Here is a 231,394-nt window from a genome sequence, read left to right as displayed (position 1 = left end):
TACATCTGAGTTTACCATGTTGAAGATCATGCTATAAGGCTGGGATCCTAAACCCACTTACTCTTCCCTGCTGCTATTATTTTTATCAAATTGGTAGTTTGCATTGTTTGATTGACTACTTTAATCAAAGCTTTAAACACACACACACGAATAAAGCACATGCCCCCCCCCCAAGAATCATGGGATCTGTAGCTTAACTACAATTCCCAGCACCCTTAACAAAATTCAGTTTCTGAGATTCTTTGCAGAGGTGGAGAATGGGTTTTAAAGGCAGGGTTTGTACACAGCCTACAACTTCCACCAGTCGCAGGCAGCACAACTTTCGCTGCTTTTCAGATTAAAGGAAGCAACACACGCATGCCATATGTTCCAGCTCTCCCTATTTACCAGGGAGAGAGAGAGAGACTCTGTTTTCTGACTCAAGTCCCTAGTTGAACCTGCCTGTGCATTATCACTTGGGGACACTCAAACAGCGAAAATGGCCATTCTTCAAATCTCAGCCCCCTACTCAGATCCTGAGAGAGAGACAAAATGTGTCCTGAATTCCTACAGCCGATGTGTGCTATGTAAGGAAGGTTTTGGGCAGCATATGTCAGGACAGAGTCTCAAACAAAGGTGTGCTCCCCCAAACCCACATTCCCAGCATGTTTGCACTCCTGTTTCAGCAACATCTACACTGCCTTGGTCATGTCCACGGAATGGAAGAGGGCAGGATCCCCTAGGATGTGCTCTACAGGGAGCTGGTGTTGAGGTCCGCTAATCGGGCCCAAGCTGCCTTGGTCACTGAAAAGCCATTAAATGCCGGAGATTCCCATAATCTGATTATGGGGAGATTCCCATAATCATTTATTCAGCTGAGTAAAACAGAGTGGGCAAGCCACACTCACCAGTGTGATGGTTAAAGGGACACCTGACCATTATGTCCAGTCACAGACAACTCTGGGGTTGCGGCGCTCATCTCGCTCTATAGGCCGAGGGAGCCGCCGTTTGTCCGCAGACAGCTTCCAGGTCATGTGGCCAGCATGACTAAGCTGCTTCTGGCGAACCAGAGCAGTGCACAGAAACGCCATTTACCTTCCCACTGGAGCGGTACTTGCACTTTGACGTGCTTTCGAACTGCTAGGTTTGGCAGGAGCAGGGACCGAGCAACGGGAGCTCGCCCCGTCGCGGGGATTCGAACCGCCGACCTTCTGATTGGCAAGCCTAGGCTCTGTGGTTTACACCACAACGCTACCCTAAATAGCCTTTGTTCATACTTTTTATAGGCATCCCCCCCTCCCTTTCCCCCTTTCGAGGTTCCTTGTGCTGGTCGAAACAGGACACCCTGCCTGGAGACCTTGAAGGGGAGAGTTGCCTGGCAGAGGGAGGTTTTCCTGAAAATCGCCTAGCAACCTTATCTGGTCTTCACATATTTGCGGCTCACCCTCCTAAATTCTAAAGCAGGCAGTTTTTTACAGAAGCAAAATGGCATCAGTTAGGCGAACCAAAGAACAGGCCCCTGTGGTTTTTCCTGAGACCTTACACTGCCTTCAGGCACCAAGCCTGTTGGCAGACCAACTCTGCACTACAAAGATATCTGCAAACTTGAGGCTATCAACATCAAGCCTGTCACCTTACAGGCGACCGCAGGGCCTAGAGACAGACAGTCAGGTTGTGTGTGCATCTGGGAGAAGAGCAGAAATGTCATGGTGCGCCTAGAGCGACAAAACTGGATGCCTCCACCTGCTCCAGCTGCAACAAAACATGTCGGCCTCGGTCCTGTATACCTGAAGGAGCGTCTCCACCCCCATCATTCAGCCCGGACGCTGAGGTCCAGCTTCGAGGCCCTCCTGGCGGTTCCCTCATTGCGAGAAGTGAGGTTACAGGGAACCAGACAGAGAGCCTTCTCGGTGGTGGCACCCGCCCTGTGGAATGCCCTCCCTTCAGATGTCAAGGAAAGAAACAACTATTTTACTTTTAAAAGACAACTGAAGGCGGGAAGTTTTTAATGTTTGATGCTATACTGTTTTTAATATTTGGTTGGAAGCCACCCAGAGTGGCTGGGAAAACCCAGCCAGATGAGCGGGGTATAAATAATAATAATAATAATAATAATAATAATAATAATAATAATAATAAATTATTATTATTATTATTATTATTATTATTAATGTCTCTCTCATATTGGTCTCTACAGCCACAGCAGATGCTTTAACTCTCCAGTGATTTGACTTCATCCCCAAAAGTGCAGGTAAAAGTAAAGGTAAAGGACCCCTGGACAGTTAAGTCCAGTCAAAGGCGACTATGGAGTTGCAGCCGATTTTGGTTGGATGAGGCCCTCAGCTACTGAAGGTAATGGGGCCCTTTATATGTCCAGCTGTCCTTTGTCCACAACAAAAGGTCGCTGTTTTTTGTGTTGAATATATGCTATATGGTAATTTATGGACCTAATAGGTATTTAAAGCCATTTGACATAACAAAATATGTATTTTATCAAGTTTAGTTGTTGAACTGAGATACAATTAAGAAGTGTCCAGTTTTTTTTCCTTAATTTTTTTTTGGGGGGGGGGCCAAGAGAGTGGGGCCCTAAGTTATAGCTTGTTTAGCTTATACGTAAATCTGGCACAGGGTCCTCTCTTCTGCATTCCCACGTGTGGCGCTCATCTCGCTTTCAGGCTGAGGGAGTCAGCGTTTGTCCACAGACAGCTTTCCGGGTCATGTGGCCAACATGACTAAACTGCTTCTGGCACAACAAAGCACCGTGACGGAAAACAGAGCGCACGGAAACACCGTTTACCTTCCCACCGCAGTGGTACCTATTTATCTACTTTCAAACTGCTAGGTTGTCCAAAGCTGGGGCAGAGCACTGGGAGCTGGTGTGGGGATTCGAACTGCCGATCTTCTGATCAGCAAGCCCAAGAGGCTCAGTGGTTTGGATGCCAACCAACCACGTGTGTGTAAATAACTAGGGGTGTGCTGGGTTCAAATGATGAGGCGGACTGGGTCGATTCTTTGCCTTGTCTTATGATCCCATGCTTCTTTAGCTCAGGGGTGGGGAATCACACCCCTGGGATCTGAATGCGGCCCTTGAGGCCCCTGTTTTGTGGCCCTTGGGACTTTCCTTAGGCCACACCCAACTCCAAACACTACCTTCTTCCAAAGCTCTCCTCTGAACCCTCCTTGGGTGTTTTTGCCTAGCTGGAATGTGCCCTTGAACTGGGGCAATGCCTTTTCATTCTTGGATTGGGGGTCCTTCTCAGAAAGGCTCTCATCCCTTGATGCTCCTACTTTTGCTTCCGGCCCTGACTGCCACTTGCATGAGGCCTCCCATAATGCTTCCTGCAAAGGGATGCTGTCCTCTGGCTGCAAAAAAAACCCCTCCCCTGCCCCTGTGATGGGCATGCCGCCAAGGGAACATTGCGGAATGGCACCCAATGGATTGGCAAACCTTCAGACTTTGCGATAAGGCGTAATCTTATCAGGAAGCCCAGCATCAGGGACTTAGCTCCAGCTCAGGTGCCATCAGCCTTTGACCATCAAAGGTGGCAAAGGCATTAGGTGGCTAAACAGCACAGGAGTGTGTGAGCTGCGTGCTCCACCAAGCAGATAAGAGCTGCCCCATATCATGTCGTCCTGCCCTTTCAACAGCAAGGCTTTGCCATGAATGGGTGTGTGTGTGTGTGTGTGTGTGTGTGTGTGTGCAAGGCAGGGAGCAGAGGTGAAGCAGGAGGGTCCTGCCTCTTGCCCACCCACTCCTGCTGTTGCACTGCACCCTCAGGGCTCCCCCCCCCCCCGAAAAATAGGTTCCAGAACTCATCATGCAATTGTTACAGTAAGTCACCAGGCTGCTTTCACCACCCGCGGAGGAGCTAAAAACTACAGCAAGCTGTTGCCCCTGTTTCTGGTGCAGGTCAAATAAATAAATCTATTGATTATGACGATGATGATGATGACCACATAACAACGGTCTTGAAAGGCCTGCATTGGCTCCCAGTACGTTTCCGAGCACAATTCAAAGTGTTGGTGCTGACCTTTGAAGCCCTAAATGGCCTCGGTCCAGTATACCTGAAGGAGCGTCTCCATCGCTCTGCCCGGACACTGAGGTCCAGCGCCGAGGGCCTTCTGGCGGTTCCCCCGCTGCGAGAAGCCAAGTTACAGGGAACCAGGCAGAGGGCCTTCTCGCTAGCGGCACCCGCCCTGTGGAACGCCCTCCCACCAGATGTCAAAAAGAAAAATAACTACCAGACTTTTAGAGGACATCTGAAGGCAGCCCTGTTTAGGGAAGCTTTTATAAATTATTATAATAAATTATTAATTATTAAATATATTATTATTATTATTATTATTATTATTATTATTCCCCACCCATCTGGCTGGGTTTCCCAGCCACTCTGGGCGGTCCCCAACAGAATATTAAAACACGATAAAACATCAAACATTAAAAACTTCCCTAAGCACGGGGTGGCGCTGTGGTCTAAAGCACAGAGCCTAGGGCCTGCCGATCAGAAGGTCGGCGGTTCGAATCCCCACAACGGGGTGAGCTCCAGTTGCTCGGTTCCTGCTCCTGCCAACCTAGCAGTTTGAAAGCATGTCAAAGTGCAAGTAGATAAATAGGTACCGCTACAGCAGGAAGGTAAACGGCGTTTCCGTGCACTGTTCTGGTTTGCTGGAAGCGGCTTTGTCATGCTGGCCACATGACCTGGAAGCTGTACGCCGGCTCCCTTGGCCAATAACGTGAGATGAGCGCCGCAACCCCAGAGTCGTTGACGATTGGACCTAACGGTCAGGGGGTCCCTTTACCAGCATCCCTAAACATGTTGCCATTTCGTCCATCCATTAATGAAAGGAGGGGCATATATTTTCTTTCCAGTGGATCAATATCAGTTGTTTATATACCACTGTATTAGATAAGCATGTATAGAATTATAGTCTCTCTCTCTCTCTCTCTCTCTCTCTCTCTCTCTGTGTGTGTGTGTGTGTGTGTGTGTATTTATACACTTTTATTTATTTATTTTCATTTATTTTGTTTGAAATGTTTTCAATTTTTAAAAAATGTCAGCTTTTGCATCTGAATCTGCTACATTTTGCCCTGGTGAAGTGCTCATACCATATTTCCTCCAACACAAATTCCACTGGGCTCTGTGGGACTTGCTTCAGAGTAGGCATAATACGGAACCGGAGGGATGCCTCCCTTTAGGAGAGAATGAGAATCTTCGAGCTCCTCCACATGGCCCCATCCTTCCTCCCCGCCAGTCTGTTCAGGGAGTTGCTTGTGGCCCTAACAATCGTCTGCGGCATCTGCGAGGCTTCTATTTCCCCTTAATACAGAAGCAACAAGTACCAACAGGCCTTTTGTTTGTCAGTCCAACAGAAGAGCCTCTTGTATCCGCAGACGGCAGGGGGGGGGGTAAAAAAAGACTTGTGCAAGACGCGTCTCCCGGCAAACAGGGCTTTGTCCGGCTGAAACTCCATCTCTATCAAGGAACAGGAGGGGGAAAGTTCTGCAGTGCTGTGATGCGTGGCTGCAGGAGGATGTCTTCTGCCATGGGTGCAGGGTTGCCAACTTCTCAGCTGCCCCTTGCAGCTCTGCAGAATGCTGTGGCACGATTGCTGACAGGTGTGGGGCATTGTCTGCCTAGAACACCTGTGCTCAGTGACCTGCACTTTTTGCCGATTTGCTACCGTGCCACGTTCAAGGTGTTGCCACCAGTTTGATGCGGGTGGCGCTGTGGTCTAAACCACTGAGCCTCTTGGGCATGCCGATCAGACGGCCATCCAACCGAAGTCCCTACTTGCTTTCGAAATGCTAGGTTGGCAGGAGCTGGGACAGAGCAGCAGGAGCTCGCCCCGTTGTGCGGATTCGAACCACCAGCCTTCTGATCGGCAAGCCCAAGAGGTTCAGTGGTTTAGACCACAGCGCCACCCGCATCAAACTGGTGGTAACACCTTGAACGTGGCACAGTAACAAATCGGCAAAAAGTGCAGGTCACTGAGCACAGGTGTTCTAGGCAGACAATGCATAGGCAGTAATAATAATAATAATAATAATAATAATAATAATAATTTATTATTTATACCCCGCCCATCTGGCCAGGTTCCCCCGGCCACTCTGGGCGGCTTCCAACAAAACATTAAAATACAGAAATCAAACATTAAAAGCTTCCCTAAACAGGGCTGCCTTGAGATGCCGTCTAAAGGTCTGGTAATTGTTCTCTTTGACCTCTGGTGGGAGGGCATTCCACAGGGTGGGTGCCACTACTGAGAAGGCCCTCTGCCTGGTTCCCTGTAACTTGGCTTCTCGTAGCGAGAGAACCACCAGAAGACCCTCGGCACTGGACCTCAGTGCCCGGGCAGAACGGTGGGTGTGGAGACGCTCCTTCAGGAATACTGGACCGAGGCCATTTAGGTAGGCAAACTAAGGCCCGGGGGCCGGATCCAGCTCAATCACCTTCTAAATCTGGCACACGGATGGTCCGGGAATCAGCGTGTTTTTACATGAGCAGAATGTGTGCTTTTATTTGAAATGCATCTCTGGGTTATTTGTGGGGCATAGGAATTCATTCATCCCCCCCCCCCAATTTAGCCCGGTCCCCCACAAGGTCTGAGGGACAGTGAATCGGCCCCCTGCTGAAAAAGTTTGCTGACCCCTGGACTAGAGGCTCAGTGGTTTAGACCACGAGCTGGACTAGACAGGCCTCTGCCGGACTCTCTCTGAGCATTGGCTTGATGGCTCGGCTACCTTTCTTAAATCAAAGTTTCCTAATGCGCACAGGAACACTCGATCCACTCCATGGCATGGGCCTAATCCACTCCCACATTAATTGCTCCCTACGTACCACTCCTTTGATTCTGCGTCAGCAAAGACTTTGCTCTTTCCCTTTCCTTCGCTCGTTTGCGGAGATCCCTTTGCCGTGCAGTTTGCAGCCACGCGCCGCAATGAAGGTCGAATTTGCTCCCCGCTCCATCCCTTTAGAAAGGAGGCTCCAGACTGCTTCCGTCCTCCAGTGGGTCTTCAGTTTCCTGGGTCTAGGTAAAAAAAAAAAAAAAAACCCTACTAAATATTTGATTCAAGTAGGTAGCCATGCTGGTCTGCTGTAGTCGAAATAAATCAAAACAATTCCTTACAAAGATCGTTAAACACTCTGCATCCACAAAAAAGCTTAGATCTAAAGCTGCTACATTATAATTTTTAAATTCTTTTGGAAGGATTTTTTTAAAGGCTTTCTTAGATCATAAAACTTTTTTTGAAGACTTGATTCTTTTAAGGGAGTTTTTAGGTTTCTAAGAAGAGTCTTTTTAACTATCTTCTTAAAGAATTGTTTCAATTTATTTCGACTACTAAATCTACTCAGAAGTCAGCCCTACTTGAATTCAGCGGGTTTTGCCTCGGTGAGTGGGGTTAGGACTGCAGCCATAGCCGTTCTGCTTAACTAGCTCACAACAACAGGTGGGAACAGGGCAGCGATATTATTGGATAGAGTCCCATGAAGTCCTCTAAATGAGCTTCTCTTCACCCATAGGAGATGGAGAGGTTTGTATTCCTGACTCGGTGGCAACAGTTTGAATGGCAGCCTTTCTGTGCCGCCGTATGCAAACAGCAAGATCTGTAGGTTTCTTACTGGCAAAGAGAATTAGGGCACAGATTTGTATCACATTTATAGGTGCTAATCTGTATTTGCAGATGCCTCTGGAAGATCAAAGTGGTGCGTATCTGGGGTAGCACTATTCTTAAGGTATATTTGTTTATACCCCACCCGTGCTTTGCAGTGCACTAAGGCACCCTAAGCAAAGGTGGATTTCTTCTCTAGCTAGGGCAGCGATTTCCAAACTTCTCATGTCGGTGACATGCGTCATTTTGCGACACAGTAATAGCAAACCGGTGGTTAAACTTCTTCTTCTTTGGCGATCGCTCATAGTCAAGTAAGATTGTCTTCCATAAACACTGTTTTAACAGTGAGTCCGTAAGTGACTGTGGAGGCCAATTCTGGATCCACACGTCCTTCCACAGTGGGGACATTGTTTTCCGGGTGGGAGTTGATCACGGTAAGGGTTTGCCAAGCGTGCCTTCCTCTTATATGGTGTTTGCTGCTCTGAGCCCGGCTCTGGCTGGGGAGGGCAAGGTACAAATAAATTATTATTATTATTATTAGCACGTTTCTCCCTTTCGAGCGTCTTCAATGACACCTTTGGTAAAGGGTCTTCTCCAACTGGAGCGCTTGCAGGCCAGTGTTTCCCAGTTGTTGGTGTTTATGCTACATTTTTAAAGATTTGCCTCGAGAGAGTCTTTAAACCTCTTTTGTTGACCACCGGCATTACGCTTTCCATTTTTAAGTTGGGAATAGAGTACTTTCTTTGGAAGACGATCAGGCATCCGCACAACATGACCAGACCTCTATCCATCCCCTTGAGGATCATAGGGAACATTTGTATTACACACCAACACACTAATGTGTTGTGATGCACAATTTGGAAATCTCTGAACTAGGGGCCGCCACGCCTGCTTGTTAGGGGTTCCCAACCCCAGCTTCCCCATTGCCCTTCCCCACTGCTACCCCTTTGCCCAGTACAATTTTTTAATTAATTTTTTCAAACATTTTCACAAGGATCTTTGTATCATAACATTGTTTTATAAATGGGCTTCCCGTCCCTGCAGTGTTTTTACTCAAACCTTCCCCATAGAATCATAGAATCATGGAGTTGGAAGAGACCACAAGGGCCATCCAGTCCAACCCCCTGCCAATCAGGAAACACCATCAAAGCATTCCTGACCTCCAAAGAAGGAGACTCCACCACACTCCTTGGCAGCAGATTCCACTGTCGAACAGCTCTTACTGTCAGGAAGTTCTTCCTGATGTTTAGGTGGAATCTTCTTTCTTGTAGTTTGAATCCATTGCTCCGTGTCCGCTTCTCTGCAGCAGCAGAAAACAACCTTTCTCCCTCCTCTATATTCCCCACTGCATTATATGATATCTATTACAAAAAGGTTTCTCTATTACCATTATTCTATCGTTTTTCTTCCGCTGCTTTCATCTCGAATCCTGCCCGCGATTTCATTTGACTATAGTGGTCTGTTTGTTTTAATAGTTCGCGAAAGGTCTCCATCCTTCTAATTGAAAGTTCCTCATTTCGCTGTCAGCGTCACCATTTCTGCATAGTCCTATGCCTTCAAAAGCCACACTCCATCGCTTCTCGGCCTTTTGGCTAAGATCAAAAGCCACACTCCTCCTCCTTCGTTGCAACCTGCTCTTCTTTCCGTTTCCGTGCATATAATATTCTGGCTGCTGTTGTCACAGACAGAACCCTCTCTCCTTTACACCGCGCCCACCCGCTCGCTTATCCCACCACAGCTCACCCCGCCCCTTTTTGCTTCAGGCCCCTCCCACTACCACCCAGAGTCCCCACCGCTTTTAAAGGAAGGTGATGGCACTTCACACAGCGGTTTGCTAAACCTCCATGTTAAGGCCCTCCGCCCTCCCTTAAACTTTGCTGCAGGTGCATTAAACAGGTTTGCTAAACCACAGGATGCTAAATGAGATTAATACTGTAATAATAATATTTATTTATTTATTTATTTATACCCCACCCATCTGGCTGGGTTTTCTCAGCCACTCTGGGTGGCACCCAACATAATAATAATAATAATAATAATAATAATAATAATAATAATAATAAAGTGATAAAACATCAAACATTAAAAACTTCCCTAAACAGGGCTGCCTTCAGATGTCTTCTAAAAGTCAGATAGTTGTTTATTTCCTTGACTTCCCTAAACAGGGCTGCCTTCAGATATTTTCTAAATGTTATATAGTTACTCTTCTCCTTGACATCTGACGGGAGGGCGTTCCACTGGGAGGGCGCCACTACCGATAAGGCCCTCTGCCTGGTTCCCTGTAACCTCACTTCTTGCAGGGAGGGAACTGCCAGAAGGCCCTCGGAGCTGGACCTCAGTGTCAGGGCAGAATGATGGGAGTGGAGACGCTCCTTCAGGTATCCTGGGGCGAGGCCGTTTAGGACTTTAAAGATCAGCACCAACACAACACTTTGAATTGTGCTCGGAAACGTAGTGGGAGCCAATGTACCACTGTTATGTGATCTCGGCGGCCACTCCCAGTCACCAGTCTAGCTGCCACATTCTGGATTAATTGTAGTTTCCAGGTCACCAGAGCATGCACCACTCTGGAGAGACAGTCTGATGAACAACCTTCTCTGATGTTCTTCTCTACCGTGGCCTTGTGAGAGAGATGGAGGAGGAGATGATGGAGGAGGAGGAGAGGGCAAATAAGGGACTGGACCGGAAGTAGCAGACCGGAAGTAGCGCTGCCGCCATTTTGGAACTGGGCGGAGCATGCTCAGAAGCTACTTTTGATGCTGCTCTGCCCTGTTCCAAAATGGCCGCCGCACCAGAAGTCGCGCTGCAGCCATTTTGGAACTGGGCAAAGCAGCATCAAAAGTCACTTCTGAGCATGCTCCACCCAGTTCCAAAATGGCCGCCGTGCCAGAATAAACCGGGGGGAAACAAAAAAATCCGGTTTTTCAGCTGGGAACAGCCGGAAAAATGGGGGTTTCCCAGGGAATACGGGAGACTTGGCAGCTATGGTCCTAAGTGGCCAGTAGACCACTTTTTGACTGTGAGTTTAGACAGTTGGAAGTTAAGAATCTGATACCTCATCGTAGAGGAAGAGCGTTCATTCTGGTGCAACAGAGCAATGTTTCACGCTGGCCAATACTGAGTGGTGGGGAGAGGAGATGCTTGCAGTTTCCAAGGCGACAAGTTAGGGAGAGGAAAGTAGTGGCTTAGGAAGCTCGTAGGAGTACGGGGTGTTTTCCGGAGGAAACGGAATGAGGCAGCAGGGGAGAAAACAAACCGAACAATGGATGGAATCAGGTGGATCTAGCCCAGGATTGTGATCTGAAGCATGGGTGTGCTACCGTGTTTCTCCAAAAATAAGACACCGTCTTATATTATTTTTCCTCAAAAAACCACAAGGTGGCTTATTTTCAGGGGATGTCTTTTTATTATTATTATTAAGTATGGTACAGTTTAACCTACAGTTTAGCTTACAAGGTTAAACTGCCTATCATAGAATCATAGAATCATAGAATCATAGAATCGTAGAGTTGGAAGAGACCACAAGGGCCATCCAGTCCAACCCCCTGCCAAGCAGGAAACACCATCAAAGCATTCCTGACTGATGCCTGTCAAGCCTCTGCTTAAAGACCTCCAAAGAAGGAGACTCCACCACACTTCTTGGCAGCAAATTCCACTGTCGAACAGCTCTTACTGTCAGGAAGTTCTTCCTAATGTTTAGGTGGAATCTTCTTTCTTGAAGGGCTTACATGGCTTATTTTCGGGGTATGGCTTATTTTCGGGGTATGGCTTATTTTCGGGGTATGGCTTATTTTTGGAGAAACACGGTAGGAAGCCCGCGAACGGGTCTCAATGATGGCCTGTCCAGCCCTGGATGTCACCACTAGGCAACACATTTTTTGCCTGCGCGACCAGCTGGCCGTCGGGGCTTGCAAAGCCCATTCAGCCCAGCTGCGTCATTACCTGCCCCAAACAGCTTGGGATCAGGATGCTTAGAGATCATCTCCCCCCCCCCTTATATGCCCTTGCGATGAAAGTATCCCTCTCTATTACTAAAATGCGGCACAGGAATCCAGAGGTGAAGCCACCCACCCTCTTCTCCCACCGCCTCTGAATAAACCCCTTTATTCTTGTGGGTTTATAAGAAAAGAGACTCTCCTTCCAGCTCACGTGGCCTGGTATATATGTATATATATATAAAACAACTCTAGGCTGTTTGATAGAATAACCTCCTGCCACCAGTAAAGGGTCTGTCTTGGCTTGATTCCCCTTACTGCAAAAGTTTGCCCTTTCTTTCCACGCTGGCAACGTGTTGACACCCCAGGTTATCTTTCTAAGCCTCCTCAGTGTTTACTCTAAGACACAAACTTTCGCCTCTTTTCCTGAGGGAAGTTTTGTCCTCTAATGAGTTACCACTTCTGTGAGTCCTGATACCTTGCTGGAAAAAGAATGACGATACTTCTTCTTTCTTTTTTAAGCAATTTATTAGATTTTTCAAATAAACACATTAAACACATTAAACAAAACAAAACATTCCACAACAAACACCACATACACACATTTTCTCTTTTTAACATCTATTCATCTATCTCATATTCCCAATGATCTGCCGAGCTTTGACTTCCCTCCCTCCCCTCATCTGGTTTTCTTATCAACTCTTGTCTCGCAGTTCCTTTGCTCCTTCTACTTAACTTAAAGTCATTTCGTAGGACTTATTTCAGTCCTGCAAGTGTCTTTAAACGTCTACAGTTCCTCTCCATATAGTCCACGAATTTACTCCAGTCTTTTTGGAACTTTGACTCTCCCTGGTTTCGGATCCTGCTAGTCAGTCTTGCTAATTCCGCATAGTCCATCATTTTTGTCTGCCACTCTTCGATCGTCGGTAACTCCTGAGTTTTCCATTTTTGGGCTAACAAAGTCTTTGCCGTAGAATGACGGTACTTCTTGGCACAAAAGAGAAGAATTTTATTAACCTTAGAACCTAGCTGTTTCTTTAACGTTTCATGTGTTTATAAGCTACGTTTCGGTTGTAGATAGTCTCTGTCAAACATTTAACATCGAGCCTTCCTCAACCTCATCTAGATCCCCACTATCCTGGCCTCTCAACTTTCTTCTTCACACCTACCCATTCCCACTCCCTCTCCTCAACTGACAAAACTCGCTGCCCCCTCCTTTTAAACTGGGAACAGTCCCGCCCCCACCAGAATGTTCTGTCAGTCAGGCTGGAGGTGGATTAACTCTTTTCCAGCCAGGTAGGAATAAACATTTCAAAACCGTGTCAATCCGTTACAACCCTAACCAGGAGCTACACTCTGTAGGTGAGGTCCTCCTGCAGACACCTGCTTATCAGGAGGTCCGTTCCACACAATGTAGGAATCAGGCTTTTAGTGTGGTGGCCTACCCTTTGGAACTCCCCTCCCCTTGAATATTAGACAGGTGCCATGTAAGTAAAAGGTAAAGGACCCCTGGATGGTTTAAATCCAGTCAAAGGTGACTATGGGGTTGCGGCGCTCATTTCTCTTTCAGGCCAAGGGAGCCGGCGTTTGTCCACAGCCAGCTTTCCGGGTCATGTGGCCAGCAGGACTAAACTGCTTCTGGTGCAATGCAACACTGTGACAGAAACCAGAGTGCACAGAAATGCCGTTTACCTTCCCACCGGAGCGGTACCTATTTATCTACTTGCACTTTGATGTGCTTTCAAACTGCTAGGTTGGCAGGAGCTGGGACAGAGCAACGGGAGCTCACTCCGTCACGGGGATTCAAACCGCCGACCTTCCAATCGGCAAGCCCAAGAGGCTCAGTGGTTTAGACCCCAGTGCCACCCGCGCCCCTTAGGCACCATTTCTATCCATCCTAGCTCTCTCCTTCATGAATTTCACCTATCTGGACTGTGTCCTTGGAATTTGGAAATGTTTCTTGCTTGCCTGGATAGAGAGAGCGTTTGACAAATGTCTCAGCCAACTAGCCTATTCTACAAAAGTAAAATAATAATATAGTCGTACCTTGGAAGTCAAACGGAATCCATTCCAGAAGTCCATTCAACTTCTAAAACGTCCAAAAACCAAAGCGCAGCTTCCGATTGGCTGCAGGAAACTCCTGGAGCCAATCGGAAGCTGCAGAAGCCCCCTCAGACATTCGGCTTCCAAAAGAACATTCGGAAACTGGGACACTCACTTCCGGGTTTCCATCGTTTGGGAGCTGATTTGTTCAGGAGGTAAGGCATTTGAGATCCAAGGTAACAATAAAATTACATTTGAGGCTCCGCCCTCCAATGGCATATGGCCCTTGGGATGTCATTTGGAAAGGAATGTGGCCCTTCGGGAAATGTTCCCCAGCCCTGTGTTAAATGGAAGTGAGTGTGGCATGTGTTTGTGAACGTGGCCGCGTTTCCTTGGGACATCCTCTCTGCCTGTCTGCTTTGGGGGAATTGATCTGTTTGTCTGGACTCTGCAGCCGCTCTCTCTCTCTCTCTCCACGGCACGGCTGATGCCAGCCGTCCTGCCCGTTAGCAGATGGGCTCGGTGGCAGCCGCTCTCAGCCGTTGCTGTGGTTACATGAGGGAAGCGCAGGAGGCCTCGCTGTGCGAGGCAAGCACGGGGATGCCTCGTTGGCATGAAAACCCATGGCCGCTACCCTCAGCCTCTCCTGTGTGGTCCCTTTCGAAGGAGGACAGAGATTCCAAAACAGCATGTTCCTGAAAGGAATTTCCATTAGTGCAAATTGAAACAAAATGGGGAAAGGACGGCGGTGTGTGCCCCTTTTGTTGAAAGGACAAAGGAAGCATTTTTTTTTTATTCAGTTTCCAAACTGCCCTTCATCCAGGGAGCACAGGCTGGTTTACAATATGAAAACAGCAAAATATGCACCGTAATTACAAACAAAAACAATATCCCCCGCAATTTAGAAAGGCCACGGATTAATTTTTGTCGCCTTCGCACCCTGTTTCCCATAACGTTTTTGTTTCTCCCCTTCTGCTGCACCCTATTTTCTATCCAATCATAACCACAATATTATAATCTGATTGCTTCTGTTGCTCATACCGGTAAGCTCAAATCCTGCTTGCGAGGTCATCGCAGTATAGCAGGCTTCCTCAGACTCGGCCCCCCAGATGTTTTTGGCCTACAACTCTCATGATCCTTAGCTAGCAGGACCAGTGGTCCGAATAGATGGGAATTGTAGTCTCAATAATAATAATAATAATAATAATTTATTTACACCCCGCCCATCTGGCCGGCTTCCCCCAGCCACTCTGGGCGGCTTCCAACAAAACATTAAAATACAGAAATCAAACATTAAAAGCTCTCTAAACAGGGCTGCCTTGAGATGCCTTCTAAAGGTCTGGTAATTGTTGTTCTCTTTGACCTCTGGTTGGAGGGCATTCCACAGGGTGGGTGCCACTACCGAGAAGGCCCTCTGCCTGGTTCCCTGTAACTTGGCTTCTCGCAGCGAGGGAACCGCCAGAAGGCCCTCGGCGCTGGACCTCAGTGTCCGGGCAGAACGATGGGGGTGGAGACACTCCTTCAGGTATACAGGACCGAGGCTGTTTAGGGCTTTAAAGGTCAACACCAACACTTTGAATTGTGCTCGGAAACGTACTGGGAGCCAATGTAGGTCTTTCAGGACCGGTGTGATGTGGTCTCAAAACAGCTGGAGGGCTGAGTTTGAGGAAGCCTGCACTATAGTATTTCTTTAAGTAGTCTTAAAGGTGTTTTGTACTACAGTTCCCATCTGCCCCAGCTAGGGAGCTGTAGTACAAAACATGTACTGTGCCAGCTCGAGGAATCTGGAGCAGACCAAAGGTCCGAAGAGTGGAGAACAAAAACGGTAGAGTGGTTTCTTCTTCACTTGATGATCTGACCCAGCCGACAGCTCTCCTCGCGTACTTAGAGGGGGCTCTGCTCTCAAGATGTCTGGGAAACAGCAGGTCAAGTCAGGGCCGAGTTTTGCAAGCTGGGTGGCAAGGCTACTTCTTGCCCCGCGGAGGAAATCTCACCCCCAGTCTTGCCTAACAATTCTCGCCAGCATCAAAAGGGCTGGCAAGAATCAATGGATCCCGATTAATCATCAGTCAAGCCGGGCTGAGGGCAAGGACATGGTATCTCCTCCTGAGTTGTACTTTGGGCTCCAAACAATCATAAAGCGAGGCAGCTTACAGAATGCGGCATTTTGCAACAGACTAATCTTATAAATAAAGGGACCCAGGTGGCGCTGTGGGTTAAACCACTGAGCCTAGGGCTTGCTGATCAGAAGGTCAGCGGTTCGAATCCCTGTGACGGGGTGAGCTCCCGTTGCTTGGTCCCAGCTCCTGCCAACCTAGCAGTTCGAAAGCACGTCAAAATGCAAATAGATAAATAGGAACCGCTACAGCGGGAAGGTAAACGGCGTTTCCATGTGCTGCTCTGGTTTGCCAGAAGTGGCTTTGTCATGCTGGCCACATGACCTGGAAGGTGTACGCCGGCTCCCTCGGCCAATAATGCGAGATGAGCGCACAACCCCAGAGTCGGTCACGACTGGACCTAATGGTCAAGAGTCCCTGTAAACTTTAAAAATAAATTTTAAAAAATTAAAATTGTCCTGCAGCTGGTCAGCTCCTGTGTCATGAACACAACAGACAGCAAATCCATAGAATCGTAGAGTTGGAAGGGACCCCCGAGGGTCATCTAGTCCAACCCCCTGCAATGCAGAAATCTCAGCTAAAATTCAAAAGGCAATACTCACTCCAACATTAAGTGGGGATGGCTGAACCTTGTCAATGTCAGTCACCCATTTCTCCTGTCTTAAATTGAGCTTTCCACATTTATGCAGCAGTTTGTGATTTCATTCTTTAAAGAAAAAACTTCATGAAAATGTGCCTGCATTTTGGTGCATGTCTTTTGTATGCAGTTTTGCCTAATGCACACACTTTTGCAGGAGTTTCCCCTAATATATTGCAGGATCCGGGAGAGAGTAGACAGGAGGAACCAGAGTTGTATATCGTCATTTTTATGTTATGAGCCAGCCTGAGATTTAGGGGTATAGGGCAGTGTACAAATTTAACAATCATCTCCAACAGCAGAATCAGAAGATTTGAAAGGATGTACCCAGGTTTTGCAAGGACCCAGGTGGTGCTGTGGTTAAACCACTGAGCCTAGGGCTTGCTGATCAGAAGGTCGGCGGTTCGAATCCCTGTGACGGGGTGAGCTCCTGTTGCTTGGTCCCAGCTCCTGCCAACCTAGCAGTTCGAAAGCACGTCAAAGCGCAACTAGATAAATAGGAACCGCTACAGCGGGAAGGTAAACGGCGTTTCCGTGTGCTGCTCTGGTTCTTTGTCATGCTGCCCCCATGACCTGGAAGCCGTACGCCGGCTCCCTCGGCCAATAATGCGAGATGAGCGCGCAACCCCAGAGTCAGTCACGACTGGACCTAATGGTCAGGGGTCCCTTTACCTTTATCTTTACCCAGGTTTTGCAAGGTGGCAAATCTCCACCATGTTGCAGATGGTTTACAGGAGCTCAGACGACTTTATTGCTTGGCCAGTAGTCATCTGCATTTGCCAGCTGGGAAGGAAAACCAAACTTCCCTGTTCAAAGCTAGTTCCTTTGTTTGCAATGAGTTTCCCACTTTGGCACCCATGTTTTTGGTGTTGGTAGTGACATGTAAAGCCCTAAACGGCCTCGGCCCAGGATACCTGAAGGAGCATCTCCACTCCCATCGTTCTGCCCGGACTCTGAGGTCCAGCTCTGAGGGCCTTCTGGCAGTTCCCTCCCTGCAAGAAGCAAAGCTACAGGGAACCAGGCAGAGGGTCTTCTTGGTAGTGGCGCCTGCCCTGTGGAATGCCTTCCCATCAGATGTCAAAAAGAAAAATAACTACCAGACTTTTAGAGGACATCTGAAGGCAGCCCTGTTCGGGGAAGTTTTTAATTCTGTTTTTGATTGTGTTTTTAATTTTGTTGGGAGCTGCCCAGAGTGGCTGGGGAAACCCAGCTAGATGGGTGGAGTATAAATAAATATATTATTATTATTATTATTATTATTATTATTATTATTATTAGGATGTTTCGAAAATCCCTGCTGAATATCACTGCCCGTATCTTCCTGGGGTAAACACCCTCCTGCCTGGGCCCTGTTCTGAGGACACTGTTTCCTCCTCCTGACCAACATGCTTTCCTTTCGTAGCTCAATGTTGCATTGCTATCTTCGTCGGCCTCCTCTTCACCCGCTTCTGGCTGATCAGCACTCTGTACGCGGCCTGGTGGGCCTGCGATTGGGACACGCCAAGCAAAGGCGGGAGGAGAGTCCACTTCGTGCGCAACTGGGCAGCCTGGAGATACATGAAGGACTATTTCCCTGCCACGGTAAGTGTGGAAGGTTTAGCAGAGGATGTTTAAAATAACCTTTGTAAAGAAACCAGAAGCTTTCCGTTTGGGAATTATAGGGACAGAACTACCTAAATTGTATAGAACAGGGGTCGGCAACCTAAGGCCCATGGGGGTCGTTTAACCGGCCCCCAAACCACCCCCGAACCGAGCTGCCTGCTCAGCAAGTCATCGCGCGCTGCGCTAAATCGGCACAGTGCGGCGTGGGAACTTGCTTCCGCAGCGCCGAAAACCACATCTATGCAGATTCAGATGCTGGAAATTGTGGGCGCGCTCACTTACTCTCTCTCACACACACGATCTGGCCCACAGAGGGGTCTCCGCTGGAGTGAACCGGCCCAGGCGAGATAAACCTTGCCAACCCCTGGTACAGGAACTTATTCATGTATGCTACCACAGCAGCAAGAATGTTACTTGCCCCAAAATGGAAATAAGCAGAAGTCCCAGCAAAGGAAGAATGGATACAAAAACTTATGGAATATATGCAGAAATGGCGAAACTTACTGGAAAATTAAGAAATCAAGATAACAAACTTTTTACAAAAAAATGGAAATGGTTTATTGAATATTTACAGATAAATTGCAAACAGATAAAAAGATTGGCTGGATTATTGTAATAACCTGCTGTTTAAAGTAGATAAAACAAGTGAGCAAATTAAATGAATTTGAATATGCAGAAGATACACACACACACACATGTAAGGGACCCAGGTGGCGCTGTGGGTTAAACCACAGAGTCTGGGCTTGCTGATCAGAAGGTTGGCGGTTCGAATCCCCGCGACTGGGTGAGCTCCTGTTGCTCGGTCCCAGCTCCTGCCCACCTAGCAGTTCGAAAGCACATCAAAGTGCAAGTAGATAAATAGGGCGGGAAGGTAAACGGCGTTTCCGTGCGCTGCTCTGGTTCGCCAGAAGCAGCTTTGTCATGCTGGCCACATGACCTGGAAGCTGTCTGCGGACAAACGCTGGCTCCCTCGGCCTATAGAGCGAGATGAGAGCGCAACCCCAGAGTCGGACACGACTGGACCTGATGGTCAGGGGCCCCTTTACCTTTACCTTTATATATACACGTATATATATCTTTAAGGAGCCCCAGAAAGAGGGGGAAGGAAGTCAAGTTCTTGGAATGCTAAAATGATTGTAAAATTAAGGAAATGTATAAACCTGAAAAGTATAAATAAAAATTTAAAAAAACCCACAGAAATCTTTTTTTTAAGGAGATTTTGTGGAGGGGGAGAGCTCTTTGCCCCTATTCCCTCCCGACAACACTCAGTCCTTAGAAAAATAGCAGAGGTGAAGTGGTTCAATCTCTTTCCATACTTCCCCTACACACACACACACACACACACACACACACACACACACACACACACACGCCTATCCATTTTTAAGGAAATCATCCCTGAGTGGTCACTGGAAGGACAGATCGTGAAGCTGAGGCTCCAAAACTTTGGCCACCACATGAGAAGAGAAGACTCCCTGCAAAAGACCCTGATGTTGGGAAAGATTGAGGGCAGAAGGAGAAGGGGACGACAGAGGACGAGATGGCTGGACAGTGTTCTCGAAGCTACGAACATGAGTTTGACCAAACTGCGGGAGGCAGTGGAAGACAGGAGTGCCTGGTGTGCTCTGGTCCATGGGGTCATGAAGAGTCGGACACGACTAAACGACTAAACAACAACAAAATATATGAAAGTAACTGCACATTCAACGAAAAATGTATTTCATAGGATTGGAGGGGGCAAGGGTCATCTAGTCCAACCCCCTGCAATGCAGGAACATTTTCCCCAGCGTGGGGCTCGAACTCATGACCCTGAGATAAAGAATCTCACGCTCTACCAAGTGAGCTATTGCAACTGGTCTGGACCTAAGTGATTGTTGGAGAGGCTGCTATTCCCTAGTTGATCTTGGACTACAACTCTCATCATCCCTGACCATTGAGCATGCTGGCTGGGGGGGGGCAGAGGCTGGGATCCAGCATCTGGAAAAGTGACAGGTCCCCCCATTCCCCCCCTTAATATTGAGCCTGCATGAAACCTGGCATGTGACACTTGTCCAGCAGGTGGCACCTCACAACCAGTCTTGGCTCCAAGGACCGTCCATATCAGTCTGAAACACCAAAGACCTTTTCCCTGTAAAATGCTGGAAGAGGATGGAGAGCTGTTAATAAGGGAGCTTTGAGAAGGACCACAGCAGCAGGAAAGGATGAAAAGTGCTCTAGAGCAGTGGTTCCCAACAGGTGGTCCGCGGACCCCCAGGGGTCCGCGAGCTATGCCAGAGGGGTCCTCAAGATGCTATTAGAATAAAAAATATATTAAATATATTTCGTATGATAACAGATTTTTTGTTCGGGCCGCTTCCTGCATGAGCAGAGTCTAGCGCAAAACTAGAATTAGATAGAGGCAGTAGTTCTGCTGTATGCCATTAGGTGGCGCTTTACAAACACTACTGTTTTGCAAAGAGGCAGCGCACGCATTCTACTAACGCTCACCTCCCCAAGATGCTTTGCGCGCGTCGGCTTCATTTGTGCGCTACTGCGCAGGTACCCTGTCTTCTCCATTCCCCTCCCTCCTCCCTGGCGCGCGCTGCCTCTTTGCAAAACAGTAGTGTTTGTAAACAAAGCGTTGTTATTCGCGGAAGCTACAGTTCGCGTAGTTAAAAATAGACTGTTGGTTAAAAAGTGGTTCATCTCATTAAGAACTGAAAATTAAAACTAACTGTATACTGATGGAGTACTCTGTTGTAACTGTAAAAAACGTATAAATATAAAATATAAAAAGACTCTTAATTTGGCTCTCACTTTTTAATTTTAGGATTAGGAATTAATGGGGGTCCTTGTCACAATAGCGGCTCGATGAGGGGTCCTCGAGAAAATTTTGTTGGGAACCCCTGCTCTAGAGATTACTATTAAACTACACAATATTTGCCGGGGCCTGCAACTCGTGGGGAGTTAAAGACGGATGCAATATATAGTAGATTGGGAGATGGCTAGGAGCCATTGATATCTCTCTCCTTTATAAATGTATGTAATTCTCTTTTAAAGCCATCTAAGTTGGTACCAATCACTGCCTCCTGAGGCAGGGAGTTCCACAGTTTAACTCTGTGCTGCACGAAGATGGACTGTCTTTTATCTGCTCTGAATCTTCCAACATTCAGGGCGTCTCCCAGGCTATTATCTTTTGCATCCATCTTCTCGGGAAGTTGTTGATATGGAGCAAATCTTGTGTGGTTTCACATGAATCTCTATAGCACATTCAAGTTGATCGCAAACTCTTCTTGGTGAGGATGCTGAGGCCGAGAGTGGGTAAATTTGATTCCAAATCCATTTGAAGGGCCAACTATAAGGGGTGCTTGTGAATCTGGGAAATCAAACACAAAGCCTTGAGGGACTTTCCCAAATATTTTGAGGTACCCATCGCACCCTCTGGCTTAATCCATTGAATCGGGAGCCACGGGAACGGCAAAATCCCATGCTCCCCAACCGGGAACGGCACTCCTGAGCTTGCTCTGAAGCATCCTGAGGAAGAAGAAGAAGAAGAAGAAGAAGAAGAAGAAGAAGAAGAAGAAGAAGAAGAAGAAGAAGAAGAAGAAGAAGAGGAGGAGGAGGAAGAAGAAGAATCGTTTGGATTTGATATCCCGCTTTATCACTACCCGAAGGAGTCTCAAAGCGGCTCACAATCTCCTTTCCCTTCCTCCCCCACAACAAACACCCTGTGAGGTGAGTGGGGCTGAGAGACTTCAAAGAAGTGTGACTAGCCCAAGGTCACCCAGCAGCTGCATGTGGAGGAGCGGAGACACGAACCCGGTTCCCCAGATTACGAGTCTACCGCTCTTAACCACTACACCACACTGGAGTGGGAAGGTGGAACCCGCAGAGGTTGGCTATGGTCACCCCTATTCTTCCCTCTCGCCCTCCATGAGCTTCTTATTTTGGGCTGGTGGTTCCCAAGTGTAGGTGGGTTCCCACGAGGCAAGCCATAATAATAATAATAATAATAATAATAATAATAATAATAATAATAATAATAATAATTTATTATTTATACCCCGCCCATCTGGCTGGGTTTCCCCAGCCACTCTGGGCGGCTTCCAACAGAAAAATAAAATAAAATAATTGATTAAACATTAAAAGCCTCCCTAAACAGGGCTGCCTTCAGATGTCCTCTAAAAGTCTGGTAGTTATTTTTCTTTTTGACATCTGGTGGGAGGGCGTTCCACAGGGTGGGTGCCACTACCGAGAAGGCCCTCTACCTGGTTCCCTGTAACTTGGCTTCTCGCAGCGAGGGAACCGCCAGAAGGCCCTCGGCACTGGACCTCAGAGTCCGGGCAGAGCGATGGAGGTGGAGACGCTCCTACAGGTATACTGGATCGAGGCCGTTTAGGGCTTTAAAGGTGTTATGTACTGAGCTGAATCCTAGAACAATAGGATTCAGAATCAGCGGGAGCTACCCAATCCAACTCCAGGTGGAAGTGAATCCGCAACCTGATTGGCCTGCTGGAGCAGCCAATCAGGCGGCTGGCAGAAGTGAATCTGCTACCTGATTGGCCTGTAGGAGCAGCCAATCAGGCTGCAGGCAGAAGTCAATCCACAATATAATTGGCCCACAGGTGTAGCCCTGAAGTAGCCAATCACGCAAGGCCCATTGTGTAAATAATGTATATAAGCAGATGGTTTGGGGAAAAGAGCCATTCGTCTTCTCTTCTCCTCCTTGATGACTATGAGCTGAATAAAGAGCATGAAATTCACTCTTGACTCCGAGTATATTTCAAAAGGTCAGCACCAACACTTTGAATTGTGCTCGGAAACGTACTGGGAGCCAATGTAGATCTTTCAAGACTGGTGTTATGTGGTCTCGGCGGCCGCTCCCAGTCACCAATCTAGCTGCTGCATTCTGAATTAATTGTAGTTTCCGGGTCACCTTCAAAGATAGCCCCACATAGAGCGCATTGCAGTAGTCCAAGCGAGAGATAACTAGAGCATGCACCACTCTGGCGAGACAGTCCGTGGGCAGAGAGGGTCTCAGCCTGCATACCAGATGGAGCTGGTAGACAGCTGCCCTGGATACAGATTTAACCTGTGCCTCCATGGACAGCTGTGAGTCCAAAATGACTCCCAGGCTGCGCACCTGGTCCTTCAGGGGCACAGTTACCCCATTCAGGACCAGGGAGTCCTCCACACCTGCCCGCCTCCTGTCCCCCACAAACAGTACTTCTGTCTTGTCAGGATTCAACCTCAATCTGTTAGCCGCCATCCAACCGCCAACCGCCAGAACAGCAAGAACCTTTATTGAGCTACATAACTGGGATAGAGGGACAAAGCAACTGCTTATATACATTGCCGAAAGCCTGGGCCACTCCCACACCCAACGTGATTGGCTGTCTAAACTTCCAAGCTGCGAATCGTGACTCAGAGTTCAAGGGCCAATGGTAGAGGCCCAAATCCTGAAATGTCCTGTGATTGGACATCGTGTATCGAATCAGAACACAGGAGCTCAAGCTCAGGCAAACACAGACTCAGGCATAACACCAGTGGGACTCCGCTTCCTGCAGAAATACCCAGAGCTGTCATTGTCCCAGACCGGTCTTTCGGACATGCGGTTCTTCCATCAGTGCCAATCCAAAGTGTCTACCAATTCCAGAGGCGAAAGCTGGATTATCTTGCCACCCTCCCAGTGCGAAGCTGTGTGTCGAAGGTTTCTTACCTGAGGCTTAGTCACTCCCGAGAGATTAACCAGAGCCCTCTAATCTTCCCATAATATCTCTGTGGCACAAACGAGGGAGCGTGTCTGGGGATAAAGAGGTGAAGTGATGGGACGTGGGCACTCTGCCCACCCACCCTTTGCCAGCATTAATCCAGGAAGCGGCGCTCCAAGACCCAGGGGCAGAGAGGAAGAAGCACGTTGGGCATGTTTAGCTCGGAGAAGAAGGGACACAGCGGAGATTTGATATCTGAAGGGCTGTCTGTCACACAGAAGATGGAGCAAGCTGGTTTTCTGCGGCTCTGGAGGGAAGCAATGATGGACTGAGATACGACGACTATTTATAGCCAGAGAAAATAAGAAAATATTCCTTTATGCTACAGGGGCTCCGAGAACGCTAACTGCCAAAAACTGGGGGGAAAGAAACAATACCGTCAAAAGAGTGGCAAGATAAATTATTTGACTATGTTGAATTGGCTAGATTGACAGAAGCCATTAGGGGTCAGCCAGAACAAAAATTTCAAAAAAAAAAAAAAGGAATGGGGAAAATATAGAGAATGCCTTAAAAAGCAGCGCCCTGGAATTAATACTTGGACTTGTTTCGATTAACTTCTTCAAAATAAATTATGGTATAAAACTAAAAACAGAAAGAAAATGGGGTAATGCCCTGGTATGCCCCACGGAGGACCTTAAGGTCCACAAACAGCAATACTCTGGAGATCCCGAGCCATAAGGTGGCTAGATTGGCCTCTACTAGGGCCGGGGCCTTTTCAGTATTGGCCCCAACTTGGTGGGACGCTCTTTCACAGGAGACCAGGGCCCTGCGGGATTTGTCATCTTTCCGCAGGGCCTGCAAGACAGGGCCTGTTCCGCCTGGCCTTTAGGTTGGACTTAGTCTGACCCGTGTGTTTTCCTCCCTCATGGCTTGGATTTATGGACTACTTAAAATCAGGCTGCATTTTAAATTTTAATACTGTATTTTAATCTGTATTTTAATTAATTGCTTTTTATGTTTTATTGTAATTTTATTGATGTGAGCCGCCCAGAGCCCGGTTTTGACTGGGGAGGGTGGGGTATAAATAAAATATTATTATTATTATTATTATTATTATTATTATTATTATTATTATTAACTAAGAAGGAGAGAGTTTACCAAAGAAGAAAAGAGAACCATGTTGAGGATAAAAAAATTCCTTCAGTAGCACCTTAAAGACCAACTAAGTTTTTATTTTGGTATGAGCTTTTGTGTGCATGCACACTTCTTCAGATACACTGGAAACGGAAGTGTCAGACCCTTATATATATACAGAGAGTGGTGGGGGTTGGTGGGAATGGGTGATGGGGTGATGGGCTGATGGGAGTGGTAAACCTGTGGATGGCTGTTAACGGCTGCTGATGGCTGCAATTAGTCCTGGGGGGGAAAACAAGGGCTGAGGCGCTAAAGAAAGCTTGATCATGCATAATGAGATAAGAATCCGATGTCTTTGTTCATCCCAGGTGGCTCCATGGTTTTAAGCTTGGTAATGAGTTCTAATTCAGGAACTTCTCTTTCCAGTCTGTTCCTGAAATTTCTCTGTAATAAAACAGCTGCTTCCAACACGGCTACCTACCTGTAACATGTTGAGGATGAAGGAAATCAATTGGAAGAAAAAATGAATTGAATATATATATATATATATATATATATATATATATATATATATATATATATATGACTATTTGATCTGTGTAAGTTTCCATATGTTACTATGTTTTATTTGTATTTCTTTGTTTTTTCTTATGTTTAGTTTTATGAGTGTGTGTGTATTTGCTGTAAAATAAACTTAATAAAAAATTTACAAAAAAGAGATACAACAACTACAGTATTTGTGTATGCAACCACAGCAGTGCATATGCTGATGGGCCAGAGATGTAAAGAATATGAAGTCCCGACCAGAGACGAAGGGCTGATGAAGATGAGGGAATTACGCTGAAATGGTGAGAATGACCTGGAGAATCAGAAACCGGGAAGAGAAGAATTTTGAGAAGGAATGGGGGGAAATTATAATGTGTTTAAGAGAGGACACTGCAAACAACTAAAAACTTTGGCAGGATTCGAGTAACGCTACTTCACCTCCTGGCAACCAGCACCCCCTGGCCAGCTTCTGCAAGAAACAACCGCAGAAGCCTTTGGGAGGCAGAGACGAGAGAGGGCATCAGAGGAGAGAGGGAAGGAAGGAAAGAGGGACAGAGGCCAGAGTTGCTCGCGGCACCCCTGACTATCATCCAAGGCACCCCGGGGTGCCATGGCACACTGGCTCAAAACCACTGTCCTAAGGAAAAGTGGGACATTTTGGGATGGAGCAATGGATTCAAACTTCAAGAAGGAAGATTCCACCTAAACATTAGGAAGAACTTCCTGACAGTAAGAGCTGTTCGGCAGTGGAATTTGCTGCCAAGGAGTGTGGTGGAGTCTCCTTCTTTGGAGGTCTTTAAGCAGAGGCTTGACAGCCATCTGTCAGGAATGCTTTGGTGGTGTTTCCTGCTTGGCAGGGGGTTGGACTGGATGGCCCTTGTGGTCTCTTCCAACTCTATGATTCTATGGGATCAAATCAGAAACTGGAACGGCTTCTGTAAATCCAGGGCTGTCCCTGGAAAATAGAGACACTTGGAGGAACCTCAGCTCAAGAGAAACCTCTGGCATACAAACAAACTTGCTGTCCAATGATCGGGATCCTGCTGCCTTCTCACCTTCCCTACCCTGTTGCCTTAGTCAAACAACACACTCCGAAGAGCCATTAAACAAGATTACCTTGTATAACAACCTGGAGAGAGTTATGTAAGGCCTCCAGGCTCTTTTTAGGATGTGAAGGCTGGTACCATGGCAACCAGGAGTTGGGCGAGGGATGGGAGACCTCCTCTCTGGCAAAGGAGGGTAAACAGGGCCAGCTAATCATTAAAGAGAAACATCCACTGTTTAATCGTGGATGTGCTCAGGGGGTGATGCTTACTCCACAGTTGTTGCTTTTGTTGGGAATGCCTACTCCCCAGTAGATAAGAACATGAAGTTCCCTGTTGGATCAGGTTAATGGCCAGGTGCCTTTGGGAAGCCTGCAATCAGGATTCGAACACAGGAGCACTCTCCCCTCCTGTGGTTTCCACCAGCTGGTGTTCATTTTTAAAGAAACCATTTGTATTTGATTTTACCAATATCAATTTATAACCATCCAAATTCAGATTCTCCAGAAATCTCAAGACTTCCCCTCCCATCCCCTCCATGGGTCCTGTTGTCAACATTTACAGCTGCATATTATTCCATAATCTATATTTTGTATCTCTAGGGCTTGCTGATCAGAAGGTCGGCGGTTTGAATCCCTGCAACGGGGGGAGCTCCCATTGCTCGGTCCCAGCTCCTGCCCACCTAGCAGTTCAAAAGCAGTTCAAAAGCACCTTCCGGTGGGAAGGTAAACGCCGTTTCCGTGTGCTGCTCTGGTTCGCCAGAAGCAGCTTTGTCATGCTGGCCACATGACCCGGAAGCTGTCTGCAGACAAACGCCGGCTCCCTCGGCCTATAGAGCAAGATGAGCGCCGCAACCCCAGAGTCGGACACGACTGGACCTGATGGTCAGGGGCCCCTTTACCTTTATATCATCCATAGCATTTGTTACAAGTGTGATTAAAATCCTGCTAATGTTTTTATCTGTTTACAGTGGACTGGATGGCCCTTGTGGTCTCTTCCGACTCTATGATTCTATGGTCTCCTAAGTAAATTATATATTTTCCCATTCTTTTTTTAAAGTTTTTGTCCTCTTGGTTCCTGAGCTTTGCCATTTCGGTTTAGTCCATCAGCTTCGCTTGCCATTCCTCCCTGGTAGGGGCTCTTTCTTCTTTCCACCTCTGGACTAGTAGCATCTGTGCAGCTTTTTGTTGCATACATAAAAATTCTCTTCTTGTTCCTTTGGAATGTTGTTACCTGTAATTCCTAATAGAAAAGCTTCTGGTTTTTAAACAAACGTTATTTTAAATATTTTTTTCCATGTCATTATATATCATTTCCCAGAAAGCTTTTATTACCTTACATGACCACCACATGTGATGGCAGGTGCCTTCTTTTTTTCTTTACATTTCCAGCAGGTATTTAAACTTTTTCTATATATTTCTGCCCACCGACTAATGTTCAAAAGCATCGCTGCCTCCAACTTTAGAGGCAGAGCCGAGCCCTCACGGCTGGCAGCCATAAATAGCCCTCTCCTCCATGAGATGTCATCTTATGCCAAGACATAGCATAGCGAGGAAGCCTATTCAGCATAAGGGAAAATCCCTGTAAAAAAGGGATAACTTGGCAGCTATGTGCCAAGAGTATGTTGTAGTCAGGTCTTGGGAAGCAGGTCCAGTTGTGGACCAGATCCTCCCCTCTCTGCAAGCCATGTTTAAGAGGGGATTGGGGCCACCCAGTGCCGGATTTAGGTTTGATGAGGCCCTAAGCTACTGAAGGAAATGGGGCCCTTTATATGTCCAGCTATGTTAAAGCTATGGTTTTCCCAGTAGTGCTGTATGGAAGTGAGAGCTGGACCATAAAAAGGCTGATCGCCGTTTGAATTATGGTGCTGGAGGAGACTCTTGAGCAGGCACACTCCAGATGTTTTGGAGTACAATTCCCATCATCCCTGACCACTGGTCCTGTTAGCTAGGGATCATGGGAGTTGTAGGCCAAAACATCTGGAGGGCCGCAGTTTGGGGATGCCTGCTCTTGAGAGTCCCATGGACTGCAAGAAGATCAAACCTATCCATTCTGAAGGAAATCAGCCCTGAGTGCTCACTGGAAGGACAGATCCTGAAGCTGAGGCTCCAATACTTTGGCCACCTCATGAGAAGAGAAGACTCCCTGGAAAAGACCCTGATGGAAAGATGGAGGGCACAAGGAGAAGGGGACGACAGAGGACGAGATGGTTGGCCAGTGTTCTCGAAGCTACCAACATGAGTCTGACCAAACTGCGGGAGGCAGTGGAAGACAGGAGTGCCTGGCGTGGTCTGGTCCATGGGGTCACAAAGTGTCGGACATGACTAAACAACTAAACAAACAGCATATGTCCAGCTGTCCTTTGTCAACAACAAATTGTCACAGTGTTTTTTGTGTTGAATGTATGCTTTATGGCAGGGGTGGCCAACTCCCAAGAGACTGCAATCTACTCACAGAGTTAAAAACTGGCAGACAAAGTTGTTGAGCTTTTTTTTAGAAAGGAGGAAGGCCCATATTTTGGGGGGGGGGTTGAGCCACAGTTGTTCAGCTTCTTTGGGAGGAACCAGTGATCTACCAGTGATCTACTGCAGATGTCCAGTGATCTACCTGTGGATCACGATGCCTGCTTCATGGCAATTTATGGACCTAATAGGTATCTAAAGCCATTTGCCCTTGTTGCCATGCAGCCAGTCCATGCAAAATGTAGGCATCCTATATACTGTATAAGAATTTTTTTGTGTTGCCCCCCTTCCCTTGATGCCCTAAGCACTTGCTTATTTTGCTGAATGGTTAATTCAGCCCTAGTTCCACACAATATAGGAATCAGACCTTTAGTGTGATGGCTTCTACCCTTTGGAACTCCCCTCCCCATGAATATTAGGCAGGTGCTGTCTGTGTTGTCTTTTCGGCACCTGCTCAAGATCTTCCTCTTCTTAAATAGAGCTCTTTCCCCATCCGCCTCTGTACTGGGATTGTTCTTTTCAGATGATTTAGTTGTTGATTTTTTCCCCCTAGCCCTTTAGTCTAAGTGATGGATTCTCCTTCCTTGCAGGTTTCTGAACAGAGGTTGGATGCTCAGGGGTTCCTTAGCTGGGATTCCTGCATTGTGAGGGGGTTGGGCTAGATGACCCTTGGGGTACCCACCCAACTCAACAATTATACAATTCAGTTGGTGAAGGGAAGGCTGAGGTGGGGGGGGCAGAGTCCCATTTGCCCCACTGGACCAGACTCCACTGGAGATATTCGTGGAGAAGAAGGGAATCGAAGCATGAAACCAGATGTTCCAGCCTGGGGACATTGCAAAACCAGAGAACATTCTCTCCTTATCCTGCTCTCATGGAAATGACTCTGTAAGGAAAAGCAAACAGCCTTGGTGATGGGCTAGGCACGAAGGCTCACAGCCTGTGCTCTGTAAAAGTGTCATTAACCTGTAAAAGTCCCATTAATCAGGGAGATGGGAAAGGCGAGCCAGTCACCGGCCACTGTGATCTGAGAGCGCCTGATGTTGCTGCGGATAAATGAGCTCCGGGCAGAAGGAGATTCTTAGAAATAAGACAAGGGGAGGCTGTTAGGTTATCTATCTCAGCCACCCTCCCTGCCTTCCAAGGAAGAAGTGCCTTAAAGGGAAATTTCTTAATGGGAAAAAAGGAGAGTTTCTCCATCTAACCCTGCAATCTGCTCCTGGAGCTGGGCAGAATGTAAAACAGGACATGGTGGCATTTATTGATTTTAAAGTTCACTGATTCAACAACATTTATATACTGCTTGGTAGCCATAAAACCTCAGAGCGGTTTTGCAAAGCAAAACTTAGAAATTGTCAATAAAACACAGTTGAAAACATTGCAATTACAATAAACTAAAAACCAATTAGCAGCACATGCAACTGCTACATGTGTGGGCAGGCTTGCTTAAACCAGAATGTTTTTATCTGGCACCAGGAAGATTACACCTGCTTGATTTCAATAGGCAGGGAGTTCCAAAGTGTAGCAGCTGCAACGCTAAAAGATCGATTTCTTACAGTTGTGGAACTGTGGCACCTGTCGCAATGCCAGTTCTATAGATGGAGGAGGTTGAGCGAGCATAGATGGGGGAATGCGATCCCTGAGCAGATCTCCGGGTGGTTTGCAGCAGATCAGCAAGATTCTGATCCTGCTCTGAAACCCTGGAGAGCCATTGCCAATAAGGCTTGACTGAGCACAATAGATCCAATACTTTGACTGGATAAAAGGCTGTCTCGGTGCGAGATTTCTGGGGTTCCTGACGCTTGCCCAGAGTCCATGTTTTACTTTCAGGAATGAGGCACAAGGGAGACCGCAGTGTCTTTGTGATATATGGTTTTTTAAATTTTTTACAAAGCTTGTTTTTTGTTAAAATTTTATTCATTTTCAATAAGAATCTTCCAATTAGTGACAAATTAAATCAAACCAGTCCAAATTACATTAATAACAATACCACCAATTATATATTCCAATTACTGTATAAAGATCATAGAATCATAGAGTTGGAAGAGACCACAAGGGTCATCCAGTCCAACCCCCTGCCGAGCAGGAAACACCATCAAAGCATTCTTGACATATGCCTGTCAAGCCTCTGCTTAAAGACCTCCAAAGAAGGAGACTCCACCACACTCCTTGGCAGCAAATTCCATTGCCGAACAGCTCTTACAGTCAGGAAGTTCTTCCTAATGTTTAGGTGGAATCTTCTTTCTTGAAGTTTGAATCCATTGCTCCGTGTCCGCTTCTCTGGAGCAGCAGAAAACAACCTTTCTCCCTCCTTCATATGACATCCTTTCATATATTTGAACATGGCTATCATATCACCCCTTAACCTTCTCTTCTCCAGGCTAAACATACCCAGCTCCCTAAGCCGTTCCTCATAAGGCATCGTTTCCAGGCCTTTGACCATTTTGGTTGCCCTCTTCTGGACACGTTCCAGCTTGTCAGTTTTTGGGAGATTTTTGGGAGTATGTTCCAGATGTCTAGAGATAATCGTCCTCATTCATGTCTCTGCATTTTGGGCTGTTTTTCAAATTCAAAACTAATATTATCCATCCTTATTCTCAATCTGATCAATCGTCGTTTCTGTGGCTCACATCTTCTGTAGCAAAGTTTTATGAATGGCAAGTCAACAAATTCTCTCTGATGTCTACAGAGGTTATTTTAAGTATCCTTTTCATTTCTGGCTCACCATCTCAGGTAGCCAATGGTCCTCTTTCTCACCAGGAACAGGAAGTTTCCTTACAGCAAGTGGGCAACTCAGACCCACACACTATCTAAACATCAACCTTTTCTGCGGTTAGTGTGCTTCTGATTTTAATTCGGGGTGGAGAGGAGCTGTGTCCCCACGGTCAGAAAACAAGGAAACACCATTAAACAATCTCTGGGGTCAGCTCTCTGAATGGCGGTAGTGGCACAATGGGGCAGTGCATCTGACTATTAACCAGATGGCTGGCAGTTCGAGCCCACCCAAGGTTGGCTGTGGGCAGGAATCCTGCACTGCAGGGGGTTGGACTAGATGAACTTTGGGGTCCCTTCCAGCTCTACAGTTCTATGATTCTACGATTCTAGTGTAAAGGAAAAGGTAAAGGGACCCCTGACTGTTAGGTCCAGTCGTGGACAACTCTGGGGTTGCAGCGCTCATCTCGCTTTACTGGCCGAGGGAGCCGGCGTTTGTCCGTAGACAGCTTCCAGGTCATGTGGCCAGCATGACTAAGCCGCTTCTGACGAACCAGAGCAGTGCACAGAAAGGCCGTTTACCTTTCCGCCAGAGCGGTACCTATTTATCTACTTGCACTTTGATATGCTTCCGAACTGCTAGGTTGTCAGGAGCAGGGACCGAGCAATGAGAGCTTCGAACGGGGATTTGAACCACCGACCTTCTGATCGGCAAGCCCTAGGCTCTGTGGTTTAGACCACAGCGCCACCCGTGTCCAATTCTAGTGTACCAGGCAATAACTGTTGCTGAAGGGATAGGAGACCATTTCCAAGCCTTCAGGGTGCCTGGGGGGGGGGGAAATCAAGCTTGTGGTAGCACAATGACTGTGCAAATCGGTCCTCAGTTCTCTAGTGTTGCTTAGAAATGGTCTTGCTCTGCTTCTGCAGTCCATGTTTTGCTAGCCCCCAAATGTAAAACATGCAGGGGTGTATGGCATGCAAAATGAACCGCAGAAGGACAAGAAGGGAAGTCATTGATTTCAGGTTGTTTAAATGAATATTTTGAAATGTAGATTAGTAAATATATACAGTATATACATGTATGTATGTATGTATGTATGTATGTATGTATCACAGAGGGACCCAGGTGGCGCTGTGGGTTAAACCACAGAGTCTAGGGCTTGCTGATCAGAAGGTCGGCGGTTCGAATCCCTGCAACGGGGTGAGCTCCCGTTGCTCGGTCCCAGCTCCTACCCACCTAGCAGTTCGAAAGCACATCAAAGTGCAAGTAGATAAATAGGGACCGCTCCGGCGGGAAGGTAAACGGCGTTTCCCTGCGCTGCTCTGGTTCACCAGAAGCGCCTTAGTCATGCTGGCCACATGACCCGGAAGCTGTCTGCAGACAAACACCGGCTCCCTCGGCCTATAGAGCGAGATGAGCGCCGCAACCCCAGAGTCGGACACGACTGGACCTGATGGTCAGGGGCCCCTTTACCTTTACCTTATGTATTTATCACATGACACACCAAAAAGAATCCTAGGAATGGCAGAATTATAGCTCTGTGTGAGGGAAACTACAGTTCCCATGATGCGTCTGGGGAAGTAATGTGCTTTTACTGTGAAAAAAGCCAATGAACGGTCTTGCTCTGTTCTCTCATTCTCCCAATTCAAAGGGTGAATCCTGCAGGAGCTCTAAATGACTTTGGTCTTCTTACAGCTAGTGAAGACGGCGGAACTGGACCCTGCAAAGAACTACATCTTCGGCTTCCATCCCCACGGAGTCTTAGTGGCGGGGGCCTTCCTCAATTTCTGCACGGAGGCAACGGGCTTTTCCAAGATCTTCCCAGGACTCACCCCTCATCTGATGATGCTGAACCTGTGGTTCAGATTCCCTTTTTTCCGGGACTATCTGATGAGTGGAGGTAAAAAGAGCTGCAGGGCTCAGGGTGGTTCATAGAAGCCAGTATCTGCTGGTGCAATGAGAGAGAGAGAGAGAGAGAGAGAGAGAGAGAGAGAGAGAGAGAGAGAGAGAGAGAGAGAGAGAGAGAGAGTGAGTCTGTGGTTTTGTAAACTCCCTGCACCCAGTAAAATACAGATGCAGTAGAAGTGACCTTTCAGATGTCATTGGACTCCCATCCTCCCTAAGCTCCAACCAGCATGGCTGTTAGTCAGCGACAACAACAGCAGCAGCAGCAACAACAACAACAACAATTTATTATTTATACGGCTTCAAAACAAAACATTAAAATACAGAAATCCATCAAATATTAAAAGCCTCCTTAAACAGGGCTCCCTTAAGATGCCTTCTAAAGGTCTGGTAATTGTTGTTCTCTTTGACCTCTGGTGGGAGGGCGTTCCACAGAGTGGGTGCCACTACCGAGAAGGCCCTCTGCCTGGTTCCCTGTAACAACAACAAACAACAACAACAACAACTTATACCCCTCCCATCTGGCCAGGCTTCCCCAGCAACTCTGGGCGGCTCCCAACAAAATATTAAAAACACGGTAAAACGTCTAATATTAAAAACTTCCCTAAACAGGCCTGCCTTCAGATGTCTTCTAAACGTCAGATAGTTGTTTAATTCCTTGAAATCTGATGGGAGGGCGTTCCACAGGGTGGGTGCCACCACTGAGAAGGCCCTCTGCCTGGTTCGCTGTAACCTCACTTCTCGCAGTGAGGGAACCACCAGAAGGCCCTCAGAGCTGGACCTCAGTGTCCGGGCAGAACGATGGGGGTGGAGACGCTCTTCAGGTATACTGGGCTAAGGCCGTTTAGGGCTTTCAAGGTCAGCACCAACACTGAATTGTGCTCGGAAACCTTTTGGGAGCCAATGTAGGTCTTTCAGGACTGGTGTAATGTGGTCTCAGCGACCGCTCCCACTCACCAGTCTAGCTGCCGCATTCTGGATTAGTTGTTGTTTCCTGGTCACCTCCAAAGGTAGCCCCACGTAGGCGCATTGCAGTAGTCCAAACGATGATGAGAGCTGTTGTTCCCAGTATCTGAAGAGCCACAGGTGCTCTACCCCTGCATCCAGGAGGCTTTCCATTAGGTAACATGGGCGTAGGCAGGGGGGCAGGAGGGGGCAATTGCCCCCCCCTAGAAGCAAAAGGCTGAGGGGCGCAGCGTGGCAGCCCCAGGCTCCCGCTCCCAGCGCGAAGCTCCAGAGGGGCGCGGGGAGCGTAAGCTGAGGAGGCAACCAGAAGCTCGCGCTCCCCGAGCGCCTCTGGAGCTTCGCGCCAGGAGCGGGAGTCTGGGGCCGCCTCCTCGGAAGAGCTAGGAGGCGCAGGCCACGTAGCCCCGCCCACATTCCCACTCTGGCCCCTCCATTCCCGCCCCTTGCCCCCGCCCCTTGTCCCCCCTAATTTTGATCCTGGGTACGCCCCTGTTAGGTAAACTGAGGCACCACAAGGCCTTACACGTTTTGCACACAAAGAGTTTTGCAAAAAAGAGTGTCTTGGCATCCATCTGCCCTGAGAGTGGAGTGTGCCTCCAGGGGTGAAGTCAAACTCCTGGAGAATCACGGCACTTGCTTTGACCGCAGAGACCAGTAACTTGTAACTGCTGCCTCCTGATTTTTGCAACACTGAAATTACTCGGGGTGCAAGCCTGGGCACTGTGTCCGTAGGTCCTGGGGCTGCCCAGACGACAAGACCCCCTTCCCTTGGTCTCGCTGATGTGATCCAGAGGAAAGGCAAGCAATTCATTTGGCACCAGCTTGGCTGCAGGGGTTTGCCGGAAGAAGGCGAACAAGGCGCCACCCATCCATCTTATGGCCCCAACTCTGGGTTTACTCCTTAGCCTTGTCTTCTCCTGAAGATGTCCCCCAAGGGCATTTGCAAAATAGCAGGACTATTAATAACACTGCTGATGGTTTTCAGGGACCTTACTCTCATGTCTCCTGCATTTCATACCCAGGTTTAGTCCCATCTGACAAGGAAACGGCTGCCAACGTCCTACGGAGGTCAGGAGGAGGGAATGTCCTCGCCATCGCTGTGGGAGGAGCCCAAGAAGCTCTGGACGCCCGGCCAGGGGCTTTTACTCTCTTGTTGGCAAACCGGAAGGGGTTTGTTCGGCTAGCTATACAGCATGGGTGAGTCGTGGCCCGCTGTCGGGCGAAGGGCTGCGTTGTGCAAATCCCGTACAAAATATCGCCTCTGGTGGCACGGCTACCTGCTAATGCAGGAGCCAGTGATGTCCCCACTGGCGGAGGAACAAGGGTGCGGTGGGAGCATACCGCCCCCGGCGACACGATCCCGGTGGGGTGCCATCGCGGCAGCCTTCCCCCCGCGTGGCGTGCTGGGTGCTACACCCCGTAGGTGGCACGTCACGTCCCTGGGACGTGTGCCACACGCCTGCAGGCAGCTGCCATGCCTCCGGGACGCACACCATGTGCCTGCCTGCTCTCCGCCCACCCCACCCCACCCCGCCAGAGCTTGAAGCTCTGCCACTGGGTGCCCCCCAACTTGGATGGCTCTGAAAGAGGGCGAGAGAAATTCATGGAGGGGGAGAGGACTATTGATGGCTCCTAGCCACAATGCCTATGCTCTGCTTCCATAGTCGGAGGCAACCATGCTTCTCAGGGCCGGCTCTAGGTAGAGCCCCGGTGGCGCGGGGCTGGTAGGTGGGGCGCTGCGCGGCAAAGCCATGAGGAAGCCATGCTGCGAGGGCGGGGGCGCCAGAGCGATCTCCGCCCCTCAGCGCCAGGGCGCCCGACCTGCTCGAGACTGCCCTGATGCTTCTGAACACCAGTAGATCCTGATCTTATGTTCTGAAATAGTAAGTGCTCCTGCAACGTTATACAACTGGTGAGCCATCAGGTCAAGCACAGCCCACCAGGTATCCAGGAAAATCTCCTGCTTTTGCTTCCTGCCTCGGATTGCAAAAGTAGTGTTGACATCGGACAAGCCACCATCGAGCACAAGGGGTGGAGTCTCAGCGGCCCCCGGGCCTCACTTTTTTGGGCTCATGGGCCACATCAAATCCAGGATCCACACCTAGACTGTGGTCCAGGTCGGGGTGGGGCTCCTTACCCCTGGTGTAAACACTGGGTGTCCAACGGACATTATGACGATGACTCAACACCCTCTTTTCCATTCCTCTGCCCTCACCCCCAGCACCCCTCTTGTCCCCGTGTTTTCCTTCGGCGAGAACGAGCTGTTCGATCAAGTCGAAAATCCCAAGGGCGGCTGGCTGCGGTGGATTCAAGAGCACTTGCAAAAGATCATGGGGATCTCTCTCCCCCTCTTCCACGCCCGGGGGATCTTTCAGTACAGTTTTGGGCTCATTCCGTATCGGCGACCGATCCGCACTGTGGGTAAGTCTGGTTGGAAGAGTAGCTGAACTGCAGCCGGGAAGCCAAATCCTGTGCGAGGATGACTCTTTTCTTGAAATTAAAGCAATGTCCAAACGCTTCTTAAAATATCCCAAAAAGCTTTCGCTTGCAGAACATATAGCGAAAGAAGAACATAGGCAAAGTATTTACATTCACGTGGTTATTCAAGCATGGGCCTAGCTTTTCTTAGTTGAAGATTACGTAGGGTACCCATATTTCAAAAAGGGAAAATCTGGGCACAAAAACTGTTGAGCTTTTTTGGAGGAGGGAGGGGCAAGTTGATGAGCTTTTTTTGCAATTTTTCAAAAAAGAGGAAGAGGTTTTTTAACTGGGGGGGGGGGAGATTCCTAGCTGAAAAAAACAGATTTTTTTGTTTTTTCCCAGTTTATTCTGGTGCGGCGGCCATTTTGGAACTGGGCGGAGCATGCTCAGAAGCGACTTTTGATGCTGCTCCGCCCAGTTCCAAAATGGCGGCAGCGCTACTTCCAGCCTGCTATTTCCGGCCCGGTCCCTTATTTCTCTGACAGCAACTTGGCAGGTATGGAAACACGCAGCAATGCATTTAAGCATTCTCAATTTCTGTAAATTAAAACCCCTTAAGCAAAGTCTGCTCATGCCTAGAAAGCCTGGGTCTGAGCAGTTTTCCACTTCACTCACACTTTCTAGGTGTTTTCCCCATGCTCCTCTCCTTCCCCCGGGAAAACTCGCTCTTTAGTGCTACATTGGAGCAAATGTCAATCCGGAGAAAACCCCAATTGCCATTTGCTCCGATTGAGCGCTAAAAAGGGGTTTTCCCTGGGGGAGGGCCGCAGGACAACAGGAAGTGTGCGTAAGTCTTTACCCAAGTCATGTTTTTCAAAACAAACCGAAACGCTCATTCTTCAAAATCCGCACACCTCCAAATTTTCCAGTGCGGCTCTGCAGCCAAGTAATGTGTACAACAAATGCACACGCTAGCATAAAACATGAGAAGAAATGTAGATATTCAGGAAAATGGAGTATATAAAGGGATTGGCCTTTGCAAAAAAACATGTGCCTTGGGCAAAAGTGTGTACAGTACAGTATATTTGGAGTAATTTGCACCAAAATGCTGGATATTCATGAGGACATGAAATAAAAATAGCGGAATGTGCAAAACTTAAGATTGGAAAAATGAGAAACGAAAGCATTCAAAGCAATGGATTCAAAGCAATGGATTCAAACTACAAGAAAGAAGATTCCACCTAAACATTAGGAAGAACTTCCTGACAGTAAGAGCTGTTCGGCAGTGGAATTTGCTGCCAAGGAGTGTGGTGGAGTCTCCTTCTTTGGAGGTCTTTAAGCAGAGGCTTGACAGGCATATGTCAAGAATGCTTTGATGGTGTTTCCTGCTCGGCAGGGGGTTGGACTGGATGGCCCTTGTGGTCTCTTCCAACTCTACGATTCTATGATTCTATGATTCATTCACTAGCTTAAAGACCCCCTTCTCCAACAGTCGGGGATCCTACTTCTGCAACCAAGCACGAGGTCATTTATTACTAGTAATGATTTTCCTGCCTGATGCTGAACACCGAGAGAGCGTTTCTAGGAGTTGAATTCACTGTGGCACGCTTATTATCGTCGGAGGTGGCCACAATAACTTCAGCCGCTCCTTCTCGACAGGTTAATTCAAAAAGACAGTTTCCTACAGGTAAAGCTGCCCTCTCTGATGGGATTTGACAGGCAGCGGTCGCCCATAATTGTTTGATAGCTTGTTTGGATCCTCTCTGTGGTTAGACGGACTTTGGCCAACATCTGCAGCGGAGGAGACACTTAATGGGATGTTGGTCGGAAACCTCGTCAGCCCATTGTTGTCTGACAAACACAATTAGCACAGCCTTTCAGAGGGAAGGCAGGGAGCTCATCGCTGGATTCCTGGTCCTGCCGATTCCTGCCGCCAAGCCGCAAAACCCAGAATGGGTTGCAAGAGAGAGTTCAAAGGATTCGCTGCCGTAGCCGTTGCTGGTCAATAGGAAGCTTCCCCTACCTGGTGCCCCCTTGATGACATGGGGGGGGGGGGCAGAGCACTGCAAGCAAAAGGTCTCAGGGTCAATCCTTGGGATCTGCAGGCAGGGCTGGGAATGTTCCCTGCCCAAAACCCTGAGGAGCTGCTTTCAGTCAATGTAGACCAGTGTTGGCCAAACTTGGGTCTCCAGCTGTTTTGGGACTACAATTCCCATCATCCCTGACCACTGGTCTTGTTAGCTAGGGATGATGGGAGTTGTAGTCAAAAAAACAGCTGGATACCCAAGTTTGGCCAACACTGGTGTAGACAGGACCGAGCCAATGGTCTAATTCAGGCATAGGCAATCTTCGGCCCTCCAGATGTTTTGGCCTACAACTCCCATGATTCCTAGCTAACAGGACCAGTGGTCAGGGATGATGGGAATTGTAGTCCAAAACATCTGGAGGGCCGAAGGTTGCCTATGCCTGGTATAATTCAATATTAGGTCATTTTTGTATGATTCTTTGACTACAACTCCCATCTTCCCTCACTATTGGCCATGTTGGTTGGAGCTGATGGGAACTGGAGTTCAAAACATCTGCGGAAAGGAGTTCAGTATTAAACAACTAATCTATTTTCTTGATTAATAATAATAATGATATATTTTAGCTCGCCCATCTGATTGGGTTGCCCCAGCCATTCTGGGAAGCTTCCAACATACCGTTGTACCTTGGAAGTCAAACGTTCCCGGACGTTTTGGCTCCCGGACGTCGCAAACCCGGAAGTGAGTGTTCCGGTTTTCAAATGTTCTTTTGGAAGCCAAACGTCCGACCGGGCTTCCGTAGCTTCCGATTGGCTGCGGGAGCTTCCTGGGCCAATAACATCCGTGTAGCCGCGGTCGCAGACAAAATCTCCTTGGAATTTCGGCACCTAGAATTCCTAAAAGGAAGGCTTACAGGGAGAAAAGGGAGGACATCTTTGTGTACAGTGTGGCCACAGGTGCTGAAAACCACAGGATGGGAGACGGCTCTTGTGCCCTTCTTATGGGTTTCTTGTTAGGGCATCTGGCTGGCCACTGTGAGAACAAGCTGCTGGACCCGATCCACCACACCCTTCCTACCTTCTTACCTCCTTCTGTTATGTAATGTCTTAAGGTAAAGGTAAAGGGACCCTTGACCATTAGGTCCAGTCGTGACCGACTCTGGGGTTGCGCGCTCATCTCACATTATTGGCCGAGGGAGCCGACGTATAGCTTCCAGGTCATGTGACCAGCATGACAAAGCCGCTTCTGGCGAACCAGAGCAGCACACGGAAACGCTGTTTACCTTCCCGCTATAGCAGTTCCTATTTATCTACTTACATTTTGAGGTGCTTTCGAACTGCTAGGTTGGCAGGAGCTGGGACCGAGCAATGGGAGCTCACCCCGTCACAGGGATTCGAACCGCCGACCTTCTGATCAGCAAGCCCTAGGCTCAGTGGTTTAACCCACAGCGCCACCTGGGTCCCTTGTAATGTCTTAACCACTCTTTTTTAAAAAAAAAATCTTTCTTGCATTTTAAATTTTTTTACAAAAAAGTATAAATTAAACATTACATCCAAATATTAAAAAATAGAAAGAAGAAATACATAAAAGTAGAAATATAAAAAGAAAATAAAAAGAGAGAAGAAAAAACAAGAAAGGAAAAGAAAGAAAAATGATAAATAATAAAACACGAAAAATAATCACGTACACAAAATTGTTCATAGGATACAAACAGTACTTGGAATATTCTTAACGCCAGGTTCTACAAAAGAAATAGATTTGTAATCCTTCCTTCCTTCCTTCCTTCCTTCCTTCCTTCCTTCCTTCCTTCCTTCCTTTCCAGTTACTTTCTTTCTGATCCAGAAAAGTAGTTTGAATCCCTGTTATATTAGTTCAGTGTTTCTCAACCAGTATGCCTCCAGATGTTTTTGGACTACAACTCCCATCATTCCTGACCACTGGTCTTGCTAGCTAGGGATGATGGGAGTTGTAGTTCCAAAACATCTGGAGGCACACTGGTTGAGAAACACTGTATTAGTTGACTTGCATCTATCTCTTTGCAGCTTCAACACTTCTCTTAAGTGACAAATATTCTGCACTCATTTAATAATATCAGTTTTCCCCCATTATATCTGTGAAAGCACAACCAAGGATTATTTTTGGAACCATATGTTGTCAGGTACTTTTTAAAGCAATCCCATTCCTTTTTTACCTTATCGCCTGAGTTTTCTTAACCACTCTTTGCTGTCTTTCCCTCCCCACCCGCCTGCAGTTGGAAAACCCATCCGAGTTGAGAAATGCCCCAATCCCAGCCAAGACGACGTGGACAAGTTGCACGAGGTCTACATGGAGGAACTGTGCAAGCTCTTTGAAGAGCACAAGTTGAAGTACGGCGTCCCTGAGGACAAGCACCTTTCTTTCATTTGAAACAAGGAAGGCGTCCTTCCCATTCCCTTGCCCACATTTTAAAAAATAAATAGAAATAAAATATTTATGCTTTTCAGGTTTATACGTTTCATTAATTTTACAATCATTTTAATGTTTCAAAACTTGACTACCTTCCCCCTCTTTCTGCGATTCCTTAAATTTATTTTTTTATATCTTCTGCATATCCAAATTACGGTAACTGCATTTGCTCATTTATTTATCAACTTTAAATATATACAGTGGTACCTCGGTTTAAGAACAGTCCGGTTTAGGAACGATTTGGTTTGCAAACTCCGCAAACCTGGAAATAGTGTCTTGGTTTGAGAACTTTACCTTGGTCTAAGAACGGAATCTGAACGGTGGAAGGGCACCGGCGGCAGGAGACCTCATTAGGGAAAGCGCACCTCGGTTTAAGAACGGTTTCGGTTTAAGAACGGACTTCCGGAACGGATTAAGTTTGCAACTGTACTCTTATAAAACTGCAGGTTATTGCAGTAATCATGCCAAAGTTCTTATCTGTTTACAATTTATCAGTCAATATTCAACAAACCATTTCCATTCTTTTATAAGCCGCCCTTCCCATTGTGGGAATGTTCAGGGGGGCAGGAGAGGATATACTGTTTAATAAAATCCTTCCTAACTTGCGCTACCAAGTTCTATAACTTAGCAGAATTTTAACATTCCCCTTTAAACGCACAGCGGGTGGCTGGTTGCAAGTTTGTTTAAGCCTCTTAATATTAGGCTCCTGGTAAGTTTCCTTATATCCCTCTTAAAAGAGTAAGCACACGACAATCTTATTTAAAGTCTATAAAAGAGGTTTACTCACACATTCAGTTCACATGTGGATCCCTGAAGGCAGACTTAGTTACAGAAGTATAGACATGTGGAATCTATCCCATATGGAGATAGTCCCTTTGTCCTCTGTTGGCTGGAAGCCAACAGAGCATCTCTAGGTAAACAAAACTATCAATGACTTGGATGATGGGTTTGAGGGCATCCTGAGCAAGTTTGCAGATGACACCAAATTGGAAGGGGTGGCTAACACCCCAGAGGACAGGATCACACTTCAAAAAGACCTTAACAGATTAGACAACTGGGCCAAAGCAAACAAGATGAATTTTAGCAGGGAGAAATGTAAAGTACTAGACTTGGGCAAAATAAAATAAAATATGAAAGGCACAAATACAGGATGGGTGACACCTGGCTTGAGAGAAGTACATGTGAAAAAGATCTAGCAGTCTTGGTAGACCACAAACTTGACATGAGTCAACAGTCTGATGCAGCAGCTAAAAAAGCCAATGCAATTCTGGGCTGCATCAATAGGAGTATAGCATCTAGATCAAGGGAAGTAATAGTACCACTGTATTCCGCTCTGATCAGACCTCACCTGGAGTACTGTGTCCAGTTCTGGGCACCACAGGTCAAGAAGGATATTGACAAGCTGGAACGTGTCCAGAAGAGGGCAACCAAAATGGTCAAAGGCCTGGAAATGATGCCTTATGAGGAACGGCTTAGGGACCTCGGTATGTTTAGCCTGGAGAAGAGAAGGTTAAGGGGTGATATGATAGCCATGTTCAAATATATAAAAGGATGTCATATAGAGGAGGGAGAAAGGTTGTTTTCTGCTGCTCCAGAGAAGCGGACACGGAGCAATGGATTCAAACTACAAGAAAGAAGATTCCACCTAAACATTAGGAAGAACTTCCTGACAGTAAGAGCTGTTCGGCAGTGGAATTTGCTGCCAAGGAGTGTGGGGGAGTCTCCTTCTTTGGAAGTCTTTAAGCAGAGGCTTGACAGTCATATGTCAGGAATGCTTTGATGGTGTTTCCTGCTTGGCAGGGGGTTGGACTGGATGGCCCTTGTGGTCTCTTCCAACTCTATGATTCTATTATTCTATTCTATGTGTGTTTGCCTTCTACATTTATGAACATTTATTTTATATATCTAAGACCTTGGAATTCCTATAACAAAAACCATATATCCTAAAGATACCAGAGCCCCCATTGACCTTCATTCCAAGGAAATAAAACCCTGAGTAACTGCTGGAACACATGGCGTCTCTTGCTGCTTAGAGATTGCAGTGCACAAGACCGCATATATACCTGCAACTGAGGATTATACTTCGTGCATCTGCTTATTGCATAATAAAATATGTCTGTCTCCAAGGTGCTCTTGTTTTTTTTCTGAAAGTGGAGTTTCAAAGCAATATGTGGAGATTCAGACAATGCACCCAAGGGCTTACGAAGGACGAAAATTAAAATGAAATTCTGATCTGGATTTCCCTCTTATTTTATTTAGAAAATCCGTAAGCTGCTCGATCAAACAGTTCTCCAAAGAGGGTGCGAATAAAAACATAGAGAAAACCCAGCTAAAACAAACAAACCAATTAAAAACTAATATGCATAACATAGTCGTAATTAAGCTTTGCAAAACAAATGTAAGTAACTGAACCACGAGCCTGGACTCGAGAGAGCTACTGAAACAGGAAGGTTTTCAGCAGGGGTCTAAAGCGATCCAGTGATTGCCCTCGCCTAGGATCCACTTCCCAACAGAAGCAATTCCCCCTTTTCAGAATGGCAAAGAGGATCCATGGAATGTCACAAACACTTCGACACATTCCTTGAGTTGTCTTAGCCGTAATCCCGCCGAGCGCTCCATGGCAAGGCATTGCTCTTTGCCTGGCGGCTATTATTAGCTGTGTGTCTTGAGCCTGAAATTAAATAAGACTGGCAGGTGCTTAAAGAAAGCAAGAAGATTTTATTGTGGGAGTAGGGGGAGGAGGAAAAGGAAGAAATCCACTATCTTCCGGGCCTGGCTGCAGCGCTCTTGAGAACAACAGAAGGCAGTCCCTTTGCCGGTTTGAATGTTCTCTGGTTGTTGAGACTGTGTGGTACAAGTGCAGAAATTTGGCTCCTTCTGTACCAATCACTTAAATCTTTTGGCATTGGGTCCTTCGGCCAGGGGCGGCCCTGCTATTAGGTAGAATGAAGTAATGGCTTCAGATGGCAGATATGCAAGAACAGCACCCCCTGGCTGGTCTTCCTAACCCCCAGCCACCCTCCTATGGTGCCACATGGACTCTTCTGGGACCCCAAACTTGGCCTGCAGTCTCAGGTGTGGTGGAGGATGCCATCCCATCAGCGGCCCATAATGATGTCATATATTTAAGAAGAAGAACCTGTGTTTGTACAAGCACATGCTTTGTGGAATTATCTCGATGTATCAGGATGTTTTTTGCACCTGTTCTGAAGAGGTTGTGGTTAGTAAAGCTTTGAATCATCATGATGGGGTTGGACAATTTTTATTCCAAACTAGTTGACCCTCCCACGCGTTGCTGTGGGTTATCCCTGTGGCTGCCCCCACCCTTGGGCCCCTCCCCCAGTGAGCACTCAGGGCTGATTTCCTTCAGAATGGATAGGTTTGATCTTCTTGCAGTCCATGGGACTCTCAAGAGCAGGGGTCCCCAGATTTACCCGCCTTCGGGCCGGTGCCCGCCGTGCCGATCGCGCGGCGGGCCGGAGGGCGGGGGAGTGCGCGCGCAGTGGGCCGGAGGGTGGGGGAGTGCACACCCATTTACTGGCGCGGTGGCGCGCTTCCAGGCCAGAAAAATCGCCGAAAATTGTTTGTGCGCATGCGTATGGGCCTCCCCCGACCCGGAAGTGCACCGGAAATGACCTCTTCTGGGTCGGGAGAGGCCCATACGCATGCGCAGAAACGATTTCCGGCGATTTTTTTCAGATCTGGAAGTGCCCCGCCGCGCAGCGCGCTGCAAGAGCAGGCGGCGGGGGTCGTCGCGGGCCGGATTGGGAGTCCAATTGGGCCGCATCCGGCCCGGGGGCCGTAGTCTGGGGACCCCTGCTCAAGAGTCTCTCCTCCATTACCATAATTCAAAAGCATCAATTCTTCGGCGATCAGCCTTCTTTATGGTCCAACTCTGACTTCCATACATAACTTCTGGGAAAACCATAGCTTTAACTATACAGACCATTGATGGCAAGGTGATGTCTCTGCTTTTTAAGATGCCGTCTAGGTTTGTCATCATTTTTCTCCCAAGAAGCAGGCGTCTTTTAATTTCGTGACTGCTGTCACCATCTGCAGTGATCATGGAACCCAAGAAAGTAAAATCTCTCACTGCCTCCATTTCTTCCCCTTCTATTTGCCAGGAGGTGATGGGACCAGTGGCCATGATCTTGGTTTTTTTGATGTTGAGCTTCAGACCATATTTTGCGCTCTCCTCTTTCACCCTCATTAAAAGGTTCTTTAATTCCTCCTCGCTTTCTGCCATCAAGGTTGTGTCATCTGCATATCTGAGGTTGTTGATATTTCTTCCGGCAATCTTAATTCCGTCTTGGGATTCATCCAGCCCAGCCTTTCGCATGATGAATTCTGCATATAAGTTAAATAAGCAGGGAGACAATATACCGTACATACAGCCTTGTCGTACTCCTTTCCCAATTTTGAACCAATCAGTTGTTCCAGTTCTAACTGTAGCTTCTTGTCCCACATAGAGATTTCTCAGGAGACAGATGAGGTGATCAGGCACTCCCATTTCTCTAAGAACTTGCCATAGTTTGCTGTGGTCGACACAGTCAAATGCTTTTGCATAGTCAATGAAGCAGAAGTAGATGTTTTTCTGGAACTCTCTAGCTTTCTCCATAATCCAGCGCATGTTTGCAATTTGGTCTCTGGTTCCTCTGCGCTTTCAAAATCCAACTTGCACTTCTGGGAATTCTCTGTCCACATAGAATCATAGAGTTGGAAGAGACCACAAGGGCCATCCAGTCCAACCCCCAGCCAAGCAGGAAACACCATCAAAGCATTTCTGACAGATGACTGTCAAGCCTCTGCTTAAAGACCTCCAAAGAAGGAGATTGCTTAAGCCTGCCTTGTAGAATTCTAAGCATAACCTTGCTAGCGTGTGAAATGAGTGCAATTGTGCAGTAGCTGGAGCATTCTTTGGCACTGCCCTTCTTTGGGATTGGGATGTAGACTGATCTTCTCCCATCCTCTGGCCATTGCTGAGCAGGCGCGGTGCTAGGCTTTTTGCGCCCTAAGCAAAACACTTTCTGGCACCCCCCCGGGCGCATGTGTCATGACGCACGCACGCCCCAGCGCGCCTGCGGAGCTTTGCGTGGGGAGTGGGAGGCTGAGGCCGCCTCAACTGAACAGCTGAGAGGTGCAGCGAGGTGGCCCCAGGCTTACGCTCCCCCTGCGCGCCTCCGGAGCTTCGCGCCCGGAGCGCGAGCTTGGGGCCACCTCGCCGCGCCTCTCAGCTGTTCAGTTGAGGCGGCCCCAGGCTGCCGCTCCCTGCACGAAGCTCCGGAGGCGCGCGGGGATTGCTGGGAGCGTGAGTCTGGGGGCAGGGCTGCCTCCTCCCGCTCTCTGCTCCGCTGCAGCCTGCAAGACCCTGCTGATCATGCTGGCTGGCGGGCCCCGCTCGCCCTTCTGCCTCTGCCGCTTCTCTGCCGCTCCCCGCGCACCTCCGGAACTTCTCGCCGGCGGGCGGCAGTGGGTGGTGGGTGGCCTGGTCAGCGCCCCCTCCTAGTTCGCCTTAATGGAAGCGCCGGGGCTGCTGCTGAGTTTTCCAAACTTGCTGGCACCTTAACAGCACCACCAGCATTACGCTTTCCATTTTTAAGTTCAGAATAGAGCAGTTGCTTTGGAAGACGATCATCAGGCATCCGCACAACATGACCAGTCCAACAAAGTTGGTGTTGAAGAATCTTTGCTTCAACACTGGTGATCTTTGCTTCTTCCAGTACACTGGCATTAGTTCGCCTGTCTTCCCAAGTGATGTGCAATTTTTTTTCAGAGACACCGTATGCAATAACTCTGGGTACTGTAGCTCTGTGAGGGGAATAGTGAGAGAGGGGGAAGGAGGTCCTCCTAACAACATTCAACACCCTTTACAAGTTACACTTCCCACAATCCTTTGGGGGGAAGCCACGATGGTTGAAAGCGGCGTGAGGGTGCTTTATGTGTACGGCACAGAAAGAGCCTTAGCAAAAAGCTGCATTCTGTGCAGGGGCGTAGCGGGCCGCCGTGACACCCGGGGTGGCAAATTGCCATGCACCTGGGGGCACGCGGCGTCGCTACATAACGACGCATGCGTTGTTGCGTGGCAGGGTATCGCCACCCCCGCGCCTCCAAAGCCGCGCGCCTCCAGCTACAAACTCCAGGTAAAAAGCCCACTCAGCACAGCGGGTGTGTGTGTGTGTGTGCCGCTTGGCGCCCCACCCCGTGACTCCCAAGCCGAGCCTCCAGCCTCCCGGTAAAAAGTCCGCTCGGCACACTTTTTACCGGGAGGCTGGAGGCTCGGCTTGGGAGTCGCGGGGGTGGGGGCGCCAAGTGGCACCCCCTGCCAGAGTGGAACCCGGGGTGGACCGCCCCTATCTCCCCCCCCCATTGCGACGCCCCTGATTCTGTGTTCTTCTGGGCACTCCTCAACACTTTCTGCACTGGTTCAATTCATTTGACTCTGTTTGGGTTAGAGGAAGAAAACCCAGCTTTTTGCAGCTCTTGAGAAAATGTCTGAGGCTCCTTTGAAGGATTTCACACGGCCGCAGCTACAGAGAAAAGAACCTTCGAGCAAGAGGCTAGGCATGTCCAGGCGACATTCTTGAAACCCATATGGACACCCAGAATGTCCATTGAAGCAGTCTGAACATGACCAGGGGTGTCTAGCTGATGGCTGCACAGCGGCAGCTCTTGTTTCACAAGCAGCAGCTGTACAGGGCAGTGGTTATTTTAAAAACAGAGCATTAAATCTAGCATGGGGGGGGGGGAGAGAAACCTATTTATTTTTAGATAGCCCCTGAACATTCATTGCAGACCAGGGCTGTGCACCACAGGGCTGAGACATCTGTCGGAGCAGGGATGGGGAATCGGTGACCCCCTGCAGATGTTGCTGGATTTCCTTCACTCCCGGCCTGCAAGGGCTGATGGGAGTTGTAGTCCGGAAACAACGGGAGGGCCATAGGTTCTCCATTCTTGGGTTATAGGATTATTATTAAATATTATATTTTATAGATAGGTAGATGAGATCATAATATATTATCATTATATATTATACCCCACTTCTTCCCCTGACGGGACTCAAGGCAGCTTACCGGTAAAAACACGAACCATTAACGACATAGGGGGAGAAATCATTAAAAAACAATTAAACATTAGAATCATTGGATTCTGGAGTCGGAAGGGACCATCCCAGCAAGGTAGCCCAGAAGGGCATAATGTTAGGGCGCCAACAGGTGGGTGTGCTGAAGGCAGCTGCCGGATGCAGGTGGAGACTAGGTCCAACTGTTTGGAGCAAGAATCAGCCAAGGTCAGGTATCAGGACTGGGGTCAGGAGAAGCCGAAGTCAGGAGCAGACCGAGACAGGAACCAGCCAAAGTCAGGTACCCTGGAATGAGGAACAGGACGAGCAAGAACAACCACGCGCTTCAGCACAGCAGTTGCAAGTGCTGGCGAAGGGAGCAGCTGGCCTTCCTTAAGTAGCCGGCTCATCATCACGCCTTTTATGAGCTGCAGCTGCAATTGTTCCCTCCGTTTCTCAGCTCTACGCTTTACAGCTGAGAAGGGAGGAGGGGAGGGCCTGTTTCCGACTCGACTCCTTCATCCTCCAGTTCTGCTCTTCCATCTTCCCTATCTGATTCCTCCTCTTCTGAGGAGTGCCGCCACCAGTCTTCTCCAGGTATGAATTCCTCAATTTCCCCAGACTCTTCCGTGGTTGCCGCTTCGCCTAGGGGGGCTTGCCGCCACTCCTGCTTGTCTGGCGCAACCCTGACACATAATGGATGCTGGTACTGATGCAAAAACACAGGGCAGTCTCGAGCAGGTTGGCCGCCCTGGCGCTGAGGGGCGGAGATCGCTCTGACGCCCCCGCCCTCGCAGGGCACAGCATGGTTTCCGTGCGGCTTTGCCGCGCGGCGCCCTGCCCACCAGCCCGGCGCCCTGGCGCACCGCGCCACCGGGGGTCTACCTAGAGCCGGCCCTGCAACCACACGCTCCAGTACCTTGTCCCAAAATGGGATATTGGATTTGACATAAGCAGAGCTCTAGTGCAAGTGGAATATGCCAGGGGATGGGGTCTCTCTCTCTCTCTCTCTCTCTCTCTCTCTCTCTCTCTCTCTCTCTCTCTCTCTCTCTCTGTGTGTGCGTGTGTTTGTGGAGGGATGAGGGTGGTGCAAAGTTCTTCTCCCCCTTTCATACTACTAGAACTTGGGGAAATCCAATGAATCTAAGTCAGGCATCCCCAGACTTCGGCCCTCCAGATGTTTTGGACTACAATTCCCATCATCCCTAACCACTGGTCCTGTTAGCTAGGGATCATGGGAGTTGTAGGCGAAAACATCTGGAGGGCCGCAGTTTGGGGGTGCCTGATCTAAGTGCTGGAAGGTTCAGGACTGGAAAGTGCTTCTTTGCATAGAACTTCGCTAATCTATAGAAACTGATCCCACCAGAGGCAGCAATGGCCACCAATTTAGGTAGCTTTAAGAGAGGATTGGACAAATTCATGAAGGAGAAGGTTATCAATGACTACCGGCCATGATGGCAGGGTTCTCCCCCCACAATCAGAGGAGATGGATTATGCAGCAAAGGACACTTTTGGATGCTTTGTCTAGACTGAGAATTGACCACCTCCAAAGAATATACAGAGGTACCTCGGGTTACAGACGCTTCAGGTTACAGACGCTTCAGGTTACAGACTCCGCTAACCCAGAAATAGTACCTCAGGTTAAGAACTTTGCTTCAGGATGAGAACACAAATTGCGCGGCGGCCGCATGGCAGCAGCGGGAGGCCCCATTAGCTAAAGTGGTACCTCAGGTTAAGAACAGTTGCAGGCTAAGAACGGACCTCCAGAAAGCCACTTCCGCATCTCCACAGAGGTGGTGTTGTGGGCTTGCCCCGAGCGAACTCTCGCAATGGGGGCTGAGAGCAGCCCCCTCACGAGGAGGGAGTTCCCGCCTCCGTCAGACCCCGGCCGGCCAATAGGGTCGGCCGGGAGGCAGGGCTTAGCATCTTTTAAACCGGCTGGAGGCGGGAACTCAGCCTTTCCTGCCCCGGCTCCCAACCCGATCGGATCAGAATTTTCTTAACCCGAGGTACCACTGTAGTAAGTAGCCAAAGCCAATCTACACTATCTGAAGACAGGCGAACTAATGCCAGTGTAGTGGAAGAAGCAAAGATCACCAGTGTCAAAGCAATGATTCTTCAGCATCAACTTCGTTGGACTGGTCATGTTGTGTGGATGCCCGATGATCGCCTTCCAAAGCAACTACTCTACTCCAAACTTAAAAATGGAAAGTGTAATGCTAGTGGTCAACAAGAGAGGTTCAAAGACTCTCTCGAGGGAAATCTTTGAAAATGTAGTACCGGTATAAACACAGACAGCTGGGAAACACTGGCCTACGAGCGCTCCAATTGGAGAACAGCCTTTACCAAAGGTGTCATGGGCTTTGAAGACGCTCGAACTCAGGACGCAAGGGAGAAATGTGCTAAGAGGAAGGCACGGTTGGCAAACCCTCACCATGATCAGCTCCCGCCTGGAAACCTCTGTCCCCACTGTGGAAGGACGTGTGGATCCAGAATTGGCCTCCACAGTCACTTACGGACTCACTGTTAAGACTGTGTTCATGGAAGACAATCTTACTTGGCTACGAGGGATTGCCAAAGAAACTTATCTGTATCCAAAATCAGTAAATTGACTCTTATCAGCATCCAGGCTCGCCATGTTCTGCCCAACATTGGGGAGAGAGCACATCACGTTTGTAAAATCATGTGTACGATATGCACATGTCATAAGCAGATCAGGAGGAGGCCACAAGACCCAACAACGGCCACCTCCACTAGGTCTGGGGGGGGGCAGCTGCCATTGCGGGGAGGCCCAGAGAGGCCCGGCCCCTCAAGTATGGGCAGCTCAGCCCTGTCCCAACTTACTTACCATCCCATAGAATTGGCACCTATGTCAATATCTACTGTTCTGACTGCAAACAGCATGGATGCAATCCATTGCTGAATTATATCTCTTTGAAGAAGGCAACATTTGCTCGGGAGCGGAAGTGTTTTGGGGTTAATTAGACGGCATCAAAGCCTATTGAAGCACATCGTGTTTCTCTAGGGCAGGGGTGGCCAACTCCCAAGAGACTGTGATCTACTTACAGAGTTAAAAACTGGCAGTGATCTACCCCCTTTTTGGGGGGTTCAGGTCAAAGTTGTTGAGCTTTTTTAGGGCGGGGGAAAGCTCAGTTTTTTGGGGGGTGCAGGCAAAAAAATTGAGCTTTTTTTTAGGGGAGCCAAAGTTGTTGAGCTTCTTTGGGGGGAGCCAGTGATCTACCAGTGCTCTACCACAGACGTCCAGTGATCTACTGGTAGATCAGGATCTACCTGTTGGACATGCCTGCTCTAGGGTGTTGCCCAGTTCTTTTTTTCTAGGTGAAGGGGTGGCAATGCCAGGTGGGGTGTGTGTGTGAGAGAGGGGGGGCACAAAAAGACAAGAAGTCTTGAAAGGAAATAAACTGGTCTTGGAGCAATGGATTCAAACTACAAGAAAGAAGGTTCCACCTAAACATTAGAAGGAACTTCCTAACAGTAAGAGCTGTTCGGCAGTGGAATTTGCTACCAAGGAGTGTGGTGGAGTCTCCTTCTTTGGAGGTCTTTAAGCAGAGGCTTGACAGGCATATGTCAAGAATGCTTTGATGGTGTTTCCTGCTTGGCAGGGGGTTGGACTGGATGGCCCTTGTGGTCTCTTCCAACTCTACGATTCTATGATTCTATGATGGAAAGTATCCTCTTCTTTCCTACAAGGTTCACATGGGGGGGGAGGGGGCACTTTGCACACAGCCGGGGTTAAACTAGCATTAAACCACTGCCAGCCCATCAGAGCAATATGTTACAACTCTCAGTTTCAACACAGATGGCAGCAGAAAGTTTGCGTAAGAAGCTTCCATTCTCCCAAGAGATAAGCAGGGGCCAGATGGCAGACGGTGAGAGAAGTGTTATAGGGGGCAGCGGGTGACTGGCCATGTCTGCAAAGCAAGGACTGATGGCTTGCTCCCTCCATTTGATGATGATGATGATGATGGCAATGATACAGATAGATAAATAAATAAATTAATTACATGCCAGTTGCTCATTGCACAAAAGGTTTTCCAAGCAACTTACAAGACATTTAAAACGTAAGTAATTAAAAAGTTAGGGACCCAGGTGGCGCTGTGGGTTAAACCACAGAGCCTAGGGCTTGCTGATCAGAAGGTCAGCGGTTCGAATCCCTGTGACGGGGTGAGCTCCCGTTGCTCGGTCCCAGGTCCTGCCAACCTAGCAGTTCGAAAGCACGTTAAAATGCAAGTAGATAAATAGGAACCGCTATAGCGGGAAGGTAAATGGTGTTTCCGTGTGCTGCTCTGGTTCGCCAGAAGCGGCTTTGTCATGCTGGCCACATAACCTGGAAGCTGTACGCCGGCTCCCTCGGCCAATAATGCGAGATGAGCGCGCAACCCCAGAGTCGGTCACGACTGGACCTAATGGTCAGGGGTCCCTTTACCTTTACCTTTAATTAAAAAGTTACCTTGTAAAGTAAGCACGATTAAGCAGGAACACATTCATACAGAAACACATCCGGTTCATTAAAATATGCAAAGAAACATCCTCCTCACAATAGAGGGAAGAGATTTGTAGACCTGGAAGGGACATCGAAGGTCATTTGGTCCGAAGCCCTGCGGTACAGGAATCACGGCTAAAAAATCCTTGACTGATAGCCATCCCACATTTGTTTAAGCAAAGAGCTTTCCTCTGGCAAGCTTTCCTCATTTGGCCAAGATTTTCATATGTCAGTTCTGGGATGGATAGATGCTTTCTATTTCCTATCCTTTCCTCCCGTAGTCAAAGCAATTGAATGCTTTGTGAAAGTACTAGGGTATACTGAGGCACCCGTGTCATTACAGTGGAACCTCGGTTTATGAACACCTCGGTTTATGAATTTTAGGTTTAGGAACGCTGCGGACCCATCTGGAACGGATTAATTCATTTTCCATTACTTTCAATGGGAAAGTTCGCTTCAGTTTATGAACGCTTCAGTTTATGAACAGACTTCCGGAACCAATTACACCCATGCTTTGGCTTAAGTACGCTTCAGGTTGAGTACTCCGCGGACCCGTCTGGAATGGATTAATCCACTTTCCATTATTTTCAATGGGAAAGTTCGCTTCAGTTTATGAACGCTTCAGTTTAAGTACTCCGCGGACTGTCTGGAACGGATTAATCCACTTTCCATTACTTTCAATGGGAAAGTTCGTTTCAGTTTATGAACGCTTCAGTTTAAGTACTCCGCGGACTGTCTGGAACAGATTAATCCACTTTCCATTACTTTCAACGGGAAAGTTCGCTTCAGTTTATGAACGCTTCAGTTTATGAACAGACTTCCGGAACCAATTACACCCATGCTTTGGCTTAAGTACGCTTCAGGTTGAGTACTCCGCGGACCCGTCTGGAATGGATTAATCCACTTTCCATTATTTTCAATGGGAAAGTTCGCTTCAGTTTATGAACGCTTCAGTTTAAGTACTCCGCGGACTGTCTGGAACAGATTAATCCACTTTCCATTACTTTCAACGGGAAAGTTCGCTTCAGTTTATGAACGCTTCAGTTTATGAACAGACTTCCGGAACCAATTACACCCATGCTTTGGCTTAAGTACGCTTCAGGTTGAGTACTCCGCGGACCCGTCTGGAATGGATTAATCCACTTTCCATTATTTTCAATGGGAAAGTTCGCTTCAGTTTATGAACGCTTCAGTTTAAGTACTCCGCGGACTGTCTGGAACAGATTAATCCACTTTCCATTACTTTCAACGGGAAAGTTCGTTTCAGTTTATGAACGCTTCAGTTTAAGTACTCCGCGGACTGTCTGGAACAGATTAATCCACTTTCCATTACTTTCAACGGGAAAGTTCGCTTCAGTTTATGAACGCTTCAGTTTATGAACAGACTTCCGGAACCAATTACACCCATGCTTTGGCTTAAGTACGCTTCAGGTTGAGTACTCCGCGGACCGTCTGGAATGGATTAATCCACTTTCCATTATTTTCAATGGGAAAGTTCGCTTCAGTTTATGAACGCTTCAGTTTAAGTACTCCGCGGACTGTCTGGAACAGATTAATCCACTTTCCATTACTTTCAACGGGAAAGTTCGCTTCAGTTTATGAACGCTTCAGTTTATGAACAGACTTCCGGAACCAATTACACCCATGCTTTGGCTTAAGTACGCTTCAGGTTGAGTACTCCGCGGACCCGTCTGGAATGGATTAATCCACTTTCCATTATTTTCAATGGGAAAGTTCGCTTCAGTTTATGAACGCTTCAGTTTAAGTACTCCACGGACTGTCTGGAACAGATTAATCCACTTTCCATTACTTTCAACTGGAAAGTTCGCTTCAGTTTATGAACGCTTCAGTTTATGAACAGACTTCCGGAACCAATTACACCCATGCTTTGGGTTAAGTACGCTTCAGGTTGAGAACTCTGCGGACCCGTCTGGAATGGATTAATCCACTTTCCATTATTTTCAATGGGAAAGTTCGCTTCAGTTTATGAACGCTTCAGTTTAAGTACTCCGCGGACTGTCTGGAACAGATTAATCCACTTTCCATTACTTTCAACGGGAAAGTTCGCTTCAGTTTATGAACGCTTCAGTTTATGAACAGACTTCCGGAACCAATTACACCCATGCTTTGGGTTAAGTACGCTTCAGGTTGAGTACTCCGCGGACCCGTCTGGAATGGATTAATCCACTTTCCATTATTTTCAATGGGAAAGTTCGCTTCAGTTTATGAACGCTTCAGTTTAAGTACTCCGCGGACTGTCTGGAACAGATTAATCCACTTTCCATTACTTTCAACGGGAAAGTACGCTTCAGTTTAAGTACTCCGCGGACTGTCTGGAACAGATTAATCCACTTTCCATTACTTTCAACTGGAAAGTTCGCTTCAGTTTATGAACGCTTCAGTTTATGAACAGACTTCCGGAACCAATTACACCCATGCTTTGGCTTAAGTACGCTTCAGGTTGAGTACTCCGCGGACCCGTCTGGAATGGATTAATCCACTTTCCATTATTTTCAATGGGAAAGTTCGCTTCAGTTTATGAACGCTTCAGTTTAAGTACTCCGCGGACTGTCTGGAACAGATTAATCCACTTTCCATTACTTTCAACGGGAAAGTTCGCTTCAGTTTATGAACGCTTCAGTTTATGAACAGACTTCCGGAACCAATTACACCCATGCTTTGGCTTAAGTACGCTTCAGGTTGAGTACTCCGCGGACCCGTCTGGAATGGATTAATCCACTTTCCATTATTTTCAATGGGAAAGTTCGCTTCAGTTTATGAACGCTTCAGTTTAAGTACTCCGCGGACTGTCTGGAACAGATTAATCCACTTTCCATTACTTTCAATGGGAAAGTTCGCTTCAGTTTATGAACGCTTCAGTTTATGAACAGACTTCCGGGACCAATTGTGTTCATAAACCGAGGTACCACTGTAATAATAATAATAATAATCTGTATCTACTTGGAATGTAGGAAGGTAGCAGCCAGAGGATAAAATTTACTTACATAAATTTTAGCCAAAAAAAAAGGACCTCAGAGCAGCTTACAAATATCAGCATTAAGACAGCTCCTTGTCCTCGGGCTCCCCACCTACAAAGACACGGCACACGAGGAAAACAGGAATGGGAGGGCGGAGGAGAAAGCAAGTCCAAATCCTTACGGTTACATTTCTTAAAGTAATAGCGAAGTCAGTGGTTGGTTACGGTTTATTCTTGAAACTGCTGATGGATCTCTGAGCTGCGATGAAACAGCAAACGGACGCTGGTCTATGGAAATCCTTCAGGTGGAATTGCATTGCGCAGAATCGGACCGCTGATCAAGCTGGTTGTCTAGCTGTCGGCTTCAATTGATCACAGAGGCTCTTCGGGATATCAGGCAGGTGTCTAGACAGGGTGCAGGATCGTGTATATGTTTCAAAAGATCAAAGCAGTGTCTTGTGTTTGAAAAAGCTGGGTTATGACCCTTTGCCTAATACCCTTTTCCTGATTTGAATCCTCGGCCGCCAAAGTTGCTCTTTGCCCTATAGAGCAAAACAGGTAACAGGTAAAGTTTTGCTCTCATGCATGGCCTGGCTCTGGGCTAGGAATACAGAACGGTCTTCTCTGGAATGCTGCTGTTAGGCTTGTTTCTTCCATAGAGGGGAACGACTTGTTATCTTGCATATGATGATAAGGGAAGATTCAGAACAGGGAAAATTAAATAATTCTACCATGCAGCACATAGTTATACTATGGAACTCACTGCCACAGGAGGTGGTGAGGGCCACCAACTTGGATGACTTTAAAAGAGGATAGGACAAATTCACGGAGCTGTGGGCTATCAGTCTCTACTAGTCAGGGAAGCATAGGTGTATAGAGTTGGAAGGGACCCCAAGGGCCATCTAGGCCAACCCCCTGCAATGCAGGAATCTCAGCTAAAGCATCGATGACCATCAAAACTCAGCTTAAACACAAAAACTTATGGAATATGCAGAAATGGCGTATTCTTACTGGAAGAAGGAGCGTCTCCACCCCCATCGTTCAGCCCAGACACTGAGGTCCAACTCCGAGGGCCTTCTGGCGGTTCCCTTGTTGCAAGAAGCCAAGTTGCAGGGAACCAGGCAGAGGGCCTTCTCGGTGGTGGCACCCGCCCTGTGGAACGCCCTCCCATCAGATGTCAAAGAGAAAAACAGCTACCAGATTTTTAGAAGACATCTGAAGGCAGCCCTGTTTAGGGAGGCTTTTAATGTTTAATTGTTTTATTTCATTTTTCTGTTGTAAGCCGCCCAGAGTGGCTGGGGAAACCTAGCCAGATGGGCAGGGTATAAATAATAAATTATTATTTATATTATTATTATTATGGCCATCCAACCTCTGCTTAAAAACCTCCAAGGAAGGAGAGTCCACCACCTCTCGAGGGAGTCTGTTCCCCTGCCAAATGGCTCTTAATGCTCTGACTGTCAGAAGGTTCTTCCTGATGTTTCGTTAGAATCTCCTTTTTTGTAACTGGAAGCCATGGGTTCGAGTCCTACCCCCACCAGAGCAGGAGAAAACAAGTTTGTTCCCTCTTCCATGTGACAGCCCTTGAGATATTTGAAGATGGCTATCCTCTCGGTCTCCTCTTTTCCAGGCGAAAAACATGCTCTGCTCCTTCAACCGTTCCTCATAAGGCTTCTTGATCCTTGATCATCTTGGTTGCCCTCTTCTGCACACCTTCCAGGTACAGTATCTGGTTGGCCACTGTGAGAACAGCATGCGTGACTAGATGGGCCTTTGGCCTGATCCAGCAGGCTCTTCTGGGAGATGTCAAAGCCAAGCCTGGAGCTTGCACAAATCTTGCCCTTGGTTTATTTCTTAAGGGGGTTGCAAAGGAGGACCTTTGATTCCATTGACAAAGAGCACCTCTGGGGAGCAGCTGAAAATGTTCGTTGTGCTTTGCGACACAGAAGCATCTGCCTCCCTCCCCTGGCAACATTCCCCCCGCTTGCCTTTTTGGATAAAAATAGAAGCAGCAGCAGAACACGAGCTATTTCTACACCAGCATTTCAGTCAAAGTCTTGCAGCAAAAAAAGCTGCAAGAGACCAACTATTGACCCGGAAAGCCAGCGTGTTTAGACATGGTGGGTTTGTCTTGCCTCATACCAACCTGGCCCAAAACTTTGCACTTTGGCACCTCCTGTTTGTGAGCCAAACTACATGGTGTGCTCACTGCCTCCTTAGCAGGGGGACCAAGGTGGTTTCATTGCCACTGTGGAATCGGGATCAAGGAGGAAGGGGAACATGCAGCAGAACCCGGCTTTCCTCAACATAATTTGGATTACCTTGGAGAAGGATTTGCATTTTATTTTATTTTATACAAGTCTCATTCAGCCCGTTAAGAAAACGGGCGCTAGAGGTGCGACGGGGCCGCGGCCTTCCCTCCCTTTCTGTGCTCGGCCGCGGGGGGCGCCGGGAACGCAATTAAATAAAGCGCTCTCCCGTCGTGTCCCATGGCTGAGCGCAGAGAGGGAGGGAAGGCCGCGGCCCCGTCGCTCCTCCCACGGGCCAGGTAGGGTTGTCAGGAGGAGGAGGAGGCGGACCAAGATGCCGCCATCTTGGTCCGCTGCCGCAGGGGAACGGGAGGCAGAGGGTTGAGGGGGGGGGAGAGAGCGAGCGTGTGTGTACGTCCCGCCTCTTCGTCCAGTCCCTGTGTCCGTGGGACACATGCGCATTAGCGCGGACACAGGGACACAGGGACTGGACGCAGAGACACAGGGACTTTATTATATAGGATTCACAGCAGTGTGCAATAGGGGTGGGGGAAGTTTTTCGGCTTGAGGATTGCATTTCCCTGCATTTCCCTGCACAGAACCGTCTAGATGGGTGAGGTAAAGGGTGTGACTCTTAAGAGTTGTATAGCAGGCTGTGTTCTGGCCATGCAAAAAATCTTCCTCCATCGAGGCAAGCAAGAGGCAGCATCACAGTTCAAGGAGCTGGGGAGAGAGATGCGCCTTGGAGAAGGGGAATAGTTTAGAGGGGGATCTCTTTCCATTTTTAAGTTTGGAATAGAGTAGTTGCTTTGGAAAACGACAATCAGGCATCCACACAACATGACCAGTTCAACAAAGTTGATGTTGAAGAATCATTGCTTCACCACTGGTGATCTTTGCTTCTTCCACTACACTGAAATTAGTTCGCCTGTCTTCCCAAGGGATGTGTAAAAATTTTCAGAGACACCGTTGATGGAATCTTTCGAGGGAAAACCAGGGGGGGGGGATACCTTACAAACATACCACCCACTTCTAGAAGGCCACAGATAGTTAAACGCTATGGATGTTGGAATCATAGAATTGTAGAACTGGAAGGGACCCCAAGGGTCATCTAGTCCAACCCCTGCAATGCAGGAATCTCAGCTAAAGTTCACATGACCATTGCATCCAGCTTGGTGGCTGCACAAAGTTGCAGTTGCTTTTCGCGTTATCACCCACACCCTGAGGTCCCCACCATCCCCACAAAATGAATGGCGAGGGCCCTGCTTCTCTAGCAAGCCAGCTCTCTGTTTCCTCCCTCCATTTCCTACAAAATCATCGCACAGATGTTGGCTGGACAGGAGGAAAAAAGAGCATCAGGACCCTTTCTCCTCTCTGTCTCCATGGCAACAGGAAAGGCTTCACAGGGCCCGGCCTTCATTCCCATTTCCCAGTTCTGTCTCCTTCATCTTATCTGTGTCATATTATGTAACTGCTGGCGAGGATGAGGCGATTCAAAGTCTCAGCAAGGCTGTATAAGTTGTGCTATGTGAATTATGGGCTCCCGCCTCACTTTGTGACCACCGGCAATGGAAAGCAAGCCTTACATCAACCTTTTGGACTACAATTCCCATCAGCCTCAGCCAGCACCGCTAAATGTTGCTGGGTCTGATGGGAGTTGTAGTCCAAAACAGCTGGCGGTAGGGATGGGTAAGCCTGTCATTTTGGGTTTCTTTCTGTTTCTCGTTTTTCCAGACTTAAGTTCCACATCATGTTGCGATTGTTGTTGTTCAAAAGAGAATTCCTAAGGAAACACATCAGGACGTAAAGTGGAAAACACAACTTTCCTTGGAGGCTTTTAGGAAGAGGTTAGCTGGCCGTCTGTCATGGATGCTTTAGTTGAGATTCCTGCATTGCAGGGGGTTGGACTAGATGACCCCTGGGGTCACTTCCAACTCTACAGTTCTATGATTCAAATCTGCAGAACTATGTCAAATAATGGTTTATTTCATTTGCAAAGAACATGTGTGTGTAAGTAAGGCATTGGAAATAATCAATGAATTTGGGAAAGTATCAGGTTTCAAATTAAATAAAGAAAAAACAAAGCTATTAGTAAAAAAACATGCAAGAAAAAGAGCAAAATGAATTAGAAACAAAAATTGGGCTAAAAATTGTGAATAAAGCTAAATATTTAGGCATAAATATAACGGTGAAAAATATAAATCTATATAAAAACAACTATGAGAAAGTTTGGAATGAAATTAAAAAGGATTTACAAAAATGGGAGAAATTACAACTATCAATATTAGGGAGGGTATCAATAATCAAAATGAATATTCTGCCAAGGATGCTATACTTATTTCAAACAATCCCCATTATAATAAAGGATGAGTGTTTCGAGGTATGGTAAAAAGACATCACGAACTTTATATGGCAAGGAAAAAGACCATGGATCAAATATAAACTATTAACAGAAAGAAGGGATAGGGAAGGGTTTTTGTTACCAAATTTGAAATTATATTACGAGGCAGAATGTTTAATTTGGATAAAAGATTGGATTAAATTGGGCGATAATAGAATTTTAGATCTGGAAAGCTTCAACTGCGGTTTCGGCTGGCACGCGTACCTAAATTATGACAAAGAGAAAATAAATAAAGAGTTTTCAAATCACATATTGAGGGGAGCACTATATAAAGTATGGAGGAGATATAAGAGATTTGTGGAACCGCTGACTCCTTGGTGGATTTCACCAATCGAGGCACACGCCATTAAAAAATTAAATACTGAAAAGAATTGGCCTAGGTATAGAGATCTAATAAAAGAAGAACAAGGAAACTATAAGCTGAAGGAATATGAAGAATTAAAAAAGATGGGAATCAATAATTGGCAGTATATACAGTTAACCAGTGTTTTCCAAAAAGATAAAAAACTAGGATTTGCAAAAGAAAGTACTAAATTTGAAACAGAAGTCATCCAAAATAAAAAGAAAGTATTATCCAAAACATATAGCTTACTCTTAAATTGGGATCTTATGGAAGAGAGTACGAAAGAGGCAATGGTAAAATGGTCAAAAGATCTCGGCCACACAATCACTATCGAACAATGGGACAAATTGTGGGGACAAGACATTAAATTTACAGCTGCTAATAATCTAAAAGATTTTTTTTTTTGAAAATTTACTACAGATGGTACTTAACACCCATGAAATTAGCGAAGATTTATAAAATTAAATCCAATTTGTGTTGGAGATGTAGCAAAGAACCGGGAACTTTTTTACACATATGGTGGAAATGCAAGGAGATAGCAAACTTTTGGAATATTATACATGAAGAAATGAAAAAAATGATGAAAAGGTCAATACCAAAAAACCCAGAAATGTATTTATTAGGATTGTTAAATGAGGAAATTCCCAAAGAAAATTTAAAAGTATTCCTATATGCAAGTACAGCAGCAAGAATGCTAATAGCAGCAAATTGGAAATCTGTTAGAGTACCATCAGTGGAAGAATGGATTAATAAATTAAGCGAGTATCTTTTGATGGCAAGACTAACAGCAGCTGTAAGGAATCAGTCGAAGCAAAAATTAAGAAAAGAGTGGGAAAGTTACGCTGAGTATATGAGAAAACATTGTTCGAAAGAAGATATGTTAATATGTGTGGATTAGGGGATATGAAGGGAAATAGAAATTAAAAATTATAAACTAGTAAATATAATATAAATAAATATAATAAGTAAAGCTAGTATTCTTAACAGTAAAATAGAAATGTATTGGAAATAAATGCACGAGTGATTATAAGCATGGGTGTAGACAGGGGGGGCAGGAGGGGGCAGCTGCCCCCCCCTAGAAGCAAAAAATTATTGTATTTTACAGACCATAACCAATACTTTGCCCCTCCAAAAACTGAAGTGGAAAGGGCTTTGCTTTAGCAAGAGCAGCTCTCCACTTGCTGGGGGCGGGAACACAGCTGTAACAAAAACACATCAAATAAATAAAGCAAAGTGGCTACCAGTACTTAAGCAGTTAAGACAATGGAGCAGAATATCCCTTCAGGCAAGGTCCACCCTATTCACCCTATTGTTATTCAGTGGGAGTTGTTAATGGGCATTCAGGGATCGCATTAACAGTTCTATTGGCGATTTAATGAGGGTGCAGAGGATTCAATTTGACTAAGGTGGCTCTGCAAGGCTAAAAGGAAGTGAATAAGAAGGGGGGGGCTGTAGGTTTGATAGACACAGTGATGTTTATAAAAAGCATTGGTGTTCCAGTCTGCACCTCCTCCTGCATCTGTATACTGTAAATCAGGGGTGGCCACCTCCCAAGAGACTCTGATCTACTCACAGAGTTAAAAACTGGGAGTGATCTACCCCCTTTTGGGGGGTTCAGGTCAAAGCTGTTGAGTTTTTTTAAGGAAGGGAAGCCCTGTTTTGGGGGGTTTAGGTCAAACTTGTTGAGCTTCTTTTAGGAGAGAGGGAGGCCCATTTTTGTTTAGGGCTTCAGGTCATAGTTCAGCTTTTTTTAGGGAGGAGGAAAAATTTGGGTGAGCTTTTTTTAGGGGTGCCAGTGATCTAGCAGTGATCTACCACAGACATCCAGTGATCTACTGGTAGATCACAATCTACCTGTTGGACGTGCCTGCTGTAAATCAAGCAGAGAGAAAGCTGCTTACAAGGCTCCTGTACAGGCGTACCGGTATCTTCCTCTTGCTGCAGAGTTCCAGCTTCACAGCGTCACCCAGAGGCACCCACAAATGTGAGTTATCCCTCTCTCTATTTCTTCCTTCCTTTCCTCCCTCTTCCATCCTCAATAAAATACTGGGGGGGGGCAGATAAGCCCCATATAGAAAGCCCATCAACATGGGGGGGGAGGACTCTTTAAAATACAGTATTTACCAGTAATTTCTTTTGGGGGGGGGAGGCACCTAGGCCTCTAGGAGTTGGCTGCTATGCCTAGGACAATTCAAGAAAGCAGAATCATGCATATGCTATGGTAATATATCAATAGAATCATGGAATTGTAGTCGGAAGGGACCACAAGGGTCATCTAGTCCAACCCCCTGCAATGCAGGAATTTTTCCCCAATGTGGGGCTTGAACCCACAACATGGTTGAAATATTATGCTGATATGCAGCAACGCCTCGGAGCCATCGAGACTGCGGCCCTGTCTTGCCTCGCCCTCGCCTGCCCTGCCACCCCCTCTCCCCTGCCCGACCCTCCCATCCTCTTGCTGCAGAGTTCCAGCTTCACAGCATCACCCAGAGGCACCCACAAATATGAGGTATCCCTCTCTCTATTATTATTCCTTCCTTCCCTCCCTCTTCCATCCTTAATAAAATACTGGGGGGGGGGGCAGATAAGCCCCACATAGAAAGCCCATCAAAATGGGGGGGTGACTCTTTCAAATACGGTATTTACCAGTAATTGGGGGGGGGGGAGAGGCACCTAGGCCTCTAGGATTTGGCTGCTATGCCTAGGAGTAGGACAATTCAAGAAAGCAGAATGATGCATATGCTATGGTAATATATCAATGGAATCATAGAATTGTAGTCGGAAGGGACCACAAGGGTCATCTAGTCCAACCCCCTGCAATGCAGGATTTTCCCCCCAAGGTGGGGCTTGAACCCACAACATGGTTGAAATATTATGCTGATATGCAGCAACGCCTCGGAGCTGTCGTGACTGCGGCCGTGCCTTCCCTCGCCCTCACCCGCCCTGCCACCCCCTCTCGCCTGCCCGACCCTCCCGTCCTCTTGCTGCAGAGTTCCAGCATCACAGCGTCACCCAGAGGCACCCACAAATATGAGTTATCCCTCTCTCTATTTCTTCCTTCCTTCCCTCCCTCTTCCATTCTTAATAAAATATGGGGGGGCAGATAAGCCCCACATAGAAAGCCCATCAACATGGGGGGGATGACTCTTTCACATACGGTATTTACTAGTATTTGGGGGGGGGGAGGCACCTAGGCCTCTAGGCGTTGGCTGCTATGCCTAGGAGTAGGACAATTCAAGAAAGCAGAATGATGCATATGCTATGGCAATATATCAATAGAATAATAGAATTGTAGTCGGAAGGGACCACAAGGGTCATCTAGTCCAACCCCCTGCAATACAGGAATTTTTTCCTAAGGTGGGGCTTGAACCCACAACATGGTTGAAATATTATGCTGATATGCAGCAACGCCTCGGAGCCGTCGTGACTGCGGCCGTGCCTTGCCTTGCCCTCGCCCACCCTGTCACCCCCTCTTGCCTGCCCGACCCTCCCGTCCTCTCCAGCCAAGCAGGGTAGCCGCCGCCGTTGCCAGCCCCAGAAGCACAAGGTGGCCGCTGCCGCCGCTGCCACCACCACGATGTCGTCAGGCCAGCTGGCCCTGTAGCCCCGCCCACGTTCCCACTTTGTGGCCCCGCCCCTGAATGATCATGGCTTGCCCCCCCCCTAGTTTTGATCCTGGCTACGCCCTTGATTATAAGAGTGGAAAAGGAAGTCGAAAGAGTGTGGAGGGAAGTGTAGGGGGGAGGGAAAGGGTGGGTAAAGGGAATTTTGTATTTTTGTATATGATTGATTTTACCACTGTCTAAATCTGTCTTTTCCTTATGTTGTATATTTTAAAAATTTGAAATGCCAAGGGCATATGGGAACCTGTGAAATGGCACTTTTGAAACCAGCAGTTGTCAATCTAATGTTTTATTTTATCATCATTGTGAGGGATAAGAGGTACCGGCAGCCCCCTCCCATCCTGAATACCAGCTCCTCCCCCAGTGGGGAGGGGGAGACTTCGAGTGGTGATTCAGGAAGTGGAAACAGAAGCACGAGTACCTTGGCGGAGCACAGGCACCGCCTGGGAAAGGAACAGGGAAGCAGGGAGACGGTGGGAAAGAGGCCGATCCCAGCTACGCCGGAATTGCGTAAAAAGCGCAGGGGGCAGAGATTCAGCATGCCAAGATTACTTTGCTGGAAGAAAACGCACGAACCGCCATTCGGAGGTTCTGCGGAAGACTAACAACATGTACCACTATCTGTAAATAGCACTGCTTTTAGCACTGTAAATACACAGCACCAATAAAAGGATAAAATGCAGAGCTGTGTGGAGTCGTTACTCTGAAGTAGCCCACCCAGGCCACTGTGACAATCATTAATGGGACTGTACTTGATTGTAAACTGGTCTTCCAGCAGTGAAATGAAGGCCTGAAAACAGGGCCGTCTTAAGCATATCCGGCGCTGTGGTGCAAAGCTCCCTCCGGCCCACCCCGTTTCCCAGAGGTTTTTTAGGAAGGACGGCGCTGTCGGCGGGGCTGGAGGAGGCAAGCAGAGGCTGGAGGGTGGCTCCTCCGGCGGGGAAGAGGCGGAGGCTGGACCATAGCTGCCAAGTCTCCCGTTTTTCATGGGAAACCCCCAGATTTTAATCCGTTTCCCGCTGGTCTCCCGAATTGAAAAAAAATCCCGGAAATCCCCCAGATTTCCTACCTGCCAGGGAGGCTCCATTTTGGGTGCTGGCGCCGCCCGATTTCCAGTGCCCAGACATGGGTAGTGCGGCACCGGAAGTCGCTTCTACACATGTCCGGAAATGCGTAGAAGCAACTTCCGGTGCCGCTCTGCCCATGCCTGGGCACCGAAAATCGGGTAGAGCGGTGCCGGAAGCTGCTTCCACGCAACATCCGGACATGCATAGAAGGGATGTCCGGTGCCATGCCGCTGCTTATCCCGCATTTTTCAGCTCATCTGGCTGCTTCGTGCCGTGGTGGCCATGGTAGACGGAGGCTCCGGGCGTGGCGGCATGGCGGAGGCAGGCAAGGGCGGCGAATGCCCAACAATAACACCGGTCTTGAAAGACCTACATTGGCTCCCGGTACATTTCCAAGCTCAATTCAAAGTGTTGGTGCTGACCTTTAAAGCCCTAAACGGCCTCGGCCCAGTATGCCTGAAGGAGAGTCTCCACCCCCATCGTTCTGCCCGGACACTGAGGTCCAGCGCCGAGGGCCTTCTGACGGTTCCCTCATTGCGAGAAGCAAAGTTGCAGGGAACCAGGCAGAGGGCCTTCTCGGTAGTGGCACCCGCCCTGTGGAACACCATCCCACCAGATGTCAAAGAGAAAAACAACTACCAGACTTTTAGAAGACATCTGAAGGCAGCCCTGTTTAGGGAAGCTTTTAATGTTTAATAGATTATTGGATTTTAATATTCTGTTGGAAGCCGCCCAGAGTGGCTGGGGAAACCCAGCCAGATGGGCGGGGTATAAATATATTATTATTATTATTATTATTATTATTATTATTATTATTATTATTATTTCAAGTGTGTTTGGGTCCCTTGCTTCCAGTGCAGCAATGCAGCAAACGATTTCATGGGAGGTGGCCCAAATTGCTATGGACTTGTCTTCCTCCCTCCCATGAAGGTTGCATTCCCAAACCAGTTATTTCACTCCTGCACTCTCCAAATTAAACTTTTTTTCAGGTGGGAAGAGTGATGTAAGTTTCAGATTCGTCAACTCCCTGAAGTCTGGGGGACACTGTCCCTCGTTGAACCCACCCAGCATTTAAAACGGAACTGGCAACAAATCAAACTCTCTTCGACATCCTTTTGTAACTTTGGCCTTTTGTATGCATTGCAACAGAGCCGCACTTTGGATTTTGGTGCAAACCCCGTTTTTGGCACCTGGTTAAGTTTGTACAGTGGAGAAATGATCCAGGTTATAGTTAGAATTTTTGGTTTTGCATTTTTGTATTTATTCTTACTTTGTATTCCTTTTGTATTCTTGTTTTTTCTTTTTAATGTTTTATAATTTTCTTAGTGTGTTTTGTATTTTTGTATGTTTTGCTGTTTGAGAAAATCTTTAATAAATACATTTTAAAAAAGAAAGAAATGATCCACGGAAAGGAAAGGAAAATACAGCCGACTTCATCTCTAGAGTCAGGGGTGAATGTCTAGGACCTGGTGGGGACATTGAAGTTGTCCGTGTCTACTGACTCTTTGCTGACCCTTTGCGAAAACCGCAGGTTTTGAGCGCTGGCAGGGTCTTAGGATTTGTCATGCTGGCCACATGACCTGGAAGCTATACACCGGCTCCCTTGGCCAATAATGCGAGATGAGCGCGCAACCCCAGAGTCGGTCACGACTGGACCTAATGGTCAGGGGTCCCTTTACCTTTACCTTTAATTTTCTTAGTGTGTTTTGTATTTTTGTATGTTTTGCTGTTTGAGAAAATCTTTAATAAATACATTTTAAAAAAGAAAGAAATGATCCACGGAAAGGAAAGGAAAATACAGCCGACTTCATCTCTAGAGTCAGGGGTGAATGTCTAGGACCTGGTGGGGACATTGAAGTTGTCTGTGTCTACTGACTCTTTGCTGACCCTTTGCGAAAACCGCAGGTTTTGAGCGCTGGCAGGGTCTTAGGATGAAAAAAAGCAGCCTGCCTTTGCTCTTCCTTTCCATTGCTGGATTTAGCCACGTTCCAAAAGTGGGGCAGGGCTCTCTGGGGCTCTTCGCTGAAGCAACAGATTGCAACCATGTCTCCCGGGCCCAATCCTGCGACAGGAGTCACGCAATGACATGATGCAAGACGCCGAAAATTGGGACAGCGGGCACTCATGCATGGTGCGCATCTGTGACATGTACACACCATTGTGAAAACCACGTCAAGAGTCATCCTCAGTTATGGTTGGTGGGGCAGCCAAAGTTCAGTGGGACCGGTTTGTTCTCCTCCCCCCCCCTTCTCCTCCATTGTAAAGATATTACAGGCATTTAAGCAATGCTACAGCAATAGGGTCTCCTGCCAACCTAGCAGTTCGAAAGCACGTCAAAGTGCAAGTAGATAAATAGGCACCACTCTGGCGGGAAGGTAAACGGCATTTCCGTGCGCTGCTCTGGTTCGCCAGAAGTGGCCTTGTCATGCTGGCCACATGACCTGGAAGCTGTATGCTGGCTCCCTCGGCCAATAACGCGAGATAAGCGCCGCAACCCCAGAGTCGTCCGCGACTAGACCTAATGGTTAGGGGTCCATTTACCTTTACCTTTACAGTAATCGGGTGTGCCGTGTTAGGGAGTGAAACTTAATTTTTGCACATTTCTCTAGTGAGGAAGTATTACAAATACGTTTTTGGGTGTGAATAATTCAAATCTGCTATTATTTTTTTGCGATTGGGCGACATTTAGCTCGGTCAACCTACGTTTAATGAAAAAGCACATACAGTGGTACCTTGGGTTAAAAACTTAATTCGTTCTGGAGGTCTGTTCTTAACCTGAAACTGTTCTTAACCGTAACACTTTAGCTAATGGAGCTTCCCGCTGCCGTCATGCCGCCGCCGCACAATTTCTATTCTCACCCTGAAGTAAAGTTCTTAACCCGAGGTACTACTTCCGGGTTAGCGGAGTCTGTAACTTGAATCATCTGTAACCTGAATCGTCTGTAACCCGAGGTACCACTGTAATCTGCTTCCGGAAAACCAAAGAATTTCAATTCTACCTTCTGAAATGGTCAGGCTGTTGGCATGTCTCTGTCACAAAAGACAATGGAGTGCACCTCCAGGGGTGAAGTCAGACTGCTGCATTAGCAGCACTGAAGTGACCTCCCTGGGGTGCAAGTCTGGGCAGTGTGTCTGGAGGTCCTGGGCTACCCAGATGACAAGGTAAAGGTAAAGGATCCCTGGACAGTTAAGTCCAGTCAAAGGCGACCATGGGGTGTGGCACACATCTGGCTTTCAGGCCGAGGGAGTTGGTGTTCGTCCACAGACAGCTTTCCGGATCATGTGGCCAGCAGGACTAAACCGCTTCTGGCGCAACGGAACACCGTGAAGGAAACCTGAGCGCACTCAGCTCTGTTCTATTCTACTTGTTCTATTCTACCTATTCTACTTGCCCTGGCGTGCTTTCGAACTGCTAGGTTGGCAGGAGCTGGAACAGAGCAACGGGAGCTCACACCATCGCGGGGATTCGAACTGCCGAACTTCTGATCAGCAAGTCCAAGAGGCTCAGTGGTTTAGACCACAACGCCACCTGCATGACCCCCCCTTTCGGCCTCACTGATGTGGCCCAAAGGAAAGCAGAGCAAGACATTTGGCACCGGCTTGGCTGCAGGAGTTGCCAGAAGGAGGCATACAACGTACCATCCCTCAGAGGATGCCTTCACCCCGGTATGGTTCCCCTTTATCACACACACAGCCCAACAAGATAATGACAAAAATTTACCGCCAGCGTACAAATCAGTATGGCTAACCTGACCCCAAACACCCACCCACCCCACTCACTCATGAAAACAAAGACCATCACAGCCAATCACAAATGAACAACCACACCCTTGGCCAACCCCAATCTCTCTCGCCACCAAAAGAACACAAGCGAATAAAGGAGAAGCTACACAAACAAAGCTGACATCACGCCCTACATATATTAAGCAAAACAGAAACACCGTCACCTAATCTCACCCCCATCCACCCTCCCACCCCCTATTTACCTCGTTTTCCCTCTTTCTTCTTAGTGTCTTAACAAATGAAACTGATTTGCAAAAATGATACATGTAAAAATATGAGAGACACTGCACACACCTTTGTAATTCAAGAAATCTTTAATTAAAAAAAATACTTTTTTTAAAAAAGTACCATCCCTCACTGGAAGGACAGATCGTGAAGCTGAGGCTCCAATACTTTGGCCACCTCATGAGAAGAGAAGACTCCCTGGAAAAGACCCCGATGTTGGGAAAGATTGAGGGCACAAGGAGAAGGGGACGGCAGAGGACGAGATGGTTGGACAGTGTTCTCGAAGCTACGAACATGAGTTTGACCAAACTGCGGGAGGCAGTGGAAGACAATAGTGCCTGGCGTGCTCTGGTCCATGGGGTCACGCAGAGTCGGACACGACTAAATGACTAAACAACACCATCCCTCAGTCTTAGGGACTCCACTCCAGATTTGTGTAGAGTTTACTCCTTAGCCTTTTCTTCCCCCACAAGGCAGCGGAGGTTTAGGATCAGCCCCCCCCCCCCCCGATTAGCTCCATCTGCCTCTTACTTCCCTCTGCAGTGTGGGCAGAAACCGCCTTCTTGACCGTTTGACCCACCCTTGGTCTTGTCCGCTCAATTGGCCCGAAGCCTTCCACATTCATTGCCGGTTGTCCTGTGGGATTAGCTGACCCATGTTAGGCATCTCCTTCCCAACATTTTAAACTGCTACACCACATGGACTCTCCTTCAGCCGTTCCTCACGGAACCTGGTCTCCACGCAGTCATAACAGTGCATTGTCTATCGACCACTGGCTTCGATCCGCGAACGAGAGGAGCAGCGTGTTGGAAAACTGTTGGCAAAGTGGTTCCGGTGTGCCAAGTCTACTCTTACAGTGTGAAGGTCACCAGTGTTGGGGGGGGGCGTGGGTGACAGGGAGAAGACCCTGTTATAGTTTAGAACTTTAGATGGCATTAAAACATTTGTGTGCATGTGTATATGCGACAGCAGCCCAGAGTTGGAAAGAAGGCAAAATCCCCTCCGGAGAGGAATGGCAAACCAAGCTGATGGACCACACCGAAATGGCAAAACTGACTGGGAAACTCAGGAACCAAGAAGACAAAAACTTTAAGAAAGAATGGAAATTTACTGTATTTAGGAGACCACTGTAAGCAGATGAAAACATGAGCAGGATTTTAATAACACTTGTATTATGGACAATATGGACAGATACGAAATATGGATTATGAAATAATATGCAGTTGAAAATGTTGACAACAAGTCCCACGGAGGGGGGGGGGTAGGAAGTCTGGAGATTCAGAGACATCTCTAAATGTTGATAGTTACTTGCTATTGTTTTAACTCTACACTTGTAAAATCAAATAAAAAGTATTTTCAACAAAAAACAAACATTTTTGTGCATGTGGACAGACTTCTAAAACGGTGGTTTCAGTGATTCCCCCATTGGCACAGAGGCTGCCTGGAAATATATATATGTAATATTTCATAGATAACAAGGCAGCTGGGATTGGTACTTTGACCTGCAGCCAGTCTGCTTGCAGTTGGTTCGATGCCAGGAAAATTGTTTCGAAAAAGGTACAACAAATACTTTCTAAAGTTAAAAAAATATATATGAAGGAGGGGGAGAAGGAAAGGGAGTTTCCAAACTTGGATCAGACCTTGATCACCCCACAAAGGTCCCAAATGCATTTCCCTAAGGCAGGCACCCCCAAACTCGGCCATCCAGATGTTTTGGGACTACAACTCCCATCATCCCTAGCTAATGGGACCAGTGGTCAGGGATGGTGGGAGTTGTAGTCCCAAAACATCTGGAGGGCCGAGTTTGGGGATTTCTCCCCTAAGGCCATTGACAGATGGGAAGATTGTTTCAGGTAGACCTGCTGTTTTATTTCCAACCTGGGCATGTTTCAAGTTTCCTGCCCAAATCCTGCAACTTCAACCCGCAAATGTTCCCATGTGCGCACACTAGCGCTATGACTTTTTTACTTTTTCCCTCCCGCAAAAAAAAACGATTTCCTGCATCATAAAGCGATGCACTTTTGCTTAGATGCACTGAAACAGGGTCCAATTCTTCTGAGTTGTGAAGATCATCTAGCCATGCAGGAATTGCAACTCGATCACCCATGATTACTGACCACCTAACTTCTGCTTAAAAACCTCCAAGGCTGAGGGAAGGGTTTATCACATGTGGTAGACTTGTAAAGGGGCAAAAGAGTGTTGAGAAATAATTTATAATGAATTGGAAAAAATGCTTAAAAGTACCTTTCAAAAAAACCCAGAAAAAACACACCAGAATCCTTTTTGTTGAGGATAATTCAGATGGAAATTTCCGGGTGCCAAAAAAAGACTATTTATGTATGCTACTACTGTAGTCTGTGTTTTTCAGCCCCCAAATGGAAAACGAGTAGGGTCCCAAGCAAAGAAGAATGGGAACTTAAACTGATGGAATATGCGCAGCTTGCAGATTTAACATATAGAACAGGCACCCCCAAACTTGGCCCTCCAGATGTTTTGGGACTACAATAATTCCCATAATCCCTGACCACTGATCCTCTTAGCTAGAGATGATGGGAGTTGTAGTCCCAAAACATCTGGAGGGCCGAGTTTGCCTATGCCTGCCCTAAGCTACTGAAGATAATGGGGCCCTTTATATGTCCAGCTGTTGTCGCTGTTTTTTGTGTTGAATATGTGGTCATTTATGGACCTAATAGGTATCGAAAACCATTTGTACATGCAGAGTGTAGGCACCCTATATATAGAAATGAGCAAAACCAGTGATATTTTAGGGAGCAGGCTAGCAGGCGGGGCCCATGACTTTTACATCATAGGAGCCTACACAACACAAAACACTGTTGCTGTATGTGTAGGTTTTATTTTATTTTTTATCTTATATTTTGGAAATGTACATCCAGTTGTTGTTTTTCCTTTAATTTTTTGGGGGGGCCCCAAGAGAGTGGTGCCCTAAGCTATAGCTTGTTTAGCTTATACGCAAATCCAGCAGCGGATTTAAGGATGCTTAAACCAGGCATGGGCAAACTCGGCCCTCCAGATGTTTTGGGACTACAACTCCCATCATCCCTGACCACTGGTCCTGCGTGCACATGGGAACATTTGCGGGTGGAAGTTGCAGGATTTGGGCAGGAAACTTGAAACATGCCCTGATTGGAAATAAAACAGCAGGTCTACCTGAAACAATCTTCCCATCCATCAATGGCCTTAGGGGAGGCATCCCCAAACTCGGCCCTCCAGATGTTTTGGGACTACAACTCCCATAATCCCTGACCACTGGTCCTGTTAGCTAGGGATGATGGGAGTTGTAGTCCCAAAACATCTGGAGGGCCGAGTTTGCCTATGCCTGATTTAAATGAATGTTCTAAAATGTAAAACAGAAAAACTTGGTAAAAATTATATCACCTCTGTGGCAGATGAAGCTGATAGAATTTATGGAACTGTCCGAGCTGACTGGGAGACTCCGGGACCAGGGGGAAGAATCCGTGGAAGAAGATTGGAAGAAATTTAAGGTTTATTTAGAAAAGAATTGTAAGAGTTTTCATTAAAAGATTTGGAAGTATAAAGAGGTTGTGGAAGATTATTAGTTGAGTTATTATTATATATTAAGATTTAGTTAAGTGTTGTTATTGTATTGAGTTTTAAGATTTAATTAGAACAGATTTGTATTTTGAGATAATTATAAGAGATTATAAGATTGATAAGTTAGTAACTGATATAATTTGTTTAGATAACTATTAAGAAGATTGGAATCAAGATATGGAAGTACTAAGGAAGTAATATAATGAAACGTAGTGGGGAGGGATTGGAGGAAGTCGACAAAGACAGGATTTTTTTGAAAGGAGCATGTTTTGATATTTCTTTATTGTAGTGTTGGCAATGTGTTTTTGTGTATATCTTGTGTGTTTCTTTTTGTGTGTGTGTTGTATGTTTTATTTTGCAAAATCCATAAATATATTTTTTTTAAAATTATATCACCTCTGGGGCAGGTTCTTTCTCTCTTATTTATTTATTTAATAATAATAATAATAATAATAATAATAATAATAATAATAAATTTAATTTGTATATCGCCCTATCCCCGCAGGTCTCAGGGCGGCTCACAAGAAAGCAGCAACGTATGGCTGAGAGAGAGAGATGCCGCCTATTGAGCGAGGTTGAGACACAACTGAAACTAGACCTTCCTTTCCAGCCATCCCGGCTGTATTCTTAGCATCCCACTGGAATGCTCCATTATTCACCCCGTGGAGAGGGGGGGAGGAGGAGGGAAGACCTGGTGGCAGGGAGGAGCTGGCGAGAAGAGGCTTCGCGACGCCTCTCAAGTCCCACCCATCCCGTGGCTATTTCCAACAAGCGATGCCCCCTGGGGGCAAGTCCCACCCCATCGCGCTCCCGCCGCCCCCTCAACTCCGTCTCCCGCCTCCTCCTCCCCCCCCCCCAGCCCCGTGAATGTCCCGGCCCGCCTTGGCCAGCAGCGCAGCATCACAATCCGCCGTGGCCCCGCCCCCGGCCAGGTGCTATAAAGGGACGCGCCGCGCGCCCTCGTCCGTCTGCTGCCTGCCTGCTGCCGCCGCCGCCGCCGGCGGGAGAGGGAGGCGCCGCTATCGCCGCCGCTGGCTTTGCTGCGCGTCCACACGAGCGAAGCTGCGCTGTTCCCGGCTCGCGAGCAGGAGGAGCGCCGCTGCCGCCCGTTGCCCGGCGAGGGATGGATCGGGGCCAGAGGCCGCTCAGGTTGCAACGCTGAAGCCATGAAGACCCTCATCGCTGCCTACTCCGGCGTCTTGCGAGGTACGGAGAGCTTGGAGGTGGTACCCAGGGTGGGGAAGAAGGATGTTTTGGGGTAGGGGGATGGGTTGGAGGAGGGGTTTTTTGGGGTGGGGTGGGGGGGGGGAGAAGCATCCACCAGAATTAATGAAAATCATTATAAATAACTGAGGTTCTGCCCCCACCCACCCACCCAGTAGAAGCCTGCCCAGCGGCGGGGCATGTCTTCTTTGGGGGGGGGGTATATTTACCCGTGATCCCCCCCCTCAAAAAAACTCAAAAACTTTCACTGTGTCCTTCCTTTTGGCAGATGATCAGGTGCCAGCGAAAACGGCAAGTTTTTTAGCGGGGGCAATTAGAACAAGATCTATTACGTATTTGCTTATGGATGTCAACCCCCCAAATGTATTTTCTATACTTAAGTTTTTACCTCTATCTTCAGTACATTTTATTTTATTGCTACGGCTCGTGGCTGATGCAAATAAAGATTCTTCTGATTCGACAACTTTAGGGACTGATCTCCTTAAAAAAAAAAAAAATCAGCTGCCCCCCAAATCCTGGCAACACCCCTGGGAAGAAAGAATTTTATATTTTATATTCTATACTCTGCATGTAATCTCTGAATGTCAGGCAGGATCTCTCCCCCCCCCCTATCGCTTTCATAGAATCATATAATTGTAGAATTGGAAGGGACCCCAGGGGTCATCTAGTCCAACTCCCTGCAATGCAGGAAACTTAGTCAAAGCATCCATGACAGATGGCCATCCAACCTGGACTTAAAAACCTCCAAGGAAGGAGAGTCCACTGTTGAACGACTCATTACTGCCAGAAAGCTCTTCCTGATGTTCCATCAGAATCTCCATTATTGTAACTTGAAGCCATGGGTTCGAATCCTATCACCCAGAGCAGGAGAAAGCAAGCTTGCGCCATCTTCTGTGTGACAGCCCTTGAGATATTTGAAGATGGCTATCATATCATAAATGGCATTTCCAGCCCCCCCTTTCTGCCCCTCCCCACCTTGCAGTTTTAAGGGGGGGGCAGCTGAAGTAACAATTTGCCAAGGGATAGCATCCAGTAAGGGTGCCAACTTTTATAAAATGGGGGGGGGGTTTAAGCCCTGTCCCGCAAAATTGATCTCACAAGAGATGACACTACACATACGCCATATGAATGGCAATGTCAATCAACTGGGGAGGGGGCTAAAATATTTTATTGTGGGGAGTCTGAAAGGCCTTGGCGCCTAGGAGTTGACTCCTATGAAATGCAGCGGGGCAGATTAAGAAAGGGAAGAATGTTGTTGGGTTGAGGTGTGATTCCATGTGTGCAAGAGGGGAGGGGAGAACAGTTAACGGCAATCTTTTAGCCAGCTTCCTTATTATTGTCTCAAGGAGGTCCACAATAACAATAGCAAAAGGGGATGTAAGTTTGAAACGTTGAAAGATGTGCAAGAGAAAGCCGGCCATTCCTTTCAAAAGAAGCTAAAACTGTTTCAAAGAGACACAGAAAAGGCAGGTCAGAACGAAGGTGTCCTCGGTTGTTTGTGGAAAGTGCAGATAATGGGTGCTTCTCGTATCTGGACAGGAATGGTGTTCCTGTGCAGATCTGAGACCTCTGGAATATGCAGGAGAAATTCAAGGACCTTCTTTGGCGATCCCTCGTAGCCGAGGAAGATTGTCTTCCATGAACACGGCTTTAACAGTGAGTCCGTAAGTGACTGTGGAGGCCAATTCTGGATCTACACGTCCTTCCGCAGTGGGGACAATAGGTTTCCAGGCGGGAGTTGATCACGGTGAGGGTTTGCCAAGCGTGCCTTCCTCTTAGCACATTTCTCCCTTGTGTCCTGTGTTTGAGCATCTTCAAAGCCCATGGCACCTTTGGTAAAGGCTGTTCTCCTATTGGAGCGTTTGCAGTCCAGTGTTTCCCAGTTGTCGGTGTTTATACTACTTTGATTTACCTCGAGAGAGTCTTTAAACCTCTTTTGTTGACCACCAGCATTACGCTTTCCATTTTTAAGTTCGGAATAGAGTACAGTGGTACCTCTACGTACGAATTTAATGCGTTCCGAATGCACATTTGTAAGTCGAAAAAAATTGTAAGTCGAATCCCATAGGAATGCATTGGGAGAAAAAAATCGTAAGTCGAAGCAACCCTATCTAAAAATTCTTAAGTAGAAAAAATCCTATCTAAACTGCATCCAAGATGGTGGACGGAGCTCCGTTCGTAAGTAGAAACATTCGTAAATAGAGTTATTCGTAAGTAGAGGTACCACTGTAGTTGCTTTGGAAGATGATCATCGGGCATCCGCACAACATGACTACAAGAAAGAAGATTCCACCTAAACATTAGAAAGAACTTCCTGACAGTAAGAGCTGTTCGGCAGTGGAATTTGCTACCAAGGAGTGTAGTGGAGTCTCCTTCTTTGGAGGTCTTTAAGCAGAGGCTTGACAGGCATATGTCAAGAATGCTTTGATGGTGTTTCCTGTTTGGCAGGGGGTTGGACTGGATAGCCCTTGTGGTCTCTTCCAACTCTATGATTCTATGACCAGTCCAACGAAGTTGATGTTGAAGAACCATCGCTTCGACACTGGGGATCTTTGCTTCTTCCAGTACACTGGCATTAGTTTGCCTGTCTACCCAAGTGATGTTATCTGTGACGGGCCAACACCTTGACCCAGGAGCGGATGGGTAGCCATTGCAAATGCCGCAAGCAAGGTGTTTGCATGTTGGCCGTGGTTTGCCTCTCCCCCCCCCCCCCATGAGCAGCCTAGCCATTTTGTTCTGCACCAGCTGCAGCCTCCAGACCAACCCCCAAGGGCAGCCCCAGAAAGAGCACACTGTAGTAATCCAGCCGTTAGGGTACTGCTGCACAGGCAACTGTGGTCAAGGTATCCCATCCAGGAATGTCCGTAGCTGTCTTAAAAGACATCCTTAGCTGCCGAGGGCACCTTTGCCAGCAGCCTGATCCATTTTATCAACGCCCCCCCCCCTCTCTAGCCTCTTCTAAGTTGCTTCTTGGTTAAGATAAGATATCTTTATTGTCATTGTCCCCTTGCGGGAACAACGAAATTACTCGGTTGCTACATCCACTCAGATAAAGCATTCTGCATAATCCAAAATTACAAAACCTAATTAAAAACAGTAAATATAATACAAATAACAAGTAAAATAAGATGACTTCAAAGTCCAGGCTTTCCATTTAAGGCCAGAATCGCTCTAGAGAAGAAACTGTTCCTGAGACGGCTCGTTCTTGCCTGCATAGTTCTGTATCTCCGTCCCAATGGCAGGAGCTCAAAGAAATGGTGACCAGGGTGCGTTGGATCTCTTGAGATGTCTAGTGCTTTTCTATGGCACCTGGTGGTGTAGATTTGTTCTAAGGTGGTGAGTGAGCAGCCAATAATGCTCTCTGCTGTTTTAATAATTCTACACAGCCCTGCTCTGTCCTGAGAAGTACAGCTTCCGTACCACACACATAAACCGTACATGAGCACGCTTTGTATGGCATAGTGATAGAAGGCAAGCAGCAGCTTTTGTGGAAGATGGTTTTTCCTTAAAATCCTCAAAAAGTACAGTCTCTGCTGCGCCTTCTTCACAAGCCCCCTTGTGTTAACACTCCAGGACAGATCCTCCTGTAACTCAACGCCTAGAAATCTAATCGTTGTTACCGTACCCTCTCCACACAAATTCCTTCAATCAAAAGTGGCTGGACCTTGTTCTTCTGTCTCCTAAAGTCCACCACAAGCTCCTTTGTTTTCTTTGTATTTATGAGCAAGTTGTTAACTCTGCACCACTCTGTCAGCCTTCAGAGTGTTAACTCTGCACCACTCTGTCAGTTTCCCTACCTTCCTATTCTTGAATTGCTGAACCACTTTTTGATGGACTTTTTGGCTCTACGGTTGCCATATGGTACAATGCTCCATTCTTCCTGTGTTCCCTAGAACTCACATTGCTAGCTCTTTAATGCTGCATGCCTCTGTTGGCCCTTTGAGGTTTATTTGCCCCCAGGTGTTCTAGCTGTGCGTTCCAACAAGGGGTTGGTGCGATGTTTTCCTCCCTTGTTATTACAGCTGCTTAAAACAATGACAAAACAAAAAGCAGAAAGTTAATCATTCACGGAGGGGGGTCTGTGAGTGGAATAGAGCTTCCGCCTGCTGGTGCAGTTTACCTCGGAAAATGATACTGGGGGGCAAACAGAGGGAGGGCTGTTTCCTTTGTGCCCTTCCTTCTTGGCTGTCAGGCTTCTTGGAGGAGTCAGGTTTGCCGCTGTGGAAGAAAAGCAAACTTGAACTTTTGGCCTGATCCTGTAAGGTGAAGCGTGAATGGGCCAGTGAGACGGTAAGCGTTTGAAATGCTAACCCATAAATGCAATGATGACCACAGACGCGGTGACCGAAATGCTGCTATGAAAACCACAAGGTTTCTCTGGAGATCTGGAGATCTGCAAGTATTGGGTGTGTGTAGACTAAGCATGCTTGCAAGCTTATTTTCTCTTGTTCTGGAGATCAGGACCCGACCCGATGGATTCAAGTTACAAAAGAAAGAAAGAAAGAAAGAAAGATTCTGACTAGCCATAGAATCATAGAACGGTAGAGCTGGAAGGGACCCTGGGGATCATCTAGTCCAGCCCCCTGCAAGGCAGAAAAATGCAGCTGTCCCATACAGGGCTCGAACCACCAACCTTGGCGCTACCACCACCATGCTTTAACCAGCTGAGCTAACCAGCCTGATATCAGGAAGAACTTTCTGACCTTAAGAGTTGTTTGACGGTGAAACGGAATCTCCTTCATTGGAGGTGTTTAAGCTGATATTATTGTTGTTGTTGTTGTTATTGCTTTTCAGGTTTATAAGTTTCATTATTTTTACAATCATTCTAACGTTTCAAAACTTGACTTCCTTCCCCCTCTTTCTGCGGTTCCTTAAATTTATTTCTAATATCTTCTGTGTATCCAAATTAACTTACGTTGCTCATTTATTCATCTCCTTTAAGTATATACTCTTATGAAACTGCAGGTTATTACAATAATCCTGCCAATGTTCTTATCTGTTCATAATTTATCCGTAAATATTCAATAAACCATTTCCATTCCTATGTAAAAAGTTTGTTATCTTGATTTCCTTTTCTTCCGGTAAGAATACGCCGTTTCTGCATATTCCACAAGTTTTTGTGTTTAAGCTGAGTTTTGATGGTCATCGATGCTTTAGTTGAGATTCCTGCATTGCAGGGGGTTGGACTAGAGGACCTCTGGGTACCCTTCCAACTCTGAGATTCTATGGTTCTGTGCTATGTTATGGCAGCAGAGCAGCTGTGGGACTCTGCATGTGGCTGGTGTTGTCCCATAAAAGCACCTTCCATGTATTGGAGCAATAGCTTGAATTCTTTGTAGCACCAAAAGCGCTCGTCAAAGGGCTTTGCACATTGGCAATCTTTACTTATTTACTTGGCTTGTGTGCTGTTGGCTTTCTGCTAAGGCGCTCAAGGCCATTCGAGCCTCGCCATTGAATAGGCAGGACCCCAAAGGGACAGAGAGCAAACGGGAAATTATGCAAACAGTTCCCAGCGTTCTTTGGCCCTTTTGCCGGAAAGGCTGTCTTGCAGGTGCTTGCTGCTTGCTGATCCGAAATTCTCTGGGATGCAACCTGGCCTGCTGTGGGCCGCCTTCTTCATGGTGGCTCCTTGTCTGATGGGTTTCCTCCAGAGAAAAGCTTCGTTGCCCCATTCCCCCCCCCACTTTCCTGGGAGCAAGTCTTGTTAAAGACCAGGCTTGTTAAAGACCAGGCTTCTTATAAAACTTGCCCGTTTGTGCTGTCACAACCTGTTCTCTCCCTCTTAACTGAATTCAGGAGGGATTCCCTCCCAGAAAAATGTCCGAAAATCACAGCCCAGGGGAAACTAAAGGCCGACCTTTCTTGAAATGCTTCTTTTGCCTGTTAAAGTATTGGCTCAGAAAGCATGCACATTAAAAGCATTGGCTGTGAGCCTGTGTGAAAACAATAGTACAGTGGTACCTTGGTTCTCAAACGCCTTGGTACTCAAACTATTTGGAACCCAAACACTGCAAACCTGGAAGTAAGTGTTCCGGTTTGCGAACTTTTTTCGGAAGCCGAACGTGTTCCGTTTTGAGTGTTACACTTCCGTTTTGAGTGTTACTCTGAGGTCTGTCTGTTTTCGCTATTTATTTTGCGTTTTTGTTTTTGCGGCTCTTTCCGTTTTGGTTTTGTGACTGTGTGGAACCCAGTTCAGCTACTGACTGATTGATTGTGTGACTGCAGTACATCATTTATTGCTTTCATTTTATGGATCGATCGTCTCGTTAGATGGTGAAAGTCATGTTAAATTGCTGTTTTAGGGGTTGCTTTTAAAAGTGTGGAACGGATTAATCCATTTTGCATTACCTCCTATGGGAAAGCGCGCCTTGGTTTTGGAACGGACTTCCGGAACGGAATAAGTTTGACATCTGTTGGGAGGGCGTTCCACAGGGCAGGCGCCACCACCGAGAAGGCCCACTGCCTGGTTCCCTGTAACTTGGCTTCTTGCAACAAGGGAACCGCCAGAAGGCCCTCGGTGCTGGACCTCAGTGTCCGGGCAGAATGATGGAGGTGGAGACGCTCCTTCAGGTATACTGGACCGAGGCCATTTAGTAAACTCCTTACGTTGGAGAACCTTGGGCTTAGGGCCAAATAGGACCCTCTAAACCTCTTCATCTGAATGTGAGACGAGCCTGCTGGCTCAGACCATCCTACAAGCAGGATTTCAATGCTAGACCATTCTTTCCAGCAACTGTGGAGGCAGAGCACATCCATCGTGGCACACGAATTTGCCTATAATCCTCTTTTAAAGGCAACCACTCACTCCCCAGTCCACTCCACACACACACACACACACACACACACACACACACACATCGGCATCACCCCCCCACCCTCCTCCACTCCTTTTCCCATACTGGAAATCATAGAATTGTAACGTTGGAAGGGACCCAGTGGTCATCTAGTCCAACCCCCAACGCCTCTTGCTAGCCTGGATGGGGGAAGCACTTGTGAAAAACCTTGAACGGCCAGACCCAGTGCCGGATTTACGTATAAACTAAACAAGCTGTAGTGTAGGGCCCCACACTCTTGGGGGCCCTGAAAATTTTTAAAGGAAAAAAAAAAGACTGGATATACTTTCCCAAAAATATACGATAAAAAACAAATAAAACAAAACCTACATGCAGCAACCATGTTTTGTGTTGCGTAGGCTCCTATGATGCAAGTCATGGGCCCCGCCTGCTAGCCTGCTCACTAAAATATCACTGGTTTGCTCCTTTCTATATATAGGGGGCCTACATTCTGCATGGACTGGTTGGATGGCAACATGGGCAAATGGCTTTAGAGTACCTGTTAGATCCATAAATTACCATGTAGCGTATACGGTTGTTGTTTAGTTGTTTAGTCGTGTCAGACTCTTCGTGACCCCATAGCGTATACGGTATTCAATGCAAAAAACAGCAACGATTTGTTGTTGACAAAGGACAGCTGGACATATAAAGGGCCCCATTACCTTCAGTAGCTTGGGGCAGGCATAGGCAAACTCGGCCCTCCAGATGTTTTGGGACTACAACTCCCATCATCCCTAGCTAACAGGACCAGTGGTCAGGGATGATGGGAATTGTAGTCCCAAAACATATAGAGGGCTGAGTTTGGCCATGCCTGGGTTAGGGCCTCATCAAACCTAAATCCAGCTCTGGCTGGACTGTACAGCCGATTGAATAAAGATACAAATCGCCCCTGTTGCCGCACCCAACTGTGGCATGTGCCCCCCACAGAAGGTCGCCTAAAAGGGGATGCGGCCCTTTGGCTGGCAAAAGGTTTTCCCCTTCTGCCTCACAATCCTACCTAACGCCAGTATTTATGTGTAAGGTAAAGGTAAAGGGACCCCTGACCATTAGGTCCAGTTGCGACTGACTCTGGGGTTGCGGCACTCACTCATCTCGCTTTACTGGCCGAGGGAGCCGGCGTACAGCTTCCAGGTCATGTGGCCAGCATGACAAAGCCGCTTCTGGCGAACCAGAGCAGTGCATGGAAACGCCGTTTACCTTCCCGCCGGAGCGGTACCTATTTATCTACTTGCACTTTGATGTGCTTTCGAACTGCTAGGTTGGCAGGAGCTGGGACCGAGCAACGGGAGCTCACCCCGTCGCGGGGATTCAAACCGCCGACCTTCTGATCGGCAAGCCCTAGGCTCTGTGGTTTAGACCACAGCGCCACCAAGGCTCTATGCACATCCTAGGGAGGCGCTGCCATGTGGAAGCAGGTCTGTCCCTTGCGCTCGGCTCTGTCCTTTGCCACGTTCCGTTCTGCTGGGTTTCCCTCTGCGATGGTGTGCCGTTCATGCGCGATGCAGGATCTTGGAGGTGGGGGTCCCGTGGGGCCCTCCAGAGGTCACCAGACTCCAACATCCATCCATCCCGTTGGCCATTGCTGAGATATGATGGGTGTTGGGCTTCTGTTTCTGGGCTGCTGTTTCTCCACCCTTGCACTATTTGTTTGATGTTGGGAGCCGCCCAGAGTGGCTGGGGAGACTCAGCCAGATGGGCGGGGTATAAATAATAATAATAATAATAATAATAATAATAATAATTATTATTATTATTATTATTATTATTATTGTGTTTTCGATATTATGTTGGGAGCCGCCCAGAGTGGCTGGGGAAACCAATTCAACCAATTCATTTCAAAGTCTGACTTCCTTCCCCCTCTTTCTGTGGTTCCTTAAATTAATTTTTTTAACATCTGCATATCCAAATTAACTTACTTTGCTCATTTATTCATCTACTTTAAGCATATACTCTTATGAAACTGCAGGTTATTACAATAATCCTGCCAATGTTTTTATCTGTTTGCTATTTGTAAATATTCAATAAAAAGTTTGTTATCTTGATTTCTTAATCTTCCGGTGAGTTTTGCCATTTCTGCATATATTCCATAAGTTTTTGTATCCGTTCTTCCTTTGCTGGGACTTCTGCTTCTTTCCATTTTGAGGCAAGTAACATACTGGCCTCCACTGGCTTGTAATGTCTCTGCCACCGACAATGTGTACCATAAGCTGAACAAGGTTAACTATTTAAGGGAATGCAGAAAGGGGGGAAAGAAGTCCAGTTTTAAAATATCAAAATGAATGTAGAATCAGTGAAATGTATATATCTGAGAAGTAAAAATGATTTATTTTTATATAAAAAAAGTGATTCCGAGAGAAGGTGGGCTCGGACCTCTGCGCGCTGCCTAAGCTGGTGTACCGAATTGGCTATAAAATTTGAAAGCTTTTCTTGGCCCGGCGCCACAGCTCCTCAAGGAGCCGGGAACAAGCGGACCTATGTTAGCTGCTGCTTGCTCTTTCCGCCGCTGCGCACGGCTGGCTGGGAGAAACCAGCCGAGCGAGCTTGACTTCACCGTTGTTAAATATATGACCTTCAGCACCTAGCGCCAGGGGAAGGAATCGGCAAGAAAATGATTGATATCGTTATCTCTCTCTCCCCCCCCCCACTCCAAACAGGAACATCTTAAAGATTAAGCTTTAAAAATAGGTCTTTATCCAGGGCAGGGTGATTTAATGGCTAAGACTTCCTTTCACCTCTGGGCCTCGTGTAAAAAGGGTGTCTCTCGAGTGGATGGAGATCGCTTGAGAGCCCCTCTCTTCAGGGTACTTAGAAGTCTAGTTTGGCATTGAGCCGTATACTGATTAATTACTGTTCATATTAATAATTTGAATAAGAATAAGTCATTTTAGCTACTGAACCAGGTGACCCTTTTGTGCAAATGCGCAAGTTACCCTGTGTTACTCAGAAGTAAGTCCTGCTGCATTGAATGGGGATTACTCTGCAGTAGAGATGCCAGGGCAAAACTGTCAGATGGGTACGGTACAAAATAATAATAATAATAATAATAATAATAATAATAATAATAATAATGCTGCTTTGGGGGTTGCATTGAGCTTAATTTAAGTGCGTCTCTTTTGCACCTGACTTCATGGATTATGGATCTCGGAGTTCCATTTTTTATTATTTACAAAATCCTGCAGCCTTGAAGGTCCTCCCTCCCCTGTAGTAACAGACATAAGGCAACACAAGACCAGTATGCTAATGGGGAATTGCACCATAAGCGCAATTAGCTCTTTATTCCTGCTGCGTAATTCCTTATCCTGATATTAAACCTTTGGCTTACGAGGGGGGGAGCTAAGCCACTTACAAACTCACTTGTGCGCTGAAAAGCATGGAAATTGCAAGCTAAGGGACCTGGGCTTAACCCCTGTGCCTTGTAAGCACATTTTTACAATCACACAGATTGTGCTTATGTGACTCGGCGGACCTTCAGACGCCCCTTTTATCGTGCGTTCGTGATTTGCGCTCATGACTATCCCACTTTCAGTGCTTGGCCTTTTGCGCCTGCAGCGGTTTTGGGGCGGATGTACCGCTCTGTTTTTGATCCATGCTAGTTTCCTGCTGAAATCCTTCAACTTTTCATGCCACAAACCTTCCAGGGTTGTTGTTTTTCTGCCACGGTGCAAGAGTGCCACCTCCAGGGGGCCAATAATGCAGTAACAGTGGGGGGACGGGACGTGGCCGATTGGAAAAATGAGAAATGGAGAGAAACAGGGACAGTCCCCCCATCCCTATTTAGGATGGAATGTCCTGCCCTACAAATATTCCCCTGGAAATTAGAAACGAGACGTTGCTAAGAGAAGCAACATTGGCTCCCAGTATGTTTCCAAGCACCATTCAAAGTGTTGGTGCTGACCTTTCAAGCCCTAAACTAGGGGTTCCCAAGCTAAGGCCCGGGGGCCAGATGCGGCCCAATCGCCTTCTAAATCTGGCCCGCGGATGGTCCGGGAATCAGCATGTTTTTACATGAGTAGAATGTGTTCTTTTATTTGAAATGCATCTCTGGTTATTTGTGGGACCTGCCTGGTGTTTTTACATGAGTAGAATGTGTGCTTTTATTTAAAATGCATCTCTGGGTTATTTGTGGGGCATAGGAATTCATTCATATTTTTTTTCAAAATATAGCCCGGCCCCCCACAAGTTCTGAGGGACAGTGGACCGGCCCCCTGCTGAAAAAGTTTACTGACCCCTGCCCTAAACGGCCTCGGCCCAGTAGCCCTGAAGGAGCATCTCCACCCCCATTGTTCAGCCTGGACACTGAGGTCCAGCTCCGAGGGCCTTCTGGCCGTTCCCTCACTGTGAGAAGTCAAGTTACAGGGAACCAGGCAGAGGGCCTTCTCAGTAGTGGCACCCGCCCTGTGGAACGCCCTCCCATCAACATTAATGTTTGATGTTTTATTGTGTTTTTAATATTCTGTTGGGAGCCGCCCAGAGTGGCTGGGAAAACCCAGCCAGATGGGCGGGGTATAAATAATAAATAATAATAATTCATAGAATCGTAGAGTTGGAAGAGACCACAAGGGCCATCCAGTCCAACCCCCTGCCGAGCAGGAAACTGTTGGGGTTAAAAGCAAAATCAGCAGAAACTGGTTGAGGAACTTACACATAGAGACCAAGACTTAAACAAATGCTTGGTTTAATGGAGAAAGTAAATTTAACAAAAATTAAATCAGGCTTATACAAAATACCCACACAACCAAACCACCCACCAAGAGCACACTGGGAAAACGCCCAGCACAGAGGCAACACACAACACCCCTGATATACCCTGCATCATCAGCTTCACAGCAACACCTGTAGAGCTGCTCCACAGCTGCAGAGCCCCAGTCATTAAATCTTTCCTGACTCTTAAAGGTACAGTGAAACAATAATGACACTTTTACACAATCATTCAACAGAAACACCATCAAAGCATTCTTGACATATGCCTGTCAAGCCTCTGCTTAAAGACCTCCAAAGAAGGAGACTCCACCACACTCCTTGGTAGCAAATTCCACTGCTGAACAGCTCTTACTGTCAGGAAGTTCTTCCTAATGTTTAGGTGGAATCTTCTTTCTTGTAGTTTGAATCCATTGCTCCGTGTCCGCTTCTCTGGAGCAGCAGAAAACAACCTTTCTCCCTCTATATGACATCATTTTATATATTTGAACATGGCTATCATATCACCCCTTAACCTTCTTTTCTCCAGGCTAAACATACCCAGCTCCCTAAGCCGTTCCTCATTATTATTATTGTTATTATTATTATTCCCTGGCTCCCTGACATATTGGCTTTGTGCATGCAAGGGAGGTTGCACACCCCCCCCCTTCAACCACAAGAGAGTGTTTGAGGCGGGAGGAGACCTTTGGGTCTCTGTTTGGAGGCTATCCCAGGGCACGGTGGGCCATCCTTTGCAGATGCGGCTGCCTGACCTGTCTGAGAAGAGGCACGGAAGGATGGGGAAGTAATTAAACTTCCCTCAAAAGCAAATATTGGCTCTCCAGAACAAGAGGGTTTACAGGTAGTACAAGGTGAAGAGATTTGGGTGTGTAAATAATGCGGCCGCAATCGGATCATTAGGAGTGCTGGAGAGTCAGTGGTCTTGGCCCAGGGCAGGGCAGGAGTCCAGAGCTTCACTCAGCAAAGCATCTAGAAGGAGTGTTTGTTTGTGTGAAGACTCATTAGGGAGCAAGCCAAGTAAAACACCTTCCCATTAAGTCCGTTGATCCCTGCCTGAAATCCTTGGGAGCTCCTGCCAGTCTTTGTGGACTAGGGACCAAGAGTTGTGTCCCACGTCCAAAAAGATTTCTGCATGTGCTACAGGGGGAAGTGAGGGGCAGACAGGGCTTGTCCACCTGGGAAGGGAGCCCCTCTAGGAGAAGGTAAACTCTGACCCTAAACCTCTGCTGCCTTGTGGGATATCTTCGGGAGAAGAAAAGTGTTATGTACTGAGCTGAATCCTAGAACAATAGGATCCAGAAGGCAGCAGTCTGATTGGTCTGCAGGAGCCACCCAATCCAGCTCCAGGTGGAAGTGAATCAGCAACCTGGTTGGCTTGCAGGAGCAGCCAATCTGGCTGCGGGCAGAAGTCAATCAGCAACCTGATTGGCCCACAAGTGCAGCCCTGAAGTAGCCAATTACGCAAGGCCCATTGTGTAAATAATGTATATAAGCAGACGTTTTGGGGGAAAGAGCCATTCTTCTCTTCTTCCTCTATTGCTACTACAAGCTGAATAAAGAGCATGAAATTCACTCTCGACTCCGAGTATATTTCAAAAAGGCAAAGGAGTCAACCCTACACAAATCCAGAACGGAGTCCCTAAGGCGGTTGGACGGCGCCTTGTACGCCTCCTTCCAGCAGCTCCTGCAGCCAAAAGTCCTTCCAGCAGCTCCTGCAGCTTCAAAAGTCGCATCTACGCATGACCGGAAGTGCGTAGATGCGACTTCCTGTGTCGGTGGCGGCCATTTTGGTGCCCATAGATGGGCGGGCCGACACCGGAGGTTGCGTCGACGCACTTCCGGTCATGCGTAGAAGCTACTTTTGATGCCGGCGGTGGCCATTTTTGGTGCCCATAGAAGGGCAAAGCGACACCGGAAGTTACATCAACGCAACTTCCGGTGTCACACGGCTGCCGGTCCCGGATTCTGCAGTCCGGGACTTGGAAGGTAAGCCAAACGTCTTGCTCTGCTTCCCTTTGGGCCACACCAGCGAGTCCGAGAGAATCATAGAATTGTAGAGTTGAAAGAGATCCTGAGGATTGTCTAGTGCAGTGTTTCTCAACCAGTGTGCCTCCAGATGTTTTGGGACTACAACTCCCATCATCCCTAGCTAGCAAGACCAGTGGTCAGGAATGATGGGAGTTGTAGTCCCAAAACACCTGGGGGCACACTGGTTGAGAAACACTGGTCTAGTAGACAATGTGCTGAGATGCATTAAGAAGAAACACTATTTCCTGAATTTGGGTTTTGTCAACTCGGGCATTGCTTAAGGTAGCCTTCCCCAACGTGGTGCCCTCAAGATGTTTGGGTCTACAACTCCTTTCAGCCCCAGCCATGGTGGAAGGTTGAGGGCCGAAAGATCTTGGTGGGAAGTTGGTTTAAACTATGGCAATGCCTTAACCACGTGTTGGTGTTTTGAGATGCCATCTTTTCAGCGAAGTCATTTTTCTAAAAGCAAAGCTGGATTAGAAGAGTTGAGTTAGTTTTAATCCTGAGACTCTTGTCTCAAAAGTCAGTTTCCTTTTGGGAATTATAGGGACAGACCTACCCAAACAGTATAGAAATTTATTCATGTATGCGGCTACAGCGGCAAGAATGTTACTTGCCCCCCCCCCCAATGGAAAGGAAGTCCCAGTGAAAGAAGAATTGATACAAAAATAAGCAGAAATGGCAAAGCTTGCTGGAATAAGAAGGAATCAAGATAACAAACTTTTATTTAAATATGTGCAAATAAACTGTAAACAGCTAAGGGCATTGACAGGATTGTTGCAATAACCTGCAGTTTTATAAGAGTACTTATTTAAAGTAGATGAATAAATGAGTAAGTTAAGTTAATTTGGAATATGCAGAAAATATAAAGAAATGAATTTAAGGAACCACAGAAAGAGGGGGAAGGAAGTTGAGTTTTGAAATGTTTAAAATGCCTGTAAAATTATTGAAATGTATAAAATTGAAAATCATTTAAAAAATCATTTTATGGCCTACAAAGAAATAATGAGACACGCAGCTTTTTGGCAGCCCATTGTCATCTCCCTTAAGTTTGCCTGCTTGAAGTAAGTCAAAGTAAAACCAAACAGCAATAGTTAGCCATTAGGAAGTTTGTTCTGGTACAACGATAAGAGTACTCACATTTTGATACTCTTAAGTAATCTGGGTGCGTTGTAAGTAAAGTTATTTTCTATTGTTGCCCATATGTTTCCCTCCCTTTTCTGCCTCCTTGACGTGCCTGCGGCAGGGAATTTGTTACCGTCTTGAGAAATCTGAGAATCCCAGAAACTGGAGAATGGGTTTCCTCGTAGCTGCCTTGCAACATCTATCTAATGGCTTTTGTTCTGTTTTGGAACGGACTGTGCAGAAAGGCTGACCCAGGGACAAATGGGGTCGCAGTGGTGGGAAAGACGTTGAAAGCCACGAGATGGAATTGTGCAACGCGAATGCTCACGTTAAGGCAAATCTGTGGGTCTCGCAGCTGTGAAAATGAAAGGCGAGTCTCGCCAAGAGACTTGAAGTTCGCTGACGTGCTTGATGGCCTTTTGGCCACTGCACTGGGGTCTGTTTATTAAAGCGCTAGGGACCTACTTAAGCGACTCTGGATTGCTCTGTTGTATTTTCACGTGCGTGCCAGCTGGTTGAGTGCCATCTCATACACACACACACACACACACACACACACACACACACACACACAGGGACCCAGGTGGTGCTGTGGGTCCAGTCGTGTCCGACTCTGGGGTCGCGGCGCTCATCTCGCTCTATAGGCCGAGGGAGCCGGCGTTTGTCCGCAGACAGCTTCCGGATCATGTGGCCAGCATGACAAAGCTGCTTCTGGCGAACCAGAGCAGCACACGGAAACGCCGTTTACCTTCCCACCGGAGCGGTCCCTATTTATCTACTTGCACTTTGATGTAGTTTCGAACTGCTAGGTGGGCAGGAGCTGGGACCGAGCAACAGGAGCTCACCCCGTTGCAGGGATTCGAACCGCCGACCTTCTGATCGGCAAGCCCTAGACCAGGCATTCCCAAACTTCGGTCCTCTAGATGTTTTGGACTACAGTTCCCATCTTCCCCGACCACTGGTTCTGTTAGCTAGGGATCATGGGAGCTGTAGGCCAAAACATCTGGAGGGCCGCAGTTTGGGGATGCCTGCCCTAGACTCTGTGGTTTAACCCACAGCGCCACCTGGGTCCCTATTATTACATTCCTCAAAACTTATTAGCACTACCGAATTTATCTTAATGTTCCCAGCGTTTTCAGCTGCACACGGTTATTTGCTATATATTCAGCAGGTGTTTGCAATCCTCTCTAAACGTATGTTCTTCTTGTTCTCTTATTCCATATGTTAAATCTTTAAGCTGCATATATTCCATCAGTTTAATTTGCTGTTCTTCTTTGGTTGGGACCTCGCTCGTCTTCCATGAAAGCTGTCGTTTTTAATGCCCTTCCTTGCCCCAGGCGGGGGCATCAAGTGCTTGTGGGTTGATGGACGGCCTACTTTTGACGGAGAATTACAGAATCATAGAATTGGAAGGAACTTCTAAGGGCATGAACCCCCTCCAATGCAGGAGGCAATGCCACCTCTGCCCAAATGACTTCCACCCATCTTGCGGGCCATTGTGCAGTTGCGATGGATGTGGTGTGCCCTTTTTACGGGCTTTGGTCTCCACCTGAGGTTGAGACTCCATGCCACCTGCCAACTGGTGGACGCATCACATTTTCGTGCCATGCGCTCTTGGCCAGAGGTCGCCAATGTGGTGCTTCTCACGTGTCATTAGAACTGGATCAGTTAGTAGAGCAGGAGACTCGTGATCTCAGGGTCACGGGTTCAAGCTCCACGTTGGGCAAAAGATTCCTGCACTGCAGGGGGTTGGACTAGATGACCCTTGTGGTCCCTTCCAATTCCAGTGCTGGGATGGGTGACAATCTCATGCAAGCGAATAAAAGGAGAGCCTAGCTGCTGGATCCGGCCAGGGGCCCATCTAGTCCAGCCTCCTGTTTTCACAGCAATCAGCCAGATACCTGTGGGGAAACCCACCACAGGGTTTTAACGCAAGAGCATCTCTCGCCTCCTGGGATTTCCAGCAACTGGGCTTCAGAAGAATCTCTGTCTCCAACTTTGGAGGCAGAGCATAGCCATAGCGGCTGTCGCCATCAATAGCCTCTCCCCCTCCATGAATTTGTCTTTTACTATTTTAAAGCCATCCAAGTTGGGGGCCATCACTGCCTCCTGTGGCAGAGAGTTCCATAGTCTAACTGAATAATTTCTTTTGTCAGTCCTTTCTTTCTAAAATAAGTGGATAATCAGACATGCCTCTTTCATGTGCCCCTTCGCCTTGCCAGTGTTTCCTAAACTTGGGTCCCCAGCTCTTTTTGGACTACAACTCCCATCATTCCCTAGCTAGCAAGACCAGTGGTCAGGGACGATGGGAACTGTAGTCCGAAAACAGCTGCAGAAACAGTTTGAGAAACACCGTCAGCTCCCAATATTCTTACGTAAACTCAGAGTTTCTCCAGCGGTAGCACTCGGTACAGAGGTATTCTGCACCTTTTAAAGAATGTTGTCGAGGCACGGATTTTGGCAGGTGTAGCCTGTGCCAGGGCCAGGAAGCTATGCTTGCTGAGATTCCGTCTTTGACACACAAAAACTATGGACATTGACAGCAGTCCTGCATCCTTTGCTTGGGATGAGCCTAGTTGCTCTGCTGTTCCCTTCAGGAGACGCCAAATCTCTTCCATCATCTCTGCTCATCAGCTGCCTATTTTAAGTGCGGCAATTCGCAGGAGCAGCCAGAGCGTGGAAGATGCACGACTCCTTTGACTCTGGTTTCTAGGGTGAGAGGAGCTCCAACATTTTAAGGTGACTTTTGGATTGGACTATTTTGGATTCTCCGCCACCCCACCTGCTGTTAGTGAGTGCCAGAAAAAGTGTTGCGACAGTGAGAGCAGAATTAGTTTCTTGTCCACAGGGACCAGGTGACTTGTTCAGGGCCATTTCTCAAATGTATGCCATTTCTTTCCTTGGCTATATAGCAACCAGGTGGTGACTTGCATGGATGAATAAGCCTATTCTGGGTAGAAAACAGTGCCGTAGTGGGTGGCGCTGCGGTCTAAACCGCTGAGGACGGCGGTTTGAATCCCCACGATAGGGTGAGCTCCCGTTGCTCTGTCCCAGCTCCTGCCAACCTAGCAGTTTGAAAGCACACCGGTGCAAGTAGATAAATAGGTACTGCTGTGGCGGGAAGGTAAACAGTGTTTCCGTGGGCTTTGCTTTCCTTCACGGTGCAGCATTGTTCCAGAAGCGGTCTAGTCATGCTGGCCACATGACCCGGAAAATTGCCTGTGGACGAGCGCCGGCTCGAGATGAGTGCTGCAACCCCATAGTCGCCTTTTACTGGATTTAACCTTCCAGGGGTCCTTTACCTTTTCCTGTAGCTACAGGGGGGCTCGCCAAGGTTTTGTTTTGTTTTTTTTAGCCCTGGATGAAGCCTCCAGAGGAGCACCATTGGGTTTTATGTGCCAAACTGGGCTTTTGCCAGGTGAAATAAAGCCTAGTTTCGCCCCTTCACGAAGCATCCCATGCTCCCATCCTTCAGTGTTGGCTGAGCAGGGCCAAATTTTGCAAATGTGGGGACTGGAGAGGGTTGTTGACCTCAGCTAAGCAAATTATGAAAGGACTTTCCATTCCGGGTATACTTTCACTTCTGGCAATGGGGCATTGCTGGGGTCTGTGTCGCTGCCGAAACCTGCTGGATTAGAGGAGACAGAAGCTCAGAGTCATAGAATCATAGAGTTGGAAGAGACCACAAGGGCCATCCAGTCCAACCCCCTGCCGAGCAGGAAACACCATCAAAGCATTCTTGACATATGCCTGTCAAGCCTCTGCTTAAAGACCTCCAGAGAAGGAGACTCCACCACACTCCTTGGTAGCAAATTCCACTGTCGAACAGCTGTCAGGAAGTTCTTCCTAATGTTTAGGTGGAATCTTCTTTCTTGAAGTTTGAATCCATTGCTCCGTGTCCGCTTCTCTGGAGTCCTCCTCCAGCCTCCCTCCAAGTACTATCGACAAACTCTAAAATCTGTTGTTTACTTCTGTATCACCAACACAGAATCTAAAGAAAGGGATCTTATCATTTGTGTGCGCTCTGGTGGCTGGCTTTATGTCAGGGGTCAGCAAACCTTTTCAGCAGGGGGCCGGTCCGCTGTCCCTCAGACCTTGTGGGGGGCCGGACTATATTTTGAAAGGGGTGGTGGTGGAAATCAACAAATTCCTATGCTCCACAAGTAACCCAGAGATACGTTTTAAATAAAAGGACACATTCTATTCATGTAATAACACGCTGATTCCTGGATCGTCCTTGGGTGAGATTGAGCAGGTGATCCAGCCCCTTAGTTTGCCTACCATGCTTTATATAGCCGTCGTTGCCCTACCTGACCTGCAATCCAGAATAATGGAGCTTTATCAAGTCTCTGCAAATGGAAGGTGACAAGTTCTCCAAACAAAGGGATTCTCTTTGTAATCCTTCGGTTGTGGACTACCCTGCCCAGGTTCTGCGGTTTCTGCACGCCACGTTTGGTGGCGTGTGGGGATGGATGTTGCAGCCTCCCCGCTCCACATCATCTCCAGATGTTTGGGCCACTTCAAGACCAACTGGCAAAATATAGTCCCCCCCCCACAAGGTCTGAGGGACAGTGGACTGGCCCCCTGCTGAAGAATTTTCTTGACCCCTGTGCAGCTAATCAGTACAGACAATACTGAGTTGGACGGACCTATGGTCTTAGTAGAAACTGCCTTCCTACAGGCTGAATTTGATTTAAATCAAACCGATTTAAGTCATGATTTAAACCAGGCTTCCCCAAACTAAGGCCCGGGGGCCGGACGCGGCCCGCGAGGCTCTTTTATGCAGCCCCCGCTACCCACTGCTGCCGCCTGCTCTTAACAGTGTGGCTGCCCACTTCCGGGTTGCCGGAGCGTTGGAAATAGCTTGCGCGCATGCACAAGCGTCATTTCCGGCACGCTTCTGGGTCGGAGGAGGCCCATGTGCATGCGCACAAGCTATTTCTGGTGTTCCGGTGACCCGGAAGTGTGCTGGAAATCGTGAGTGCACACACGTATGGGTGCACGCTCCCATGTGCTCCGGCCCACAGCGCAATTGGTGCTGGCGGCACCGGCCCTCGGCGACGTAAGTTTGGGGACCCCTGATTTAAACCCACTAGTCAGCAAGACTTGATTTTAATCATCCCCCCCCCCCGAAAGACTCATTCCTTGCTGGTATAATCTTAATATTTACAACCAGACGAAGGTTTCATTTTTGGAACAAATTTTCAGAGTAGTTTTTACACTTATATTGAAAATTACTGATTTGGTTATACTATTAGAAATGCATAGACAGATAATTATGAAATGGTGAGGTTTAATAAGTTAACTGTTTATATTGGGACAACTTTTCTGCTGTACTTTACTAGAAGGAGAAAAATAATCATTTCCTAATTTAAACTGTTTATTTAGCTAAAACAATAACATTGCAGCATATGTATCCATGTTTGTAAACTGATGTGGTTAAACTTTTTTTTAAAAAAAAACTTAGACTGAGTTTTAGCACACATGAAAAACTTAAAACAAACCCTCATTTCCTGATGAATAGCCTTTGGACTATGATGCAACTTAGAAAGATATTTTTCCTCAAAAAGCATTTTATTTTAAAAATCCAATTTAAATTTAAAAAAATCTTATTTAAATTATATATATATATATGTCCACAATCTCTATAGGTCAAAGAAAATACCCCAACAATTGTGACAGGGAGTTGGCAACCGAATATTTATCCACCCATTTTATAATTCCCACCAGCACCGCTAGTTTACAGGACTGAAGTTGCAGGTTCAAATTTAAAAAACAATGATTTTTATCCACCCTGCTTTCCTATGATCCCGTGATAATAATAACAACAATAATAATAATAATAATAATAATAATAATAATAATAATAATAATAATTTTTTATTTATACCCAGCCCTCCCCAGTCAAAACCGGGCTCACACCAATAAAATTACAATAAAACATAAAAAGCAATTAATTAAAATACAACATTAAAATTTAAAATGCAGCCTCATTTTAAGTAATCCATAAATCCAAACCATGAGGGAGGAAAAACACAGGGGTCAGACTAAGTCCAGCCCAAAGGCCAGGTGGAACAGCTCTGTCTTGCAGGCCCTGCAGAAAGATGATCAATCCCGCAGGGCCCTGGTCTCCCGTGAAAGAGCGTTCCACCAAGTTGGGGCCAATACTGAAAAGGCCCTGGCCCTAGTAGAGGCCAATCTAGCCACCTTATGGCTCGGGATCTCCAGAGTATTGTTGTTTGTGGACCTTAAGATCCTCCGCGGGGCATACCAGGAGAGGCGGTCCCGTAGGTACGAGGGTCCCAAGCTGCATGGGGCTTTAAAGGTCAAAACCAGCACCTTAAACGGTGAATAACTCAAGGCAAGCCAGTGAGATTTAGGGCTGAGTGTGTTATGAACCTGAGTCTCCCTGCCCTTATTCTGACACTTTAACCAGGACATGACATTGATATCTAGATACCTATTCTAGGTATCAAGGTACAGTATCTAGGTATCAAGACACACACCACAGCTCTGGACTGTAGCCATTGAAAGAAGCTGACGTCTGGTGTTTGTTTTGCACAGATGGGGGCAATTATGTTATTGGAGGACTGGTGGGATATGATTATTAATTTTGCATAATACCACCCTTCCTCTGAAGATCAAAAGCCCGCCTGTGTGCTTGCTGCCTTGTTCCCTCTCCTGCTGCTTGACTTAGAATATCACTAAACAAACCGATTAAAAATGAATGAAAAAAGCCATTTAAGCTTCCAGTTACGCTGACTTAAGGAGACAAAGCACAGTAAAAGCAGCTTTTGGAGAATTTGCTACTATTGAGGGGAGAGGGAGAGGTGGAACATTATCATCCCTCTTGCACAGAGGTTCTTAACCGACTCAAAATTCTCCTCAAAATAAATCCCCAGGTGCAAGCCAAAAGAGAGAGGAACCTCCTGCCATTTGAAACCTGGTGCATTTATTTATTTAGCAGGATTTATATATCACTTTGGGTGCAGGTGGCGCTTTGGGTTAAACCACAGAGCCTAGGGCTTGCTGATCAGAAGGTCGGCGGTTCGAATCCCCGCGTCGGGGTGAGCTCCCGTTGCTCGGTCCCAGCTCCTGCCAACCTAGCAGTTCGAAAGCACATCAAAGTGCAAGTAGATAAATAGGGACCGCTACAGCGGGAAGGTAAACGCCGTTTCCATGTGCTGCTCTGGTTCGCCAGAAGTGGCTTTGTCATGCTGGCCACATGACCTGGAAGCTGTACGCCGGCTCCCTCGGCAAATAATGCGAGATGAGCGTGCAACCCCAGAGTCGGTCACGACTGGACATAATGGTCAGGGGTCCCTTTACCTTTACCTTATATATAACTTAATTATAACCTCTGAGTAACCCTATAAAATGCACATTACTGATGAAGTTTGATGTTTTTTTTAAAAAAAACTGCTTTTGTTTACATTTTGAAAAACATTGGGGTAACTTGTTTTTTCAACCACACACACACACACACACACACAGAGAGAGAGAGAGAGAGAGAGAGAGAGAGAGAGAGAGAGAGAGAGAGAGAGAGAGTTTTAAAAATACATATTGTGAAATCAAACATTGAAATGCATTTTTAAATTTACACGTCTGGGTTACGTTTGTGAAAAGCAAGTCTCTCCCCCCCCCCAAAAAAAAACTGGTGATGAAAACAATCACAATTTCCGTAGCTGTACTGGATGTACGGCGACTGGCAGAGGCTGGACGTCGCCTGAAAGTGCCTTGTTCCTGGCTTTGTGAATAGTTAAACCGAAAAGCGAATTCTGGTCTTCAAGAGTCATCTTGGGATTTCCCGTCTCTCCGGGATCCGTCAATGTGTAACTTTCTCTGTGCCTATTTACAGATGGACAACAAAAGCTGCTTGCAAACAAGGGGCGTGGGTTGCTTTGGTTTGCTTTGGAGGGGGGCGTGTTAGCTGGATCCTCCCCTTTCCATAGTCCACCTGCTGAAAAGTTCAAGTGCCTGTGGGATCTTGCAACTTAAGGAAACAAAAAGTTGGCAGGGGTCTCCTGGCTCAATCGCAGGCCTTCTGTTTTGCTTATCTTTGGGACCAAGGCTATTTGAAAGGTCGTTGACTTTTGGCGTTGCTGTTTTCTCCCCTAACTGCCATGCACCCTGTCCACATGAGCAAGGGATGCCACAGCGATGGAGTTGCGTCCTTGTGGCTCCTTTGCAAATTGCTTACAGTATTTGCATGGATTCCTGCACAACCAGCCTCTCGCTCACATCTCGGTCTGCCATATGACTTTCTCACATGGGACTAAGCTTAGACATGGCAGCTTGTTCTTGTGTAAAGCTGCATTTTATGCGAATGTTCAGGGAGGCAGGAGAGAATATATTGTTGATTAATATCCTTCCTAACTTGTGCTTGCAAGTTGTATAACTTAGCAGAGTTTTACATTCCCCTTTTAAACGCACAGCAGATAGCTGGTTGCAGGCTTGTTTAAGCCTCTTACTATTAGATACCTGGTAAGTTCCCTTATAGGGACCCAGGTGGCGCTGTGGGTTAAACCACAGAGTCTAGGGCTTGCTGATCAGAAGGTCGCCGGTTCGAATCCCTGCAATGGGGTGAGCTCCCGTTGCTCGGTCCCAGCTCCTGACAACCTAGCAGTTCGAAAGCACATCAAAGTGCAAGTAGATAAATAGGGACCGCTCCGGCGGGAAGGTAAACGGCGTTTCCATGCGCTGCTCTGGTTCGCCAGAAGCAGCTTTGTCATGTTGGCCACATGACCCGGAAGCTGTCTGCGGACAAACGCCGGCTCCCTCGGCCTATAGAGCAAGATGAGCGCCGCAACCCCAGAGTCGGACACGACTGGACCTGATGGTCAGGGGCCCCTTTATCCTTTAAGTTCCCTTATATCCCTCTTAAAAGAATAAACATGTCTCCAGCTGTTTTTGGACCACAGTTCTAATCATCCCTGACTACTGGTCCTGTTAGCTAGCGATGATGGGATTTGTAGTCCGAAAAGCAGCCGGAAACCCAAGTTTGGGAAACCCTGCTCTAGACCTAATCCTTTGACTTGGGGTAGGTAGTCAAACTGACACCCTTCAGTTGTTGTTGGACTACAATTCCTATCATTCCTGGTCAATGTCCATGCTCCCTAAGGCTGATGGGAGTTGTAGTCCAACGACTTCTGCAGTGCACATCATTGGCTACCCCTGGTCGTGTCCTTCTCTGGAGGTGGTGGGTGGGGCTTGTGGGGTTAATGCCAGGATGTGGCCCAGTTCCCATTTTACGCAGAGGACCAAATAGGACCATGGTTTACGTGTGTTAATTCCTACGATCAGAAAGCGACTGGGATTTTGAGATTCTGTTGCATAATTTTCTGCTTTTTGTATCTGCCAAGGACCTGGTGACAGTCTTTCTCCTTTTCTCTCCTCCCCCCCCCTCTTTCTGTCTCTAGGTACGGGGTCCGGTATCCTCTCGGCGTTCCAGGATCTGTCCTGGCTGTCTAAGTCTAAAGTAGAGAAGCAACTGCAGATCATCTCGGTGCTACAATGGGTGCTGAGTTTCCTCATCATGGGTAAGCCAAGGGCCTTTCTATTTTGAAGTCGGTGGTTGATTGGCGGGTCTGTTTGTAAACGATGTCTGTGCGTCTCCAGCCAAGGGGATCGTAGACTCATAGGACTGAAGAATTGGAAAGGGACCCTGAGGGGGCTGGACTATATGAACCTTGGGGCTCCTTCCAACTCTACCATTCCATGGTTCTACCTGTGTACAGAAGGCCAGTTTCTAGACACACTCAAAAGCACCCTTCTCACCCCTCCATCTGACCAACCAAGAAGCCTTAGAAGAGTTGAAGGACACATTCTAGCCAGATAGAAGCACTCCGGTAGAGAGCAAAGCAGGGTTGGCAACAGGTGTGTCCTGGGAGGGAGTCCGCAGGACCATCTTTGGCCCCTGCGTGTGAAGTTCCTCGTTCATGTTCTACAGGGTTTTCATAAAGCACATTTTGTTTTATGCTTAGATTTTCCCCAACCCCAGTCAATTGAGAAATAGCGACTTACTGGTCCGACTGCACTGGCTACCGATTAGTTTCTGGGCCCAATCCAAAGTGCTGGTTTTGACCTATAAAGCTTAGGACCGCAATACCTCAAGGACTGCCTCTTCCTTTATGAACCTACCCAGACCCTGAGATCATCTTCTTATCTCCTTCGTGTGCCTCCTCCTTGAGAGGTCCGGAGGGTGGCAACACAAGAACAGGGCCTTTTCTGCAGTGGCTCCCTGTTTGTGGGAATGCTCTCCCCACATGGCACCTTCATTATACACCTTTAGGCGCCAGGCAAAAATGTTCCTTTTTAACCAGGCCTTTGGTTGACCTGATTGACATCCTATACCTGTACCCTTTTTAAAAGTTACAGGTAGGTAGCCGTGTTGGTCTGAGTCGAAGCAAAATAAAAAAAATCCTTCAGTAGCACCTTAAAGACCAACTAAGTTTTTATTTTGGTATGAGCTTTCGTGTGCATGCACACTTCTTCAGATACACTTGAAACAGAAGAGTCAGACCCTTATGTATATACAGAGGGTGGGGGGGGGGGTGGGAATGAGTGATGGGCTGATGGGAGTGGTAAACCTGTAGATGGCTGTTAACGACTGCTGATGACTGCAATTGGTCCTGCGGGCAAAAAGCAAGGGCTGAGGCGCTAAAGAAAGCTTGATGATCACAGCCATCTACAGGTTTACCACTCCCATCAGCCCATCACCCATTCCCACCCACCCCCACCACCCTCTGTATATACATGAGGGTCTGGTTACTTCTGTTTCAGTGAGACCTTCTGGTATAGGGCGGTATAATAATAATAATAATAATAATAATAATAATAATAATAATAATAATAATAATAATACCTCTTGTAGAACTGGAGCTAGGGATGAGTTCTGGGTTATTTGTGGGGCATAGGAATTCGTCCATCCCCTCCCAAAAAAAGATATAGTCCGCCCCCCCCCCCCACAAGGTCTGAGGGACAGTGGACCGGCACCCTGCTGAAAGAGTTTGCTGACCCCTGGCCAAGATGGAAAGAAGTGTGTGTGGAAATTGGGCTACAGTACAAAGGCAACATTTGCACCCCTTGCACTGGCCACCTCTGCTCCTGCTCCTGCCCCCACCCAACCCTGCCATGTGGCTCTGAGGGGAATATGGCCCTCGTTTTCCCCACCATGGGCAATGCAACCTGAGAACCCCACCTGCAGGGCTGCAGCCCCCCACCTTCTCTCCAGTGCTAAGTCATCCCTTTCGCAGGTGGTTGCAAAAAAAAAAAAAAAGCTGTATTCTGACAGTGGTTGCTTAGCAACTCTGCAAAGGATGGTTTTCCTATGTAGAACTGAGTGGCTTAGCTGCCAAGTCTCCCATTTTCCCTGGGAAATTCCCGTTTTTCCAGCCGTTCCTAGCTGAAAAAAGGGATTTTTTTTGTTTTCCCCCAGTTTATTCTGGTGCGGCGGCCATTTTGGAACTGGGCGGAGCATGCTCAGAAGCGACTTTTGATGCTGCTCTGCCCAGTTCCAAAATGGCTGCAGTGCGACTTCTGGCGCGGCGGCCATTTTGGAACTGGGCAAAGCAGCATCAAAAGTCACTTCTGAGCATGCTCCGCCCAGTTCCAAAATGGCGGCAGCGCTACTTCCGGTCTGCTATTTCCGGCCCGGTCCCTTATTTCTCTGACAGCAACTTGGCAGGTATGCTGAGTGGATGGAAGTAGTTCTGCAACCTCGAGGGTGAGGGCCCGCTGCGGTATGGATCTGGGCCCCTCTCAGGTGAGAGATGGGAGAGGAGCATGAGATGGCCCAGGAGGAGTCAAGATATTGGCACTCCAGATATTAGGAGTGTATCTTATAAGTGCAGGCTTGGCAATGGCCCTTTTTATGTAGGTTGTCATATTGTTGAATGTGATTGGTTTAGGTGTGAGTGGGGTAACGCCTGAGTTAGTGAACGGCAGAACAAACGGATCAGGACCGCAATAACTCAAGAATTGCCTCTCTCCTGACCCAGACCCTGAAATCATCCTCTGAGGTCTTTCTTTGTTTGCCTCCAGAGGGTGGCAACACAAGAACGGGGCCTTCTCTACAGTGGCTCCCCATTTGTGGAATGCTCTCCCCAGGGAGAACCGCCTGGCGCCTTCTTTTTACACCTTTAGGCGCCAGGCAAAAACGTTCCTCTTAAACCAGGCCTTTCTCTGGCGGATGCCCTTTCAAATGTGTTGGGGAGACTCAGGGCACCATTGGGTTGCTTTTATTATGTATTTTGTGTTTTTATCCTGCGATTTTAATCTTGTGAACTTCTATGAGACCAGCGGGAATAGGGTGCTGTGCAGGTTTTTACAACAGCCAAAAATTCATGGGAGATGAAGCAATCAATGGCTTGGGGCCCTAATGGTAATGGCTGGCTGTAAGAACAGTTGCTCTGGAAGAGCAACAGGAGAAGGCTCTTGTGGTCGCATCCTGCTGGCATTTGGTAAACAGAATGTTGGACTAAATGGTCATTTGGCTTGATCCAGCAGAGTGCTTATGTTCGTCTGAACTTTGCCCCGTGGGGCAAAACAACCTGTACCAGGTTGGCCCTTTACTTGCATTTTGAACATAGCAGGAGCTGAATGTTCCTTGCAGGCACCTGTCCCTCCCTCTAGCTCCCCTCGCATATAAACATGTTGTTGTTTTCTTATCAGTGTGCAAAGTGCAAGAGAACAGGGCTCATCCAGACTGCCTTTTGTCCTGCGTTTCTAGGCACAGTTTAAAGCTTCATGTCGGAACATCGTGTTTTCTTTTTGCCCTGGCGCTATCCCCATAAAACCCCGCTGCTCTTTAGCGCTGAGTCGGAACAAACAGCAATCCGTGGGAAATCCAAACTGCCGTTTGTTCCGATTCAGCATTAAAGAGCGGATTTTCCTGGGACATGGAGCTTTAAAGCATGGACGGTGCAACAGGAAGTCTGGATGAGCCCTCATTCTTGGTCAGTGTTAGAAATTAGCCGGGCGCCAGGCACGTTTCGCGACTGGCGTAGGTCCGATTGCAACCACGTGGAGAGCTCTGGTTGCCAGGTTGGCGACTGACACCTCTACCCAGCTGGCCCCTCCTGCTTTCTTAAGCAGGTCAGCAGAAGAGATTATTTATTGCATTTATATGTCACCTTTTTCTCCAAGGAGTCAATGGTTCACCCCACTCCTCAGTTAATCCCTACAACAGCCCTGTGAGGTAGGGCTAAGAGGTTGTGATTGACTCCAAGGTCACCCTGTGAGCGTCATGACTGAGTGGGGATTTGAACCCTGATCTCTCAGGTCCTAGCCTGACACTCTAACCACTATACCACCCTGGCTTCCCAGTGTCCTCCTGCCATGGGGCAGCTCTACAAATTAAGTTGGTAAATAAATACATTATGGGGAAAGCGAAATGTCCCTTGGAGAAGGATCTGAAATATTTCCCCAAACTGCGGCCCTCCAGATGTTTCGGCCTACAACTCCCATGATCCCTAGCTAACAGGACCAGTGGTCAGGGATGATGGGAATTGTAGTCCCAAACATCTGGAGGGCCAAAGTTTGGGGGTGCCTGATACAGAACCACAAAATACACAATAGAAATAAAAACAACACCCCAATAGCCCCCCCCCCATAGAAACACGCTTTTAAAGGGCATAGGATGTACATCAGATCCCTGGGGTGAGCTTTCCAGAGACGGGGAGCCACTGCAGAGAAGGCCCCGTACTCACGTTGCCACCCTCCAGACCTCTTGAGGAGGAGGCACACAAAGGAGGGCCTCAGAAGATGATCTCAGGGTCCGGGTAGGTTCGTATGGAAAGAGGCGGTCCTTGAGGTATTGTTCTGAAAAAGAAACCTCATTGATTAAATAAAAGGGGGGGGCGCTTAGACATTCCATTGCGGTGACCATAACCTAGGTTTAAGGTGACATTTGGCAATTAGCTTATATATCTGAGTTTCTAACACTGCATCTTGATGGAGAGTCTGGATTTTCTTTGCATCTACCTCAAACAATTTTTTTAAAGCAGCGATCTTGGAGAAATTGGTATGTTGGCTGCACATAGGTTTCCACCCCAGCCTGTTAGTCTGAGCGGCACTGGCTGCGGCTGATTGGGAGTCGTAGTTTGGGATGGCAGAGAAATTCGAATTGCTTCTTATCCAAATGCAAGCTTACATGAGTCCCACTTTCTGAAACAAGAAGCAAAACCAAAAGACACCTATCCTATTGGAATTTGCACTTCTCTGAATTTTGCCAAGCAGTTCTCCCACCAAGTAATGCGTGGCAAACTGCATATACACCGGGGCAGAGTGTGCACATAAATGCACATATGCGTGAAAATAACATATTACAGCAAAAGGCATTATATCGCATGGGGAAATGTGTCTTTGGGGAGAAATTAGCATTAAAATGTGGGTGGATTTTTCAACGGGGGCTTAATTTCCCGCCCACCAACAAACTGCTGTGGAATGGTCAAAAGGCCTGGAAACGATGCCTTATGAGGAACGGCTTAGGGAGCTGGCTATGTGTAGCCTGGAGAAGAGAAGGTTAAGGGGTGATATGATAGCCATGTTCCAATATATAAAAGGATGCCATATAGAGGAGGGAGAAAGGTTGTTTCCTGCTGCTCCAGAGAAGCGGACACGGAGCAATGGATTCAAACTACAAGAAAGAAGCTTCCACCTAAACATTAGGAAGAACTTCCTGACAGTCAGAGCTGTTCGGCAGTGGAATTTGCTACCAAGGAGTGTGGTGGAGTCTCCTCCTTTGGAGGTCTTTAAGCAGAGGCTTGACAGGCATATGTCAAGAATGCTTTGATGGTGTTTCCTGCTTGGCAGGGGGTTGGACTGGATGGCCCTTGTGGTCTCTTCCAACTCTATGATTCTATGAATTTATGAATCACCAACGCAGAATCTAAAGAAAGGGATCTTATCATTTGTGTGCGCTCCGATGGCTGGCTTTATGTCAGGGGTCAGCAAACCTTTTCAGCAGGGGGCCGGTCCACTGTCCCTCAGACCTTGTGGGGGGCCGGACTATATTTTGAAAGGGGTGGTGGTGGAAATCAACAAATTCCTATGCTCCACAATGCTTTGATGGTGTTTCCTGCTTGGCAGGGGGTTGGACTGGATGGCCCTTGTGGTCTCTTCCAATTCTATGATTCTATGAAGCTTTGTTAAATTGAAGCCTTGAAAAATGAGAATCTGATGTTGGCATGTTATTGGCACATCCTCAAGTTGAAAACATCTGGGAGCGTGTCACCTAGGTAGACTCTGAAGCCGGCCTGTAATACCTCTTCGGAGTAACCTAAGGGGGCTTTGGAGAAAGCTTTTTTGGGATGAATCTGGGCAGGAGGCTTAGCCGGTCGGCTGTGATGCCACTTAAGCCTTAAAACAACACAATCCGATTTAGCTTGGCCGGGCAAGGGAGGGGGGCAAAGAGCAATGTAGAAGGGTTCAAGAGGCTGTGTGTTTGTATGCCAGGACAAATCCCTTCTTAGCAAAATGAGTTAATTCTACTTCTGTCTCTCTCTCTCCCCCAGGTGTGGCCTGCACTGTTATCCTCATGTACATTCTCTGTACGGACTGCTGGCTGATTGCAGCCGCGTACCTGGCCTGGCTTGTGTTTGACTGGAACACTCCGAAGAAAGGTAGGGGAATAGCTCAGTCGGTAGAGCGGGGAGACTCGACGTCTCAAGGCTGGGGGTTCGAGCCCCACGTTGAGCAAAAAGATTCCTGCCTTGCAGGGGCACTCCCAACAATACAGTTCCGTGATTCTATGCGTCGAGGTGGAGGCAACAGCGTCGGTGTGGTCCGTATCCCCTGCACACACGCAGAGCGGCAAGTCTGCTTCATCCCAAATCCATTCAAAATTTTAAAGAGGGGAACCCCCTGAAAAAAAAACATGCCGGGCATTGCCATTCCAATGGTCTGTGTGTGCTACGTCTTGTGATTGATTTTGTGGGGTCGGGCTTACTTGCTCCCTCCCCCCATATTTTATTTAAGTTGGCACCCCTGGAGACGATCCAGGGGGCCTTCCTTGGATTTTTGTCCCTTTTTAAAAAGAGCCTGCTTCCCGGGTTCTGAGTCTTCTTCCCTTGACAACTGCACATCCTCTTTCATCAGTTGTTTCTGATAAACCGCTGACAGTTGCTCCATTCTTATTATTTCTTATCCCAAAAGGTGGGAGAAGATCAAAGTGGGTCAGAAACTGGGCTGTCTGGAGATATTTCCGGGACTACTTCCCAATCCGAGTGAGTACTGCTGCGACCTGTTTTTCTCTGGCTTCCAAACTTGCCTTGTTTGTGTGTGTGCTCCTGTGACTGCTAACAACAATAATTTATTTTTTTATACCTTGCCCATCTGGCTGGGTTTCCCCAGCCGCTCTGGGCGGCTTCCAACAGGATATTAAAAACACAATAAAACACTAAACATTAAAAACTTCCCTAAACAGGGCTGCCTTCAGATGTCTTCTAAAAGTCAGGTAGTTGTTTATTTCCTTGGCATCTGATGGGAGGGCGTTCCACAGGCTGGGTGCCACCACCGAGAAGGCCCTCTGCCTGGTTCCCTGTTAGCTCCCTTCTCGCAATGAGGGAATCGCCAGAAGGCCCTCGGAGCTGGAACTCAGTGTCCAGGCTGAACGATGGGGCTGGAGACGCTCCTTCAGGTATACTGGGCTGAGGCCATTTAGGGCTTTCAACCTTTCACAGCTTGATTGGACCCCATTTCTTAAGACGGTGCCTATGGCTCAAAGGCACCTTTTACCATCTATGGGAGGTATGCCAGTTGCAATCTCCCCTAGCCAGTGAGAGCCTGGGCTGTGGAAATAGCATCCACAAGGGCCACTGAAGAACAACCATTGGTTTTGTTCTCCGAGCCTTTTGTTTTCTAAAATGAGATATGGCTTACAAGAGTAGTAGAACCAATTTACTCTGGAGAGTGGAAATGAATGACAGAGAAGACAGACAGCTGCTAATGTTAACCTGAAACTTCACCCTAGAAATCGGGCTGTTTCTGGTGTCCGAAAAATGGGTCCATTTCCCATATTCACGTAAACCTTGGGCTCTTGTTTGGAATGGTTTTTGCTTGTGTGATTATATTGCCGTAACCGGCCCTCACAGCTTAGGTGAAGGACAGGGCGAGAAGTCTTATAAATGAGTAACTACCAGGTGATGTAATTTATTTCAAAATATTTCGTTCCAAAGCAGCCAAAGACAACTAAAAACCAGTTAAACATTGATATTGCAAAAAAACAAGCAAGATCTTATAAACAACAACAAAAATATTTCTGTAGCATCCTTCGTCCAAAGATCACAAGGCAGTTTACAATTTTAAAAAGCCAAAACACATAACGTAGTAGCAAATGCAAACAACATCCCCTCCTCGTTTAAAAGGCCATAGATTGTTTAATTAGCCAAAGGCCTAGGGGAAGAATTTTCGTCTGGCGCCAGGCGAGCCTCCCTGGGGAGAGCGTTCCAAAAACGAGGAGCCACCACAGAAAAGGCCCTTTCTTGTGTTGCCAACCTCCGGACCTCTTGCGGTGGAGGAACACAAAGAAGGGCCTTAGATGACGATCTCAGGGTTTGGATAGAGAGAGGTGATCCTTGAGGTATTGCAGTCCTGAGCCGTTTTTATAGGTCAGAACCAGCACTTTGAATTGGACATGGAAACTAATTGGCAGGCAGTGCAGTCGGGCCAAGATCAGTGTACAGTGGTACCTTGCTAGACGAATGCCTCACAAGACGAAAAACTCGCAAAACGAAAGCATTTTGCGATTTCAATGGAGACTCGCAAGACGAAGTTTCCTATGGAGTGCTTCGCAAGACGAATTTTTTTCGTCCCATAGGGTGCCTAACAAGACGAAATTTTTTTCCGTCTTGCGAGGCACCCTATGGGAAACCGCACTTCAATGCGTTCCTATGGGAGCCGCTTCGCAAAATGAATTTTTCGCTATACGAAGCGACGCGCGGGACGAATTAAATTCGTCTTGCGAGGCACCACTGTAATATGCTCAAACCGCCTTGCCCCGGTGACCAGCTTGGCTTCAGAATTCTGCACCAGCTGAAGTTACCGAACAGCCTTTAGAGGCAGCCCTAAGCATAACGTGTTGCAATAATTTAACCTCAAGGTTACCAGAGCATCTGTCAACCAAAGTTATGTTACGCTTAACTTGCCGATTTTGATAGAAAAGGCTGTTAAAAGGCACAAAACAAGACGGGCTGCTTTTTTGTTTTTTGCTTGCTTTCTTCAGGCACGGTAAAGCCACCTGACCCACGTTCTCTGCCTGTAAATGCGCAATAGAAGGGGCTCTGATAACATTTCCCTTTTCATTTATGTTTGCGATTATTTGTGCTCTTGGCGGTCGTAGGAGACCCTGCTTTCAGTACTATTTATGCTTGCAGATTTCTGGGCAGGCACACTGCTTTGTTTCCAATTGGTGCATGTCCTATAGATTCCTGCTGTAAGCCTCTACCATTTGACACCACAATTTTTTGCGGGGAGGGGAATGCCCTGGTTTTGTAGTGCGCTTGCTCTTTAGCCAGCGGCGTAGCTAGCCGCTCGGGTGCCTGGTGCGGGGGCGTGTCCTGCAGCTGGGGCCGAGGTGATCCGCCCATGGGGCGGGGCAATCCACCCGTGGGGGCGGGGCAATCCACCCATGGGGGCGGGGCGAGCCTCTCTGCCACCTCCCCCTCAGCTGCCCGGTTTTCGCTTGTCAGCTGATCCTAACTCTGCCCAAGTGTGCATGTTTTCAAACAGCTGCAGGCCATGGGCACCTTTTAAGAAACGGTCTTGAGTGTGTCTCTGAGCCTGTAATGCGAGAGGAGACCTTTATCGTATAATAATAATAATAATAATAATAATAATAATAATAATAATAAATTTATTATTTATACCCCACCCATCTGGCTGGGTTTCCCACAAAATATTAAAATACAATGGTCTGTTAAACATTAAAAGATTCCCTAAACAGGGCTGCCTTCAGATATATGCCTTCTTATAAAAGTATTATTCTTGTGATGCAGAGCCTTTTGTTTTTCTTATGCAACAGCAAAGAAAGAAGGCTGTTCAACCAGAAGGATTTTTTTTCTGTTTCTGTTCTTGACGGCTTACCTAGCTATCTGGGGACGGAACAGCAACGTGGGGCTAATGAATTCTTAGGGCACGTAAACTGAGCTGCCGTGGTCAAGATCAAGTTGCCATTCCTAAGCTCGACAAACTTCCAAGACACACACACACACTCTCCTCCATCTCAAGGGGGCAACTTTTCTCCCCATTTCAGTGGAAGTAGCTTGCATTTCTTCTGTTCCGGTGAAGTAGCTTTACATTAATTTTATCTCTCTATCTCTTCCCTCTCCCTCCTCAGCTTGTAAAAACCCACAACTTGGCGACGCACAGGAATTACATATTCGGTTACCATCCGCACGGCATCATGGGGCTGGGCGCCTTCTGCAACTTTAGCACGGAAGCCACGGGCGTGAGCCAGAAGTTTCCTGGGATCCGGCCGTACCTCGCTACGTTAGCCGGGAATTTCAGGATGCCCATTTTGAGAGACTACTTGATGTCTGGGGGTAAGGATGAGAAAACCTGCCGACACAGCACTCTCTCAACACGGCAATAAGTGGCGGGTGGCGCTGTGGTCTAAACCACCGAGCCTCTTGGGCTTGCCAATCGGAAGGTCGGCGGTTTGAATCCCCGCGACGGGGTGAGCTCCTGTTGCCCTGTCCCTTAACTTAGCAGTTCGAAAGCATGCCAGGGAAGCTTCGTCGGATCCGGCTCTGTCGGGCGGGGTGGGGGAAAGGTGAAGGAACGATCCTGCGCCTTTCCCCCACGGCTGCCAAGCCCCATGCCGGCGAGAAGCGGCGAGAAGCGGCGGCGGGGGAAGACGTTCCCCCGCCGCCGCGTCTTGCCTGCCTCCCCCGACATGGAGCGCGGCTTCGGACATCCTCCGAAACCGCGCTCCATGCCGGCTGTGCGCGGCAACATGCGGCGGCGGATGAAGACGTTTCCCCGGCGCCGCGTCTTGCCTGCCTCCCCCGACACGGAAGGCAACTTGGGATGTCTCTGAAGTTGCCTTCCGTGTAGATGGAGGCAGGTGGGAGGCGGCGGAGGGTGACGGAGGCGAAGCGCGCCGATGGGGGGACGTTTTCGCTGGCTGCCTCCCCCAAGCCAAGGGGAAGGCAGGCGGCAAAACACCCCCGCATTGGCGCGCTTCGCCTCCGTCACCCGGAGACGAAGTGCGCCGATGGGGGGACGTTTTGCCGCCTGCCTTCCCCTTGGCTTGGGGGAGGCGGCCAGCGAATCCACTTCTCCCCCCCTTCTTCTCACGCTACAGCCTTTGTGTTCCGCTGGTCTCTGCCGGTTGCCCCTCACCGGCAGAGACCAGCGGAACACAAAGGGGAATGAGCTGCAGCGCAGAAAGAAGGCAAAGGAAGATCAGCTGAGGGGCGGTGACAGCTGTCAGCGCCTCGCAGCTGATCTTCCTTTGCCTTCTTTCTGTGCTGCAGCTCCTTCCCCTTTTGCTAGAGGACTGCCCTGTAGGTTTTGTGATTGGAGGTTTTTATGGCCACGCTTCGCAAGACGAAGCGGCGGCCATAAAAAACCTCGTCTTGCGAGGCAACCTCCGATCGCAAAACCTATTCGTATAGCGGAAATTTCGTTAAGCAGGGCATTTGTCTAGCGAGGCACCACTGTAATAATAATAATAATAATAATATTTTATTTATTTATACCCCACCCATCTTGCTGGGTTTCCCCAGCCACTCTGGGCGGCTCCCAACCAAATATTAAAAACACAGCATTAAACATTTTAAAAAAACCTTCCCTAAAGAGGGCTGCCTTCAATATATAAAACATTGGTCCCTTCATGTGTATACATTTATTTACAAGAACTTTTTTATGTGGCCAAAGAAGGAAAAAGAACCCAAGGCAGTTTGCAACAAAAAAGAGCACAGATGCCACTGGTGTATATATATATATATATATATATATATATATATATATATATATATATATATATAATATATATATATATTTCTCCTTCTGGTTTAGAAGAGGGGTGGATATGTGTGTGTGTGTGTGTGTAAGATGGAGAAGCTTCTAAACAGGGTTGTTTCTTGCCTGCTAGCTTTGAAGGCTGCCTAGAGCAGTTGGCCGCTTGCTTAGGCCTGAGCCTCTTCACAAGCCACCAGATGGGGACCTGGGAGGACCCTGGCCAGGATTAAAGGAGCCCCCCCCCCAATTGCATGCTTCTTTCTTCCTCTCCCTCACCTTCAGTAGGGAGGCCAGTGGTGTGGAAAGATCTGGAGCACTGCCCAGTCTCTTTGCCCTTGGCTATTTGTATTGGCCAAGAAGGAAACTGACATTTTTTGGGGTGTGTGTGTGTGTTAGCATTAGAAAGTGTGGCAGCCTACAGGATCTTTTGTGTTTAAGGAGAAAAGAAAGCAGAAACAGCCTAAATACGCTGTCTAGATTAGCCATCCTCTCGTAAAATCTGCTTCCTGTTCCCCCAAGCAGATGAACTGGCTTGGCTCGGTGAAAAGCATTATTTACTGTTTTTTTTTTAAATTTACCTGCTGCTTTTCTTTGGTTATTTTCTGTGGCATTTTTGAGCTCTTTTTATTGCGTGTTGCACATCTCCTTTGGACGTGTGTGTGTGTGTGTGTGTGTGCTTAAGACGGTGGATAAATAGCGATAACCACCAACAATTTTGTTGCCCTTTCCTGCAACATCTGGATAGCTCCATTTATGTATAAGCTAAACAAGCTATAGCTTAGGGCCCCACTCTCTTAGGGACCCCCCAAAAAAATTACAGGAAAAAACACGATGTACATTTCCAAAATATAAGATAAAAAAAACAAAATAACAAAATAAAACCTACATACAGCAACAGTGTTTTGTGTTGTGTAGGCTCCTATGATGTGTAAGTCATGGGCCCCGCCTGCTAGCCTGCTCCCTAAAATATCCCTGGTTTGCTCCTTTCTATATATAGGGTAGGGACCCAGGTGGCGCTGTGGGTTAAGCCACTGAGCCTAGGGCTTGGTGATCAGAAGGTCGGCGGTTCGAATCCCTGTGACGGGGTGAACTCCCGTTGCTTGGTCCCTGCTCCTGCCAACCTAGCAGTTCGAAAGCACGTCAAAGTGCAAGTAGATAAATAGGTACCGCTCTGGCGGGAAGGTAAATGGCGTTTCCGTGCACTGCTCTGGTTCGCCAGAAACAGCTTTGTCATGCTGGCCACATGACCCGGAAGCTATAGGCCGGCTCCCTCGGCCAATAATGCGAGATGAGCACGCAACCCCAGAGTCGCTCATGACTGGACCTAATGGTCAGGGGTCCCTTTACCTTTATATATAGGGTGCCTACATTGTGCATGGACTGGTTGCAAGCATGTGCAAAAGGCTTGAGATACCTATTACAGTGGAGTCCAACCTTTTTTCAAAGAGGGCCAAATTTGAAGAAGTGAAGGGCCGTGAGGGCCAACCAAAGGGCCCGGCAAAGTTGTTTTTTAGGATTGAAGTTGTTGACCTTTTTTTAAGGATTTTACCCCAAAGTTGTTGAGCTATTTGTTAGTGTTGAAGTTGTTGAGGTTTGTTTGTTTTTGGATTTTGCCCCAGGAAATAAACTGCCACGGGCCGCATTAGGCCCGCGGAACAGACTTTGTGCATGCCTGACCTATTAGGTCCATAAGTTCCCATATAGCATATATTCAACACAAAATAACAGTGACAATTTGTTGTTGACAAAGGACAGCTGGACATATAAAGGGCCCCATTACCTTCAGTAGCCTAGGGCCTCATCAAACCTAAATTCTGCCCTTGTGCTATTCATGCCGATGACAGCTGCATATTCCTGCATTGCAAGGGGTTGGGCTAGCAGATGACACGTAAGGTCCCTTCTACAATTCTATCATTCTCCCCTTTGTCTGAAAGTTCTTTCTCTCTCCAAACGTTCAGGTATTTGCCCTGTGAACCGGGACACCATAGACTACATCCTTTCCAAAAACGGGAGCGGCAACGCCATTGTGATTGTGGTGGGGGGCGCTGCCGAGTCCCTGAACTGCGCCCCCGGCAAAAACTCGGTGACCCTGAGGCACCGGAAGGGCTTTGTGAAGCTGGCGTTGCGCCACGGGTAAGCAGGCGAGAGAAAAACCATAATCTTTCGCTGTGATCAGTAGATACGCAATTGCTTCTCTACTTTTTTTAAATTTTGAAATCATTTATATTTGATTTTACCAATACAAAGTTATAAAAATCCAAATATGTATCCATATACGTATAGAGATTTCTCTAAATCTCAGGACTTCCCCCCACCCCCTCCATGGGGGTCCCATTTTAAGCATTTAAAACTGCATCTTCTGCCAAACTCTTAATTTTTATATCAATCCATATTATCCATGGTAAGTGTGACGCTACAAGTTAGATCAAAATCCTGCCAATGTTTCCATCTGCTTGCAGCAGTCTCTTAGATAATAAAAACATAACTTTAAAATAAAGTAATAAGTTACTGTGGCATTTTTGTATTGGATCAGATTGTTTCTTTGGCTTGCCTTGCGTATAGCAATATAAAAAGGAGGTATACACAAACTAAAAGTTAAATCAAATGACCTGAAATGCTTATTCCGCTGATAGAGCATGCAAAAACAAAACAAAAAAAGGGATACTATTTTCACCAGGGTGGATAAAAATCAATGATTTTTTTTTAAAATAAATAAATTGGATTTTAAAAAATTTAAATCAGATTTTTTAAAAAATTAAATTGGATTTTTAAAACATAATGCTATTGGAGGCAAAATCTTTCTAAAGATGCTTTTCTATTCTAGTTACATTTTAGTCCAAAGTCTATTCATCAGGAAATGTTTTAAGTTTTCCATGTGTGCCAAAACTCAGTCTAAGTTTTTTTTAAAAATTGCTTAACCATATCAGTTAACAAAAATGGATACATATGCTATAATGTTATGGTTTTAGTTAAGTAAATTGTTTAAATTGTTATTGAGGAAATGATTATTTTTCTCCTTCCAATAAAGTACAGCAGAAAAGTTGTCCAAATATAAACAGTTAACTTATGAAACCTCACCATAATTTCATAATGATCTGCCTCTATGTATTCCTAACAGCGTAACCAAATCAGTAATTTTCGATATAACTCTGAAAACTGCTCTGAAAATTTGTTATTACGGAACCGAAACCTTCATCTGGTTTGTAAATATTGAGGTTATACCAGCAAGGAATGAGTCTTTCTGCAATTTTTTTTAAAAAAATTAAAAATTAAATCACTGACTAGTGATTTAAATCAGTTTCTGACTAGTGATTTAAATCGTGATTTAAATCAGTTTGATTTAAATCAAATCCACCCTGATTTTCACACCTCTCTTCCAGAGCGGATTTGGTTCCTGTGTATTCCTTTGGCGAGAACGAAGTCTACAAGCAGGTGATCTTTGAGGAGGGATCGTGGGGGCGCTGGGTTCAGAAGAAGTTCCAGAAGTACATTGGCGTGGCCCCTTGCGTTTTCCATGGGCAAGGACTTTTCTCCCCCAACAGCTGGGGGCTGCTGCCATATCCCAAGCCCATCACCACTGTCGGTAAGGATCGCGGTTGACGGAAGGAAATGCACTCAACCCCTTCCGTTCCGTACATCAGTGTTCGCCAACCTGGCGCTCTCCAGATTTTCTTCTAAACCAGGCACCCCCAAACTTGGCCCTCCAGCTGTTTTGGGACTACAACTCCCATCATGGTTTCAAACTACAAGAAAGAAGATTCCACCTAAACATTAGGAAGAACTTCCTGACAGTAAGAGCTGTTCGGCAGTGGAATTTGCTGCCAAGGAATGTGGTGGTGTCTCCTTCTTTGGAGGCCTTTAAGCGGAGGCTTGACAGGCATATGTCAGGAATGCTTTGATGGTGTTTCCTGCTTGGCAGGGGGTTGGACTGGATGGCCCTTGTGGTCTCTTCCAACTCTATGATTCTATGATTCATCCCTGACTACTGTTAGCTAGGGATGATGGGAGTTGTAGTCCCAAAACAGCTGGAGGGCCAAGTTTTGGGGTGCCTGTTCTAAACGTATTTGCCTTTTTTGTGCTTTCAAACTGTTTTTACTGAACGTCGCCCTGAGACAAGGCGATGAATCAATTGACGGTGCTCGTTTCTGAATATTGCCCTTTTACGATGTTGGATTTCACTCAGCCTAGAAGCTCCCCCTTAGTGCGGGGGGCTCAGCCTCACCGAACTACCGTATTTTCCTGTGTATAACACGCCCCCTATTTTGGGGGACTCAAGAAAATGGGGGGAGATTGCCAAGGGCTTTTGGGGGGGGGCATGTTGCCCAGTATTGTTGAGCTTTTGGGGGGGGGTGTTTGATGAAAATTGCTCACCCACCGCACCGACACTGGCCATAGCAAGCGTCGCAGAAGCTGCCAATCGACCACCCTATTGCCGCAGTGACAGCCAATCGCAAACAGCAAATCACCCCCCCCCATCGCCACTGAGAATCTCCTGCAACCAATCGCCCATCCCCCCAACAAGCCCCAATTTTAAACATATTTTTAAAATAATAATAATAATAAAAAACCTTCGTCTTATACATGGAAAAATATGGTAACTGTGCCTTGGCTCTGCCGAGCCTTGGAAGCATGAAATGTTCCCGAATACCAGTCACTGGAAACCGCAGAAGGCGAAGTGAAGTTACAGGGAACCAGGCAGAGGGCCTTTTCGGTAGTGGCTCCCGCCCTGTGCAATGCCCTCCCATCAGATGTCAAGGAAAGAAACAACTATCTGACTTTTAGAAGACATCTGAAGGCAGTCCTGTTTAGGGAAGTTTTTCATGTTTGATGTTTTATCGTGTGTTTAATATTCTGCTGGGGAGGCCTGGACAGATGGGCGGTGTATAAGTAATAAATTATTATTATTATTACAGTGGTACCTTGGGTTTACAAGCATAATCTGTTCCGGAGGGCCGTTTGTAAACCAAAACAGGTTGTAACCCAAGGCACACGTTCGCCAATGGGGCCTCCCAAAAAATTTGTTCGTAATCCCCCCCCCAAAAGGGTTGTAATCCAGAAAAAAAGGTTGCAAACCAGGACATGCACTTCCAGGTTTCACATGTTTGTAATCCAAAATGTCTGCAAACCAAGGTACCACTGTACTGAATTCTGCGTGTGGATTTCCCAAGAAGGGCCTCTGGTTGGCCACTGTGAGAACAGGGTGCTGGGTTTAGCTGGGACTTTGGCCTGATCCAGCCACAGGGATCCTTTTTACACTCTTAACATTCTTAGAATCATAGAATTGTAGACTTGGAAGGGAACCCCGAGAGTCATCTAGTCCAACCCCTTTGCAACGCTTCTTAACTTTTGTCTTGTTTCCCCTTTTCCCGTTTCAGTCGGGGAGCCCATTACCGTCCCCAAAGTCGATAACCCGAGCCAGAAGGAAGTAGACCTTTATCACAGCCTCTACGTCAGCTCTCTGATCAGACTCTTTGACAAGCACAAGACGAAATTTGGCCTGCCGGAGACGGAGGTCTTGGAAGTCAACTGACCGCCACGGGGAGGGAACCGGGGGCTTTTGCTCTTGCGCTTTTTTTGGGCAGCGAGTCGCTTGGCGAATGCGGCGTCCAAAGACAATTCTCTGCCGGAGCCCAAGTTGTTTTCTGTGTGTGTTCTGGTCTGCGAATCGGGGAGGCGAGCGCGGGTGCACGCGTGAGCTTTAAAAAGGATAAAAGGAAAAAAAAACAGTTGTCTAACTATCGAAGCTTTAGACCTTGCTAGAAACCATTGTATTTTCTCTTTGGGACAGATCCGCCCAGATCCAGCAATGACACTTGGTTTTTAAGTTCTCCCCGAAGGAAGGCACTTCTTTTGCCTTTTGCTATCTGTTAGACAGTGTCGTTGAGCTTGGAGCCGTTGGAAGCTACCCCAAGTTGACTCAAGCTATGGGCCCATGTAGCTCAGCACTGACTGCTCTTTGCTGACGTGGCTCTGAAGGGCAGAGAAATCCTTTCCAATTGGAGATCACTAGAGATTTAAGTTAGGAGTTAGCAAGGCGTGTGCTTTGCTGCGGAGCCTGGCTGCCTCCTAAGTTTCGCTGCTTGCAAAACCAAAAGACAGGGTGGGGTGCAAAGCACTCATTTTGGGATGGATGTTTTCCCTGGCCCTGAATGTTACGCTGCCTCCTACTGGTGGCACCGCACAATGCCTGAAAAGCATCCCCAGGGGATTAGAAGAATCCTAGAACGGTAGAGTTGGGACCACGATAGTCGGGAAACCTTTTGCCCAGTGTGGGTCTCGAACCAGCGACCTTGAGATTAAGAGTCTCGTGCGCTGCCAGCGGAGCTACGCATTGAATGTAGCAAGTGTGAACTGACCGCTGCCTCGTTGGCACGCTGAAAGAGTTTTGCTGTCTTCGGTGGCACATGGGTTGTGTGTGGAGTTAGACCTCGGCCCTCTAGGCTGAGGACTCTGTGTTGTGAGCAGCCGTGGGGTGGTGGAATACGAGAACCCCACTAGCCGGTGCCCCTGTTTAACCCCCACCCTGTGTGTGATTTTGTGCAAGCCGATGATGGGCTCGTCCACACTGCTGCATGTCACGAGCCTAGAAAGCAAGTAGGCTCCCGTGGTTTTCCATTCGCTTTTCCCGGGAAAAGGCTTCTTTGCCTCTGAATCAGAACCAATGGCAGGCAGTCTGTAGAAAACCCTGTTGACATTGGCTCTGATTCAGTGGTAAATGGAGGGTTTTTTCCTGGGGGAAAGCAGGAGCGTGGACAAGCTCTGTGCGTTGCACGATCTTTTCCTTCGTACTGACTTTTTACAGCAGAAGGGAAGATGGACCAAAGTGGTTAGGAACAAAAGGGGATGAAAGCAAGAGTGTTTTGGGAAGCAAGTCATACCAACCACGGGCCGTTTCTGGATTCTGAATCGCCCATTTGCAAGGTTTGCCGTTTCAGCTGGAGAAAGCAGGTTGCTAGTCCTCATTATTCCATAGAAAAGACGGACATTGCACGGGCCGCTCCCTCCGATTCCTGGTTTTGCAAACCCCAGAGCCCACATTTGTTTGTTCTGCAATCCACACTCATTTCTGTGTCCACACTGGGTTTTTCTACCCTTTGCAACTTGTGCTGTAGCAACTCCTATTGGTACATTACTGCTTTTTCCAACATACGTTTTGTAGCACAAGGGGGTTTCTGGTTGAGAAATGCCCCTCCTGAAAGCACAGACAATGCAAATTCTGAGTCTTTCGTCCCATTTCGCCCCCACCTCCATTTATACCAGGCATCCCCAAAGTGCGGCCCTCCAGATGTTTTGGCCTACAACTCCCATGATCCCTAGCTAACAGGACCAGTGCTCGGGGAAGATGGGAATTGTAGTCCAAAACATCTGGAGGGCCGAAGTTTGGGGATGCCTGATTTATACCTTCTTGTGTAAAATGAGGCTGGGAACCAAAGACCTCCTCTGAGAAAGGACCTTGCTGGTCCCCACAAATCTCCTCTCTCTGGCTCTTCTCGTGTTGTCTTTCCTGGTGTCCTTCTGCGGAGATCTGGCCTGTTTAAAGACAGCGATATTTTCAAGCAAAATCAAGAACCGTCAATTGGCAGGCACAACTTTTGTGCTTGGAATGAGCCACAATTACGCTACGCTGTGTGTGTGTGTACGCATGTGCGTATGAGAGAATGCCCGGGTTGCGAACGTCTTTTCTACAGTGAAGCTACAGGGAGCCAGCGTGGCGTAGTGGGTAAGAGCGGTGGACTCGTGATCTGGTGAACCAGATTCGCATCCCCACTCCTCCATATGCAGCTGCTGGGTGACCTTGGGCTAGTCACACTTCTCTGAAGTCTCTCAGCCTCACTCACCTCACAGAGTGTTTGTTGTAGGGAAGGGAAAGGAGATTGTTAGCCGCTTTGAGACTCCTTAGGGTAGTGATAAGGGACGCAGGTGGCGCTGTGGGTTAAACCACAGAGCCTAGAGCTTGCTGATCAGAAGGTTGGCGGTTCGAATCCCTGCGACGGGGTGAGCTCCCGTTGCTTGGTCCCAGGTCCTGCCAACCTAGCAGTTTGAAAGCATGTCAAAGTGCAAGTAGATAAATAGGGACCGCTACAGCGGGAAGGTAAACGGTGTTTCTGTGTGCTGCTCTGGTTCGCCAGAAGCGGCTTTGTCATGCTGGCCACATGACCTGGAAGCTGTACGCCGGCTCCCTCGGCCAATAACGCGAGATGAGCGCGCAACCCCAGAGTCGGTCACGACTGGACCTAATGGTCAGGGGTCCCTTTACCTTTACCTTTAGGGTAGCGATAAAGCGGGATATCAAATCCAAACTCTTCTTCTTCCTGTGCTCTTAACAGGTACAGGAGTGGGAGAAAATCATGAGGCTTAGCTTTTCCCTGTTATTGGAGCGCCTAAAAGAGGAAATCCGCCTTCCATCTCTTTGCCCGTTCCCCATCCCAGGGGCCAAGTGCATTCGGCCCTCAAGGCTCCTCTGTTTGGCCCCTAAGACTCCCCCCCCCAGGCTGTAGCTGCTCTGCAGCCTCATCTCTTACTTTTGCCCTCCTCTAGTTGCCTGGCTGGAGCACACGCATCCTTGACCTCTCATAATACGTCTTGCTTGTCCGGATGGAGAAGTGTGTTTGTGTGTGTGTGTGTTTGTGTGTGTGTGTGTCTAGAAACAAGCCTGCTCTACAAAGGTAAAATTCAGATTTGTTGCTGTGTCTGCTGTCGCCTCTGGCCCCGGCTACCACTGATATAATATTGAGGCAGCTCCCTTCAGTTCCACAGGCTATGAAACAGGTTCCCAGTCTCTGATTTCAAGCTCGCCCTGCCCTTTCTACCCTTATTCCATCACCCACAGGCTTCCCTTCCCCTCCAAGGACTCAGCTCCCCAAAGGTCCTCTGCTCTCTTAAATTATTCCACCCTTCCTCTCCGGCTACCCCATTCGAAATCCCTCCCAAGAACATACCCGTGAAGCCTTTAGACCAGGGATGGTGGGACCTAAAAGCTGGACTCCATCTCTCATCAGCCCCAGCCAGCATTGTCAAAAAACAGGGACGGGTGGGTGGGTGGGGGGTGCAGTCCAGCGCATTTGGAGAGTCATCCGCAGCTGAAACAAAATTTGCTCATCCCACCTTGCCTCCCCCCCCCTCTTCCTAGAGTCTTCTCCTCTGCCCCAAGGTCCCACCCACACTATCAATTTAAAGCACATTTATGCCACTTTTAACAGGCCCTTTACCCCCCCCCCCCCAGGAATCCTGGGAACACTAGTTCAATGTTTCCTAACCTTGTGCCTCCAGCTGCTTTCGGACTACAATTCCCATCATTCCTGACCACTGGTCTTGCTAGCTAGGGATGATGGGAGTTGTAGTCCCAAAACATCTGGAGGCACAAGGTTGGGAAACACTGCACTAGTTGACCTGACAGCGTTCTCAATTTCCAGCATGCTGAGCAAACTCTAGTTCCCAGGTTTCTTTGAGGGTAGCCATGTGCGAACTTGGAAAGTTCTCTGGGGCAGAAAACATGTTCCTTTGGCTCGTGTTACTTTGCAAAGGTCCTTTCACCTTGTTGGGGCTGTGTGTATAACCTAAGCAGTTATGTTTCTCCCTAGCTGTACACCTATTGAAAGCACAGGAGTTCTATTGGTGACCCAGAAATGGAAAAGAGAAGAGTTTAAATCTAGCAGGAACCCTCGAAGATGAAACACTTTTTGGCAAAACATCGCACCTTTTAACTCTGAGGATTTCTCTGGCTTTTGAAGAGCGTGGTGATTATGATTCAATTCAGTGATGAATGTATATAAAGTAGCTCTTATGCACAAAGTATTGACTGTTTTTAAATGTTTACATGGATGTTGACTGATGCTTCGTAGAGAAATATATTCAGAGCCCAATGTCTGCATACATCTATATTAAATATATATATACATATATTTAAGCCTATTGCACTATTGCATGTGTAACCTGCCGCCTTCAATTGTTTTAATCATTGAGAAATATCGAAGCTCTTAAAATGTGCCTTTGGGTAACATGGAAAACGGGGGCTTCGGTTCCTGAGTTCTTGTTCCCTTGTGATCCTGAACATGTATAGAGAATAAAAATGCTCATTTCTTTGGGCATTTCATGGAAATACTGTACATTATTAAAAAAGAAAAGAAAAGATTTTTGTACAAATTTATAGAAATAAATGTAACGAAGAAAAAAAATGTTGGCTTTTTGCTTGTTCACTGTGCCTTGTTCTAGATGTGTTTGGTGCTACACGTAAAAATTGTGCCATTATTTCTTTAAAAAAATAATAATCCTATGAAGCACCTCAAAGCAATTGAACAATAAACCCACAGACAATGAAACCTAGCATAGAACAATTTCATATATGAGGACTATTTAAAAATCCAGTAGAGAGGCTGGTGGGGATTTAAAAAAACCCACCTCCACTTAAAAGGCTTGTTGGAAAAGGAAAGGCAATAGAGAGAGGGCCTGACATACATCAGAAGGGAAGTGCTGCAATGTTAAGGCAATTTCTGACATCATATGGAATGGCCCTTCCAAGAGGATTGTTTTTGCAGGAAGGTAAGAAGGTAAGATGGGCCCGTTGATGGGCCCTAAATGGCCTCGGTCCAGTATACCTGAAGGAGCGTCTCCACCTCCATCATTCTGCCCGGACACTGAGGTCCAGCGCCGAGGGCCTTCTGGCAGTTCCCTCGTTGCGAGAAGCCAAGTTGCAGGGAACCAGGCAGAGGGCCTTCTCGGTGGCGGCGCCTGCCCTGTGGAACGCCCTCCCAACAGATGTCAAAGAGGAAAACAACTACCAGACTTTTAGAAGACATCTGAAGGCAGCCCTGTTCAGGGAGGCTTTTAATGTTTAATAGATTACTGTGTTTTATTTTTCTGTTGGAAGCCGCCCATAGTGGTTGGGGTATAAATAATAAATTATTATTATTATTATTATTATTATTATTATTATTATTATTATTATTTATTATGAAGAATCCAGCCAATGGCCTATCTAGCCCTGTTCTCAGTGGTCAAGCAGATGCCCCAGCGAGAAACCCACGGGCATGACCTGAGTGCAGAAGCAGATCTCCACCCCTGTGCAGCTGTTCTTCAGAGGCATGGTGCCTCTGTCTGGAGGCAGAACTTAACCATCATGGGCCATTGATAGTTTTCTCCACAAATTTGTCTCGTCCCCTTTTGAAGCCACCCGAGCTGCAATCGATCGATTGATTCTATTTCTATGCTGCTTTTTATTCAGATAAATCGCAAAGCGGCTTACAAACAAAAGTTTTAAAAAATAACACAACGGAACATCACGAACACAGCACAAATCGTATGGAATACTTCACACATCATCAGTAAAACAATCCCAAATAAAACAATTACCATCTATGTAATACTATTAACAACATGAGTTTGACCAAACTGCGGGAGGCAGTGGAAGACAGGAGTGCCTGGCGTGCTATGGTCCATGGGGTCACGAAGAGTCGGACACGACTAAATGACTAAACAACAACAACAACAATGCTATTAACAAAGCAACTGAAAAATGAACTAAGCATCACAGTTACACCAAAAATGGTAGGATTCACAAAGCACGACAGCATTCATATCTATAAAACATTAACAAAATAGCAATGAGACAAACAAAGCCCTGTTGAATTTGTACAAGTGCTCTGCCCTCTGCTATGATTCATAAACTTTCATTCTATTCAACACATCAAAATACATCTGCACCTGGCAGCAACTCCCTTCTGAAGGATACTTGCGATGGAGGGGTTCAGTGCAATGACTCAAACACGGCTTTTTATTCAGACCAGGTTATTTTTTTTACAAAGACCAGAACGGAAAGGTCAGCAACGTGTAGCTGAGGGAGGAGAGGCTGCAAATGGGGAGCTCACCATGATTTAGTAGAATGAGCTAAACACCGAGATGTGTTTGCGCTGAAGAAGACGGCTTCTTAAAGAAGAGGTGCAACATAGTATAAGCAGGTGCTGCCCCCAGGCGGCTTGCTCAGTGTAGTGCCACAACGGGAACTTTTATTCATTCATTAGATTTACACATCAGTAAGGACAGGAAATGGAACGCGGGTGGCGCTGTGGGTTAAACCACAGAGCCTAGGGCTTGCCGATCAGAAGGTCAGCGGTTCGAATCCCCGTAACGGGGTGAGCTCCCGTTGCTCGGTCCAGCTCCTGCCAACCTAGCAGTTCGAAAGCATGCCAGTGCAAGTAGATAAATAGATATCACTCCGGCGGGAAGGTAAACGGCGTTTTCGTGTGCTGCTCTGGTTCGCCAGAAGTGGCTTTGTCATGCTGGCCACATGACCCGGAAGCTGTACGCCGGCTCCCTCGGCCAATAACGCGAGATGAGCGCCGCAACCCCAGAGTCAGTCACGACTGGACCTAATGGTCAGGGGTCTCTTTAGGGACAGGGAAAGGGGCTCGGGTGGCGCTGTGGTCTAAACCACAGAGCCTAGGGCTTGCCAATCCAATCCTCACATCAACTCAGAAGATAGAGGCCTGCTAAGCTCTTCCTCTCAGATGCTTGGAAGCCAAGTGATTAACGTGAACAAAAGATGTGAAAACAGACAAGCGCTGCTTGCGAGACGTTTCGTCCTCCAGAGCACAAAATGGCTTGCCCTCCCAGCTCCAGCTTGCTTTGACTGCAGGTGCAGGGTTCTCTGAAGCAGGAAAGAGCTGCTACGCAGATGCCTTGCTTGGGTTTGCTGCCATGGGAAACAAGATGGTGCTCTAGATGGGCTCCCGGCCCAATCCGCCAGACCTCCTCTTATGAAGGGCGGTTGCTGCTCTTATAGACCCAGGCTGGATGCCAGACACATCAAAGAAGCGTTTCGGTTAAACCCATTGCAAACTTTGTATGAGAAACCAGGTTGGCAAAAACGGCACTCCACAGCGCCATCTGGTGTCACAGTGTTAGAATGCATAAACAACACTTATAAAGTGATTTTTCTTTGCCCATGTAGCTGACACAGCAGCCTGAAAGGGAGTGGGAGACCAAGCATGTTTACCCCATAGAGCTCCATACTGAATACGGCTTCCCTGTTACATAACGGTCTGTCAAGCAGCATGTAAAAGGGGCGCAGGGAGCATGTGCCCTATTTTTGCAGGGCCCTCCTAGGAGGCCAAGCTAGAAAACAGGAACATGTCACGACGGCTACATGGAAACTCCAGCTTCAGTCCCTGCCCATTAAAAACACATTCCAACATTAAAAACACATTGCAGAACATTGGTGATAAAAAACATAATTAAAAAGCATGCTGACAAACCCTCCAAGTGTCCCAATTTTCCAGGGACAGTCCCGGATTTACAGAAGCCAACCCGGATTCTGATTTGATCACGGAATGTCCCGCTTTTCCTTATGACGTCCCTATTTTCACTGGAGAAATGTTGGATGGTATGGAGGTATGAAATCCTCGAGCCAAGGAGATAAGTAACTATGCAACTTTTAGAAGACATCTGAAGACAGCCCTATATTGAGGGTTTCTTTTTTTTAAAAAAAGTTTAATGTTTGGTTATGTTTTTATGTACCGGTATGTTGGAAGCTGCCCAGAGTGGCTGGGGCAACCCAATCAGATGGGAGGGATATAAATAATAAAATGATGGTTATGGTTATGATTATGGAATAGGACATCCCTAGTTTCATCAGATAAAATTTGGAGGGTAGATACTGAGAGACAGTCTAATAATAAAATAGTTACCATAATACCAGTCACCGCCCACTCACTGTCACAGGAGATCTGTTGTCAAGCTGAAAGGTGGGATATGAAAGAAATGCGGTACTGTATGATAATAACATATGCAAATAATAATATTTATCGACATGATTTTTAAACCCACAATTTATAAGGGGAGCTTCCTTTAAGGAGCAAAGATGTTATTGCCCTAGCACAATGCATTGTGGGCCATAGCATCCCTAAGGCCTTCCTCATTTGTTGCTATGGAGACGGCCTCCCCGCCCTACTTTCGTCACGTGACAAAACATAGAGCACGTGACGCTTTCTTTTCCGCCCCTCCTATTCCATTCCTCCCCCCCCCGCCCAGCCCAGAACGCCTTTGGCTTACCCGTCTTTCACTATGATCCCCCGTCGTCCTATCGCGAATGGCTTCTTAAGCCTTCGGTCCCGCCCCTTTACGAGCTCGCCGACCAATGAGGTTCGGGCTCTGACTTCGCGGCTCTCAGGGCTCTTTGACAGAGGCGGCGTTTCCCCCCTTAAAAGCCCCGCATACAAACAGCGGCGTCGCGGACGTCGGATTGGATCGGCGTTGCTGCAGACCAATGAGAACGCGCCGTGGCAAGCCGGAGTCCCTCCCCTCCGCCCCCTTGAGCCAATCAGCGGGCGGCGTGCGTCCGTCGGCGTCTTCCTCCGCGGTTCCCTTCTCGCGCAGCGGTACGGGGCAGGAACATGGCTCCGTGAGGGAGCGAGCTGTCGGTCTCGGATCATTTCGAGCTGTTGAGGAGGCCGGTTAAGCGTCGGCGACCGTCGCGCCCCCCCGCCGTCGTCGTTAACCCTTCCGTGCCCGGCGGCGGCGAGGACCCTCAGGGAGGGGGCTCAATGCGCAGGCGCGAAGGCCGCTCCCGCCGGGACGCCCCCCGCGCCCCGCCAGCATGAGCCAGACCGCCGCCGTCCACCCCCCGCCGGGCCCGGCCTCCCGCGCCCTGCACGCGGAGCTGCCCTCTCAGCAGGTGGGTCTCCGCCTGGGGTGGGGAGGGAAGAGGGGAGTTGTGTGGTCCGCCCCCCTTCCTGGCATGTGCACCGGGCAGGAAGAGGTTAATGGGCCCCGGTTTGTGGAGAAGGGCTTAGCAGCCTTGCAAGTAAGCTGGCGAAAGCGACTTGCCTGCACGGAAAGCGAAGGTTGGCTTGGCTTCAGTCGGCGGAGCAGGAAAGTCTTAATCCCAGAGCCACGGGTTCAAACCCCGCTTTGGGCAATAGGTTCCTACATTGCAGGGGGTTTCGGGCTAGATGGCCCTCGGGATCCGTTCTAAGTCTGCAAATCTGATGGACCCAATTGCTAAATGTTGTGCAGCCCTTCCGTTGGAGATTAATTTGTTCCATCATTGTAGGGTGAAGAAAACAAGGCTGGTATGAATGGAGGCTGCACTTGCGTACTGTACATGCATTTGTGGATAATGTTTCTGTTGGCTTCTTTGCAGTCATAACAGCCTCCCAGACTGGTTTGCGACACTCAGAAATAAGGCGATTCCCACCCTAAGGCTTGCAATTTAAAAGAGAAAACGAAAAGGAAAGCATTTAGAAGTGGGGGGGGGGAGGTAAACTCAAAGTGTTCTCTATGACAAGTGGAGATTAAGCAAATTATATATGAAAACGTTGTTTATCTAGCCCACCCACCCCAGCATCTGAAACATTGGGAAAAAATAGGGGAAGGATTGTAGCATGCTAGTAGAGTGTCCTACCTTAGTTTCAACCCATGGCATTTCCTGGAGAGCTGCTTCCAGTCAGTGTGGACAACTAGATGGACCCAATGGTCTGACTTGGTATGAGGAAGCTTCCTATTTTCATGTAGGGCAGGGGTGTCAAACTCAAATTCATCGGGGGCCGCATCAGCAGTTTGGTCACCCTCAAAGGGCCGGTTGTGTCTGTAGGACTATGTGTCCACTCTTTATTATCATAAATTATTGTCACTGCATTCAATTATTACTGTTTTTTGTAATAATGTAAGCTCATTCCCGCCCCCACGTGGATCACATTCCCGCGTCGTGGCGCGTGTGTGGGAGGGGATGTAAACGAGGGAAATTCGAACAAAAGGTGGGGATCGACGGCTTCCGGGGGGGGGGGGGCTCAACTAAACCTTCGGCAGGAAGGAGAAAGCCACTGCTGGGATTAAAAACCTGCAGATGGAAAGAGGGCTTCCCTCTCCCGCCCTACGCACACCCAAACCCCGCTAGGCAGGATGCCACACGCTGCAACCCACCCCATGCTTTGGAGAGGGGCAGGAACATGCGGTGCAGCGCCAACTCCCTGCTTTGCTTTTGCATCCTCCTTCCTCAGCGCCAGAGTCCCTTCCCCTCGCGCTGAGGGAGGGCAGCGGATTTCCCGAGGAGGAAGGCGGCGGCAGCCCCAGCGGACGTGCATCTTCGCCTCAGAGCTGCTCTTCCCCCCACCCGTGCTGTTGTCGTCTTCACCGCCGCCTCTCCCTACCGGGACTGCAGGCAGCTCCGCCGGAACTGAGAAGCCAAAGGGCGGCTCGGGGGTGGGGGGCAAAGCAAAAGCCAGGCACCCTCCCGAGTGTCTATGAGGAGAAAACTGGGGAAGAGGGAAGAGAAACCCGGCTCCATCAAGAGAGCGACTGTTGCGCTTCGCCTACTTCCCCCTCAGGCTCACTCCGCGTCCCTTTCGCACGCTCGCTCGCCCACCTCCCGGATGCAGCCGAGGAGAGGAAGGGAAGCGGCGGGCGGCGGCTCCCCAGTGCCGCCTCACTCGCTCTCGGAGACAACAGCAAAGCCCGCCAAAAAAAAAAAATCCAGCGCTGCTCCGTCCCGGCACCAACTTTGCCGGCAGCGCCTGTAGGGCTTTCCTACCTCCTCGGCGGGCTTCCTCCTCCTCCTCCTGCATCTCACTTCCCCATCTGGCCGCTGTGCCACCGCCTCCCTCAGCCTCATTCGAAATTGAAATTCCCTGGCCAAGGCCGTCAGCGCGGCTCCAGCGCCCCGGCCTCCGCCTGCAGTCCCGCCCCCGGTTTTGACCCTCGACCAATCGCAGGCTCCAGAACTACTGTCAGCGGCTATTGTCGGCGGTGGCTACGCAGGCCACATGACGAGGTCTGACGGGCCGGATTAGGCCCCCGGGCCTTGTGTTTGACACCCGTGATGTAGGGCATCTTTGAATGACAGGGTATTTATTATTAAATAAATTATTATGAAGGTATTTTGCCTCTCAGTAGGTGGTTGGTTATGAAAATGTATTTTTGTTTGGATGATGCATGTTCTCTCACCATGCTGCTCCCCCCTTCATGTGGAACATTTTTTTTCTTAACCAAAATTGTTTTCGTTTTGTCGTGTCCGGCTCTTTGTGACCCCATGGACCAGAGCACGATTATAAAGGAAATGAGAGGAGAGCCATTTTTTCTCCCTTTACACTAGCATTCTTTCTCCTCCCTCTTGTTTAACTGACTGGTGTTTTTGTAAAGATCTTGTTGATGTGACTTTTGCGGTACTGTGAAGCTTGTTTGGAAAGGGACACGGAGTTTCAGCAAATCTGCAATTCTTCTGTTTGATGGCTTACCTAAATATAGCATAGTGTGTTTGTAGCTTCAAAGCTCAGATACTTTAAGCTTTCTTTTTGAAGTTCTGCTTCAATCAATGGTGGAAGGGCTCGGTGATCAGTATTCAGTTGGCAGACTAAAGATATCTCTTTTTTCCATTCTGTTGTTTGGAACATGCTTTGTGAAATAGAATCTGCCACTTGATGCCTTCATGCACGCTTTGAGAATGCATGTGTACCATTAAAAGTTTGCCAAGAGAGGAAGTAGATACTGGTCAACTTACTCTGTGATTGATCCCACTTTCTTCCCTTACCTACTCCACAGTTGCAAGGATTTCATTTAAAGCATGGGTGAAGAACCTGTTTCTCTCTAGGTTTTTCTGGATACCAGTGTCTTTCAGCCCTGGCCAGTGTTACATTGGTAAGGAGTGATGGAAGTTGCAGTTCAGTTACATCTGAAGGGTCCTGAGTTCCCTATCCCTGAAACTCGATCTCAGGACGCAAGGGAGAAACGTGCTAAGAGGAAGGCACGCTTGGCAAATCCACACCGTGATCAACTCCCGCCTGGAAACCAATGTCCCCACTGTGGAAGGACGTGTGGATCCAGAATTTGCCTCCACAGTCACTTACGGACCCATTGTTAAAATCGTGTTTATGGAAGACAATCTAACTCGGCTACGAGTGATCGCCGAAGAAGAAGAAGATCCTTGATTTAAAGGATTAGGCAGAGTCTCTGCTTTAAAGTCTGGCAAGTCAGGTGAATGTTAGCTGCTTGGGTTTTGCTTTCAGTTACAGAACCTCTAGTATCTCCCTGACTATTGCTTATCTTTTATGAGCTCTATTTCTGTGGCACTCAGTTGTTGGCATCCATCTGTCTCGAGTGACAATAAAGTGCTTCTCTGGGGGTGAAACCACCAAAGCAGCACCAAAGTTAGCTCTCCGGGGTGCAAGCCTGGGCAGTATTTATGGAGGTGCTGGGCTGCCCAGATGACAAAGCCTACACACCTCGGCCTTGCTGATGTGGTCCAGAGCAGAGCAAGACATTTGGCGCCAGCAAAATGTTGGGCCTCCTTCTGGCGCCATCCAACTGCCTTAGGGGCTTCACTCTGGATTTGCGTAGGGTTTGCTCCTTAGCCTTTTCTTCTCCTGAAGATAACCTGCAAGGCAGCTAGCAGAGGATTAGGATAATAGTTTTCCTCCTTCTTCTAGGTAAGCTACCTTCCCAGGTTGATGAACCTCAGCTACCCCTCACTTCCTTCTGCAGTGTGTGCGGAAACTGTTGGGAACCTCCAGCACCATAATTCAAAAGCATCAATTCTTCGGCGATCAGCCTTCTTTATGGTCCAGCTCTCACTTCCATACATCACTACTAGGCAGCCTAGTGGAACAAATAATCCCTATAGCCCTTCCCCTTGGAAGGATTTCAGTAAAAATGTTGGGAGCAGTCACGCTGCTGTCAGTTGATCTCTCAGAAGTTGCAGAGCTGCTTTTGGATGCTTGTTTGACAGATATCATGCATTTCTACTTAAAAACAACCCATTCCACGGCTGTTTTCTCTTAGTTCTGGTTGAAATGATCACAAGTCTTTGAAGATGGATCTCTAAGGTTTATTAACACATGTGGTAGCCATGCTATAATCAGCCAGCCCACACTAACTTGGTTCTGAGAAAGCTTAAAACTCCTAAATTTTACGCTCTGCTGTACAAACTGGATGGTGGAAAGTTCATTTCAAATACTTGAACACAAGTACTTATAATTGCAACACCACTATACTACACACAACACTGAGATATGCTGACTTCAAAGGTAAGTAGATGCAACAGTGTAAATATACAACAGTGTAAATATTTGAGATCTCCATCAGCTTCAACTATGGACCATGAGTAGTTCTTGCACTCAAGCAAGTTAGCTTTCTGCACTGCCTCAACATTTCAAACTGATGTCTGAAAGGAAAAGTGTTGCCTGTTATGTAAAAACCAGTACAGGTAATGGGAAAGAGAATACTGCTTGCATTAGAGCAATTTACTTCTGGTTTTTGGTTTTTTCCAGTTGTGGATGGAACATGTTTTCTTGCATGTGGCAATGGGTTTCATGTCCTGAGTACCTGTGGGGATTACATGACTGTCTATTATAGAACTTGTTGTTGTTTAGTCATGTCCGACTCTTCGTGACCCCATGGACCATAGCACGCCAAGCACTCCTGTCTTCCACTGCCTCCTGCAGTTTGGTCAGACTCATGTTTGTAGCTTCGGGAACACTGTCCAACCATCTCGTCCTCTGTCGTCCCCTTCTCCTTGTGCCCTCCATCTTTCCCAACATCAGGGTCTTTTCCAGGTAGCCTTCTCTTCTCACGAGGTGGCCAAAGTATTGGAGCCTCAGCTTCACGATCTGTCCTTCCAGTGAGCACTCAGGGCTGATTTCCTTCAGAATGGATAGGTTTGATCTTCTTGCAGTCCATGGGACTCTCAAGAGTCTCCTCCAGCACCATAATTCAAAAGCATCAATTCTTCGGTGATCAGCCTTCTTTATGGTCCAACTCTCACTTCCATACATCACTACTGGGAAAAGAACTAGACATCTCTAAATTGATAGAGGCACAACTGTTGTGATTTTCTGCAGATATTGTTATGGCTATTCAAGGATTGCAAAATCGTTTGGCATAGGGGTTCCATTCTTGTGGTCAGCAGGTTGGAGCAGGAAACTGTGATTGTCTGCTTAACATGGTAGTTAGAGCTTTTTATTTCTTTGTGTGTGTGTTTTTAATAAGCCCATTAGTTTTAAAACAGGGTAGAACTTTTACCTGTTAAGCCCTCCTTTTTGTCTGGTGGTTGTTGGATAACAAGACTTTCAAGATGTCATGTTGAAAGTGTTGGTGTACATGTAAGAATAGTAAACTTTGTATTCTTGTATCTAGGGAACTTTCATATCCCCTTATTTTTTCAGTTAACAAGAAATGAGATTTCATTCTAAATGCCTTCTGCTTGGCTGTAAATTGGCCAGTTTACTTAATTAACTTTTGAGTCCTGTAAATTTCTTCAAGTCGTTAGCAGGTTTTGGACCAGAGGAGGTTTCTTTTAAAAACTTAGCTTGTAGCTATGCCTGGAGCAAAGCACATTGATACCGTAGGTTTCTCCAACCTCACTGTTGTATGATATCCAGACTTGTTTTGTTTTGTTTTCTGGTGTTTGTGAGGACAGCTGTCAAACTACATTGTAGGCCACATGGAAAATTGTGTGGCTTGGCATCTGGGCAAGGGACTGTTTTTGACACAGGAAGGTGTGGGAGGCTTTTGGAATCTGTGGAATATATAAATAAACTCGTAGCTTTCTGCTAAAGCAGCTTTCCTAACTTTTCTATGAGTAGAAAGTACGGTAGGTATGACGTCCATACATAACACTTTCATTTCCCCGCTAAGGTCTTTGCTTTAACCCAGCCAGATGGGCGGGGTACAAATAATAAATTATTATTATTAATTGCACTAATATTTGCATGTGAAAAATGTGCAGCACAATCCTAAGCATGCTTCTACTGAAGTAAGCCCCACATATTTAGGGTTGCATTTTGCGATAGTTCCTGCAAAGTGGAGTTAGCATTTTTGAAAGCAAAAAGTGGACATTGCCGCCTTTCTGGCGAGAGGCTTCTGGCAATCCTAGTTTAGAACTGCAGCATCTTCTGTGAGTTGAACTTTCCTGCCAGTTGTGCTTTATCTCTTGGGGCTTATTTGTACTTCTGTTCCTGTGGTCTGTTAAGAGCCCTGGGATTTTGAAAGAAATAGCTGGGGCAGTGTTAGAAACTCAGATACATCAGCTAGGTGCCAAATATCTCCTTAAGTCAAGGTTACAGTCTCCAAAACGGAATGCTTAGTTGACATTTTGGGGCCAGGAGGCTCGAAAGTCGTATTTTTCAATTAAACTTCTTGGTGCCCGAAATCCATTCTGATTGTGCAGATAAATATAATGGATAGAATTCTAGAGGATGTGTTGCTAGTGTGTGAAAACAGTCAAGAACCATGAACCATGCACCTTCACATGGTGGAGACATGGCATCTTCACTTGGTTGCAAGTTGCCAACAAAGGTAAAGGGACCCCTGACCATTAGGTCCGGTTGTGACCGACTCTGGGGTTGCGGCGCTCATCTCGCTTTATTGGTCGAGGGAGCCAGCGGGTCATGTGGCCAGCATGACTAAGCCGCTTCTGGCGAACCAGAGCAGCGCACGGAAACGCCGTTTACCTTCCCGCCTATTTATCTACTTGCACTTTGACGTGCTTTCAAACTGCTAGGTTGGCAGGAGCAGGGACCGAGCAACGGGAGCTCACCCCGTCGCGGGGATTTGAACCACCGACCTTCTGATTGGCAAGCCCTAGGCTCTGTGGCTTAACCCACAGCGCCACCCGGGTCCCTGTAAGTTGCCAATAGTCAGGTGCAAAGTCCCCCTAGCGAATTTTGAGTGCTGAGTTGGAGTGGACTTTTCCGGTTTCTTTACTTCTTTCTCCAGGGGAGAAAGCAAATGCTCAGATACTGCAGCGGCCAACACATCTGATACTAGTACGGTATCAGGCTTCGGGTTGTTGTCTAGCACTATTCATGTGGAAAAATGAATAGAAGGAGTTGGCTACTATGATGAGAACTTTGATTATTAATTCAACCGAAATGTACTGCACTTTTATCAGCAAACACCTATCCAAAGTAACAGTTACACTTTTTCAAAGCTGGATTGTGAACCTTCACTTACCTCTACAAAGCCACAAAGAAAGTTCAACAAGAATGTTTAGTAGCAAAAGAATACAGTAAGTGTCATTCAAATAAAGCTATTTTCAGTTTGTCTAGACAGTTGTCCTTAATTCCAGGAAATAAGTTCTGCAACTCTGCAGGATTAAGTGGTAAAACTGGGTGGCATGATTTTTGCCTTTCTTATGTAGTGACTACGAAGACATTTTGGCACAACATAAAAGCACGAGAGGGAGCTTAGCATCGTGGCCTAGGAATTCTTTGTGATTGCAGTGGGGAAACCTCTGTGCCTTTAGGAATGGGGACCTTTGTGTGCCAGTGAGAAGCAGGTTCCCTGAATTTGGTTGGTGCATTCTGGTCTGTCTACCCTCCTTCCTTTCAGATAGTGTTTAATCAAGAGGGGCCGGGGTTGAGCTTAGCTGGAATTCATAACCTTCAGCACACTGGGTACCAATTGGTGTACTGTACTTCTGCATACTTGAATCCCTAGAATATCTAAATATTCAAATTGTGTTGCCTTAAAAGTTGTTGGGTTGGAAACTTGTTTTGGACAACTTAAAAAAAACTTTTGAACAGTGATTGAGGTCTTCAAATAAGCAAGTACGGTAGGTAGGCTGTAGTAGTGCTGTTCAGGTAAAGGTAAAGGGACCCCTGACCATTAGGTCCAGTTGCAGACGACTCTGGGGTTGCAGCGCTCATCTTGCTTTATTGGCCGAGGGAGCTGGCATACAGCTTCCAGGTCATGTGGGCAGCATGACTAAGCCGCTTCTGGCGAACCAGAGCAGCGCACGGAAACGCCGTTTACCTTTCCGCTGGAGGGGTACCTATTTGTCTTCTTGCACTTTGATGTGCTTTTGAACTGCTAGGTTGGCAGGAGCAGGGACCGAGCAACGGGAGCTCACCCTGTCGTGGGGATTCGAACCTGCCGACCTTCTGATTGGCAAGCCCTAGGCTCTGTGGTTTAACCCACAGCGCCACACGCTTTGTTGGTAAATCTGCTCTATAATTCTCATGTCCAAACCTTCTATAACTAATTTAGAAAAATCACACGAAGAGATTAAGGCTAAAATGCCAAATTCTCAGCATGCACTGTACATTAGAAATATTCTAATAGGCAATAAAATTAATCAGGAGTATGAAGCATAATGAAACTAATACGTGCAAAGAAGGACCAGTTGAGAATATATCCATGGCAACACTGGCTAATTTGTTTTTCTTCAGAGGCAATCACATTTGCACATCAAACAGAAGACAGAATAGATAATGTTCCAGAATAATTGCAGCTAAACCATGCTGTACTACTTAGCTATTTGATAACCACAATTTGTGACTGTAGAATTTCACCATGCGTTGTTCCAGTCAGACTTCAGATTCAGGCACATTTCACGGTGCTACCATAGAAGTTGTCAGAGTGGTGGGGAAAGCTTGTCATAGTAACTTGGGCAGCTTAAATATGTGATCAATTGCAGGCTCAGATATTCTCCAGGCTTCCCTTGTCCGGCATCCGCATCCATCGAGTGCAGAAAGAACTTTTTGTATTGTGTTTACGAGGGCTGAATTACAAAGAAAGTGCTCCGTCTTAACTTTTCAGCTTCAGGTCCTCGTAGCCTGCCAAATGGTGACTCTTGTGTAATATGAACAATACAGGGGAAATGCCTGGAATAATCTGATACTTGAAGGCACAAATTGCCAAAGAAGATACCCCAGGAGCTTCTCCAGCACTTATTTTGTAAGCCTACATGCTGCTTCTGGAATCCTCTTCATGAGATTATAGCAGTTCTGAGTTCACCCTCTACAGATGGTACACCCCACCAGCTCTCTGAAGATGGGTAACCCCCCTTCTGTTATTCTGGAACACTTAGTTGAAACCTGGTGGTGCAAAGAGAGGATAGAGTAGTTCAGGAAATGGTTTGAGGAAGTGGCAACCCTTGAAAGGAGAGCTTTGAAGTGTAGGTAGGGGATCAGCTTGAGGGGCTGAAAGGGTGTGCGCTGCTTATGTGACATTCCTCCAGGCAAAAATGAAAAGAGAAACGGGATTCCACCTAAACATTAGGAAGAACTTCCTGACAGTAAGAGCTGTTCGGCAGTGGAATTTGCTACCAAGGAGTGTGGTGGAGTCTCCTTCTTTGGAGGTCTTTAAGCAGAGGCTTGACAGCCATCTGTCAGGAATGCTTTGATGGTGTTTCCTGCTTGGCAGGGGGTTGGACTGGATGGCCCTTGTGGTCTCTTCCAACTCTATGATTCTATTCTACTCTGTTACTTGTAGGTCACCAGTTGAGCACAGCCATATTTAGACAATGGCCGGAGACCACAGAGAGAGAAGGCATTCCTATCCATATTGTGCTTCCTTGTGTGCAGCGTCTTTCAGGTGATACCAGGTGTGCAGGGATGTGTGTGAAACGCTAATCTTTCCCTACCAGTATGGAAAGTAACACAACAGCTGAAGGAGGTAGGGGAAAGTGACTGTGGTACAGTGCTGTTGAAAAAAAGCTGTTAATTTCTCTTAGCGCTCAACCAGACTTCCTTCTGTGCTGTGTTTCTAGGCACAGGTCCAAGCGCAAGTCCAAGTGGGATTTTTTGTTGTTGTTCTCCTGGTGCTTTCTCTGGGAAAACCTGTGTTATACCGCTGATTCAGAGCAAACGGCATTCAAATTTTCCGTGGGCTGCCGTTAGCGTGGTAAAACATGGACTTTTCCTGGGGAGGGCGGTGCAAATGGAAGTCTGGACGAGCCACTACTCTGCAACATCCTGGTGGTTCCGTCCTTGTGTACATAGAAAACAGAGACAAAATAGTTCTTCTGCTCTTTGACTTACTTCAGCTTCAGTGTTGGTTTGTGAAATGCACCCAGGGGTGGCTAATGTTTTCAGTAAATGTGCAGCAAGTCAAGTCCACTGGGGCTGAGAGTGCTGCTCTGATAATTGGCACAATGCTTTAGTCTAGGGTTAGCCGGTGTGGTGCCCTTCTGATGTTGCCTCACTACAACTCACATCATTCCTGGCCCTGGTAAGGAATGTTTGGCCACAGTTGGGTATGGTTGGTGGCACTCTTGAGGAACCCTAAGAAATCTGAAAACCTGTGAGAAGTTGAAATCCTGTGCTTCTGTACGTTAAGGGAAAATTAGAGATCAAAGAGGTGTACGGTGCTGTGAAACATACTGAAGTTAGGAGAATAAGATTACGTTTTACTTGGATTAAAATGCAGTTTTTACATGTTGAATGGATTCTGTAAGGAAGACTGTCCTAATTTTGTTATAATGTACGTTGTGCATTTTCATCATCATGCTTACGTTGCCACTTCCATTCTTAAAAACGTGTTAATGTTTCTTTGCAGCGGCGTCTTCGTCACCTCCGGAACATAGCAGCGCGGAACATTGTTAATAGGAATGGCTATCGTCTCCTGGACACCTACTTCACTCTTCACTTGTGTAATAATGCAAAGATATGTAAAGGTACATGTAAGCCAATTCCCATAATCTCTCTCTCTCTCTCTCTCTTTGTCCTTATATGATCTAATCACAGCTTCCCAAACTTTTCATGTTGGTGGCACACTTTTTAGACGTGCATCATTTCACGACACAGTAATTTAGTTTTACTAACAAGCCGGAGGTTAAAGTAACCCCTTATAAGAGCGTTCGCATGACACACCTACACACTGCAGCCGACATGCTAACGTGCCGTGGCATATGCGGTAGTTTGGAAAGCTCTGCTCTAGGTTGATGCTTAGGCTGAAACTAAATAGCATGGTAATGTTTGCTGGTGCAAATCCGTTCATGTGACATGATTGCAGCATGAATCGCACTTTGCAAGGGGCAAGCAAGGAAATAAAAGAGGGGAAATGACTGCTTTGTCCATCACAGGCCAGGGGAGAGCAGGAGAAGGATGTTTGGGATGGCTGGTTTCAGCGTCTCTTGTTCCTTACCTCTTGTTCAGTTTTGGCTTGACATTTATGGACCACCCTGTCCACTTGGCAGAGCTAGAGTTTGAATCTTGGTCTCTCACAAGGCCAAATCTGATTCAAAGGAGGAGGGGAAATAAGTCTTGCTATGTGTGTCTATGTGTTCCTAGGGAGTCTGGGCTAGAGAAAGTATAGGGACTTCCTGATCAGTGACGTTTTAGACTTTCCTAAACTTTGAAAGAGAAACTTTTTAAAAACTGAAATCCTTCAGATTCTGCTCTGATTGAATTCTGTACTTTGCAACTCAAGTCCGTTTTCCTAACCCCCAAGAAACCTTATAGCTTGATCGCTCTCAACAGCCATAGTACAGTAGTAGCTACAAAAGGATTAACAGGTGTCCATATACCGCTTAGTGTACGATGTCTTTGGGCGTTTACATCTTCTGTTTCTGTGGTCTGATCTCCCTGCCTCTTTATTCTGGCAAGTAGATGAAAGGTCATCAAGCTGTTGCAGGCAGCTGCAATTCGCTTTCCTGGCTGCTGTGGACACAAAGAATTTATGCCGTGCCACCCTTGTGCCTCTGACCTGTCCCCAGACTGTGGCCAGTCTTTCTTAATAATTTTCTAAGGTGCTTATCTCCATGGTAGCTAAGCTTTGGACTACCATTAAGAATCCAGAGTATGACCTCAGTGCTTGCGTTCATAGTCTTTGCCTCTGGATTCTGTGGCAGGATTGAGGACTAAATATTCCCGCTCACACCAGCTCTCACACTGAAGAACTAAAAGATAAGGGTCACATGCTGCTGAGGCAGCCACCCTGCCAGTTTGTCTTTTTGAAGAGACTCTTCCTGAACAATCTCTTCAATTCAGGGTGGAGGAGCTACTTTTTTCAAAGCCTCAAAAACGATACTGACGTGAAGCTGGGAAATCATTCCAGGGGCTGTTCCTCTTGGAATGCTTACTTTAAATAGTATTTGTAGAATACGTTGCAATGTCATCGTTTGACATTTTGGATAAATTTGATTTCCCTCCCCCCCCTTCCTAAAATAAAATAAAATAATGTAGCATGCTTATATTGGGAGTTAAAAAGATTCAGTTTCTGCACATGGAAAATTTGAATGTTTTGCTCAGAAAATGTAGAAACAGTGTACGTTTCGCCTAGTAGTGTCAGGCTCACTTGTTTCATTATAAACTCCCATTTTTATATTTATTTTTGCAGGTTTTCCCATCCCCACAATTAGGCATGTGGTAAAATAGCATGGTGCAGAGTGTTGGACCTGAAAGAGCTCACTTCAGATCATATCTCGGCCATGCACTCACTTTAACTCAGGCATCCCCAAACTGCGGCCCTCCAGATGTTTTGGCCTACAACTCCCATGATCCCTAGCTAACAGGACCAGTGGTCAGGGATGATGGGAATTGTAGTCCAAAACACCTGGAGGGCTGAAGTTTGGGGATGCCTGCTTTAACTTGTGGTTCCTTAGAGCAGTGTTTCCCAACCAGTGTGCCTCCAGATGTTTTGGGACTACAACTCCCATCATTCCTGACCACTGGTCTTGCTAGCTAGGGATGATGGGAGTTGTAGTCCCAAAACATCTGGAGGCACACTGGTTGAGAAACACTGCCTTAGAGAACAACGATGGCTTTATATTACCTCCAGCATCGGAGACAGTGTGCTCCTGAACACATAGCTGGCATGCACACGTGGGAGGCATCTTTCGCCCTTTTTCGTGGCCACTGTGAGAACAGAATGCTGGACTAGAGAGGCCTCTGGTCTCATTCAGCAGAACTGCCCTAATCCATATTTACTCTAACCACAGTCCCCCTGTGTAAATGGGCCTTTCTCCTAGGTAAATGTGTATAGGTTTGCAGGTTTAATCTGTTTCCTCACATTAAAAAAAGAATGTGACAAAAGCGTGTAGAGGTTTTTGTTCCTAGTAGCCAAATAATTTTAGTTTAAACTAACATCTGGCTGAAGCAGATGAACATTCTTCACTGCCTTCCTTCTGGAATGAAAACCAAGCAACTGTCCTGCAGTAGTATTTAAGTTTGCAGTTCAGTAGACCTAAAATGAACCTACTTCCCTCTGCATGCATGCCTAATTTTTTTATATTTTAAACCTTGGCATTTGCAACTCCTGAAATATACGTTGTAAAAGCGGACTCTCACTTAGGCTGCTAGTGCCCCCTTCCCCACCCACATTGAATCCTGCAGGTTTGTCTGTTTACAGTTGTGTTCAGCGTGCCATTTCCTTTCGCTTTTTGGTGCCATCATAATGTGGCATTGATAGATTTTTCTGGCTGCATGTGCTTCCCATTCCCCTTGCCCATGTTTCCCCTGGCACCATGTTCCCCTTCTTTATAGTCAGGGCAGCTTATTTTCCATAAGGGTCATTCATTATTATTTTGAAAAATCCTTATCAAATTTCCCCCAGAATAAAATATTTTTTTTTGGTATGCGAGTTACCTTTCATACAAATGTGAAAATCGCTTTCCATAGCACAAGTACCTGCTCTGTATCCCAGACCTGCACAGTCTGACCTCTAACTCTCTCTTTAATTTTGTTTCCTTTTTCTAGAGTTTTATAAGAGTGAAGTGATAAAGAATTCCCTGGTAAGTTGCCTTCACTGTAAGGCTTCAGCAAAGTTCCAGATTAATCTTTTCTCCAAAATGTCTAGATATTTGAGTGAGACATTGTTCAAACTGTCTCAATGTTTCCATTTGGCATTATGCGCAAGTTGGCAAGCTGTGTGCGTTGCTGTGTTAAACCGGAGACTGGCATTAGTTTTTTTAAGGCAGCTGAACAAGGCTTTGTTTCCTGCCATGTAAACACAGAGCTGCTTCTGGCCAGAGTTGGAAACACTGTGATAACTTGTGATGAGCGTTTGGTGACTGTGCATGTCACACGGAGTGATCTTCTCGCAATCTCTTCTCTTATCTGCCCTTGGATTTTCCTTTATAGCTGAATATCATAGTGATGTCAAATGATTGATAGGCCCTGCTCACCAATTGGAATGTCCCACCAAGGCTGGAGGAACCCGGGATCCTGCCTACGTGCCAATCACATCCAATTCACCACCTATATTCAGGGAAAAACCAAAACAAACACAAAAATAGGCCCCAGAGAAGAAAAGCATGCTGTCTTCCCTTTGCCTCCCTTGCCCATCAAAGTGTTGGTGCTGACCTTTAAAGCCCTAAACAGCCTTGGCCCAGTATACCTGAAAGAGCGTCTCCGCCTCCATCATTCTGCCTGGACACTGAGGTCCAGTTCCGAGGGCCTTCTGGTGGTTCCCTCACTGCAAGAAGTGAGGTTACAGGGAACCAGGCAGGGGGCCTTCTCGGAAATGGCACCCGCCCTGTGGAACACCCTTCCAACAGATGTCAAGGAAATAAGCAGCTATCTGACTTTTAGAAGACATCTGAAGGCAGCCCTGTTTAGGGAAGTTTTTAATGTCTGATGTTTTGTCGTGTTTTTAATATTCTGTCGGGAGCTGCCCAGAGTGACTGGGGAAACCCAGCCAGATGAGCAGGCTGTAAATAAATCATCATCATCATCATCATCATCATCTGTTTCCTCCTCTTCACCTACCTTAACCTGTTTCTTTCAGAGCATTTTCCCTCCCAGTTCTCTTTCTGCTCTAGGGTCTATCTCAGCGTAGAAAACTCGAGAGTTTTGTGGGTGTGTGTACTGCAGAAACTTCACGGGCACTGGAAACTTTCATAGACGCCTTTGCACTGCTCTGTTGGGGCTACTAGACTGAGCACATTCTTTTAAAAACATCGGACTAAATGAGTCAACGGTCTGGTTTAGTATAAGGTAGCTTAATTCATGGTCAGATAAAAGCATGAACATTTTCAGTATACTGTAGGTGTCTCTCTCTTTTCACAACAACAGAATCCAACATGGCGAAGTCTTGACTTTGGTCTTATGCCCGATCGCCTCGATACGTCTGTTTCCTGCTTTGTGGTGAGGATATGGGGTGGCAAGAATGACACCCATCAGCTGCTGATAGAGTGGAAAGTCAATCTCGATGGACTCAGATACGTGGGCCAGCAGGTAAAATAAAAACATGCTGCTTTTACCATGGGTTGGCTAGTTAGAGAAAGTTTCAGCAGACATCTGTTCTTGTTGGGCTGGCTCAGCAGATCACTAAGTATCGTTTTAAGTTAGTAAATGGTGGACAAAATTGTAATGGGGCAGTGAGATTCTGTTGCTCATGTTGACAACTGACCCTCCGCACTGGTGAATGGTTGACTCACTCATGGTTCAGTAATTTTACACTTTGCCAGGTTTCAAAAGAATTGCCTTCGCGTTTACTGCAGTGTTTTGTATCTTCTTTTAACACTAACCTTTTAGGTTTTGTTTTTTGGATTTAGCTTTTTTGAAGTAGGCTCGGACCCAGGAAAACCTAGGCTGCAATTTTTATTTCTTTTTAGTCTTTTAAGTTGCCACAATACTTGCTTCTGTGTTTGAATTTTGTGAAATTTGGTCCGGGAAGTGAATCCCTGGGACCATATTCCACATTCCTCTCCTCTGTTGGGCAGATGGTGACCTTGGATAACTGAAGGAAGTCTGTAAAACTGATTATTCCTGTAATGAATGTTACCTTAACTGCTAGGAGAACGAATGAAATTCAAAATCAAGTACACTGAATCTATGGCACTGTTTTAATTAACAGATACATGCTCGTAGCCCAAATGAAATTATTTTTGGGCTGAACGATGGCTATTATGGAGCCTCATATGAACAAAAGGTAAGGATACATATATTGTATATTTCATTAGTGTTGTATATAGGCTTCAATTTTTCACATGGGTAAGCCACAGATTGGAACCTACATAGTAATCCCTCCAGGGAAGACCACCTCAGTTACCATTAAGAAATAAGTCTGGTGATTTGGCATGAATATAACAGCAGCCTCTCTGGGTGACAGCTCAGAGAGCTAAATACCGTATTGGCCTGAATATAAGCCTCACTCCCCCCCCCAAATTCTGACCGTGAAAAGTGTGGTGTAAAATCGCAACCTTACAAACACTGGCTTTTATGATATCGCTGCTGAAACAGACATACGGTAAAACGGAACGGATGTGAGTGCCGGCGGAATTTTAAGGGAGCTGCTTATATTCTGGTACAGTATTGTCTTTTTTGTCTCTCCCCCCCCCCCCCAGAATCTTAAAGGTGTGGCTTATATTCAGGTGTGGCTTATATTCGGGCCAATACGGTATTTCTTACAATTATGTGTGACGGCTACTGGATAGAGGTTTCTACCTGAGATGTGGATCTTGCCAAAGTCACCCGATCAGTTTACGAAGGCAGGGTTAGCATAATGCACTGTATTCACAGTTCCCTGGGGAGATAATTTTGATATATTTTAGCTTTTGGACGATCATGGGTTTCAAACAGTTTTGTTGAGCTTCTTTTAATCTGTTTAGGGAGGCTTTTAATGTTTAATAGATTACTGTGTTTTATTTTTCTGTTGGAAGCCGCCCAGAGTGGCTGGGGAAGCCCAGCCAGATGGGCGGGGTATAAATAATAAATAATAATAATTATTATTAATCAAAAGTGGAATTTGGAGACTTCCTACAGCTACTAATTAAATGAATGGGTGCGTATGGGTGTACTTGCTCTTTACATTTGGAATCTGAAGGGGAAAGCCAAAGGCCCATGTTAAGATCTGTGGAGATTGTGCACATAGAAGCATTTCCAGTTTGCGGAGCATTCAACTTCCAGTTCAAAATGCAGCTACAATTCTTGGGCAAGCTGTTCTTATTTTATAGCTTATGTAAAATTGGGGTTGGAGGAGCTGTGGGAATCAAAAGAAGCAGAAGCAGGGCTGAGTGAGCTGGCATGGGCCTCATATACAGTCATACTTTGGGTTAAGTATGCTTCAGGTTGAGTACTTTCAATTTAAGTACTCTGCGGACCCGTCTGGAACGGATTTATCCACTTTCCATTACTTTCAGTGGGAAAGTTCGCTTCAGGTTTAGTACGCTTCAGGTTAAGTACGGACCTCCGGAACCAATTAAGTACTTAACCCGAGGTACCACTATATAACTGACAAAAAAAAATTGTATGATAAAGCTTAGAGCGTTTTCAGTACAGTAGCCTTATTTTATTATCGGATGTGTGGTTCCCCCTCCAAGTGGTCCCTATCTTGTATTACATACGGGTGTAGCCTCCTGGCTCAGCAGCATGTGGGGATTTTTTTTTTTAGAAGCAGTGAGCAGTTGAGCTTTTGAGAGAGTCCTCCACTATTGACTCCTTCATTTATGCCCTACCATTCCCAAGCACTTTCTTCTTTGGTGGGGAAATACTTGTAGCGGGGGTGGGGCAGGAATTACACAATTGCATATATTGATCAGCTAAGCAGATTAAAAAGGGAAATTCTTTCCATGCTTTCCTTAGGCAGCATGGGAACTGCTGTTTATACTTAAGCTGCAGATAATCAATTTTTTCCCCTTGAACTCCCTTTTTGGCCTGCTGGTGCCTTAAAGGGCTCTTTTCAAAGAAGTGTTTTCATTTAGCAACTGAGATAAGCATAAGACAGGCATCCCCAAACTGCGGCCCTCCAGATGTTTTGGCCTACAACTCCCATGATCCCTAGCTAAGAGGACCAGTGGTCAGGGATGATGGGAATTGTAGTCCAAAACATCTGGAGGGCCAAAGTTTGGGGGTGCCTGGCATAAGAGGTGGGCAGTCTTAAGAAGATGACTTCAAGATACAGTGGTGCCTCGACTTATGAATTTAATCCGTTCCAAAGGCACTTTCGTAAGTCGAAAAATTCGTAAGTCGAAAAACGCCAATGGAAAGGCTATTCCCCATAGGAATGCATTGGAAATGGAAAATTCGTAAGTCGAAGCAACCCTATCTAAAAATTCGTAAGTCGAAAAATCCCTATCTAAAACCGGAATGTCGAGACATTCGTAAGCTCGCGGCCATTACCCCCATTCGTAAGTCGAAAAATTCGGTTGTTGAGTCGTTGATAAGTCGAGGTACCACTGTACCTAGATACCCTTGTGGAAGAAATAAAAACAATGTAAAAAGGCCTTTAATTTCATTTCAGTGTTATAAAAAGCATTAATCAGCTACCCTGTTTGCCTTTAAGGGCCTCTCAGGAACCCAGAAGAATAACCTCCTCCAAGTGGATCAGAACTGTGTTCGCAACTCATACGATGTCTTCTCTTTGCTGAGGTAACTCTTTTTAAATCTTGAAATAGAATTGTTGGCACAGATAGTGAAATAAAAAGCATCACTGTCAATAGGCTGAACATGCATAGCTTTTCAAGAGGTTTCCCCATCATGTCCATTATTGTGCATATAGCATTGTTGTGAAGATGCCTGGATGGTGATTCCCATATTTGCTAGAACTTAACGTTCGACACTGGGGGAGCGAAAGAAAGAAAGAGCAGCAAAGAATCGAGTGTTATGCTACTAATATGCATCATTACAATCTCAGGCAAACACTGGAGACAAGGCTACTATTCATCTGAGAAGTACAGCTGGTCTTGTGCTAACACAGGCCACCCCCCACCACCACACTGTTCGTTTTAGTATGACGCTTCCATCTTCTTCCAGCGGTAATGGTGGAGAAATCTTCAGCAGTTAACTCCACCCACAGTAAGCACAACTCTCTATAAAGGTTTTACTGTAGAAGGCACAGGTCTGCAGTAATCCTAAGGAGCGTCAAGGTTAGACTTCCAAGACCATGTACTATGAGTTGAGAATAAGTGTTTTAGTATGGCTATCTCTGCTGCCAGTGGCTGCAAGTTCCACACTTTGGTTGTGCACTCTGGGTTGGAATCTCACGTGGTCCTTAGGTGATGTCAAGGTGGTGGTTACTCTCTGCAAGAAATCACCCTCTGCTCACTCAGAGTGGTGTTTACAGTACTTTATTTTACATATGTACAAAGCACAGTTCCAGCTCATGCTTCTGACTCTGAATCAGATTTGGGGAGTGGCCTCCTCTGGCTCTTCCTCCAACATAAGAGCAGAGGAAGCCTCAAAGGACGCCTCTGATCCCTCCTTTTTAACCCACTCCTTTCCTGGGCTGAAGGCACAGGCAGAGGCTCTCCGTCTGTTCCAGAGGTCCCTGTGCGGCGCTGAGGGTCTGCTTCAGCATCTGAGAGTCTTGACACCTCCTGGCTCCTTCCTGTTCTCTCCCCCTCTCCCTCTTCTGTCATTTCCTGACCATCCCCTCCTGCTTGTTCCTGCTCTGACTCTTCTCCTCCCTCCGACTCAAAGGCGTTCCCTGGCAGTCCTAGTGACAGGTGAGCCTTTGTATTTGAGAGCACTCAGTGAATTTCTACAAAAAAATATCAAAGGACCTCTTGTTGGATCACATTATTGGCCTACCTAGCGAAGTGTTGTCTGCGCAGGCCTGATGGGCTCCAAATGTTTCGGACTACGGCTCCCATCAGCCCCAGCCAGCGTCTGATAGGAGTTGTAGACCAAAACTTCTGAAGGTTGGCAAAGGCTGGACCCATAGTAACAGCTCTCCAAAGTCTTGAGTCTTTCTCGGCCTTGTTTGCTACATTTTGATACAAAGAGCACAAGGTTCAGAAGGCAAATGCAAAGTCCTCAGCAGCCCATCCCCCCAAAATCCCCTCCCAAAACAAACACACAGGTTGTAGGAAGAAGCATCCCTGTCATGGCAGTACATGTGAAAATGATGGTGGCTCTATATTTAACCACAGGATGGTGTGATATTTAGTTGCATTAATAGATTTGTGGTTTCTGTTGTTGTTGTTTAGTCGTTTAGTCGTGTCCGACTCTTTGTGACCCCATGGACCATAGCATGCCAGGCACTCCTGTCTTCCACTGCCTCCCGCAGTTTGGTCAGACTCATGTTCGTAGCTTCGAGAACACTGTCCAACCATCTCGTCCTCTGTCATCCCCTTCTCCTAGTGCCCTCAATCTTTCCCAACATCAGGGTCTTTTCCAAGGATTCTTCTCTTCTCATGAGGTGGCCAAAGTATTGGAGCCTCAGCTTCAGCTATGTCAGGTTCTACATGGCTCATTTTGAGAAATACAGTGGTACCTCGGTTTACGTACACAATTGGTTCCGGAAGTCTGTACTTAACCTGAAGCGTGAAGCGAACTTTCCCGTTGAAGGTAATGGAAAGTGGATGAATCCGTTCCAGACTGGTCCGCGGAGTACTCAACCTGAAGCGTACTTAACCCGAAGTATGAGTGTAATTGGTTCTGGAAGTCTGTACTTAACCTGAAGCGAACTTTCCCATTAAAAGTAATGGAAAGTGGATGAATCCGTTCCAGACGGGTCCGTGGAGTACTTAAACTGAAAGTACTCAAACCGAAGCGTACTTAAACCGAGGTATGACTGTACTTGGATAAGTCTGAATGAGTTCAAAGGAGGGCAATGAAGATGGTTCAGAGAACAAAGTCCTATGAGGGAAGATTGAAGGAACCTGAGTACAGTGGTACCTTGGTTCTCAAACGGCTTAGTCGACGAACAGATCTGCTCCCAAACGCCACAAACACGGAAGTAAGTGTTACGGTTTGCGAATGTTTTTCAGAAGCCGAACTTCTGATGTGGCTTCTGCTTGATAGACTGGGTGTACTTATATGCCCCTTTTCCACAATGAGCTGTGCTCAAAGTGGCATACAGCAAACGTTCAAAACATCCAAATACAAATACACGAAAGCCAAAGCGTGTCAGTATATTCAGAAGTTGCCTAGCTGAGCATTGCAAATTCTGTATGTGTGAATGGTTAGACATAACTGCAGTTTGATGCCCTATGAATGATCATAGTATATGTGTTGAGCTCTCCTGTAGAATATGCTCTGGGCTGTGCACACAGCCTCGCTGAACTGCTTGTCCAGCTTGATCAGGCCTTTCTCAACACCTCTCAAATAATGGGTAGCCAACTTGGTGTTGTGCACTAAATCCCATCACCCCTGACCATTGGAACCACCACACTGGATTAATCTTGTCTTAAATACTCTTCAGAATTGCTTGGAAAACTCAAATTTCTATATTGCAGCTCTACCAGAAGGTGTCACTCTTGCCTTGCAAGAATTATTATAGGGCATTTTTTTTTCTTTTAATGAATGGGTGGTAGGGCAGAGCTGAACGACGTCTGTTTTACTCATAAAGTTGTTAAAAGTCTACCAGCACTTTAATATTAGCGTTTTGATTCTACAGAAACATTGGCTGCCAAATTCTCAAAAAACTGAGCTTATTTATATAGGTGTACTTAAAAGCAGGTGGAATGCTTACTGCCTAAGACAAATTTAACTTGTCAAGTATATGATACAAGTATATCATGCATTCACTTACATGATCACCAAGGGCCTGTCTAGTCTAGCATCCTATTTCCAACAGATAGATGTTTCTGTGAAGGACGGCACTAACTCAAGATCCCTTCTCCCAAGTTTGTGCTGCTTATTCAGCATGGTTTCTTCCAGTAAACAAAGAAGTGCTACCACAACTAATAGCCCCTGGCAAAATTATAAGAGCCTGCTGGATCAGGCCAGTGGCCCAAACCCACAAGCAGGATTTGAGCACAAGAGCATCTCTCCCTTCCTGTGGCTTTCAGCAACTGGTACTCAGAAGCATTGCTGCCTCCCCTGTGGAGGGCAGAGCATAGCCCTCGTGGCTAGCAGCCTTCAGTAGACATATCCACCTCCTCTGGGAGAGAGTTTTGTTGCTTAACGATTAGTTGCAGAAAGAAGTACTTTATTTTATCTGTCCTGAATCTTTCAACATTCAGCTTCATTGGATGAACACCATAAATACCTTTCATCCCTTTTAAAAGCTACTGAAGCTGGAGACCATCTCCACGTGTCGTGGTAGTGACTTAGAATCATAGAATTGTAGAGTTGGAAGAGACCACAAGGGCCATCCAGTCCAACCCCCTGCCGAGCAGGAAACACCATCAAAGCATTCTTGACATATGCCTGTCAAGCCTCTGCTTAAGGACCTCCAAAGAAGGAGACTCCACCACACTCCTTGGTAGCAAATTTTGATAAGTTAACCATACATATGTATGAAGAAGCACCTTCTTCTGTCTTTCCGTGCTTAAAACAAATCATCAGAATTCTGGCCTCAACAATGGCTTTTGATAACAGGAGGGAGGGATCTTCAGGCTGCACCTCCTCGACTCTGGAGATGTTGCTGTGCTTTGCATGTGCTTTTCAGCGCATCTTTTCAGCTGTGAGTGTTAGAAACAATTTAAATACAGTAAAATGATTCCATGGCTGAAGAGGACTGTCAAATACCAAATGGTCATTCTCTCTGGCCTTCTGTCATCCCCTTTAAATGAACATTCTATCATGCTGCGGTAATAATTCCTTATGTAAAATAGGTGTGCCACATGTGAGTGTGCGGGGAGATCAAATAGGAGTGGGGCAGGGTTGGTTGGAGCGCCTCTTTGTTAGAAGCTTTGTAGAAGAATGCTGGTGGGTCTAATGACCCCCTAGCCCCCCCACAAATCAGTGTTGGCTGAGGTATACATAAGTGTTATCCTCTCCTGCTGCTTTGAAAAATCAACAGCAGAGAGCAGCGCATGGATACAAGCTCTCAGCTAGCCAGTGCTAGAAGCTTTGTGCAGCAGCTGCACCGTAGCCAACGAGGTTAATCTGCGGTTACTGCTAATTGAAAAGTTGTTTTATATGATTTATCCCGTACTGTACTTGTGATGTTCTGTTATGTTCTTATTATTTACTGTTTGGGATTCATGTGAATGAAAAGCAGCATAGTAATACAATCTAGCCATCAAGGGAAGCAATAACTTAAAGGTGTTTTTTTTTGGGGGGGGGGCACTGAGCACCGGCAATGCATCTGAGAGCATTGGGTTCCCTGAAATTAATTTCTCATCTCTTCCTCCCCACCCCACAACACAAAACCTTTAAGCTGTGACTAGGAATGCCTTATCCAACTGGAGGCCCATCTCAGGGGCACAAAACAATTCATACGTTTTCTAGAAATTGTGAGCAAATTTTGGCCTTTTTAAAATGACCCCTAAACTTACTGGGAATACTAAATTCTACATGCTTCATCTCGAGAGAAATAACCTTGCCTATATTGCAGTGACCGGCTTCGTATGTGCCAAAGAGAGGAGACTCCAAGCTGTTTCCTGCATTTCTCTTCTTTCTTGCTAATAACTCTTGACAGTTCAGTTTTCTACTGAGTTTGTTAAGGGTGGCCACCTCCTGGACTTCTCGCATGGAGTTAGAGCAGGAATTTTTAACAGCTGGCAAGTGAGTGCTGAATTCTAGCCCGCGGCTGCAGACAAACCTGTATGAACCATGTGCATATGTGAGGGGATTGAAAGTCGCAGGGAGATGGCTTAGTTTTCCGTGGGGCTTTAATGAGAACAATATTTGCAGGTAATACTCGACATACTGAGCTCCGATATCTTAAAATAAGCCTTCGGGGGGGGGGGAGCTTCAATTTTTAGGATCTTTTAAAATGCCTTATTCTGTATATACCACATTGAACACTGGAATCTGTCATTATGGGTTGAATAACTGAACTTCTATCTAACTAAGAAATACTCTGCCTTATGACAAAGTATAGTACAGGGGTCCACAAACTAAGGCCCGGGGGCCGGATGCGGCCCAATTGCCTTCTCAATCCGGCCCGCGGACGGTCCGGGAATCAGCATGTTTTTTGTGGAGCCTGCCTGGTGTTTCTACATGAGTAGAACGTGTCCTTTTATTTAAAATGCATATCTTGGTTATTTGTGGGGCGTAGGAATTCGTTCATATTTTTTTTCAAAATATAGTCCGGCCCCCCACAAGGTCTGAGGGACAGTGGACCGGCCCCCTGCTGGAAAAGTTTGCTGACCCCTGGTATAGTATCTTCACTGAAGAATTGATGCTTTTGAATTATGGTGCTAGAGGAGACTCTTGGGAGTCCCATGGACTGCAAGAAGATCAAACCTATCCATTCTGAAGGAAATCAGCCCTGAGTGCTCACTGGAAGGACAGATCCTGAAGCTGAGGCTCCAATACCTTGGCCACCTCATGAGAAGAGAAGACTCCCTGGAAAAGACCCTGATGTTGGGAAAGATGGAGGGCACTAGGAGAAGGGGACGACAGAGGACGAGATGGTTGGACAGTGTTCTCAAAGCTACGAACATGAGTCTGACCAAACTGCGGGAGGCAGTGGAAGACAGGAGTGCCTGGCGTGCTCTGGTCCATGGGGGTCACGAAGAGTCGGACACGACTAAACAACTAAACAACAGTATCTCCACAATGGTTGAAGACTGGACACGGTGGGTAACTAGTCTCCTGCAAGTTGCCAACATCTTGAAATGCATAACTACACATGGCATGAAATGGGGTTGCTGCCAATAATGATCTCTCCTCCAAACTAACATGCAGCACAACTTGAATAATGTCCTGGTACCAATAGGTTGAGCTCACCTCCCCTCCATCTCCACTGGCCACATGATGCTATCATTCTGACTTGGGACACCAGATTTCAAGTGGCATCAGAGATGGCTGTGCCTATGACACTCAAGAAGAGTTTGGATTTGATATCCCGCTTTATTACTACCCGAAGGAGTCTCAAAGCGGCTAACATTCTCCTTTCCCTTCCTCTGCCACAACAAACACTCTGTGAGGTGAGTGGGGCTGAGAGACATCAGAGAAGTGTGACTAGCCCAATGTCACCCAGCAGCTGCATGTGGAGGAGCGGAGACACGAACCCGGTTCCCCAGATTAGGAGTCTACCGCTCTTAACCACTACACCACACTGGCTCAAGACATGCGATGATGAGTATTTTTCAGCTTGTTCGCCCCTGGGGACATGGGTGAGCAAGCTGCTTGAAGAGGCAAGACCAGTTGTTTTCATGCTTTACCTTCGCCCCAATCAACAAAGAAAGACAGGCAATCTGTCTAGATCAGGGTTTCTCAAACTTGGGTCTCCTGCTGGTTTTGGACTACAATTCCCATCATCCCTGACTGCTGGTTCTGCTAGCTAGGGATGATGGGAGTTGTAGTCCAAAAACAGCCGGTGACCCAAGTTTGGGAAATCCTGTCTTAGAGAGGTGATCAGTGCCTCAGTCGGAGAAGGCATGGTTCCTGCATGTTTGCGAGAGGCTGTAGTGAGACCCCTTGTGAAAATAAAATAAAATGTGGAGCCAAGTAATGTGAATAACCATTGGTCCATCTCGCATTAGCCTTAATTTGAGCAAGGGTTTGAGCATGTGACGGTACCTCGGCTCCTGGTAGTCCTAGGGAAACCAGATTACTTAAATCTGTTACAGTCTTGTTTGGGGGCATGGAAGCTGCCTTGCTTGCCCTGGTGGATGAGTCTGTGCTGAAAGATGCATAGAAGTGTGTGACTGTTGATTCTCTTAAATTTCTCGATGGCTTCCCCCCCCCTTCTTTTTGTAGCATTGGCCATGGTATCCTTCTGTTCTTCAGTGGTTCCATCCAGACATTCCAGTCTCACAAGGTAGTTCTGGGGGGTGTTGTTCAACCCCGTGACCTTTGGCTTACAGGGTACCAAAGTATCTGTCTTGCCTCTTACTCTGTTTCACGTCTGCATGAAACAACTTGGGGAGATCATCCAGGGGCTTAAGCCGAGGTGTCACCAGCATATTGATGGTGTGTGACTCTACCCCTTTCCCCCCCGTAGTCTAATCCCAGGAAGTCTGTGGAGCTGCACCTGTCACTTGAGTGGGACAAGGGAGGTGAATAAGCTGAAATAATGCAGATAAGTTGGAAGAATTGTTGCTCAGGGCCTCTGGCAGTCTAAGGAAGGTTGTGCAACTTGCTCCAGATGGGATTGTGCTGCCTTTGAAGAAGTAGGTCTGCCATCTGGGATGCCTCTGGCATCCATTCTTGGCAGGCATTCTTGAATGTGTAGGTGGTGATGGTAGCTAGCCATGGTTTTTTTCTACCAGCTTCAGCTAGTTCACCAGCTGTGGTCTCTCCCAAACAAGATGGCCCTGATACGAATTCTTCATGCCTTAGTTGCTTCTTGGCTGGTCTACTGTGATGCTCTTGTGTGGGACTGCTTGGTAAAGGTTACGTTATTTTTAAGTATTGATGTGCCACTTCTTTGGGTTACTTGTGCCCAAAGCAACTTACAAGTACTAACAACGTACTACTAAAACCAAGAACAAAAGATCCGCACAAATAAAACAGACTCGGAACTCGCACAGCATAGCAATACTCCACCCTCCATCCCGTGAGCGAGACGCAACATTACCCAGGAAAAGCCAATTGAAGCAAACAACTCTTTAAGGCCTTCCAAAAAGCCTAACGTTTAGCTGGTGCAGCTCCAAAATAATTTGGAAACTTAAATTCTAAGCTCCGGTTATGGTGCCAAACTATTGTCTGGTATCCATCGATGCTATTTTATCACTCCAGTCCTATTCCAGCTCTGCTGGTTTTCTGTTTGTTTCCAGGCTCAGTTTAAAGTGCTGGTGTTAGGTTTAAAGCCCTAAAAATGGCCTTGGAAGCAGGTTGTTCTCATGACCATCTATTCCTATATGCACCTTCCTGACCAGTTAAGATCAGGTTTGGAGGTCCTGCTCTTGGTCCCATTGATATGTGGTGTCAGGTGGATGAATATAAAAGATGGGGCCTTCTCAATTGGTGGTGACAATGTTTTGGAATGTCCTTCTCTTGGGAGCCTGCCAAGCTTCCTCACTCTTGGCTTTCAGGCGTCCTTTAAATGCCCCCTCCATGTTTCAGGAAACTTAGACTCTTTAGAGTTCTTTTATCTGTTGCCATGAGCTTATTAAGATTTTATGCTGCAGTCTGTCTGTGACTTGGTTTTAAATTGCAATTTTATGGAGTTCTTTTTTGCGCGTTTTAATTTTGTAAAAAGCTTTGACTCCTTAGAAAAGATACATAAATAATGACATCAGAAGTAAGCTCTCCTGCATGCTATGCAGGAGAGGGGGGCGGAATCTGTCCTCTTTTTGGCAGCAGATTTTGTAAGTACTGACATCTAGTTCTGCTGTCACATTTGCTGAGAAGCTTTTATTTTGTGAGACAAGCCCTGAAGATGGCAATTTGGTGGGTAGGAGTTAGAATCTGCCAGTATTTTAGTTGGTGTGCTTGTGAAAGCAATTATCTAGGTATCTGCTGACCATCTTAATGAAAAGAAAAGCAGTGATGAGTTTTGAGGGGTGCATCGTTAGTACTACGGTCGTAACTCAGAAGTTGAACGGAATCCGTTCCGGAAGTCCATTCGACTTCCAAAATGTTCAGAAACCGAGGCGCGACTGCAGCCAATCGGAACCTGCAAAACCCGCGTCAGACGTTTGGGTTCCAAAGAATGTTTGCAAATCGGAACACTCACTTCCGGGTTTGCAGCGTTCGGGAGCCGAAACGTTCCGACTCACAGGGCATTCAACTTCAGAGGTACGATTATATATCGAAGAATCCTTTCTGTATGATTAGGCGCACCAGAATGTCGTAGTTGCTCTTGAGTGGTATTGAATTGCACTTCAGTTGCGTTAAACGAGAGATGTTGTTTATCAGTCCCTAAAAGGAAAAGGGATGGTGACCTGGCAACACCCCCAACTGGGTTTAAGACACGTTTCTGCTTGTTGGCTTCTGAGAATAATTATTGGACCCCTCTGGGTTGCATCTTACTGCTTGGAAAGAGAAAGTCTTTGGACTGAGAAAGCCAGATCCTTAAATGTTTTTTCTGCTTTGGGAGCAGAGTTCATCCAGGGGTCCCGAAAGCTCTTGGAGCATTTTATCTTCATGCACTGTCCCTTTTGCATCGCTTTTGCTGTTAAGATCACTTGCTTTATGTTGCACAGGAAGCTGACGGCTGGTCAGGATAGGCTTGTGGAGCCCTTCCATCATTTCTATCCTCGTTCCTCTTCTTGGCTTGTGTCTTATTCTGGCGTTGACTATTTGTCACATTGTTTCAGGAACTGGGTGAAGATGGGGTTGCATGTAAACCAGAAAAGTCCATTGGATGTGTTGGTGGGGAAGGAAATTCCAAAAACAAAACGTCAGGTTAGTTGTACATGTGTAGATTTGGGGGTCTGCACTGGAGGCTTCTTCTTCTTCTTCATGGCTAATGTAGCAGGGCCTCTTTAGAATCTAGTCTCTAGGTAAGCATAAAGACTTGTTTGTTCAGGTTTCCTATTTTTTTGTTTTAAAATCTGTTTAATAGAAGCTCTTTTAATAATAGCACTGGGTGTTTGCAATTTGGGTATCCCATATCTCTCACTTTGCCAAAAAGCTCTCGCTCTGTTTTCTAAATCCCCAGCGGTCATTACTTTGTTTAAATAAACCCAGTGTAAACTAAGGTTGTTTTGGCAAATCTGACCTTCCCTGTATTTATTTCTCTTGTGAGAAATAGCTATAGGATGTGTGACTGTAGTATTTAGTCTGTGCATTCATGGCTTGTGACCAAGAATGAAATAAATGCTGTACATGGGACGCAGGGGGGGGGGGGAAGGAAGGAGAGGACAAAAGAGGAAGAGAGTGAACAGCATCCAGGCATTCAAGAAGATGGATGGAAAATGCTTCAGGCCAAAAAGGCATAGATCTGGATTCTTTTATAAGCACCATCTGAGAACAGTGACGATTCTCTTAACTGACCAGTGTTTGCTTTGTTGATTTGTGACTAAGGTACCTAAAATGGCCTAAAAATGCCAAAGGGGCTGTGGGGCTGGGACAGATCATTTATTGCTGCCTCCTCACATTGTTGCTTTTTAATAGTGGAAATGTGATTCAACGTGGATCTTCTGCATTGTTAAATTATCAGAAGGCTCTGACGAACCTAGCGGAGAAATTGGACTCCTGGGAATCGGTTTCAATTTTAAAAGGTTCCTGGCCCTCGTGATTCTTGAGACTTTTCTGAAAATGTATAGGTAATGTCTATAAAAGACTCTAAATGCCCAAGAGATGGCAAATTTCTGCAGCCTGCATGGCTATTGCTGCTCAGTGATTTCTGGTCATGTTTCGCCTCTATCTGAAAAGGGAAAAGAAAAGAAAGCGGAGAAAACACACAATTAGCTCCAGATTCTTTGAAAATCAATCATTCAAGAATTTGTGCCTTCAGTTTAGGCTAAAGGTAGGGGAATAACACTTGGAATGTTTCCTGTTGTGGACTCCCTGCAAGTAATAATAATGATAAATCTAGCCCAACCTGCTGTTTTAGTCTTCTGCATGTAAGGGTTGTTTACAGAACACGTAGGAGCATTCAAAAATGTGATCCCCCCTACCTGTAGAGTGAAGTGGTATTGCCCATTTTATCACCTCAATTAGACCTGCTGTGGGGTTTTAGAGTAATATGGGACATTTCCACACGAGGGGCCAGTTTTTAGCCAAAAAGTACCAAGAGAGTAATAGTTTTTGTGCACAAGCACTCTGATCAATATGCAGCAGTTCCCAAGCTTTTGTGATAGACAGCTCCCCATTTACGCACGACCGAAGCACAGTGCCAGGTACCCAGAAATGAGGAGCATCTTGGAGACCCTCCCCAGAGCCCGAAAGGATCTCTGCGCAAGCCAGAGGGGGCAGCGGGGCTTCTTCAGCGGATGCGCAGGGAAGTGGCTGCTTCTGCTGCTGTGGTACCCCATACACCAGCTGTTAGGTGGGGAGGCTGAGGAGCTCAACAAAGCTCCGTTGCCCCTCTGGCTTGCGTGGAGATCCTCTCCGAAGCACCAAAATATTATTCTCTTTTTTTTATAATAATTTTTTTTTGATTTTGCATAATAAAGAGAACATACACATACATAACATATTTTCCACCTTCTCCTACCCACCCTCCAAGAGCCCCCTCCTCTCACAAGAGAGTTCCCCGGAAAGTGGGCAATCGAAGGTGATTCATTTTGTAGTTGGGTTTCTCCCTCCCCTCCCTCCCTCCCCCCCAGAGCTCCCCCCTGCCACCAAGGGGCCCCAGGATGACAAGAAGATGAGCAGGCAGTTATCTGCCCAACTATCTTTCCAAACTTACAAATCAAATGAAAAAACACACACACACAAGAAGAAAAACAGATAAAAAACAAAACATTAACATCAAAGAAAAAAAAAGAAATTTAAACCTTATCATCTTTCCTAAACATTGTCTCTTGGGCTTCCCCCACCCCCCACCCCCTTTATTGATTTTCATTTGCCAAATCTACTTTTACAGTTCTCATTTTTCAGGAACCATTTTAATCCCATTTAATTTATCCTTATCTATTTAGCCATTCACTCCAATTATCTATAATTTTTCAAATTTTTTTTTTATATATCTCCTTCCATTCCCCCCTACCCCCCGCACCCCAGAGCTCTCCCTGCCACTGAGAGCCTCTGGGACGCAAAAGAGAAGCGAGGAATGGTTCTTTTCCAGCTGGATCTCCCCCTCCCCCCTCCCCCCCACTCCGGTAGTCCCCCCCAAAAGATTATTCTGTTTGGGCTCTGGGGTGAGACTCTTCCTGAGTCAGGAGGACTCTTCAGGGTGCTCCCCAATTTTTGTGATTTTGCACTTGTGTGCTGGGGCCCGAAATGTAACCCCCAAGTGAATGGGGAGCCACCTGCATCTAAACAAAAGTTGCCCTTTTTGCTTGGTATACGTCAGAGTCCAAGAACAGTAACGAAATCAGTCATAATTAACATTTACATGTCTGAGTGGGTGCCCGTCTCTTAACAATATATTCTGGTTATGGATGCAAACTGTTCATTGAAAGACCTGAATTGGATGTGTGCCGTATTAAATTCTCATCCACTTAGTATCAACCCCCCCCCTTTTTTTTATAGCTTCATTTTGGAGATATTTTCGCACTTTGTCAATAGATGTGAACTTAGTGAACTGTTTTACATGAAAATAAAGACAGCTCAGAACAACCTTTTGTATTCTAATCCATGCAATTAGTTTTAAATCCTGCATGGTGATCACTTTCAACTGAATTGGGTCACAGCTGGGCTACTTTCCAAGCCATCACAGTTTATCAGGGAAATCATTTATTGTCGAGAAATAGCTGGTGGACTCTGACTGTGATTGCTTGATGTTTGGTTAATAGCAGAACCTATTCCTTTAACATAAGCAGAATTGACTGAGGAACAAAATCAGATGAAATTATTCAAGAGACTACCTGGAATGGATTTGAAAGGTTGCTTGCTTAGCATGCAGCCATCTATGGCTGCGAGGAGCGGGGAGGAATCTTCTTCAAAATCTGCTGTGTATATTCAGCATTCAGCATCAATCTGTTTCTCGAATTACGTTTAAAGAAAGCATTTCACTCCTCTAAGTTAAGCTCATGCCCAAAGACAGTTGAAACAAGTAACGCAAGAATTTCACGTGCAACGATGTGAGTGCATGTCCCTCTTTGGGGTGGTGCAACAGCACACATTGTAGGTGTGGGGGGTGTCCCGGGGGGAAAGAAGCTACCTCTGTTCTCCTGGGCCAGGCTGGAAGCAAGCTTGTACAAAATGCAGAGTGTTTCCTCATATTCCACCTGTTGTGGTCTTCAGCCACCAGATAACAACCCCATATGAGACAGCTGCATATTCCTGCATCGCATGGTCCCTTCCAACTTTACAGCTCCATGTAAAGAACTGATGTCTGATCCTCAAACTAGCCAACATAGAAACCAGACCCGGGTGAAAATCTAGATTCTCTTTTATATGTTGTAAATCTGTCAATGACCTGCACAAATATTGTGACAGTGTCATGTAAGAAGTGCTCTTCCAGACACAGGTGAGGCTCAGTGTATTTCTATATTTAAGAAAGGACAATTTTGTTAAAATGGATCCAGAGAGAGCCAGGAAATATGAGTTAAATCAGCTTTATGCCTCTTCCGGATAAACTGGTAAAAAGCAGTACAGTATTAAAGAGAATTAGTAAGCCTATTGAGGAAGAATGCTTCCTTGCTGAGGAAGAATGTGGGTGTTTAAAAAATAAAGCATAATGGGAAGAAAGTGAAGGCTTTATTCCTCTCCTCCTTATACTAGAATTGAATTAGGGGCTGGGAGTGTCCACTCAAGTTGGCCTGTCTTGAATTTCCATTTAGGGCTTGAAAAGTAATAATACCTGGAAAGAGACTCAGTAAATCAGCAAAGGAACAACATGATCCCAAAACTCTGGTAGCAGCAATCTCCTCCATCAGACGTCTCTAAAAGGTCTCCAAAGGCAGCCCCATGTACAGCATGTTTCAGTAATCCAGCCTAGATGTAACGAATGTAGGCTTGACTGTGTCCAAGTCTGCTCAAGGAATGAGCACAGTTGACAAACTAGCACTAGTCTCGAGCCTTCAGGAGCAATGTCAGAACCAGAGTGCTTCCAAACTACATGACTTCCATGTTCAGATTGTGGCTTTATGCCAGTTTCTCTCAGACATTGGCGGGTGCTGCTGTTGCATTTGCACCCTGCTTGTGGTCTTCCAGGAGGTATTTGGCTCAGCTGCTGTGTCAGGTGAGTGGATTTCTCTCCTCCACCTTTTCTATCTGCTGTTAAGGTGCATCAGATGCTAAAAGGATAAACGTTTGGCCACTCCGGACACAGAGAAGTGCTGCCAGCTGGACGCAGCGCACCAGTACTCTTAGCTGGCAGGACTTCATCGTGTCCAAAGCGGCTCCAAGATGAGGCAGAGGTCTTGTAAGCCACGAGGTTTACTGGTGGTCTTGGACGAGTCAGAATCCATCAGAATGATTTGCTTTGCAAGGTTGTCATGCACAGGGTGGATTTGATTTAAATCAAATCGATTTAAATCACGATTTAAATCACTAGTCAGTAAGACTTGATTTAAATCATTTTTTCGCAGAAAGGTTCAACCTTGCGGGCGTCCTCTTAATATTCACAACCAGATGAAGGTTTCATGTTTGGAAGAATAAATTTTCAGAGTAGTTTTTTACAGTTATATCAAAAATGACTGATTTGGTTATACTGTTAGAAATACATAGACAAATAATGATGAAATTATGGTGAGGTTTAATAAGTTAACTATTTATATTTGGACAACTTTTCTGCTGTACTTTATTGCAAGGAGAAAAATAATCATTTCCTCAATAACAATTTAAACAATTTATTTAACTAAAACAATAACATTATAGCATATGTATCCATGTTTGTTAACTGATGTGGTTAAACGTTTTTTGTTTTTTAAATTTAGACTGAGTTTCAGCACACATGAAAAACTTAAAACAAATCCTTATTTCCTGATGAATAGCCTTTGGACCATAATGTAACTTAAATAGAAAACTATCTTTAGAAAGCTTTTTCCTCCAAAAGCATTTTATTTTAAAAATCCAATTTAAATCAAAAAATCCAATTTAAATTTAAAAAATCTGAGATATATCTATCTATATCTATCTATATATCTATATCTATACAGTGGTGCCTCGACTTATGAATTTAATCTGTTCCGAAGACACCGTAAGTCGAAAAGCGCTATTGGGAACGTGATTTCCCATAGGAATGCATTGAAAACGGAAAAATTCGTAAGTCGAAGCAACCCTATCTAAAACCGTCGCGGTTTCCCCCCGGATGTCGAGACATTCGTAAGCGCGCGGCCATTACCCTCATTCGTAAGTTGGTTGTTGAGTCGAGGTACCACTGTATCATCTACCGTATTTCTCCTAAAATAAGACGTGCCTCTAAAATAAGCCATGGCACGATCTTTTAAAGGCAAAAAAATATAAGACATCCCCCCAAAATAAGACATGTTGGGGGGGGTACTGGTACCTACCCGACCCAGCGGGAGCCGGCAAACGCAGCAGCGTGCGCCGAGCCCCAGCCCAGCGGGAGCCCCAGCACAGAGACGCGCCGAGCTCCGACTGAACGGGCCCCAGGACCCGGCAGCGGGTGGCGCACGAAGCTGCAGGAGCCGGCAGTAGCCGGCAGCAGCCCCAGCCGCGCCGCACTGCACGAAGCCCAGGGACCCAGCAGCGGGCTCAGCGGGCGGCGCACGAAGTCGCAGTAGCCGGCAGTAGCCTCAGCCACGCCGCACGAAGCCCAGGGACCCAGCAGTGGGCGGCGCATGAAGTCGCAGTAGCCGGCAGCAGCGCGAAGCCCAGGGACCCAGCAGCGGGGGGCGCACGAAGTCGCAGTAGCCGGCAGCAGCCCCAGCCGTGCGAAGCCCAGGGACCCAGCAGCGGGCGGCGCACGAAGTCGCAGTAGCCGGCAGCAGCCCCAGCCACGCCGTACGAAGCCCAGGGACCCAGCAGCAGGCGGCGCACGAAGTCGCAGTAGCCGGCAGGAGCCGGCAGCAGCCCCAGCCACGCCGCACGAAGCCCAGGGACCCAGCAGCGGGCTCAGCGGGCGGCGCACGAAGTCGCAGGAGCTGGCAGCAGCCCCAGCCACGCCGCACGAAGCCCAGGGACCCAGCAGCGGGCGGCGCACGAAGTCGCAGGAGCCGGCAGGAGCCGGCAGCAGCCCCAGCCACGCCGCACGAAGCCCAGGGACCCAGCAGCGGGCTCAGCGGGCGGCGCACGAAGTCGCAGTAGCCGGCAGGAGCCGGCAGCAGCCCCAGCTGTGCCGCGCCGCACTGCACGAAGCCCAGGGACCCAGCAGCGGGCTCAGCGGGCGGCGCACGAAGTCGCAGGAGCCGGCAGGAGCCGGCAGCAGCACCAGCCACGCCGCACGAAGCTCAGGAACCCAGCAGCGGGCTCAGCGGGCGGCGCACGAAGTCGCAGGAGCCGGCAGCAGCCCCAGCTGTGCCGCGCTGCACTGCACGAAGCCCAGGGACCCAGCAGCGGGCTCAGCGGGCGGCGCACGAAGTCGCAGGAGCCGGCAGCAGCCCCAGCCACGCCGCACGAAGCCCAGGGACCCAGCAGCGGGCGGCGCACGAAGTCGCAGGAGCCGGCAGCAGCCCCAGCCGCGCGAAGCCCAGGGACCCAGCAGCGGGCGGCGCACGAAGTCGCAGTAGCCGGCAGTAGCCCCAGCCACGCCGCACGAAGCCCAGGGACCCAGCAGCGGGCGGCGCACGAAGTCACAGCAGCGCGAAGCCCAGGGACCCAGCAGCGGGCGGCGCACGAAGTCGCAGCAGCCCCAGCCGTGCGAAGCCCAGGGACCCAGCAGCGGGCTCAGCGGGCGGCGCACGAAGTCGCAGTAGCCGGCAGCAGCCCCAGCCGCGCCGCGCAGCACGAAGCCCAGGGACCCAGCAGCGGGCTCAGCGGGCGGCGCATGAAGTCGCAGGAGCCGGCAGGAGCCGGCAGCAGCCCCAGCCGCGCCGCACGAAGCCCAGGGACCCAGCAGCGGGCTCAGCGGGCGGCGCAAGAAAGCCCCGTACCATACTTAACAATGTTGTACCATGCTCAATAAAAAAATAAGACATCCCCCGAAAATAAGCCGCGATGTGTTTTTTTAGAGGAAAAATAAATATAAGACGTGTCTTATTTTAGGAGAAACACGGTATATCTATCTAGATAGATAGATATCACAATTTTTCCACCCTGGTCATGCAGATGGAATGGGATGACCCTGGACACATTCAGCTTAACTCTTTGGGAGAAAGGCAGCACACACATGGGGAGAGGGCTTTAAGGTTCAGCTTTGACTTCATTTAATCAGCCAGATGAAATGTGTGCGCATATAAATCTCTCATGTTAGTGATTGTTTCAATGATTGTAGTGCGTTACCCATAATATAATTTTGCTTGGGATAATCTGCAACAGTGGAAGCAATGAGAATCCAAAGACCTGAAACACATCCTATAGAAATTGGTTGCCTTGTGGATACTGGAAAATCTCGATCAAAATCTTTCAAATAAACAAAATTGATTTGGGCGACAAGAGAGCCTGATATTTCTGGGCATCATGTTTAACATTCTTTTATATATTATGGGTCTCTGCCAGCAAAGCTTCCTTTGCTGCATCTGGAATGAGGCATTTTATTTTTAGTCTTCCTGTTGGAAACATATTGGCAAATCCTGTGAAAATTTTGCCAAACAGGATGTGAGTGTTTTTACAAAAATTGGGGTAAATGTACACAAATCTGATATGTCCAGATGACCACCAACTAGCCCCTTAAGTTGCACCTACCACAAAAAACCCAGATGTTTTGATTCAAACTGCACCTGTTTTCTGCATTTTTACAAGTATCTGTGCATTTGGCGTTTGAGATGTATAGTATTTTCTGGTAAAGCACTCTACAAACTAAAACTAAGGTTTGGGGAGTATCCTAAAAATTTTGAACACTTTAGTCTTACAAATTGTTTGAATAACATGCAAGGAAAGGACTAACAATGCCTGCTTGGTTGGGGCAAAATAAAAAAATTTCCTTCAGTAGCACCTTAAAGACCAACTACTGTAAGTTTTTATTTTGGTATGAGCTTTCGTGTGCATGCACACTTCTTCAGATACACTTGAAACAGAAGAATCAGACCCTTATGTATATACAGAGGGTGGGAGGTGGGAATGGGTGATGGGCTGATGGGAGTGGTAAACCTGTAGATGGCTGTTAACGACTGCTGATGACTGCAATTGGTCCTGCGGGGGGAAAGCAAGGGCTGAGGCGCTAAAGAAAGCTTGATCATGCATAATGAGATAAGAATCCAATGTCCTTATTCAGACCAGGTCTCTCCATGGTTTTAAGCTTGGTAATGAGTTCCAATTCAGCAACTTCTCTTTCCAGTCTGTTCCTGAAATTTTTCTGTAATAAAACAGCTGCTTTGAGATCTTGTATAGAATGTCCTGGGAGATTGAAGTGTTCTCCTACTGGTTTCTCTGTCTTGTGGTTCCTGATGTCAGATTTATGTCCATTTATCCTTTGACGTAGGGTTTGGCCTGTTTGTCCAATATAGAGAGCTGAAGGGCACTGTTGGCATTTGATGGCATACACAATGTTAGAAGATGAGCAATTAAATAGTCCTGAGATGGTATGTTGGATGTTGTTGGGGCCATTATACAACCATTATACATTATACAACTTGGTTGGCGACCATTATACAACCAGCTGTACTTCCTGTGGGAGTTCATCACTAACGGGGCCACCACTAAAAAGGTCTGTTTCTGCTGCTCACCAGCCTGATAGATCTTCCCAGTGAACCCAGAAGAAGGGCCCAATTTTACATATGGGCCCAAACTTACATATGCAGGCAGCATGTTTGATTTTCATACATATCAGCAGTAGGCATAGCTGCCAAGTTATCCCTTTTTTAAAGGGATTTTCCCTTATGCTGAATAGGCTTCCTCGCGAGAAAAGGGAAAACTTGGCAGCTATGGTAGTAAGTAGATAACTATTTCACTCCAACATCTTGCCCTTATGCAGGGTATAGTCGTATGAAACCATTAGTCCTTAATTTACATGAAGAGGGAATTCCAAATTGTTCTGCCCCCTCTTCCTCCCATCTTCTCGCTTTCCTTCGTTGCTCTTGGATACCTGAGAGCTTCCAAAGACTTTTAAATTCTGTTTCTGTAACATCCTTGAGATATAATGACCTCGCTGACTTCTCCAGAAGAAAAGAAGAGCAGAGGCTCTTGATTATCTGTTGCTTGTTTTCACCTCGGCTCAACTTCGCTTCTTTGTCACTGTCTGACAGTATAATAGAGTCCTTTTCTGCAGTTCTGCGCAGAGCAAAGACATTGGGTGATGGGCCTAGATGGTGTAGAGGGTGCTCCTTTCTGACATGTAGTGCTGTCGGACCTTGAGCTTCTTGGGTAAGTTGCAAGTGGAATTACTGTGCTGGAGCACAGCTTTACTCTGCACACAAATATGTTTCAGGAAATCTTGGCTTCAAAACGCTAGCTGGGCTCGGTATTTATAGGTATGTGGAGAATAATATTGTCATGATTGACGGCTAAATACAAGGAAGGCTGGCTTTAGCACTGCAGTTGCAGATCTTTAGGGACTTTTAAAAATCTTACTGAAAGCAAAAGCATTTGGGGTGACTACTTTGTGCTGCAAGAATGGCGTGTAGATAATTCTGAGGCATTCTGCAGAAGATAAGGTCTACAGGGGCTAAATATATTTATGTAGTGTTTTAAAACACGCTGTGGGTGATTTCTTGCTCTCATCTCTTTATGGCAACTCTTGCTCTTAACAGATAGGAGAGAGCATCATACCAATGCCACCCAGTGAATACTGGGGGTGTAAATGGGACCCGGGTGGCACTGTGGGTTAAACCACAGAGCCTCTTGGGCTTGCTGATCAGAAGGTTGACAGTTCGAATCCCCGTGACGGGGTGAGCTCCCGTTGCTCAGTCCCTGCTCCTGCCAACCTAGCAGTTCGAAAGCGCATCATAGTGCAAATAGATAAATAGGTACCTCTCTGACAGGAAGGTAAACGGTGTTTCCGTGTGCTGCTCTGGTTCGCCAGAAGTGGCTTAGTCATGCTAGCCACATGACCCGGAAGCTGTACGCCGGCTCCCTCAGAGTCATGACCCCAGAGTCATCCGCCATTGGACCTAATGTTCAAGGGTTCCTTTACCTTTAAATGGGGTTTGGACTCCAGTTTTCCAGCTCAAAATCCAATCCTTAATTTACTTCTTGTGTGACTAACAAGTTTTACGATGGTAGAGCCTTGATTCTAGTTTAGCCACTGTACTTTTGAAGGAAGTGGCATGTTCAATTCACATGTGGATTTTTATAGGCTGCAACAAGGAAAGGGCAAGTGGGAAGGAGGGCACTAAGGTGGTCCTGGGTATAGAATTTTGGGTGCAGACTTTGGAGACTTGGGTTCGAGTTTCAGCTCAGCTGTGAACTTGAGTTACCTCGAGCAAAACCTCTGCCTCAGTCATTTCCCCGCATGTAAAATGGAAATGATATTGACCCACCTCCCAGGTCGCTGAAGATAAATGAAATGAGGTTTCTAAAGCACCCTGCACAGCTCAAGTGCTCTTTTGCATTATAAATAGCAGCCTGCCTCAATGGATCAAGCAAATGAGCTGTGCTGCACAGGAAGGCCAGAAGCGCCCTGCAGGGTCACCTGCCAGACTGGCTTCCAGTGGGAAATGCCCTCAAATATGTCAGTCGTGGAGGTAATTCTAATGCCTCTAAAATTGCCACATTCTTGGATCATTCTTTTAAAAACATCAACATCTCATTTCCTTAAAGGACCAAAATGTGTTCAGGAAACAGTAGGGAGATGTTTGTACTACCCAGCTATCATAAATCATCTTCTGCTAACTTCAACCTGTTTCTGTGCTCTTAACTGCAGGGCATGCACTTCTGTGTAGTGTAAGGAATGAGGTTTGAATTAGTGCTGCAGGACTGGGCATCCCAGATTTGGAGCCCCTCCCTGTGTGTGTCATCCCGGGAGAGGTCTGTCTAGCAGAGGGTGTCTGCCTTGCATCAAATAGCTTGGGCTTGGGGCGTGACCGAAACTTACGGCATATTAAAAACACTTCTGGTAACTGTTGCTGCTCCCCTTTGGAAAGTCTAAACCACTGAGCGTCTTGGGCTTGCCGATCAGAAGGTCGGTGGTTTGAATCCCCGCAACAGGGTGAGCTCCCGTTGCTCGGTCCCAGCTCCTGCCAACCTAGCGGTTCGAAAGCACGCCCAAAAAGTGCAAGTAGATAAATAGGTACTTCTCCGGCAGGAAGGTAAACGGCGTTTCCATATGCTGCTCTGGTTTTGGTGTCCCGTTGCGCCAGAAGCGGCTTAGTCCTGCTGGCCACATGACCTGGAAAAACTGTCTGTGGACAAACGCCAGGTCCTGTAAAGCAGGATGAGCACCACAACCCCAGAGTCGTCTGCAACGCGACTTTACTGTCAGGGGTCCTTTACCTTTTCATTGCAATATCAAAATTTGAATTTAAAACATTTCATGTTCCTTCTATCTTCCTCCGAATATTTGGTCATTATTTCTGTTTTAATACATAGCCATCAGTGTACATGATGCTTTAGTTTTCCCTTTTCCCTTGCAAGGAATCTATGCAAGGCAGCACTCAAAAACGGTTTCTCCCACCTGCAGCCTGAAGTGATGTAGTCCGTTCTCTACTGCCTCATTTTCTTCCATGTGTAGAACAAGCTTAAAACTTTGCCCAATTTGAAATTGTAATTGAAACCAGTTGCTTCTCTCCCCCCACCCCCAATCTGTCAGTTCTTATGAGACAGAAGTATGAAGTGTTGCCTGTTTAGGATCCAGCTTTCCATATCTGGAACAACTCTGTGGAATGGGTGACAGGGGCACTTCTAGAGAGGAGCATTGCGGGGAAACCCCTTGACCTCCTGACATTTGTGTTATGATGTGCCATGGGGCACAATTTTGTCCTCAACACTATTCAATTATTATTGATAGATAGATTGATTGAATTTATATACCGCCCTATACCCAGAGGTCTCAGGGCAGTTCACAGAATAAAATCAAAATATAAAACCACAAAATACATAATCAAAATGAAAACAACAACCCAATAACCCCCATATGAAGCCATTGGGAGCAGTCATTAGAGCAGGCATGGCCAAACTTGGCCCTCCAGCTATTTTGGGATTACAGCTCCCATCATCCCTAGCTAACAGGACCCAGTGGTCAGGGATGATGGGAATTGTAGTCCCAAAACATCTGGAGGGCCAGGTTTGGCCATCTCTGCATTTGAGGATTCAGAGCAAAATGTCTGCAATATGTTGAAGACACACAGCTCTAGTTCTGCGTAACATCTGAATCAGGCATGGACCTAGGGTCTGGGTTCAGTGAAGAGCTGGTTGAGGGCCATTAGACTTGAGTTGAAACCCTGTGGGTGAATTCACACCCATTTTCCAAGTAGGAGCTTAGTACAGTGAGCACGGACCTATTTGAACCCCAGTTCACCCCATACCTTGCTCTGTTGATACCAGCGGGAATTGTTGTTGTTAGTTATATATTCTATTTATCACCCACCCTTCTCCAAAAGGAGGGAGGGTTACAGAAATTTAAAAATTCAACATCAACATCATTTTAAAGCAAAGACAGCCGAGAGAAGCGTTCAGAAAGTAGCTTCCAGCGTGTTCAACGCAGTGTAGTTTATTTCCAAAGGCTGTTTTAACTCTTCTATGTGTGTTTGTTTGTTTGCAGGCTCCACCGGGCCCAGTGTGCAATTAAACAGACTCAGGTAACTGTTCAGAAAATAGGAAGGGAGATTGAAGAGAAACTGAGGCTTACGTCGACGAGCAAGGAGCTGGTAGGTTTCCGGGATGTATTTGTTTCTCTCACTTATTGCAAATGCCCTGAGTAAAACATGGATGGGTTCATATAATTGGAGGGCTTTCAAAATCTGAAGGGAGCACCTTGTTACAGAGGTGTGAGCAGTTGTTAGGGGAACTTCGGCGCAGGCCCTCCCTGTGCCTAGGTCTCAGCTAATGTAAGAATGATCTGCTGGATAGAACCCCATTGTTGCTCATTCTATGGCCCTTATTCGCAATTTGAAGCCAACCATTTATTTATTCCTGTATTTAGGTCTTGATTATCACTTAGGAGGCCCCAATATAATGGAATTTGAGGTGCCTGGCTTGAGTGGGGCAAACACGCAAAGTTGCAAACCCAGTAACCAATGAAAAATCCAGGAATGTATTTACAAAAGTTAGGAAATACGAACAGTAAAAGGTTTGGGGAATCTTAGTCTTGTGGAGTACAGAGATGCTCAGCCAGTTTTCTCACACTTTGTGCAGACAACCTCTTCCCTGGTAGTTAGGAGTGATTTGATCTGCAGCGACGAGTTTTTTCACGTGCAGGAGAAATCACTTTACGTCTTCATGTAACAATTACAGATGTATGGACTTTCTCAAGCACTGTCACTTGCTTGAGGGGCGTGTAACTCAAGCCCCTTTTTATTATTAAATGGAAATATTTGTCTGGAAAGTCCCAACGTCTTGATGTATTGGATTAAGCCTAAATTGCTGAGAGGGAAAAACCAAATTAATAGGCCTCCTAATGCTCTGCAGTTGTAAAGCATCGACGCTGGCTCTGTGGCGAAGGAGCGAAAAGTGGCTGCCAGGAAAAACAAACTCTTACAGATTGGGATTAATGAGCTACCAGTGGAAAGTGTGGTGAACCTTGTAATTGTTTGGGCCGAGTGTAATAGCTGAGCTTGCTGACACTCCAAGCTTTTGAGGATGAGCAAAATGCATGTAATGACTTCTCGGGCACAGTGACAAACATTTTAATTGTCAACTTAGGCTCAGTTGTTTTTATTTAAAGAAGAATTTGGAACAAAGCAATCTGTTGGCGCCAGCTAATGTCAAAGGGCTCAGCATGCTCTAGAATGGGGACCAGTATAGCTAGTGACTTAATTTGGAAATTTATATTGGCACAGCCTGGCAGGCACCTGGTGTCTCGTATCAATTTTAAGAAGCCAATCTGCTTGTATCCCATTCTCTTCATGATGTTATGCTTGGTTCGGATTGGGGAGTCCTGCGTTTTATTTCAGTGAGGTTCTCCAACGAGTCTGGAAGGCTTGACACATAATGGAAAACTGAAGTCCTTCATAAAGCTGGCTTTAAACGATGAGGAACATGGGGAGTTCCGCTATCTCTCTAGCCAGAGGATTACTGTACCGTTGTGTGCCTCTTTCAGCACTGAACTAATTTCCTTCCTTCGGCCCGAGTGCCTCGCGTTGAGGCAATCAACCTTCTCCACTGGGTTTACATGCAAGTTGGGAACAGTGCATAGATGCACTTTCACAATAAGCCCATAAATCAAATCTACAAATAACATAACAAAAGCCACATTTCCTTATCACTTTAAATAACTCTTCTCCATGATCGCTTCGGTCCCCAAGGTAAGGTGAGGCCTGTCATCTTTATGTTGGCTTGTGAACTGCTTGGAATGGGAACATATCAGGCATTCTGCCTTTGTACAAGCAGGGAGGGAAAGGATATTGATAGCTTAATCTCCGAAGAGATTCACGGACTGCAAATGCCTCATACTTTGCTCAGGCTGCACTGGGAGAAAATGTAGTTGCAGAGGTTGCAAAATGCAGCAAGAGGCAGAGATCTCAGATTTGCCTAGAGTTCTGTCATTAATGAAGACCTCTTGACGGGAGTGCCCAAATTGCAGGTGTGTGTGTGTGCTGCAGCTTTAGCACGTAGTGCATTGAGCGCTCTGTTGAGTAGCCCTGGGATTTTCTTCACTCCCCCTGAGGCTCCCAGTGTAGCCCTTTCAGGGACTGCATCACTTATTTATTTATTTCTTATTCAACTTGTTTCCGTGCCTTTCCACGTGGAATGCCCAGGGCGGCTTACAATAAAATAATTAAAACAGCAATATTGTAACAATCAAATAACAATGCCCATCTAAAAATCACATCGAGTTGTAAATTTAATGTTTAAATCAGGTTAAAAAGGCATGGCAGCAGATAAGAAAATAAATCGGCTCAGTATGGTCTGTATGAATGAAAAGTGGGTTTTTTTATTATCATCTACTGGACGATGACATCAATAAGGGGCTAGACAGGCTTTATGATCCCCGGTGTCCTTCTGTCATGAGATTTATTACAAGGCTTGATAGCTGGTGGGCTGCAGGAGGCTCTGCTGCTCTCAGGCCTTGACATCTTGTAGCCCAAGCTGGGTTGACTTTGGCTTTGCATGGATGCTTTCAAGAGAGCCTCTCGAGAATTTGCTCTGACCTCTTCGCAAATGGCTCTCTCAATCCTCAAGCTTTTCTGAGCCTATCTTGTTGTTTTCAGTGCAGTAGTCCAACCAGAAGCCTAGAATTATAGAGTTGGGAGGAACCCCAAGGGTCATCTGTTTCAACCCCCTGCAATGCAGGAATCTCATCTAGATCATACATGACAGATGGCCACCCAGCCTCTTGTGTCAACATATTTGCTGAGCAGCCCTCTTATTAATTTGTTTAATAGAAAAAAGAGAGCGAGTGTTTACAGTTGAAGATTTTGGTGCTTCGGAATGAGCTGGAAAGGCAGAAGAAAGCCCTGGGCCGAGAGGTTGCCTTACTACATAAGGAACAAAGTGCGCTATTTGACAGAGGTAAGTGTGAATTTCTGTTTCAGTTATGTACTACAACTCTATACTGCACGTACAACCCATTTAGCAGTTGCCTTCCCATGAAAGGAGCTTACCATCAGAGGAGCTTGATCTGTAGCTGAGCAATGGGTTACTCCTGTTGAGAAGCAGCTTTGTCGGATGAGGTGGGACCCCATTGGCCCCTTGCTTGCTCACTTGATATCCATCAACAGTGGTGGTGCTGTAGCACAGGGAGGGGGCAGGTCAGTGGCTCCCCCCTTTGGCAAGCTGCCACTGTGATGCAGTTCTTCATTTTAGAGCTGTAGGGTAAGAGAACAAAAAGACCAGAAAACCCAAAAGGAATGGAGTAAATTTGCGGACTATCTTAAAACGTATTGTAAAACAATAAAAACACTAACAGGAACGATGTAGCACCTGCAATAGTAATAATGGAGACTGTATAGACCAGGCATGTCAAACATGCGGCCCTCCAGATGTTTTGGCCTACAACTCCCATGATCCCTAGCTAGCAGGACCAGTGGTTGGGGAAGATGGGAATTGTAGTCCAAAACATCTGGAGGGCCGCAAGTTTGACATGCCTGGTATAGACGATGATAAAGTATATATAAATAAATAGAATGAATAGAATAAGGAAATAAAAAAGCGCGAAACTTAAAAATTAACTAATAACACTAAAGATGAAGTAAGGGGGGAGTCGAGTTCGGCAGAACAGATGTTGAATATTTTGTATTCTAAAGAGATATCCCTAATTTTGTTATCTGGGATATACAGTGGTGCCTCGCTTAACGAATGCCCTGCTTAACGAAATTTCCGCTTAACGAAAGGATTTTTCGAGCGGAGGTTGCCTCGCTAGACGAATCCGTTTTACGAAAAATTCGCCTAGAGAACCGCGGTTTCCCATAAGAATGCATTGAAATTCAATTAATGCGTTCCTATGGGCAATTTTTTTTAAAAAAAAATTCAATGCATTCCTATGGGATTCGCTAGACGAATTTTTCATTATAAGAAAAGACCCGTGGAATGAATTAAATTCGTCTAGCGAGGCACCACTGTATGTTTATGTTATGTTTATGTTATAACTATGTTTATTTATGTGAAAACAATAAAAATGATTGCTAAAAAAATTATTGCTAAAATAAAATAAAATGGAGCTGCTGCTCTTTCCAACCAGTTGTCGTAAGGTACCTGTGAGGTCTTCTGTTGATTTATGAGCTCCGAAGAAGGAAGAAATCCAAGAACACACCAATGGTGCAATTAGGAGAGATCACAACAACTAGCAAAAAGCTTGCATAGTGTCCTGGGTTCAGCTCCTTCCTCAGTGATGCATTTAGGTGTACGCCAAAAGATGGGTTCACACTTAGAATCATAGAATCATAGAATCATAGAGTTGGAAGAGACCACAAGGGCCATCCAGTCCAACCCCCTGCCAAGCAGGAAACACCATCAAAGCATTCCTGACAGATGGCTGTCAAGCCTCTGCTTAAAGACCTCCAAAGAAGGAGACTCCACCACACTCCTTGGCAGCAAATTCCACTGCCGAACAGCTCTTACTGTCAGGAAGTTCTTCCTAATGTTTAGGTGGAATTTTCTTTCTTGTAGTTTGAATCCGTTGCTCCGTGTCCGCTTCTCTGGAGCAGCAGAAAACAACCTTTCTCCCTCCTCTATATGACATCCTTTTATATATTTGAACATGGTTATCATATCACCCCTTAACCTTCTCTTCTCCAGGCTAAACATACCCAGCTCCCTAAGCCGTTCCTCATAAGGCATCGTTTCCAGGCCTTTGACCATTTTGGTTGCCCTCTTCTGGACACGTTCCAGCTTATCAGTATCCTTCTTGAACTGTGGTGCCCAGAACTGGACACAGTACTCCAGGTGAGGTCTGACCAGAGCAGAATACAGTGGTACTATTACTTCCCTTGATCTAGATGCTATACTCCTATTGATGCAGCCCAGAATTGCATTGGCTTTTTTAGCTGCTGCATCACACTGCTGACTCATGTCAAGTTTGTGGTCTACCAAGACTCCTAGATCCTTTTCACATGTACTGCTCTCAAGCCAGGTGTCTCCCATCCTGTATTTGTGCCTTTCATTTTTTTTGCCCAAGTGTAGTACTTTACATTTCTCCTTGTTAAAATTCATCTTGTTTGCTTTGGCCCAGTTGTCTAATCTGTTAAGGTCATTCTGAAGTGTGATCCTGTCCTCTGGGGTGTTAGCCACCCCTCCCAATTTGGTGTCATCTGCAAACTTGCTCAGGATGCCCTCAAGCCCATCATCCAAGTCATTGATAAAGATGTTGAACAAGACTGGGCCCAAGACAGAACCCTGTGGCACCCCACTAGTCACTACTCTCCAGGATGAGGAGGAGCCATTGATGAGCACCCTTTGGGTTCGGTCAGTAAGCCAGTTACAAATCCACTGAATGGTAGCATTGTCTAGCCCACATTTTACCAGCTTCTTTACAAGAATATCATGGGGCACCTTGTCAAAGGCCTTGCTGAAATCAAGATAGGCTACATCCACAGCATTCCCTTCATCTACCAGGCTTGTAATTCTGTCAAAAAATGAGATCAGATTAGTCTGACATGACTTATTTTTCAGGAACCCATGCTGACTTTTAGTGATCACAGAGTTTCTTTCTAGGTGCTCACAGACTGTTTGCTTAATGATCTGCTCTAGAATCTTTCCTGGTATTGATGTCAGGCTGACTGGGCGGTAATTGTTTGGGTCCTCTCTTTTCCCCTTTTTGAAAATAGGGACAACATTTGCCCTCCTCCAGTCTGCTGGAACTTCGCCTGTTCTCCAGGAATTTTCAAAGATTATTGCCAGTGGTTCTGAAATCACCTCTGCCAGTTCTTTTAATACTCTTGGATGTAGTTCATCTGGCCCTGGAGACTTGAATACATCTAAACTAGCCAAGTATTCTTGTACTACCTCCTTACTTATTCTGGGCTGTGTTTCCCCTGCTCAATCATCTGCTCCATATTCTTCAGGTCGGGCGTTGTTTTCTTTCTTGGAGAAGACTGAGGCAAAGAAGGCATTGAGGAGTTCTGCCCTTTCTCTGTCCCCTGTTTGTATTTCACCATCTTCTCCTCTGAGTGACCCCACTGTTTCCTTGTTTTTCCTTTTGCTACGGACATACCCATAAAAGCCCTTTTTGTTGCTTTTAACCTCTCTAGCGAGCCTGAGTTCATTCTGTGCTTTAGCTTTTCTGACTTTGTCTCTACACGTGCTGGCTATATGTTTGAATTCCTCTCTGGAGATTTTCCCCCTTTTCCATTTTTTGTACATATCCCTTTTAAATCTTAACTCAGTCAAAAGTTCTTTAGATAGCCAGCCTGGCTTCTTTAGGCACCTTCCATGTTTCCGTCTCATTGGTATTGTCTGAAGTTGTGCTTTTAATATCTCCCTTTTAACAAACTCCCAACCATCATGAACTCCCTTCCCTTTTAGTATTACTGTCCATGGGATTTCACCCAGCGTTTCCCTAGGTTTTCTGAAGTTGGCTTTCTTAAAGTCTAGAATTTGGACCTTAGTATGCTTGGTTGCTCCTTTCCGCTGGATAATAAACTCCAGAAGAGCATGGTCACTCCCACCTAATGATCCTGCCACTTCTACCCCACTAACCAAGTCATCACTATTGGTTAGGACCAGATCTAAAATGGCTGATCCTCTTGTTGCTTCTCCCACTTTCTGGACAATGAAGTTGTCTGCAAGGCCAGTGAGGAATCTGTTCGACCTTATGCTCTTGGCTGAGTTTGACATCCAACAAATATCAGGATAGTTGAAATCCCCCATTACTACTATCTCACTTCCTTTGGAATGCTTGGCCATCTGTTCCAGGAAGGCATCATCTGTGTCCTCAGTTTGGCTTGGGGATCTATAGTAAACTCCCACAATGAGATCACTGTTGTTTTTCTCTCCCTTAATTTTGACCCAGATACTCTCAATTTGGCTTTGAAGTTTTAAATCCTGGATCTCTTCACAGGTATACATATCCCTAACATATAAAGCTACTCCTCCTCCTTTCCTGTTTGGTCTATTTCTCTTAAATAGATTGTATCCCTCTATTACTACATTCCAGTCATGAGACTCATCCCACCAGGTTTCAGTGATGCCTATTATGTCATATTTAGTTTGCTGTACCAAGAGCTCAAGTTCATCTTGTTTATTTCCCATGCTCTGTGCATTAGTATACAGACATTGAAGACCGTTGATCATTCCCCCATGTCTCTTATTTAAGGATATTTTCGTCCCACCACTAGGTCTGCATGCTGCTTGCTCCATTTGGTCCTTGACATTTGGATGATCATCTTCAGCATTTGATAGACTCCTACCTTCAGGACCACTGTCTCCCTCCCCCACATAAGTCAGTTTAAAGCCCTCCTGATGAGGTTTTTGAGTTTTGTGGCAAAAACATTCCTCCCAACTTTTGTGAGGTGCAGTCCATCACTTGCCAGAAGTCCATCTTCAAGAAACTGCAGACCGTGATCTAGGAATCCAAACCGTTCCTGTTTGCACCATTTGCGAAGCCAGTTGTTCACTTCCCTTATTTTTCCCTCTCTCCCTGGGCCATGTCGTTCAACTGGGAGGACAGAAGAGATGACAATTTGTGCATCTAATTGCTTCAACTTCCTGCCCAGAGCCTCATAATCATTTTTGATCTTCTGTAAGCTATGGCTTGCAGTGTCATTGGTTCCCACATGCACCAAAAGGAAGGGGTATTTGTAGGTGGGTTTTATGATTCCTTGCAGCTGTTCTGTTACATCTTTGATCTTGGCCCCAGGTAGACAACACACCTCTCGAGACATCTTGTCAGGCCCACAGATCACTGCTTCTGTACCCCTCAGTAGGGAATCCCCTATCACCACTACACGCCTCTTCATAGGCTTGGTTGGGATTCTTCCATGTGCTGTCCCTTCCAAGGTTACCTGCATATTCCCGGAGGACTGACTTTGCTGCTCGTCTTCATATTCCTCATCAACTGTGATGAGGGAGAGATCCTCAGGTGGAGTCTGTTCCTCGTCTTCCATGAGCACTTCAAAACGGTTGTGTAATTCTAAGCATTCAGAGCGATCCCTGGGCCTTCTACTTCTATGAGTCACGTTCCTCCATACTTGTGGTAATAGAGATGGTTCTAAGGTGTTTGGCAACAAGAGGCATGCCTTAAATCCATATTTCATAGTATTGCTTTCTTTATAAATACTCCAAAAATAGTGCTGCGGTTTTTGCCAGTATTTAGTGCTGAAACACACAAAAAACAATCAGATACTTTCTTCCAAAAATCTCCCTGGTAGGAAATGCGTTTGAGGAAGAATATCAGAAGCTCCGACTGGACAAAGAACCCTTGCAAGAGTTGAGAAAAGAATGCACTGCTAAGAGGTAAAAGGAGTTTCAGTCTTTTTGGTTGTTTAACCGTCATAGTTGGATTGTAGTTATAGTAATGAAATGCTGACCTTACCTTTCATTTCTAACCTGCTCTTCCTTCCAAAAGGGAGCCAACCTGCTCTTCCTTCCAAAAGGGAGCCAACAACAGAAAAATGCTATACACAATAAGAGTTCAAGCATCACTCAAAAGAGCATTGAAAGGCAACTGTTAATACCTTCACTGCAATTAGCAGCAGCAAAACTAGCTCTCAAAGGCCTGGGCAAATAAAAAGGGTTTAACATTCTGCCAGAATATGGCAAGTCTGGGGGACTGTCTGACTTCTCCTGGAAGGGCCACCACCACAGAGAATGCTCTGTTTCTTGTCACCATCCTTCTGGCCACTTCAGCAAGTGTGGTCTCTCCCACCGATAGGAAACTGTGAGTTTCAGGTTACTGGAAAAGCAGCTCTTCGCAAGTATTGGGTCCCATGCATACCAGTACTACCGTAGCAGTGAACCGATTGTAGCAAGGCATAGACATTCCTTGCCATGGAGGCTCTTTGGGCCTCCAGTAATAACTTGGAATGTCCTTGCTCTCCCCCATTGAGAGCAGGCAAGCTTCGTGATTGACAGACCTGAGGAATGCTTCCATAACAGCACCTCCATTTTCTCCATGCTAACTGGAGCATTATCCCAGAGAATTCAGGAATTCCCCAGATTCGAGAAGTCCCAAAGGATGGAGTGCAGTAATAGGTCCCCACACCTGAGGAGCTGTCCATGGTCAATCCAAACCTGTACCCATGAATCCTGGGTTGAAAATCACCCTTTTCAGTTTATACTTGTTGGTTATGACACTACAAACAGTATTGGGAGCTGTGGGGCCAAAGACTGGACATTTTGCGGATTCAGTAGCTGGAGTGGTGATTGGAGGAGGTGAAGCAAATGAGCTGACAGATTCACTAATTCTTCATTTGCCCATGTATGTGTGTCACACATACACAAACATGCACATAAGTGTCTTGCTGACGAGTTTCTCACGACTGACAGAGGGACCTCGCAGTTGTTGCTACCACTGACTAGGAATCTCCTCTGGATTCTGGAGTTCTGTCTGTGAGTCCACTCCCTGGAGGAAACTAGTAAAGAGTCAATGTGTTTGCTGTCCTCAAACCTGTCAAGTCAGAGATCTCACCAGGTCTAGTGACCTTAAGATGATTCTCTGGTCCCAATGGGTGACACTGCTGCAAGCTCATTCATTCAACAGCAAAAAAACAAAAACAAAACCCACATCCCTGGTTGTGTGAGCTTTCAGCAGCAATTAGTTCCTCTGCCTGCTCTTGTCTAGGAGAAAGCAGATACAAAGGAAGGGGATTTCATTTTGGCTGGAGGAGTTGCCGAAACAAACACCGGTCACTTTTCTCTAAAAATGTATCTTACACTTTTATTAAAGGCGACTCTCCTTTTTAGTCGTGTATATATTGCACTATAACCTGGCAGTACTGTGAATGTTAAACTAATTTTAGGATGGAGGATGGATGGCGGCTAACAGATTGAGATTGAATCCTGACAAGACAGAAGTACTGTTTGTGGGGGACAGGAGGCGGGCGGGTGTGGAGGACTCCCTGGTCCTGAATGGGGTAACTGTGCCCCTGAAAGACCAGGTGCGCAGCCTGGGAGTCATTCTGGACTCACAGCTGTCCATGGAGGCACAGGTCAACTCTGTGTCCAGGGCAGCTGTTTATCAGCTCCATCTGGTACACAGGCTGAGTCCCTACCTGCCCACTGACTGTCTCTCCAGAGTGGTGCATGCTCTAGTTATCTCTCGCTTGGACTACTGCAATGCGCTCTACGTGGGGCTACCTTTGAAGGTGACACGGAAACTACAACTAATCCAGAATGCAGCAGCTAGACTGATGACTGGGAGCGGCCGCCGAGATCACATAACACCGGTCCTAAAAGACCTACATTGGCTCCCAGTACGTTTCCGAGCGCAATTCAAAGTGTTGGTGTTGACCTTTAAAGCCCTAAACAGCCTCGGTATACCTGAAGGAGCGTCTCCACCCCCATCGTTCTGCCCGGACACTGAGGTCCAGCTCCGAGGGCCTTCTGGCGGTTCCCTCATTACAAGAAGCCAAGTTACAGGGAACCAGGCAGAGGGCCTTCTCGGTAGTGGCACCCACCCTGTGGAATGCCCTCCCGCTAGAGGTCAAAGAGAACAACAATTACCAGACCTTTAGAAGGCATCTCAAGGCAGCCCTGTTTAGGGAAGCTTTTAATGTTTGATGGATTTCTGTATTTTAGAATTTCTGTTTTCTTGGAAGCCGCCCAGAGTGGCTGGGGGAACCCGGCCAGATGGGCGGGGTATAAATAAATTATTATTATTATTATTATTATTATTATTATTATTATTATTAAAACTACTCCTGCTTCATGGGGCATTGGGAATAATGTGTGTTGACCCTTCAGATATTCATTCAACTTTTGTCTTTTTCACCAGAGAGCAATTCTTGAAGACCAATGCACAGCTGACCATCAGATGCAGGCAATTACTTTCAGAGCTTTCCTATATCTACCCTATTGATCTGGTGAGTTTCACATTCTCTAGTAATGCCAGCTTCAGAAGCTGTAGTCTGGATACCGCATTCATTTGTGGAACAGTCGGCATGCCAAACCAAAGATATTGTAGTCTCCTATAGATACGGTAGGCCCCTACCTATAGCATGTGTAAGGCTCCAGCTTCAGCCTCCACCATCTCCAGATAAAAAGAACTTTGATCACAGGGCTGGAAAATAACTGTGCTCAATGTTCTGGGGAACTGCTGTCAGGAGCCTGAGATCAGTGATTCCCTCTGTTAAGGGTATGGCATGATGTAGCAATCACCCCCTGTTGAGTGACTCTGGGGACATAGGCTAGGTCCCTTAAAATATTCTGCACTAAGATTCTCCTATAGGCCCACCTTCAGTTCTCAGAAGCAAAGAATACCTTTAGGCCAGGAGAGTGTTTATGGGGCCATCTATATAAGCAATGAAGGCAGCAAGCAAAACGCAGAGCAGTGCAGGCTGCTGTCAAATCAGGAATGTTAAAGTGAAATGTGGCTTTTGATTTCTTCTGACTAGCTTTCCCACTAAACATTCATGGCACACATTCGAAGACCTGCCTGCTTCCATTACATGCTCAGATTTTGATTCTGTTGTTTACAATTCGGGGTTTTTTTTTTATTCTCGCATGGGCACTCTTCCAACTTCACTTTCTGCTATTAAATCCACAGAATGATCAAAAGGATTATTTTATTTGTGGAGTCAAGTTGCCCAATTCTGAAGACTTTCAAGGTAATTGGCTATTTACCTGCTTGCTTTTGATACCTAATTGCCCTGTGCAGGCACGCCAGCAGAGAAACCCAGACAGCAAATTTCAGTTTGGGGGGGGGGGAATGCCAGTGTTTCGGAGGAGACAGTTTTCAAATGAATGTTCCTAACAGCTCCGTGACGGGCATCCACATTTTAAGAAAACAAATTTAAATAGTGAATTTAATTTGATTTCTTGCAGTAATTTGCCCATTTTTTGCAAGCCCATCATTATTGCTACTTGGCAGCATTTCTTACTAGCCCAGATTTCCATATGAACCTTCGTTACATTGCAAAAGAAAGAAGAGTAGTAGTGATTTTTTCCCTAAAACTTCTCCCCCTTGTCACACAGAAGTCACTTTTCTTATCCATGGTATAGATTGAGCATCAGTTTAGATGATTAAATTCTGAGTCGGCTGTGTGTCAAAGATCTACCAAACTATCGTGCGACCTGGCTCTTCTCTGACCTTAATAAAGGTTAGATGCTCATGTGCACCCAGATATAGCTGTCTAAATGGGGTATCTTATGCACCAATTTAAAATCTTCATAAATAAATACTATTCCTTGCTCTATTACAATCCTGTCCAACGTCTCCCCTTGTGTCAAGAACTTTTTAACAGCCCATTTTTTAGGTTGTCACAGTTTGCTGGTGCCCGCGAAGTGATTACAGTTCTCAGCAAACTTGTCACATAGGATTAGGTTAGCTGCCCACGCGGCATAGCTGAAAATTGAATGTGGTGAAACGAAATTGGCAGGTTGCATTGAAAGAGTGCCTTTCGTATGATTTCCTGGAAGTTAACCCCAGACAGGTTGTGGAAATTTAAATTCAGGCAGGAGAAGATGGGGTTAATTCATGACACCGAAATAGTTTGCTGTAATGAAATACATGTTTTCCCCTCCCCCTTTTTATATGAAGGGAGCAGTCCCCCCCCCCTTGAGTTTGGATGTCTTGTCTCCGCTTACCAAAAGCTTGGCATGAGTTCATGGAAGCCGGGTGTGACTGATTCTCAGAAAGCCTAAAAAAAATGGGAAAGCAGAATCTCTTTTTTTTTCTTTTTAAAAACCAAATGCATGGGAGATTAGAACATCTGTAAGCCAGGATAGTTAGCTCATGTGCCCTAATGGGAAGGAGTGGGAGAGCAGGAGATATTCTCTCAGGAAAGGTGGATTCTGAAGTGTGAGCTGAAAGAGGTAGTCTCTCCCCAACCCCAGAGGAGTTTGGACGTATGGGTTAAGGTGAGAGTGAGGGCTTCGAGCTGGTGGGGAAGAGTCGGTTAGGCTGGAAGTGGGGGAAACTTCCACTTGGTGACAGATGCGTTGTAAAATATGGTATCAGAAGAGGTTGGGTGTGATCATCCTTGGCATAGAATCAAGGGGTGGCTAGGAAGGCCTGGGAAACAACACAACATTGACCCCTCCATACAATCATTTAATTGGAAGGAACCCCCAAGGATCATCCAGTCCAGCCCCATGTCTATCGGATCATTCCCCCCCCCTGCAGTGTTGATTGCTGTGTCCCAGTTTAAAAAAAACCACACAGAGTTGAAGAGCTGATTGCTGTGTCCCAGTTTAAAAAACAACACAGAGTTGAAGAGCTTTGTGCAGTAAGAAATGGCCAATTCAAAGCATGGCAATGAGCCACCGTTTGGACCTAAATAGGGTGAAGTGACTCTGAACTGTGTGCTTGCTCTCCTTTACAGCAAAGGATGATGGCAGCAATGCTGTCGCTTTGGGCTACACTGCTCATTTGGTCTCCATGATTTCCTTCTTCCTGCAAGTGCCACTCAGGTATCCAATAATTCACAAGGGCTCCAGGTCTGCAATCAAAGATAATATTAACGATAAACTGACCGAGAAAGAGAGAGAGTAAGTGTATTTTATTTTTGATTTGTTTTTATTGGGGGTGGGGGTGGGGGCTGTCAAATCTTGGTCAGAGTAACTTGTTTTTCACACACGATCTGATGCACGTCATTAAACCCCTCCCAAACTGTGGCTGACGCCTTGCTTTGTTCTCTTTTCTCCTGTGAGATGTTGAGAGCAAATAACATTAGCACCCAGGCCTGGCAGAGCCGGCTGTTTCAAACAGTGTTTCCCTCAAATGTAAATTCAAGCCATTTCCTTACATACATGTTTCTCTTCAACATTTGAGCCACTTAGAGTGCATGCAAGGAACCTCAAAGCTGGCTTGCTCCAATGTGCTCCAGTGTGAAGAATGTTTCTGTTGTCCTTGGACTGGACAGATTCTGGGTTCCGTTCCATTCCCAATGCTCTCATGAGGACACAAGATGCTAGTCCCAGGCATGCTTCCATGGGATCATAGCTGCCAAGTTTTCCCTTTTCTCGCGAGGAAGCCTATTCAGCATAAGGGAATTTCCCTTAAAAAAAGGGAGAACTTGGCAGCTATGCATGGGATTCTCGGAGGAAGAACAGGGTTACAAATGTGATATTAACTGTTTGCCAAACGGGTTGCGCTGTGGTCTAAACCACTGAGCCTCTTGGGCTTGCTGATCAGAAGGTCGATGGTTCGAATCCCCGCAACAGGGTGAGCTCCTGTTGCTTGGTTCCAGTTCCTGCCAACCTAGCAGTTCAAAAGCACGGCAAAAATGCAAGCAGATAAATAGGTACCGCTCTGGTGGGAAGGTAAACGGCGTTCCCGTGCGCTGCTCTGGTTCGCCAGAAGCGGCTTAGTCATGCTGGCCACATGACCTGGACTTAACTGTCAGGGGTCCTTTACCTTTTAAGCAGCCATTTAAAATCTATTGAACACAAAGAATGAATCAATAAAACTGTCTATTACATTGCGTTTATTAAATAATCATATAACTGAAGGCAATTGGCAGTCTCTAAAATACTTTCAATCCCATGTTTAAAATGACCAGATTGTGTGCGGACCCGAGGTTCAACCTATTTTCTGCCAGTCGAAATGTTTGCAAACATTCAAACTGCTGCGGAGTAAGCTTTGTGTGTGCTGTCGAGAAAAGGTACAGGTGGGGGGGTGGAGATGATTTTAGAAGAAGTTGCTTCCAGTAAACTTTCTAGAAAGGTTTCAATTGCTTCCATTTGTGTTTCATAAATCACTGATGCAGCACTATAAAAAGAGCAAAAGTGTTTTTGTGTGTGCTTTTAGCAAAAATGCTTCATTTCCATAAAATAGCACTCACCGCCACCAGGCTGATTTGCAGGATTGCCTCACCCTTCGTTGAAGTGCTTTGTGTACTGTTGAGCAGAGCAAGTATCGTTTTGCTGCTTATTGGCAGTCATGCTAAATATTTCTTTCCTTAGAATGGTTGGATTTCCCCTTTAACCACATATTTATAGTGAAGGCTAAAGTCAAGCGTATGAGCCAAGGCAGGGTTATTCTTTCCTCACTTACACCCTGTCTGCTGGGATCACCCGCCTTCCTCTAGCCTCCAATGGACTGGAGGTGCATCAGAGAAAACAATATACACACCACAGAAGAAGGAAAAATTCCTAGGGCTACCAATCAGCTTTCCTGGTGGGAAACACCTTAATAGGGTGATAAAGGACGTGGGTGGTGCTGTGGTCTAAACCACTGAGCCTCTTGGGCTCGCTGATCAGAAGGTCGGCGGTTCAAATCCCAGGTCCTGCCAACCTAGCAGTTCGAAAGCACGGCAGTGCAAGTAGATAAATGGGTACCGCTGTGGTGGGAAGGTAATCGGCATTTCTGTGCGCTCTAGCTTCCGTCACAGTGTTTTGTTGCGCCAGAAGCAGTTTTGTCATGGTGGCCACACAACCTGGAAAGCTGTCTGTGGACAAACGCCGGCTCCCTTGGCCTGAAAGCGAGATGAGCACCGCAACCCCATAGTCGCCTTTGACTGGTCTTAACCATCCAGGGGTCCTTTACCTTTTTAATAGGGTGATCCTGGAGTTTGGGAGAAATGTATGCACTGAATTTTCCAAGAGGGAATCTTCAGAGTGGGCGGGGCACTGTTTTATGTCAATCTTGTGTTTTAAGATAGAGTAGCCCTCCTGATGTTTTTGGACTGAAACTCCCATCATCCGTGGCCACTGACCTTGCAGGCTGGGTCTAATGGGAGTTGGAGTCCAACAAGATCTGGAGGGCATCACATTGACTATCCCTGTTTTAAGAGCCTTTCTGGGTCAGACCGAAGGCCTACCCAGACCCGAACCCCGTATCCCAGAGTGATTAACCATATGTCTCATTAGGGTAGATCTTGATGGCCTGAAATGAAACGAGTGGAGAAATGCAATGCACATTATCCGGAAAAGTTGCTACCTGCCCTGTTATACGTTGCTAACCCGAGTTCTTAGCTGAGCAGCAATTTCTGTGGTGACTGGCCTTGTGTTTATCTCGAGCCCAGCCCATGTTGCAGCATGATGTTACTGCACCGTGGAAAGTTGGGAATGCAAAACGGCATCAAAAGAATTGATAAGGTCCATCAGCTGCTTCTCTTGAATACATGGCAGCAGAATGTCATAGTGTGAATAGCAAGTTTGGTGTGGGTCAGGTTTGTTGGGCAAAGGCTGAACAGTGCCTTGGCCAGCGTGGTTAAAAGCATCAAAGGAAAACCTTCCAGACTCTCCCATGTTCTGGCCAAGAGCAGCTACTCTACTCTAGAGGGCAGCTTGGTGGGTGTCTTAAAGCAGAATGTTTGGGCTGACAGCTCCGATGGCACTTTAGCAAGGCTGGGCAATAAAACTAGTGAGAGTCTATAATGGGGGCCTGTTGCTTGCAAATCTCTGTAACTTCTAGAGATGAAATATGGTATGAATTATTGTGTGCTACTGGTTGCTGTATAGCCCTCTCAGATCATATGCAGAAGTTTAAGATTCCTTAATGGGCAATTCATGATAAAGTTAGCTGCAAGCCTGGCTTCCATTTTTATATTGCATGTCTGTTGATGTAATATTACAAGGCTAATTTCTTTCATAAATTTCTCAGCCTCTCCATGTTCATAGGCCACTATGTGCCTCGGGGGGTGGGGGGGTGGGAGTCATTTTCATCAAGTACTTTACACACACATATATATTTGCTATATTTCCTTGTTAATGGCTCCTCATAAACTCTAGGAAATTTGCTTAAGACTACACCCCTGCTGCTAGTTGATGGGGGGGGGGTCTTTTCCACAGCTAAATTTTTGTCTCTGCTTGTCTACAACCTACTTTGTTTTTGTACTGGCTAAACAACAAAAAGCTAGTTATAAGTCAAATTTGGTGCATATGCACATTGTTGGCATTGGATTAAAACAGGGGTAGCTGAACTTTGACTCTCCAGATGTTGCTGGAATACAACTCCCATTGCCTCTGGCCATTGGTCATGCTGGTGCAGGCTGATGGGGGTTGGATTCCAGCAACATCTTGTTGGTTGGCAAGGGGGGGGAAATGGTATCATGAAAGGAGAATTCCCTGGATGTCAAGATCCAGGTTGGGCCAAGTACTCTTAGGTGAGAGAACCCCAGCAGAGATTTAAAATCACAAAATATGCAGCAAAGTAAAGTGTGGAAATATAGGCTGTTAGACATTTAAAATCTGTGCTTATGAGTTCCATCCAGTATAGAAAAAGACCACACATTTGGTAAGTTTAAAAACTGGTTTACTTGTGAACTCTTCAAAGGCCAGGTTCATGTGCTTTTCCAAGCGTCAGTCAGAAAACACAGATGGTAAAACTTGGCTTAGTTATAATGGTGAAAGTTCTTAAATTATTGGTATATGAACAGAAGAATGGCTTATAAGAGCCATGTGGTCTGAGCTGCACTAACCAGCTCAAAACCTCTTCGCTTGCTGAGCTTCTCAGATAGATAGAGGTACAACAATAGGCTTGATTATCTTCCTCTCATGGTGATGGGGAGTGACCTAGCTAAGCTTGGCAAGGACAGCTTACTCTGTTGTTAACCCCTTAAGCATGTTGGTTAAATGAGGCTGGTTACCCCACATATCTGTAAGACTACAAGTTAGTCCCTCCTGTGTTAAAAGTTCGATAATGTGGCAGGATGCAATGGCACAAGCAAGGGACTGCAAAAGATCCTCTCTCTGCAACAGAACCTGCATTGTTGGTTGTAGTATTCCATTCTCTTGGAACGCAAGGGGATATGGCTCTGAAGGCACAAGATGGAGCATTATGAATCTCTAGGGCAGGCATCCCCAAACTGCAGCCCTCCAGATGTTTTGGCCTACAGCTCCCATGATCCCTAGCTAACAGGACCAGTGGTCGGGGAAGATGGAAATTGTAGTCCAAAACATCTGGAGGGCTGAAGTTTGGGGATGCCTGCTCTAGGGGATGCTTCCTTTACAGAACATGTGTCACAGCCAATTCACTTCCCAGTCTAGGAGGTCTCTGCCACTCTGGCCTCCAAGCTGAGTGGTGTCCAGTGGCTATGCAGTCCATCAGATTCATTTTCCAACCAAAAGTGTTGAAGTGTTGCCCGTCCTCAGGTAGGATGCAAAACATTCTCTCTTCTCAGCTGCCAGGAATAATCAGATGACAAATAGATGGTATTACAGTGAACTAACATGTACACTGGAAGGACAGATCGTGAAGCTGAGGCTCCAATACTTTGGCCACCTCATGAGAAGAGAAGAATCTTTGGAAAAGACCCTGATGTTGGGAAAGATTGAGGGCACTAGGAGAAGGGGACGACAGAGGACGAGATGGTTGGACAGTGTTCTGGAAGTTACGAACATGAGTTTGACCAAACTGCGGGAGGCAGTGGAAGACAGGAGTGCCTGGCGTGCTATGGTCCATGGGGTCACGAAGAGTCGGACACGACTCAATGACTAAACAACAACAAACATGTACTGTATTGGCCCGAATATAAGCAGCACCTGCAAATAAGCTACACCTTTAAAATTAAGGGGGGAGGGAGACAATACCCAAATATAAGCTGCTCTCTTAAAATTCCGCAGGCATTCACACCTGTAAATGGCAAATGTGGAAGAAAATCCTACAGCAGGCATCCCCAAACTTCGGCCCTCCAGATGTTTTGGACTACAATTCCCATCATCCCTGACCACTGGTCCTCTTAGGTAGGGATCATGGGAGTTGTAGGCCAAAACATCTGGAGGGCCGCAGTTTGGGGATGCCTGTCCTACAGCAATACAGTAAAAGGCAATTTTTGCAAGGTCGTGAATTTAAGCTACACTAACTTTTCATGGTCGGAATTTGGAAAAAGTGTGGCTTATATTTGGGCCAATACGGTAATATGTGGGATAAATACATCTGAGTAACTTAAGAATCTCCTTCTTCTATTTTCAGACTTCATAAAACCTTTCCTAGTGTGAGAGGTGGATGTACATCGTGGTGATTCTTCTTTTCTAGTGTTTCTCATTCTGGGACTTAACTTTTTCTTCTGTGAGGATCTCTGTCCATATCTTCTAGTCTCACATTGCTTCATCTCCAGTGTGCGGAGGCAAACTTTAGCTTGACTGTTCCTGCCTGCTGTATCTGTGACCCATATAACACCTATTTCACGAGACACCTCTCTGGTTTGCTTCGTATGTTAGTTTTTTTTTAGAACCAATTTCTATTTCCATGTTTGGAAAGACAAGTGTGCGGCGCCATGATCTAGGAACAGATGCATGTGTTGGTTTAGGTGAGTGAACACTCGTGTGTCCGACTTCCTTTCCTACCCATTGATTTGATGCATCATGAAAGCACCAGGCCACACAGCTCCATAGCAGAAGGGGACTTGCTGATGGAATTTATTCTGAGTACAAGCAGCTTCAAGTTACTTGAGTCAGCTCTGGAAAATGTTATGGAAACCTAAGTCTTCTACTTAATATTTTTATTATGTATTAAAATAATAATACACTTTAACTCTGCTATGGTAATGGAAGTATTCTTTCAGTAGTTCTGAAATCTCGGGGGGGGGGGGGCATGTGTAAAACAATACGCCTCCAGCAGAAGTTGCTCAAGGGCACATATAATATATCAAACCAAAAATAACGTGACTGAGGCCTACTTAACCCTAGTTTGTAAAATTCTTCCATAATCTAAGCAATCACTCACAGTATCAATACTACTAATCAGGAATTATAGCAATTTTCAAGTGAGTCCAAATTTCGTACTTAAGTAGTTTTAACCCTTGTGACCTTTCAGGGATTAGGTATTTCAACTATATCCGGTCTCTTGTAGACTTGAAATGAGCCCAGGCTTTTCCCAAGCTGCATGGGTAATTAGGTCAATTGGCCGAGGCCCCAGAATTCGACCACTCTAATTGGTATAATTCGAGTGTGTGTGAGTGAGTATTCCTGAACTGTTGGCTTCTCGTTTAGAGTTGAGGGCTGGCTCCCTTTTGCTGCAGGGGTCTTAACTAGTGCTGCACCTTAAGAATACTATGACATCTTATGAAGAACAGTTTTAAAATATAAGTGGAAGGCACTATTTTTAGAGGAAGTCAAGAGGATTGCTTTGCTTTGCCTTTGCCATTCAAGCTGGCCACCTAGTTGCAGACTGCATGCCTGGACAGCATGCTGATATGTAATTAATGACCCACAACTAAGTTGACTTGTTATAGATAGATGTGGTTTGAGCATGTTTTTGGCTGTGGCACAACTGTTACGGGGTTAGAGCGCCAGAAGATGAGGTTCCACATCCAGTTTTCAAGCTAGAATTGCTTAAAGCTGTGGCTCTAAAGCACTCTGTAGTCTGGGGTGAGAATGAACAATCATCCCTCGCCGGCGGCCATGTTAGCTGGAGCTGATAGGAGTCTAGAGAACTTCAGGTTCCCCACATTCAAGTCACTGAAGAGTAGCTTTTGAGGCTGGATTTGTCCCACCTATTTTGTGAGCTTGCTTTGTGGCCTTGGGGTAAGTCACATGTTTCAGCTCTAGATTTCTATCTGTATAACGGAGACCAGCGCGAGACAAGCAAGACACAGGCTGCAAAGCATTTTACAAAGGCAAAATTACTAAATAATGACTTGGTAGTGTTTGGTGCAGTGAAGTTCACGTGTATGGGTCCATCACTTGCAGAATGGCAACCAAGGTCTTTGTGTACTTTAAAGCAGGCTATATATATATAATTGCTTCCAGTTCATCCAGCTCCAAAGCTGCTTTGGGTAAAGTTTTCCCTTCCCAGCTTTTTAAAACTACTGTACTATATATTTTGCAGCTGGGGGAAAAATTGCTATGCAGGTCTGATATGGAACACTTTGATCATTTGGGGAAGCTCTTTAAGTTCTTTAAGTGTTAGGTAAGGAGAGGAATAAATTTTAAACCCCAAGTGGGAAGTTCAAATCAGAGTTGGAAGGTACCCTGAGAGTCATCTAGTCCAACCCCCGCCATTCAGGAATCCTGCCCAAAGCCTTCCCTTAGTGGGCTCAAACCACCAGTCTTCTAGTTAACAGCAAGATGCATGGACCCATTTGAGGATGAGAAAGAGAAAAGGCAGGAGGACTCACCAGGCAGAACAGGAGGAGCCAGCCTCAAACAATCTCTCTGCCTTTCTTTCTTTCTTCCTCCATCCCTCTCTCTCTGTTAGCCAGTTGGGTGTCAAAAGCAAACTACAGTCATACCTCGTGTTGCGTCCGCTTCATGTTGCGTCTTTTTGCGTTACGTCCCACAGCAACCCGGAAGTACCAGAACGGGTTACTTTTGGGTTTCGCCGCTTGCGCAGAAGCGCTAAATCACACTTTGTGCATGCACAGAAGCGCCAAATCGCGCCGAGCGCCTGTGCAGACACAGCACTTCAAGTTGCGGGCATTTCACATTACAGGCAGGCCTCTGGAACGGATCCTGTCCGTGACACGAGGTACCACTGTATTTGTTTTCCTAAAGCACAGTAGATGTTGCAGATATAACTCATGGGGCTACAGCCGGGAGACGGGCAAGGGAACTTGCTACTAACATGTACCTTTTTCCACTTGCGGAGGGATGAATTGCTAGCCATGAGACTCCCCAGTCTTTGCACTTTACTGAATCCCAAATACCTGAGGTTGAGGAGGCACCCTAGAAAAGCTCAGTTTAACCATTTTCACCTGGCAGCTCTTACCGTGAATTGGAATGTAATCCCTTCTTTGAGTGCACAGGGCTCCAACTGCTGAAGCTTTCTTTTCAAGATGTGACTGGAAACATTACATTTTCAGCCATTCCACCCCTAGGTTAGTGTGTGTGTGTGTGTGTGTGTGTGTGTGTGTGTGTGTGTGAGAGAGAGAGAGAGAGAGAGAGAGAGAGAGAGAGAGAGAGAGAGAGAGAGATTTGCAGCTCCTTACTGGGGTTTCTTCAATTCAGTTTGAAATGCAAGCAAAAAGTCTGATTAGAGGAAAATCGGGATCTAAACCACATGTTTTTCATGTCAGATTAGAAACAGGTGGGCACAGTTAAAAATCAATCATTTCCTTAAGCTTGAAAAAATAGTTTGGATTAAAGGCAGGTGGCTATACACGGACATATGAAAAACCAGTCGCCAACTTATTGGTACATATGAGATTGATCTCTCTGAACACAAAGAAGTTCATAAATCACAGAACTTGGCAATAAAGATGTTTAGGTTTGAGAACCTGGAAAAGCAAACCTTTGTATCTGAAAGGTTTGGTTTTTTTTTTTAAAATAGCACCTAGATCCTTTTTAGCTTCACTTTAACAGTTAACATCTGACTGACCTAAGAGGCCTGTGGAGACTCATTACAGCCTTTTCAAATATTGAAGCTGTCCCGTGATGCTGAACAGGTCGAGATTAGCCCAATAACATCATGTGGCTATGAAATGAAATGAGGGTGTGATTTGGGAAGTGCTTGTCTAAGGTCAGCAAAAAAAAAAAAAGTGGGATAGGAGAGGTGAGCTTAGTTAACAGGAGATGGATTGTACCAAAGGTATCCTTTTGTAGTCATTCTTGGCTTTAAAAGTGTGGCGGCTTAAAAAAGAAAGATTGCAGGATGTTCTTAGTTAATTTCTGCTGCTATGCTAAACTGTTAAGAAATCCTTCTGCATTTTGGTGAATACTGAGCTATAAGAAATACTGAGCTTATAGTAATGAATTGCTACGCCGCCAGACAATGCTATTATCCACAAAGTAATAATCCACGAGGCGGAGGAGAAAAATTGAGCCAGCCCTAGTCCCGTTGACTTCACTGAATATTTCTCAGGTGAAGTCAGCTTTTTAGATCTTCTGTTTTTAATATTTGGAGCTTGAGAAAGCTCCTGGACAAAACGCATCACTTTTTAAGGGGAAGCAAGTTGTTAGGAAATTGGCTCACTGCTTCTGCTTCGCATGTGGAGGCTTCAGCTGAGATACTGTATACTGCTGAAGTTTTGACACTTGATAACAGTTCAAGAATTTGGTATTGGGTTGTACCATAATCATGGGAAGGGATAAGAGATAGGAGGGTGGGATGCTTGCCCACCTTAGTGGTGTTTTTTTTTTTTTGTATAAATTAAACAAGAGAAGGAATCAGGTGTGTGTGTGTGTAGCATTGGAACATTATCTTTCTTTGTGTTGTTATACAACTCCCACCAATGTTAGAAACTCCGATATAAAACTTGGGTGCCAAATGGCTCTTTAAACCAGGGTTACAGTTGCCAGAACGGAATGCCTAGTTGCCATTTGGGGACCAGATGGCTCGAAAGGCCTGTTTTTCAATACGACTACAGCCATACCTCGGGTTACGAACACCTCGGGTTACGAACAACTCGGGTTACGAACTGCGACCCGGAACGGATCATGTTCGTAACCCGAGGTACCACTGTACTTGGTTCCTGAAATTCATTCCGATTGTGCAGATAATTAAAGCCGATATTCTTAAATTCACTAATTTTTTCCTCACATGTTCGATGAAGTGTGGAGGATCGCTAAAATAGAGAAACAAAAAGGATATATCTATATCATCTATATCTATATCTATATCTATATATCTATATCTATATCTATCTATCTATCTATCTATCTATTACCTTAACAATATGAAGCTATCTTAAAATGAAGTAGGAGGAAACGGCTGAGCCCTCTGTACCGTTCGACCATTACGTGTTCTTGTTTAAAAAGCTTTTTGTTTCTAATTGTAGCAAATATCACTCTTCCCCCAGCAACATAATGAAATACTATCACGTAACAAATTGCACAATGTTTTTTAAAGGGCATATTTATTGTCCAGGCTGAATGAATTTTGTGCTATTAATTGTAATTGTATCCTTTTATAATCCAAATCCTGCTACACTTGGATAAAGTAACTCAGTAGATACAGAAACAAATTCCATGTGATTTATACAACAACAGCGGGCAGTGGAATCTCGCTGCACGTATGTTCATTTTAAAGTGTGTTTTATTTTCCTGCACTGCAGACAGCTTGGATTTATAGAACTATTAAGTAAGGCGAGCTTAGATATATGGTGGTTAGAGTGATTTTATACTTCTCAACTTGAAGTGACCCATTAAGAATTTGAAGTATTGTAAAACTGAGACCTTGACGTTTTGGTGTACTGTAATGACGTCTGTTAAACCTTTGACTTTAATGGCTCTTGTTAGAAATAATATAGTTTTTTGTCTTGGTTGCTGTAAAGAAATTGTTTAATAACACACAACTTCTGTCATGCATTACGATCTCATTTCAGAACTGAATTTCTGTTTTAAATTGTAATCCAGCTCTGCCCTGAAGACTCTTAGTACCGGTAGATCCTGTTGATCAATAGTTTTCTGACATTTGTAGATATTATTTTTTAAGTTAAGCAAAATTAAAAGCCACTGCACTGAGGACAAAAGTAAGCTTTAGCAATCATGGAATAAGAGGGGAAGTTCTCTAATGGATCAGTAACTGGTTTAACCCGGAAGCAGAGAATAGGAATAAATGGGCAGTTCTCCCATTAAGGAATGTAGAAATCGGAATTCCACGAGGATTGGTTTTAGGACCTGTGCCTTTTAGCTTGTGTATAAATTATATGGAGCATTCAGAATATGCTGTGCTAAATGTTGAGAAACAATCTCTAATCCTACCACTCCCGAACGGAAAAACAATAGATACCGTGTTTCTCACATTTTAAGACGTGCCTATAAAATAAGGCATGGCACGATTTTCATGGGTTGAAAAAATATAAGACGTACCCCGAAAATAAGCCGTAGTGCTACCGTATGTGAGCTCTACTTGGTGAAGAGGACAAAAGTGGCATTTGCGGTGGAGAAGAGAGGAAGGCACGAAGAAGAAAAGAGGAGCGATTAAAGACGCTGCCTCATGAATGACCTCCGTGTGCATCTCTTTCTCTCCCCCTGTGCGCGTCTCTTTCTCTCCCCCTGTGCGCGTCTCTTTCTCTCCCCCTGTGCGCGTCTCTTTCTCTCCCCCTGTGCGCGTCTCTTTCTCTCCCCCTGTGCGCGTCTCTTTCTCTCCCCCTGTGCGCGTCTCTTTCTCTCCCCCTGTGCGCGTCTCTTTCTCTCCCCCTGTGCGCGTCTCTTTCTCTCCCCCTGTGCGCGTCTCTTTCTCTCCCCCTGTGCGCGTCTCTTTCTCTCCCCCTGTGCGCGTCTCTTTCTCTCCCCCTGTGCGCGTCTCTTTCTCTCCCCCTGTGCGCGTCTCTTTCTCTCCCCCTGTGCGCGTCTCTTTCTCTCCCCCTGTGCGCGTCTCTTTCTCTCCCCCTGTGCGCGTCTCTTTCTCTCCCCCTGTGCGCGTCTCTTTCTCTCCCCCTGTGCGCGTCTCTTTCTCTCCCCCTGTGCGCGTCTCTTTCTCTCCCCCTGTGCGCGTCTCTTTCTCTCCCCCTGTGCGCGTCTCTTTCTCTCCCCCTGTGCGCGTCTCTTTCTCTCCCCCTGTGCGCGTCTCTTTCTCTCCCCCTGTGCGCGTCCCTTTTTCTCCCCCTGTGCCTCTCTCTCTCTCTCTCTCTCTCTCTCTCTCTCTCTCTCTCTCTCTCTCACACACACACACACACACACACACACACACACACACAGCCCACCTCTTGCTTCCCCCCATCTTTTCCCCCTTCCATTCTACCGGTATGTGCCCAGCCATGAGTTGCCTGTTGATTTCCTCTTGATGGCCGAGACAGAGAGCGAGGCAGGCAAACTGCAGCTACGGTAGGAAAGTGGCGAGCTCTCGCAGACACGCGGGTGATTTTTTTAAAACTGACACCCCCTCCCGTCTCGTTTTGCCGAGAGACCCAGACAACTTGCATTCCTAGGCTTCAAAGGTTATGCATATGAAAGAGGAGATTAAGGAGATAGATAAAGACAACTTCCTATTATCACCTTGCCTTTGTCCTGAAAGGTAGAAACCTTATTGTAGCCATGAGATCTGGGCATCAAAGGAAAGTACTTAACAGCTATTTGATAAAGCCAATTGTGATTTCAGGCAGCATCTGGCTAATCAGTCCTGAGAGAGAGAAACGTGATTTCTAAATAGAGAAATAAACACAGCCAGTTGTACAGCATCTGTAAAATCCATATAAAAAATCATTTCCCTGTTATGATCCAGCCCCCGAATAAGACACCCCCCAAAAATAAGCCATAGACTTGTTTTCTTGAGTAAAATTAAATATAAGACATGTCTTAAAATGTGAGAAACACGGTATTATTGGAACTAAAACGAAGAAAACAGTACAGATTATTTCAAAACTGGAAGCCTTTTATTATTAGTATAAGGCACACTCTTTTAAAGGATGCATCTCATTTATTTTTTTACAAATGGTAAACTGTGTTTGTTTCACTTGCAATTTTTGCATTTAATTTTGGTAAATAAAAACTCAAACATTAGTGTGAGGTGGAGCTGGTCTCCTCTGCTTCCCTTTTCTTCCCAGCACCTTCCCAACACAAGTTCCTCTCACCCTCAAACCCCCCCCCCCAAATCCATGCAGTGCAATTCTATGCATGGCTACTGAAAAGTGAATCCCATTTAGTTCAATGGGGTTCAATGGGGTTTGCTGTTGTGCAAATAGGTATAGGATTGCATCTTAATAACTTTATGCAATGGTCTGTTCATTTATTTACATCTCTTTCCCACCTTACTTCTGTTATTCATAACACTGACTCTGCGTGTGTCTTGTTTTAATGGCCTTTAGTTCAGAGCTGGGCCTAATTGGTTAAATTTTATCATTTCTGGATTATTATTATATTTTTAAAAAAAGTTTGAATGCACATGTACTGGAGGAGGATAAACCTTTACGGAAGACAGTAGAAACGGCCGACATAAGTCCCTATGGTTGCGTAGGCGTGTGCTCATGTTTTCCCCCCTCTTCCCGTTTTAGATTTCCGTTGTATCCAAAGGGAGGAGAGAAACTGCAGTTTGACTATGGCGTCTACCTTCTCAACAAAAACATTGCACAGGTATGTTATCTCAGAAAAGTACCCTTCCATAGCAGAACTACATGCATCCATCACTGGGGGAGACAGTAATGTAGTTACTGCTTTATCTATATTGCACACATGTGGGAGATCATCCTAGTTCACAAGATCAGTGAGTTCCCTGCATGCCTTGCAGAGAGTGAGTACACAGTTGGACAGCTTAACACACCCAACAATATAGGCCACCCCCATTTCCATCAGAAGACAAGAGTATGACACCCTCCTTAGACTGCCGTTGATGCCATAGGTAAGTTTTCCAGGAGCAGCCATATTAAGCTGGGCATAGGGAGTCAGTAGATGGCCAGGCTGGCTGTGTGAGTGGCTCTTAAGGTCAGGCAGGAAGCACTTCATCCTGGATTTCCGTGATCAGTATCTTTCCCACAGACTCCTCTTGGGGGGGGTGGGGGGGGCGAGAGGACCGGGGCATACAAAGCAAAATCTTTGGGCAATCAAAACACGTCCCCAGGGGGAGAATGGAATCTCTGTGAAATTGCAAAATAAGAACAATGAAAGCCGTATCTAATTCCTAGGAGAACGCAAGGTAGAATTATAAGCAGGTCAATACAATTTTCTGGTATATCGGTGTGCTCCATTTCAACTTGCTGGTAATGGTTTCCATCTGTTTCATCTATTTATTTATTTTTTAAAAAGCCCAAGAATAAGTTCTCCCTTTCTTTCTTTCTTTCTTTCTTTCTTTTTAAAAAAGAAGCCAACAGAGCCCTGTTAGTATTTGGAACTGACGAGTTGCAAATATTCAGGTTTTCAGCCCGATGTGAAGAGGGATTGATTGCTAATCCACTCTGGGAATTGTAGCTGTGCGAGCGAAACAGGGGTCTCCTAACAGCTCTCAGCATACTTAAAAAACTACACCTCCCAGAATTCTTTGGGGAAGTCATGACTGTTTAGAGTGGTATCACAGTGCTTTAAATGGCATGCTGTGAATGTGGCCTAGTGGGAGGTGAGTATTAACTAGCAGTCATAACTGGCTTGGTCTATGTATTTTGAGCCTGCTTGCTAATTTAATTTGATTGCACACGCCCTAAAATAGAATTGATTTTGCTTCCGATTACTGCTTAGACTCGTGGGGCTTGGCTTCGCCTAACACTTCTTGTCCTTTAGAGTCAGCAGAACCAATTTTCCTACACAGAAAGCAAGGGTGACAATTGCACATAATAATTTTATTATTTGTACCCCACCCACCTGGCTGGGTTTCCCCAGCCACTCTGGGCGGCTTCCAACAAAACAAACAAACAAACAAACAAAAACATTAAAATGTCACACATTAAAAACTTCCCTGAACAGGGCTGCCTTCAGATGTCTTCAAAATGTCAGGTAGTTATTTATCTCCTTGACATCTGATGGGAGGGCGTTCCACAGGATGGGCGCCACTGCTGAGAAGGCCCTCTGCCTGGTTCCCTGTAGCTTTGCTTCTCGCAGTGAGGGAACCGCCAGAAGGCCCTTGGCGCTGGACCTCAGTGTCCAGGCAGAACGATTGGGGTGGGGAGGAGACACTCCTTCAAGTATACTGGGCCGAGGCCGTTTAGGGCTTTAAAGGTCAACACCAACACTTTGAATTGTGCTTGGAAACGTAAGAAACTGTTTTACTACTTAACAAATAAAACAAGCAGATATTGCATCATTCAGTTCCAGCTGGTCAGAAGGCAGAAAATTCAAATATTTTAATTTTCTCATTTTAAAACAAGTGATTGGAAAATTACAGATGTGTAAGTATTTTGTCTGGCTTCTAACTATGGGAAAATGCTGTTGGCCGGCTGTTTTTCTTAGCTTCACCTGGGTGACCTTGATTTGGGGACACCTGGGAAACTTTCAGCCTTTATTTACAGCTCAGTACTATATTAAGGGACTATATTAAATACTGTATTAAGGGACGCAGGTGGCACTGTGGTCTAAACCACTGAGCCTCTTGGGCTTGCCGATCAGAAGGACGGCGGTTTGAATCCCCACGATGGGGTGAGCTCCCGTTGCTCGGTCCCAGCTCCTGCCAACCTAGCAGTTGGAAAGCATGCTAAAAAGTGCAAGTAGATAAATAGGTACCGGCTCCGGTGGGAAGGTAAATGGCATATCCGTGCGCTGCTCTGGTTTCACCAGAAGTGGCTTAGTCATGCTGGCCACATGACCCAGAAAAACTGTCTGCGAACAAATGCCGGCTCCCTCGGCCAGTAAAGCGAGATGAGCGCCGCAACCCCAGAGTCGTCTGCGACTGGACTTACTGTCAGGGGACCTTTACCTTTACCTTTTTACTATATTAGAACTCTGAATGTCTTCAGACATGCGTTAGGCTCTGCTGCTGGGAAGAAGTGGGGGCCTTTGCTTGTGGATAGTGTGTTTATTGGTTTAGAGCACTATTACCCTGAAAAAGGCTCTCAAAGTAGTTTACATACAAAATAAAAAAATTCCTTCAGTAGCACCTTAAAGACCAACTAAGTTTATATTTTGGTATGAGCTTTCGTGTGCATGCACACTTCTTTAGATATCTGAAGAAGTGTGCATGCACAGATATCTGAAGAAGTGTGCATGCACACGAAAGCTCATACCAAAATATAAATTTAGTTGGTCTTTAAGGTGCTACTGAAGGAATTTTTTTATTTTGCTTCGACTCAGACCAACACGGCTACCTACCTGTAACTAGTTTACATACAGTCAGTGAAAACAAGACAATCTCTGCCTGCAGGATTACCATCTAAAACACGTGATGGGGAAGAAGCGGGCGGGGTGGGTGGTTGACCATACATAGACAGTAGCTTTTATAATGACCAAATGAGGTGGAAACAGATAAGAGACAGATGGAGCGGGTCTTTCAGGCTGTGTTGGTTAGAGGTGGAATTAATTTTAAAAGTAAAGGATCATATACTGGATTCCAGAAAGACAAGACATTCCTCAACACATAGCCTATTGCTTCTAATCGTTGGTGCTTTAGTTGAGATTCCTGCATTGCAGGGGTTGGACTAGATGAGCCTCAAGGTCCCCTCTAGCTCTACAATTCTATGATCCTGCGACCAGAAATTTCCTGGGTGCCTAATAGATGTGATGCAATTCAAGAACGCATCTACGCTTAGCCTGATGACATCTAAGACTAAAACAAAATACCTGCCTGTTGGTTATTGATTATCCAAAGCACCCGTTTGCTCTATTTTTCAATCAGTGATATAAAGTCACTCGAGAGTTAACTACTGTAGTTGAACTCAGTGGAGCTAATTCTATTGATTTTAGTGGGTCTGCTATGTATAACTGTGCATATTGCCTCTTGTTCATTGAGCAATCTGTTGGAGAAAGTATGCTAAATAAATGCAAGCAGTGCATTGCATATTGTTCATAGAAATCTAGAAATGCCCATGCAGTGCCCCACCAGTCCATAGAAGTTATCGGCATATAACTGTGAGCTGTATGAAGTAAAGAACCTCAGACCGGCTGCGGTATTTTGAAGCATGGGAGCGTGTCACTTTTCTACCCTTAACACTCTCTTGGTGTGGATTTCTGGGCCGGGAAGCTAATAATGCATGGAGGTGAGACTAGGATTTTTCATAGTACATTGCTTTGCTATAATGTGTTAAAATAAAAAGGGGCACAAATTTTAAGCAATCAGGGAATAATAGCAGCTTCAGCTGCACCACACCAATCTTATGCTTTGGTGTTGTCAGGTTTAAAACTTTAGTTTCAGTTTCCCTTGACTACAGTAGACACTTTATCAAAGCCATATGTGGGGATGGGCAGGTAAACGAGCACATTCACGCTTTTCGTGCCGGATAAACTTGTGAGAAGCAGGCTCACAGGAGTCCTTGTGTATTCCTAGCTCTTCAACCTGAGAATCCGGTCCTATTTTAATGAATACGAAGTTCTCCCCCACAACACACACACACACACACAAGAGAGAGAGAGAGAGAGTTGTAGTCTGCCCTACCTTTCCACGCACTGTTGTTGTTGTTCAGTCGTGTCCGACTCTTCGTGACCCCATGGACCAGAGCACGCCAGGCACTCCTGTCTTGCACTGCCTCCCGCAGTTTGGTCAAACTCATGTTCGTAGCTTCGAGAACACTGTCCAACCATCTCGTCCTCTGTTGTCCCCTTCTCCTAGTGCCCTCAATCTTTCCCAACATCAGGGTCTTCTCCAAGGGTTCTTCTCTTCTCCTGAGGTGGCCAAAGTATTGGAGCCTCAGCTTCACGATCTGTCCTTCCAGTGAGCACTCAGGGCTGATTTCCTTTAGAATGGAGAGGTTTGATCTTCTTGCAGTCCATGGGACTCTCAAGAGTCTCCTCCAGCACCATAATTCAAAAGCATCAATTCTTTGGCGATCAGCCTTCTTTATGGTCCAGCTCTCACTTCCATACATCACTACTGGGAAAACCATAGCTTTAACTATACGGACCTTTGTAGGCAAGGTGATGTCTCTGCTTTTTGTTAGGAAAATGTTTGCCTTTCCTTTCTTTATTGTAGTTAAAATCAATGCAGTTTGCAAATGCTAAATAAACCCTTTATGCCAATAAAAGTGTTGTGATTGTGAGTAGAAAGTCTATTTACAGCACAATCCTATACATACATGCTAAATAAACCCACAAAGCATAATAAAACGGTTTCAGGAAATGATCGGGTAAAAGGTGCTTCAGAGATCTCATCAAAATGTACTATAACCTATGCATATGACGGATGTCAAGGAATGGAAATCCAGAGTAGCCGTTTCTTTTTAACCCTCTCTGGTGGTCCTGATACGTACAAGGCAGAGCCACTCTCTTATCAGCATCAGGGAACCTGCAGCCTGGCCTCCCCATCTTGTCTGTGCCACTGTTCTGGCCACACAAAGCCCACATGTCCTACACATGGCATTCGTGACATCAGGGGCCGGGCAGAAAAAGATACAGCTGGGCTGAAAGAGGGTTTGCAGGCACTGCCAATCAACTGAAAGCATAGGGCTGTGCTTTTGCGAATGGATCTCATGGCATCACTGCGATATCAGGTGATAGCCCCATCCATCTTGGCTGACAGAGATGGTATAAATAGGGATGCATCCTGCCAGGTAAATCTAGGTGGACTGTTGGACTGTTTTACATGTTGTTGTTGTCGTTTAGTCGTGTCCGACTCTTCGTGACCCCATGGACCAGAGCATGCCAGGCACTCCTGTCTTGCACTGCCTCCCGCAGTTTGGTCAAACTCATGTTCGTAGCTTCGAGAACACTGTCCAACCATCTCGTCCTCTGTCGTCCCCTTCTCCTAGTTTTATATAGGGCTTGATAAGAGTCTAATACAAGGGTCGGCAACCTTTTTCAGCGATCCACTGTCCCTCAGACCATGTGGTGGGCCGGACTATATTTTTTGGAGGGGAAATGAACTATTCCTATGCCCCACAAATAACCCAAAGATGCATTTTAAATAAAAGCACACATTCTACTCATATAAAAACATGCTGATTCCCGGACCGTCCGCGCGCTGGATTTAGAAGGCGACTGGGCTGCATCCCACCCCTGGGCCTTAGGTTGCCTACCCCTGGTCTAATACCATCTTGTATCAATCAATCGTCTCATCTAGTGACCCTCTTGAAATCAAGATTTTCTTTAGAGAAATACTATTTTTGTTTTTACAGTAGGTCAGTGATGGCCAAACCTGGCCTTCCAGCTGTTTTGGGACTACAATTCCCATCATCCCTGACCACTGGTCCTGTTAGCTAGGGATGATGGGAGTTGTAGTCCCAAAACAGCTGGAGGGCCAAGTTTGGCCATCACTGCAGTAGGTAATGTGTTTGGAATCGTCCCGAGCATCAATGTTCTCTGATACGCAGACTGCAATCTTAGCGATTAAGGCGCAAGTGCTTTTTGGAAGGTGATGGGCAGAGCAAGATAGCATTGGATAATCATGTGGTGAAAGCTGGAAGGAACCATATCTATTCACTTGCCTACTGTGGCAGCTGAGGAGCAACACACCAAACTGTGGTTTGGCACTCCTTTGCAACCTACCACACTCTGGTTCGAATTTTAGTGGAAAATCTGAAATTTCAGACGACAACATTTTTAGATTTGTTTTTGTCCTCTTAACCCCCTCTGTTCTTTATGGGAACAAGAGTTGTATTAAGTTTCCTCATCGGGCTAGTGAACTTCTAACCCTTGAGAGAGAGAAAACAATCTCTTGATAGATATGATTGTTAGATTAATGCGTAAGCTCCCTCCAAGTGAGGTCATACAAACCAAATACGCCCATGTCTTGAAATCTGATAAACATCACTTCACGGTACTGAAGAGATTAAATAAATACAAAGGCATAAACTTTGGGATGTTTCAGGTTTATAGTGCAAGACTGTGGCCTGATCGTAAAAAGAATTAGACACTGATATTGTGGTTTGTTGGGTTTGGGTTTGAAGCCCTTAATGATGGCACTGCCCTCTAAATTGGCCTCTTTCAAAAACTCACTTTGGGTAAAATAGTGGTTGAAAATGAGACGGCTTTTAATGGGTCTCCTTTACCTCTTCTTAAGAGCGGAACTCACTCTAGCACTCGAGTACATTTCCGAGCACAATTCAAAGTGCTGGTGCTGACCTTTAAAGCCCTAAACGGCCTCGGTCCAGTATACCTGAAGGAGGAGCGTCTCCACCTCCATCGTTCTGCCCAGACACTGAGGTCCAGTGCCAAGGGCGGTTCCCTCCATGCAAGAAGTGAGGTTACAGGGAACCAGGCAGAGGGCCTTCTCGGTAGTGGCACCCGCCCTGTGGAACGCCCTCCCACCAGATGTCAACTACCTGATATTTAGAAGACATCTGAAGGCAGCCCTGTTTAGGGAAGTTTTAAATGTGTGACATTTTAATGTATTTTTAATCTTTGTTGGGAACCGCCCAGAGTGGCTGGGAAGACCCAGCCAGATGGGCGGGGTACAAATATATTATTATTATTATTATTATTATTATTATTATTATTATTATTATTATTATTATTATCAAGCATTAAGTTCACTCATATAAACGGTTCCTTTGTCTTCATTGTAATACCAAATAAAATCAAAGTGTGGCATACCTCCATGGAGAAAGGGGTTAGTTTATGAACAAACAATGCGCTCTGATCCAGCATTGCGTACTCCTGTCAACAGCTTATCTCTGGTCTCTGGCAGTGGCCTTTCACAATTCGGCCAGTGTCCCCGCTTTCAGGCTTGATGCTCCTCATTTCCCCCCATCTAAACTATTTTATTCTGTTGCTTCATGGTAGGAAACCATCCCTCTAAGCCCCTGTTCACTGTGAGAGAGGAATGAGTCTGTGGGCCATTTGCCCCACCCTGTCCACAGATAGAAAGCAACATATGAGTTGGAGCTGAACCCAGATCCTGGATTGGAGAAGGATCCCCCACCTCCCCAGACACCCCCCCCCCAAAAAACCCTCTGAGCTGCAAAGATAGCAGGTGATAGTGGCCTGCAGCTCATCCAGGTCTGCCTTGACCACGAGCCCAACATTGCCAGACTTATTTATTTAATGCATTTATGCTATAGTAACAGGTTACAAAAAGTTTGAATAACCACAAAACAAAGCAGAACAAAATATAAAAAATACCCAAATATAAACGTGCTCTGTTTAAAATGGTGTGGACTCTGCACTTGGATGAAACTATAAATGGCAAGTTGAAGGTTGTATCCTGCTAGCATTTGTTAGATGTGGAATTTTCTCTTGTTGTGTAGCTGCTACACCTGTCAAGTTTAATGAAACAGCTTTATATCTGAAGAGCCTTTAGGAGTTGCCCTCTTTTAAACTCACATTTTTTAGCCTGCTTGTTTAATGGTTGGCTATTCTGAGGGATGCGGGTGGCACTCTGGGTTAAACCACAGAGCCTAGGGCTTGCCGATCAGAAGGTCAGCGTTTCGAATCCCCGCGACGGGGTGAGCTCCCGTTGTTCAGTCCCAGCTCCTGCCCACCTAGCATTTCGAAAGCACGTCAGAGTGCAAGTAGATAAATAGGTAGCGCTCTGGTGGGAAGGTAAACGGCGTTTCCGTGTGCTGCTCTGGTTCGCCAGAATTGGCCTAGTCATGCTGGCCACATGACCTGGAAGCTGTACGTCGGCTCCCTCAGCCAATGGAGCGAGATGAGCGCTGCAACCCCAGAGTCGTCCACAGCTGGACCTAATGGTCAGAGGTCCCTTTACCTTTATTCTGAGAACAGGATGCAGTTCTAGAGGGATCCTGCAAGCCTCCTCCTAGGTTCTTAAGGATGTATGGCAACTATGTGTGATAATCTGCATTATTCTATGGTGGATCCAGAGGCCCATTGTGGGCTTCATTTTCATGAAAGGGGCTAATGTGAGCTAGGTGGTACCCTTCCTTTTCCAGGACTTTTATTATAACTTACAGCATTGACATCCTCCCAAAACTCTGAAGCCTGCACAATTGCTTCAGCTTACTTCAATATCCCAACAATGGATTTTATTTTATTTTATTGCATTTTCTGGTGGCCCAAGAAAACCTTAGCCCTCCTAGGCTCCTATCCTGCCTCTGCTCTAATATAATCTATGTGGATGTGCCTTCTGAGGTCTCTGTTAATGGAGGAATCTGCTATGCATTGGCTCTACACAGGACTTGGCTTCGAGCCATTCCATCCATTGGTCAGCCCATAACTGCCCCATCATAGTGGGGACCCTTTTGGCATCCTGAATGCTTTTGTAGCTGCATCTTCACAGCTGCTTGAAGTGTGTCGACTGCATGTTAAAACCACTTTTACTGTTCCCATTGAGAAAGATGTGCTGATTCCTCCCCACCTCCGGCAAAGTACTGCACTTAAAAGGGAGAACTTAAATCTTGAGTAGAGTCAGCAATTCCACTGTGATACCTAAGAGAAAGCTAAAATGATCTCATACGTGGAGCCAAGAAAGCTTTTATCTGACTTGAAGGCTTCTTTTGGATGGTGCTGTTGAATTCCCTTGACAACTCCGAAAATTAAAATGATTAAGCGAAAGTAGTGCACAGTTGTTACATTTATATGGAGAATATAGCCTCTTTCCCGTTGCGTAGCTTCCCAGCCTGCCTATATTTGGAACTGATGCATGCCTTTCTCAAGTCCCTTAATCCAGTTATTTATATACTACGAACCATTAGGAGTTGAGGATGGGCTTTTAAAAGTAACTCAAATATATAATGAATCGGGATTCAAGATGACCTTAACAGATTGCAGGACTGGGCCCAAGCTAGCAAAATTCAATAGGGACAAATGCAAGGTTCTACACTTAGGCAGGAAGAACCAGATGCACATATATAAGATAAGGGATACCTCAAAAAGGATCTAGGCGTTTTAGTAGACCACAAGCTGAACATGAGTCATCAGCATGATGGAGCAGCAAAAAAAAGCTAATGCTACTCTAGACTACATCAGCAGAAGTATAGTGTCCAGATCAAGGGAAGTAATAGTCCCACTCTATTCTGCCTTGGACAGATCTCACCTGTAGTTCTGTGTCCCATTCTAGGCACCACAATTTAAGAAGGTTATTGATAAGCTGGAATGTGTGCAGATGAGGGCAACCAAGTTGATCCAGGGTCTGGAAACCAAGCCTTATGAGGAATGGTTGAAGGTGCTTGGGATGTTTAGCTTGGAAATGAGACTAAGAGGAGATACAATAGACATATTCAAATATCTATAGGGTTGTCACAAGGAAGCAGCATTAGCTAACACACACACACACCGGTTTGGTGTCATCTGCAAATTTAATGAGCATCCCCTCAGTTCCTTCATCCAAGTCGTTTATGAAGACATCGAACAAGAGTGGGCCCAGGACAGAACCCTATGGCAACCCACTTGTCACTTTTTCCCAGGATGACGAAGGACCATTAATGAGTATTCTTTGGGTTTGGTCAGCCAACCAGCTACAAATCCACCTAACAGTTACTTCATCCAGCGCACACCACACGTCACCAGCTTCCTCACAAGAATATCATGGGGGACTTCGTCAAAAGCCTTACTGAAATCAAGATACACTATGTCCGCTGCATTCTCCTGACCCACCAAGCTTATTGCTCCCATCAAAAAGAAAAGAAAAGAAATAAGGTTCGTCTGACATGATTTATTTTTGAGAAACCCATGCTGCGTCTTAGTAATCACAGCATCCTTTTCTAAGTGCTCACAGACCGAGGGTTAAATTACTGGTATCTTCTAGGACCTTCCCTGTCAAGCTCACTGCTCAGTAGTTTACCTGGGTCTTCCCACCCCTTTTTGAAGATGGGGACAACATCCGCCACCCCAGTGTTGCAGGCACTCTCCTCCTCTTGCATCTGGTGGTTCTTTCTCCCCTGCTTACAAGCAAAGCCCAATTTTCCAGCTTCCACAGTCCTTCTGTCCATGACTGTTTCTGAGCTCCAGCTTGCAATTATTACAAGAGGTTCCTGCAGACTCAGATGGGCAGGAGTGGCTTGTGAGAACCAAGCCGTGTCTGTGAAGCATAAGCGAACAGCAGCCCTCGATTAGTCATGCTGAAAGGCAATCACTCTGCAGGCACAGTTGTTTAAATCGTACTAAATCTTCCTTAATCTAAACTCCCTGGGAGCATTAACTTCTGAGCGGTGGGCCAGGGAAAAGACCTGTGAACAAATGCCTTTGAGCTTTGTTTCATTTGCGCTGCTGCAATTCACAGTTCGGATTCTTCTTCCATCGGCTCAGTCTCATTGATGCTAGTTCACCTGAGTGGCCAAGATGCACGTTCTTGTTCTGACTGTTATCATTATTCATTGAATTTATATACCACCCTACACCCAGAGGTCTCAGGGTGGTTCACAGAATAAAATCAAAATATAAAACCACAAAATACATAAATACAAAATAAAAATTACACACACACCCCCCCCAAAAAAACCCCACATTTTAAAAGGGCATAGGATGTCAATCAAATCAACCAAAGGCCTGGTTAAAAAGGAACATTTTTGCCTGGCACCTAAAGGTTTATAATGAAGGTGCCAGGTGAACATCCCTATCATTTACACATTTTAGGTATTTGTGATGGTACACAAGCACCTCAGAAGTGTGATGTGCAACATATGCCCCAAAGCAAGGGTGGGGAAAAGGTAGATAAGAATCTTCTGGTAGATTGCTTGGTTTTTCTGATTCCCAATTGTCAGACAATTTGTTTAGTCATTTAGTCGTGACCCCATGGACCATAGCACGCCAGGCACTCCTGTCTTGCACTGCCTCCCGCAGTTTGGTCAAACTCATGTTTGTAGCTTCGAGAACACTGTCCAACCATCTCATCCTCTGTCGTCCCCTTCTCCTTGTGCCCTCAATCTTTCCCAACATCAGGGTCTTTTCCAGGGAGTCTTCTCATGAGGTGGTCAAAGTATTGGAGCCTCAGCTTCACGATCTGTCCCTCCAGTGAGCACTCAGGGCTGATTTCCTTCAGAATGGATCGGTTTGATCTTCTTGCAGTCCATGGGACTCTCAAGAGTCTCCTCCAGCACCATAATTCAAAAGCATCAATTCTTCAGCAATCAACCTTCTTTATGGTCCAGCTCTCACTTCCATACATCACTACTGGGAAAACCATAGCTTTAACTATATGGACCTTTGTCGGCAAGGTGATGTCTCTGCTTTTTAATATACTGTCTAGGTTTGTCATACAATAGCAGCAGCTTAAAAGTTTCTCCTCCTCCTCTTCTTCCACCCCACCACCCACCACCACTTTGCTGGACAAGAACGTTAAGTGAGTTTTTGTGTGAAAGGACTTGTGATATTGGTAGTGATTACTATTTCCTGGCTAAGCACCAAGCCTTTTCATTCTTAGTGTACATCTGCCTGTCTGAGCTGCTGTTTTGCAACTGGTGCCGGTTGGTGGACCTTGGGGTTCTAGATTGCAGATTTGCAGTGTAAATCTCTCCATATTTCCTCAGAAACAAGAGTCATGGTGTTCAGTGGTGCTCTCACATGTGTATTTGGAATTGCATCCTTCAAACAGCAAATGTCTTCTCTGGCATGCAGATCTTGGAATACAGCTTGCCAAGGCCGCTGTCCCATCTTAAGCCCGTGAAGGTTTACTCAGGTGTTCAGAAGAATCATGTGCTAATACACCTATTTCTCTCTCCATAGCTTAGATACCAACATGGGCTGGGAACTACAGATCTAAGGCAGACACTTCCTAACCTGAAGAACTTCCTGGAGCACGGCCTCATGGTCAGATGGTAAGTTTTGTGCATTGCAGTAATGGGAAGATGGGGTAAATGATTAAAAGTTTGTAGAACATACTATATATCTAGGAAGTTGCACTTAGAGCTCTTTCTCATGACTTTTTAGTTTCCAGTGTGTCCCACCACAAACCTTTTGTCACTTGATTGTGACTTGGGGACCAGGAGCCTCGAACACATATGGGTTGGATGTGCTGTATAAAAATAGGAGCTGATCTCTTGCAGGAGAATTAGAATATTGTGCTAAAGAATCTCTTAATTCATCTGAGACTGAATATGAAGCTGCATATTCAGGCAGTGTTGCTGTTTAGTCGTTAAGTCATGTCCGACTCTTCGTGACCCCATGGACCAGAGCACGCCAGGCACTCCTGTCTTCCACTGCCTCCCGCAGTTTGGTCAGACTCATTTTGGTAGCTTCGAGAACACTGTCCAACCATCTCTGTCGTCCCCTTCTCCTTGCGCCCTCCATCTTTCCCAACACCAGTGTCTTTTCCAGGGAGTCTTCTCTTCTCATGAGGTGGCCAAAGTATTGGAGCCTCAGCTTCACGATCCATCCTTCCAGTCAGCACTCAGGGCTGATTTCCTTAAGAATGGATAGGTTTGATCTTCTTGCAGTCCATGGGACTCTCAAGAGTCTCCTCCAGCACCATAATTCAAAAGCATCAATTCTTCGGCAATCAGCCTTCTTTATGGTCCAGCTGTCCCTTCCATACATCACCATAGCTGTCAAGTTTTCCCTTTTCTCGCGAGGAAGCCTATTCAGCATAAGGGAATTACCCTTTTAAAAAAAGGGAGGGGGGAGAACTTGACAGCTATGTACATCACTACTCGGAAAACCATAGCTTTAACTATACGGACCTTTGTCGGCAAGGTGGTGCGAGGCAGTAGCTTTAGCTTTTAAAAGGCCAAGACAGGTTTTCTAAAGCCTCTGGAACTTGGGGAGGGGTCAAGAGATTGTGGGGCTTCCAGATGTGAGATGGCTGTATCTCCCCCCCCCAATTCCATATTTCTTCAAAGCTTCCCCCACCCCAAATGTCTATTGATCATATTTTTCGTACAGTTCAGCCACAAATGTGATGGCGTGATAAGTCCAAGCCTTGGTTAATTAATATTATGCTGCCTGGCATTCTTATTAGCCCTGCCACCGAGGCTGGGTGGAGCATGCCAGCCACCTAGCAAATAGATCAAGCGACAGCATGCGGTGTATGTCATTTGCATAGCTTAGTTTGCTGGTGGAAAATATGCAGGATTTGGCTTTCCCCGCGGTGGAATTCTGGTTTCCAACTTGAGGTAGACCCTTGTCCCTGGGTGGCTCCTTAGAGTGGCATGTTCTCATTATCAAGACAAAACACATTCTTTGCCTGGCTAATATTTCAAAACCTGTGTGGCTATTAGCCCTGCCTCTCTGGGACTATCGCGTTCCCCCTCGGCGCATGTCTATGGCTCATTTCTTTCTCACCTCCAAGGCTCAGATAGGTCCGATGATTCTGAACGGTCCCTCTTGGTACTTCCTTACAGTATAAATGGTAATGAGGCTTTTCATAGATCCTCCCTCAAGGGGAAGATTAGGGGGGGCCCGTTTCCAGCTAGGGAAGTTGGGCGCAAGCACGCTTGAGTGCCAGAGCCCCATTCACATGTGCATGTACGGAATGTTTGCATGCAAATGACTGTGCACAGATGGTTAAGTTGATCTCCAGCTATTACAATTTATGGCAGCATATATATAAATATATGTGCGGCAGGTAGGGCACACTATTGACTGCAAGAGTCTTTTGATCCGCACGGCTGACAAAGCATTGCCAGATGCCCCTTCGCTTCTGTCAGAATGAGATTGGGGAGGGTAAACCCCCTCTGCATGAATTTTCTTGTTTACAGCACTTCCGTGGGATTCCTTCCATTTGATAATTCTCCTGTGTTTGCCTTTAATCCAGTGTCTTTTGTGACAAGTGGGGTGAGATTGACAGGTGTTGAGCATATGCATTCCCACCCCACCCCCCAAAAAAAGAATTTGCGAGGAAGCACCCTGTTGAAGGGTGCTCCAGACCACGAAAGCTAACGCTGCAAATAAATACCTTGGTCTTTAAGTTGCTACAAGACTCTGCTGCTGCTGCTGCTGCTGTTCTTGTTGTGAGTTTAGGCTCATAGTGACTTGGCCTTCAGGACGCATTCGCAGACAACTTTGTAGCGCAGAGTTGGTCTGCCAGCTGGCCTGGTGCCGGAAGCCAGTTCCCTGTAGAGCAGTGTTTCCCAACCTTGTGCCTCCAGATGTTTTGAGACTACAATTCCCATCATCCCTAGCTAGCAAGACCAGTGGTCAGGAATGATGGGAATTGTAGTCCGAAAACAGCTGGAGGCACAAGGTTGGGAAACACTGCTGTAGAGCATGTAGATAATGTACGAAGTTACTGCCACAAGAGACAATGGTCTCTAGCCTAGGTAGTTTTAAAAGGGATTAGACAAGTTTGTGGAAGGGGGAGGTCCATCAGCAGTTGCTAGGCATGATGGTTGGCAGATGCAAGATGCTCTCAGAAGCCCATGAGTAGGACCTGAATGCTCTCTTCTCACCCATGCTCCCCAGCAACTGGCTTCCAGAAGCACGCTCCTCTGATGCTGGAGATAATACTAACAGCCGTTTGGTAGCCTTGTTCTCTGTGAATGTGACCAAACCTCTTTTAAAGCCTTCCAGCTCAGTGGCTGCCGCTGCATCTTGCATATATAGTGCCTAGGGTTAATATTTGTGATGGATGGGTGCTCTTGCAAGTCAGTCCTTTGTAGGATTGAGCCAAAAGTCCCACCCGCCCAAACCCTTTTCCAGCTCTAAAGGGGAACTTTGAGATGGGTTTTTTTTGTTGTCGCAATAAGCTCCCTGATCCCATTTACCCACTTTGCCCCCTTTTTGCTGTCTGTCCATGGCAGTTACAACTGGTTTCTGCTCCTGCTTGGTCCACATTTCACATCTTGAGGGTAGAAGAGGGGGCTGCTTCCTTTCCTTGCTGCTTCGGTGCACTTCAGGTGCTAACTGGGACCACAGGTTGTGTTCCTGCGGTGGCGAGGACCACAAAACCAGGAAAGCACCACTGGCAGGGAAGTGAGAAGAGGAGGAAACTCCTGGTGATGGAAGGAAGACCGATTTTAGGACTGGTGCATTTTGGAAGTTAATATAGTCCCTCCTCTGAGGGAGGTGTGGAGGGTGGCAATGAGAAACCAGGCCTCTTTTCAGTGCTGTCTTCCACATTTGTGGAAATCTCTCCCCAGTGAAACCTGCCAGGCACCACCATTGTCATAACTGCAGTCTGGTTATGGTCTGTGTGAGCAAGATTAGGCCTTCCTATTCTCGTTGGATGAACACCTTTGAGGTTCCATTCCGTCTTTCCTGCGCATTTGGTTTTCAGCGACAAACATGCCACGTGTTTCCATGGTTGTAAGTCGCTTCAAGGCTTCTTGTGTTTGGGCACGCGGAAAGTAACAGCGGTGGTGAATTTAGGCACTCGCGGTGAGAATTGCCATTCGCAACACGCCCCCTGGCAAAGGCTTGTTCCAAAATGCATTGGCCTTTCTTTCTTCGAAAAAGAACGTATAACCTCTCTCTCCCTGTGTGCCATACTCATAATTTTGTGGTGTGGGTACGTCGCAAGAATCCCATAAGTGCAGTGGCCTCGATTCCATGATTCTTTGCCTTCAGCATAGGGGGGGAGAAATGTTGGGAACACCATGCAAGCTGACCCTTCCCCTGCACAATCTTCTTCAGCATGGAGCTTCACACGGCCTCTACTCCAGTTGCTGCACCGATCCTGAGCCCAGACCACGGCATCTTTGCCTTTCCCCCATCTTCTAAAGGAGAACCGCTTTATGTTGTGATTTCTGTTTCCCCTGCTTTCGTTACTGGCCATCTCCTCCTGGCACCTTTCATTGACCCCCGTCATTACTCTGCATTATTTAAGCTATAATCTTTAAAGAGGTGTTAGGACCCCCCCTCCCGCATTTCTGTAGTTGACATGATACTGGCCAAAGGGTTTGCCTGAAGTGTCAAACTCTTTGGATGGCTGTAAACCAACTTAAACACCTTCATTTCTTGCTGCCATGAGGTCATATTTGCAACCAAAAGGAGAAAAGTAGGGGGGGGTCAAATGTTTAAGTTACATTCCCGCCCCCCCCTTAAAGTATTCTCATACCAATGGGCTATATAGCTGTGCATCTTGGCAGGGGTCCAGACAATCACGATTTAGTGTTTTAACCAGCTGCGATCAAGTAATGTCCCTCGGAGGGAACATTTTGTACAGAGGGAAAGATACATATTTGAGACTGTGAATTGTACTCTGTCTTTACATAGGTTTTTGCAGGCCTTTTGCAAACATATTAAATAACAAGGCAATCTGTTTGGGGGGTGGGGTTTAATCGAGAGTTTTGTTTTGTTTTAAAGAAGGATCTTTTGACCAGGAAGTCGGAGGCAAGCCTTAAAAAATGATGGCAAAAACAGCGAGGCAGAAATAAGTGCACTGATTTTGTAGCGCCGATTATTCTTAAAAGTGGTTTCTATTTGCATGTGGCTTCACCTCAAATAATTGTTCATTGTGGATGGCATTGTTAGCTGTTCTGATGTTGCCCTCCAGATGTTGTGCGCTGCAACTCATCCACTCCAGCCAGCATGGGCACCAGGTTGGAAAAAGCTAGTGTATACCTTAATTGACGTGAGCAGTGGAGATGAAGTGAGTTAAACATCCAGTTGACTTAGCTTCCCAAAGTGGAACTCCTCAGACATTGCCCAAATAAATTATGATCACAGTGCAACTTTTTAGACACTATCTCTGCCGACCCGCCCCCGTCCCCAACTCCCCAAAAAAATGTATTTAGGAATAGGTTGGGAGCAGGTCTTGGTCTTTAAGGGATTCTAGTTCCTGATACAGCATGTCAAAGTCGTCTGGAAGTTCCAGCATTTATTTGAATGCAAAATTCTCCTCTGAAGAGGGTTTCCTCTTCCAGGGTCTGGGGAGATACAAACGTAGGATTTCTTCGCTTAGAGTTACAAGGGAGAAAGTGCCTGAGCCTAGGGCAATTTGATGGTAGTAAGAAGATAAATCAATACAGGCAGCCCCTCATTTATTCACGTTCAATATGTGTGTGACTATGCATCGTTCCGAACCCGGAAGAGACCCGAAAACATCACAAAAGGGGTGGGGGCAGAAGAAGGTTTTGCAGGCATTTTCAGTGGTGTTTCCAATATACACAACTTCACTTAGACGCACAGTGCCCCAGAAGGTAACCGCCAAGTAAATGGGGAGTTGCGGGTACCTTACAGCCAGCTCTGGAATTCATCAGAAAGGGAGAAGCAAAAGTGAATGGCTTAGGATGCAGCATCCAAAGTTGAGACTTGCATGTGGCACTGTCTGTTAACATCAGAACGTGCAAGCTTTCAGGGTACCAGGACCTCAAATAAGCTTGGGACTTCTGTAAAAGTTTAAAACCTGGCCAAGTTGGATCAAGTCGAGAGTGACTGTGACCTGCCTTGTGCCTATGTTGCTGGTAAATTGGCATATGATTCGTGAGGTTCCCCCTCTCCCCTGTCCCATGGCCATACATTCAGTGCCACCCTTAGCTTTTGAGCCTCATAAATGAACTAAAGCAAAACAATACTAAATGGTGGTGCAGTGGATAGGAAGTGCGCCTTTCATGTACTGACAAGCTGGAACGTGTCCAGAGGAGGGCAACCAAAATGGTCAAAGGCCTGGAAACGATGCCTTATGAGGAACGGCTTAGGGAGCTGGGTATGTTTAGCCTGGAGAAGAGAAGGTTAAGGGGTGATATGATAGCCATGTTCAAATATATAAAAGGATGTCATATAGAGGAGGGTGAAAGGTTGTTTTCTGCTGCTCCAGAGAAGAGGGCACGGAGCAATGGATTCAAACTACAAGAAGGAAGATTCCACCTAAACATTAGGAAGAACTTCCTGACAGTAAGAGCTGTTTGGCAGTGGAATTTGTTTCCAAGGAGTGTGGTGGAGTCTCCTCCTTTGGAGGTCTTTAAGCAGAGGCTTGACAGGCATATGTCAATAATGCTTTGATGGTGTTTCCTGCTTGGCAGGGGGTTGGACTGGATGGCCCTTGTGGTCTCTTCCAACTCTATGATTCTATGTAAGAAACTTGGGCTCAGATCTCCACTGAATCGCAAAGCCAGGGAGAAGTCACTGTTTTCTTGCTGTATGCCTTTTTTCGTGGTTTTGTGGCAAGGATAAAAGAAAGCTCTGATGTTCCAATGGCATATGAATAAAATAGTGAGCCATAGGAGTAGGCATAGAAGCCTATTACTGAAATAAGAAATTGTAATCGCAAACCTGGAAGGGATGAACTGGACTCCACTGACCTTAGCAATGCTTCGGTGAGATAACCTTTCGCTGTCTTTATCATTTCTCCCCATAGTGATCGGCACCACATTTCCAGCTCCATTCCGGTTCCAAAGAGGCAGAGTACTGCGTTTGGGGGTTTGGATATTGGGTTCACCAGCAGCCACCCTTCTCCAGACAAGGGACTCCGAAAACGGGCCAACTCTGAGAACGAGAGACTTCAGTACAAGACTCCTCCTCCGAGCTACAACTCTGCTTTAACACAGCCCATTGCCATTGCGGGGGAGCCGAATAAGAAGGCCGGGTCTTTATCCTCCTCTTTAGATACCTCCATTGACTTCTCGAAAGAAAGCAAAAAGGGAGGGGACCCGCGCCACAGCCTGAACGGCGAAAACAGGAGCCCAAACACCTCCCGAGACCAACAGGAGTCTTTCCTGGGACCCTCTCGTGCAATAAACGGCGCGGCGTTGCCCAGCGAGCGCCCTGATGCGGCCACCAGTGACCAGCTGTGTGCCTTCCGGGGCAGCCTTGGCGCTGACCTCCTCTGCACGGTTGAGCAAGCGGAAGAGATCATGGGCATGGAAGCGACGGGCTTCGGCACCGGAGACCAGCTCGAAGCCTTTAACTACATCCCGGTGGACCACGCCGTGGCGGTGGAGTGCGATGACCAAGTCCTGGGGGAATTCGAGGAGTTTTCCCGGAGGATTTGTGCGCTGAACAAGGACGCCCCCACATTCCGCAGGCCGCGGAAGGGTTCCGACAAGTGAGCTTTTGGGACACAGCGGTGCCACGTTTCACGAGGTGAAAACTATGTATCTGGAATGAAGATAAAACTTGCACTCATAATCCCTGATCAGTTACCGGGTGGGATTGGGTGGGCGGGCGGGCGGGGGAGAGAAGAGAACTGTCTTTATAGTTTTGGGAAGTAGATTTGGGTTGCACACAATCATGGTATCGCCACAGTCCAGGTAAACCTCTGCTGCTTCCTATCTCCTGGTTTTCCTAGTATTTACAGATTGTTCTGGCAATTGGATCAGGCCACTGGTGCGTTGCCTGCTTTTAAGTTTTAGATTTCTTTCAGCCCTTTGAACAGGTTGGGGTGGTGGAAAATTTAAGTCAAACGCTTAGCTGAAGACATACAGGGGTGAATGTGTACGCCGTTGTGCACCACACGTTCTCTCTCTTCCCCAACAGCTTTTTTGCCTTCAGGTCTTGCCGCCCTTCCTGCTTCAGGGGCAAGATGCCCTGTCAAATCCAGTAAGAACTCCTCTCCCTACACAATGTTATCTCCTTGGGTCATGTGCAGGAGATATGCCCGGCATATTGCTCCCATTGCTTCTAGGTAGAAAATTTGAGTGGGGGTGGGGGTGGAGAGGGAAGCTCTGTGGGCTTAGGTCTTACCCCAGCCTTATCACTGTGTGGCCAGTTTAGGAAGAAATACAGTTCCGGCACTCAAGCCAGACCTGAAAACTGAAGACGCTGCTTCTGCAGTTTGGTAGCTCTCTGGAGCACTTTTGTCTACAGGTGTGTCTCATGGGACCAGCAAACGGCAATAAATCAATCCATAGGCACATTAATTATTCCCCCCCCCCAGACCCTATCAATCTGTGAAGCAGTATACAAACACGCAAGCCAGATGTTATATATACAGTGCAATAGGTTTTGAGATGATGTGAATGGACTCTGAATAGTGCTTGCTGTTGGCCATACTTAATAATATACTTAATAATAATTTTATTTGGTTGAGGTGGGGGAGAATCAACCAAACCTTCTGTACTTCTCAACTGGAGTTGTCCAACAACTTGGTTTTCCCCCCAGTGGAGCAAGTTTGACTCCAGATGAGGTAGTTTGCCACTGGGGCACGTGTTTCCAACTGCACTAACATCCAAGCGGATTTTGTGGTCTGCTTGAGATTCCCGACGATATGCATTTATTATTATTATTATTATTTTGGAGTTCAGGTGTGTCTGGCTCTTGCTTTCAACATTGTATACCGATGTCTGGGCTCAGTTGTGAGCTCACAAATAAATATATATAAATATAAATATATATATGTATAGCAGAATAAAAGTTTAATTTACTTCATGGTGTGGTGCCTGACAACTTCTTCCCTCTGCTTGCCTGCTCCTTTGAACCTTTGCTCTGGCGCATTCGGCAGACATCGCGACAAAGTTGAAGCCAACTGTTAAGGAAACAGTGGAACATGGAAGACAAATCGGCACACTCTTGGCAGCTCTGGTAGGCCGTGGGGGTAACCGTTTCTGTACAGCCCCACAGCAGCTAACTGTATTGAGATCAGCTGTGTTGCTTTCATTTAACCTTCCTTGGTGTGGTGCCTTCCAGCTGTTTTGTTCTCCCATAAACCCCAGCCAGCCGTTTACCCACTGGGCACCTTTTACAAAGGTGCATGTATCTTGTATTTGGGGTTTACTGGATGGAGAAGCCACATGGGAATATGAGCCCTGAGAAACCAGTAGAGAAACTAGGTAAAGGTAAAGGGCCCCCTGACCATCAGGTCCAGTCGTCTCCAACTCTGGGGTTGCGGCGCTCATCTCGCTCTATAGGCCGAGGGAGCCGGCGTTTGTCCGCAGACAGCTTCCGGGTCATGTGGCCAGCATGACAAAGCTGCTTCTGGCGAACCAGAGCAGCGCACGGAAACGCCATTTACCTTCCCGCCGGAGCGGTACCTATTTATCTACTTGCACTTTGACATGCTTTCGAACTGCTAGGTTGGCAGGAGCTGGGACCGAGCAACGGGAGCTCACCCCGTCGCGGGGATTCGAACCGCCGACCTTCTGATCAGCAAGCCCTAGACTCTGTGGCTTAACCCACAGCGCCACCTGGGTCCCTGTAGTAGAGAAACTAGGGGAGGCCAAATCTGTCTTATTGCCAGTCCAAGTAACTTGCACATTTATTTATTTTTCAAACCATCATACCATTTCTGCATTGTAATACCGAACCGTGTACTTTGATACGTTTCGAACCACCTTGCAACGTTCAGAGAAGTGTGAAGCCTTGCGGATAGCGAAGTTCCAATATGCACAGGAGTCTGAGACATGTGGCTTAGGTCACACTGCCTGTAGGAATGTGCAGAGATCAAAGCATCCCCAATAGGCGCCTTGATATTTCTCATTTCTCGCCGACTTCCAACGAGACATGGAGAAGGGAGCCCTGTTTTTAGGAGAGCATTGTGTTTCCAAGATGAAAGCAGATGCGAAGGTTCTTTCTGCGGTGCCTGCTCCAAGGCTGCTCATTCAGGCTTGAATATTGGCACTCGGTTCTGCTATTGTTGCCATCGCAAAGTGATGAATGGGCAAGTGCCAACTGGCGCACAGCCAACGAAGCTGCACCCTTGTAAGCGACCTGAATCTCGCCCAAGGTTTTGGAGTGCAGATCGCACTGCTGTGCGTCTGCCAGACGAGTCTGTTCATTTGTCTTCCACCCATGTAATCTATTCAGTCTGTCGTCGTCATCTCCTTCAACATGCATTTGTGAGGAACCAAATAGTAAAGATTAGATCCTATTCTATTACAGTGGTACCTCTACTTACGAATGTTTCTACTTACGAATGGAGCTCCGTCCGCCATCTTGGATGCGGTTTAGATAGGATTTTTTTTACTTACGAATTTTTAGATAGGATTTTTTCTACTTACGAATATTTTCTCCCAATGCATTCCTATGGGATTCGACTTACAAATTTTTACTACTTACAAATGTGCGTTTGGAACGCATTAAATTCGTAAGTAGAGGTACCACTGTATTATTATTTGCATTTATATCCCCCTATTCTCTCTAAGGAGCTCAATGTGACATAACAGGGTTCTCCCCCTCATTTAATCTCCTGCTCCAATCCTGTGAGATCGGTTACGGTGAGAGGCAGTGACTGGCCTGAGGTTACACCCAGTGAGCTTCATGGCCGAGTGGGAATTCGATCCCCGGTCTCCCAGGTCCTAGTCTAACACTCTAACCACAATACTATGCTGGCAGTTCACTTGTACAACAAGAAACAGGGACTGTGGTCTAAACCAGGCATCCCCAAACTTCGGCCCTCCAGATGTTTTGGACTACAGTTCCCATCATCCCTGACCACTGGTCCTGTTAGCTAAGGATCATGGGAGTTGTAGGCCAAAACATCCGGAGGGCCACAGTTTGGGGATGCCTGATCTAAACCATTGAGCTTCTTGGGCTTGTCAATCAGAAGGTCGGCCGTTTAAATCTCCGTGATGGGGTGAACTCCCGTTGTTCTGTCCCAGCTCCTGCCAACCTACCAGTTCAAAAGCATGCCAGTGCAAGTAGATAAATAGGTACCACTGTGGTGGGAAGGTAACGGCGTTTCCGTGTGCTCTGGCTTCCGTCACGGTGTCCATTGTGCCAGAAGCGGTTTAGTCCTGCTGGCCACATGACCTGGAAAGCTATCTGTGGACAATCGCTGGCTCCCTCGTCCTGAAAGTGAGATGAGCGCCGCAACCCCATAGTCGCCACGGACTGGACTTTACCGTCCAGGGGTCCTTTACCTTTTACAACAAGATGACTGTTACTACCATTATCCCTTTGTCTCTTACTTGCCCTTCACCCGCAGATCCCAGGGCAGGTTACAGCAATTTAATTTTAAAAAACACAAAAAACAGTTCAGACATATTACATTCACAATGATAGGGTTGGTCCTAAAACCACACGTCTCAGATGTCAAAGATCAGGATAAAGAAGTCTGTGTCAAATCAGACTACCAGTCGACAGATCTCAGAGGTTGGTGGCACAGCTTAATGGAGGTTTTCGAACAGAAGGCGTGTGACTAATTCCTGCATTCCAGGGGGCTGGACTAGATGGCCCTCGGGGGTCCTTTCCAACACACTGATTCTATGATTCCATGTTTCCTTCTCGAGTTAAGTCTACACATCACTTTTTGGACCTTCCAGAGATGCTGCGCAGCTGGAATAACAGACCCACGGAGCATTCTGGGGCTAGGCGCCATATGGGTTTGTAGAGCTTTATGGAGTGTGGAAATGGGATGTTCGCACATGGAGGCAGGTTTTCTTAATCTTCCGGCACTTCCTGCGATCCAGGCAGCGGTATGTCTCTGCCCCCCCCTCCCCGGCCAAACCCCCCACATTTGCTGCTGATATATCCAGACAGCAAAAGCAGTCAAGAGATAATCTTTAGCTGATGTAAAGTGGTATATATGCCTCGAGTAAAGAGGGGTGGTGGCTGAATTGTGTCACCCGAACGTTCGGAATGATAAAAATCAGAAAAGGAGATTGGAAGGTGCTCCAGGAGGGTCTCTGCAAAGTGGGCGAACTGGACATTAAAACGGATGCAATTCAGCTTAAGGGGGTGGGGAATAGAATAGATGAATAGAATCTGAACCAGCTATGACTGACCATGAAAAGGAACTTGGGATTGTAGTAAGTAGCATGAAGGAAATCTCGGCCCCATGTGCAGGAGCCATGAAAAAGGTAAATCCCATGTTGGGAATAATTAGTTTGGAAACGAAGTTTCCCGTATTGCAATGCTGTATGGCCACACTATGGTACAGGTCTGGTCGAGGCACCTCAAAAAGTTGTGACAATGGAAAATAAACAGGTACGGAAGTATTTAGACACACACGTATGCACACACACACTCAAAAGTCATTAGCAGTAATCCTGATTTAAACATTTATAGTAATATAAGCAGTCCATATGTCTCAATAGATAGCCAAATGAGATTAATGTTGATAAGATATACATTCAGTTCTAGAAAGGGCAGCAAGTTCCTGAGGTTGAGGCGGAATCTCCTTTCTTGTAACTGGAAGCCACGGGTTCGAGTCCTACCTTCCACAGCAGGAGAAAACAAGCTTGCTCCATTTCCCATGTGACAGCCCTTGGGATATTTGACAATTTCATGACAGTGCCGCCTTCAGGGCAATTGAGAAAGGAAGGCAGGAAGAAGTGGCAAGCTTGCATCGATCCCTTGCTGGCAGGGACACTGAGCACCGATTGTTGCAGGATTTCCCCCTTTGCTATCTGGCTAGCCTCAGTCCTGAGTTCCTGACAAGCCGCCCCAGGGTATATTAAGACACAGACTTATTTTTATGCCGTAATCCGAATTGACGGTCAGGGTTAGGCTGCGCAATAAATTTGTTATGGCTAACCCCTCCATTGGGCAGCTGGATTTCCTGTTGGCGAGTCGAGGAGGAGGGGATTAGCCCTCGAAGCAAAGGCTTCGGAAAATGCGTCTGCAGGTAAGAGCTTAATTTTAATAAGTAGTGTCAGTGTTTATTCCCAGGAAACAGCTGGAATTTCAGGGTTTGCCAGCGGGCTGAGAATGGTGTTTATGGATAGAGTCCCATCTCCAAATCCTTAGGGCAGCCTTCGGTTTGCTGAGAGGCCCAAACCTGCGCCTGTTTACTCAAAGGAAATCCCAGTTTGTTCCTGTGCTGCGTCGAGAAATATCGAGGCCGTTTGGGGGTCCTCTCCGTCTTTCCAAACATCGTGTCAAATGAGCATTTTTTCCAAAGTATAATTTATCATTTTTATATACACTATTAAAGCTGAGCCAAACATGCTTAGAAGGCTGGGTCGTGGGGGATGTGGAACTGGCCTCTCTTTTGCATTATGGGATGTCTGGGGAGGGCAAGGTGGATTTCCACAATACTTAACCCCCCTCCAGATTGTCTCAGAAACTGGGCAACATTTAAATTTCCCTGAAATGCTGCTTAGCATCACAATTTCAAGTCAGGGTATTCTAGGAGAAAACGATGACCATTAATCCAAAATTCATTTAAGAGCAGATTTGGGTGTAGTTGCCCAGTTGCTGCCCTTGGCAACTGATAAATGTATTTATTGGCTGTCCTATTCCAAGGGTCCTGTATGAGGCTCTGAATTACTTATTTTAGAAAATGTTTCCCCCTTTGGTTTTTGTGTTCAGTGTTGCTTTGGAGAGCAGAGCATCAGCTCCGAAGAAATTGGAGGTTATGAATCTGCGCGGTTTTGATCCTCATGTTTTCACTCTCAAGGTATACGGCCAACACAGCTTTTTATGTGGGGTTAGCCAATGTGATGGCCTTCCAGATGGTTTTTGTTGGATTACAATTCCCATCATCCCTCACCACACTGGCTGAGGCTGATGGGAGTTGGAGTCCCAAAAACATCTTGTTGTTGTTTAGTCGTGTCCGACTCTTCGTGACCCCATGGACCATAGCACGCCAGGCTCTCCTGTCTTCCACTGCCTCCCGCAGTTTGGTCAAACTCATGTTTGTAGCTTCAAGAACACTGTCCAACCATCTCGTCCTCTGTCGTCCCCTTCTCCTTGTGCTGCCTCCTTGTGATCTTTCCCAACATCAGGGCCTTTTCCAGGGAGTCTTCTCTTCTCATGAGGTGGCCAAAGTATTGGAGGCTCAGCTTCACGATCTGTCCTTCCAGTGAGCACTCAGGGCTGGTTTCCTTCAGAATGGATAGGTTTTATCTTCTTGCAGTCCATGGGACTCTCAAGAGTCTCCTCCAGCACCATAATTCAAAAGCATCAATTCTTCGGCGATCAGCCTTCTTGATGGTCCAGCTCTCACTTCCATACATCACTACTGGGAAAACCATAGCTTTAACTATACGGACCTTTGTAGGCAAGGTGATGTCTCTGCTTTTTAAGATGCTGTCTAGGTTTGCCATTGCTTTTCTCCCAAGAAACAGGCATCTTTTAATTTCGTGACTGCTGTCACCATCTGCAGTGATCCTGGAACCCAAGAAAGTAAAATCTCTCACTGCCTCCATTTCTTCCCCTTCTATTTGCCAGGAGGTGATGGGACCAGTGGCCATGATCTTGGTTTTTTTGATGTTGAGCTTCAGACCATATTTTGCACTCTCCTCTTTCACCCTCATTAAAAGGTTCTTTAATTCCTCCTCACTTTCTGCCATCAAGGTTGTGTCATCAGCATATCTGAGATATTTCTTCCGGCAATCTTATTTCCGGCTTGGGATTCATCCAGTCCAGCCTTTCGCATGATGAATTCTGCATATAAGTTAAATAAGCAGGGAGACAATATACATCTAGAGGACACCATAATGGCCGGCTTTGATTTCTGTGGATGTGTGTATCCTCCATATTTAATAGCTGATGCTCTGTTTTCTCCTCCTATCCTGGGGAAGGGAGCCATGGCTATCATCAAAATAATTAATGATGATCAGAAATGCAGAGTCAGGGACTTTAAGCTAATAGCCGCAACATGTTAGCAAGGTGCAATTGAACATATGGAATAGATCACCATTGCCTAAGCACCTGAAGCAGCCAGTTTAAATGCATTGATAAGCCTCATCTACATTTACGTTAGCTGAAGGAGAAGGGATTAAGGAGCATGGAAAGAGAACAGGGAGACTCTTATTTTTTAGAAAAACATGAATGGCCACTGAAATTGAATGCCTCCCCCCCCCCCAGACATTGACGTGTTTCAGGTGAGTTGAAGTGTCTACCGTATGTTCAAATCGATGTACGAGACTCTCTTTGGGTGGATCTACACACAGGAAAAAGCTGCTATAAATAAGTCGTAAATTAAGTCATTATAACGAAAGAAAGGGGAAAACCGCTATGTAAAATCGCATAGAAAAGTTTTGTGCTCTACAGCGCCATCTGGTGTTGCATGTCTCCCACTTGGACTGCTGCAATGCGCTCTACGTGGGGCTACCTTTGAAGGGGACCCGGAAACTACAACTAATCCAGAATGTGGCAGCTAGACTGGGGACTGGGAGCGGCTGCCGGGACCATATAACGCCGGTCCTGAAAGATCTACATTGGCTCCCAGTACGTTTCCGAGCACAATCCAAAGTGTTGGTGCTGAACTTGAAAGCCCTAAATGGCTCAATATACCTGAAGGAGCGTCTCCATCCCCATTGTTCTGCCCAAACACTGAGGTCCAGCGCTGAGGGCCTTCTGGTGGTTCCCTCACTGTTAGAAGTGAAGCTACAGGGAACCAGGCAGAGGGCCTTCTCGGTAGTGGCGCCCGCCCTGTGGAATGTCCTCCCATCAGATGTCGAGGAAATAAACAACTACCTGACTTCAGAAGACGTCTGAAGGCAGCCCTGTTTAGGGAAGTTTTTAACGTTTGATGTATTATTGTGTTTTTAATATTCTGTTGGGAGCCGCCCAGACTGCCTGGGGATACCCAGCCAGATGGGCGAGGGGAGAAGGAGAAGGAGAAGGAACAAAATACCATCAAATGGAGCTGAATTGATGTTAGCAGAAGGAATGCTTCCATGAGCCATACTGGGGACCCAGCTCCATCCAGCATGTCCCTAAACTGTATCCTGGCAACAGCTATTACATCAGTCTCTAGCAAATAAAGGGACTCTATTGGCTCTAGTGGAAGACCACACTTCTCTCCTTGAACCAGTTCAATTCCTGCTGTCCATTTATACAAATTTTGTGACTTAAGTTTTCTTTCCCCCTCCTCCCTCCCATCCACTTTTCCTTTTGCGCCATGCCTTTCCCGCCTTAAGCCTGAGGGCAGAGACTTCCTTCTTCCTTCCCTCTGTGAATTGCCCGGGAAACCTTCTTGCGGCTGAAGAATGGGCCAGAAAATATGTCAAATAAATACATTTTTAAAAGAGTATTTGCAGTCCCGGGGTAATCAGAAACCAGGAGGTTTAACTGCCAAACCCTCCAACTAATGCACAATCCGATTTTTCTGGATGCGCAGGCGTGTATCTCTTCCAGACCTCCAAATCGCCCTGCTGCGACTCAGCCTGCCTTAGCGCTTAGTCTTGGCAGCCGTTTGTATACCTGTCCCTGCATCCTCCTGGTCGAGCCTGCAAGAAACGGTTGTGATGTGCTGGAGATGACCTGTTTGCTTAAATATCCAACCCTGGTATTAATCAGCCTGGCAGGGAAGGTGGACGGGAATTGCCTAATGGGAAAAGCAGTCATCTCTTCTGAATTTGCTCGTGCAATGGAAAGAGAAGTGGGAGGGTGGATCTCATGCCAAAGTGTCATCCATCCTTACCATGGAAAGATGCTGCAGCCAGCAGTGGCCCACATGATGAGACACAGGAACATAATACGAACCTGCTGGACCAGGCAAATGTTGCTGGATTCCAACTCCCAGTGGCCCCAATTGTTTGTTTGTTTTCAAATGTTTATCGGGTTTTACATTTAACAATTTGAGTCACCTAAATCATAATCATATACACTTAAGAGTGTATATGAGAGCCAGTGTGGTGTAGTGGTTAAGAGCGGTAGACTCATAATCTGGGGAACCGGGTTCGTGTCTCCGCTCCTCCACATGCAGCTGCTGGGTGACCTTGGGCTAGTCACACTTCTCTGAAGTCTCTCAGCCCCACTCACCTCACAGAGTGTTTGTTGTGGGGGAGGAAGGGAAAGGAGAATGTTAGCTGCTTTGAGACTCTTTCGGGTAGTGATAAAGTGGGATATCAAATCTAAACTACTACTCCTCCTCTTCTTCTTCCTCCTCCTCCTACAGATTCTCTAAATCCCTAGACTTCCCTCCCTTGGCGATCACTGGTAGCTGAGTAAGATTGTCTTCCATAAACACGGTTTTAACCGTGAGTCCGTAAGTGACTGTGGAGGCCAATTCTGGATCCACACGTCCTTCCACAGTGGGGACATAGGTTTCCAGGCGGGAGTTGATCACGGTGTGGATTTGCCAAGCATGCCTTCCTCTTAGCACGTTTCTCCCTTGCGTCCTGAGTTTGAGCGTCTTCAAAGCCCATGATACCTTTGGTAAAGGCTGTTCTCCAACTGGAGCACTCGCAGGCCAGTGTTTCCCAGTTGTCAGTGTTTATACTACATTTTTTAAAAAAAATTGCGATAATCAGGCATCTGCACAACATGACCAGTCCAACGAAGTTGATGTTGAAGAATCATTGCTTTGACACTGGTGATCTTTGCTTCTTCCAGTACACCGGCATTAGTTTGCCTGTCTTCCCAAGTGATGCATAAAATTTTTCAGAGACAACCTTGATGGAATCTTTCAAGGAGTTGGAGATGGCGTTTGTAAGTGCTCCATGTTTCACAAGCATATAGTAAGGTTGGTTGTACAATAGCTTTGTAAACAAGCATTTTGGTTTCCCTGTGAATGTCCCGGTCCTCAAACACTCTGCACTTCAGTTGGGCAAAAGCCGCACTCGCAGAGCTCAGGCGATGCTGGATTTCGGCATCAATGGCCCTTGTAGAAAGATAACTGCCCCCCCCCCCGGTCACGGGTTCCATAGTTATTCTTTTTTGACTGCATCGTATAATGTTCTCCATAATTCCTTAACAATCAGTTCTTACCATACTTCTTATTACATTGCAAGCGTGGTTTTCAAATCCTGCCAATGTTTTTAATTGTTTACAGTGTTCTTTTAAGTAACATAAAGTTTCCCCATTCTTTATTAAATTTGTTATCTTCTTGGTTTCTGATCTTCCTGGTCATTTTCGCCATCTCGGCATAGTCCATCATCTTTGTCAACCATTCTTCTCTGGTAGGTACTTTATCTTCCTTCCATCTCTGGGCTAGCAGCATCCGCCCAGGTGTCGTAGCCTACATAAACAGTCTTTTCTGCTCCTTTGGTATTTCTGGACCTAAAATTCCTAATAAAAAAGAGCTTCTGTTTTCCCCCACAAAAGTTATTCTAAACATTTTTTTCAACTCGTTATAAATCATTTCCCAATATGCTTTTGTCATCTTGCAGGTCCACCACATATGCTAGAATGTGCCTTCTTTATCTTTACACTTCCAACAGATATTTGTAGCAGTTCTATACAGGCATACCTTGGTTTAAGTTTAAGCCTCGGTTTGAGTATTTCAGTTTAAGTACTCCACGGACCCGTCCGGAACGGATTAATCCACTTTCCATTACTTTCTATGGGAAAGTTCGCTTCAGGTTAAGTACGCTTCAGTTTAAGTACTCCATGGTCCGTCTGGAATGGATTAATTCACTTTCCATTACTTTCAATGGGAAAGTACGCTTCAGGTTAAGTACGCTTCAGGTTAAGTACAGACTTCCGGAACCAATTGTGTTTTTAAACCAAGGTACCACTGTACATTTTTGCTAGTTTAGTAGGACTTAGGTACCAACATTTTCATATAATTTCCCTTCAACATACAGCACAGCGTGCCCAATTGTTAGGGGCAATGGGAGCTTTAGTCTGAAGCCCCACAGATTTCCCATCCCTCTCTTATGCAAAGAAGAGGAGGAGGAGGAGGAGGAGGAGTTTGGATTTGATATCCCACTTTATCACACCTCTGAAGGAGTCTCAAAATGGCTAACATTCTCCTTTCCCTTCCTCCCCCACAACAAACACTCTGTGAGGTGAGTGGGGCTGAGAGACTTCAGAGAAGTGTGACTAGCCCAAGGTCACCCAGCAGCTGCATGTGGAGGAGCGGAGATGCGAACCCGGTTCCCCAGATTACGAGTCTACCGCTATTATTATTAAAAAGAAGTTCTACGCTCCAGCCACTCTCTCAGTGCAGTAAAAAATTCTTTTTCCAGCAGCCCGCCTAACTCCTCCCTGCTGTGTAGGCACAAGCACTCTGCCCTCCCACACCTGTCTTTTCACTTCCACTTCCCAGGGCAGGAATCCGCTGTCACCAGAGGTCAAAGCCAGCCCCGGCATATAAAGGATTTCAGGAAGATGCTCGTTTCCTTTCAAGTTAACTCCCCATCTCCCAACGCACCCATTAGCTCTTTTTTTGCCTTTAATAAATTTCCAGGGTCTGTGACCTCGGGAAAGCTCCTCGGAGGAGGAGGCTGCTTCTCTACCCGTGTTCAGGAAATTGCTGTCATTTTTCACTCCCCACCAGCGTGGCACCACGGTATCGCTGCTGTTGGCGGGGCACAGCGCAGCAACCAAGGGGTATTTAGGCTGGCACTGGACAAGCAGCTGCAGAATTTCACCGGCACCAACCCTCCTTGGTGAAAGAGTTGCACAGACTCCGTAGCCAGGAGTGAAGTCCTGGCTAGGGATCTCTCAATCCATAGCAAATTTGGCAACGAAGACTTGCCTTGATAGAGCTTTTTTCCCCCTCTGCTTTATTTGCACCACCAGAAAGAGAGGCTGCCAAATCATACCCCAGGTTTGGGCTGAGCTGGCGTAGCAGACCACAGAGCAATGTTTCCCAAACTTGGATCTCCAGCTGCTTTTTGGACTACAATTCCCATCACCCTGTGGTCACATGATGGGAATTGTAGTCCAAAAACAGCTGGAGACCCAAGTTTGGGAAACACTGCTGTAGAGAGTAGCAGCTTAAGAGCTCAGCCAGAAAGATATGGGTTCAAACACAGACTGCAAGGCTTAGGAAAGCAGTGAAAAACTGCAGTAGGTGGTTGTGGTGAAAGACTTTGTCTTCTTGAGAACTGACTCATTCTCTCTTTTCTTTTTAAATAAGCATGTTTCTAGACCTTATTGTTGCAATGTTTGGGTCTGGGATGTGCCGCTCTCCAGATCTGAGCCTGGTCTCAGCCGGGGAAGACGGGATACAAATAAAATTTATTATTATTATTATTATTATTATTATTATTATTATTATTATTACCTCTAGGAACAGCCCAAGCTGGAAATGAAAGCAGCAGCACTCTTGCTGCTTGTGATTCTCAGCAACTGGTACATTTGGGAGAGATTCAGGTAGATAGCCGTGTTGGTCTAACGCAGTCAAAATACATATAAAAATAAAAAATATATGGTCCGTAGCACCTTGTTGTTGTTGTTGTTGTTTAGTCCTTTAGTCGTGTCCGACTCTTTGTGACCCCATGGACCATAGCACGCCAGGCACTCCTGTCTTGCACTGCCTCCCGCAGTTTGGTCAAACTCATGTTCGTAGCTTCGAGAACACTGTCCAACCATCTTGTCCTCTGTCGTCCCCTTCTCCTAGTGCCCTCAATCTTTCCCAACATCAGGGTCTTTTCCAAGGATTTTTCTCTTCTCATGAGGTGGCCAAAGTATTGGAGCCTCAGCTTCACGATCTGTCCTTCCAGGGAGCACTCAGGGCTGAGAGCACCTTAGAAACCAACTAAGTTTGTTATTGGTATAAGCTTTTGTGTGCATGCACACTTCTTCAGATACCAAGCTAAGGGACGCGGGTGGCGCTGTAGTCTAAACCACAGAGCCTACGGCTTGCCGATCGGAAGGTTGGCGGTTCGCATCCCCGCGACGGGGTGAGCTCCCCTTGTTCAGTCCCAGCTCCTGCCAACCTAGCAGTTCGAAAGCACATCAAAGTGCAAGTAGATAAATAGGTACCACTCCGGCGGGAAGGTAAAGGCGTTTCCATGCGCTGCTCTGGTTTCGCCAGAAGTGGCTTAGTCATGCTGGCCACATGATCCGGAAAAACTGCCTGCGGACAAATGCCGGCTCCCTTGGCCTGTAAAACGAGATGAGCGCCGCAACCCCAGAGTCGTACGCGACTGGACTTAACTGTCAGGGGTCCTTTACCTTTTTTTTAAAAAAAAAGGTGCTACTGGACAATGTTTATATATATATATATATATTTGGGAGAGCTTTTGGTTTAGCTCACACTTAAAGGTGGGCCCACCTAATTCACAGTTTCTGAAAGAACGCACAATAGAAACACAGCCATCGTGTGTTTTCATAATTCCACTTACCTGAATTATGAATCTTTGCTGCCAGGCAGTATGTAGAAAGACGCGTGCACAGGGGCAAAGGGTACATAAAACACACACAACATGTAAATATACAAAAATGTGTATACAGTGGACGCTCGGGTTGCGGATGTGATCCATGCGGGAGGCATGTTCGCAACCCGCAGCATTTGTAACCCGCGTCTGCGCACTCGCGGGTCGCGATTCGGCGCTTCTGCGCATGCGCAAAGTGCGATTTAGTGATTCTGCACATGTGCATGCGGCGAAACCCGGAAGTAACCCGTTCCAGTACTTCCGGGTTCGGTGCAGAGCGCAACCCGAAAAGACACAACCTGAAGCGGCTGTAACTCGAGGTATGACTGTATTAGGAGATATTCGCACTAAAATGTTGCAGCATTTCATGAAGACTTGAATCTGGTCTGGGGCCGTAATAAAAAATTATTATTATTATTATTATTATTATTATTATTATTATTATTAATGAAGACTTTTTAAAAATGTCATAAATGGATGTGGAAACCTGAATTTAAGATCAGAGAAGCAGAGAACCCCCCAAAAGGAGAGATTTGCTCATCCCTAGACCAACAATAAGAGTTTTATTTGCCAGGTTGCACAGATCTCCTTCCTCAGCAGGGATCCAGTCACTGTTTCCTAACCTTCAGACATTACATTGATCCCTTGGCTTGGCCAGATCCAAATCTCCAGTCCATCAGCCAACTTGGATTTGCGTCTTGCTCTGTCCACAGATTTCCATCCTGCGTTTTTCCAGGAAGACAAAGCGCAAAGGAAAGAGGGAGGGAGACACGATGGCAGCGATCCAAGCTCTGTGGATTCCGGCGGGCTCAATTGTGCTTAACTCCGTATCAGAGTGTGTCTGTTTACAAGCCCTGGACCGAAACCCGCAGGGCGGGAGCGGAGGTTTCCTCAGGTTTTAAAATAAAATTAAATAAAATCCTGGCAGGAAAGTTACATGTGTCACTCCTGCGACGGCGAGAGATGGAAGCTGGGCTCATCCCAGCTGGGACATCCGACGACCTATTGGCACTTAGGAGAACCTCCGGACGGATTAGGGGGGATTTTGTGGGGGGGTGTTTTATCGCTGCATCATAACTCAGCAGCCCAGAGGTGCTTCCCGCGAAATCTCACCTGTATCACCCAGCCCTGAACTTTTGCCCTGCCCTGGGCTGGTTTCAAACAGGATATTATGCGCCTTGAGCCTAGGAAGCTGCTTCATATGGAGCAATGGCCCGTCTAGCACCATTGTTGACACTGACTGGCAGCTGTGGTTCGCCAGGGTTTCAGGCTAGGAGTCTCTCCCAGCCCTGCCTGGAGCTGTCAGTGGGGATTGAACCTGGGACCTCTTTCATGCAAAACACATGCTCTCTACCTGTGGGGTGTGATCCGTGAGAGGCAGTCAAGTACAACATTCCTCGAAATGCTAGAGAAGACATGCGAGGGAATATTTGGTCCAGCCAGTCGAAACTTCCTGTTCCTCCTGGCTAGAGCATCCTTCCTTTTGCATGAGAAGGTGGGCGTGACCTAACCTGTCCAGGTAACAAAAGGACGAGTCACGCAGCACACCTTTCTTTTTGGCTTCCTTCTTCATTTGACCAGCTTGTAGCTAAGACTGCTCTGCTAGCTCTCAGCTAGCAGAAGCCCTGGGATTATCCCCCCATATGGCGTAGATCCACTTGTACGTAACTAAGTCTGGCTTCAGGAATCCAACCGTGAACTGATGTGAGTAAACTTCTTTTATTGACTTTGAATAAGATTATGGCATATTTAATCTTTTAAGAGGGATTCAAGGGAACTTTCCAGGAACGTACAATTCAATCTGAAGACAGAATTGTATAAAAGTGAGAGGCTCACACGAGCCTGCAACCAGACATTTGCTGTGCATGTAAAAAGGGGAATATAACTCTGCTAAGTAAAGGAACTTGCTAGCGCAAATTAGGAAGGATATTAATAAAGAATATATCTTCTCCTTACACCCTGAACATTCCCACACTACCAGTGATCTATGACCAAGAATTATTAAAATTATGATGTAAAACCTATTTTACCAGAACTTCAGAGGAAACCTTCCGCTGCCCAGAAGAGGAGCGTGCTCTCGTGCTCAGATCCTGCATGTGGGTTTCCTTGGTTGGCTACTGTGAGAACAGGATGCTGCACTAGATGGGCCATGGGCCTGATCCACCGGCTCTTTTTATGTTCTCGTGTGCATTTTGTAGCAGCCTCCCCCCTCTCCATGCATGCATTTATCAGGAGACATTTTTCCAGGCACGGAGGGGAAAGGGGCAGAAGAGGCTTTGCCCTGCTAAAACGCCCCTGCGTCCGGCTGCCGCGATCAAAGCACGGGAGCAGGGCTGCTCAGGAAAGATGCCATCAGCCACGTGGTATGATTTCAACCACGCTGCAGGTCCGTGGCTTTTGCAACAATGCCACAGTGGAGGCCTCCATCTGTGGCAGAGTTTCCCTGACCGCTGGTCCTGCTAGCGGTGGATGATGGGAGTTGTAGTCCAAAACAGAGACCCAAGTTTGGGAAACCCTCATCTATGGGAAAACATGGCTTTCTTGTAATGAATCGTTGTCTTCCTACGTTCCCTTCCCCCCCCCACCCTTGAAAAAAAGTCAACCGGACAATGTTCCATTATCATAAAATATATGGGGACCCCGGGAGGGACCTGTAATAATTGCTACCATTTGAGCCTCACTCTTTCATTTGAGCTGGGAGGTTCTCCGTCGCTATCAGCATTCCAAAGAGAGGCGAAAGTGCTTTCCCGCCGGGGCCGGTAATGCCACGCGGCTTAATTGCCCCTGACATTTTTCTTGGCCTCGTCAAGGACTTCCTCGGTATATCAAAAGCCCAATGGAAATTTATTGCACGTTGTCAAGAGACCGGGGTGCAGGGGAAATTAAGACCTGTGGCATCTCCAAAGAAGCTTCGATAACCGAGTTGCGTTTAAAATAAATCAGCAAACATAGCTTCTCTCCTGGGAGCAATAGCCTGCAAAGTATGTCATCAGGAGGCCCAGACGCTGTTGCGATGGTAATTAATCTTCCTGGTAATAAAGCTGATGATGTTTTCCTGTGACCCAAAAAATTGGACAGTTCCTAAAGGGGCCACAAGGTGGCATTGGGGTACCCTGATCTGCGGAAGGAATGGTGTGTTTAGAAAAGGACTTTAGAGTGCTTGGGTACCTTTCAAGGGCTGGGCTCTTAAATTTAGATCGAAACCCCTTTAGATGAAGCTCAGAACATCTCAGAATGAAGGTGTGCTCTGGGGAAGACCGGCCACATCCGTCGAGGGAGAAGAATTGGCCGTAGACCAAAGGTAAGCACACTGGTACCTTGGTTCTCAAACTTCCGTTCCAAAACCAAAGCGTTCCAAAACCAAGGCGCGCTTCCCCATAGAAAGTAATGCAAAATGGATTAATCCGTCCCAGACTTTTAAAAACAACCCTTTAAACAGCAATTTAACATGAATTTTACTATCTAACAAGACCATATATTTTATGATAATGATCCTTAAAATGAAAGCAATAATTGATGTACTGTACTATAGAATAAATAAGACAGAATTGTAGAATGATAACAATAAAAATTATTTTTTCTTCTTCCCTGCACTGATGATAGTCATTGTTTGGATGGGGGGCTTTTATCCATTTCCACAGTCACACAATCAATCAGTACCTGAACTGGGTTCCACACAGTCGCAAAAACAAATCATCTGAAAAAGCCTCAAAAACAAAAACGCAAAAATATTTGCAAAAACAGAAGCGCCAAACTTAATCCGTTCCGGAAGTCCGCTTGACTTCTGAAATGTTCGAAAACCAAGGCGCAGCTTCTGATTGGTGCAGGCGCCCCAGAAACAATAGCTGACAACCGCAGTAGATAGTTACAGGTAGGGAGCCGTGTTGGTCTGACGTGGATAAGGATGAAAGGGCATTAGGCTAAGGCCCAAAATTAAGCTGGGTTCCTGCTTAACTTGAGAGCAGAATATTAAAAACACGTTAAAACTTCAAACATTAAAAACTTCCCTAAAAGTCAAGTAGTTGTTTATTTCCTTGACATCTGATGGGAGGACGTTCCACAGGGCGGGTGCCACCACCGAGAAGGCCCTCTGCCTGGTTCCCTGTAACCTCACTTCTCGCAGGGAGGGAACCGCCAGAAGGCTCTCGACCTCAGTGTCCGGGCTGGACCTCAGTGTCTGGGCTGAACGATGGGGGTGGAGACACTCCTTCAGGTAAACGGGACCAGTGGTCAGGGACGATGGGAATTGTAGTCCACAACATCTGGAGGGCCAAAGTTTGGGGATGCCTGGGTTAGACTGAGAGAAGGCAGTGACTGGCTCCCAAGGCCGCCCAGCAAGCTTCGTAGCTGACTGAGGATTTGAACTCTGGTCTCCCCCAGGCTCTCGTCTGACATGCTACCCAGCCTTTTCCCATCTCGGATCCTCAGATGTTGTTGGACTACAACTCCCATCACCCCTGGTGGCTGGTCCTGCTAGCTACGGATCATGGGAGTCGTAGTCTATCAACATCTGGAGACTCAAGGTTGAGAGAAAGGCTGCTCTAACCACTACACCACACTGGCTCTCACACGATGGCAGATGTCACTGAGAAGCTTGCAAGTATAGCTCAATCAGTAGAGCATGAGACTCTCAATCTCAGGGTTGTGGGTTCGAGCCCCATGTTGGGTGAAGGATTCCTGCGTTGCAGCGGGGTTGGACTAGATGATCTTTGTGGTCCTTTCCAACTCTACAATTCTATGATTCTAAGTAGGGCTTAAAGTCAGCATCCCCAAGAGCCTGCTGGACTCGGCCAGTCCATGCGCTCTGTGAAAAAGCACTTAGTTCTTTCTTCCCTAAACCTTCCGACATTCAACTTCCTAGGATCTCCCCAGGTTTCAGGATTATGAGATAAGGAGGGGAAATGTCTCCCAGCTCACTTTCGCAGGCATCTTGCCCCACCCAGAATATAAAAGATATAACATTAAAAAAATGGAAGCAGCAATGTCACGCCGACCTTTTTCTCTAGGTCGATACTCCGCCTTTGGAAGGGAGCCAGCGAAATGTCAGGGAGATCTCTACAAACGGGCCGAGGCAAAGAGATCTGCCTCCTTTCGGTACCGTCCTTCACCCACTTGTCAGAGGTATGTCCAACTCCTATCACAAACCGCTAATAAACTTATTTTTTTTCCCCTCTCTCCCTCCCCACTTTTGAAACTTTCCCACTGGCTTAATCTCTATTAGACTGGGGAGGCAGGCAGAAAAATGGCTTGCCCTCGCATGGGAGAGGTTAGAACGGCCCCGCCCAGCCGGGCTGATTTAATAGCAATCAATTAATAAAGCAATCTGCCCGGTGTTATTCTTCGGCCGGCCCCATTCTCAGGGCCATGATTCAGTGCCGCTCAGCCATTCCTGCACATTGTCTGAAGCACCCGCCACACTAAGTGCCCAATTAATCAGCAGACAGAACGGCCTGGGGCCATTGTCACAGCCAATTCTTATGAGCCCAGCCGTGGATGGATGCTTTTAAGGAGGAGCTGACGGATATATCATAGGAAAGTGCTTCGTTCTGAGTCAAGGCTATCGCCCGATCTAGCTCAAGATGGTCTGCACTGCCTGGCAACGGATTTCCAGCGGGGATCATGGACAGTCCCAGCAGGAGATGCCAGGCCTTGAGCCCAGGGTCTTCTGCAGCTCTTCTTCTTCTTCTTCTTCTTCTTCTTCTTCTTCTTCTTCTTCTTCTTCTTCTTCTTCTTCTTCTTCTTCTTCTTCTTCTTCTTCTATCACTCATAGCCGAGTAAGATTGTCTTCCATAAACACGGTTTTAACAGTGAGTCCGTAAGTGACTGTGGAGGCCAATTCTGGATCTACA

The 231,394-nt window shown here is 46.5% G+C and overlaps 3 protein-coding genes across 3 annotated transcripts; all 3 read left to right on the top strand.

Moving 5' to 3' along the window:
• Window positions 1–6,873: 6,873 nt before the first annotated feature.
• Window positions 6,874–41,327, top strand: MOGAT2 (monoacylglycerol O-acyltransferase 2). Its single transcript, XM_035116385.2, has 6 exons — window positions 6,874–7,009; window positions 17,723–17,901; window positions 33,206–33,410; window positions 35,404–35,578; window positions 36,603–36,802; window positions 41,078–41,327. Exons 1-6 carry the CDS (start codon window positions 6,916–6,918, stop codon window positions 41,230–41,232), a joined length of 1,008 nt encoding a protein of 335 aa, XP_034972276.1. The 5' UTR covers window positions 6,874–6,915; the 3' UTR covers window positions 41,233–41,327.
• Window positions 41,328–74,103: 32,776 nt separating this feature from the next.
• On the top strand, window positions 74,104–118,970 carry DGAT2 (diacylglycerol O-acyltransferase 2). The gene is made up of 8 exons (XM_035115823.2): window positions 74,104–74,279; window positions 98,401–98,520; window positions 104,497–104,604; window positions 105,137–105,207; window positions 108,318–108,522; window positions 111,904–112,078; window positions 113,326–113,528; window positions 115,321–118,970. Exons 1-8 carry the CDS (start codon window positions 74,240–74,242, stop codon window positions 115,473–115,475), a joined length of 1,077 nt encoding a protein of 358 aa, XP_034971714.1. The 5' UTR covers window positions 74,104–74,239; the 3' UTR covers window positions 115,476–118,970.
• Window positions 118,971–124,276: 5,306 nt separating this feature from the next.
• Window positions 124,277–211,822, top strand: UVRAG (UV radiation resistance associated). Its single transcript, XM_060273928.1, has 15 exons — window positions 124,277–124,613; window positions 135,209–135,326; window positions 138,349–138,383; window positions 139,666–139,827; window positions 140,450–140,524; window positions 142,877–142,962; window positions 165,635–165,740; window positions 168,417–168,543; window positions 173,838–173,922; window positions 176,402–176,489; window positions 177,173–177,233; window positions 178,950–179,115; window positions 192,384–192,462; window positions 204,520–204,611; window positions 211,028–211,822. The coding sequence occupies exons 1-15, from the start codon at window positions 124,536–124,538 to the stop codon at window positions 211,716–211,718; spliced, it is 2,049 nt and encodes a 682-aa protein (XP_060129911.1). The 5' UTR covers window positions 124,277–124,535; the 3' UTR covers window positions 211,719–211,822.
• Window positions 211,823–231,394: the final 19,572 nt, after the last annotated feature.

Source organism: Zootoca vivipara, chromosome 4 (genome assembly GCF_963506605.1).
Source record: "Zootoca vivipara chromosome 4, rZooViv1.1, whole genome shotgun sequence".
NCBI lineage: Eukaryota > Metazoa > Chordata > Lepidosauria > Squamata > Lacertidae > Zootoca > Zootoca vivipara.
Note: the sequence above shows the minus strand (reverse complement) of the source record. Positions and strands in the feature narration are given on the sequence as shown.

What these genes read in the sequence shown, in the direction of transcription:
- UVRAG (XM_060273928.1), top strand. Translation starts at nt 124,536, where the DNA reads ATGAGCCAGACCGCCGCCGTCCACCCCCCGCCGGGCCCGGCCTCCCGC. An exon ending in GAGCCTCATATGAACAAAAG is followed by an intron (nt 140,525 to 142,876) that starts GTAAGGATACAT and finishes TTTGCCTTTAAG; the next exon opens with GGCCTCTCAGGAACCCAGAA. An exon ending in AAAGAATGCACTGCTAAGAG is followed by an intron (nt 173,923 to 176,401) that starts GTAAAAGGAGTT and finishes CTTTTTCACCAG; the next exon opens with AGAGCAATTCTTGAAGACCA.
- MOGAT2 (XM_035116385.2), top strand. Translation starts at nt 6,916, where the DNA reads ATGAAGGTCGAATTTGCTCCCCGCTCCATCCCTTTAGAAAGGAGGCTC. An exon ending in CTTCAGTTTCCTGGGTCTAG is followed by an intron (nt 7,010 to 17,722) that starts GTAAAAAAAAAA and finishes TTCCTTTCGTAG; the next exon opens with CTCAATGTTGCATTGCTATC. An exon ending in AGGACTATTTCCCTGCCACG is followed by an intron (nt 17,902 to 33,205) that starts GTAAGTGTGGAA and finishes GTCTTCTTACAG; the next exon opens with CTAGTGAAGACGGCGGAACT.
- DGAT2 (XM_035115823.2), top strand. Translation starts at nt 74,240, where the DNA reads ATGAAGACCCTCATCGCTGCCTACTCCGGCGTCTTGCGAG. An exon ending in GCTGAGTTTCCTCATCATGG is followed by an intron (nt 98,521 to 104,496) that starts GTAAGCCAAGGG and finishes TCTCTCCCCCAG; the next exon opens with GTGTGGCCTGCACTGTTATC. An exon ending in CTGGAACACTCCGAAGAAAG is followed by an intron (nt 104,605 to 105,136) that starts GTAGGGGAATAG and finishes TTATCCCAAAAG; the next exon opens with GTGGGAGAAGATCAAAGTGG.